Consider the following 263,404-nt stretch of genomic DNA (forward strand, 5'->3'; position numbering starts at 1 on the left):
TTGGAAAAATTGCTGGATTTGACAGCGTGTGTGTAGCGCCACCTGGTGACCACAGCTCATCAAAACAGCTCTCTTCCTGGTTCTCTCGTTTCTCAGACTTTAGCTCCCAGACAGGTACGCATTCAGTTCTCACGCCTCGTCTACTTTCTCGTGGGAATTTCCGCCGTGGCTGAAAATCTCCTGTCTTTTCACAGGCACAAAACACAGTACAAACAAGCAACAGAGTTTTCTCTTTCTCTTAAGTAACCAAGCATTTAAAATCTTCTCAGGGACAAATTTCTCTAATTGGCAAAAGGAAGCAAGAGAGAAATTTCTGGCTGCACCTATAAATCAGGGACACTTTCTCCCTTACCGTGACTCCTGGGGTCCTAAGAATACAGGAGAGTTGAGGCACCCTTGACACTATAGTATGCTGGGCTCCAAGTTTCTGAAGCAATATTTGATAGACGTGAAGGACACAGGTGGTGGGAAGAAAAGACGGTCTGGAGAGGTATTGAGGGTAGTGGAACATATGGACAACTAGGTATCAGGAGAAACCAATTCCAGTCTTGGCACTGCTGCTAACCCACTGTGTGACCTTGGGCAAGTTACTTAATCTCTGTGGACCCTAGTCCCCCAGGCCTATTACCCTCTTCACTATTTTCCCCATAGATTCCATAGTTTTAAAAGATGTTGCCTTCCAAAATGCATCTCTGAAAAAGTAACAAAGGACTTCTCTCTCTCTCTCTTTTTTTTTTTTTTTTCTGGTGAGGAAGATTGACCCTGAGCTAACATCTGTGCCAATCTTCCACTATTTTGTATGCAGGACGCTGCCACGGCATGGCTTGATGAGCCGTGTGTAGGTCCACGCCTGGGATCCAAACCCCCAAACCCTGGGCTGCTGAAGCGAAGCACGTGAACTTAACCACTATGCCACTGGGCTGGCGACTTTCCTATCTTTAGCAATCAGATTATAAATGGCAACCAGGGCTTCTGATCACCATGAAGCAATCAGAGTTACCACAATGGGTTTACCTCCCAGGCGAAAGCAAAGACACTGATCCCTCTTTATCCTGATTCCCAGTAAATGGATGATTTCTGTTAGGCTTTTAGAAGATTGACCCTAACTCACAGACCCTAGGTACAACTTTCCCAGGACTCAAGGGCTGGGGAGTCCCAGCTTGGGAACCAACAGACTGGATCATCTTGAGAGTAACTCAAGCTGCTATGAACTAAACCAAGGGAAGAATGGAAGGCTGTGATGTGTATGTGGAGGTAGAATCCCAATTGTAGAAACATCATTACAGGAAATTAACATTTAACAATGCCAGCTCTGTGCCGGGAGCTCTAGATACAGATCCCCATTAATCCCCACGCTGGCCTCTGAAGTAGCCAGACAGACGAGGAACTGGGCACAGAGAAGTTAAGGAAATTGCCTGCACTGTACAACGGGGATCAGAACTAGGGCTGTATGATTTCAGAGTGCACAATCTTTCAAAATCACCAACTTTTAAAATAAAACATGGCAATTTCCAGGTATGAACCAACAGCCCAAATTTAAACCACTTTGTTGAATGGATACCTAGGTGCTACTATGTTTCCACAAGTTCCCATCTTCTTAAAATGTAACACTTTTGGTTCCAGTGTTTATAGACAAACTGTCTGACAATCTGTGCAATGTTTGTTCTTTTTGCTATACGTTCGTTTATTGTTGTAAAGCCAATTTCCTGAACTTCTGGCCCATTTATCTGAAAGTAGACTGTGAAGTACTTCCACTCTACAGCCTGATAATTTTTAGTGACTTGGGCTAATGTGTTGTTTCAAGATATGCAAACTCAGTTCTGGGATATTTTCTTCTATTGTTCCTTTGATAATTTTCTTCCACCCATTATCTGTGTTTCCTCTTCCTGAAATTCCTAATAGTTGAGTATTCGACCACTTGAATAGATATTCAAGTTTTTTAACTTTTCTGTCTGTATTAGGGAATATGATTCAGCTAGGAGTAAAAGAATATCCAGGTAAACAGTAACCTAAACAAATTAAAGGTTTATGTTTTTCCCCACACAAGAAGTCAAGAGGTAGTTGCACTGGTATTATTTTAGGCTCAAGAGTATCAGGGCAAAGATCTCTGGGACTCTCTTGGCCTCTAACCCATGGTCACAAGATAACTGCTGCAGCTCCTGCCATCTCATCCACATTCAAGGAAGGAATAAGGAGGAAGGGGAAGGAAACAGACCGGGTTGCATCTGTATCGGGAAAGTAAAGCCTTTCCAGAAATTCCCTGCAAACTTCAATTTATGACTTATTGACCAGAAATGTGTTGAAAAGCAATTCTAATAACAGGACAGTCTAGGAAAGGAAGTTTAGATATTCCATCCCCATGGGGGAGGGAGGCAAGGGAAAAGGGGGTTGTAAAGGAGGAATGAACCAACCCAGTGTCCTAGTTTCCATTCTTTTTCTGCTTTGTTTTGTTTTACTATTTTATGCAAGAATTCTTCAATTTCATCTTCCCAATTTTCTATTGAATTTTTTGTTTCTGCTCTAATCATTTTAATCTCTAAGAGTTCTTTCTTGTTTTCTGATCTTTTTTTTTTTTGTTTTAATGGTATCCCCCATTCTTATTTCACAGCTACAATATTTTCTCATCTCCTTAAGATACTTAGAATTTTTCTTTAAGTTTTTTGCCTCTTCTCTACAATATTTTCTTTGTCATCAATTGATAGCTTCCACACACACACACACACTTCGATCTCTGCTTTTTATTTTTATTTTATTTATTTATTAGGAAGATTAGCCCTGACCTAATATCTGCCACCAATCCTCCTCTTTTTGCTGAGGAAGGCTGGCCCTGAGCTAATATCCATGCCCATCTTCCTCCACTTTATATGTGGGACGTCTGCCACAGCATGGCTTGACAAGCAGCGCCATGTCCGCACCCAGGATCCCAACCGGCAAACCCCAGGCGGCCAAAGCGGAATGTGCACACTTAACCACTGCTCTGGCCCCTCTGCTTTTTATTTTGATGGTGTCTCTCAAAAGTCTGGTGATCTTTGGTTGTTGATTTATGCTTAAAAATGACACCAAGAAGTAGTTTGGAAAGATTGTGTGATTAGACCAGAAGTGCCACCTGGTGGCCTGAAAGGCAATCAGGTGTCAAGCCACTCTGTCACTGGGAGACACCCTACCCCAGCCCCAGGGGTTATTATGTGTCAATGTTTCCTCTGGGGTCACAATTTTTCCATTGACCTTTCACTGTGGTCTTCTCCAACATCATGGAGTTGGAGAACTGGGTCTGAGCAATAAGCCTGGTGCCATAGTGGGAGCAGGGAAGATGATGGGGACCCCCTACCTAGCATGCCCCAGAGCCAAAGACTGGTCAGTTTCTCCAGAGAAAGAACGCCATGTTCTATAGGAATTAGGGAGAGGTCGTCCCTTAATGGTGTGACTCAGAGGCATAATAGATCCTTAGAGAAGCTTTCAAACCATCTCCCTGTCCTCAGCCCCATGACTCACCCTTGCCCCTTCCACTGTCCTAGTGTCCCCAACTCCAGAAGCCTTCAAGGAGCTCAGTGAAGAAATCTCTTGCTGCTCATCAGTCTTCCTCGCTACAGGTGCTTGAGTTGCAGCCACCTCTGCTCTGCTAAATCAGTTACCATCTTTCAAATCACCCTTCATCTCCCACATGTGACCACATCTCTTCTCCACTCTTGTCTTCCCTCCAATCTCTTTGTACATATGGCTTTATGCCTTTTATTCTTCCACTGTAATTTTGGATAAAGAGGGGAAGGTGAGGATGGAGCTCGGATTTATGCATGTGTTTAATCTGCCATGCTTAACTGGAAGTCTAAATATGTATTTTTTAATTTCTCCAATTTCATAACTATTTCCAAAAAAACCTTATAACCGTTTTATTATGAATGTGGCACCTGCCTCCAGTCATAATATGTCTTAGGAAGTCTATAGGCATATACCAGATTGAACAAGTTTGACAAATATTATTCTGGAAACCCACATTTGGTCAGTAATCCCCAAAGTAAATAACTGGTTAAAGAGGAAGATGAAGCAAATCCAAATTGTGTTTGTGTTCTGTAAGTCAAAGATAGAGCATATTTTGAGAATAAATTCAGATCTTCCAATATTAAAAAATCTGGAGAGTCAGGATAAAAGCGAGCTATGCTTGTACATTAAAGAAGTAGCTGAACACCTACAGAAAGTGCGAATCCTGGGGGAATCAAGCTGTGAAACTGTACAAATGACTTCAAGATAATTATACAAAATAAAGTGCATTTTCAGAAGGTAAGAGTCACCAGGAAAAAAGAGCTAGCCTAACCATATGGAGAAAATCAATGCACTAGGGCTTACCTCATAAGAATGGCTTGTAAATATACCTCTTGTCTAACAAATCTAATTCTACGGATTTGTTTTACAGATACAGTTGCCCAAGTCTTCAATTATATATGTTCAAAGATGTTTATTTTGGAGCATGTTTAATAATAACACAAAATGGAAACATCCTATAGATCCTTCAATAAGGCCCACCAGATCCAGGGATCTAGTGGCCACAGGAATGATAGCTGAGCTGTGAGTGCAAGCTAAAAACTGTAATATAACCCTGGACATCCAAGAGAAAACCAGAGTTCAGCACCAGAAGGGTCTTTGGTGCAGAAGTGAGTGAGGGGTCTTTGGACTGTGCAGGACCCATTAAACAGTGAGGGTTTGGGGCTGCTGGTGCTCTCAGTCCCTCCAGTTCTGTGCCTGACATCTGGAAACCAGACTGACCTCTTTAGACTGAATAAATCGTTGGTGCCTTCCACACGAGGAGCCTGGACTTCCTCTTCCACCCGGCAGTTAAGAGGAGCCTCTCCCTTCCCTTTTGGGGTGGTATCAAAGGAGGCCTAGTGGAGAGCCAAAATTTTCACCATCATCCGATAGTTACAAGGCCACTCCCACTGTGGTGTCAGTGCAGACTACATAGGACCTCAAAGACCCACAGATGAAAACAAAGGATCTTATATTCATGTCATCAGACCCCAGGAGAGAAGAAAGAAGGCAGATCTAAAAAAAAAAAAAAGTATTATCACAGAAATAATGGTTGAAAACTACCCAAATTTGCCAAGAGACCTAAACCTACAGTTGCAAAGAGTTGAGTGAATCTCAAATAGGATAAATCCAAAGAAATCCATACCAACACATATCATAGTCAAATTTCCAAATATATAGGAAATTTCCAAATTTCCAAAACTGAAGACAAAGAAAAAGTCTTGAAATCAGCCAGAGAAAAACAGGGACAAAACAATTAGAACGGCAGTAGATTTCTCATCAGAAACCATGGATGCCTAAAGGAAGTGGCAAAATATTTTTCAAGTGCTAAAAGAAAAGACCCGTCAACCCAGAACCTTATACCCAGAAAAAATATCCTTCCATAATGAAGGGGAAATAAGATATTTTCAGATGAAGGAAAACTAAGAGAATTGTTACCAGTAGAACTACCCTAAAAGAATGGCTAAAGCAAGTTTTCTAAACAGAAAGGAAATGAAAAGAGAAGGAAACTTAGAACATCATGAAGCAAGGAAGAAAATACACAGTAACCAAAAATATGTGTAAATCTAATAGGCTTTCTTCTCTTTTTGAGTTTTCAAAATTATGTTTTATGGTTGAAGCAAAATTTATAACATTGTCTGATGTAGTTCTCAACGTGCATAGAGAAAATATTTAAGATGGTTGTACTATAAACAGGGATGGTAAAGGGAACAATGATTTCTATACTTCACTCAAACTGGTAAAATAATGACACCAGTTGACTACAATAAGTTATGTATATATAATGTAATATCTAGAGCAACCACTAAAAAAGCTACATAAAGAGGTATATTTAAAAACACTGTAGATAAATCAAAATGGAAAAACGTTCAACTAACCCAAAGGAAGAAAGGAAGAAGTAAACAGAAAAACAAAAAAACAAACAAAAAAAACCCAGAACAAACAGAAAATGAAAAAACAAAATGTCAGACTTAAGCTGTAACATATCAGTAATTACCTTACATGTAAATGATCTAAATAAATCAATTAAAAGACAGAGATTGACAGATTGGATTTAAAAATATGGCCCAACTATATGCTATGTACAACAAATTCACTCCAAATATAATGATATAGGCAGATTAAAAGCAAAAGGATAGGAAAAGATATATCATGCAAACATTAATAAAAGGAAAGCAAGAGTGGGTATATTAATACCAGATAAAGTAGACTTAAGAGCAAAGAAAATTACCAGAGACAGAGAGGGACATTATATAATGATGAAAGGGTCAATCCACTAAGAAGTCATAGCAATCTTAACTGTGTACACATCAAACAACAGAGCTGCAAAATATGTAAAGAAAAAACTGATAGGAGAAATAAACAAATCCACAATTATAGCTGGAGACTCCAACATCTCTAAACAATTGATATAATAACTAAACCAAAAATCAGCAAGAATAGAGAACTCTGCAACACCATCAACCAACAGAACCTAACTGACATTTACAGAATACTTGACCCAACCAGGGCAGCATATACATTCTAATACACATTCTCTCTAAGTGCCCATTTAACATATCCCAAGACAGGCTATGTATTGGAACATAAAACAAACTTCAACAAATTTAAAAGAACTGACACGAAATGGAATGAAACTAGAAATCACTACTGGAAAGATATCAGGAAAATATCCAAATATTTGGAAACTAAATAACACACTCTTGAATAACTCATGGATCAAAGAAGTCAAGAGAAATCAAAAGTCACATTTAACTGATTCAAAATATAAATGTAACATATTAAAATTTGTGAGACACAGCTAAAACAGTGCCAAGAGAAAAATTTATAGCACTAAAGGCATACATTAGTAAAGAGGAAAAGTCTCAAATCAATAATCTAAGCTCACCCCTCAAGAACTTAGAAAAAGAAAAGCTTAATAAATCCAAAGCAAGCAGAAGGAAGGAAAGAACAAAGAGCAAAAATAAATGAAATTGAAAACAATAGAGAAAATTAAAAGAGCTGGTTCTTTGAAAAGATCAATAAAATTGACAAACTTCTAGCAAGACTAACAAAGAAAAAGAGGGAGAAAACACAAATCACCAGTATCAGGAATGAAATGGCGAATGTCACTACAGACCCTGCAGATATCAAAAGGATAATAAGAGAATTTTACAAACAACTTTACACACATAAATTTGACAACTTTCCTAAAAAAAAACAAAACACACACAAACTACCACAACTCACCCAATGTGAAATAGATCATATAACTACAAGGAGACTGAATTCATAATTTTAAAACTCCCAAAAAAGAAATCTCCAGGACCAAATGGTTTTACTACACAATCTAGCATATGTTTAAATAATTACACAATCTCTTCCAGAATATAGAAGAGAAGGGAACATTTCCCAGCTCATGTGACTTATACCAAAACCAGACAAAGCCAGAAAACTAGAAACCAATATCCCTCTTGAGTATAAATACAAAAATCCTTAACAAAATATCAGCAAATAGAATTGAGCAATACATAAAAATAATTATACACTATGACCAAGTAGGGTTTATTCCAGGGATGCAAGGCTGTTTCAATATTCAAAACTCAATCAGTGTAATCAAACCATATTAACAGGCTACAAAAAATCACATGATCATAGCAATTGATACCGAAAAGGTATTGGACAAAATTCAACATTTATTCATGATAAAAATCCTCAGAAAAATATGAATAAATGGGAAATTCCTCAATTTGGTAAAGAGCATCTTCAAAAAACCTATAGCAACATTATACTTAATGGTGAAGGACTGAAAGCTTTCCCCCTAAGATCAGGAATAAGGCAAGGATATTCACTCTCACCACTCTTATTCACCATAGTTCTAGAAGAGTTAGCCAGTGCAATAAGGCAAAAAAATAAATAAATAAATGAAAAGGAAGATATAATTTGTCTATACAAAGAAAATCCCCAGGAGTCTACAAAAAAAAACTACTAGTGCTAATAAGTAAGTTCAGCAAAGTTGCAGAATATAAGATAACGATACAAAAACCAACTGTATTTCTGTATAGCAATAAACATGTGGACATCAATATTAAAAATATAATATCATTTACAATCACTCAAGAAAGAATGGAATACTTACATGTCAATCTAACAAAACATGCATAGAACTTTTGTGCTGAACACTGCACAATGCTGATGAAAGGAATTTTAAAAGATCTAAATAAATGGGGAGACATTGTGTGTTCATGGACTAGAAGATTCAACATAGCTGAACATAAATATACATAGATGAAATCTAGATATATAAACATAGGTGAAGTATAGAAATATAGAACATAGATAAAGATTCAACATAGATGTCAATCTTCCCAAAAGATACAGATTTAACAAAATTCCTATCAAAATCTCAGTAAGATTTTTTATAGATATGGACAAAGTTATTCTAAAATGTAGATGAAAAGGCAGAGGAACTAGAATAGCTAAAAACAATTTTAAAAAAAAGAAAAGGAGGGGCCAGCTCCGTGGCCAAGTGGTTAAGTTCGCGCGCTCTGCTGCGGCTGCCCAGGGTTTGGATCCTGGGCGCGGACATGGCACTGCTCGTCAGGCCATGTTGAGGCAGCGTCCCACATCCCACAACTGGAAGGACCTGCAACTAAGATAGACAACTATGTAGGGGGGCGGGGGTTTGGGAAATAAAGCAGAAAAAAAAAAGATTGGCAACAGTTGTTAGCCTGGGTGCCAATTTTTAAAAAAAAAAAAAAGAAGAAGGAAAAAAGTGTAAAGAATTAGTCTATGTTAATCAAGACTGTATGGTATTGGTGGAGGGAAAGATATATAGATCAATGGAACAGAATAGAGAACCCAAAACTAGATACACACAACTATGCCCATCTAATTTTGTGTGTGTGTGTGTGAGAGAGAAAGATTGTCTCAGAGCTAACATCTGTGCCAATCTTCTTCTATTTTATATGAGATGCCACCCCCATGTGGCTTGACCAGGGGTGCTAGGTCCTTGCCCAGGATCCGAACCTGTGAACCCCAGGGCACGGAAGCAGAGCGCATGAACTTAACCACTATGCCACCAGGCCGGCCCACGCATCTAATTTTTGACAAAGTGCAAAAGCAATTCAATAGAGGAAAGATAGCATTTTTCACAAATGTTGCTGGAGCGATTGCCCGTCTATGACCAGAAAATAAACCTCGACCTCAGTCTCACACGTTATACAAAAATTAATTCAAAATGGATCACGGACTCCAGTGTAAAATGTAAACCATAAAACATTTAGGAAAAAACAGAAGTGAAAAAATTCAGGCTCTAGAGCCTGGCAAAGACACCAAAAGCACAAGCTATAAAAAGAAAAATTTGTAAATTGGACTTCCTCAAAATTTAAAACTTTTGCTCTGTGGAAGACTGTGTTAAGAGAATGAAAAGACAAGCTACAGAATGAGAGAAAAATATTTGCCAACCACATATCTGACAAAGGACTAGTGTCTAGAACATATAAAAGACTCTCAACATTCAAAAGTAAAAAAGCGAACAATCCTGTTAGAACATAGACAAAGCACCTGAAGAGACATTTCACCAAAGAAGATATACAGATGACAAATAAGCATATGCAAAGCTGTTCAACATCATTAGCCATTAGTGGAATGCAAATTAAAACCACTGTGAGAAATCACTACACACCTACCAGATTGGCTAAAATAAACAGTAACGACACCAAATTCTGACAAGGATTCAGAGAAACAGGATCACTCATATATTGCGGGTGGGAATGTAAAATGGTAGTATTCGGTCGTTTCTTAAAAAACTAAATATGTAACTGCCATACAACCCAGCAAGTGAGCTCATGGGCATTTATCTCAGAGACATGACAACTTAAACATTTGCACAAAAATCTATATACAAATGTTTGTAGCAGCTTTGTTCATAATAGCCCAAAACTGGAAATAATCCAGATGTCCTTCAATAGGTGAATGGTAAAACCAACTGTAACTACAGCCATACCTTGGAATACCAGTCAGCAATAAAAAGGAACCATCTGTATTGATAGGCACAATTACCTAGATGAATCTCCAGAGAATTATGCTGAGTGAAAAAAACCAACCCTGAAAGCTTACATACTGTATGATTTCATTTATATAACTCTCTTGAAATGACAAAATGATAGAAATAGAAGACAGATTAGTCGTTATAAGCCAGGGGTTATAGAGGGAGTGGGAACAAGAGGGAAGGAGTTGTAGCTCTAAAGGTTACCATGAAAGATCCTTATGGTGATGAAAATATTCTGTATCCTGACTGTATCAATGTGAATATCCTGGTTGTAATACTGTATTATACTTCTGCATGATGTTACCATTGAGAAAAACTGGATAAATGGTACATGGGATCTTTATCATTTCTTTCAAGTGCATGTGAATCTATAATTATCTCAAAATTAAAAAGTTAATTTTTTTTAAAACTCAGGGCACACAAAAATAAACTTTTTTCCATAAATCTACAAAGTTCAGCTGATAGAGACCAGGAGGCTCTGTTGATCTTGGCTGGCTTCACTCATATGCGGGGGGCCGGTGGGGGGGCGTTCAGCTGACCTAGGCTGGGTTCCTCTAGATCAACTGGGCAACTTGACTCCGCTCCATGTATCACTCATCCTCAGCAGGCAGGCCTGGATGTGTTCTCATGGCTACAGAAGAGGCGCACAAGAAAGCAAGCTCTAATGGACAAACCTCTCTCAATCCGGAGCTTCATCATGATGACTGATGCAAGTCACATGACTGAGCCCGGAATCAAGGGACAAGGCAGATCACACTACTCATGATGGAAGGGCACTGCAAAGTTACAGGCGCGTACACAGGGAGCAATGAAGAGCTGGGGCTGTGATGGACTCGACCACACCATCCTTGATCACCTCCAGGATTAAAAACACCTGCTACCACTCTTCCTCCTCATAAGCAGACTGTGGCTACTCTCCATTGTTTCATGGATCATACCACAGGATCTGAGAGCCCTTTTGCCAAAGACGGGTCACAAGGGAAGAGAAGATATGATGTCTAAAAACTTCCCATACCGAGTCAAGCGACCCCTAAACCATCCCACTGCCACTTGTCTCCACCTTCCCCAGCCCTGACCCAATCTTTATTCCATCTGCTGCCCCATCTCTGATTCTCTTCTCACCCCTTCAATCTTCTAGAATTCCTGTTTCTTTCCTAGCACTCACCAGACTTTATTTTATCTGAATCCCTGTCCAAGGTCACTGAGATGAGTTATTTTGGCCTCTATTTCCTCGTCTGTAAAAGGTGAATAATAGCAGTACCTGCATTGCTCCATCCCAGTGTTGATGTGGGGATGAAACAATAACACTCACGTAATGAGTTTATACTGCCTGGTTCATAGTAATCCCTCAATAAATTGAAGCAGTTTTTTTTTTTTTTCTTTAATGTGGAGGTGGGAGACGTGCTCAGTCTAACTGCAGAGAGTTAAAGGAAACACAGGATTCCAAGCTGGAATTCTGAAAATATTTTCCCGTGGCAACATTGTTCCACACCGTGATTGTATTCTCTATGACTATTATTCTCCTAAAGATTTTACAGTTCTAGTGCTTCAGCTCAATCCTACAAGTTAAATGGGCCCTCCCGGACTGAACTGGCAAAACTAACCACCATGAAAAATCCTATTTCAAGGGAAAAATGTGAGTTCTATACACATCCCTTATAAATGAACTTAGAAATAGAATCCACTCTTACTCTTGGTGTTGCCTAGAATTTAATGTTGTAAAGGAAGATGCTTTGGAGGCTGTAAATTTGTCAGGCTGGTGAATGGTAGACATTCCACTGACCTGAGCTCTCTGAGCAAGAACCTTAGGAGTAAGCCAGATGACAGAGGTGCTCAGGGACAAGAAGGGGAAGCAAAACTGTGTTGTAGAGAAAACTAGGTAGGCCTGGGGACACGAGTGTCAATAGGAGGTCACAGTCAATACCTTGGCAGGCAGAGGCCGAGGAGGAGTCTTGCAAAGAAACCTCAAAAAAAGGGAAAACAGGGTCCTGAGAGCAACACTAGAGGAGTGGGTACCTACCTGTTGGTGAGGAGGCTGTGAAAACAGAAAGGTTTCAACCAGGAGCTTATAAAAGTATATCTGGGATCCAAACAGAAAAGGAATAGCTAAACTCATAATTTAAAAACGAAATAGAGTGGCCAGAAAAAGTACAAAAACTGCAGCTCCAGGGCTGAGTGAATAGAAGAGGTGGATTTGGGGCCATTACATGGAAGTGCGAGATAAGGTTTGAATGATGCTATATCCTGAAGCTAAGCTGAGAGGTTTCAGGATACAGCTGGGAGACACTCAGGACTTCTCGCTGTTGTCAAGTTCAGCATGAAGCTGGTCTTGTGGGTGCACAGGACAGCAACGAGCAGGGTGGGAAACGGGGAGGGAAGCGACACTGCAAGAAAGACAGGAAGTGGGGAAAGGAGCTGGCTTTTGGTGGAGGCACAGTCTCTTCTCCACACTGAACTAGTGAGAGCCAAGAATGAGCCTGACAGAGAGCCAGGTCTACCTGGGCACTGCTGGGCCCCGTCTCAACCTGTTAGCACACCAGGCATCCAGTGCATCTGCTGTGTCTGCAACTACATGTGGACCCCAAAGTGACACCAAGATCTTGGTGATATTGAAACGCAGCTAGCAAACAGGAAATCTCAAGGATGTATCCTACAGTGGCCATCAAGCCTCTGCTTGAATACCTTTACTGATGGAACCTCACTCATGAGGCACCCGTGTCCTTATTAAAGGACTGTCATTGTGAGAATTCCCTCCCCACAGCCAGAGCAGAGCTGCCCCCTGGTGACTTCTAGCCCCTGGTTCTCATCCTGCTCTCTAGAGCTAAGTAGTCAAATCTGATCCTTCCTCTCCATGAGAGCAGGTTGCATTCCCCTGTCTTCTCTCTTCTAGGATAAATGATCTACATTACACGGCTTTAATAACCAAGCAAACGATCATTTCATGGTGGCCAAATGTATGCAAAGCACTGTGCACGTGCTAAGTGGGACCCTAAAGTGAATAAATTATCTCCTTGCTCTTCAGGCACAAAAGGTGAAGACGGAGGCATGGACAATGGACTCCAACACAAAGAAGACTGATAAGTACTATAATAAATGTTCAAAACTTGCTATCATGTAGCTATGGGGCAAGAGTAGCCCAAGTCAACTTGGTAGATGTGGAAAGGCTTCTAAGAAGAGGTGGGATTTGAGTCAGTTTGAAAGATGTGGGGAAGGAGGCAGGTGGTAAGTAGAAAGAGTATAGGACATGGGCTTATGGACCTTGGTTTTTAGCTTCCTGTTTGACCTTGAGCATATTTAAAGTGAGGGCCTTGAACTAGATGATCTCTAAAATCTAGTGATAGAGACCCAAATTAGGAAAGAGTCCAAAAGGGTGAAGCCCTGCCCATATCAAGGAGGTGGTGTCTGTGTGTTTGGAGCAGGGATGGGGCAGGTGCTATGAGGAGGATAATTCATTCAATATTCTGCCTGTTGTACTGATACAGCACGCATCACCATTCTGATCACGTCCTGTTGGGACACTGACAATGTCCTCCTTAGAATGGTGATGATGGTACCACCAGCACCATCAGCAGCAACGACATTTCTTTAGCAATTTACTATGAGCCAGACGTCTTTGGACGCGCTCTATGTATTTACATTTACTTCCCATGGAATTCTTATAACAGCCCTATGAGACAGGTGCAAGTTCTATTATTCCCAATCTACAGATGAGAAAGCAGAGGCATTAAAAACACAGAGAGTAAATAACGTGCCCAAGTTCACAGAGCTAGTCCAACGGCAGAGCTGGAATTTGAACTCAGGCAGTCTCGCTTGCTGCTTCACTTCTTCAGTAAGAAAACACAAGCGCAGAACTGAATATAGCTCTGTAGGCATGTCCCGCCTCAGCAGGACAAGGGCACAGTGGCACTATGGCTTCTTTTGCATTCCCATTAACTCAGCCCAAGACAATATCGGCTTTCTTGGAAGCCACACCACACTGAGGATTCAAATTGAGTTGGCGGTCACCTGAAACACTTTTGACACGAGCCACTCTTAAGCCAGGTCAGTCCCATTCTGTTCACGTGCAGTTGATTAGATAATCCTAAATGGTGGGCTTTTCATTGAGCCCTACTACATTCTAGGTTTCAGCTCAGAGTTTCACCCTACAATAATTTTGAAACGTAATGCAATCTGATGTTATGTCTCCCAGCTTAGCAATAATAGAACAATAACTGCTAACAGTTATTGGAGCCTTAACTTTGTGCAAGGCACCCTGATAACGTTTTTCATGTAGCATCTTATATAGTTAAGTCTTTACACAAAGTCAATTATTACTATTATTATTATTTGCGCTTAAGAGAATAGGAAATCAAAGCTAGTCAAGTTACGAAACTTGCTTAGATCCCATCAGGGAGGGACAGACCCAAGCTTCATATCCAGGGTTGTCTGACTCTGGATCCTGAACTCTTATCCATACGTTCTCCTACCTCTTTGCATCAGCTATAAACCTGCCATTATTTAAGTCAATCACAAAAAATATCAAACAGAATCAAGGACAGAACTCAAAAGTAAATTATATCCTTCCAGGCATATTTGAATCAATTACTCATGTTGTCATAGACAGCTAGAGATTGAGGGATTTTTTACCTAATATTGAGGGCCAGAGAAGTTGAGCAATTTGTCCAAGCTCACACACCTGGGGAAGAAAGGAGATGGAAGACTAAACAATCCAGAGAGGTCAAGCCCTTCATTCATCCCATCAGCGCACACTTCAAGGACGAGAAACCATCCAAAACGTTTTGCAACGACAGTATCATCTACGTTGCAATTCTCCAACTCATTCACATGCCTCTCATGAGATCTTTACCAACAACCCTATTGGAGTGAAGGTGCACTTCATCAAAGAAAGACAGCCCTGATCCGTGGGAGATGGATTAGCTTGACCTGGCCGACTCTCAGGGAACACGTGGAGTTCTTCATTCTAACAGTACGTAAATCATCCACTTAATAATCTGCTGTAGGATTTTGCAGGGAATGAGCACCAGTGTGAGGTCTTTTGAGACCTGCCAACTCCCTGAAAACTGTGCAAGTCATCTCCAGTCATCAGGCACCACTCAACGGCAGCCTGGCTCTCCCTGAACTGGACCTGAGGTTTGCTTAAAGCTGCTAAACGCACGCCTGCCATCTACTCTTTATCTGAGGCTTCAGCTTCTCTAAGTTATTTCCACCTGAGACTGTTTTCCTTGGTAGAGAAGTCAAACTGAGTCAGAGTGGCTCTCTTTTCTTTCTGCCTTCTGTTGTTGTAAGTGCATCTGAAAAATTCCTTCTTTTGTTATTAACATTTTCAAGAACCTCGGCTCAGTCAGACACTTACTCCAGGCCTATTCCACCCTTTCGTATCTGCTTTTTGTCACAGCCACTGACGAAGACTCTCTCCTTGACCAAACTTTAATCAGGCTCCTCTGAGCCCAACTAGGCCCTGTCCTTGGGCATGTTCTCCAAAGAGCCCGGTTTGAGCAAAAATCCTGCTAAGTCAGTTTAGGCAGAATCTCCCACCCTTAATATCTGATCATCCTTGAGAGCTGACCAAATTCTTCATCCCCGACCATCCCCTAAGTAACGTGCAGTCCCCCTGGCCTGCCTTCACCAAGAATGCTATGAGGTTGGTTTAGCCAGAATCCTCCTTACCGCTAGTGCTTCCTCCGTCCACTGACTCCCACCCTGATCCTTGGCTATGAATTCCCACTTTTCCTTGTTGAATTCAGAGCTAAGCCTGGTCTCTCTGGCCTACTGCAGAACCCCACTGCTCTAGTCCCTATACCTATTGCAATAGCCCTGAAAATGGCCTGACTTAGTGTTTTAACAAGTGACAGAACAATTTTGTCTTTAGAACCTCCCTTGGACATCTTTTGTATATGTGCTTTTAAAGTGAGAGCTCATCCAAGAACTTCCTCAAAATCAGCATCTTCCCTTTCCTTCCTTCTCCAGATCCCTCTCTCCTACCCCTCATCCCGTAAGAGGCAGAATCAGGATTCAACTCCAAACCGCCTGTGGAGCCTGAGCCTTTAACTACTACGCTGTATTATCCTTGTATGCTCTGCAAATGTGTCAATGACTGAGCCATTAATTAAAACGCAATCAATAACAGAACCTGAGTTCTCTCTCCACCTGCCTCTCAACAATTAAGCAGACATCAAAGAAGAGCCTGAAGGGGACATGAGGTGCAGAGAGTTTAAGTAATTTAACCAATGTTAGGAGAGAATTTTTTTAAAGGTAAAATCATGACTGTGAAAGATAAACAGAGCCAGACCCTAGTTAAAGTGGTAAGGACATATTTTAATCAGTCATATAGTGTTGAAATAGAGAAAAGAGTCTATCACTAACTGAACTGAACTTGGATTTGTACAAGAGTGACCTGGCCTTTTAAAGGGAAAATGAGGGAGATTGAAACAAAAAAACAGCCCACTAATTGGGAAAAAATATTTACAAGCTACTTATCCAACAAAGGGTTAATCTCCATAATATACAAAGAACTCACACAGCTTAACAACAAAAAAACAAACAACCCAATCAAAAAATGGGCAGAGGACATGAACAGACATTTCTCCAAAGAAGATATAAGTATGGCCAATAGACACATGAAAAGATGCTCATCATCACTAATCATCAGGGAAATGCAAATCAAAACTACACTAAGATATCATCTTAGGCCCATTAGATTGGCAAAAATATCCAAAACCATGAGTGACAAATGTTGGAGAGGTTGTGGAGAAAAAGGAACCCTCATACACTGTTGGTGGGAATGCAAACTAGTGCAGCCACTATGGAAAACAGTATGGAGATTTCTCAAAAAGTTAAAAATAGAAATACCCTATGACCCAGCCATCCCACTACTGGGTACCTATCCTAAGAACCTGAAATCAGTAATCCCAAGAGTCCCATGCACCCCTATGTTCATCGCAGCATTATTTACAATAGCCAAGATGTGGAACCAACCTAAATGCCCAGAAACTGATGATTGGATAAAGAAGATATGGTATATATACACAATGGAATACTACGCAGCCATAAAAAAGGACAAAATTGTTCCATTCATATCAACATGGATGGACCTTGAGGGTATTATGTTAAACGAAATAAGCCAGACAGAGAAAGACGAACTCTATATGACTCCACTCATAGGTGGAAGTTAACATATAGACAAGGAGAACTGATCAGTGGTTACCAGGGAAAAGGGGGGGTGGGGGAAGGGCACAAAGGGTGAAGTGGTGTACCCACAACATGACTAACAATAATGTACAACTGAAATCTCACAAGACTGTAATCTATCATAATCTTAATAAAAAAGAATTAATTAAATAAAATAAATAAAAAGGGAGAATAAGGGATTAGGCAGGGGGTGAGCAGGAGTTCAGTAGAGTCAGTGGAGTAATATACTACCAAAAGCTGTAAGGGGAGATTGGTCCATGTGAAACCATCTGGGTTTGTCAGGCTCCTACCCTCCCACAGAGACCAGGAGACAGGGACTCTACATTCAGGCATTGGCTCGAACAAATAGTAAATTGTTTTGGCAGCCTTGAGTTTTCTCAAGCAGACACTTTAAGAGGGACTAGGGTCATCCTAGAGATGTGGCCATATGTTATTAGAAATTATGTTAGTGTTTTGTGCAAGTCTTTTTTTTTTAACATTGGCCCTGAGCTAATATCCATCATCAATCCCCCTCCTTTTTTTTTTCTCCCCAAAGCCCCAGTACATAATTGTGTATCCTAGTTGTAAGTCCCTCTAGTCTTTCGATGTGAGACGCCACCACAGCACGGCTTGATAAGTGATGCATAACTCCACGCCCAAGATCCGAACCACTGAACCCCAGGCCGCCCAAGAGGAGTGCACAAACTTAACCACTCTGCCACTGGGCCAGCGCCTGTTCAAGTCTTTATAGGACAAGGTGAAGCCTAGTCAAGAAAGGGCTCAGGAGAGCCTGGCTAGAGTTTGGTCAAGGAGAAATCTTTGCCAACTCTCACATAATATAAAAATATGTGTCAAACATTTTATTTAACTCATTAATTAATGGTGGAACCAGTAAAATGTTACAACCAGTTCGAAGGAGAACTCAAACTACTGTACATTTATAGTTAAATAAGAAATGCTGAAATGAATTTATAACTAGAGGCAAAACTGGAAAAACCGGTCAATATCCGAAGCTATTGCATTCCCCGAGAGAAAATTTGCATTTAAATGGAGGGAATTATTTGCATTACTATCAGTTTCCTATAAGCCAACTTCTGTCTCTACAGATTTGTAAAATAGCCCAATCAAAAGTCAACAAAGGTGCGCCTGTCTATAAAATCAAATAATCCCCAAAGTTTCCAGTATTCCATTGAAAGCATATCCAGCAATCTCTCTTGCCCATTTCATAAGCTTCCAGTTTTTCCCTACAGCAAGGTCAAACTGCAGTAAAAGTTAGTCAAGAAAATCAAAACGATGAAGAGTATCAATAATCAGGGATCCATCTGTACAGTATTAGGACGATGGTCAGGTTTACTGGTTAGGTTTCTGAACTCTGAAGATTGATTGCTCGGGCTTCCTCAAATCCCAGTTTTGCCACCTGTGGTTGTGTTACCTTGGGCAATTTTACTCAACTCCCCTGTGCCTCAATGTCCTCATCTGTAAGATGGGCATAACAATAAGTATCTACTACATAACTGAGTTAACAATTGGTAAAATCTCAGTAAAATGTTAGCTATTATTATTATGCCTCTTTGGAGCCTCTGGCCATGTCATGTCTCTGGCCATGAAAGCATGACTATCTTTACTCTAAAAGATAATGCCTGACGAGCCCCAGAATTCTATCTTAATGATTATAAATTCTACAATAAGGTGAACATTAATTCTTTCTCCCAAAGTTTCCATTGCTTCTAGTAAACTAACCAGTTCCTCTTTGCCTAGTGTCAGATTCAAGTGTAGAAAACATTTATCACCATTGCTTCCTTTTACTTAAGACATGCCATTAGCATCAAGTTAGAGATTCTGTTTGTTTATCAGGAGTGTTTAAAGGAAGTCAAGGTACTTTAAACCTTCTATCACAATTATATTCTGCCTCTGTGCCAGTGTGATCTCTGTACCAAAAGCAACATCTGTCTTCTCTCTAGCTGGGCCAATTGTAGCAACCTCCAACACCATCACTTCAGTTCCTTCTATTATTTTGTGTTCACCAAAATGCCCTAACCACAAGTTACAGCATTACCTTACAGGTGTAGGGGAAGAAAAAAACTTTTTCCTTGACCCTCCGAGATTCTCTGGCTGGCAAATTAGACAGCTTAACAAGAGAAAAACAAGCAGAAGTTTATTAAAACATACAGCTCGCATAAATGTAGGAGAAACTTGGTGATGAGTAATGCAAACTGGTGGTTAGAACTGGGGCTTATGTAGCATCTTAACAAATGAATAATACATTTACACAACTATAGGAAACAAAGAAGCAGTTATTAATGGGCACATGAGCACTACCCATGACTATCACCCCAGGGTTCAGAGCAGAAAGAGCAGGCAAAAATGCCCATCTCCCAATCTTTCTCAGGAAGCGATCAGACTACTTACTTTACAAGCTGCTGCCTGAGGGTTGGGCTTCTAATTAGCATACATCTAGATGCTAACTGTGATCCTTACCAGAATCTGAAAGAGCCAGTGGGCACTTGCCCTGTCTTCTCCCTCCTGCTCACTCCAACAGTAAAACCAAGTTGCCAGTATCTCCCTGGAAGGAACCTGTCCTCATATATAGCACCCCAAATTTTAGGCTTGCACCTGAAAGACAGATGGCTAGCTCTGATAGCCAACAGAGCTTGTGTTAATGAGTCCCACAGGACTACTGCAAGCAAAGAAGCAGCATTAAATGAGCACAAGAGCATCCGTTATGAGCTATGCACATGAACTTAGCCAGAGGGAGCAGACAAAAACATCCACCTCCCAGTTTCTCCCTATAAGTGGTTTGACTGCATACTTTCCAAGCTGCCTGAAGGCCCAGCTAATCAGTCTGCCTCTAGGTGTTGACTGCAATCCTCCCCTTTGGGACGCTGACAGGTCTTGGCACAACTAACAACTACAGGGAACGACTAAGAACAAAGACAAAAGCTTGGAAAGTCACAAAGCTTTAAGAGGCAACCAGGAGCTCAGTTCAGGCTGATTGATAAGGTCCATCTCCTACATAAAACCAGTCTGTCAAGACTACAAGAGGTGGTGGCTTTTTCTAGTTCACAGAAACCAACACAGGGAGTCAAGGAAAATGAAGAAACAAAGGAATATGTTCCAAACAAAAGAAGATAAATCTCCAGAAATTGATCTTAATGAAATGGGGATCAGTAATTTACCTCATAAAGAGTTCAAAATAATGGTCATAAAAGTGCTCACAGAGGTCAGGAGAGCAATGCATGAACAAAGTGAGAATTTCAAGAAAGAGATCAAAAGTATTAAAAAGTACCAAACACAAATCATACAGCTGAAGAAAACAGTAACTGAACTGAAATGCAAGAGAGGTTCAACATCAAACTATATCAAGTAGAAGAGAGGATGAATGAACTCAAAGACAGGGCAGTGGAATTCATCCAATCACAGAAACAAAAGAAAAACAAATGAAAAAGAGTGAAGATAGCTTAAGGGAATCATGGAATATAAGTCCCATGGAGTTTCTAGAACTGGCCCAGCCAGAGAACATATGATGCTTTTGTGTAAATGGTCACATCAAGCAGACCAATATATGCATTATAGGGGTCCCAGAAGGAAAGAGAGAGAGAAAGGGGTAAAAAGCTTATTCAAAGAAATAATGACTAAAAACTTCCCTAACCTGGGTTAAGAAATAGACATCCAGAACCAGGAAGTCCATATAGTTCCAAATAAGTTGAATCCAAAGAGATCCACACCAAGATACGTTGTAATTAAATTTTCAAAAGTTGGGCCAGCCCCAAGGTGAAGTGGTTAAGCTTGTGTGCTCTGCTTCAGCAGCCCAGGGTTTTACCAGTTTGGATCCTGGGTGTGGACTTAGCACTGCTCATCAAGCCATGCTGAGGTGTTGTCCCACATAGCACAACCAGAAGGACCTACAACTAGAATATACAACTATGTACTGGGGAGCTTTGGGGAGAAGAAGAAGAAAAAAATTTTTTTAATTAAACAAAAAAGAATAGCAGTCAATTTTCAAAAGTTAAAGACTCTTAACTTTTAACTTTAAAGCAGAAGCTTAAAAGAAGAAATCAAAAGGGAAATAAAAAATATCGTGAGATAAATGAAAATGGAAAGACAACATACCAAAACTTATGGGATGCAGCAAAAGCAATTCTTAGAGGGAAATTTGTAGTGATAAATACCTACATTAAGAAATAAGAAAGGATCCTAACATATTCTACGAGGGCAACATGATGCTGATACCAAAGCCTGACAAAGACAGGACGAAAAAGGAGAACTACAGGCCAATATCACTGATGAACATAGATGCAAAAGTTCTCAACAAAACTTTGGCAACCATAATTCAGCAATTCATCAAAAGGATCCTACACCATGATCAAGAGGGATTCATCCCAGGGACACAGGGATGGTTCAACATCCACAAATCAATCAACGTGATACACCACATCAACAAACTGAGGAATAAAAACCACATGATCATCTCAATAGATGCAGAGAAAGCATTTGACAAGATCCAACAGCCATTTATGATAAAAACTCTGAACACAATGGGGATAGAAGGGAACTATCTCAACATAATAAAGGCCATATACGACAAACCCATAGCCAACATCATACTCAATGGGCAAAAACTGAGCACCATACCCCTGAAAACAGGAACGAGACAAGGATGCCCTCTATCACCACTCTTATTTAACATAGTACTGGAAGTTTTTGCCAGAGCAATTCGGCAAGAGAAAGGAATAAAAAGAATCCAAATAGGGAGGGCAGAAGTGAAACTCTCGCCATTTGCAGACAACATGATCTTATATATAGAAAACCCCAAAGAATCCATTGGAAAACTTTTAGAAGTAATCAACAACTATAGCAAAGTTGCAGGGTATACAGCAAAGTTTGCATAAATCAGTAGCATTTCTATACTCTAATAATGAACTAACAGAAAAAGAACTCAAGAACACAATACCATTCACAATCACAACAAAAAGAATAAAATATCTTGGGGTGAATTTAACTAAGGAAGTGAAAGACCTATACAATGAAAATTATAAGGCTTTTCTGAAAGAAATGAATGACGACATAAAGAGATGGAAAGACATTCCATGTACATGGATTGGAAGAATAAACAAGTTAAAATGTCCATTCTACCTAAAGCAATCTACAGATTCAGCGCCATCCCAATCAGAATCCCAATGACATTCTTTACAGAATTAGAACAAAGAATCCTAAAATTCATATGGGGCAACAAAAGACCCCGAATTGCTAAAGCAATCCTGAGAAAAAAGAACAAAGCTGGAGGCGTCACAATCCCTGACTTCAAAACATACTACAAAGCTACAGTAATCAAAACAGCATGGTACTGGTACAAAAACAGGTGCACAGATCAATGGAACAGAATTGAAAGCCCAGAAATAAAACCACACATCTATGGACAGCTAATCTTCGACAAAGGAGCTGAGGGCATACAATGGAGAAAAGAAAGTCTTTTCCATAAATGGTGCTGGGAAAACTGGAAAGCCACATGCAAAAGAATGAAAATTGACCATTCTTTTTCACCATTCACCAAAATAAACTCAAAATGGATCAAAGACCTAAAGGTGAGACCTGAAACCATAAGGCTTCTAGAAGAAAATGTAGGCAGTACACTCTTTGACATCAGTATTAAAAGGATCTTTTCAGACACCATGTCTTCTCAGACAAGGGAAACAATAGAAAGAATAAACAAATGGGACTTCATCAGACTAAAGAGCTTCTTCAAGGCAAATGAAAACAGGATTGAAACAAAAAATAACCCACTAACTGGGAAAAAATATTTGCAAGTCATACATCCGACAAAGGTTTAATATCCATAATATATAAAGAACTCACACAACTCAACAACAAAAAATCAAAAAACCCTATCAAAAAATGGGCAGGAGACACGAACAGACATTTCTCCAAAGAAGATATACGGATGGCCAATAGTCACATGAAAAGATGTTCATGATCACTGATCATCAGGGAAATGCAAATCAAAACTACACTAAGATATCGCCTTACACCCATTAGAACAACAAAAATAACTGAACCAAATAGTAACAAATGTTGGAGAGGTTGTGGAGAAAAAGGAACCCTCATACACTGCTGGTGGGAATGCAAACTGGTGCAGCCACTACAGAAAACAGTATGGAGAGTCCTCAAAAAATTAAAAATGGAACTACCATATGATCTAGCTATCCCACTATTGGGTATCTATCCAAAGAGCTTGAAGTCAGCAATTCCAAAAGTCCCATGCACCCCAATGTTCACTGAAGCATGATTTACAATAGCCAAGATGTGGAAGCAACCTAAGTGCCCATCAACAGACGAATGGATAAAGAAGATGTGGTACATATACACAACAGAATACTACTCAGCAGTAAAAAAGAACAAAATCGTCCCATTTGCAACAACATGGATGAACCTTGAGGGAATTATATTAAGTGAAATAAGCCAGATAGAGAAGGACAATCTCTGTATGACTTCACTCATACGAAAAATTTTAAAATGCAGACAGAGAACAGATTAGTGACTACCAAGGAAAAGGTGGGGTGGAGGGTGGGCACAAAGGGTGCACTTACAACACGACTGACAAACAATAATGTACAACTGAAATTTCACAAGATTGTAACCTATCATTAATGCAACAAAAATTAAATTAAAAAAAAATAAAAGAAAGAAGAAAGGAGGCCAGCCCAGTAGCACAGCAGTTAAGTTCACATGTTCTGCTTTGGCAGCCTGGGGTTCACTGGTTTGGAGCCCGGGTGCAGACATACACACCACTTGTCAAGCCATGCTGTGGCAGGCATCCCACATATAAGGTAGAGGAAGATGGGCATGGATGTTAGCTCAGGGCCAGTCTTCCTCAGCAAAAAGAGGAGGATTGGCAGCAGATGTCAGCTCAGGGCTAATCTTCCTCAAATAAATAAATAAATAAATAAAAAGAAAAAACTTGAAAAAAAAAGAAATAAGAAAGACCTAAAATTAACAACCTAACTTTACACCTCAAGGAACTAGAAAAAGAAGAATAAAATAAGCCCAAATTTAGTAGAAGGAAGGAAATAACAAAGATCAGAGCAGAAATAAATGAAATAGAGACTAGAAAGATGATTTTTAAAAGATCATAGGGACTAAGCTGGTTTTTTTAAAAGATAAACAAAAGTGACAAACTTTTAGTTAGACTAACTAAGAAAAAAGAAGACTCAAATAAATAAAATCATAAATGAAAAAGACGACAATACACCTGAAGATATAGAAATACTAAGAATCATAAGAAACTACTATGAATAATTATATGCCAACAAATTAGATAACCTAGAAGAAATGGATAAATTCCTAGAAACATACAACTTACCAACACCAAATCATGAAGAAATAGAAAATCTGAGTAGACTAATTACCAGTAAAGAGACTTAATCAGTACTCAGAAACCTCCCAACAAATAAAAGTCCAGGATTAGATGGCTTTAATGATTAATTCTACCAAACATTTAAATAAGAATTAATACCAATCCTTCTCAAACTCTGCCAAAATAATTCAAGAAGAGGGAACACTTTCAAATACATTTTACAAGGCCAGCATTACCCAGACACCAAAGCCAGACAAGTAACCTACAAGTAAATAAAATCATAGGTCAATATCCCTGATGAACATAGATGTAAAAATCCTCAACAAAACATTAGCAAACTGAATTAAGCAGTACATTAAAAAGATCATAGACCATGATCAGGTGAAATTTAACCCTGGAATGCAAGGATGTTTCAATATATACAAATCAATCAACGTGATATGCCACAGTAACAAAATAAAGGATGAAAATCATATGATCATCTCAATAAACGCATCTGAAGAATTTAGCAAAATTTAGCACCCTTTTATGATAAAAACTCTCAACAAATTGGGTACAGAAGGAATGTATCTCAATATGATAAAAGCCATATATATGACAAGCCCACATCTAACATCATACTGAATAGCAAAAAGCTGAAAGATCAGGAACAAAGATACTCACTCTTGCCACTTTTATCTAACATAACACTGGAAGTCCTAGCCAGAGCAATTAGGCAAGAAAAAGAAATAAAAGGTATACAAATAAGAAAGGAAGAAGTAAAATTGTTTGTTTGCAGATGACATGTGTAGAAAACCTTAAAGATGCCACCAAAAAACTGTTAGACCTAATAAACAAATCCAGCAAAGTTGCAGGATACAAAATCAATATATAAAAGTCAGTTGTATTTCTGTGCATTAACAAAAATGTATTGGAAGGAGAAATCAAGGAAACAATCCCTTTCACAATAACATCAAAAAGAATAAAATACCTAGGAATAAATTTAAACAAGGAGATCTCTGTACTGAAAACTATAAAACACCGATGAAAGAAATTGAAGAAGACAAAAATAAATGGAAAGATATTCCATGTTCATGGATTAGAAGAATTAATATTGTTGAAATGTCCATACTACCCAAAGCCATGAGATGCAATGCAATCTCTATCAAAATTCCAATGGCATTTTTCACAGAAGTAGGAAAAACAATCCTAAAGTTTGTATGGATCCAAAAAAGACCCCAAATGGCCAAAACAATCTTGAGCAAGAACAAAGCTGGAGGTATCACACTTTCTGAATTCAAACTATACTATGAAGCTATAATAAAATATTGTAATCATAACAATATGGTATTGGCATAAAAACAAACACATAGATCAACAGAACAGAATAGAGGTGCCGGCCCGGTGGCACAGCAGTTAAGTGTGCACGTTCCACTTTGGCGGCCCGGGATTGGCTGGTTTGGAGCCCAGGTGTGGACATGGCACCGCTTGGCACACCATGCTGTGGTAGGCATCCCACATATAAAGTAGAGGAAGATGGGCATGGATGTTAGCTCAGGGCCAGTCTTCCTCAGCAAAAAGAGGAGGATTGGCAGTAGTTAGCTCAGGGCTAATCTTCCTCAAAAAAAAAAAAAAAGAACAGAATAGAGAGCCCAAAATTAAACTCATGCATATATGGTCAATTAACTTTCAGAAAGAAGCCAAGAATATAGAATGCAGAAAGGATAGTCTCTTCAATAAATGGTGCTAGGAAACAGGACATCTACGTGCAAAAGAATGAAACTTGATCCCTACCTTATACCACACACAAAACTCAACTCAAAGTAGATTAAAGACTTAAATGTAAAACCTGAAACCACAAAACTCTTAGAAGAAAACACAGGGCGTAAGATCCTTGACATTGGTCTTGGCAATGATTTTTTGGATTTAAAGACCAAAAGCAAATGCAACAAAAACAAAAATAAACAAGTGGGACTGTAGCAAACTAAAAAGCTTCTGCATAGCAAAGGAAATCATCAACAAAATGAAAAGGCTATCTATGGAATGGGAGAAAATATTTGCAAACCACATATCCAATAATGGTTTAATGTTCGAAATATGCAAGGAACTCATACAACTCAATAGTGAAAAAACAAATAACCCAATTAAAAAATGGGCAAAGGACCTGAATAGACATTCTTCCAGAGAAGACATACAAATGGCCAACAGGTACATGAAAAGGTGCTCATCATCACTAATCATCAGGGAAATGCAAATCAAAACCACAATGAGATATCACCTCACCTGTCTATTAGGATGTTTATATCAAAATGACAAGAGATAACAAATGATGATGAGGATGTGGAGCAAAGGGAACATTGGCACACCATTGCTGGGAATGTAAACTGGTACAGCCACTACGGAAAGCAGTATGAAGCTTCCTCAAGAAACTAAAAATCCAACTAACATGAGATCCAGTAATCCCACTTCTGTGTGTATATATCCAAAGGAAACAAAATCACTATCTCAAAGAGATATCTGTACTCCCATGTTCCTTGCAGCATTATTCACAATAGCCAAGATGTAGAAACCACTTGTGTCTATCAACAGATGAATGCATAAAGAAAATGTGACATACAGTTATATGTCCCATAACAACATTTTGATCAACCACAGACCACATATATGATGGTGGTCCCATAAGACTAGTACCATATAGCCTAGGTGTGTAGTAGCCTATACCATGTAGGTTTGTGTTAGTACACTCTATGATGTTCATATAACAGTGAAATCACCTAACTATGCATTCCTCAAAATGTATTCCCGTTATTCTGTACCACATAACTGTATATATACATATGCATATATGTATACATACGCATATATATATATGTGTGTGTGTGTGTATATATATACAGGGTATAGAAGGAATGTACCTCAGCATACATGACAAGCCCACAGCTAACATCGTACTCAACAGTAAAAAGCTGAAAGATCAAGAACAAGACAAGGATGCCCACTCTCACCACTTTTATCCAACATAACACTGGACGTCCTAGGCAGTGCAATTAGGCAAGTAGAAGAAATGAAAGGCATCCAAATAAGAAAGCCTTTATCACATCCATACATAAAATAGAATATTTTCAGCCTGCAAAAAAAGGAAATCTTGCCATTTGCGACAACATGGATGAACTTGGAGGGCATTTTGCTAACTGAAATAAGCCAAACAGAGAAAGACAATGCATGGTATCACTTACATGTGGAATCTAAAAAATAATTTAAAAATTTAAAACGTCAAACTCATAGAAACAGAGATTATAATGGTGGTTGCCAAGGGCTGGGGGGGTGGGGGAAGCAAGAAGAGGCTGGTAAAAGGGTATGAGCTTTTAGTTATAAGATGAATAAAGTCTAAAGATCTAACGCATAGCATGGTGACTATAGTTCATAATACTGTATTGTTTAATCAAAATTTGCCAAGAGAGTAGAACCTAAGTGTTCTGACCAAAAAAGGGGGGGTCAGGGGGAGGAAATACGTGAAATGATGGTGGAACTCAATGGTGGAAATCCTCTCATAATGTATGTGTATATCAAATCAGCATGCTGTACACTTTAAATATATTACAATTTTATTTGTGAATTATACTGCAATAAAGCTGGGGGGGCGGGTAGCAAACTGTGGGAAGGTAAACATATGAGGGGAAAGTAACGGAAGGTTCCGGTTGTTTTAGTGAGGTTTGTCGTGTAGATTCCTCTGGTACCAGCTCCAGGCTGATAAGAGTCTAGAGTTGTCTCCAGTGATGAAGAATCCTCCTTCCCTTCCTGGTAAGAGGCAGAATGCAGAGCGTTTTTCCCGCGGATGCCTTTTCTTAATTGCCTTCAGCTCAAAATATGCCCTATGCCAAAGCGGCATGTTTTGGGGTAGCACACTCTGAACCCCTTCACAGGCACACTTCGTGACAAATGGTGCTTCTCCTCTGCTTCTTTTTTCAAATGTTTCATTTGAACCAGATTCTTTCGTTGCTTCATTTCATCTCTGATCCCATTTCAAGTTTCATCATTGAGATGAAATAAGGATGTCACAGCCCCAAAGTAACGTGTTGACCATTCTAAAACCTGCTCATCTGGCCTTTCAAGTCTTATTTGGTTACGCACTTATAAAGATGGGCAAAATCCCCCAAATTTTTCTGAAGATGAGCTTTTTTTTTCTTTTTAGACATTGGCACCTGAGCTAACAACAGTTGCCAATCTTCTTTTTTTTTTCTTCTTTTTCTCCCCAAAGCCCCCCAGTACACAGTTGTGTATTCTAGTTGTCAGTGCTTCCGGCTATGCTATGTGGGACGCTGCCCCAGCATGGCCCGATGAGTGGCGCCATGTCCAAGCCGAGGATGGGAACCAGTGAAACCCCGGGCTGCTGAAGCAGAGCGCGTGAACGCAACCACTCAGCCATGGGGCTGGCCCCTGAAGATGAGCTTTTTATCCATACATTCTAACACTTAGAGATTTTTCCCTGAGACATAATCCCAGTAATCATTTAAATAAATTCCAGAATCCAAGATTAAGGCAAATGGAAAATAAATACAACAATTTCAAAAATATCCATACCCAATAATTCGACTCCTGGGAATCACTCCTCAGGAGACAATACAAAATAAAGGCAAAGATGACAAAACTATACTCTGCAACATTATTCATAACAGTGAGCACTTGAAAACAAACAAAATATTTAAAAATATTTGCCTGATTAATAACTTTAGTGCTTTCATTTACTGGACTCATACCACCATTAAAAATTCTATTTATGAAATATATTTGTTGGTATGGAGATATATTTATGATAGATGTTAAAAGAAAAGTCACAAAACTACAATAACATCTTAACTATGTAAAATCAAGTACATTATATTTTTTGAGGGATCCGTCTGGCTGACATAAACACTCAAATCGGCTTAAGCAAAAACAGCGGGGGCACAAGGAGTCTCCAGACACCAGGTGGCAAGTGGAGAGCTCCCAGGAACCAGGGCAGTACTCTCTCCTGCCCCCTGGGGTCCCAAGCTCTCCAATTCTCTCTTGATTAGTTCCTTCATCACTTTCTCCACCCATCAGCTTTTTCTCCTCTGCTGCATGGGACCCAAGCAGGACCTCCCAGTTAAAACAGTTGAGGCTGGCTAGAATCTCTGTAACACTATTCCAAATTTCTTGGACATAGAACTGAATTGGCCCAGCTTGGGTGGGCAAGACCACTTGTTGTCCAGTTGGATATAGTTAGAGGGGCAGGGCTCATTCCGTCCTGCTTGCTACAGGGGTGTAGCCCAGTAGGTGCATTATTGGGGGCAGCGTGAAAGGAAAGGGCAGTGGCCAGGCAGACACCTGAAAGGTAGCCGACTGTTATTGTCATAGAAGGAAGGAAAGACACCACATCTTTAACAATATTTATCACTGAATGACCGGATCGCGGTGGTCTTTATCTTATGTAAGCCATTTTACGTTTTACAAACTTTCTCTAACACTGTGTATTTTTAGAATCAGGAGAAAAGCAGGTTTAGTTTTGTTTTTTAATATATAACATCTTTTGAGTCCTGTACCTACTATGCATCAGCTTGTTGGGTGTGGGCGGTGCCAAGTTGAATGATTAATGAAGATTCTCTGTCCTCAACCAGCCTGCCTCCTTGTACCAATTGTCCCTTCCTTGTGCCCATACTTACCTTGCCAAGACCTTGTGGGATTCTGAATGTTTCCACACCACTGTCATGGCATTATATAACCCTGAGCTCCAATAACAACCATAGTCCATACTAGGTGATTTAGTTATTGATTATATGCATTCGTCAATTCTTAAATTGCTTCAAATGAATAGATCTCATCTTCCAAAAAAAGACTGTAAGTTTTTTTAAAAAAAGAATAACCGTTCTTAGTATTTCTTTAATGCCCCTTCAGTTGACTAGACTGGTGAATGTTATGCGCAACAAATATTAGTTTGCTAGTTAAAATTCACTTTGAGTCACAAAGGAACTACTTTCCCATAACCACACTTCATTTGGCTCTCAAGGATCTGTTTGCCCAATATTTAAATGGCCAGTTCTTCCCTTACTTTTTTTTTGAAATTAACTTCAATTCCTCTTTCACCATTCACACTTCCTTCATCTTCACATTTCAACCAGCCAGCACTCATGGTTTCAAGATCACAAGTATGGTCATAAATGTCTGTTTCAGTTAAGAATCTGGATAGAGTGGAAAATCATTTTTAACCGTTTCTTCTTTCATATACATAGGAAATTATATCCCTAAAATTGTGACATTCGGTCTTTAAATGAGTTTTCGTGGCTTCTTCTATGGCTGGGGTTGGATTCTGTTTTTAAAGTTTTTTCAGTGGTTCTATTTGAATACCATCTTTGAATCTCATAGGAGAGGTAACACGGTATAGCCTGAAGGCAGAAAGACCAGAGTTTGGATCTCAGGTCAACTGATAGGGACCGTTAGCAAGATACTTTACCTCTCTGAGCCTCAGTTCCCTCATCTGTAAAATGGGGATCATAACACTTGCCTCTCACTGTTGTTAAGATTAAACATGTGTGCAATATCTGTCACATATGAAGCAGTCAGTAAACGTTCGTTAAACTGATGAAATGGAAAGAAAGTAAAGAACTATCAGGAAAACACCCACGTAATTGTCCCTAAGGGCAGTGAGACTCCTTGATAAATGATACAGAACTCCTTTTAGAGTTAAATTACATGGGCAAAGGTCAGTCCTTCCTCCAGTAAAAAGCCAGGGGCAGGGCTTAACAAGGAAGTGGTAATCCTTTCCTCAGCCTCAGTCCCAAACCTGAAGAGGCTACATCTGGATGTAGTCTTACATCCGAATGATCCTTCCTCAATGAGAAGCCAAGAAGACCTGGTGAAAGTTTCCTCTTAAGTTTTCGTGGAGAGAGACTCAGATACAGAAATATCCCTCCTGACCTGATCCTTACCCGAGCTGCAGCCGGAGAAGCCACTGACAGCTTCGAGACCAGGTAACACCAGGAGGCACTGGTCTTCATTCTCAGCTGCCCAGGAGGACACAGTGTGTCTTGAGTCCTGGCTTTACTAATGAGGTGACCTAACTGGGGGAGACCTTTACTGAGTTTATTAAGAAGTTCCTATTATGTAAGTCTCAGGAAGTAAAACAGGTTTCAAGGAAAGAGAAAGAAAGCTGTTTAAGTTTCTCTTTTGCTACAGAAGGTTTGGGATGGTTCAGTTAAGAATATGTAAGTGGATGAAACATTTGTAACATTAAGCAGTCCTCTTCAGTGAGTATGTGACAAGGCATGTGATGACATGACAGCTGGTCAGTGGCAGGAGCCCATGGAGATGCTGACTCCCTCCCCTAGAGTAGGGATGGGGCTGAGGGTGGGAATCCCTGGGTTTGAGCCCAGAGTCTTGAGCTGTAGAAACTGTAGGAACTCAGGCACAAGGTCCAGTCCTGGCAGACCCCCGAGAGACTTCCTTGAGTACAAGCCCCGGATAAAAAGGGAAATTCCTCTCCCTCCTTTCTACAAAACTCCCTCCACTCTTGAGTTCCCTGCCCCCCTGTTCTTCACTCAGAGCCTTAGTCCTTTGTTACTTAATATGACCTAAGGCTCTGTCTCTCAGTTTAGATTCTACTGTAGGAAGTTAAGACGTTTTACCTCATACCTCACTTCACCCTTAGGATTAAAGAACCTGTCATGCTCAGAGATGACACACAGGGGAGAAGGAAGGAGACGCTCAAAGTTCTGAAGTTCGGGGGAGGAAAGAATAGGGCAGCCTCTGATGGGCATAAGGGGACACAGGGTGCTGAGGGGCAGGCTCAAGGCAACCAGACAAAATTTAGCTCATAAGGTGTCCTGGGAACCTCCCTGGGGGTGAGCATCTACACCCCTGAATTACACTCGGGCCTTGTCTATGCCTCCAGGGCAATGGAAGTCAGCTCTTTGGCTGAGCCTGTTGCCAAGGGCTCCTCCACGCCCCTCACACCCGGGACAGGCCCTGCAAGGGGAACCTAGTGTGAGTTCTGTCCAGCTTACCCTGGCAACCTGTGGCAGCCTCTGTGAGTGGAACCACAGAGCACACGCTCGTGTTGTGTCCTCCGTGTGCTTATCCATTACCTGCCATGGGAAGGGAAGTGCAATCTAACCTCCACAAATGAAGCCAGGGCTAGAAAAATCCCCAAAGGGGTCTGGCCACAGCAGGAGTTTAGGCGCCGGTGGCCTTCTCAGGACAGCTGCTCCTCAGGACAGCTGCGGAGGCTGGGAGGACCTTGGCCATCCAGGGGGCTGGAGGGAAAGCACTCGGGGAAGGAAAAGAGGCCAATGAAAGAAGGCCTGTGACCTTGCGTTGGAGTGTAGGTTTGCCCTGGTTTGTTCTAGATAAGGAGAGGGTATGTAAATACACAGGAGAAGGGAGGGCTGTGTCCACTGAGTCACTGAATTAGAACGAGCTTGCAGGTCTCATTCCGGAGCCCATTCGCCCTCCAGGCCCTGAACCAACACCCAGGGCCCCCACCCAGGGCTTCCTGTCCAGAAACATAAACATAAAATTGACATGGAAGTGCCCATAAACCCCAAAGTTGGGCTTTTACTTTCGACAGGTGTGCCACACGAGCTCACACGGCTCTGAGACAAGGCTTGTCTCCACAGGGACCACAGCACGCCCCTGACCCACGACGAGTGTGCGCAGGGGGACGACGCTGCGCCTGTTCACTATGTTTCAGCATCTGAGCTAACACTGTCGCCTGAGCACTGCTGTGCTTGTGCGGCCCTCTCTTCCTTGGCTGGCCTGTCAGCTGGGCCAAGTACCCAGTGCCTGTAACCCAACAGAAATCTCTTCTCTCACCAAATGGAAGGCCTGTGTGCTCCATCTTGACCTCAGTGGTTTCCCCCCTTTTCTGATGTTGCTCCTGAATCGGCATTTAGCAAACTTGTTTCTTAAAGAAGTCAGACCCTCCCTCCCTCCAACACCACTACACATACAAGCAGGCACACACACACACACACACACAATTTTACAGTCCGCATACTACATTAGAAAGGTTTTGTTTATTTGTTCTTTAACTTACATGGAGGTTTCTTCAGAAGCATAGTATTATGGCTTGAGGAGAGGGCCCACCCTCCTACCCCAAGGACATACTTCCTGTCGGCCGTGCACTTCCTGCCTACAGCGTCCTGAGCTGCCCAATTTGAAAGGAAGCTTTGACTATACAACCTCGTAAATCCTCTCCTGACACAGTCCAGCTCTGGCGTCCTCCTGGCTCAGCCCCTTCAACGCCAAGTCCGCTGCCTAGAGTTTGGACCACATATCCTGCCCTCTCCTCACTCTTTCTGGCTCATTTTCTTGCTTGTCTCAGGTTGCTCAGTCTTGATTCTTGGTCCATTTTACTCGCTTACATGTACCTCAGCTCTCAATATTTTTCAGCAACATCTTTCCTTCACAGGGTAGCCAGATTTGCATAAAAACACAAGACACCCAGTTAAATGTGAATTTCAGATAAACTACAAATACTTTTTTGGTATAAGTATGTCCCATACAATGTTGGGAGATACTTATATTAAAAATTTACCTGTTGTTAACCTGAAACTCGAATTTGACTGGACACGCTGCTTTTTACCTGGAAGCTCTATCATCACTTTTCATTCATTCATCTGATATTTGTGGAGAACTTACCGCATGTCAGGCATTATGCTAGGTGCTGGGAAAGCGGTCCCAGCTTCTGGGAGAAGACTGGGAGAGAAGTTATATATATGTATATATAGGACTACAGGAAAGTAGAGGAAAAGAGTATGGATTTTGTGCTAAACCTAATATTTGCATGTCACTAGTTTCCTTAATTGCTGCATTTGAGCTTGCTTCTATAAACATATTAAAATTTGTAGAAAAGGCACCCTATAAAAATAATATAATTTTAGCAAATAATGACACCAATATTTCTTGAGCATTTGTCATCGACTACGCCCTATTTTAAGTGCTTTACATATACTAATTCTTTATACTAATTATTTTTATCCGCATACCAACTTGATGACGCAGGGGAGTTTTTCATCCCCATTTTACAGATGGGAAAGTGGAGGCACAAATAAATTAAGAAATATGCCCGGGTGCACAGCTAGTAAGCAGATGACCCAGGATTTGAACTAGGTCATCTGAATCAAGAGACCAGCACGTTAGCCACTACTCTGTACAGACCGATGCTTGTATTATTATTTATGGTTTATGAAGGATTTTCACAGTTTGTTATTTAATCCTCCTATATAGTCAGAGAGTTGGATAATATGAATCACATTTTATAAATGGAAAAACTACACCTCACAGAGGTTAAGTGATTTGCCTGAGTTCCTTTACCACTAAGTATGAAAAGCAATTCTTCAACCTATCTTTTCATTCCAAATGTTGCGCTCACCCCAACAGACCATCCGAAAACTCCTTGGAGCTCTTCTAGAACAGTGTTGCCCTAAGTGGGTCTCATAAATATTATTTTAAATCAAATACTTGTTCAAACGCTTCAATCAAGCTCTAGTCTAAATGCTTTACAAATACTAACTCATTTCATTTTCCTAACTCGTTTCATCTTCATAAGAGTGTGAAATAGGTACCATTATCATCCCCATTTTAAACATGAGGGAAGTGAAGCATAGAGAGAGACGTCACATCACTGCTAGTGGTAGAGTCAGGATTTGAACCCAGACAATCTCAGAATAGGAAAAAATTCCATAAGTCATTGTCCAGTGCGTTTTTGTATCAGGCATAATTGTTGTCATTGGGCATACAGCACAGAAAAAACAGCACACAAACATGCCTGTTTTTGTGGTACTTACATCTAGATAAACTGGAAGACCTGGCAGAAGATCTCCATGGCGTGTGACTTAACCCAGCACCGAGAGAGGGGTGAACTGCTGACCTGAGAGGATGCGTGTGGGGGAGGGTGGGAAGGGGGAGGCGGGAGGGTGGAAAAGATGCGAGGTGCACGTGCTTTGCACAGATGTTGAAGTGACTCCTGACAGCGAAAGGTTGGCCATGGTGCATAGTGAGTGTGAAACTGGGAGAAGATGAGGGAAGGACTGTCAAAACCAAAGCCCTGGAACAGGACAATAATGTGAACAGACAGAAGGGAGGAGGAAGCCTGGTGGTCATGCCCCGACTTTGCACCACAGCCCTCAAGCATTTGCTTATATTCAGTTACCTGAGCCGGGTTTGTGGGGCTTAGGAGTCGTGTGAATGTGTCTGTGTGTGTAGTAGCCGTCTCAGGTTTTGCAACTCTGCCCTTGGCCACCCTGGGAAATCCATTTCTGTCCCCTCCATCTGCACCTGACGTCCTGGCATAGCCCGCTGCAGTCCCCTCCCGGCCTCGCCTCCATCAGAACTCACCCAGCCAGGGCCCATGGCTTTCTCAGGGCCTCGCCAAGGAGCAGTTCTGCAGAGGAACAGCTTCTGTATCAGCCAGTGTGAACATCTTCCAGATAAAGGAGAGGAAACAAGGATGGAAACGGGAAGCATCCGGCAGGCTGGCAGGGGAGCTACTTCAGCCCCCACGCCTCCTTCAAATCGAATCGGAGGGCTAAGTTAGAGACTATCCAATGTGGAAACCGAGGACCAAGGGGTTGAGTGACTGCCCAAGGACATTGCAAGTTAGAAGCTGAGCCAGCCCTGACCATCGGCCTCCAGGCACCCAATCCAATTTAGCTGTACCTGTCACACTGCCTCCAGCCCTGTCTGCAGTCAGTGTCCCATCTTTGGGATGAGAGGGTACAGTGGAGAGAAAAGAAGGGATATGCCAGTCAATCCCATTAGTATCACTATACCTCACTTTATCACACCAGCTCACGTGCCAAAAGACAGTCTTAAAGTAGGACAGTTAAGAGAAGGGAACACGATTAAGAGCCACATCAAGGACAGAGTCAGAGGGCCTGGGATGACAGTTGTACTAGAAAAAACATAATAGCTACCACTTTTGAGCTAGGTTCTGGATTGGGACTTCTAATGCATTATCTTGTACCTTCACAGTATTCCTGTAATACAACTATTATTATTTTCAATTTACCTATAGGAAGCTTAAGTTCAGAGAGGTGAAGTAACCTACCCCAGGTCACACAGCTCTAGTCAGTGGTATGGCCAGAATTTGAACTCAGGACTGTTAGACTGAGATGCCCAGCCTGTTTTCCAGTCCACCCACTGCCTATGAAATTTTAATCCAACAAGAGTTGGTCGATCTGGGCTTTATGGCATCTGGGACGAAAAGGAAAATGTAGTCCTTAACACACAACAGAAGAAAGCAAAGTAGAATATTAACCAAAAAGAAATGATTTCCTAGCCGGAAACCAGAAAAACAGTTACATCATGAAAGCTTAAACCGAGCAAAATCGGTTTATTACATCTATCTGGTTATTCATATGAAAATAAAGATGAAACCCCTCCATCCCTGTCATCTTAGTGCTGGTATCAATCTTTCTAAAACATGTCTGTGATCACATCACTCTCCACCCAAAACTTCGAAAAGCTCTCCGTTGCCTCCACCAGTGCCCTTCAAACTTGTAAAAAATAGCAGGATTTTTTTCATATGAAATCTCACATGGAATGCCAAATACGGCAAGAAACAGAAGCAAACCTCTACAAGCTAAAGCAGAGGGTAAAGAAAGGAGAGAGGATAGAAGGACCAGGGACCCCAGACACTGCCCTCTCCCTAAGTGGCCTCCCCCTTTGCCCACCTACTTCTCCCAAGAAGACTTTTAACCGCCCTCCACGGTCTAGGCTCCTTTTGAAATGTACTGATCAATCAACATGAGAAATTGCAAAGCTTTCAGCCCAACATTCAAAGGCCCCCCTAATGGGGCCCCGAATGCCATTTCACTCATTGTCCCTCCGCATCCTTGAGCCCCAGCTATCCACAACCACATGCTTATTCTATACAGTTCTCTCACCACTCTTAAAACACATCCTCAGTTCACCCATGGTCTACCCTCTGCCCATCCTGTTCTTAGCCCAATATCCATCCACCAGTCTAAACCCTTTGTATCTTTCAAGGAGCCTTCATTCACCCTATCGGTAGCTCTCCATTCCTCCTCCAGCTCCCACATGGGCTGCCTGCAACTCTGTTCCAGCTCCTAGCTCACTCTCTGCTTGGAGTTATCTATGTGCATGCCTCTCTTCCTCATCTCTTTAAGATGGGACTTTCAGAAAGAACCCTGGCTTTTCCATCTCTGATTACCCCCTGCCTCTGAGCACAAACAGAATAGGTGCTCAATAAATGCTTATTGAGTTTTACCTCTGTCTCTCCCAACCTACAAAGAGCAGATTGCCCACAGGTAGAAGGATGCATGTGGACTTTGTTGTTGCAGGCCCACCATGTGCACCACCAGTGCATGTGACCTGGAGGAGATCCCCCTGGATGATGATGACCCAAACAGCATAGAATTCAAAATCTTGGCGTTCTATGTCAAACAACATGTCTTCAAGAACACCTCTACCGTCATCTCACCAAAGCCGCTGAGAACAAGAAGTTTGTCCCAGAAAGTAGTGGCGAGTTGTTCAGAAAACGATTCATGGACACAGGTGCCGTGGCCTTGCAGAAATTCCAAATCCAGTGAGAAGACTATAAACCTTGCCAAGAAAAAGTCTTCTTGGAGAACACTCTTTGGAGTCATAGAGAAGGGGGAAGATGCACAGAGCTCACCTACAGAGGTCTATGCTCAGGGTAGAGGAGTACCGGAACATCAGGGTCCTCGCAGTCGGCAGTCATCGAGGTCCCTTTCTAATGTGGAACAGTCCTCAGAGAACGAAGGTAAGCTTTTGAGAATTCCTTCCGTCCCACAACCAAATCTTTCTCTCCTCTGTGTGCATGTTCATCTCCTCCCAGCTAGTAATGTGGCCTTAGGCAGGCACTCATTGTGCTTGAGTCTCCCAACTTATAAAAATTCAATAATAATTGCCCTACGTTTCTCAAGACTGAGTAGAAAAGAAGAGGATGGCAGTGAAGTGTGACTGGACTGGTTTTCTCGCTCCATGGTCTATAAATAATCTTGCTGCCCAAATTCCCAATCCTCTGTGCCAGAGACCAATCTAAAGGAGAGTCCCAGACAGGGGCTCAGGCTGCCACTCTTCCTAAGGTAAGTCAACTCACGTCTCTGGGCCTCTGTGTTTCCATCTGTATACTGGAACATCCCTCCCGCCTCTTACGGTGGATGGAAATATCAGGTAGCTGTAGACAAAAATACTTTTCAAAGTATAAACCACTCTAAAAAAAAGAACTGAGAAGCATTTTGACAAAAATCTTCCCTCAGTGAGACAACATACTTATGTTGAATAAAAGATTTTCACAAAAGGCTTTATCATGGAGCATTGCCCTTCATCCACAGACCTTGGCATAAGCATCTTCTTCCCCTTCAACAATGCCCCGTGCCCAAAGCCCAGTGCCTGATGCCCAGATTTTAAAAGAAAACCCCTCCTCCTGCTGGGCTGATTGGACTGTGTAACTTGTCAGTAATTAGTCAACAGGTGGCAGTAATGTCTCAATTTTAAATGCTGTGACTGACGTGGACAACTTTAGATCATTCACTATGATCAAGGAAACTTCCATGTCCCATTCGACAGAGAATTTGGGACAGGAGAAGTTAGGGTTGGATTATCTGGGGCGCTCCTCCTCCCCGCAGTGGTACAGCAGACTCCTTCTGCTGGGGGTGGTGGCTGAGCTCTGGAGCAAACAACAGTTTGGAGGCACCTAAATAGGCTTTTCTGCTTGGCCTGGTCTCTGGACTTTGCCAGGAGACAGAGGACGATTTTACAGACTCTCATCTTCTAGCTTTCCTGAAATAAATGATATTCTGTATTTCAATATTATGGAAGTATCATTTGACCTTTTTTATTTTCTAAAACTTCACAAGCTCTATATAGATATACAGATATCCCTAAAAAAGTAGAAATTATTACTTCCTAAGGAGGCTTAGCTTTAAACATTTATGTACAGAGCATCCTCTCTTCCCACGTTTCTCTTTCCTCTCTTTCTTGTTAACTATCTGGGTGGTTAGCAGGTTTCATGTCAGATGTGACTCATGAGAGCCTTGCATTCTATTTCTATTTTGCCACATAGAAATCAGAGCTCAGCAGGTGGCTTCACCTGGGTTCTTTTAACTAAAGGTCACAATTTAGCCTGAGCTGCCATTTCCAGGACTCAGACACCAGGCTAAGTGAGAACTATGAGGTTATGTCCCAGGATGAAAATTTAGTAGCGAGAGGCCTTAAAAGCAGAAAAATGAACATCGACGCCAAATTTAGAAACTATCAACCCAAGTTCTTTTACTCTTGAATCTTGGTTTCCCCACAGTTATGATTCGCTACATGTGGAATGTTGCAGTTAAGATTAGGTTCAGCAACATATAGTGGAAAACTCAAATAACTGTGGCTTAAATAATAAAGAGAGACCATAAAAGAAGACCAAAGTTGGGTAGCCCAGGCCTGATATGGCAGCTTCCCAGTCATTAGAGATTCTTATTCTGTCCTTCCTTAGCTAGTGGCTTCCAACCTTATATTCCTTATATTCCAAAGTAACTGCTGGGACTCCAGCCATCATGTCTACATTTCAAAGAAGAAGAAAGAGGAAGCAAAGGAAGGACAAAAGGGTGTCTCCTTTCTAGATAATTCAGCTCTCTTTTAGAGAGCATTCTTAAAACTGCACCCAACTTTGCACATCTCATTGGTCACGCCCTACTGCAAGGGAGGCTGGGAAATGTAGATTTTTCAGCTGGATCCATTGTTACCTCTGACACTTCAGGGGTCTGTTACTAAGAAAGGAGGAAATGGAAATTGTGTGGGAAATAGTCTCAACTATATGGAAATCTCTCCCAAACTCCCTGCCCCATCCCTTTAAAACAAATGCCTCAGGCCAAAGGCTGACTGGCACCTTCCCAACCCTGCTCTGCTTTTCTTCTTGGCCCCACAGTGACCCCCTAAAATAGACTTGAAAGGATGGGCAGTCTTTCTGTTCTCTCCCCAACCCCATCCAATCTTCCTTTGCCTATCAGATGGGACCAACTCTGACAAGAAGGGAAAATTAAGGTATTCAAGATGGGAATCTTGACTAGAACTAGCTCATCTGAGTCAAAACGTGTCTGCTTTTAGTTTTTCCTGCACGTGTTTCATCTGCATCCGTCCTTCCATGCCCACCAATTCATAGAAAATGAACCACCGTACACAGGTTAGTCAGATTGGGTACTTCTGAGCCTGCTAGTGGTCTTATGATTGCCCTGCCACATGGTGGGGGCTGGAGGGTGAGGATGAGGGAGCTTGGGGGCCTTCGTCTGCCTCCTTTAAGTGCAAGATGGACACACTGTGACTTCCAGTGGAAGAGCCATGCTCTGGTCACCCTAGACAGGCTGCACAAGGCCTGAGAGGTAGAAAATGTAAGCGTTCCTTTCCCATCTCCTGCGGGACACAAGGGAAGGCTCCCGCTGGCTTTGGGCTCCAGCCTCTTGCCCTTTCCTTGCCAGGGGCCATGGATGGCCAGCATTCAAGAGGAGGCTGGTTGGGCTGCAATAAGGTGATTTAAGAGTGGAAAGCATATTTGGTTTGGTTGTTAAAATGGGAAGGAACAGCATTGATCCCTGTCTCCTTGACCTGTCCAATTCTTCTCTCTGTAATTCACTTGTGTTTTTGAACCCTATGGACGGAGCATGAGAAATATGGCTTTTTAAGGAGGCCATAGTGTCTTTTTTTAAAGGAAGGCGTATGGACACAGCATTAGTTTCCATGGCCTTTCAGTGAATGCCCCGAGGGATGAAGGGCGAGCACCAAAGCTTTCGTGCTATGGAAGAATCCAGGGAAAGAGGACCAGAAATCACCTTGGCAGTTCCACAGATGTCAAAACCTGCTTTTCACGTGACACAATCCCTCCCGGGACCCAGGCCTTGCCCCTCTCATCTATCCTGTTTTACAAAGCCCAGGACTTCCCCCTGGCACCCCCACCCTTCCAGCCAAAACCCCGCTCTGTCACTTTCTTCAAGTCTTGTGAATTAAATAGTGTTTTTCAAACATTACATGATATGACTGCCCCATAGGGTATCAAAGCCAGTGTTTGTACCAGCTTCTGAAAGTTAACAACTTAATGACAAAATGACAATGAAAATTTTACTCCTGAACAACTCAGCGACACTGCCTGCCCTCTCCACTCATCCCTGACCAGGGGCAAAGCTGACATCTTTCACAGGCTATGACAGTCATTGGGCCAATACCATTTAAACCTTTATGTCCAAAAATACCTTATTCTATAGTTAGTTGTGCAAATAAGTGACTATAAATTCTGAACTATAAATTCTTGAAGGCCATGGGTTGCACTCTATGCATCCTTGTGGACCTATCAGCTTTAATTGGATGTTTCCCAGTAGACATTGAGGAGAGAGAAGACACGTGACCATACGAGCTAGGGGAGTTCCGAGTTTACTTGACAATGGGCTTGAGTAATGAACATGGCCTGAGAGCAGACATATTTCTCTTTCCTCAGTGACCAACCCCCAAAGGCTTGTCAACTACTGAATGCCTTCCTATGCACATAGGGGCCAGCTCTCCAAGATATAAAGGATGTCTAAGAAAAAAAAAGAATAAAAATAAAAGCATAATGAGCATTCCCTCAAGCAAAAAACTAAGCACTCCCTTTTGTGTTTCCTCCTTTGCAAAGGGGAAAGGGGACCCTAATTTTGCAAGACTTCAAAAAGAGGGTGCAGAAGGGCAATTGTTTCAAGGTGGCAGTCATTCCTCTGTGTATCCCCCACCCTTCCCAGCCTCTGCCAGGCAACTGCCAGTGCTTTGTGAAGAATGGGCCTCCCGCCTCCACACACTCCCAGGCAGTTTCCTCTCACTCTGGGCTGGTCTTTTCATTTCCGGCAACTGTGCATACCAATGAGCTAGACGAGGTTCTTCTGAGACGGGCCTCTCAGCATCATTTTGTCTTGTTTCAGCTGTGGATCCCAAAGTTGTCTCCATTGCCAACCGAGTTGCTGAAATTGTTTATTCCTGGCCACCTCCAGAAGAGCCCCGGAAGAATGGAAGACGCGCCAAGCTTGACGGGTTTATTAAACTGGGTTACCCCCCTCAGCCCGAGTGCTCCCAGTCTACAGCTGCAAGCGCCAAGAAAGGTAAACTTCCCTTCTGAGTGTTCGTGTGGGGTTGGATGTTTGCCAGGCAGAGGTATATGAGCATTTATGGATTTATTTAGCTCAGGGCTCTGCAACTGGAGAATCTCTGCTGACCCGGACCAAGGGCATGACAGCAACGTGCTGGAGGCAGTGGCCTCTAGTTTAAGAGACCAGCCCAAGCTCAGGTGTGTGTGCCAGCAGATTGAAGCAACATACCCAGCTCACCACTAAGTCCAAAGAAAAGTCTCCCACTGAGCGAGAGGCGCAAGTACAGAGCATGCACTCAACCTTGTCCACGGGGGAAATGCAGTATTAGAGGTGACCATGGTAGCAATGGCCAAGGACCAGTTTGCTCATGGGAGTACTTGGGGTGTAGATGGAATGTCCACCCAGAGATTTGTAATTTAATATTGCCTTGTGTTCCTGTGAAAAAGAAGCGGGTTGACAGACACCAGGTCTGGTGCAGAATATGAAGCAGAACTGAGAAGTAGTGACCCAACTGGGTCAATTTGTCACCAAAACAGTAGCAATAGCTAGGACTGTAGATCCCATCAGACTGGCAGGACTTCCGGAGCTGAGGGGAACAGGACCAAGTGCCACAGGAAGAGAATTTCAGTCCCACATCTCTCACTAACCATGGCCCTCGCTCATGGCTCTTTCCTCAAATTCCAGTGGAGGATGAGGAGCAAAGGTGACATATCACATGACATGTCACAAAGGTGACATGCCGGTTGGCAGCATGCCAAAGCACAAGGCAAAAGTCCTCCCTCCAAAGGTATTGCTGTCTCCCAAACCCGGAAGCAGAGTGGTGGGTCTGTCCAGCCGGTGCTGTACTATTGGAACCACAAACTATGCCAGGGCCTAGAGAGAGGAGCCAGAGGAGAGGAGAGCCCTCTGAGTCTGAGAAAAACAAAGCATCTCCACTTATCGCCATCTCATATGTGCTGGGCGAGGTGAAGCAACACCCCAAAGCAAGCTAAAGCTAAGACTCTCATCCTCTGTGCATGTGAGAAATTCGGGCCACTCTTACAGCAACGTTCCCAGACAGGGGCAGCAGCAGGTAAAATCTACACATGGGCGATGGAAACACACATTCTTTCTTCTCCCAGGTGACTTCAGTCTCAGACTTCCCACCTACCTCTTACCTTGCCCTTCAAGAGACCTTCTTGGGACGTGATGTGCTGGATTAATTTCCTGGCACCTCTTTCCCTCTTACCTGGGACAAACATGAGGACTCAGTGACTTCAGAGATTGTGCCAACAGCAAAAAAGTGCTGTTCTCTCTGTAACTGGCTTTTCTGTTTGGATTCTGTTCTATAGCAATGACCATTTTCATCAAATTTAGTTGTTAGCATGTTTTCAGACAAGAACAATCATACGCCACCTCCCCCATTCCACTGCACACACAACACACCAACTGTGGCCATCTTTCTATCTGCCGTGTTAGCCTTTGAAGTGGAAGAACTTCCAAATTTTATTTACTTATACCCCACCTTGTTGTAAAGACACGGCATACAAAGTATAAATTTTAAGATAAGGTTTCGATAAAATAAATCAAGTTTGAAAGATAATGTAAAAAGAAAATAGCAGGAAAATGGAATGAGTTTAGTTCCAAAACTGCAGGCCAGGAAGACCGTACTGCCTCCTAGATAGGACCACAAATTTGTCTCTACACCTTCTAGCAGCTAGCACAAGGGGGAATATGATCAAATAGGAGATTTACAGTGTCCATATGGAAAAGCACCATCTGCTCAGGAGAAGCCTAAAGACCAGAGAGATACTTCTCCTAAATATCTTTAAAGATAGGATCATATGTAGTGCAACTCACATCAACAAAATTCTTACAGCAAATGTAATGATGAATTTCATGGTGAGAATTGGGGGGCTGAGAGAAAAAAGGAGAAAAAAAGGAAAGAGGGCACTGTAGGAGAGGGTGTGTGGAAGGGTTTGTGCCTGAACAAAGAGGTGAGGCAAAATTTAATTTGCTAAGAATTACAAAGCAAGCACACTTCGTCCTAATATCTAACCAGACCACAAGCATTGTTACTGGAAAAATTTAAGATTTTTTTTTCTCTTAAAAGAAATAACTGGAATTTTCCCCTGACAGATGAAGAAGACCAAAACATAGCCAAAATCGTTGAGCTGCTGAAATATTCAGGGGATCAGTTGCAAAGAGAGGTAGGGAGCTTCTTGAACAAATGTGATTTCTTTCTGCGCCCGCACACTGGGACATGAGAACAGAATTGTACCCCAGGTTGTATGCCTTTTCAAAGTTCTGGTTTCCACTTAGTCCTAAATTTTATTTCCCTTGGAGTGAAAATTCTTCATGCTGGCAGCATCTCAAAAATGAATCACTTTGGAAAACATAAGTAAACCTTCTGGAGCCTCCTTGGAATTTTTGGAAATGAAAAAAGTAACTTTGTTATTGCAAGAAAAGACACCAATATAAATTAAAACTTGCTGAATAGAATTATTAATCTAGTTCCCCGTGTAACTGATCCTCAGGGAAGTTTAGACTCTCGCATTTGCCCTGCAGCCTGGATATCTGTGTCCCGCAGCTGCTCAAGGCTGGCGTCCTTACTGAAACCTCTCCCTAGAATGTCTGGACTGTTCTTAGCAATTCAGCCAGGGAGGAGGGTTAGTGTCACTTGGAGAACTTTGGATTTCCTGCCATTTAGAAGTGGAGACCCACCATTCCGATAGGGAACATGTGAGAGTTGCCTTCAGATAGAGTTGGTGAGCGGGCCCCCACTAGAGTCGGAAGAGCTTCTGAACACAATCTCTTCCGCGTCCACCACCCACAGACTGCTGAGTAGTCTCCTGGGCCTCTCAAACAGGGGCTGGCCTGTGGACCCATTCCCTTGTTTTGCCAGGGTCCATGGGGAAGAAGTCAGGCCCTCTGGGGCTTCTGCAGGAGGGGGAAACAGCACTAACTGACCAGCCTCCCTACCCTAATAACAGCATGCTCAGCGGCTCCTCTCTCAATGCCTTTGTCAGAGGTGCGCCCTGAGGATGGTGCAGGAGGGTGAAGGTCATGGGAGATGGTGCCGAATGAGAAACAGTGAGAAAACTGGGGATATCAGACTAAAGAAAAGAGAAGGGGGTGTGTGAGCTTTGGGGCCATAAGTAAAGGATGGATAGGGGAGCAGAGGAAGCAGAAAATAGAACATGGTGCATGATTTAAGGACACCCTGTGTTTCTCCAGAACTAACATCAATGGGTAAGAGTTATGGGGCAATTGATTTCTCCCCATTTTAAGAATGAACTTTCTAGCACTTAGGGCTGCCTATCAAAGCCAAGGGCTGCCTTGTGAAGGAATGATCTTCCTGTCACTAGAAGAATTTCAAGTAGAGGCCAATAACCAGCCAGCAGTTCAGTACATGAACTGCAAGGGATCCCTTAGATATCCTCGAGGATTTTTTACATCTCGAAGGTTCTATGGCTCTTGGGACAACCTCCTTCCTGGCCTTCCTAAGCAGTGACTTGCAGTAGGTCAGGGAGCCCAGGGATGGGAGGAGGTATGAAGGTGACTCCTCCAGTGATGAAGAGAGATGCTTTCATTTTCACCCCACAAATTACCATTTTAAAAAACCTCACTATGCCTGAGGCACTCTCTTGATGATTTGGGGCGATACTTTCCATTATTTATGTGGAAAGCGTGGTTTTTGTTCCCTTTATGTGGTTCCCCAGTAAAGGACTGTGGTAGGAACACCGAAGGTCTGACTTGTGCTGTGTGGGTGTGAGTTCCCACTAGAGTGGGACAGTGACATGGGGAGGGGCCCCACCATGGCCACAGAGGTGAACAAAGCTGCCCATCCCTGAGAGCACATGTGGGCTCACCCTGCACCTCCGTGAGAGGTCAAAGAGCAGGTGCAACCAAAGCGGGCAGGGGTACTCTGTGGAAGGCGTTTCTTCCTGGCGTTTGATTCTTTTACTGTTCTGGCAGAGTGCAGGCTTCCAGCCACCCACTGAGGTTTTGAGTCTAACTTCTTCAACTGGTCACTGATTAGGAGCAGCCCATTCTTGGTGTGGAGGACGCTGGTCATTCCTGCTTCAGATTGATAATTCCCATAGGCCCCTGCACCTCCCAGAAGTTGGGGGGTGAGCTGGGCTCATAAAATAACACCACTCCACCAAAATCTTTACATAGCATCTGACTCATCCCCAGAATATCCCTTTTAGAAAGAATATTTGTTGCAAATCTGCTCAGCACATCATTCCTCAAGGACAGAACTAGAGGATTTTCAAACATTTAGTCCCTGCTCACTACAGAATTTCTGTTTTCACATGACAACCATCATATTAACAGATATTGCAAGGATGGCTTTATAAGGAGGATTTATGACACAAGCTCTGATTTTTCAAAAGAAGTAGAGGCAGTACTGATTTTTTTAAAGGTACGGTAGTCCAAAGGAGGTAAAGCAGAGAGACATAAGGTTCAAGAGAGGGGTATAAGGGGCCAACCCCATGGCCAAGTGGTTAAGTTCGCGCGCTCCACTTCAGCGGCCCAGGGTTTCCCCAGTTTGGATCCTGGGCACAGGCCATGCTGAGGCGGCATCCCACATGCCACAACTAGAGGGACCCACAACTAAAAATACACAACTCTGTACCGGGGGGCTTTGGGGAGAAAAGAAAAAAATAAAATCTTAAAAAAAAAAAAAGAGAGAGGGATATGAGGTAAAATATAACAATGGAAAGAAATCGGTGGATTTGTTTGTTTGGGTTTTTTTTAAGTGAATATATGCACCTCAGGGTGTCTTCCCTGACGCCTCTGTGCTCTGGTAGCATCCTGAAAAATGACTAACATTTCGAGAGCACTTCTCCATGTCGGGCACTATGCAAAGTGTTTCACTCAGTTACTCTCTAGTATAAGTACTGTCATCATCCCAGTCTAGAGAAGACAGAACTGACGCTGAGAGGTGAAGTGATTTCCCTGAGATTCCACAGCTAGTAAGAGGTGGAGCAGGGGTTTGAGCCAAGACAATGATTTCCAGGCTTTGAATTCTGTCCTTTACACGACATCTAGCAAAGCACTTGGCACGATATTGCAATTGTCACCAGACTGTGAGCCTGTTGAGTGAGGCCTGGGTCTTAATCACCCACAGTACCTGCCTACTGTAAGTGCTCAGAAAACGTTTGCTGAATGTCGAATGAATGGGCTGGTCAGTTTTATCACTTGTTTGTCCCAATGAAAGAAATTCCCAGAGCAGGAACATGCTCCATCCAGTTCTGCAGGGTGCTGTGCTAGAGTCCAGGGTTTTTCCCTTGGGTATTTCAGTGGCCCACTGTTGACCTGGGGAGACTGCCTCACTGGGCCAAGCAGCTCTACTGAAGGCTTATTCTCTTGCACGCAGCTGGAGAGAGAGAAGGGTTTGATGAACAGCTTCCAGGATGGGCTGCCCTACTCTGTTTTCAAGACCATTACCGACCAGTTCCTAAGGGGTGTGGACACCAGGGGAGAATCCGAGGTCAAAGCTCAGAGCTTTAAGGCCGCTCTCGCGATAGACGTCATGGCCAAACTCACTGCCATCGACAACCACCCCATGAATAGGGTGCTGGGCTTTGGAACCAAGTACCTGAAAGAGAACTTCTCACCCTGGGTCCAGCAGCATGGTGGATGGGTAAGTGCATCCTATTGAAATATGAGTCTTCCCAGAACTCAGAAGAATGGGGTGGAAAGTTTTTTTTTTTTTTTTTAAAGTGAAGGGAACACATCTGTGAAGCAGTTCTCATGGGTTTAGGACACTTAAGTGACAAGAGATTTATCCCATTGATGGGAACATATTTTTAGTGATTATCTTCATCATCAATAAATATTTACTGAGCTTCCAAAGGGCATGTAGGGTATGTGTGTGGGGAGAGAGGGACTGGTCAGCTGTAACAGGAAATGAAGAGATGTTGAGATATAAAATGTTTAGATAGATATAATTTCTGTTTTCACAAATTTTGCAGGCACTGGAAGTCTGGCAGTGAGACAAGGAGAGGCAGATACTTCCTCATCCTCTCAGATGCTGACAGGGTGTGGGGCTAACACTCATGCAGAGATTCAGTGTTCATGACACTTTGTCATTGCTGCTTGAACCCAGACATTTTGACAGGGACATTTCGATACAAACTAAAAAGCAAACAGTTAAATTTTCATCTGTTTTTAATTATCTGATATTAGGCAAAACAGACATCTTCACCCCTGTGCCTCAGCCTCAACCTCTCGCCCATCCTTTATCCCCATCCTTTGAGATTTCCTTAAAAGTGCTGTGTTCAAATGGCCTCATAAGGTCAACCTTGTCAAAACGCCTTACCCCAGGGCTTTAAATCTCAGCAAGGCTAGGGCATTTTTGTCTGTTCAAGTTGCTCCTCAGAAGACACACCTTTGCCCCTCATTATCCTTGGTCCTCTTTCCATTAGAGTGGTCCAGGGGCCAGCAACAAGTATGAGTCTGCTCTAGGCATGGCCAGCATGACTCTGGGGCCTCCAAACAGGTTTAATCTCTTGGCTCCCAGAGGGAAAGTGCAGCTGATCTTCTGAAGTGCCCACCATGGTCTTCAGTGGCTGCCCATTGGGCTTACCCAGTCTTCTGTTCTTTCCTATTTTTCACTTTTGCACCAGATATGATGGCCCTTAAGTGGCTGATCTGAACAACTAGGGCTCTTAAGTATTCTAAATTTGAGCAGCCTTAACTTATGCTGAGGATGGATTCCACATCATTTCAGCGTCAATTGTTCTTCCTTCCACGACTCCCTCCGGTCCCTCCTCTGCCCCAGAGCCTTTCCTGACCACTCCAGCTCAAGGTCCTCGCCAGCCTCTGCCCTCTTACTAAACTTCACGGTTGCACCACAATCATATACAGGAAAACACCATCACTGTTGGGCCTCTTGATATTTTTTTCCAGAGAGATTATAAGTGCCAATTGGGTTCACAATGAGATATCATTTCATACCCATGGTATGACTAAAATAAAAAAGACAAGTGTCAGTGAAGATGTAGATAAATTTGAACCCTCATACACCTCTGGTTGGATTCTTTTTTTTTAATAATTTTTTTTAGTTTTAATTTTTGTTTTTATAGCAGTAACATTGGATTATAACATTATATAACTTTCAGATGTACATCATAATATATTTCAAATTCTGTGTAGATTACATCATGTTCACCACCCAAAGACTAATTACAATCCATCCCCGCACACATGTCCCTAATCACCCCATTCCCCCCCCTCCTCCCTCCCCCCTCCCCTCTGGTATGCTGGTTGGATTCTAAAAGGGTCCAGTCCCTTTGGAAAACAACTTGGAAGTTCCCCAAAATGTCAAACGTAGAGTTACCAATTCCACTCTTAGGTATAAACCCCAGAAAATTGAAAACAAATGTCCACATAAAAACGTGTACATGAATGTTCATAGCAGCATTCATTATTCATAATAGCCAGAGTGGAAACAACCCAAATGTTCATCAATGATGACTGGAAAAACCAAATGTGGTATATCCACACAATGGAATATTATTCAGTCATAAAAGAGAATGACGTCCTGACAGATGGATGAACCTTGAAAACGTTATGCTAAATGAAAGAAGTCAGACAAAAGGACCATATATTGTATTATTTCATTTATATGAAATGTCCAGAATAGGCACATTCATAGAGACAGATTAGTGGTTTCCTGGGCTTTGGGGAAAGGGAATGGGTGAATGACTGCTAATGGATGAGGAGGTTTGTTTGTAGTGATGGAAATGTTCTAAAATCAGATAAAGGTGATGGTTGCATAATTCTATGAGTATGCTAAAAGCCATTGAATTATATACTTTAAAAGGATGAATTTTATGGTATATTTCAATAAATGTGTTATGACAAATAGCAGTTCTAATTCTAGTAAGCAAATAAAAAGAGGAAAGAAAAAAGAAGATGAACGTTTTTATTTACTTATTTTTTAATTTTGCTGCCGGTACCAGAGAGAAAAACTGTTCCAATCAGAGAAAATAGATTGTTTGGTAGAAATAATAAAGGGAATTTTCAAAGGCTTTAAAAGTCGATGGCACCAGTTCTTTATCATTTGTAGTTTCAATTCAGAATTTATTAGGTTACTTTTCCAGGTCATGATAAATCCTAATCTTAAGTCTCGGCCATAGTTAGGTTTAATTTGGAGCAGGTAGCTGGAAATTAGGAGGAGGAAAAAGGAGAGAGAAAGGACTATTTTTTCCAAAGTGACAAAGAAAGAGTTGCAAAAAATAAAGAAGGATGTTGATAAAAGAATATTTAGGAGTTGATATGAGCTATGAAAGTGTGAAGGAGATGGGGATTGAGACCTGAGCTCAGTCTCCCTAAACAGGAAAGATGACATGAATGGCAAGCCTCCATGGCCTTCCATTGGCCCCAGGTATTTTGGTGGCTCTCTGGGGTGTCCTTGTAGCAGTGTGGAAGGAAGAAAACTATTCCCAGGCACAAGCTTTCCAGGAGTTCAGGGTTACTAACTATCTCAGTATTTAATCTTCCCAAGTGAACTGCAAATCTGGGAGGGCAGGATTACATATTTTATGCTCTTTTTACCTCTCATAATTCCCATTACACAGATGTTCAGCCAATACTTGTAGAATAATGAGTCAATCAATCAAATGAATGAATAGCAACTTTATCTACCAAGCATGCTGAATAAGCTACTATGAGATTTTAATTGATTCCTTGGCCCTTTTTCCTCACTGTAGAGCATGGTTCACATAGTTAGCCTGCAATCCTGCAACCTCACCCACTCTACAGCACTGTGAAAGGAGAGGTTTGCAACCTCCATAGTCATTAACCTTGCAGTATCTACTCTTTTGAATTTTCAGTACAGAATCAAAGCCTTTTCCCATGGAGCCTGTTAGCCCTGGAAGCGCAACCTAAGTCCTTAGCTGATGTTTTCCTTTCAGGCATACCACAGATGCCAGTCACCTTTCCAAACCCTCCCCCAACCCAAACACAGTCTCCAAGCCTCAGGCCATGCCTGGGATAACAGCAGAGTTAACAGGCATATGTTTTCACTTCAACAGTGAATCAAACTTGGAATTTTAAGAATCTATTTCTCTTTTTTCCTTTCTAGGAAAAAGTACTTGGGATATCACATGAAGAATTAGACTGAAACATCAGAAGATTTGTAATCTGGAATACTCATTGTCCAATTGTGGTCCTGTGTACATCAGTCTCAGCATAGACCAAGGGAGAAAATTAAAATGCACAAGGCAGATGGAGCATTGAAGTGTTCAAACACATTATTCCTGTGAGTCAGGAGGCATCAGGAGATGCCTTGTTCGTCTCCAGCTCATAGAATGTAGTAGCATGGTCCTTGACATCCATGTTTTTCAGGCCCTCCATTGAGTGTGTGAGGAAGTCTAGAAGGACAAGTGGCAATTTTCCTTTCAAATGTTCAGAACAGAAACCATCCTACTGCCCCTGCTAGCCGCTTTACAGAAAGTGTGTTACAGGTATTGGCTGATCTCATAAGGGCGAAATGACAAATCGTGCATGTGATTACTCTTTGGTTTCTGGTACTATTTATTTTTTAAACTACACTTGGGATGGCCTAATAATGACATTGTTTCAAGCTTGCCTCTAGGAAGATGTTGCTGTTCATGTTGGTAGACATAGCTCAAAGAGACTCTTGAATTTACTACTGTAGACACTAGTTTAGGGAGATACTGCCATATCTGCCTTTTTGACTCACTTCTCTGGGAAAATTCTTTGGCAGTTTGAAAAACATCCACTTGGGAAAAACAATTACTCCTACCACCCACAACTCTCTTAGTGACCCCACCTCTACTTCTCAAGGTCTCTGGGATTTTCTTTGTTATTTCTTGAGGTAGTGTAATAATTAGTACCTGGTAAAATAAATATGTGGAAAGACCACTTATGATGTGGAAAGAGAGAATGTTTACAAGAGAATGGTTAAAATAAGTAATAAGTAATAGTACTAAGATTTCTGTAAGGATCAGAGGGAGTTAATTCATCAAAAGTGCTTACAACAGTGGTTGGCATTTGGCGCTCAGGGTTCACTTACATTCACTATTAGGCACTGCCCTCAGCTCAGCTGAAAATTTCCTCTCCTCTCAAAGCAGTCACTGATTGTTTTTCTGAAATTGATACTGTTCAGAATGAGGTTTTCTAGTAAGTGAAATACGTTACATAGAAAATGTTTAAGACACACAACAATTTTAAAAAATACTGTCAAATTATAGAGTCTTACAAATTTCTGGATCCCTAGCACCCAGCATGAAACCTGATGAAAAATGGATGTTTAATAACCTCTGATGAAGGTTGATAAACCTTTGAATAAATGGATGAATTAATGAGACATACTTTCAGCTTTGAGGGAAAATTGGACTTATCTATGATCGCATGTTTCACTACCCTACCCATCTCAATTAAAATGAGTTATTCTCTTTTACTTTCTTCCCCCACACTGAAAGGCATAAATGTTGGGGATAAAGGAGTCTCTTTTTACGGATGGAGACCAGACCACCTCTTCTTCCACTTTGACCCAACCATTCCAAACTATTTGCATCCCCCAAATGTATTATGCAAACTTGCACCTCTGAGCCTTCATAACAGTATTTTCTCCCCTTGGATTGTTCTTGTCTTCTGCTCTTCTTCCCCTATTTCCACTAATGCAACTAACTCCAGCCCATTTTTTACAAATTTCCTCCTTCATTTTCTCCGGAAGCATTTGCTAACCCTCCCTTGGCCACCATGGGGCTACATTTGGATGCCTTTCCTCATAAGGACGCTCCGTAACACTCTGTATATAGATATTATACTTAATACATAAGAATACCATAAGAACTAGTCTTTCACACGGATTGTGAACTCTTTTGTAAACAAGCATTATGTCTAATTTAACTTTAACTTTGTAAACCTGATACCTGGCGTATTTTTAGTGTACAACTGTAGAGTCATACCCTCGCCTCACTGCTATAATCTGTAAATCAGTAAGACTGGAGTATGGCTCAAGTTGCATACTGTTTTAACAAGCTCTCCAAGTGTTCCAATATCATCTGTAGTTTCCAGCCAAGATGAAGTAATAGTGACTGAATTTAATCTTCTACTTAAAACAACTGAAAAAATAGATAAAATGTATGAAGAACAGTTTTCAAGATGTTGTGCATCAGGTAATAAAGGACTGGTCCCTGAGAGATGAGAAACAAAGTGAGCCCTGACTGCCCTGGAGTAGTGCAGGTAGTTTCCAGGCTGTGTTGGAAGGAGGAGAACTCATGCAGGTCTCAGCAGTCTCCCTGAAGAGAGAAGATAGAGCCCAGAAGTCCAGGAAGGCTAAGGCAGCTAAAGTTTGCAAGTCAAATAATGGAGAGAAGAGAATGGCACACAAAGCTCCAGAGGTCAGAAGACAGGTCCCCTCAAGTTTTCGGATGAATACTGATCAATACATGCATGTGAAGACATTACCGAAGGCTTGGGAAAGAACCACCTGAAAATATTAAGGGGAACATTTTCCAAAACTCACAATGGGCTGAGAGTAGTGCCTATTTCCACTAGTAAGAATGGAAAAATTTCAAAATTTGCATGGCAATAGGTAGAATACTCCAAAGAATTTTGCCTCAGTAGTGGGAAAAAAATTAGCTCTAGACTAAACATTCTTCTGATTCTGCCCAACAAAGATAAAGAGCAAGAACCAAAAGGATTAAACTGTTATCAAGTAACATAGGTATGTTCCAAAACAAAGCTCAAGAATCTTTATAGGATCACAAAAATATCCAACATCCAACAAGGTAACAGTCACAATGTCTGGCATCCAATCAAAAATTACAAGGCATGTAAAGAAGCAGGAAAATGAGACCCATAATGTGGAGAAAAATCAAGAAAAACCACCTCAGAAATGATACAGCCAATAGAATTACTAGACAAGCACATTAAAACTATTATAATTGTATTCCGTATGCTCAATAAGCCAAAGGAAAGACTGAACAGGTCAAGTACACATAGAAATTATAAATATGACTCAAATCAAACTTCTAGAGAAGAAATCTATAATTCTGAGATGAAAAATACACTGAGATGTTGTAGAAGAATAGATAGGTAAACTTGAAGACAGAGAAATAGATCCAAAATATAACACAGAGAAATGAGACTGGGGAGAAAACAACAGAGCAACAGTGAATTGTGGGATGACTTTTACTGGCTTATTATGTGTAATTGGAGTGAAGATTTTCCAAATTTGATGACAATTATAAATTCACAGAACCAAGAAACTTAATGAACCCAAGCACAGAAAACATGTAGAAAATTACACTAAGCCACATCATAAATTGCTCAAAGCCAGTGATAAAGAAAAAAAATCTTAAAAGTAGCCAGAGAAAAAGGCATATTACATAGACAGAAACAAAAAAATGAAAGAAAACCTTTCTTGGGAAACAACACAAGAAAGAAGAAAGTGGAGTAACACCTTTAAAGTATCAAAAGAAAAAAACCTTTCAACAAAGAATTCTATAACCAACAAAAAGATGTTCAAAAAAGGAAGGGGAAATAAAGACTTTTTGAGATGTGCAAAAGCTAAAAGAATTCCTCACCAGCAGAATTGAGCTAGAAAAAATGTTAAGGAAGTCCTTTAAGCAGAGGGAAAATCATAACAAATAGACCTACAGAAAAGAAAAAGCACTGGAAATGATAAATATGTGAGTAAATATAAAAGGCTCTTTTTTGTATTTAAATCTCTTTAAAAGATAATGGGCCATTTAAAGGAGAAATAATAACGTGTTGTGGTATTGTGGGGATTATAACAGGTAGAATAGAATGTATCAGAATAATAGTACAAAGGCTGAGAAGAGAGAGATGGAAGCATAATTAGAAGGTTCACTATATGTGAAGTGTATAATTTCAATTGAAAGTAGACTGTGGTAAAATGTATACTATAAATCTAAAAAACCACTAAAACATATACACACACACACATTCACACAAGATTACAACTAATTAGTCAACAAAGGTGATAAAATGGAATAATAAAAAATAGCCCCCCCCAAAAAAATGGAAAAGGAGAACAAAAGACAGACAAGATGGAAGAAAGCAAATAGTAGGTTTGTATATTAAACCAGACCATACCAATAATCACAACAAATGAAAATGGTCCAAACATCCCAATTAAAAGGCAGAGATTACTGGATTAGATTAAAAAAAAAAAAAAAACACACGGAGGCATATGCAGTCTACAAAAAACCACTTTAAATATAAAGACATGATTATGTTAAAAGTCAAAGGATAGAAAAAGAAAAACCATGATAACACTAATCAAAAGAAAGATGGAGTGACTATATTAATATCAGTCAAAATAGGTTTCAGAGCAAAGATATTAATGCTAATTAACATTGTCACTTAATAATAATAAAAGAGTCAATTCATCAAGAGGACATAACAATTTTATTGTTTACGCATCTTCTGGTGTGTGTTTTTTTCCACCACCAAGAATTCTCCAACACTAGCTGGGTATCCTACAATTCAACTCAATTCTGACACTATCTGCCTGGGGATAGTGTCTGATGTCACAGGTTAAGGGTTCAGTCCCATGAGACTGGCTCCCCCTACACACTTCAGACACCAATTACAAGTCCAGATTGTCATCTGGGCTTCTGGCCGACAGGCTATAAATCAGAAGTTCCCAAGAGCCCTTCCTTGGGTGCAATTAATTTGCTAGAACAGCTCACAGAACTCAGAGAAATATTTTACTTACTAGATAAAAGGATCTATCTCAGGAACAGCCAGATGGAAGAGCTGTATACGGCAAGGTATGGAGAAAAGGTCATGGAGCTTCCATGTCTTCTCTGAGCACGTCACTCTCGTAGCACCTCCATGTGTTCACCAACCCGAAGATCTTTGAACCCCACTCTTTTGGGGTTTTACAGAGGTTTCATTACAAGGCATGACTGATTAAATCATTGGCCAATGGCAATTGATTCATCCCCTGCCTGGAAGTTGGAGGAGGGGGTGTGGATTGAAAGTTCCATCCCTCTAATCACATGGTTGGTTCCCCTGGCAACAAGCCCCCATCCATAGGTTACCTAGGGGCTTTCCATAAGTAACCTCTTTAACATAACAAAAGACACTTTTACCATTCTCACCACTTAAGAAATTCCAAGGGTTTTAGGAGCTCTGTACCAGAAACAGGGACAAAGAACAAATATATATATTTCTTTTTATAAATCACAATATCACAATCTAACAACAGCTTCAAAATACACGAAGCAAAAACTGATAGAATTGCAAAGAGCAATAGACAAATTCACAATTATAGTGGAAGATTTCAATACTTCTCTCTCAATAACTGATAGGACAAGTAGAGAGAAAATCAAGGATCCTGTAGACTTCAACACTACCAACTCACTTGACCCAAATGACATCATAGAGCATTACACCCAACAACAGTAGAAAACACACTCTTTTCAGGTGTGCACGAAACATTTACAAAGATAAACTATATTCTGGGCCATAAAACAAATCTCAATAAATTTAAAAGGATTCAAATTAGACAAAATATGTTTGCTAATCACAGTGGAATTAAATTATAAATCGTAAGAGAAAGTTATCTAGAAAATTCCTCAAATGTTTGGAAACTAAATAAACCATGTCTAAATCACTCGTGGGTCAAAGAAGAAATCTGAACTTAAAGAAAATGAAAGCACAGCACTAGAATTTATAAGAGGCATTAAAGTAGTACTCAGGGTGAAATTTATAGCACTAAACACCAATACTAAAAGGAACGGTCATTAATTGATGGCTTCAGCTTGTACCTCAAACTAGAAAAAGCAAATGCAGAGTAGGCATAAGAAAGGAAATAAAGGGAATCAAAGAAATAGAAAACATAAAAATAATGAAAAATCATTGAAACCAAAAGATGGTTTGTTGAGCAGATCAATAAAACCTATAGCCTGACTGATTGGGAGAAAAGGCACCAATTACCAATAAAAGGAATGAGCGAGGTGGCATCACTATAGGACATACAGATATTAAAGTGATAACATTGGATATTATAACAGCTTTAAGCCAAAAACTTGACAACTTAGATGAAATGGACACATTTCTTGAAAGATAGAAACTACCAAAGCTCACTCAAGAAAGATAGAATGTAAAATTTTACAATTCCAAAATGGAAAACATTTTGGCAATTTCTCAAAAAGTTAAACAAACATCTACCACGTGACCCAATCATTTTACTTTTAGGAACTGACTCAAAGGAAATGAATTTGGTCCAAAACTTGTACCAAATCTAGTAACTTTATTTGTGAAAGCCCTAAAGGGAAAAGAACCCAAATACCCATCAACAGATGAATGGATAAACAAATTGTGGTACATCCATACAATAGAACACTATTCAATAAAAAAAAGGAATGAATTATTGGTATATGCTGTAACATGGATGAATCTCTAAGAGAAAGAAGCTAGACTAAAAAAAAAATGGCACACGTATAAATTTATTTATACAAAATTCTAGAACATGCAAACTAATCTACTGTGACAGAAGGCAGGTCACTGGTTGCCTGGGAACAGGGAGGGATCAAAAGAAGGAATTTCAAAGAGGCATGAGTGTTTTGGGGTGATGGAACTGTTCATTACATTGTCTAATTATTTTGTGGGTATATATATCACAAAAATGAATCACTGTATACTTTAAATACATGCAGTTTATTGTATGTCCATTATACCTCAATAAAGCTGTTAAAAATTTTTTTAATGAAAACATTTTCAGACAATCAAAAGTAGAATTTGTCATGAGCAGACTAACAGTATAAGCTATACTAAAGGGGGCCGGTCCCATGGCCGAGTGGTTAAGTTCTCAAGCTCTGCTTCGGTGGCCCAGGGTTTCACTGGTTTGAATCCTGGGCGTGGACATGGCACCGCTCATCAGGCCATGCTGAGGCAGGATCCCACATGCCACAACTAGAAGAACCCACAACTGAAAATACACAACTATGTACCGGGGGGCTTTGGGGAGAAAAAGCAAAAACAAAAAAATCTTTACAGAACAAAAAAAAGAGATATACCAAGGGAAATTTTTTAGTCTGAAGGAAAACTATACCAAACGGAAACTCAGATCTATACAAAGGAATGAAGAACACCAAAAAATAATATGTGGGTAAGTAAAAATATTTTTCTTATCTCTAAATTTTTTAAAAAGAATTGACTGTTTAAAGCAAAAATAACAATGTATCATGACATTTATAACATGCAGAAGCAAAATATATGACAATAAAAACACAAGGGACTGGAGGAGGAAAAGGAAATAGACTGTTATAAGGTTCTCATACTATATGCAAAGTGGTGTCCTATTTCAAGGTAGATGACAGCAAGTTAAGGACACATACTGTAAATCATACAGCAATGACTACATATGAGCATAGCTAGTGAGTCAATAGTGGGCATAAAATGGAATACTAAAAGATACTCAATTCAGAAGAAGGCCAGAGAAGAAAAAAAAAGAACAGTGGGACAAAAACAGCAAGATGGTAGACAAACCCAATCATAGCAATAAATGCATTAAGTAGAAATGGCTAAACACTCCAATTAAAAGACAGAAATAGAATCAATAAAAATGACCCAACTACACTCTATGTAGCTTTTTTTTTTTTGAGGAAGATTGGCCCTGAGCTAACATCTGTGCCCTTCTTCCTCTATTTTATATATGGGATGCCTGCCTCAGCATGGCTTGATGAGCGGTGCTAGGGATCCGAACCAGTGAACCCCAGACCGCCAAGGCAGAGTGCGCAAACTTAACTGCAGCACCACTGGACCAGCCCGGCAACTACGCTCTGTTCTAAGTCTGAACAAGAAAGAGAGGTAGGTTAAAAGCAAAAGAATAAAAAATATATACAGAACTAATAAGAAAGTTGATATGGATATATTAATACCAGTCAAAGTAGACTCAGGTCAAGGAAAATAAGGACAAAGAGGGACATTACAAATGACAAAAGGGTGATTTATTAAGACCTAACAATCCTAAATTATGCAGAGTTCAAAATAAAGCAAAAACTGACAAAACTAAAAGGCAAAATAGATAAATCCACAATTACAGTTGGAGATTTCAACACTCTTCTCTCAGTAATTGATAGAAGCAGACAGAAAATCAGTAAGCATGCTGAGGGCTTGAACGATATTAACCAAACAGACCTAACTAACCTTTGTAGAAAACTGTTATCTAATAACTGCAGAATACTCAAGTGCCCATAAAACAGTCACCATTACAAGACCATAGTCTGGCCCATCAAACAATCTCAATAAATTTAAAAGGATTAAAATCATGATCATTAAAATCTATGATCATTACAGAATTAAATCTAAAAATAACAAAAAGATACCTGGAAAATTCATGAATATTTAGAAATTAAACACAGTTTTATGTAATCCGTGGTTCAAAGAGAAAGTCACAAGTAAAACTGAAAAACGTTTTGAACTGAATGAAAATGAAAACACCAAAATTTGTGGGATGTAGCTAAATTGTGCTTAGAGGAAAATGTATGGCTTTAAATGCTTCTATCACAGAAAACAAAGGTCTAAAATCAGTGACTTACGCCTCCACCTTAAGCAGCTAGCAAATTTAACCAAAATAAGTAAAAGGTAGGAAATAATGAGTAGACAGCAATGAAATTGAATATGGACATACAATAGAGAAAAATACATTAGAACAAGAGCTGATTTTTTAAAAAAATCAATAATATCGATACAACTTCAGTTTGACTGACCAATATAAGACATAAATTACCAATGTCAGAAATAAAAATAGGCATTAAAAGGATAACGGACATACTTTATGTCAATAAATTGACAACTTAAATGAACAAATTTCTTGAAACACATAAATGATGAAAATGGACATAACAATGGAAAATATGAATAGCCCTCAATCTAAACTGAGTTCTCACTTAAAAACTTTACTGTGGGGGCCGGCCCGGTGGTGCAGCGGTTAAGTGCACACGTTCTGCTTCAGTGGCCAAGAGTTCGCCCATTCGGATCCTGGGTGCAGACATGGCATCGCTTGGCAAGCCATGCTGTGGTAGGTGTCCCACATATAAAGTAGAGGAAGATGGGCACGGATGTTAGCTCAGGGCCAGTCTTCCTCAGCAAAAAAGAAGAGGATTGGCAGATGTTAGCTCAGGGCTAGTCTTCCTCAAAAAACTTTACTGTGATATATATACATCTGCCCCTAAGACTCACAGCACTGCACAGAACTTGAGGTCCTGAACTTTTCCTTCCCATGGAACCCCAGGAAAAAAGGACTCAAAATACAAGTCTTCAAGGCCATGCAGTTGGGTAATGGCAGTGGGGAACTTTTGGTAGGATTATCAGAAGTCCAAAAGCTCTCAAGATAACCACTTTTGTCTGCCATAGAGCATGTGCTGTACCATGGGCCTTGGGCGGTCTCTCTTTTGAGAGGTGTACATTTCTTTGGAATGCACAGCAAGACCAGAGAAGGTGCTGAGGGAAGCAGGCATCAAATAGGTATGTGCACAGAATAGGCTACCACATCGGTGTTTGGCCTCCAGGAGACTCTACCCTGTAATACTATTCATTGCCCAGAATGCTTTATGGACAAGTGGCTCTCTGGAACAGGTAGCGAACTGGCTGAAGAGTCAAGGTTGAGAAAACTCTATTCGAGATTGATACAACAGATACTGAGAATAAATGAGTTCAGACATGCCTTGACAGTTAATTAAAACGGAACAGAGACAAGAATCTAAATCTCAGTTCAGTGTCCTTTTCCTTCCACCCACTGCCAACTGTCTCTGATCAAATTTTGCAGTGGAGTTTTTCATAATCAAATTGGGTATTTCTCATCAAATTTGGTTACTAATCGATTGATTATTTTGAGGAAAAAATGGGATACTTAGCATGGTACCTGGTGGACAGTAAATGCAGGCCAAATGTTAGCAAGGTTATCCTTTACTTTTAGCCTCTTTACTGGGGAAGATTGGCTTTACATCTTGACTCAATCTGAATTTACAAATGCAAATCTCAGGTGGGAAATTCCCCGGGGGACAAGGGGAGATTGTGCACTGTGCATGATGGTACAAATGGATAGAACCCGAGATCTCAGTACAGTGTAGGGGAGGAAAAATATCCGAGCTCTTGACTGGGACCCTTGTAACAAGAGATTAACTAGAGAAAAGCATACAAATGCATTTGAGTTTTATGGGACACAGGAGCCCTCATAAGGAAATGAAGACCCAAAGAAAAGGTTAAACCTGAGTGTTTTTATGCTAGGTTTGATGAAGAGTGGGAAGTCATGGAAAGATATGATAGGACTAAGAGTAGGAGCTAAGTGTAGTAAACTGAGGGAAGCTTAGCAAGGCCTGTTTGTTCAGTCTTCTCTGTGTCCCTTCCTCTTCTGAGACAAGGATGCTCTCTCCTCTGGGTATAGCAAGGGCACCTCTCACATGAGAGATTATGACCTGCTTCAGGGGAAGGTCAGAGTCCTTCTTGCACCTGCTATTACTCAAATTTCTTTGTTAAAATATTCAATATGCCAAGTTGCCATATTTTGGGGTGGCATGTCCTGAACCCCACCAGCAGTAATTCATCTTTTGATTTTACAGAAATAATGCAACCATATACAAGACAAAGAATTAAAATGGAAAAGACTGCATAAACTAAGCTGAAAAATCTATCTGGAAAGAAGAACCCAAAACAACTTGCAGTGTGTTCCCCATTGCTGAGCTTGTCTTTATTTTTTATTTATTTTTTTGAGGAAGATCAGCCCTGAGCTAACATCTGCTGCCAATCCTCCTCTTTTTGCTGAGGAAGACTGGCCCTGAGCTAACATCCATGCCTATCTTCCTCTACTGTATACGTGGGACACCTACCACAGCATGGCTTGCCAAGCAGTGCCATGTCCACACCCGGGATCTGAACCAGTGAACTCTGGGCTGCCAAAGTGGAACATGTGCACTTAACCACTGTGCAGGGCTGGCCCCTTGAGCTTGCCTTTAAGTCAGGCAAACCAATCATAGCTCTGCCTCCTTTCTTTGACTCACTGGGAACAGCAAAACATGTGATTGTTGTTTTCCCTCCAAGGGAAAGTATGGGAGGTTTCAGCAAAGAAGCTACAGGAAGCTCACTTATTCAAAGGCATCTGATAAGGAAAGACCTTTATATTAAAACTTGGTTTCCATTTAATGATCTAATGTTTGGGCTCAACTACTGCCAAACAAAAAGCAGTTTTCCTCTCTTATCAAATGAGCAAACAAGACTCAAGCAGGATGTGGTAGTTTTGAGTTCTCATTGGTTTTTCCATGGACCCTTATGCAAAAAGTATTGTGGGGAAGAAAAATAATTTTCCCTCTACCCTTCTGAGTTCTTAGCTGAGACCCCTGTAATAAAAGGCAAAGTAACAAAAGAAAAACAAGTTTATTAACATGTATGCCTTTTGTATACACAGCAGATACTCAGGGAAAAATGAGTAACTCCCCCAGGTGGCTTACAATTCAGGCTTAAATACCATCTTGTTACCGCACAAAATTGGGGTTCTCTTGCCCAATGTGCATAAAACAGCCAGTTAATTATGGCACCAGCTTTTGGGAAAAGAAATCAGCTTTATTCTGTGATCTGCAGGGAGACAGGGGGCATGTGCTCTGGGATCTGCCTCCCTGATTCAGGATCTGGGGCAAAATTTAAGAGGTTAGGGAGAACAGGCTGGCATTCCGAAATGCTGGCAGGACAGGCTTTGATTGGTGGGCGTCAAGCATTTATGGTAAGGTTCTAAACAGTCTTCAAGCCTTTCTAGTCAGGTTCTAAACATTTATGATGAGGTGGGGAAGGAATTTTAACACCAGATCCTCCTGACTGTTGGACCCCCCCCCCCCTTCTGATAAGAGTCTGACCTTTAAGTTCCGCTCATGTCCCAGTCCTTCCGTCGTATGGGGAGGAGAATGCGGTCATTTCAGGTCAAGATTTCTTCTGCACATGCTCTGGCTACATGGCGTCGCAAATTTTCTCAAAGACAGTTTCTTAATTACTCTGTTGATAAAATGTGGTCAGTTGAACTGGTCCTGCAAGGCCCATGGTTACAATCTTAATAGGAAAAGAGGAGGGAGGATGTAGGCCTCTTAGAGGAGGGTAAACGATTTTTAGGAAAGATGAATGGGCCCTTAGAAGGACAGATGGGAGGAATGATAGTTTGTGACAAAGTTTGTCTGGGCTGTGGTGTCCACTTCCGGTCTCCTCTCCTGTGATGAGTCAATTTTCTCTGGTTGATGAATCTCCCAGGGAGGGGATTTAGGATTTATGACAATTGTGTTCCTTTCAGAGAATCTGTCTTTAGGTAGACAGAGGACAGTTCAGAGAAAGCCAATCTATGCATTTGCTCTAAGTGTTTACAGCTCAAAATAAGATGCCAAAGTGGCACAGTTTGAGGTTGTACATTCTGCTACCCTTCAGTATCATCGTTATCATTGGCTCTGCACCAGGAAAAGCAATGTTCATTTTTAAAGCTAATTTGTAAGGGGGTGGGGGGTACTCAGTGTCCTCATCGGGACTCCTTCCAGTTTACTAAAACCAAGAGCAGCCCTGAAGCACAAACTCTTTTCCTTAGTCTCTGCTCCCAATCACAGCATTGACAACTGAAACTAAGCAACAGCCCTTCTCAAATCTCTCTTCCAAGGTTGAAGTTTATTTGAAATGCAAACAACAAAGGTCAGTTTTGTCGTGTCTGAAACACACCAGTCGTATATCACAGCAAAGCACAATAAGCTGATTTAATTTCTTGCTGAAAAAAATGACACTTTTATTTTTCCACTGTTTTATTATAAAAATCAACATTTCATTTGTTACAACTCAGCTTATTGTAATAATCAAAAAGGGGATTTATACAAGGTATTTTTATACAGTTTACAATTAAAGCACTTATTTTACAAAAAGAGGGAAGTGAATAGTGGACAAGGGCTGACCAAATGTTGGCCATTAAAATATAAATACATCCTTGCAAAGCACCATCGTACCAAAGTCCATGAACAAGAAACACCAGCTGACTTTAAGACAATGACGAAGATTAAAGCTTAAGAAAAAATTTAAAAACACAAAGGATAAACATCTGAAAGCAGCACCAGATCCTTCACTTGCAAATACGGCTAGTCCAGCTTAACTTCTTGGTATCCTCTTTTATTCTTTTCAAGTTTTCCTCGCTAACCCCAGATACTTAATTTCATGTAACATTAGATTTAATCAGACCTTCTTTGCTTTATTTTCCTTTTAGCATTCATACTTAGGCATTGTTATATATATATATCTCCCTGCCCCGCTCATATCTGATTTAAAACAAAAAATGGACAGTTAAGCACAAGCACACTGTCTATAACTCTTTGGTGTTAACTTTCGGGCAAACCCTAAGTAACGGTGGGAAATTTAAAAGTTAGTTTTTGTTAGGTCTATACTCCACTTCTGAGTACAAGAAATCACTTAGTTTATAATTCTATCTGTAAAGCCATGATGATTTTTTTTAGCAATAAACTTAAGAATGGTTTAAGGATGGCTTATGAAAAAGAACAAGAGTAACGTTTACCTGGGCTGAAGGAGGGTGAAGACAGTCAGTAATTTCATTCTAAGTAATCTAGATTAACCTAAGAATCTACCCCCCACCCTCCAGGCCCCGGCTTAGTTTAATAAGATGCGGAATCAAGTCAAACAAATATCCTGAGAATATGGATTCACAATGTTGATAATTTAAATTTTTTAAAAAACTATAAATGCAAAATATTATGCTTTAGGTCCCATAATCCTCTAAAACTTTGAGAATTTCAAAAGCTAAATTTTGAGACTATTATGAAGTGATGCCAGGCAAGAAGTCAGAAACCACACATATGCTACCAGTACTTTCTAAAATCATGTTACTTCTCTTGGTTCATTTTAGGTTTGTACAATGAAAGGAATACCAAATAAAATTAAATTTCTCGAGTTTAAGAATTTTCAGAACATGTTTTAAACAACACTTGATTATCAACTTCTTTATGACTCAGTTCACGTCTACACTTAGTGTATAGTCTCATTTGCAGATGCCCAAACATTTGTCGGTCAACTGACATTCACATACTCATATCCAAATTCCAGACATACTATGTATGTCACTATACAGACTTAAGCCCTGTACTTAATAAAAGTATGACACATTTGGGGTGTGAAAAGTCCAAGATTTTTTTTCTGAATCTCGTTAATGAGTAATGGTAACCAACATGCAGTTCTTATGACATGCAAATCAATGAAGTGGCAAGTTTTCCCCTGCAAGAGAGAAAACTATTTAAAAAGCCACATTTTTACGAATCTAATCTAGGCACTGGACTAGATAGGTAAACAGCAGCAGCACATCCATCACAGAGAAGCAGGCTTGCTTAAGGCAAGCCTCTCCGGTACCAGAAGGAATTAGTTTTTACTCTGATTGTTGGTATCAGGTCACGTAAATACACACAGTTGATTAACCGGCTGGGTAAGCTGCACCTACTAAGTCTACTTGAAGTATTTATTCTTCATTAATGGGCCGAATGGCACAACAAAAAGATGTTCTTCCAAAATAAATTGGTATCTAATGCAGCTGGTGGCTATTTTTATATCTTGACATCAAATAAGTTGGCCTTATATAAAGTATTGAGTTTAGAGTATTTCTAAATGATGAACAAATACAGTCCTCAATCATCGTAAAATCTTACTGTTCAAAGCCCCCCCCCAAATTATTGTCCTATATTAGATGAAAATGGACTGCCATGTCTTCATTTACAAATACATATCATCCCTGTAGAATAGTTGTCTCAAACTTATTAAAGGGTCAGATATTTCTCGATATTCACCAAGTATTTTTATATTAAAATTAAAATAACAATTTCTACTAAACAGACATCTCATGATATGCTAGTATAGAAGAGTGGCAAGCAAGTGTCAAAGGCATAATACAATTTCATGAAAGAAACATTAATACTCAGAAAATTCTCTCCCTTTACTCTGTTTTTATCTTGTGACTATGCTATTACCTGCTTTATGCAGCAAAACCTCTTGGGCCACTGTTCTATAAGCCCAGGGCTCTGCGGGAGCTAAGTTCAAAGATATAAAAGTTCAGAGTTATGAAAGACCACTTCAACGCAGAATAGCTTACTACAGTGCATTGGAAGTACGCTGTGCTGAAGTTCATTTCTCAGATAATTTTAATCACATCAGTAAGTGGGTATACTTTAAGATGTACTCAAAATACACACTTTTGTATTTAAGGAATCTAATGAACTTTTACTCATTTTTCCCCCATGGACAATGAATCTTTTCACTTTTCTCCTTCAACCTTTTTCACTTTTCCCTTGATCTGTCTTCCTATACGTTTATTTTTTATCCTCAGGTTTTCCAATTAAAGCTCTTGTGTTTAATAGTCAAGGTAGTTTGCTTAAGCTTAACTGTCCATGTAATCTGAGGGCCAGTAAATCTTTCCCCAATTTTGACAACTCTCTCATTTAAAGGTACTTTCAAAAACATTGAGAATCCATCTCAACTACCCCAGAAAGAGGATTCTGAGATTAAGCTGACTGCCTTCAAATAATTTCAAACAAATTGGCACACAAATTAGTATTTTGCAAGAAGAGGCCATTGCCATCGCAGTACAAGCACTTGGACTGAGATATAACAAGGCAATATTCTTCTTAGTTCATTATAGTGCAAGTTTCCACATGGGAAGCCCACCAGATAAAGATGCACATTAAAAAATGTAAACATATAGAATTCTCAAATTCTAATTGATACCCAGTTATTGCTAACCTTTCTATCTTCATTTAAGCATTGAGTGCCCCTGTGTGTCACCGAATGCAACTTCAATGTCCATTTTGTTAGACTGTGAGCACTCTGTCCCATCAACAGGAAGAATTAACGCTTGTCTGACTGAAACGCAAGACACTGATGGATCATCATTTATTTATATGCAAAATCAAGTGCACCTGATTCGTATAAGGTATCCCCAACAGTCTAAGCACTATTCTGAAACCACATTTTTTCTCTTTAAAAAGTTTACTTAGGTATTTTTTAACTGCTTAAAAATTTACTTCAACCCTACCAAAATTAGGAATCTTTTCTTTCATTGTTTTCTCTTGGGCCCTGAAATCTAGAGAGGCCTCAACAAGACAGAATCAAAACAAAAAGAAAAACAATCGTTTAATAACTCACCAACATCTGTTAAGGTAAAAATACATTAGTTTAAAAACACATTCAATTTTAGCAGAGAAGTGCTGGAAACACGTAAAAAGTAGGAAAATAACTTCCGGCAAGGTGGCAGAGCAGTGCTAGAATCATTCCACAGGTCAGCCCTAATAGCTGAAGATGTAGCAGCCCCAGTACTGTGCAGGTGCAGGTCGGGTCAGGTTACAGAAGAGCCTTCCATTATTCCCCTCCACCCAAGTTCTGACAACTGAGAAGTTAATAGTTTGCCTTCTCACTTAACCCACATTGTCAAATTTGTTAAATCATCTTAATCCATAATAGGATAAGAGAGAACACACATAAAAATATATAAGAGGTGATTATAAGAATAATTTGTGGATAATTTGAAAACAATCTAACATTCACATTAGGTAACAGAAAGATATTAAACTCACGTCACACATTAGAAGAGGTATGTATGTAGATATCATTCAGAGAAAAATTGGCCTAAAGAACATGAAAATGTCACAAACAGTTAATAAAGGGAAAACCTAATGATAACAAAAAATTCTCTTTTTAAATAGATTGTCTCTAACCGGAACATATTTAAATGTTTTATTAGAAAAAATATATATATAAAAATGATTTCATACTGTGATATTATATGCTGAAAGTACTGCAAGGATATATGATTAATTTACAATAAAAACACAATGGTTAAATTTGTAATTTTTAAACACTGTCTACATGTGTTGTAAAATGCTGTAACACTTTAATGAGCATTAAAACAATCTTAGAAGTAAAGAGGAGCAATAATATGTCTAACCTTTGATCATTACGCAAAAACAGCAGTCAAATTGAAGAGCTAAGCCTACTGGGGAATGGAGCTAGTAGAAATAGTAAAATGAAACTTTAATTTCGAAAATTCCATTTAATCACTCCTCAGATAAAAAGCTTTGAATAAATCATGATATCTTGGCAAAATGGCCTACAAAGCTGCTGGGGGAGGAAGCAAGGTGAAACACCTAGAGAAAAAATTACTTCTTGATGAGGTGTGGGTTCTAAGGTAGGGACAGAAATGCCCCACAGAATCTTACCAGACAGCTGATCTCTCCTACAACAGTGACGCCCAGAATGGATTTTTATAAATATTAATTTTCCTTGCTAAAATTGTTGGCTTCCTAGAGAAAACAAAGCCCTTTATCCAAAGTTAGTATTAATTTCTTTTTTTTCTTTAATGATTTCTTAAACTTGTTGGCCCTCAAATCTTAGTTAACACGAAGAGTATTTGGCTACTTCCAAGTATCTATGGTTTGCTGTTCTAAGATGAACTTAATTGCTTCTTTTTTTTTTGGTATCAATAAAGCCCAGACATTCCTGGTCAGTGATGCCTTTATTATTCCTGTTTCCTTTGTACTCAGTCACTTCACTGGGTTTAAGGCATGCTTTGTGTATTTAGTTTGCAAAAATAAAATTTTTAGTACAAATTTATTTTTTATACAAATTTTTATGGCACAAGCAGCAAATCTGCTGTTTTAAGAAAATATATAAATATCCTTTTCTTCTGTACAAATATCTCCAGTATTCCCTACCCCATTTATAATTTTTAACTGTACATGGTCTGCCTCATCCTTCTCTAATAGCTCCCTCCCCCCCTCCAGATCTCAACCACATGTGTATTTACATTTTCGCGTTGGAGGCAGTCAGAGGAGGAGGGCCCCTCCTCAGGAGGAGTCTGTACACGGAGAAGGGGGCGGTGGGTAGAGATGGTGAGAGTAGCTCCTCTCTGTGTACGGAGAGGGTGGGCAGCTTTCATAGTTCTCTTCTGCCGACAAGTATTGGCTTCGGGGTGTGGGAGGTGGGGGCACAGGCTCTGAGTCATAGTTCAAGTCACTAGTGTAGCCCTTGGCTGTTGCCACTGAGGTCATTCTCCGGCTGGGAGCATAGTCACTGTCACAGACATCTGTGCTGCAGGGTGTGGTGGGGGGTGCAAAGTGCCGGTAACTGTAGGGTCTGTAACTGGTACAGGAAGAAAAGCAAGAGAAGCAAATTTAGTTTTACAGAAAAGTGGTTTTCCCTATCAGAATAAATACAAAGGTATTAGATGTGAACTTCACCTTGAAGATAAGCTATTACAATTTAAATTTGCACAGACCAAGAGGCAATTTTCAATGGCAGACTGGAGGAGGAAGATATTTTATATTTGCAAATACAATGTGATTAGAGGCAATTAAAAATGGATACGATGGGAATGCAGAGGTGAACTCAATTTAGCCCCTGGAGGTGCTCTTATATCTTTAAGCTAAACTGCATCACAGAATAATTGGAAAATGTCTCAGTTACACATTTTGCATTTAGTCTATGGAGTGGACCTCATGAATTTTTGCCATTCTGTGGTCTGTGAGAAGAATAGGTCTTTGCATATTTTACACTACTCAAACACGTTAGCATTCCCTCGACATTCTTTAACCGCTCTATAATTTACCTGATGAATAATTTAATGATGTCTGAAGACTTTGATCTCTCTAAAACTCAAATACTGTACAGCCCAGCTGAACTGTGGCAGAGAGCCTACCTGTCCCACTCCTTTACTATCAGCAAGGGGAACCACTGTGGTTTGGGGGAAAGAGTTTTGATTCCTTGTGTCCAGACAAGCATCATAGCATAAGAGCAGTTTTAACTGAACATGAAAATGATAAATTCTAACAAGTATTCCAGAGACCTAATTTATTTCTTATACATGTTTATCTATCTTTTCAAATAATCTGCAGCTGTTAATCAAGTTTGAACATCGCTAACTAAAGAAAAAGGCATTCACTGGAAAGAAAGGAACGCACTAGTGAAAATAAGAGCTAACAAAGTGCTGGTTTTTCTATCATTTCTACTTCTATCTGTAACTTCTTATACCATTTATATTCTAAATATGGTAAAGTTGATCTGATTTCATATTTATGCCAATCAAGATTTAGTCATATGATTTCTCATCAAACAAAGTGACTGCAAGGGAGGGGCAAGAGCAAGTTAAACTGAAGGAACAAGTCATAGAATACCCGGTGATAGAGAGCGCCACAAGATAACATCCCAGGACACAAGCCATTTGATATCACTTAGGGCTCACCTCAAAAGAAATGGCTGCCAGAAGACCAAATGCTACCTGACCTGCTGAGCAGGTTCTCAAGCACTCTTACTAACAACACTGACAGGATGTCCTAGTATTTTTTAGGTCTTATCTTTCTGTCCAGTCAAGTGCTGAGCCTTGGTGAACCTTCTTGGCTCAACATTTAAAAGGCCCAACACTTCCATTTTCACAGAGAGGAAAAAAAAAAAACCCAGGAAAGAAAGAAAGGAAATTGTTTTAAGTTCCAGTTTAGACAAAAATCTTACGAAATAAAAAGTCTGCTCAAAAGAAACAAACTGGGCTTAATTTGAGATGTGGCAAATGGTCAAATGAGAATTGTTTTTAATGCAATTATGTTTATTTTAATCAGTATTTTATTTAAAGAAATTAATTTTTTTAAATACAATTTTAGGTCTTTCCTTTTGTTTTTTCAATTTTCAGGTTTCTGACTTTCTATTTTGGCTTTTTAGAACAACTTGTTACAAGGAAAGCAACATTTACAATAAAACATAAAAACAATCAGTTCAGAGTAAAGCCTGTCGCAAACAGTCCTATCTATAAACTGAAATGAGAGATAGGAATAAGATACTATCAACAGTTTCCCCTTGATTTCTATACATATGTAAGGTTATGTAAGGGCAATCTGACTGGAATGCTGGGAACGTCTTAACTAGAAGACAATAGGCACCTGAGGGAAGCCAATAAACAGCAGACACTACGTGCTTAGATAGAGGATATCAAGCTGTTGATCCTCTGCCGGCCTTGCAAACAAGATGGAAGAGTAAGGATGACACACTAGTACTTAACCTGCTCAATATGCTCTACAGGCTCACAAATCAGCACAAAGGCATAATTTCCCCCTTTTGGCTTACAAACTCATTTCATTTATTTTATTGAGTCATGATTTATTCCATGCAACTATATGAGAAATCTTACATTCCAGATTGTAATAACACATGCGAGCAAGGGCTGAACTTAAGCTTCCCTCAAATTCTGTGTTCTCAATATCCCTGCTGTTTTAGAGCTCTCACAACTCTCTGAACCATAGTCTGATCTGAGGATTCCATTCTTAGACTATCAATCAAACTTAACCTGAGAGTAACCTACTTTAAAACCCGTCACTCAGGTGGGAAGCTTTTCCTTAGAATACTGCCAAAGCACTGGAGGTTCTACTTTATTACTCTAAAAGCCGGCATTTGTGGCTCTCTTTAAAGAAATGTATAATGCCCTGAAAGAAAAAGATTTGTTGTAGGGGCAATGTCAGCATTACCAAGATAAGATGCCTATTTTCTCTCGGTGACCATTGTCTACTCATTCGGGGCTACAGCAAGCCCACAACTAGAATACTTCTTCCTTCTAATACATACTTTAACTTACAACCATGTGTTGCTTAATGACGGGGATACGTTCTGAGAAATGAATTGTTAGGCGATTTCGTCATTGTGCGAACATCCTAGAGGGTACTTACATATACCTAGATGGTATAGTTTACTACACACCTAGACTATATGGTACAAATCTTATGGGACTACCAACATGTTAGAGGAGGATGTGTATTACCTGTAGGACCTATGAGTAGAAGGACTGTTTGAAGAATAACCAAATTCCATAGTGTAATGTGATCGTTCTGTAGCTGGGGATGGCGGAGGGTTCAAAATCTAAACAGAGAAATAATTTAAATTATTAAAATATCAATAGTCTATCCTAGACAGAGACTATTAGACTTTATTTGAACTTCTCTTCCTTCATCTCTGTTCATATTCCTCTCCATTACACTATTAGCACAATCTTTCTTTTCCCAAGAACTGACTTCAACTAGTACTTTAGGATTGTGGCTCTCCACTCCCCAAGACACAATTTCATCATGGCTAAACAGTGCAAGGTGATGAGAAGGAAATCAATAATCTGTAAGTCACTGGTTTAAGTTCAGCACAGCTGGGTTCTGATTTCTTAAAATTATGAATGCTTAAAGAAAAATTACCAACATAGGAGAAGTACCAGGTATGGTTCCTCTTTGGGGAGGTCATGGAATGAAGGTCCTAAGCCTCTCAGAAGGTACTATTTAGTAGTTCTACTTTTACCTGAAATATGAAATTAATGTCCAGTTCTTCCAAATATGCTGGTAACTACACAATAAACTTAAAGATTTGTAAGTGCTTGTATGGCGGTGGTAAATCCTTCTTTGAGCCATATTTATATGCCTAAATTCTATACTAAAAATCATTTTACATTCCCATTGCTGCATACCTACATTTAAATGAGTTACAAATCTAAGATCCTATTTATCTTAGCATTCAAAGTGAAACAAAGGAAAACAGACTCTTACTGCAGGAAAGTAAGTGCCTTTGGTGCTTGAAGAACTACTTGATGATGCTCCTGTGACATGAGCGCGATCATAAGGGGGTCCACTGCTTCCTCCCATGATACTGAGCGAGCTGATCATTGATTTACCTCGAGACATTCCTAAAATGAAAGAGGATAAATAGTGAAGATGAATAAGACCAATAAAAATGCATGAAATAATTTTATTCAAAACTAGGATTATAAATACCTATAGTCAAACAGTTTGATTTTAAAACAATTTATGCCCTCTTTTCCTAATAATTATTGAAAATAATTTCAATTTTCAAGGAGAAGGGAAATGCATGTTCTCCAGAAATGAACACTTCCATTGAGGGCTGGCCTAGAACAAAGCCAAGAACAGCTCCTATCCCTTCCCTCCCCAGGATGAAAGCACAGCTCCTCAAAATGAGAGGTTTTTCAACCTCTTAGAGGATTTGAGGAAGAAAGGACTATGGAGAGTGGAGGCTGTGAAGCAGGGTAGACTAAACAATAATTTGCTCATAAGGAAACTAAACTCATTTTTAAGGATATAAACACAATGTACGGAAATTATTTCTTCATCTACTGGATGCAAATGTTGTTGGAACTATAACCACCAATGCGAAAGAAGAAATTCTGTTTTTTCCAGTGACTCCCCAAATTCCACTAGTTGAAAATGGGAATGGCAGCAAGGAATCATTATCATTAACAGTTTAAAAACCACGTCTGTTTACTGAGAGTTAAACCTAAAATACGTTCTCATTTTCAGAGGGCTTTTGCCTGGTACTCCTTTTCTATATTCAATAAAAGAAAGGCTTCTTTTCACTAAGGGCACAAGAAAGCATTCAAAAGAAAGTTGTACTTCCCCAGAGCACTACACTCCACCCAAGTATAGAACTTCGGGCTACTTGTCTATGCCTAAACAAACCCTAGGCCCACCGTCATCACCTACAGTTAGGAGAAAACATAAGAACATAACCCTCCCGGAGCCGGCCCCATGGCCGAGTGGTTAAGTTCGCATGCTCTGCTTCGGCAGCCCAGTGTTTCACTGGTTGGAATCCTGAGCACGGACAGGGCACTGCTCATCAGGCCATGCTGGGGTGGCATCCCACATGCCACAGCTGGAAGGACCCACAACTAAAGTACAAAACTATGTACCGGGGGGCTTTGGGGAGAAAAAGGTAAAATAAAATCCTTAAAAAAAAAAGAATATAACCCTCCCTATCACCAAGATATTTCCAAATCTTATTTGATGAAAAGGAGTCGTTATCTATATTTTGGCCTCCTTAAATTCCTGGGCTCAGCAGTACTCAGGTCCCTGGTAGTGAATCTAAAGCATGTGTGGTTTATGACTCTTTTCACCAAATGACTAGCTGACTCACTTTCAGTGGAGTGCACTCAGAAATGCGGTATATGCGGTATATACATAAATGCTTCTGTATGTGTTTGCTTTACATCTTTTGGCAATTTCTACCAAACCATACCCAAGGTCTTTTGTGTATAGAGAAGGTGCTCAAAGTAAAAGAGAATATTTGTTCTTACAATTTTTTAAACTCTAAGTAGTTTAGTTTGAAATAGACTCTAGGAAGTATCTTGTTTCCATAATGGAAACTTGGTAATCTTGCCAGGACCCAAGACTTGATTCTCAATGGATCAGTCTTAACTCACCTGGAAGAGATCCTGACAAAGAACTGGGGTGTGGCACATAACCAAGGGGAACAGAAGCTGGTCCGTGAACTACATAGTCATTAGTCATGGTTTCTCCATCTCCCTTCATACGTGGACACAACATCCTCTGGCAGATAAAGTATATGGTTCCAGACACAAAAATGGTGACAATTACTCCAATAACTGAACCAACTGTATTGGTGGCCTGTGGTGCTGGCTCCTCAGTTGGATCTAAAATGAGAATGCAGTACAGTTATATAATGGAAAAACAATTGTAGATTCAAAATAGTAATTGAAAAGAGGGCTAGCAAGCAGAACATGAGCCTAATGAAGACAAATATTTTTCTTTTTTATGAACATGTATACACCATGCCCCATGGATATATGGATAAATGCCATCATTAGGAATGAAAACGAACTATCCTAAGTGAAGACAGAAATAAAAGAATACGATGAGAAGTATAATTGTAAATTGATATAAACAAAGATGTTAAGTGCATTACAGATTTCATCATTAAGAAGCTTTAAATACATACATAGATAAAATCTATCCTACTTCATTCATATGCAGAATCATAAAAATCAACAAGGTTATTTTGCAATTTCAGAGAAAATTTTAGGACCAGAAGGGATGGACCTAGAAAAGTCATCAAATGTTTTACCTGGAATGGTGAAGGCACCAAAAGCAGCCCTGAGCTTGATTTTAGGTTTGATAAATGACATTTAGGCCTGGTGAAGGGAAATTAGAAGCTAAAGATGAGCATTAGCTCTCAGGCCCAATATGCTGCTGCCTTTAGGGTGAGTCTAGTTGCCTTAGGGCAAGGAACATAAGGTCTCTGATATCTGAGTTAGAAGATAGGCCAGAAGAATAAGGCCAGAGCATTAGCGAACGAGAAGAAGACAGCACCCATGGCATCTACCTTCACAGGATCCCTGAGCTATTTGAGGCTTTAGAAGAGGAGAGTATCACTATTAGAGGCAGAGGGAAATAGCAAAAGGGCTCATCAAACTTGAGCATTACTATTCTATTTAGAGGGAAAATTCTTCCATTCTGAACAGTCAGACTTAATCTCACAATTGAAGACCCTTTAAAAACCTTCCTTCTGCTTCATCTTACCTCAAATCTCCCATCCACGTAGCTAAACTCACCCTCTGACAGATTAAATGAAAGAAATGAGAGAAAATGACATCACTAAGTTACATAACATGTAAGGGCTGCCAGTCACATATTTCGTCTATGGATTCCGAGGCACAGACTCTCGTTAGTCCTTATGAGCAACCATTCCATCTTTCTCATTCCTTTTCAGTGCCTTGGCATTCCTTTCTAATGCCAAGCTTCAAGAAAGAATAGTTTACACTCACTAATTCCAATTCTTAATCTGTGGGTCACATGTTAACTCACTGAAATCAGGCTTCTATCCTCACCACCACACTGAAACACTAGCTGGGCAAAGGTCAAAGTTCTCCTATTTGCCATATTCAATAAATTCTTCAACTCATTGACCTCTCTATATATTCAATACCGCTGGCTCTTGTTTTCTTCTCAAAAATGTCCAACCAATGTCCTTCCGAAATACCACTCTCTTAGTTTTACTCTGATTATTCTCTGTATAAAACAGAGATAAATAAAAAACCTGTATCAGTCAAACATTACATCTGCAGCCAAGATATGGAATGGTATTTCAGTTTTCAGTCCCTGCTACATACTCTAGTTAATGACTACAGTCACTCAGTGAGGTGCCTGTGAGTTAACCTAAACTGATCAATTGTATCTAAGGGTTTGGTAATCTCTTTTAATTTTATTTCTGAAATCTATCCTCTCCTTTCCACCGCCACTGCTCCTCTTGATTTAGATCTTCATCTTCTGTCTGAACTACAAAAGCCTCCTAAGCATTTTTAAATTATAGGCTGCAAGTCATTAGGTGATGGAAACAATTTAGTGGGCTGCAATCAGCATTTTAAAACAGAAAACTTCAGAACGCAATACATAATATGGGTAAATACTGTTGTATGGCACTTCTGTATCTTTACATATGCATCCACATCACTGCATTCCTCTTGATCTGGTCACAAAAGTTTGAAAGCAACCAATCTAACAGATTTTCCTGCCTATAATCTTATCACCTCCAATCTATCTGCTTTACAGCTTTCACAATTATGGGGCCATGCCCGTCCTTTCCTTAAGTTTTTCAATGACTTTCCATTATTCTGGAATATTGTCAAGGCTCTTCGGAAGAAAAGCAAAGTCCTCCATGATCTTAGCTTTACATGTTACCTCTTGCTGACATCCCTCAAGACATAGCCTATATTTTGGCAGTCCTATTTACATGTAGTTGCCCAAAGGTGCCTGTTTCACTCTGCTTTTGAACAAGATATTCCCTCTGTATGGAATGCAATCTCTCTACTTACCTGCATAATTAATGCTATTCGCTGATCAATATCAAATCTTAAGCACCATTTTTCTAAGAAATTTTGACTGAACCTCATCTTCATTTCTGAAGATGTGACCACTCTCTCCTTCGTGCTACTACTTTTATAGATCTCTATTATAGCACACTGGATGTCATTTATCACACTTCTTTATCAAAAGTACCTACTATGAGTCAGGCTATATGTTTTATATATTATACATTAAATCATTTAATTTTCTCACAACTACCAGGCTAAATATTATTACCTTCATTTTAAAGACAAAGAAACTAAGGTTTAACAAGAACAAATAATTTGCTGGTAAGAGGTGGAGCTAGAATTCAATCCATCTCAGTCTGGGTTTAAAATCCCAATTCTTGGGGCCAGCCCAGTGGGGGAGCAGTTAAGTTCACATGTTCCGCTTCTCGGCGGCCCAGCGTTCACCGGTTCGGATCCCGGGTGCGGACATGGCACCGCTTGGCAAAAGCCATGCTGCGGTAGGCGTCCCACGTATAAAGCAGAGGAAGACAGGCATGGATGTTAGCTCAGGGCCAGTCTTCCTCAGCAAAAAGAGGAGGATTGGCAGTAGTTAGCTCAAGGCTAATCTTCCTCAAAAATAAATTAAAATTAAAATTAAAAATAAAATAAATAAAATCCCAATTCTTACTACTACCTCAACCACGGAGGACTTTGAGAAACTTGGTACAGGTACCATGTATCCTCAGCACATAGCAGGTATTCAGTAAATGCTTGTTGAACAAATAAACAGATTCTAAAGTCTTAGTGTGTATCCCATTTGAATTTTGTAAAAATACTAGGTTAAAGTCTCCATTAAGATACAAGAGTTTTTGGGGCTGGCCCCGTGGCCGAGTGGTGAAGTTTGCGCGTTCCGCTGCAGGCGGCCCAGTGTTTCGTTAGTTCAAATCCTGGGCGCGGACATGGCACTGCTCATCAGACCACACTGAGGCAGCGTCCCACATGCCACAACTAGAAGAACCCACAACGAAGAATACACAACTATGTACCGGGGGGCTTTGGGGAGAAAAAGGAAAAAATAAAATCTTTAAAAAAAAAAAAAAAGATGCAAGAGTTTTTAAATGAGTTTTATCTAAATTCATTAAACCAGTTTTGACAGGGTAGACCTGGCTTATGCTGAATTCTAGTCAAAACTAAGTTTATCAGTTTGGGATATATTTTACGTTAGGGCATTGGTCAATAGTTATAAACTTTGAAGAAACTATAGGCTACTAGGTGTAGGGTCTCTCGGCACAGGGGTACATGGTGGCCAAAGTATCCTCAGGCTGCATTTTAAGGCAGCTCTTCAACTCACTGAGAGACTGGTGGAAATATGTCCAAAAAAAGGGGGCGACTTTAAACATGGACTAACATTCAGAAACTCTCAAATTCAGAACACTGATTAATTTCCATGTCCCTAAACTGTTTGAGACTGTCTTAACTTTAGCTGTGGCAAAATAATATTTATCTTTTCTGATGCTTTACTAAATGTTTCTGTGAAGATTTTTGTGCACAAGAAAACTGCTACCTTTAAGGAATTAAAAGCAAAATATAAAGAAAATCCTTGGTACAAATCATTAGTTTAACATTAATACTTGTTTCTTAATAAGCAAATATTGATTATAAGTGAACCTCACACATAAAGGAAAAAGTATTTTTAAAATTCTCCCTTAAGAGTAATATACAAGTTTTAGTCCTACTTACAACAATCCAGTTCATCTGACTTGTCACTGCAATCCACATTATGATCACATTTCTTGTGTTTTCCAATGCACTGACCATTAGCACAGCGGAACTGATCAATTAAACAAAGCACTGGGAAAAAATGCAAATAGTTTTCTTATTTTCACTATCATGTAAAGCCAAACTCTGACAAGAGTCAAAAGGTGCTGTCTGGGTGCAAATGAAAAACAAATTAGACCTTTAGATATAACTTTCAAAATTATTCTCTGGAGATTTCCATTGGTAGAGAGAAAAGAGTAGAGAAAGGAATCTAGCAGGAAATTTCCTATTTTGTTCTTTATGTTAAATTTCATCCCTCACTAATAATTTTGTCAAGAATTAAATAATTCTACACACATTTCTAGACACCAAAAAATTCTAGAGAATTTGTTGGTTTGTTGCTGTTGTCTTTTTTACTGTGCTAAAGGTTAGCAGAAAGAAGAGGAAAATACGGAATTATTTTACATTGTAATAAATAAATCTACTAATTCAGAGTTCGTTGGTAGCAAGAACTATTTTTACATATTGAAGCTCTAATCTTTTGGCCTCATTTCTCAATTTGAAAAGCTTATTCATGTATAAGTGAGTGCACATTAAGCGAATTAAAACAACAATTTGGAACATGCTACTATGTTTGGACATAATAAAGTCAAATGGATTTGAAAAACTCCAAATCTACCACTGAGCCAAAGCAATACTCTGAATTTCAAACAACTTAATGGAAAAAAGATTACATATCCAGGCCCTAAGAATGTGGATACCTTCACAGTTCTTCTCATCTGATTTATCCTGACAGTTTGCATCTCCATTGCATCGGAGGGCACCATCAATACACTGCCCACTGGCACACTGGAACTGGGACTCTGAGCATACAGGACAGTTGAGCTCATCACTGTGGTCTTCACATTCAGTAAACCCATCGCACCTCCAAGCCACAGGGATACAGTCAATTTCTCCCGTGAAACAAGTAAACTGCTGAGGAGAACATGTTGGGGGTTCTTCAAATGAACAAGGGGAGGGGAGTGACAAAAACACAGTAATAGTCACACAGAGGTACAAATATTTACACCTGAGTGCAGTTCAATAATTATCATATATAAAACACTTTATAGTAGATAAAATTTGCAAACTATCTCATCTAATCAGAGAAGTAATAAAATTTTTACACTACTTCATTTAGATTCACTAACTTGCAAAACATTATAATAGAAGAAGTTTTCAAGCAAGATTACTGTATTTGCAACCCATTAGAATCTCACACATAACCTAGGAATAATCACTATAATCATCAACCTCCAAATATTTTAAAGTTACCCTAGAATTCATAACTTTTCTATCTCTGAGTTTCTCAAAGAGTGTCCCTCAAACCCCTGGGGGTCCCTGAGACCTCTTTCAGAGGATCTACAAGGTCAAAACTATTTTATAATAATACTAAGATGTCACTTGCCTTTCTCACTACATTTGCACTAATGCTACAAAAGGAATGGTGGGTAAAACTCTTGGCATTTTAGCAGACACAAGGCAACGGCACCAAATTGTACTAGTAGTCACTGCATTCTACATAGCCACACACTCACAGTAAAAAATAAAAAAAGAAAGCACTAGTTTCATTTAAGAATGTTCTTGATGAATTAGTAAATATATTAATTATATTAAAACCAACTCTGAGTACACGTCTCTTCCACATTCTGTTTGACAAAATGAGAAGTATGCACAAAGCTCATGTTGCGTACCTAAGTATGACGGTTTCTCAAGGAAAAGCTCTGAGTTGTAAACTCATCCTAAAATGGAATCCACTTTTATTTGAAAGAACAACTGCCAAATAAACTACAGTCATTTACACTTGGGTATTTGGAAGAAAGCTTAAAAAAACCCAAAGAACAAGTGAGTCTGTTACTTCAAGGAAAACAATGGCAAATTATAACACGGGAGCTTTCAATCAGAAATTCTAATTTTGGGAAACCTGTGTCTAATACTATAAGCTTGACAGATTCTGATGAGAGAGGTGTTGATATTAAAACGTGATTTTTTTTATATTGCATAACAAAATGCATCAAAATCTGAAGATCTGGGAATTTCTGATGGAATGCTAATATTTCCAAATGACCAAGACGTAAGGATACAAAACTGTGCATGAATAAAATATCCATTCAGAGCACAAAATAGATCAAAGGATTTTAATATAAGAGACCGTGAAAAGTTAACTGATAATGGTTCAAATTCCACACTGCAACTAAACCTATAGAAAACTAAGACTTATCAAGATTTGGTGTAGAATTCAAGATGAATATCCATAGTTATTAAAAGGTTATTATTATAGTGCTCTGTTTTCCAACTACATATCTGTATGAGGTCAAATTTCTTCATCTATTTCAACCAAAACTACATATTACAACAGATTGAATGCAAAAGTAGACATGAGAATCCAACCCAACCTTAAGGGTTTGCAAAAATGTAAAAATAATGTCACATTTCTCACTAAAATGATTTTTCTTTAAAAATATAGTTCATTTTCTTAACAGATTTCATTTGAGAACATGTAAGGGTTCATTACTGTTATTTTCAATAAATTTTTTTAAGGTTCTTGATTTTAAATTTTACTACAGTAAATATAGATAAATATAACCTATGCAAACAAAAGCTCTTTGGGATCCTCAACAATTTTTTAAAATATAAAAATATGCTGAGACCAAACAGTTTGAGAATTGCCATTTAATCCCAATTTCTTTGTTTTGTAAATGAGAAAACTGAGGCTCAGAGAGGCTAAGTGACTGCCCAAAGTCACAGAGCTTCCCATAATAAGGGCTGATTAAAAAAAGATAAGACTAGAAAGGCAGTCTCTTTATTTTTAGCCCACTGCCTTTACCATGACATCACAGGCTCTCTGACTTACTTTAAAAACTTTTCTGTTAGTAAATTGTCTAAAGAATACAACTTTATTATCTAACTATGGATCAGAAAACTTTTATCTTTAAAACAGAGACTATTGCAGATTACAGGTGAGTATTTTATACTGGGAATTTGAGGGATTATTTACAGAGGGAACTTGAGCATATTACGTATTCAGCACTACAGTAGATCACGGGCAGAATAAAAATAGATAAAATATGGTCCATGTCTTTAAAGAGCTTTTAATTTGGTTGGGGACAGGAAGCGACTAATGAATATGAAACAAACGATTACATTAGTCTGAAGTGCATGTCATGCAAACTGTGGTAACAAGCGCTACAACTTCGAGAAAGAGAACAACAACAGCTGGCAAAGGTTTCACAGATCACGAGGAGACTAGCTGCACCTTGAAAAGTGAGTAAGATTTAGGATGGGCATGCACGAAGAGAAATACATCCCTGAAATACCACGAGGAAACCCACCAAGGAAAAACGAAACAGAACATGCCACAGTCAGCATCAAATTCTAAACAGCCAAACAAAAATAAAGTGAGCAAGCTGGGAAGAAATACAAAATGAGATGGATAGTAAGACAGGCTCAAATGAAAACACATCTTGAAGGTCAGGCAGAGGAATTTAGATTTTGTATTTCATTTGTCGCCACTGTAAAATCAATCACACAAAAAATCCTGTACACAAATATTCACTGCGGTTTTATTCTTAATAACAAAAAAATTGAAAACAATTAAAACGTCCCTCAAGAGATAAATAATAAATTGTGGCATATTTATACAATGAAACACTACTCAGCAATAAGAAGAAAATAACTACTGATACACTCCACTATACAGCTGAATCTCAAAAATATATTAAGCAATAGAATCTAGACATAAAAAGAGTACATACATCACAATTCCTTATATAAAGCACAAGAACAGGCAAAGCTAAACTATGGGGCTATGGTGGTTACTTCTGCAAGAGAACTGGCTGCTAATGGACAGAAAGGTACTTTTTTTAATGACAACACTGTATATCTTGATTTGAGTGTTGGTAACAGTCGTATTCATTTGTTAAAACACACTATTCATTTAATGCATACATTATAAAATAATCAGTAAAAGTGAAGAAAAAAATCAAAGGTCTTTTAAACATTTTCTAAACGGAAGGTGATATCCTTGCTTCAGTTTTATCTACGTTATCATTACATAAGGGTAAATTCTTCTAGGATTTGCCTTTTTAGAGTAACAATACAGCACCCTGATATGGAAATACTTGCTATTTTTTTAGTGGTAAAATATACTTAAAGTTTACCACTTCACCCATTTGAAAGTGTACAGCTCAGTGGCATTAAGTACATCCACACTGTTGTGTGCTTGCCATTTTTGAGGGGATACTTCAGGTCCCAGAGCTTAACTTTTACCCTGTACATATCTGATCTTGCTTACTAAATTGTATGCTCTTTCTCAAAGATCTTCAAACCGCCTCCAGTCCAAGCACAGTGCCTCACAGCTGCTACTCAATACATGTCATTTATTTTTAAAAACATAAAGGAAAGTTAGAAGAATAAAATATTCTTATAATACCATCTTATCAACAATTTTTATATTTTGAGTGTATATGTTCTTTCAATCTTTGTCCACAGAAATACGCTTTTTATGTACCTGTCATCACAGCAGGAAACACCATTTTAATAATTTTTTTCCACTTGAGCCAAATTTTGGCTACATTTTTACATCAGCTTATGATCATGATGTTTAATAGCTGTATAAACTTAGTTATTTTACTTAATAGTTTTCTTATCATTAGAAATAAGACTGTTTTTTAAACTTCTCCCACTGTAGAGAACAGTCTTTCTCCTTTGGTTGAACTGACTTAGAATTATCCCCGAGAGGAGGATTTCCGAGTTAAGGGAATAAATAGTATTATCATGTTTGATGCTACCATACTATGCTTAACAAAGGAATGTACCAATTTGTTATGCTCTCATTGAGTGACTGAACTAGTTTCACTACAACATTGTTACCACCCAGTGATATAAACAATTTTTTTCCCCAAGATAAATAAGAAAAACAATAGGGAACTACTGAAGGATATGAACAAAAGAATATTCTTTTCACTGGATATATTCCCAAGAAGGATACATAAACTGACAGAATCTAGAATTCAGTAGATAGAGATTATAGGAGGCAAAATTAATTCATCTTGTTACCCTCTGGGGTGGAGAAACCAACTTTATCATTAGGAAATACTCCTCACCAGATGAGTTTCCCCCAATAAGGGCACTTTATCCTTAGTTCCGGAATTAAGTTACACCTATCACTTGCCATGATGGATTCATTGTTAGAATAACCCAAAAGCCTAGTATAGTGCAGATGAACAGAATATAAACGATGAATCAAATTAGGAAAAAGAGCAATTTCACTGTCAAATCATAGAATGCTAGACTAAAATATGGAACATGTTAATTGGCATTTAGACCTGCACAAGAAAATAGTAACATATTTACCTCCACATGATAGCTCATCTTGAAGCAGAACCAAGTGCATGGGGCAAGAGCACCTTGTCGTACCATCTCCTTTTACAAGACAAATATGTGAACAGCCACCGTTATCCTGAGCACAAGGGTGCTGTCCTGCCAAAAAAACAAAAAGAAAAGAAAGGGAGGGAGGGAGATGGGAGGGAAGGAGGAAGGAAGAAGGGATGGAAGGAAGGAAGGACAGCCTAGTCAAAATCAATTACCAAGAAAACCAAATGTAAAATTACGAAGAAAACCAAATGTAAAATCACTTTGGATTGTTTTTGTATACAAAATAATTCCTCACTCCATCTCTATACAATCTATAAGAAAATGGGGACAACTTAAAAACACAAAACACCTGTATCTAACCACTGTCTTTACATATTTACATATAAAATATTTTTCAAGTATTTTAAGCAAGGTTAATGGTAGAGCTCATGCTAATTTTTGCGAATAAGAAAAGATGATTATTGAAACAAAAAAACTTGCTTGGTAGAATGCTGAGACCTGGATATTTTTCTACCTAAAACACAAAAACTCTTCTAAACTAAAGATTTTAACTCAGAAATTCTATCCTTCTTAAAGATCAGATGATTTTACTCAAAAAGTACATTTGAATGAGGAATCCACTGAAAATTAAAGAGTAATAGAAGGAAAAGAACTTAAGTTCACATGGAACTCAATTACTCAGAAACAATCAAAATTATTTGCTCAGTCATTTGCAAAATATAACTTGCAATGTTACAAATGTTTAATTTCCTCACACTGGGGTTAAATTAAACAAATACACTGTCACACAACTTTTCAAAGTCTGTCTCACAGGATGTATTTAATGAAATCATTGCTTGGAATTTTCTACTTAGCTTGTGTTAAAAAAGCAACTTGACATTTATCATCACTGAACACCAACATCTAATGTAGCCATCCATTTACTCTCTGACTCTCGTCTCAAAAACACATCAGAACTGCTTTAGCGTGTTAATGAAATTGAGGAAGTCAGCAGAGTCAGCAGGTGTGTCATACTACATAGCTGTCCCAAACAGACATCAGTCATTACATCAGAATATACAACCTATAAAGTAGTATTTCTCAATCTTTTAATTCCATGACACTTTTGATAATCGAAAATCTCATTCTCTTTAATGTTATTAGAAATTAAAAAAAATATTGTTCCAAATATAAAGCCATATTTAAATGTTGAATTACAATAAAGGTATCCCCCGTGAAATTCTGAAAATGTCCATGGAGATTTTCTGTAATAAAATATTCATACAGCAACTGAATAAATAACTTAGGTATTGAGTCATTACTACCTTATTTCTATTAAATGTCCAGCATGAGTTACATGTCATAACATAGAACAACAACAATTCTAACTTTATTTCCCCCTCCTTTTTTTGAGGAAGATTAGCCCTGAACTAACATCTGTGCTCATCTTCCTCTACTTTCTATGTGGGACGCCTGCCACAGCATGCCTTTATAAGTGGTGCGTAGGTCCACACCTGGGATCCAGACCAGCGAACCCCAGGCCGCCGAAGCAGGGAGCGTGCGACCTTACCAGCTATGCCACGGGGCCGGCCCCAATTCTAACTTTCTAATTCTCAAATACCTCTCTAACTTAACTTCTAAGTTCATGAACAGTGACAACATAATGAGTACTTGAACAAGCAATGGTGCTCTCATTACTCAATTCTTTCACACTCCAACTTGATTTGAAAGCACTGTACTGAGAAGTTAAGGAGTTCCAATAGTTCTCTCTTCAGTCCTCCATTTAACATGAGCATTCCTGTACAATCATGTAAGTCCTACAGTAGTGACTGCTATGAGGGCATTTCTGATTACAGACACATATTAACAAGACACTAGGGAAAGATGATTAGCCATTTTCAGAAGTGTTCAATAAGATTAAAAAAATGATTATGGCTACTTTTCTAAGCTGAGAATTGAAAAATTTATCCAAGAGTGTAAAAAACAAGCACTTATTAAGCACAGTCTTCTCTAAGTTTACACACTAAATTTAGTCTGTTTCGCTTTTGCTTAAGAATAAGCTTATTCCATACTAACTATATTTACCACTATATAAATATAATTTTTGCTTTTGTTCAAACTATAAAGGTATACAAAGAGCAAAAGAAATATATGCTTTACACCAGTATTCTTAAAGGGGCTGAAGGAGAGGGAGGGAAGGTATGACAAGCAGAGTCTTTGTCATTCCTGGGAAAAATTTTTGAAAATGAACAAGACCATTCGTTTCCACCACTCCTGTTTTATGGGGAAAGAGATCTGATTTGAAAAAGCTCCCAGGTGAGTTTGATATAAGACTTTAAACACATGAACAGTTGAAAAAGAAAATCGAAATACTAAAAGTGCATGAAAATCTTCAAACTAAGAGGTAAGAAGACAGAAAAGAACACTTTAATTTTATCCTAATTTCTGAGAACAAACATGAATCCTGCAATGAGCAGCACACCATCAGCACTTACTATATTCTTGAAGGTTCAGCTCCTTCACTGCATGAATGTCACTAAGCTGGGCAATTCGAGCCTGGACTTTTGTTCTACCCTCTCGACCTGTCATGTCAATTTTTTCAATCATTTGCTGCTGCTTATCAATCCAATATAGCCAGTTTTCAAACACAGTCAGTCCCACAGGCTGCAAGATATTAGAGTCTTCTAACACTATCCGGTTGGCACCTTGGAAAGGAGAACATTAAACAGAAATGACTCATGTGGGTCAAGTCATACATTCAACAACTATCTACTGAATACCGGTTAGATTTACTGCAAAAGAAAATATGGTAAGCTCTCCACTTTAAAACTTAAAAAATCATTCTGAGAAGAAAAGATACATACACACCAGAAAATAGATAATAGACTAGACATTCAAGTGCAATCAAAAGCAAATGAATGCCCAATACATAGTAAAAACTCTAGTTCACAGAAAGACAGAAAAGAATTCAGAGAAGTTTTCAAACGTGTTTTTTTAAAACAGAGTCTGCTTTTCAAATTAAATTTTATGAAAAGCTCTAACATATAAAACATATAAAAATGGTACTCCTCTAGATGAAGCAGTGGTGGTGAGCCCAGGGCTCTATATTCTTGGCCTCCCCAACTCGCTAAGTACACCTAAGGCACCCGTGAAGGACAACTCCACCCTAACCCTCCCTGGCCATTCAGAACACAGAAAAAATGACTGACTCAGAGGTTACCTGGTTCAAGCCTCACCTCAAAGAATTCCTTCCACAACATCCCAGACATAGAACCATCCAGACTCTGAAGGGGCAACCTATTCTATTGTTGAAATGTGAGAAAGTTCTTTCAGAATCGGGCTGAAATCTGTGCCCCACTCTCCAACCCTATAGCTTCTCCTTTACCCAAAAAGAAAAAATATATTTATTCCTTCCCTCTTCCTCATAATAGTCCTTCAAATATCCATGGAACATTTTTATGGTTCCTAAGTGACGAGTTCAATCAAAGAAAGATATTAGCTTATACTCTGGAAATATCAGGGAAGTTCCAAGAGGCAGGCATAAAGCTAAGTTTTAATAAACAGAGAAAAGTGGGGACATATTTCAGATAAGAAGGCATTGCCTAAGTCAACATTCAGATCCACGGTGAGTTCAAATGAGTTTACTTACGCTCCCTCCTAAAAATCTACTAAAATGGCGGTAAAAACTTCAGGTATAGGGGCCGCCCTCATAGTATAGTGGCTAAGTTCGGCATGCACTGGTTTGGTGGCCCAGGTTTGCAGGTTCAGATCCTGGGTGCAGAGCAACCACCACTCGTCAGCCAGGCTGTGTTGGCAACTCACATACAAAATAGAGGAAGATCGGCACAGATGTTAGCTCAGGGCTAATCTTCCTCAGCAAAAATAAATAAATAATAAAAATTAAGGTATAAACCAATAAGGACAAAGAAGACCTAAGAGCAGAAAAGCGATATAAAATTTAGAAGTTGGAGAACAGAAAGACCAGAGATAACACAGTAGCCCAGAGAAAGCTAAATCCCTGCAGTCAATGAAGCCAACAACAAAACCAATTAGCTCAGGAACTGGAAGCACCAGGTATTTTGGGATGGAGCAAAGGGAGGAGTTATGTGGGTGGGGCTGAAAGAAGAGTACTGACTGAACATAAGTACAAGAAGTCATGCAGCTCCTGGATCTCCTCCTTTCCTCTAGCAGACAGTTGAAGATACACTTTCTAAAGAGGTTGAATCAGACTTTAACGTACCCGGCAAAGACAAAGAGGTAGCACCATACCCAGGATTGTACAGGGCAATTACTTAAAATTCTACTTTCTGATTGCTGAGACTCTCCCCAACACCCTTCTCCCAGTAGACTCCAAAAATACTGGTAGCCAGCTTTTATCTTACTACAGAAGACTGGAAGACTTCCCTTAGGAAAAACAAACCACCACCACCAACAATAATCAAACAAAAAACCTGAGAAAACAGGTATACAGAGAAAAGAACTTCAGATAGTGTCACTTAGGAGTTCCATTAGAAAACAGCCAAGTGTACCTAAGAATCTTACCACTTCACAAGCAGCAGCAATGTGAAAATCAGCATTTTCAGTGCCTATTAAATATAAACACACAACTAAGGATCACCAGATACTTAAAGAAAATTTCTACTTTTAAATTCAAAGCCAAAGACAAACATAACAAGGGAACTTGGAGAAGAAGACAATAAAAAGCAGAAGAAAAAAACTAAAGAACAGGTTGGGGGTAAGGCATTCAGAGAACACAAAAGAGCCTTTGGAAATTAAAAACATGATACTTGAAAATTAAAAAAAAACAAAACAAGAAGGTTGGAAGATAAATTTGAAAAATTCTCCCAGAAAGCAGAACAAAAAGACAAAGAGATTGATAATAGGAGAGAAAAATACAGTTATAATTAAGAAGGTCCAACATCTGAATAAAAGTCACAGAATGAGAATATAGAAAATAAATCATCAAAGAAATAACATAGAAAAGCTTTCCAGAACTCAAGGTGTAAGTTTCCAGATAGAAAAGACTCACCTAATAAATTTCAGTTCAATGAAAGAAACAAAGAGGTAAGGGGGAGGGGATCACACAAAGGCATATCATCATCACATTCTAGAACACTGGGGAAAAAGAGAAGATGTTAAAAGCTTCTGGAGGGGAAAATAAAGGATCACACATAAAAAGCCAGGAATCACAATGACATCAAACATCCCAATGACGCGAGATGCTTGAAGATAATGGAGTTCTGTCTTCAAAATGCCGAGAGAAAATAGTTATGAAACATGAATTCCATACACATCCAAATTATCACCCAAGTGTAAGGAAAAGAAACATTCAGACATATAAGATCAAGAATTTTAACCTTCTATGAGACCCTTTTCAAGAAGCTAATAGAGGATGTGTTCTATCAAGAAAAAGGAATTAACCAGAGTAATGGAATCCGAAAAACAGGAGGTTCGGCACCAAGGAGACTGGCAGGTGCATTCCCAGGATGATAACGTTGAAAGGAAGTTGGCCTAGAAAGCAAGCAAATCCAGACTGGAGCAAGATGACCAAGAAATTCAGGAGGTATGATTTCAATTAAAAACAAAAAAGATGGCTAGCTTGATGCATCTCTATGTATTGAAATAATATTTGTAATATTTACATTAGACAAGATTAACTTCAGGGAGAAAAAAATCCATAGAAGGAAATGTAGCTGATGGTAATAGCTACATAGCCATAAACAACAAATAATTAAGAACGAACTTAAAAATTATGGTATCACTATGCTGGGAGGATGGGAGGAGACTTCATATGGGTATTTTGGGGATATATGGTTTAAGACAGCAAAATCTTTATCTTCCAACAAAGGAAGTCAACTTGAGATGTCTAAAATTGAAAGGTCAAGAAATAACAGTTTAAAGCAAGTTATTTTAAAATAACTGAAAGTGGATGCCTCTGAGAGTGGGAACTGAGAGTAGGAAGAAGAAGAGCAGTAGACTTATTTTTCATAAGCCAAGTAGAACCATTTGATTTTCATAAATGTTTACATGTATTACTTTGATGAAAACTAAAATTAAATTTAAAACAGTAATAAAAGGAGTGATTGAAAAAGATTAGTTGGTGGTAGTGGAAGGATGGCCTCAAGTAGACAGCCAGGGAAAAAGAGATGTCAACAGTGTCACCACAGGACCCCAGACATGATGAGGACCTGATCTACTTTGATGGCAGTGATAAAAGAAATATAATTAAAACACTGGAACCAAAAATGAAACGACATGCTTATGTATTTAACAAACTGAGCATGCACTAAATGCAATCCAGGATAAAAGGTTCTGTGGGAGGCTAAAAATACAAAGTAGAAAAAGACCCCATGACAAAAGTGCATGATTATCTGTGACTATATAGGGAAGGGAAAAAATAAAAACCCAATCTGTCAACATCACACTAACTTTTTTCAGAAAACAGAAAAAGAGGAAATACTTCTTTTTATGAGGTCAATGTAACCTTGATGGCAAAACCCCAACAAGTACATTATAAGAAAGGAAAATTATAGGGTAATCTCTTTCATGAATACAGATGCAAACATCTTAACCAATAGGAAATCAAATCCAGCAATATATAAAAAGGATATTGTATCTTGCCAAGTTTGATTTATTCTAGGAAACTAGCAACAGAAAGGAACTTCCTTAATCTGATAAAAGTTACCTACAGAAAAACCTCAGCAAACATAATACCTAATCATTAAATACTGAATGCTTTCCATAAAATCAAGAAAAACTAAAACAAAGCAAAACAAATCCAAGCATTCTATTATTGTATTCAACATTGTATTGGGGGTCCCAGCCAGTGTAATGAGGCAACCAGGAAAAAGGACAGGAAAAGAAGAAATACAACTCTCACCATTTGTAGACAAATGATTCTGCAATGTAGAAAGTCCTAAAGAAACTACAGATAAGTGAAATTTAGCAAGGTCCCTGGGAACAAGCTCAATATACCAGAAGGGAGGAAAAAAGGAAACTGTATCATTCTACATTCCAGTCACAATCAGAAAATGTAATATTAAAAATTTAGAATACTCTTTACTACTAGGACTCAAAAGCATCAAATACCAAGGAATAACTAATAAAAGACGGGCATGACCTCTTTACAGAAAACTATAAAACATTGAGAGAAATTAAAGTTCTAGATAGAGAGAGGGATATACCATGTTCACGGTTTGGAAGACTAATATTATAAAGATGATAATTCTCCCTAAATTGATCTAAAATTCAAAGACACCCAGTCAAAATTCCAATAGGTTTTTTCTTTTTGGTGGAAACTCAGAGGCTGATTGTAAACTGTATATGGAAATACAAAGGATCAAGAGTAGTCAAAGTAATCTTGAAAAAATATTAACAGTGTACATTGCCAGATAAATCTGTTATAAAGTTATAATAATTAAGACAATATAATATCACAGAAGACAAAGTGACCAAGGGAACATTAGAGTCCAGAAACAAACTCATACAGTCACTTGATTTATAACCAAGGTGCTATTAGAAAACAAGTGGGGAAAGGATGGTCCTCTCAAAAAGAGGTGCCCCTCTGATAGACATAAACGGTGTATTATTTTAATTTCATTTGCCTGATCACTAGTGAGGCTACACATTTTGGCATCAGAAACTGAGGGGAGGGGAAGTAACTATGATTGTAGACAGAGGTCTACAGAGAAATGAGAAAATAAAGTACATATGAAGACCAACAAATGACTTAATTTGGCTAAAACACCAGAAATGTTAAGATCATTTGAGTTTGATAATGAGTTTGTGAAAGCCAAATGCCAACTTAAGTGTACAGCTAGACTTCAGGTTATGAGACTACTCTTAAGATTGTTTTAGTACAATACTGACATGATTAGAAACCATGCTTCAGAAAATAATTTAAACTTTCAGGGGGGAAAGTCAGCAGGGAGGAGACTAATCATAGGCTAGAATTCAGGTCAGAGATGATGAAAACATAAACTAGAGCAGAAAAATTAGGAAAGGAGAAGAGATACATTAGAAATATATTATTTACAGAGCCCAGATAAAGAAAATTGGTCCATTATTAGATAACAAAGGGAGTAATAACTATGCTGATGGTTGAAGAAAGAATGCTTCCCAACCAATTTGATGCTGACTACTTTTAGTGAATAAAACTAAAGAAATGTGTACAAAAATAATATAATGGAAGAAAAATACAAATGCTAATGATGAATATCTCAATAACTCAAATAAAAATAAGGAAACGCATTTCTCAGGTACCTGAGAGATCACTGCTTTCAATTCGCCGGAGATCTGAATCAGCCCAAAAGAGCTTGCCCAATCTGCTATCAAGGGCTAAAGCAATTGGTTTACTTAAGCCACTGAAAAAGAGGACTTCCCGTTCTGTTCCATCCAAAGCAGCCCGTTCAATTTTTGGAGACCTTTCCTGAAGATTGGTAAAATACATATAGCTGAAGAGAAAGGAAGAAACAGTAAGTTTACCAAAATAAGAAACAATACAAAATGAGAATATTCTTGTTAAGACAAAAGGAGGTAGCATATTTTAAAATCTTATTTTTAATTTTAGAATACATTTTTTAGAAGACCATGGGATACTTTCATTACCTGATAGTAATAAAACATACACAGAAATTCTTAGAAAGCTAACTTTCATGGATTAATAAAAATGAAGAGTTAGACACAGGCACACCTATGCTTTTAGAATAATACAATAAAATAAAATTAAATTAAAAAGCAGTAACCAGAGAGACCTAGACATAAAATTTTAAATCCCTTCTCTAAGTAGTCCATTTCAAAACTAAAAATGGCATACATGAATCATTTCTTATATTTAACTCTGAGTTCATCTCTTTCCTGTAACTCTTCTGAAGTAAGCTGTTTTCCATGAATTCCTTATCATCCTTTCAGATGCAAATAAGTACTATTTATTACATGAAAAGCTCTGTACTAAATGAAAAAAGACATATTAGCTCTTATCATAAAGGAACCTAAACTCTGGTAGGAAATATAAGATTAAAAACAATTCACTATAAGGTAAATTGGAAGAGACTAAGTATGACTAGAGAGGCACAGATATGGAGTGCTGGGTATTTGGGAGAGGGTAAAAATCACACCTGCTTGGGGGTTGGGTAGATTAAGGAAAACTTCATAGAGGATGTTGCAGTTCAAATGGTCCTGGAGGTATGGGTAGAAATGAGAACTAAAGCAATAGGGACTAAAGAAGGAAATTTTAGGCAGCAAAATCAGGGAATGCAATGATCTAAGAAAACGCAGGGGCAGGTAGATGGAGAATATCAAGTTTTTCCACTGGAGCACAGGACACTTAAAGGTAAATAACAAATGGGCTGAAAAGGAAGGCTGATGAGAGTCTCAGACGCCAAGACGTCTGAATGGCATTTTAGTAACATACCCTTTCTCCGGGTTTACCACAATGGCTCGAGGTCTGTCTTGCTCGCCTTTTAGCACCACTCCAATGGATCTCCCATCTAATCTTGTTACATTAATGACATTGGTGGCCTCACAAGTCCAATAGATGTAGCGGCTATAAATATCAATGCTGAGGTCATAGGGTTGTATTTCTAGGTTCTGATTTGGAACCGAGCTCACAACCACAGTAAAGCCCTGGGGAAAGAAAAAGACACACACACACACAAAGAAAATCAGCCTCCAAGCCCGAGAGCCCTGAAGCAATCACTCACAATGCTAACCCTGATGTGGTCACACACCTGAGTAGAAAAGTCTCAAGGAACATTTCTTAATGATAGATTTTTTAATGGGTAATGTGCTTCTCTGTTAACATGCATTTCAAATGTTCCTTTTGGTTATTATGACAGAGAGAGCTGAGACCATATTAGTTGCTCTAAGAACCCGACAGAGCATTGATTAGAGATGAAAGTAAGAAGGTGGCAGCTGTCTTCTGTAAACTGGAGACAACTGTGTCTAGAACCACATCCTAGAAATACCCCTACAGCAGTGGTTCTCAAACAGAGGCGATCTTGTATTTGCATTTGCCTCAACCAGAGGCATCTGCCAATGTTTGGAGGCATTTTTGATTGTCACAGCTAGCGGAGTATAATTGGCATCTAGTGGGCAGAGGCCAGGATTGCTGTTAAACATCCTACAATGTACAGGTCAGCCCGCTACAACAAAGAATTATCCAGCCCAAAAATGTCAACAGTGCTGAAGTTGGGAAACTCTGCCCTAAAGACAATAGCAATTAGTCTGGGCTACAAACCACATCAATCAATCATATCTTTCTCTAGTCCCCAAATCCACCAGAAAAAAAATTTTTTTTTTACAAAGCCAAGCAAAAAGAGACGCTTTGTTTATCTCTTCTATCTGAATAAATTACATTTACTCAGCATCTCTGAGGTAACTATTTCTTAAAGAGGCTGTCTCATTTATTTGCTATGTCCATGGCTGTATAATAACAGCTATAATTTCTATCTAGTAGTTGTCAGCCTATTAGTCCCGGTCTACATACTACAAGACGCATTTGCAAAATACCTCTACAGCTATACCCTTAGATGATCCCTCAGCAGCCCTAAGTACATTATGCCCTTGCTCTTTTTTGTGAGTTAAGACATATCAAAAACTAGTAATCTAATCTCCCTATATTTTAATACATTCAAAATCCAACTTAATATCACTGCTATAAGAAAGATGACAAGTAATATTATTTATAGTAATCCCAGTCTAACACTGCTCCACCACAGAAAGAAAGCAAAGAAGTATGGATAGTGGTATGTAAACCATGACTGGTATGTAAGCACAGATAAGATTTGTTGATAGTATTTTCATTTCCACCCCAGAGTCATCAAATAATGTTTACCAAAAAAAAAAAAAAAATGGATTAATGATAACATATCCCAGATGTTTTTAATTTTACTGAGATTGTGTTATGTTTTCTATCCTCTAAACCTTTTAAATAATAGTTAACTAGTAATAGAACTATTATTTATTGAGTCCCTACTATGTAACAGGTAATGGGCTATGTGCTTTGCATTCCTGTCAGCTAAAAAGTTTTTAAGAATCCTAGTGAGTGATGGAACTGAGATCAGAAGTAGGTCTATTTGATTTCAAAGCCTCTGACACTTCATGTAAATGGAACCATAATGATACGGGTGGCAGTCACAGTCATTACCAACATATGAGCATATGTTATCCTAATACAACTTTCATCCCAATAGCATTTATCGAACAGCTGTTTACTCAAAGACCATCAGGAGGGAAGAAAAGCTGCTAGGTCCAGAATTTCAGTTTCATAGAGACACACACACACAGACACTTAAGCAGAGTCAAGACTTAAGTAAAATAGGATGGTTGGTTAGTCCAATTACTAGGTAGAAGAAATAGATTTTGAACTGAGCCCTAAATTACCTGACTGCCATCTTCTTGTGCTTTCCGGATCATGTTCTGTCGTGAGTCAATCCAATAGAGCTGCTTGTCCAGTGGGTCATAGTCAATGGCCCGAACATTCCGAAGGCTGTGGATAGGAAGGATGATGTCAGGGCTTTGCTGTTCATCAATCACCATGCGGTTGATGGCACTCTTTTGACTGAAGAGCAGGAAAGTAGTTGGAGCTTAAAGAAAGAAAAGAGCAAATCTGAAACACAGTTACTCTAAGTCCTGGTATCCCTCAAAGATTGTGATCAGCCTGTTATCTCTATCTCATACAAAACAGACACAGATGTTGAAGAGGTAAGGTTGCGGACAAAACCCTTTGGTACACCCTCAGAAACTCTCTTCAAGGTGACACTTACCAGCACTCTGGTTACCAAACCAGTTATGAATTACCCAATGATATAGCTGCCAAGCCTATTTTCCTCCATCTTGTCCACAGTGGTATCATAGGAGACTTGATTTCAATGAAGAATTTGATAGAGATATACAAAATTCTCCTTGTCTACCAAGTGAATACCTTATTCCTCCATAGCCTATTCTTGTGGGTGGCAGGAAGTCTGGGCCTCCATAGGTCAAAGCAGAAATTTCAAAACTGGTTTTAGTCTTAGCTCTTTCACTATCTAGTCACTTAATCTTAACTAAGTCACTGAGCTTCTGTGGGTCAGAGTTACTCAACTCTAAAATAAGGTTATAGCTATCTCGTCCTGCTCACTGAGTTGCTATAAGAATTTAACAACATATGTGAAAATACTTTAAAAATTGTAAGGCATTATGTCAATTATACTTCAATTAAAAAAGTATAAGGTATTATATAAATGTAAAGTAAAAATAACTATTATTTATTATTACCAGTAGTAGCAGTAATAAACGAGGTATTAAAAGGAATTAAAGAAACTCTCATGGATTGCAGACAGGCTTTATTTCGCATTGTGTATATGTGATGGTGGCAGGGAGAGGGAGTTGGTAAAAATCACACAAAACTAATAAAAAAATGCTTTATACTCATTATCTCTAATCCTCATAATAAACCTTGGCTTTATATTTTCACTAAAAATATATTCTGCTCTGATGCTAAGCAGATGCCCTAAATTTATGAAAAGGGAAAATATAACAGAGACATTTCCCTTTCCTAGGGATTAGGCCTCTGATTATTACATAATCATCTTTAATGCAGGAAAACATCTAGAAAAGAACAGCATTTGAGAGGGCTACCAAGAAATTCAAAGTCTAATAGCATTTTTAAAATCTTCATTAAAATATATATAAAAATTCCACAATTATACTCTATTCTCTTGGTGCTCAGTCATCACTTAAATGCAGTAGAATTTTGTCCTTCTCAGGGATGTAAACATAAATGGCCAAGCCAGAGCTCCTTGCTTTATTTCCCCTAAACCCCATTCTTTCCAGCTCCATTATTTGTGGTTCCCTGCTTTACTTTACATTTACACCCAAATGTAGATTGGCTTAAATCCCAAAGAATTTCATTGGTACTCACAAAAAAACTTGATATTCACAACACTAAATTTCTGCTTTATTTAAGTTCTTCACTGGCAAAAAGCCCACACTTAGTTTGGAAGATTTAGAAAGTATTCCAATGATCCCACTGGAACTCTCTATTATATGCAGTCTGTCACATACTGATTTAACAACTTTCAGCAATTTTAGCAGAACCCATGCCTTAAATAGTAAGAACAAATGTCACAACAGAATAGCTAACAAGTCTCCCATCTTTTTTTCAAAAGAATTACTTTTTGGCAGTATACTACTCTCTTGTAAATCAAGAAAAAAGAAAAAAGTGCCTCTAATATCTAAGTTTCCAACAGAATAAGCACCATACCAGGACATACAATGAGTCTTAGAAGAAAGATTCCAGAGTTTTAGTCGCCAACTTTCCTTGAGAGACAGTTAATCAAATATGTATTTGGCTCCCAGTATATTTTACTGGTTACTTTTTTTGAGTAAAGTTTTAACCTTCAGTAAGATTCCACAATTAAGTGTTTCTAGAAAGGTGGATTAAGAAAAAAACAAATATGGGTCCAAATGAATGCTCATTTCAAAGTCTACAAATGACATTAAGAATTACAGTTAATTGGCTCAATATTTCCAAGAGGAAGCTGATATTCTGACTTGTTTACAAGTCATTCAGTACTTAAACTGACGAAGAATATGCAATTCCATAAGCCTAAATCCATCCTAATTTATGTAACCTCTAACCATCACTCCCTCATCTCCTACAGAGCAGTGCTTTAAAAACTGTCAGGGTGTCTGAGTTTCGCAGTCCCACAATGAAGACAGCCACATGCAGAAGCTGGCGGGTGAGGTGTACGTAGGAGGAAGGTTTCCAGCTCACTTTTGAAGGTGCAAGTGTTCACCTGTAGCTTAAAGGAAAGTGTTGCTCTTGTGGACGAACGGCATAAACTACAAGGCCAGGCCCACCATGTCTGACTATGCCATTTGTGTACTGTATCAAAGGCGTTGAGTAGGGAGTGAAGTCCAGTCCATACTTCACTAGCCAAGCCATGCACCTGTGCGACTGCGTCTGCCCAGAGTTACATCTTTTCCCAATCTGCACAAAGGTGCCATAGAGGCCAGCCACTTCAGTACTAAACAAGAGATTACACAATTTGGCTTCCTGTTTCCTCTCCCACAATCTCTTTGTTCACTCTGTTCCAGCAACACAGGCCTCCTAGGTATTCCTTTAACATGCCAGACATGTTCCCCTCCTAGGGCCTTTGCATTTGCTGCCCCCTTTTGCTTGATAGGTCTTCTCCCAGCTATCTACATAGCTCATTTCCTCACCTCCTTCAATTCTTGATACAATGCCACTTTTTCAGTAAGGACTTCACTCTATTTAACATTGCAATCCTCCTCCCTACCATTTCTCGCTCTTAATATTTCTCCATTAACACTTATCTTCATCAAACCCATGGTATCATTTACTTATTTGGTTTGTTATCTGTTCCACTGGAATGTAAACTCCATGAGGGGAAGGACTGATGTCTATTTCATTCACCGCTACATTTCCCACTGGCTCAAACAATGCCCAGTATGTAGTAAGTGTTCAATAAGTATTCACTAACAGAATAAATGAATACACAAATGAATAAACAAGCATCAGGTGACAATAACTAAGGAGAGCCCCGTAGCTATGATTCTGAAAGTAAGAAAATGAAATTATTTTAGAGAATTAGGAAGGAAAAGAAACAAACATTGATTTAGGACGTCCAACATGTCACACATTACACTAGATGTTATTTAAACTCCAAAATTATCAACTTCATTTTATAGGTCAGCAAACTCAGAAAGGGAAAGTAATTGTTAAAGAAAGGCTCATAAAGGTTAAGCAATTTTTCCAAGTTCACAAAGCTGTTGAACGGAAGAGCATGTTTTTCCAAATCCTGTCCTGCTTCCTCATTCTTTTACTTAACAATAATTTCTTGAATGACTATTTACCAAGCACTATCATAGGCACCTAAGATATACCAGTGAAAAAACACACTAAACTCCATGAAGCAGCATTTTTTATTCCAATAGACAGACAAAAAGCAATAAACATAATTAAAAAGTTATAATAAATAGTACAGTATATAAATTAGATAGTGTAACAAAGAGTGATAAGTGTTATGGGAAAAGGAAAAAGTACAAGTAAGGGGCACTGGCAATGCCAGACAGGTGGAAGGATGATCTGCAGTTTTAAACAGGGTAAACCAGGTCTCACTGTGAAGGTCGGAAGTAAGAAAAGACTTGGAGGAGAAATGAATCCACGCAAATATTTTCAGGAAAAACATTCCAAGCAGAGGAACTAAGCAGTACAACAGTCCTGAGGTGGGAGTAATTGGCATATTTGAAAACAGCAATGAGGCAAGCATGGCTGTCATGAAGAAAGCAAGGGGGAGACTAGTAAAAGCTGAGGCTAGAGAAGAAAATCGTGTAGGAACTTGTAGGTCACTATAAGAACTAGGTTTTTACTCGGTGTGAAATGGGGAGCTAGTGTAAGGTTTTGAGCAGAGAAACAAATTCTGATTTAGCTTTTGAAACACAGGACAAGGAGTAAATTACACAATGTCACAAAACTTTTTGAGGGTGAGTACTTTGTGTTAAACTTCTCTTGTAATCTGCCTTGAAATCTAATACATCTCTAAACAAACATTAAATGGTACTCTTTTTATAAAGAGCACACATGGTGCCAGCCTGGTGGTGTAGTGGTTAAGTTCACAAGCTCTGCTTCGGCAGCCTGGGGTTTGCAGGTTCAGACCTATACACCTCTCATCAAGCCATGCTGTGGTGGCATCCCACACACAAAACAGAGAAAGATTGGCACAGATGTTAGCTCAGGGCCAATCTTCCTCACCAAAAAAAAAAAAAAAAAGCTGCACACGCCAGGAAGCCTCTTGAAGCACTACTGATCTATCTCAGAAAGGTAGCCAAAGACAGATATTAGGGATACTCAGCACTGATTTCTCATGGCCTTCACTCAAACTAACATGCAGGAGTATAAGCAGCTAAACCAATAATGATCTCAAAAGGTCTTTCCATATTCTTCTTGTCTCCATCCTCCCTCAGTTATTACCCCTATTTCTTCTTTCCAGTCAAAGTCAAAATTCTTGAAAAACACTTCTATACATACTATCTTTCTTTCTCTCCATTCACTTTTGATCTACTTCAATCTTTCACTATTGCCTCCCTGAAATTAATCTCTTCAGGGTTAATAACAACCACTTTATCCAAAAGTCCAATGGATACTATCAGAAGGCCTCACCTTACTCAACCTTTCAGCAGCATTCAAAACAGTTCTCTTTTGAAACAATCTTATCTCTTGTCTTCTGTGCCACTATTCTCTCCTGGTTTTCCTCTTACCTCTCTGGCTGCTGCTTTTCAGTGTCCACTGCAAGCTTTCCCTCCCTCAAGCAGAGCGCCTTAGGTTACCAGATCCCTTCCTTTCTCTACACCAGTTGTCGTCAAACTATGGCCCACAAGCTAAATCTGACTTGCTGCCTGTTTTTATAATAACGTTTATCAGAATTCAGCCACATTTTAAAATACGGCTGCTTTCACGCTACAGTGAACAGAGCTAAATAGGTGTGAGAGACTATCAGGCTCAAAAAGCCTACATATTTACTCTCTGGTCTTTTACAGAAAAATTTTGCTGACCCTGGCTCTACACCTTCTCCATAAGTAACCTTATTCATTTCAAATACATGCTATCAATTCCAAAATTTATATCTCCAACCATATCACTCTCCTCTGAGCTCTGGAATCTTCTAACCAACTACTAATTTATCTATTTCAATGTCCCATAGGAAAATCAATATAAACCTACCTAAAATTAAATTTTTTATTTCCTCCTGAAAACTAATCTCTTTCTCCAGTCTTCCTCATCTACTATTTTCTGAACTGCTCAAACCAAAAATCTAGAAGTCACTTCTAGAAGACATCTAGAAGTCACTTGCTTCTTCCCTCTTCTTCCCCACATACAACCCATTAACATGTTCTGTTAATTCTAGCTTCAAAACATACCTTGAATCCATCAGCTTCTCTCTATCACCACTGCCACCATCCCAGTCCAAGTCTACCTGCATTACCACACTAGTCTAATTGACTTCCCTGCTACCATTTCTTTTCTTCCTTAAACCCACTCTCCACAGCAATCAAATCATGTGATATCTTATTTAATTTTCACAATAACCTTATACGGTAGTTACTATTAGTATTCCCATTTTAGAAGTGGAAAAACTTAAGGTTTAAAAAATTAATGTGAGTTGCTTTAGTAAAACACACAACTAATGTGTGGCAGAAATTCCAAATCATTAAACTATAAACTTACATTCTTTCTCTTTCAGAATCAAAGCCTTGTGTCAAGATAGACTAAATCCTTTCCTAGGTGACTCCTTACACTTTCAGGCACGGAATAAAGTAATTTCAATAGTTAATTACATCCAATATCCTACAGCAGTTTTGTTATCTTCTACCCTAGTGAACCATACCCTAATTTTCTCCCATGAATCTACTCTTTCTGATCTAATTCTCTATTTCTTTATCATATCTACCAATTTGTTCTTGTCTATCCACCAAGACATGGGCCTTCACATATCCTTGAAGCATAAACCAGGTTTCCCCAAGCCAACAATGTTTTGTTACACACTGTGTTTTGTTGTTGTTAGTAGTGTGTGTGTGCATGTGTGTATTTAGTATATATCACTTGCTAACATTTAAAAATCAGGAGATACTGCAGCCAAAAAAAAAAATCTGGATTCATGACTGCATGAGACGATCCGGTAACATCAGCTGGAATTAAGTAGCAACCACCCACTATGTTCAGAGGACATGCTCTCTAATTCCTCATCTATTTGCTATTGTTTCATACTGGGCTGAATTTACTCATACGCCTTTTCTGCCTGGCCTCTTATACACTTAAATTTTTTATCGTTAGACTATTCTATGAACTTCAAAGGACAAAGAGGTTGTATTTTGGAGAGTCTCTTTGTTATTCTGTTTGTACCGCTCGTCCCTTCCTTTATAATGAATAAATATGAATTATGTATAGCACACATGCATGACTCTGTCTCTCAATGAAGTGATGCAAATTTTTCACTAAATATTTAATGTTCAAGGGTAAAAGACAATTTTTCTACAACATCAATTTTTCCATAACATCAACTAGCTAACATCAAACAAATAATAAGTAACAAAACTTTGCGCTTGTCCATCTTTAATCTTTCCCCTTTATTAAAAAAAATTATCAATTCTCGACTTCTACAATTTTTTACTCTAGAAAGAACATAAACTCTAGTGTTTTCGAAAGTGCTTTCTCCACTAATTCTAGTTTGCTCTGGGGGGGAATGCAGCTTACCACTACAAGTCCTGTTGTCAGCATTAAGAGAGTAGTGGGCAGGGCATCCGCAAACAAAACCTCCAACTGGCACAGCCAAGCAGAGGTGGGAGCAGTGCCCATTGCTGGAAGCACACTCATTCCACCCTGCCTGCCGAGAGGAGTGAAAGACGAGGATGTCCATCACATAATCCAAGTGGCCCTGAATGATGGTGCGGTTTTGGCCACTGGTTTTGTTGGCACGCTCAATGCTGCGTCGGCTCCAGTCCGTCCAGTAGATGTAATCTTGGTACTGAGTTAAGCCAAAAGGATGAGGCAAGTCATCTGCTATAACTTCACGGTTGAGTCCTATTTTCGGAAAGGCAGTAGAAAGAGGAGAAGCAGAAGGATGAAATAGGTGAGAAGTAAGAGTCTTGTTGGCAAAAAAACAAGTAACATATAAAACATTACACTTGTAAGTAATTTAAAATAGAACATTTCATTTGAAAGCAATTCTAAAACCAGACGAATCCTCTGAAATCAATCCATCTTCAGTCTGACCCCATGCCTCAAAGTTTATATTCTTGCTATAAATCACTGAGTTTGTTTAAACTCCTACAAACAGTCTATTTTGATTGTCTTATTTCCTCTCCATAAAGGTGTGCAGTTCAACTTTTCTTCTTCCTTCTATAAAAAGATGGAAATGCATATATTGTATTTACTCATATAAAAGTCACTTCAGGGATGTCTAGGGAGTTATAAATTCCACTACAAGCCCAACAATAATGAAATTTCTACATAAAAAGAGATGAATCCAACTACCTGGCCCACTATTCATAATAATAAACAGGATACAACAGCAGACAGAGGAAGCATCTAGACATTCATATTAACTTTTATTAATAATATCTAACCAATGGCGAATAGCAGCCAATTGATTTTTGCATTGAAAGAATAATGTACTATCTATCTGAATAGAAAGAAGTCCAGCTTACCAAGCATATTTGAAGATTCTATTAAATTGGTGTCTAGGTCTGTCCAATAAAGCCTCCTTTTAGCATAATCAATAGTCAGGCCATTTGCCCGGCCCACATTTGGAACTAATGTAGTGCGTTCACTTCCATCCATGGCAGCTCTGTCTATCTTAGGTTTTCCACCCCATTCAGTCCAATACATAAATCTAAATTCAAAACAATGAATATTTAACATTTTACTTTTGATAATTTTGGGGAAAGGGTCGTATTCATGCACAGTAACTAAACAAAATTAAAGAAATATGCATTAAATAAGAAAACTGTTAACACAAAATCATGGCTATAATTTTTTCAAATATTTGGCACCCTCAACAAAATATTTTTTCTCATCTTCTAAAAAGGAAGTGAGTCAGCTTTCCTTAGTCTTTCCAATGAATTTGTTCCATCCAAAACCTAGGAATTGGAAACAAACCAATGATTTCCTTAGTGAGGTACTTGCATGTGTAAAACTAATATTGAAGAAGATAGCAAAGGATTAAAGTTCTGGTCTCAGAATCTGGTTTACTTCTGAATAACATATCTTTATTTCTGAATACAAGTAATTTGAGTTTTTAAACTTACTTTTTGACTTGTGTAATCAACCCTCCTTCAAAACAAGTTACAGGAGTATGTCAAAAGTAAAAATTAGGGGCCGGCCCTGTGGCCAAGTGGTTAAGTTTGCACATTCCGCTTCGGCGGCCCAGGGTTTTGCCAGTTCGGATCCTGGGTAAAGACATGGCACCACTCATCAAGCCATGCTGGGGCGGCATCCCACATGCCACAACTAGAAGGACCCACAACTGAAAATACACAACAATGTACTGGGGGGCTTTGGGGAGAAAAAGGAAAAATAAAAAATCTTAAAAAGAAAAAGCAAAAATTAATGGCTTTTAACTGAAGTTAAAAGCCAAGTTTGAAAATGTATTTGGCCACACAGTGCAAGGGAACACACTGTATGTGCAAGAGCAATGAATCACCCCTTAATGTGTCAGCTGGGCAGTGAACACTACTACTACAATCCCCGTGAAATTTTAAAATATTATTGCTTTTACGTTACTTTTTTGAGTTTTTCACATGAACCTTAGAGCAGACCTACAGTATAGGGTTTTTATAGATGAGGAGGCCAAAGCACTAAAAGAAATGTGAATGATTTGTCTAATGTCTTCCAGCCAGTCACATGGCAGAGCTACAACTAGAACCTACTCCTTAGCGAAATGCTCTTTCAACTAAACTAGTAGGGTGCTAGTTTTGAGGCACTCTGAATACTGGGACTAGGAAAGCACTCCAGATGCCAGCTCTCATCAAATACCTGAGGACAGACATTCACACATCAGCCCGTCAGCTGGTGGCTGATCTGGCAGCAATGCGTGAACATGCTTTTCTGAAAATTCAAGTTGGTCTCAGGCTTTGTTTGCCTTTGCACTTGTCAGTTGACAGGCACATGCACACCACAAGAGCCAAAGAGGAACAACTGTGAGAGAAATTTCAGAGTTGCCAGCAGCCACATAAACTAGAGTCCTTAGTCCCAACTACTAAATTTATCTGTCTGGTAACTAACGCTTAGAGTAAAGATCACCATAATCCAACCACAACATGCCAGCAGAGAGAAGCTGCCTTTTGATATGGCCTTCCAACTAGACGGCTAACCAGCTAATCATGGAATTCATGTGATTTCAAGGAAACTATTTTTAATTACAGATACAGGAAATATGCTTATATGTTTACACTGTTATCTTCTGCTTTTAAAAGTGGAATTCTTCTTCAAATGTCAGATTTCTCAGCTGCTGGCTTTTTAAAACTTGCTAAATCATCTAAGAAAGATCACCTACCCTTGAAAAACATGTCATGTTGTAAATAAAAAGTTTACTGTTTATCAAAAACAGCTTACTGTTTAACATCAAAGTTTCTTCAAGCTTATTTAATAATGATCATCCATTTTGAATTAATGAATATTCTAAAATGGAGCTTTTTAAATGCAGTTACTTCTTAACACACAATATTATTTCAGTGGGTTTACTTTAATAGGTTTGGAACCTGGTACAACTTGGGAGAAGGTGCAAGGAAATGCAGACTTGATGATACCTTTAACAGGCTGTTTACTTAGTATATAAATATGATCAGTAAAACTTAAGTGATTAATCCACCTCACTAATCTTTTTTCACCCAATGTTAATAATGACAAAAGTAAAATTTAGCTAATAATTATTAATTCTAAATTAGTGAAATCTCAACTAATGGTTTAAAAGTAAAGTCCACCTATGGTTTAGTTGTCAGATCCCTAACAAGCATTATTTAAGACATCAAGAATACAATCCATAACTAGGCCATGTGCAATGTAGTTGCAAACAACGCATACATAAAGCTGTTTACCCTTCAGCAGGGTCCAATGCAAGAGCTCTGGGACTATCTAGGTCTTTCCACACCAAAACTTGTCTGTGCTGCCCATCCAACTTTGACACCTCAATTCGATTCGTTCCCGTGTCTGCCCAGTACAAGTTCTTCCCAAGCCAGTCTACTGCCATGCCTTCTGGATAATCTAAGCCGAATTCTACCACATGTTCCAGTGCACTGCCATTCATAAAGGCTCTGCTGATGGTCTGCAAAAATAAGATTAACAATAAAGCGGCATGGCTTAAGTACACAACAATATACAGAAAACATGTTTGGTTTGGTTTTTGTGGGGTGGAGGATCCAGAAGAGCCAGAGGCATACAGTTTCTTAATACAATTCACATATTTTATGAGCACAGGAAAAAACTGATGTCAATCTCTAATAAATGCAATTGTGATCTTAAGTTTTACTGCCAATTAAGGGAGAAAGTTTTGAAATTCTTAAAGACCAAAAATTTGTTCTAGTAAGACAGTGAAATGATTTTTCTTTTAAAATCTCTTAGTAATCAAGTGAAAAAGTTGTGCCCAGACTCTTAACTGCAGTCAGCTTCCTGAAGGTACTTGAGAGAATGCCATGTCATTGTTTGAGAAGATCTCAACAACCTTATACCTTACACACTTCACATATAACCATTATCGTATTACTATTACTGTAGCTTTGAATCCCTTAAAATTTAAAACAACCATAATTCAAGCTATTAACAATGGCTGCTACTTCCTATCAAGTAGCATCCTAAATACTTTGTGTACATATATTTTCTCATTTAATCCTCATAACAGCCCTGCAAGGTAGGCATTATCTCTATTTTCAAGATTAAAAAACTTAGAATGCCACACAATACAAGCCAAGATTTATTTATTCACTTCACTTATTCTCTCATTTAATAGATTTTACTGAACACCATCAGAATCCAACTCTGGCTTCAACACCCCATGATTTTTGCATATTAGACAAAATTTTACAGAAGTTATCTGAAACAAGCCCAAAACAATCTGGAAGAAGGGAAGATTATTCTCCAGATTTTCTCGTCAGGAGCTTCTCCTTCTTATTGACTGAGTATGCTTTTCAATATTTATTCTAGAAAAAAGAAAATAAAGGTATGCTATAATTCATAATTGGCATTTTCTACCTCAGTCTTCAAAATTTTGTTTAAAATAAGAGTCAATTCTCTGTAAGCCATTTATGTGAATAGACAATTACTCTCGAACTGCAGAAAATGTCACTCATATCCACAAATGGAACAAAATATAAGATTATGTCTTGCAGATTTCTAACACTCAAGCAAAGTATGTCATATTAAAATGCACTTAATAAAATACTGAACAAGCGTTTCCCTTGACTTCCTTTAGAAAGTTAAGGGTTTTATTAAACTCTGCCTATTAAGCAAGGAAGGAGGTTGATCATAGCATGAAGACTCAGAAATTCTAGAAGCTCTGCCTTTTAGTCCCCAGTTTTAACATCTCACTTCTTTCGCTAACCTTGAGTGATATATCAGTCCAGTAAATTCGGTTGTCTGTCACATCAAAATCCAAAGCAGAAGCTTCTTTGACACCAGTAAGTGGAATGGCCACATTGTTATTGTTAGTTTCCAAAGATATTCGCCGGATATCTGCTCTCCGTGAAAACAAAAGGAAAGCCTCTGGGACAATGCAAGTCTTCATGTCACTGATGAGTTCAAAGCCAATGGGGCAGGCACAGCGAAGGCCCTGAGGTCTATAGAGGCAAAGATGGCTACATCCCCCATTTTCCTCAGCGCAGGGGTTGGAACCTAAAAGACAGATTAATTACAAAAGGCCAGAGAAGGACACACATATTGACACAATCAATACATTTTCACGTTAAAATGACCAAGCATTTGGTTCACTAAGATCTATAATTCCATCTGCTCCCAAATCTAGAGTTTCGATTCTAATCTCATACACAAGCATTATGAGGGAATAAACGGCCAGGTGCAGCGGCGCAGGCCTGTAGTCCCGCTACTCAGGAGGCTGAGGCAGGGGGATCACTTGAGCCCAGGAGTTCTGAGCTGTATGTAGTGTGTTATGCCAGTCGAGTGTCTGCACTAAGTTAGCATCAATATGGTGATCTCCCACAAGTCAGGGGACCACCAGGCTGCCTAAGGAGGGGTGAATTGGCCCATGTTGGAAATTGAGCAGGTAAAAACTCCTTGGTGATCAATTGTGAATAAAAGTACAGCAAAATACTTTGCTTTGTGCCCATAGTAAGTTTTAAAATAAGTTACATCATTCATACAATAGAACTGAGTTCTTTTGATGAAGGGGTGTGTGTGTGCATGAGTGTGTGCGCACGCGCGTGTGTGTGTGTGTTTTCACCCTTTCAATTCAAACTATGTAGCCAGAGTACTAAGCCAACATAAAAGGCCCACTCCTGGTTAAAAAAGGGTTCACAGATGATTTCTATAGTCCCTCAAAACATCAACAATTTACATTGCTGCTTTACAAACTGCAGACCATCTCCATCTTTTCTCATTCCTGGCTTCCATGTCTAAGAGAATTTTGGAATTACTTACCAATGATTCGATGAACATTTGTGGCCTTTAGGCCCATAAGGTCAGGGAGCTGATCTATGATGATTTCCCTCTCTGCACTTCGTTTGTGTACTCTTTCGATGCTACGCCTCTGCCAGTCAGTCCAGTAAACATAGTCACCCAGTAAAGTAAATCCAAATATGTGAGGAATTTTATCTTCCACTAGTACTCGTCTCCCAGTGCCATCGGTATTCATAACCTTTAAGTTTAAGTATAAAGAGAAGGAAGAGGAAAAGATGTGTACTTATTCTTCAAATGTATGTAGAAACAACAAATCCAACTGCCTATTGCATCAAAATCCACAAGTGTCACCTTAGTTATTCCTATTACAAAGCTTTCACAAAATGACAACATGCTGACTGAATATAAGCTCATATCTTACCTCTATTTTTCCAATCTCTTATTAACCTTCCTTCTAAATATTCCAGCAATATTAGATTTAGTATGCATCTTTTTTATTAAATGACTATGCAAAAACTAAAAATACAATATCACCTTAAATTTGCTCATACGTTTGTTTTCAAATTACAATGTACTTTCACACACATTATTTTATTACATATTTTATTTTATCCTGAAAGTTTTTCCTTTTTTACATCTAAGAAAATTGATATTCACATAAGGTCACACTGCCCGTAAACAGAGTTGATGTCTTTTTTAGGATTCTTTCCACTTAGCCTAATTTTTATTTCATTGTTTTGTTTAAAATAAAGCACACAGATAAGAGGGCTCTCAATAAATCACTCACTCCCCTAAGGTTATAATCACAAAAGTATATGGAGTTTATGACATTCTCTCTGCAACTGAGTTTCAAATAACTAGAACGTACCTACTCTTTTCAACTCCCCTGTAGTGACATTATTAAGCTCATTCTAATACTCTCATTATAAACATCAGCAATGTCCCTAGAAGTGGCTAAGGCATCTTTTCTGCCTCTGATCTTGCAGCAACATGTACTAATCTTCCATTCTAAAAGACGGAGTAAGTCTTCTAAAGCACCAACTTACAAGTGCCTAAATGAGACAATTTCTACCACTTAAAGTGGCCTGTGAGGCAGGCAAATCGGCCTTTGGCAACAGTATTCTGGTACCAAAAATATGTACATGCAAACAATATCTTCCCTCTACCTAAAAAAGAGTCTCAGATGTAATCTTATAGGCAAGTATTAATCCTTTTATCCATAAAATTACAAAGAAATATTCCATGTAAGTCAATACTATGATTGCTTAGATGGAATGACAACCATTATCTTGATCTCTCCTCTCCAAAAGTTTAAAACACTTGCTGACCTTCCAAACCTTGGAAATGACAAAGTACTTAAAAATTGAGCAAGCAAAATTGTGCTATATCCTTGCATTTTCACTTCTAAATATCAATAAATATTTGATTTCCATGTGATGGAACAGAGAGTAGTTGAACGTCTATTTGTTCATATCAGATACAACAGGACTTCTGTTGTAAGCCAACTGTATAAATATGTATTAAAATAGAATGTTTTTAAAATAAAAAACATTTACTTAAAAAGATTAAATATTACCTCGAACTTCTACATTAAATTCTTTTTAAAGATAATATAGACATGCCTTTAGAATTTTTACATTCATATTTTCCTGCAATAGACCACTCCTGGATATATTTTATGATGTTTATGTTGTATCTTAAAACTACTTTGATGTTTAAGCCTAAAAGGACTAAGCAGAGAAAAAGAGTCAATTATTTGTTTACATATCTAACTAGAATATGAGCTCTGGAACAGCAAGAACCTTAATTAATCCATTTATGTGTCTTCCACAGCTACTATTAAAGAACCTGGTAAAGAACACAATCAATATTTGTTAAATAATTTTTAAAAGGAGATATGTTTCCTAAGACACTCAAGAAACTTACCTAAAAATGGAAACAAATATTTATACAATGGTTCTTATCCTTAGATCCTACAGCTTAGCCATTTGAATGAACAAAAGTATTCTTGCCCACATTTTAAATTGATCTGGAAATGCATACTACTGCCTACATTTGGAGAATGAATACATTCCTGATCCCTCCTAAAAGCAGAGTCCAAGAAAAAATTTCCCGTCCCATTTTATTACTGCTTGGAAACTTCGATCAGGGTGAAATATTTTCCCTTTATTAGACATTTAATTTAGAAAAGTATTTTAGGTGGGGGAAGCTTATTTTTAAAACTCTCTGCTCTCACCTCTGTCCTAATATAGGGACTATCTCTTGACTCCAGTATCTTCCTCTACCCTCCCTGACAAGAACTTCCTCCCAAAACTATTTCCTTCCTTCCCAGGATCATCAATTTCTCCCTCTCCATAGGGTCTTTCCTTTCTGCCTTTAGCACAACACAATCTCCCCCATCTTAGAAAGACATTGTTTAAAAGTTGAAAGATTCTGAATCTATTCCATAATTCTTATTTTATTGCCATATTCTTTTAATGTGATCTGCGATAGCTGCCTCCACCTCTTATCATTCATTCCCTCAACTCCCTACAACGGGCTTCCAATCTATGACTCAGATAAAACAACTCCTCTAAAAATGGTCACTAACTACTTTTCTTGCTTTCCTCAGTTCTTGTGTCCTTTTCCCTCTTTTTGCCATTTGATACTCTTAACCACCCACAAAAACTCTACACTGGGTTTTCATGGCACAATATGATTTTATTTCTTATGCTATAGCCAGGACTGCTTTTTCTCTCTTCATTTCACTGCTTCCTCCTTCCTTTTTCAAAGCTAGTGGGATATTTTCCAAGTTTTCCTAAGTTGTTCTTTGTCTATAAAATACCCTTTCAAAAAGCCCATCAGTTCTATGGTTTCTACTATTAATTTATGTATAAAAATTACAAATATGTAAAGTTCTAGTCTAACTCTCATCAGTTGCCACTGCAGTATTTCCACCTGCATCTCCTGGAAAATGTACTGCTATCTCATCTAAAATATCATATACTTAACAGTGAACCTATGTTCTCCATTAGGGGGAGTTCATCGTCCTATCAGAGAGCATCTAAGAGTGCTAAATATTCTGTGTTATAAAACTCCAAAACACTACTTTCTTACAAGCTTACGGCATATTAAAACATGTCTGATTTGATTTTATTCCTAGTTTCAGAATTATCTTAAATCAAATATTCTGCATTATCTTACATATAATAAATTAACACTAATTTTGCTAATTACTACACCCAAATTTTGCTTTCCAATTAAAAACTTACTTGGTGATCTAAACACATATACTAGGAGCGATGTCAGCATCACGGTGGAGTGAGTTGTTCCCTTTGTCTCTCTCCTCTAAATTACAACCAAACAGATATCCACTGACCAACAGAGGACACAGCACAACAGGATGTCTAAGAGATCCAGGTAGCTATACATCTGAAGATGGATGCACTGGACCCCCAGGAAGCAATGGAATTAGCGGAGCATTCACCTCCCACACCCCCAGGAGCAGTGATCCAGGGCACAGATCCTCATACAGCAGACTGTGTGACTGGAGGTGAAGGTGGCTGGGCCTCACGTGCAAAAACACCCTTGGAGTGGCGGCAGCCCCGTCCCATGACAGAAAGTGGAGTGGCGGCAGCAGCAGCAGGCCTGACTAGCACAACTGTGAGTAGGTGGGGCAGGAGCTCCCAGCCCCAGTAGTGGTACCCCTGACAACAATTCCACCAGCAGCAGGGGCTGCATACAAGTCCCTGGGTCCCCGGGCCCTTACCAGCTACACCACCATCAGTGAACCTGGAACCCCTGGCAGCAGTGTAACCAGTACCCCTAGAAAACACAGAAACAGCAATGCAGGTGGTGCATGGGACAACAGCATCCAAGCCCACACACAGCCAGTGGAGGAACATGAGACCCAGGGAACTAGAACCAAAGTTACCAAAGCCGTGCCCAAATAAGAAAAGGTGATTACTACCACAAATGCACCTGCAGAGGTTCACGTGATCAAACAGCATGAAGAACTCCAATAACACTGCAGAACAGAAAGAAAATGACTACTCTCCAGAACCCAAACCTGAAGTCACAGAAGATTACAATCTGACAGAAAAATCAAGATAGCTGTCATAAAGAAACTCAACGAATTATAAGAAAACTCAGAAAGACAATTCAATGAGCTCAGGAATAAAATTAATGAACAGAAGGGCTATTTCACCAACGAGACTGAAGCTCTAAAAAAAACGAATTCTGGAAATGAAGAACACAAGGAGTTAAAAAAATGATGTAGAAAGCATTAAAAATAGAGTAGAACTTACGGAGGAAAGAATTAGTAAGCTGGAAGATACAAACAAAGAAATGATTCAGGTGGAAGAGGAGAGAGAACTAAGATTTTTTAAAAATGAAGAAATTACTCAAGAAATATCTGATATAATTAGGAAAGGTAACACGAAGATTACAGGTATCTCAGAGAGAGAAGAGAGGAAGAAAGAAGAGAGAGCATATTCAAAGAAATAAGAGCTGAGAACACCCCAAACCTGAGGAAGGAACTGGACATGTAAATCCATGAAGCTAAGAGAACTCCTAATTACATCAAATCAATGCAAAAAGACCTTCTCCAAGGCATAAAATAGTAAAACTGTCAAAAGTTAATGACAAAGAAAATTTAGGGGTTTTGTTTTGTATGTGTGTGAGGAAGATTGGCTCTGAGCTAACATCTGTGCCAATCTTCCTCTATTCTGTATGTAGGATGCCACAGCACAGCTTAATAACAGGTGTGTAGGTCTGCACCAGGGCCCCAAAGCAGGGTGCATGAACTTAACCACTACGCCACCAGGTAGGCCCCAAGAAAAAATATTGAGGGCAGCAAAAGAGAAGAAAATAACCCACATGGGAATCACCATCAGGCCTTCAGCAGAAACTTTACAAGCTAGGAGAAAGTGGAATGATATATTCAAAATACTGAAACACAGAAAACTATCAGCCAAGAATACTCCATCCAGTGAAATTATCCTTTAGATATGACAGACAAATAAAAGCTTTCTCAGATGAACAAAAGCTCAGGGAGTTCATTGCCACTAGACCTGCCCTACAAGGAATGTTGAAGGGAGCCCTCCTACCTGAAGGAAAAAGGCAAAGGTTTACAAAGCTTTGAGCAAGGAGATAAACAATAGACAAAATCAGAAAATTGAAGCTTTGTATCACAATAGGTTAGCAAATAATTATAACAAAGGATAAACAAAGCAAGCATCAAAAATAACTATAAACAGGGGGCTGGCCCAGAGGCACAGCAATTAAGGTCACGCATTCTGCTCTGGCAGCCTGGGTTCACCGGTTCGGATCCTGAGTGCAGACCTACATACAGCTTTGCAAGCCATTATGTGGGAAGCATCCCACATATAAAGTGGAGGAAGATGGGCACAGATGTTAGCTCAGGGCCAGTCTTCCTCAAAAAGAAAAAAAAAAGTATAAATAATTCAATTTGGTCACAAATCCACAACACAAATAGTAATAATTTGTGACAACAAAAACACAGAAGGGAAAGAGGAAAGCAATGGAACCTGCATAGACTATTGGAGGTAAGAGGCTATCAGAAAATGGACTATCTCATCTATGAGATCTTTTATACAAACATGGTAACCACAAAACAAAAAGCTGAGGAGAGTCACAAATCATAAATGAAAAGAAAACTGAGAAAACCATAAAAGAAAACCACCAAACTGAAATGGTACACAGAAATACAAGAAAAAAGAAACAATAGAAATACACAACAACCAGAAAACAAAAGACAAAATGGCAATATTAAGCCCTTATATATCAATAATCACTCTAAAAGTACATGGATTGAATTCACCGATCAAAAGAGACAGAGTGACTGGATGGATTAAAAAACAAGACCCAGCAATATGCTGCCTCCAGGAAACACATCTCAGCTCTAAAGACAAACAAGCTTAGAGAGAAGGGATGGAAGATGATACTCTAGGCAAATGGTAAGCAAACGAAAGTGGGTGTAGCCATAGTTTTATCAGACAAAGCAGAATTCAAGATAAAAAAATAATAAGAAACAAAGATAAGCATTATATAATGGTAAAAGGGACACTCCACCAAGAAGATATAACACATGAATATATATGCACCTAACACAGGATCACCAAGTTATATAAAGTGACTACTAACACACCTTAGGGAGAAACTGACACAACACAATAATATTAGGGGACCTAAACACCCTACTTCCATCAATGGATAGATCCTCTAGACAGAAAGAAAGAAAACAAGGAAACGGCCTTAAATGAAACACTAAACCAGATGGACTTAATAGATACATACAGAACATTTCATCCAAAACCAGCAGAATACACATTCTTCTCCAGTGCACACGGAATATTCTCAAAGATAGAGCATACGTTGAGAAACACGGCAAGGCTCAATAAATTGAAGAAGATTGAAATCCTATCAAGCATCTTTTCTGATCACAATGCTATGAAACTATAAATCAACTACAAGAAAAAAGATGGGAAAGTCACAAATACATGGAGACTAAACAATATGCTACTGAACAACTATTGGATCAATGAAGAAATCAAAAAGTACCTGGAGAAAAATGAAAACAAAAACACCACATATCCAACCCATAGGATACAGCAAAAGCAGTACTAAGAGGAAAATTTATAGCAATACAGGCCTCCCTCAAGAAACAAGAAAAATCTCAAATAAACAAGTTTATTCTACACCTAAAAGAATTAGAAAAGAACTGAAAGTCATTCCTCTGAGAAGAGGAACAAGACAAGGGTGTCCACTCTCACCACTCTTATTCAACATAGTGCTGGAAGTTCTAGCCAGAGGAATTAGGCAAGAAAAAGAAAGAAAAGGGATCCAAATTGGAAAGGAAGAAGTGAAACTCTCACTGTGAAGGACAGGATTCTACATATAGAAAACCCTAAAGAATCCACCAGAAAATTATTAGAAATAATCAACAACTGCAGCAAAGTTGTAGGGTACAAAATCAAGATACAAAAATCAGCTGCATTTCTACACACTAGTAACGAACTAGCACAAAGAGAATTCAAGAAGACAAACCCATTGACAATCACAACAAAAAGAATAAAATACCTAGGAATAAATTTAACCAAGGAGGTGAAAGACTCATATACTGAAAACTATATTACTGAAAGAAATCGAGGAAGACATAAAGAAATGGAAAGATATTCCATGCTCACGGATTGGAAGAATAAACATAGTTAACACGTCCATATTACCTAAAGCAATCTACAGATTCAATGCAATCCCAATCAGAATCTCAATGACATTCTTCATGGAAACAGAAGAACCCTAAAATTTATATGGCACAATGGAAGACCCCAAATAGCCAAGGCAATCCTGAGAAAAAAGAACAAAGCTGGAGGCATGGCAATCCCTGACTTCAAAATATACTACGAAGCTATAGTAGTCAAAACAGCATGATACTGACAGGGAAAAAGCCATACAGATCAATGGAACAGAATTGAAAGCCCAGAAATCTGTCACATCTATGGACAGCTAACCTTCAACAAAGAAACGAAGAACATACACTGGAGAAAGGAAAGTCTCTTCAATATGTGGTATTGGGAAAACTAGACAGCCGCATGGAAAAAGAATGAAAGCAGACCATTATCTTAAACTAAACACAAAAATTAACTTAACATGGATTAAAGTCTTGATGTAAGACCTGAAACCATAAAACTGCTAGAAGGAAATATACGCAGTACAGTCTCTGACATCGGTCTTAGCAGTATCTTTTCAAATATCATGTCTACTTGGGCAAGGTAAACAAAAGAAAAAATAAACAAATGGGACTACATCACACTAAACAGCTCTGTCAAGCCAAGGAAACCATCAACAAAATGAAAAGACAACCCACTAATTGGGAGAAAATATTTTCAAATCACATATCTGACAAAGGGTTAATTTCCAAAATAGATAATGAGCTCTTACAACTTAATAATAACAAAAAATTAAACCGATCAAAAAATGCGCAGAGGATATGAACAGACATTTTCCCAAAGAAGATATACAGAGAGCCAATAGGCACATGAAAAGATATTCAACATCATTATTTATTAGGGAAATGCAAATCAAAACTACAAGATATCACCTCACATCTGTCAGAATGGCTATAATTAACAAGACAAAAAATTACAAGTGTTGAAGAGGATGTGGAAAAGGGAACCCTCATACACTGCTAGTGGGAATGCAAACTGGTGCAGCCACTATGGAAAACAGTACAGAGATTTCCCAGAAAATTAAAAATAGGAACACCATATGACCCAGCTATTCTGCTGCTGGGTATTTACCCAAAGAACATGAAATCAACAATTCAAAGAGATTTATGCATCCCTATGTTCACTGTAGCATTATTCACAATAGCCAAGATGTAGAAGTAACCCAATTGCCCATCAACGGATGAATGGATAAAGAAAATGTGGTGTATATATATACAACGGAATACTACTCAGCCATAAAAAAGCAAAATTGTGCCATTTGTGACAATATGGATGGACCTCAAGCACATTATGCTAAGTGAAATAAGTCAGAGAAAGAGAAACACCAAATGATTTCACCCATATGTGCAAGATAAACAAACATATGGATAAGGAGAACACAGAAGTGATTACCAGATGGGAAAGGGGTGGGGTAGGGCGAAAGTGGTAGAGGGACACATATATATGGTGACGGATAAAAACTAGACTATTGGTGGTGAACACGATGCAATCTATACAGAAACTGAAACATAAGAGTGTACACATGACATGTATACAATGTTACAAGCCAATATGACCTCAATAAAATAAAATATAAAAATAAAATAAATAAAAGCATATACTAGATGCCTACTGTTGAATGTCCTTTTAAAAATAAAATTTAAATTTCTACTTCAAAAATATTATAGGATCAACCAACTCTGCCTTCTTTCAGCTATGTCACCCTGCAACACTTTTGTTTGTTCATTTTGAAAAATGAATAACTTAAACAAAAGACAGCTGATTAAGCATGAATTTGCATAATGGGCAAAGAATGAAACTGAAAATTGTAATGAGAAAAATAACAAAAGCACAATTCCAAAAGATCCATTTAATTTACACAATCAGCATCTTCTATTTAGCAGTTACCTTCATTCTACTGCTCTCTAAAAATCTCTCATGACTAGCCAACAATATTGTGGCAGAATTAGGTATATTTGGATTTCAAACATAAGCTCTGTCACTCACTGGGTACCCTTGGCAATTTCTCACATGTAAAATGGGGAAAGAGTACTTACACCAATGAATTATTTAAGGAGAAAATAAAATAATGTTAATATATAGCATAGCATTAGATGTGTAGTAGAAGCTCAGTAAATGTTGGTTCTTGCTCTCCAAAATTATTTGAGCAAAACGCTTTAGTTCCCAAAAGCAAAAAGCTATATTTAAATGGCTACATTTATTTAATTAAAATGTAGTGCTTCAAAATAAATAAATAAATACACACACACATATATATATAAAAAGAATATGTGGAAATGAGAGACCAAAACAACTACATGCTGTTAAGCTGAAGAATAAAACCAATATAGACCCTCTATATTCTGGCAACTAATGGAAAACTACAGTGCTGCAGCCTTATTCCTATTTCCAACCCCTATTTTTACTGTTTGCTTTTGCTACTTAGATGTACAGTAATAAAAAAGTAAGCAGGGGCCGGCCTGGTGGTGCAGCGGTTAAGTGTGCACATTCTGCTTCGGCGGCCCGGGGTTCACTGGTTCCGATCCCAGGTGCGGACATGGCACTGCTTGGCAAAGCCATGCTGTGGTGGGTGTCCCATGTATAAAGTAGAGGAAGATGGGCACGGATGTTAGCTCAGGGCCAGGCTTCCTCAGCAAAAAGAGGAGGATTGGCAGCAGATGTTAACTCAGGGCTAATCTTCCTCAAAAAAAAAAAAGAAACAGTAAGCAAAAAGGAATAGTTTGACAATTTGTTCAGCTCTATCAGATCCTCATTCCACCCCCACCAAAAAATCAAACATTAATAAACATATCTAATGAATGCAAATCCCCATAAGAGAAATTAGATGAATGTTAAGTTTATAACAGGGCTGCTTCTAGCTAAGAGACTACAATCTAGTTGGAGTGGTAAACCATATTTACATTAACACTATACATATACTTTCTCTGGCCTATAGCTAATCAGGAAAAACTTCAGGAAATAGTAAGAGTTCAAATCCATCTTGAAGAATTAGGAGAATTTTGACAAAGAGAAAGCAAAAAGGACTCTCCAGAATGAAAGAAATAATACACGTTAGAGTCGAGGAGGCCTTGTTTGACTGACTTTGAAAAGACCTGCTTTGAGACAGAAAGGGACTCAAAGGAGACCGTATCAGACAGATACCACCCTACGGCAGGTACGAAATTCCAGGATAAGGAGAATCATAGAAAACAAGAAACTTCTGAAAGCACTTTAAGGAGACTAACACAACAAAGCTGTACTTTAGAAAGACCTCATTTACTGTTACCACTGTGTTCAGATTGTGCTAAAGATAAATATCTTAAATATAGAATTATAGTTAATAAGATATTTTTAACTCCTGCAGGATGATAATGCAGGTCCAAAATCCCTAATCTGAAAGTTTTGGGGCCACCTGCATTTGAGAATTCAGATTTTTTATTTTTTATTTATTTATTTTTTTAAAAGATTTTATTTTTTCCTTTTTTCTCCCCAAAGCCCCCTGGTACATAGTTGTGTATTCTTCGTTGTGGGTTCTTCTAGTTGTGGCATGTGGGACGCTGCCTCAGCGTGGTCTGATGAGCAGTGCCATGTCCGCGCCCAGGATTCGAACTAACGAAACACTGGGCTGCCTGCAGCGGAGCGCGCGAACTTAACCACTCGGCCACGGGGCCAGCCCCAGAGAATTCAGATTTTTTAATATTTAGAAAGGTTAACACAGTGCACATGGCATATCACCTCTACCTGGGTTGAGGGCAGCACTTCATTGCCACACATATTAACATTTTTGCAGCAAAATATAGAAATATTCCCACAAAGTGGGATAAATCAAGACTACAAATAGTCTTACACTGCTTCACGTCAGGTTTTCCACCAACTGAATTAACAAAAACAAGCTTCGGTTTCAGAGCTTTTTGGATTTCAGAATTGCACATAAAAGATTGTGGATCACAAATGCTTTGCTGATCTCCACTCTAGTCCCTTGACCAAACTGGAGTTTAGATCAGTGTTAATGCTGCTGTAAGTGCAAACAAGGGTCTCAGGAAGAAGAAAGAAAGAGTGAAGTACATATTAAAAAGAAAAGGTTTCTTTAGCAACATCTGGCAGAACAACAACAACAAATGGTAATGAAGGTCTTAAGATGATCTTCAGAATAGCACAGTGGCCAGGAACGCAAATACAGTTCCCGAAAAGCCACAACTAAAGATGTTGTAGCCTTACCTACTAGGGCATTTGGTCTCTTTCAGGTATTCCTTGTTCTCTCCCTTTAAAAACAAAAACTGCTGGGGGGTTTTTTTGGCTGTGGGGGGGTGGGTGCAAACTAAAGCTAGATATATCACTTCTATTTCAAATTAAACAATGTACTTAAGATGTGCTAAAGATTTTTTAAATATACTTTTGTAAGACACTGTTTCCCTTAATTCCCTATCTTCCTGTTGTCTGTTGTAGTTTTTATTTTTACCACAGGGTTGGGTCTAGAACAGGGCTATCCAAGAGAGATGGAATACAAGCCACAAATATGAGTCAAGTATATAATTTTAAATTTTCTAGTAGATTTTAAAAGGTAAAAAGAAACAAGTAAAATTAATTTTAATAATATATTTTACTAATCCAATATATCCAAAATATTTTTATTTCAATGTGTCATCAATACTAAAAATTTTATTAATGAAATTTTACGGTTTTTTCTTACTCGTCTTCTTAGTATGTATTTTACACTTCAAGCATCTCAATTCAGAGTAGCCACATTTTAAGTGCTCCATGGCCATGCATGGCTACCGGCTACCACACCGGACTGGGCAGGATTAGAGTTTCGGCAGTGATTATACAGCCTACAAGAAAATTTACTCCTAAAGATCAGATCTCTGTCCCCTCTCACATTTGCCATCTTCAGGGTTATCCTAGACCCATGAGGCTCAGTAAAGCCACAAACAATTAAATGTCTTCCATTTTGGTCTTTCCTTCCTCCTCAGCTATATTATACTTAATTCTAATAAGGATTAAAAGAATCAAAAACAATTTCTGATCAAAAAAATTAATAAAACTTTTTTTCACCTTATATCACATTTGCAAGTTTACATTCAAAGCACTAGCTAAGATTTGTAAGAGCAAGGACAAAGGCCTGATTCATTTCTTCTAGGTTATCTCAAAACAGAAGTATTAAAACCAGTTATATTAATAAGAGAGTCCACAGCTGCCATCTCCTTGGCTCTCCTCTTGAGAGCATTCTAGACTGACATACACTGATTACGGATGAAGCCGGGTGGCTCATGGAAATCTTTACTCTGCTTTACTATATGCCTGAAATTTTCCCAATTAGAAAAAAGAAAATGAAGAGAGGAAAGATAAGGAGCAAGTCCAAAGGCACTTGAATAATAATAATAGTAATAATGATAGCTGTTATTAATAAATGCTGTGATCACTTTTGTTGTTGATATGATGTGGAAAGCAATCATAAGAATCTTCTGAAGATATTAAGGGATCAACAGCTTAAATAAAATCTGATTGTGAGACTTTACATCCAAGAACCATGTATTTCCCTTTATACATACAGTCCAATGATTACCTTCTGAAACCTGTTTCCTTCAGTTACTTTTGAAGAGTTGACACTTCTACTAGAAAACTGGCTTCTCCCCTAAATAACTTCTCTTCTACCAGCCACACAATCTTTCTGCTGGGCAGAAGCAACATAATGAAACAAGAAAATGCTTCTTTGTCTCAAAGAAAATCACTACTACATTTCTCTGCCCAACAAGTAACAGTTTGGGATAGATTAATAGGTTTGTAAATATGGTTCTAAGCCCCTTATGTTTAAAATAACAAGACAAATCCTGGTAAAAGCTTGCTTGTACATTCTGAACCCAGAACAAATGAACCATTTTAAGCGATTCTAAAAGATTACCCTTATGCTTTAAAAGTTGAGCCAACACTAATTAAAGCTTCTGGCAACTCTTGAGGGGGTGCTTCACTGTATTACCTCAGAGTAGTTTAATTAGTTAAACTGAAATTAGGCTTCTGTCACTTCTAAAATCTACCTCCAAATCTGAACAGAGTCTCCAGTGGTTTCAGCTGCCTCAACCACATTGTGGTATGGATTTAACATTCTGAGGCATTCTCAAATACTGCAAACCACACTGAGAATATAGGCTACAACAGAAAATAGATGTGGGTTAACCAGAGCATTATCTCCACAGAGAGGAGGTAACGGCAAACCTTCTATAGACACCACATCTGGTTTTTTGAGCAGTTTCTTCAGCTCATTAAATGTCAAGACAGGATTACCCATGAAATCTTGGAATGCAGCCAGTCTACTACCAAAGTTGCTGCTATGCAACTTCACTTGACTAGACATGTTCAAGAAATAGATGACAACAGGACAACCAGGTACCCCCCATAAAATAAACCAAAGTGGGAATGCTATAAAGTCCCAAAGAGAAAGTCAAATTATGCTCCAAATGAACCATTCCTCTTCTAATGTTCCAGCCAATATCCAAAATAATTAGTGAATTAAAAGTTTATGTATAAGAAAGACAAAGAGATATCATTGGGGGATGATTGATATACTTCACAGGGTACAAAATATAATTTCACAAAAACAGCATTTTTAGAAATGGAATATATATCCATGGAAATAACATTTCAGTCACACAGAATTTCACTGGGTTGACAAGAGAAATGCTTTAGACCCAGTAAGGGAAGTAAAGGGATGCCATACACCTGTTTAAGAGAGCAGTAAAGGCAGTTACAGTGCTGCATTCAAAGCCTTTTAACCTATTCCAAGATATATTATGTTTGAGTAAACACAAGTGATTTTTAATATGAAAACAGAATTAAAGTATCATAGTTGCACTAGACAACTTTATAACATTTTTGCAAGGAGTCATGCTTAGTATATTAAACATTTGCAATTACAATGCTCTTTTACAGATAGAGCTAAGAATTGCTATTGTGACCAAAGCTTTCCAAAACCTGAATTACTCAGAAAAATTATAAAATTGAGAACAGATTTCCAGATGAAGGCATCATTACGATGAACACCAATAACACCTTGGTCAATAATATTCAATTGCTTTGTGAGACCCTTCTGAGAGTCCCATTGTCATGGAGCCTTCAATAAACCCTAATGGGGAAAACATTAGCCTGTTAACAAGGGAAAACTGCCCCTTTCTTCTCATTTCTTTTCAAGCACAGCTAAAACAAACTCTATTTGGAGCCTGAGTAGGTGTCAACTATTAACACCTTGGTATTAAAAGGCAAATTACTCCAGTACCAAAGAGCAAGCCTTATGCCCAGATGTTAGTTTTTAAATACTATTCTTCATTAAAAAGAAGAGCTCTTGGAGCAAGAACTGATTCCGGGAGGAAAGCAAGGGAAACATAAGGTTAGAACAATATACCATCGTTCCAGAAAGTGCTTTAAAAATGATGGGGGGGGGAGGTCCCTGAAAAATTAAAAATAGAATTACCATATGATCCAGCAATCCCACTTCTGGGCATATATCCAAAAGAATTGAAAACAGGATCTCAAAGAGATATTTGTACACCTATGCTCGCTGTAGCATTATTCACAAGAGCCAAGAGGTGGAACTAACCTAAATGTTAACTGACAGATGAATGGATAAAGAAAATGTGGTATATATATATATAAAATGGAATATCTTTCAGTCTTAAAAAGGAAAAGAATCCTGTTATATGCTACCACATGGATGAACTGTGAGGACATTATACTAAGCGATACAAGCCAGATACAGAAAGACAATACAGCACGGTTCTACTTATCTGAGGTATTTAAACTAGTCAAACTCTTAAAAACAGAAAGTAAAATAGTGGTTGCCAGGGGCTGGGGAGGGGAAAAAAGGGAGTTGTTCAGTAGGTACAGATTTCAGTTTTGCAAGATGAAAAAGCTCCAGAGCACACAAAGCACATGGTTGTACAGGGTGCAGCTAGTTAACACTACGGTACACTTAAAAATGCTAAATTTTGCTATGTTTTTTCTGCTACAATTTTTTAAAAAGATGGAAACATGTGAAAAGGACACAAGAATTAACCGGAAGGTACTCCAAACACCAATTCTGGAACAACTTTTGCAAAAATATAATGATAATAATGGCATATAGGAGCTGGCCCCATGGCCAAGTTCACACACTCCGCTTTGGCAGCCCAGGTTCGCCAGTTTGGATCCTGGGCAGGGACCTACACACTGCTCATCAAGCCATGCTGTGGCGATGTCCCACATAGAAGAACTAGAATGACCTGCAACTAGGACATACAACTAAGTACTGGGGCTTTGGGGAGAAACAAAAAAAGAGGAAGATTGGCAACAGATGTTAGCTCAGGGCCAATCTTCCTCACCAAAAAGCACACCTTAAAAAAAAACGATAATAATGGAATATAATGTATAGAATAAAATAACATCCATAAATCCATACTGATATATATGAATAACTGAATAAACAGAGGAAACAGCTCTTTCATATGGGAGAATTCCAATTAATAAATATAACAGGAATAACGGAAATGGTATCAATGTTAATTTTCCAGTGTTGATAATTGTTCTACAAGTATGTAAAATGAAGCTGGGTGAAGGATATATTATTCTTTTTTCTGTTTTCTTTAAAGGTTGGCACCTGAGCTAACATCTGTCGCCAATCTTTTTTTTTTCCTTCTTCTCTCCAAAGCCCCCCCAGTACACAGTTGTATATTCTAGTTGTGAGTGCCTGTGGTTGAGCCATGTGGGATGCCGTCTCAGCACGGCCTGATGAGTGGTGCCATGTTGGCACCCAGGATCCAAACTGGCAAAACCCTGGGGCGCTGAAGCAGAGCACACAAACTTAACCACTTGGCCACAGGGCTGGCCCCAAACATGTATTATTCTAGCAAATGTTTTGTTAAGTCTGAAATTATTTCAAAATGAACCCCCTAAAAAAGAGGCAGCAGAGGACAACACAAAAAGTACTGCATTAGCAATCAGGAAACTTCAGTTCCAATCTTTTCTTTCTAAATAGAAAGCTACGTGACCGTGGACAAAAGAAGCTAACCAAGCAAAAGGCACCAAGCACTGCTGAGTTTTAGGAAGAGAAACCTAGGATAGAAAGAACAAATGTTTGTGAGCACATGGCACTATCGAGAAACGATAGCTAATTTTAAGAGATCTGAAAACAGCTTTCTTTTACTCAAAGACAACAACACTTTGAAAACCCATAAAACATTTATTTACTATTGTGGACTGAAGAAATCTATTCTGGCACAGAAGGATTTTTTTCAGATTTTAAGAACAACACTGTAACTAAAACACAGAAGCAATTATTACAAATCTCAACCAAATATAAAAGTCAAGTCATTTTCAACCGAAAATCAAAAATACATGAACAACAAAAGCAAACACTCTGAATAGGGGCTATATTAATGGCATAAAGCCTCTAATTTCATTCCTACTTACGAACTCCAGAAGTCTGGCAGATTGCAGAAGCTCAAAATCATAAATGAAACACTAAACAAATACCACTCTATTGAAAATCTCAGTACGATAAAAGGAATTCTAATTCTTCTCTAGATTTAGTTATTTCAGATCAAATCTAATTTAAAAAACCAAAATTACATTAAAATGAGTGAAGATTTTTGGAAATATATTAGAGTTCAACAAAAAAATTACAGTGCCTGCATTATAACATTCTTACCAGGTCTAAATTTTTAAATTGTAGACTACACTTAAAGTGGAAAAAAACAGAAGGAGAATCCTTTGTTCATTATGGATAACTTTAAGAATGACTATTACACAGAATCTCTTAATAGCTGATGGCGACTTTAAATTGGAACAAGAAATTAAAATACCTGTCACTTTTAAAGGCCCAATGTTTTGCAAATTCCCTCCTAAGAAGTCCCCAAACTGTGGTCCTTGCCATTATCTGTCTATCCTTTCCAAATCTTCCAAAAACAATAAAATCTCTACGACTCCTTTAAAAGTGTAATAGTTTCCTATCTATAGAGAAACAACCTCCTGAAACAAATAATGTTTCACATGAACTCCATTAGTAAAAAAACATTTACATGTTTGGTAGCCTTCAAATGATAGCTTTAAGCATTTACTTAAATCTACCAAGCAAGTTAATAATGGAGCAGCTTGTATACAGGTCAACATGAAGTCTAAATGAATATCTTATCAGAAGTTGCTTCCAGTAAAACTGAGTTACCAAAGATTTTGAAGCCCCAACAGGCAAGTTTTCTTTAGGTAATAGGGATTCAATGTACAGTAAATAAGGAAAAGTTTCAAGAAAATATTCCAGGTTATCTGCAATATTAATTTCCTTTTAGCAACTCTCCCAAAGCATAATGTACTATCTGTTCTTAACATAAGATGCAAAGTTAGTACAAAAAACATCAGAAAATGTTCTAACAGGAAGGAACCTAAAGATCACTTGGTTCAAATGAACTTACTGGCCAAAATACAAAGACCAGAAATTAAGTGAATTATCTAATGTCACCTAATTAAATGGCAAAATCAAACAGGAATTAAGGTCAGGGTCCAATATTATAAAATGTTTCAATGAAGATCTAGAGATTACCACTCATAACAATTAAACATCATTATCAATTGTTAAGAGGTGACCTCTCTACTCAAGAAAGTAGGACATTAAAATCAATACTCTTTTACTTGAATAAAAAAACCAAAGGAATAAAAAAAGTACTTTTAAAATAATCAGATTGAAACTAAAAATATCTCCAGACATATTAAATGATTTTATAATAAAACATGGGAAGAAAGAGTGTACCAGCAGAACATTTAAAAAATGATCCAAGAGCAAGTTCAAACTTGGTTACTAAAATGCTTTCTAAGTACCAACACGCAACAGATTATTATAATAATTTACATAGATAAACTATGCTAACTTCCAAGTGAGGCAAAGCATCTTGTTTGGTAAGGCTCTACGGTTTGTTGTGGTAGTTCAGGAAAGCATGATTACACCTATCATCAAGCAAGTTTCTCTCATCATATGTGTGCAATAATTTCTTTAGAGCCAAAGTAGAGTGGATAATAAGATAACGCAGCATATAATTGGATGATGTATGATTTCAGCTGCTGTAGATTATAACAAGTTAAATAATGTTGCTAGCATTGTACATCAACAGGTAACTTTCAAATAGGAGTTCACAAATACATTATCATAAGATACACTCCAAACAGATGTAAGATGATATAATAGGACAGCACCATGTTTACAGCTCAAAGAATTTAGACCCCAAATCTAGGTATTATCAATATCATTCTTCTGTTACATGTCAATAAGATGTGGGGGGGAACTATATATTCATATACATACATACATATAGCATGGTAAAGTAGTAGAAATGGGCAAAGATTCAGGTATTTAAGTTTATCATCTTGAATACTTCTCTAAAACTGAAAGAATAAACAATTTTAAGGAACACTGAATGTTATAAACTGGCAAAGATTCAAGAGGACGTACTTGCTGGTATTTGTTATATTATCAGAAGAGCTTTATCTCAAGAACAGATGACTATATTATTATAATTTCTTAAGGAGGAATCTTAGAAACAAACAATAAGAAAAATCATCATAAATGGGCTTTGGTGTGTTTTAACAGACTTTCACAATACAGAGGCTAAAGATGCCAGACAAAGAAGTTACTTTAAAAAGAAATCTGAATACTTGGGAAACAAATTTCCTTATTAGGGGATTGATAAAATAAAGAAAGTTGTCATCAGAGGAAAATGTAGCCCTGCAATTTCAGGTTTAGAATATAAAATAGAACATTCACCAAATGCCAAGTTTTCAGCACACATCCTATACAATAATGCCCTCTTTATTCAAAATTTCTTGGTACTCAACATTCTAATAATCTCTGTTTCTGCTTCCCAAAAAAGTTGTGCCAGGTATAATTAAATCTGGACTCTAAAGTAGGGAAATTTACAATAAGAGAGATTCAAAACAAATCTACCTGTCCTTAAAGTAGATAAGAAAATCTCTCTTTTTACCTATAACTTTCAGGTCTTGCTGGCATTTGTCAGCAGAGGCTCAGAAATGAATGGGGCAGGGGGGGGATGAAATAAGTATATAAAGAAAAAATACACTGTGAGAAAAATTCAGCTATCACAATATTATTATTTTCAGTAAAACCAGTGATTCACAACACATTAACTTTGTCAATCAGTTAAACTGGTATGTCATGAGAAAAGCATTCTCAAGAAAATAGAAGCTACTAGTACATTCTTAACTTTATATAATAGCAAGAAAATGCTTTAAACTTAGAAATTCTCAACAACTCGTATTTGCTGTTGCTAAGCAGTACTGCAAGTGCTCAGTACAGAAGACATTTTTGGCAGTGAAACCTGACCGAGAAAAAGGAGAATGTTAAGACGCAATGTGCTTCTGCTTACTGCAGGTTCTTATAAAACAGAAATAAAGGCTTGTTTGATGCTTCCCCTATCAGAAAACAGAAATTATCCTTTCTGCTAATGCTTTAGTATTTATTATCTAGAAGCCTCAGAACACGACAGGAATACTTGGGAAGGAGGGTAGGGGGAGCCCAGTGTGGACAAGTAAACTAGAAGCTTGCTTGTAAAAAGCAGTGAAATAACTTCAGCATAATGAAGAAGAAACATAAACAAGTACCAGCATGTATCTTTTAAATAACACCTTCAGATAAGCTGTCACTACTAGCTGACAAGGGAAATCCAACATAACCTCACAGATGCAATCTTATATTAAAGCACTAAACAGGACTATGTCGTAAAGAATATGACATCATTAGCAATTCCTTCTGTCCCTCTTTGCAGAAGCTGGTTATAAACCTCAGGTAAACTTACTCGTTCTTTATGCAACTCGGCAGAATGACAAGCGAGTCTGAAACCTAGAGCTCCCCGTTACTTTTCTCTGGTTTCCCTAATCCTTAGACTATGCTCCCCAAAATATCCAGCATCTGGTTACACCATCGCTTACAAAAAAAGAGAATGAGAACCTGATCTAAGGAATCTCCCTTAAGGGAGCAGAGAGCATAAGCAAAGGAACATTCTGAGCTCTTCCCATGAATTCCACTCAAAATACAAGAGCTTACTATGCCTTACATTGCTACATAATAATCTACCAAATAGTTATCTTTTCTTCCCAAATGTGCTATAATCACATATAGGGCAGTTTGATCCCAAGTAAGCTGTAAGTCTTTCAGAAGAGAACAGGGCTATTTCAACCATAATCTGATTTTTCTTACTGTCCCAGGAAAAAGCTGCTTCCATTTTTGAGCATGATAAAAACTGGAGAGCTTTCTTAAGAGGATGGGACTAGACGGGAGCATGTGCCCTAGGGTCCTCAGTGCCTAGGATCAGCTGCTACCTAACAAGAGGCTAGCAAATAATCTTAATAAAAGAAGCATTTTTAAAAGTATACATCTTTCCAAAAGTTTTAAAGTGCACTATAATCCATCTACTATCAAGCAAAGCGAGATGAAAAACTGGTGGTGGCAGTTGCTCCTAAAATCACTACTAGTTTCAGAAAGGGAAACTAACAGTTTTTCTCCCCCAAACACGCAAGATTTATTTAGATGAAGAGTTGTGCTCTTTCCTTAGTTTGCCATGTACCAGCAATTTTACACATCATAAGAACGGGAAAAATAACGATTTCTGCTCTTTTTATTTTCCAGATGTGTCTGTGAAAAGAAAATGGCAAAAGTACTGCTGTTCAATTAAGGAAACTTCATCAGAATCTCCAGGGGAAATAATAAGGGGAGGTCTTTGTGTGTATAATTTGGTGACAGTAGATTTACTACTAACTCCAAACAGTTTGTCAGAAAGAGGACAAAGAACAAACAGCAGCTGTGTTCAAGCAAATCCAGAAGAAGAGAAAATAGATTTGAAGGGCAGGTTTAAGGATGCTGGTGCTACTCAGGGAAGAAAGAAAGAAGGAAGTGAGGGAGCAAATGATACCACTGCATACAAATGTATAGCTCAAGAAGACAGAACAAAGAGGAAGAATGAATACTAATTTTAAGATCTGCACTCACTGCAGGCTAAGAAAATAAATCCTTTTAATCAATATTATATATTGTTGCATAATGTGTATTCATTTTTATTCTTAAACATTGTCACTCAGAATCTCCATGAATTCTCATTCCTCCACCTGAATCCCTCCTCAACTATTTGTAATTTTGAACAAATTTCTCTATCTAAAGTGCTAAAAGTAACCTGAACTGGGTAAAAATAAGACTTGAAAAATTCCCAGTAAGAAACAAATGTTTTACTTACAATCAAATCAATCAGTCATAATAAGCCAAAAAAAAAACGACAAGATCAAATATGGAATTTTAAAAATCCCTACAAAATAATAAATCAAGTGCTCTTCCCTAATGTAAATTATGGGCTCTCCCCTTACATACAGACATTCTTCAAAGAGCTTTAAAGCATTTTTCTAAGAGTAGTAATACCTATATACTCATGTATAGTCCACAGATGATCAACAATATACATTTGTGAACTGGTTGGGAATGAGTGTACAATTTGTACTCAAGCTGACCCAAGTGAGCTAACAGCCTGTCTGAAAAGTGAACCCAGAACCTTTCTTTCAGCACTGCACTCCAGCTGTTAAAGATTCAAACACTAACTTGGATTTAAGGAGGGGAAGCAGTGAAACACTAACAGGGAGAAAATGTATATAGCTATGTCTAAGCAAAATTTTCTACTAATGGAAACCAGCTGCAAGAATAAGAGATTTAGTTTTCCATATTTGAGCCTGGTGGAATACGAGTAGGTTTCTTCTATTCCAAGTTTTCATTCTGAAAGAAAGACCCTTTAATTCATTACTCCCTCCGAGTCCTGGGCACTCCTAAGAATTACCTTTCTAAAATAACTGCTCTAGAGCCCAAATTATCTACTAGGAGATATGTGCTGTGGCTTTGAAGAGGCATTCAAAGCCATTCTTTACACGAGAAGACATGCATCCCCCGAAAGAAAATTATAATCAAAACTCTGTTTTAAGTATGTGATCCACAAGACCTCTAGCAAGCCTAATTCACAGTTGTGAAATTTAGACTTCAAAATCAATATCAAGGACATATGCCTTTTACAAAACATTGTGATAAAATATTCACCACTGGTTGTTTCTACCATAATTCTATTCTGATGGCCACAACTTAATTCTATCATTTGGGAAATATTTTTTCCCAAGCTTTGGTTAATTAATTTTCTCCCATGCAGCCCACAAATCAATTTAAAAACTGTTTGCATATTAATACTTAATATATGCCACCACCTACCCCCAACACCACTAACAACAAAATAGCTATATATACACATATGGGCTGTTTTCCTCATATGACTATCAGCTCTTCTAGTATAGATCTTATATAGTATTTGGGTTTGTGCAGAAATCGCCCTTAGGAAATTCAGGCAGTGGCTTTACTTATGAAGAGGCAAATAATTTATGTATGCTTTTTAGAGATAGCTGAACACCCATTTCTGATGCCTGTAAAACTCAGAAATCCTATGGTTAGGTGGAAGAAAATACATAATCCCCAGAATCCTGAAGCTTGAGTAAAAGTTCTGTAAAAGATACCTTTGGCATCCCAGACAGGAGGCAAGAATATCTGTATCAAATTACTATCAACTCAAAAACTACTATAAAACAGTTTTAAAATGAAAAAGCAAGACACAAACCTCAATTTTGTCTGTTTTGGCATCTCCCCAGTATATTTTGCCTTCATCATAATCCAAGGCTAAACCATTTGGCCAACCAAGAGAAGTGTTAACCAACACTACTCGGTCAGAACCATCCAGAGCTGCTCGCTCAATTTTTGGGATTTCTCCCCAGTCAGTCCAATACATGTACCTATAGAAGTAAACAGAAAGTGAGTTAAAAACAGATGATAAATTGTAACTTGGAGATATTTTAAAGGTGTGATCCATCCTTTATGTTACACTCGTATCATCAGTTAACAACATAGAAGGAAAAAAACACTGAACCTTAACATACCAAGAGTATGTTTAAGACACTTATAATAGCAGTCTATAAGCTTACAGGAAATTTTCAGATCAGTGTTTTCTAGAACTGATAATGAAAACGCCTTCCAAAAATGAGATTCCATTTTTAGTTACGTTTATTCAAAATATTTTGTGCTCCTTCCCAAGAACAATCCTCTTTTTCTGGCTGCCCTGTCATCTCTGACACAAAAAAGGTTATCCCAGTAGTAATATTCAGATGATGAACTGAAGTCCCCAAATCACAAACTCTTCCTGTAGTGCTAAGTGATTCTTGTGGCTCATGGGAGTTTAACCGGCTCTAAGGCATTGGCACACACTGACGTGTAATAATTTGCCACTATGTTTGCCCTTAGAATAAATCTCATAGTAACAAATAACACTTGTTGGGTGACTGGCCCAGTGGCATAGCAGTTAAGTCCGCGAGCTCTGCTTTGGTGGCCCAGGGTTCGCCAATTTGGATCCCAGGCATGGACCTATGCACCGCTTATGAAGTCATGCTGTGGCAAGCGTCCCACATATAAAGTAGAGAAAGATGGGCACAGATATTAGCTCAGGGCCAATCTCTCTCAGCAAAAAGAGGAGGATTGGCAGTGGACGTTAGCTCAGGGCTAATCGTCTGCTAAATTAATTAATTAATTAATTTAAAAAAATAAAAATATAAATAAATAAGTAAAATAACATAACATTGCTGGGTAGGTAGCTGTGTTTCCCTGGACTGTGGTCAGGGTGGTATGGACAAAACAAAACAAAGCAAAGTCTGGGAGTAAAGCTGCATGGTCTGACAAAGTTTTAGAAATCGAGTCATTCATATATTTGAGGATATTTAAAGTAAGATGTATTCTTTAACAAATCATTCTAGAAATACTGAAAGTGGGATGAAATTAAATCTTTTATGGGAAAAGAAAAAGTTCTGAAAACAATTGCTTTCCATACTTTTCATGGTCATGATGCAACCCTGGCAAAATCTGCAGCCAACACCCAAAGTTAGCAAGCATGGACTTAATTTAGAAATAAAAAGTTCTCAAAACATTCAAGGAAAAAAACTAGCAATTCCTTGAGATTTTATTCAAATCACTATATTCTAATAACGGACATCCATTAAAGAGCTGTTTATTGGAAACCAACACACACTTCATATTGTTTTTATCAATGTTTTTAGGGACCTGCACAAAACAGAAACACCAAGCAAAATTTTCCATCAGCAGAGCTTCTTACCCAACCATGGGATCTAACACAATAGCCCGGGGTTCCTCTAAATCCTCTGAAATCAAGATCTTCCTCATGGTCCCATTGAGCCTTGTCACTTCTATTCGATCAGTGCCAGTGTCTGTCCAATAAAGATTTCGGGCAACCCAGTCAACAGCAATACCATCAGGATGTGCAATTTGAGCGGTGACCACAAACTGACTACCAGATCCATCTATGAATGAGCGGCGTATGGCCCTCACTTCATCATCAGTCCAGTAGATATAGCCTTCCAAAGGATCATAATCTATGGCAATGGCATGACGGATGTCTTCCAACTGTAGAACAATGTCTGTGAAATCTGGTGTATCCAAAGAAATACGCCTCAAATCTGTCCTTCGGGCTAATAGTAATAATTCAGTGGCACCTAGAACAACAAAGTGAAATAAATGAAGAAAAAGACTGAAACCCAAAGGCAAAATTTAGCTACTCTAAATAAAAAATGAAGAACTGCCTCAGGAATTGAAAAGTAAAAGAGCATAAAAAGACACTATGGTCTATTTAGGGTGAAAATAGAAAGTAATGCAGTGAAACAGGAAGAGTCCACTATGGGGTCAAGCTTCATAATGGCTGAACTCTCCAAATCAAATTCTGATTCACTCTCTGGTTTCATTCATTCATACAGCCCCTGGAATTAATAACAGCTACTTAAAGGTATAATGAATAATAAGTAATCGCTAACATGCTAAGTAGCTGAATATTAAAGAAGGAAGAAGACATAGGATATAGGTTCTTTGTTCAAGAAGTATGCTTAAAATATAAAGAAATCTAGGACAAGGATCTTCTGTAATTGATGAGAATGTTCCAAAAATGGATTGTGATGGTTGCACAACTCTAAATCTACTAAGAATCACTGAATTATACATTTGAAATGGCTGGATTTTATGATGTGTGAATCATATCTCACTAAAGCTGTTTTAACAAAGAGAACTACAGAGCAGTGCCTGATAGAATGAAGGACGAAGGAGCCCATGGATAAGGAACTAACAGCAGCAGAGAGGGGGAATCAGACAAACATAACACAGTGTTTTAGAGTAAAAGTTGACGATCTGATAGAACTGGATTCAAGTAGCTACACAAAATTAAGACAAAACACTTCATCTCTCTAAACCTACTTTCTTCATTTATATCTCACAGAGTTGCTGTTAGGATTAAAGGAGATAAATGTAAAACTCAGTAATGTACTAAATATATAAGTCCTCAATATAGTATTAGTTAATATACTAACTAATACATTATCATTAAAAAATACTTTCAAATTTTTAATTTCACTGAGTTTTAAATCAGATTTGTGAAACGTTTTTAATCCAAGTTTAGTATTTAATAAAAACACGGCTGAGAATGAGGATGTTAAGCTCAATTTTATTTTTTTAAATTTTGTTTGTTTTGATTTTTAATGTTCAAGTAAAGTGCTGGCTAAAAATCATCTAACTATAAAAGCTAAAAAAAGATAGTACACAAATTGACAAAAAAGTGAGAAAAGATTCCAAACCAAAGAAATGAGTTCAAAAGAAAATGCTGGCAGTAAACTTCAAGTGTCAATGTGGTATAGTTGAAAAACTGAGATGAGTGAAGCTCTCAACATCAGCTTTCCGACTCTAGGACTAATGAGAAGTGAACTCTATCCTGGACAAAATACACCCCTAAATGCCACAGCAGGCACCAAGTAGGAATAACTCTGTACAGTTCACTGCCCCTGCTAACTACCAGAAGGAGCCAGCCCAAAACTCTGAAAACAAAGAAGCCATAGAAAGCAAAGCTGTTAATTTGAACAAGGTGATCAAAACAGAATAGTTAACTTAAGGCTACTATGTGCCAAATGTATACTCGAAATTCAAAATACTAGTTAAATATGTACATTTGCATTGCTGTGAGGGAGTAGACAGACCACTATTGCTAAAATAAATCCTCTGTTTCAAACTCAGGCTACATTTTTAAACTAAAAAGCAACACTACAAAAACTTTTTGTTTTAAATTGAAACCAAATTATTGTTTGTCATGGAAACCATCTGACAAGAGTCACCCAGCTTCACCTTTGACTACAAGGATAATTTATCAATGCCAAGTCATGACAAATATCCTGTATACGGACTTAATTCCATCTCTCTGACTCCCTGACCCCCTTGCCAGGAACTCTCTAACCCATTTCGAAATAAAGGCTTCTGCTTTTCAGAGTTAGACAAAGAAGCCACTGCTAAATGTAACAATTTTCTTACCAGGTCTTGCTGGTGGCTAGAGAACCAGATGGTGATCCATAGGGGTAAAGAATGAAGAATAACATTCTCATTAAGAAGAAAAAGAGAAGAACTGGTGTTCTCCCAAACCAGAAGTCCCTTGAAATGTCCTAAATCAGTATATTTCTCCAACATGCCCTCTCTCTATAAGGAATTAAGAGAGTAAGGAGAAGAGGCAGTGTGGTTGTTAAGTATAGAAAGAAGTTGCTTTAAACAGTACAATAAGGATTTTTTTCTTCTGCTGAAAGCACTTCTCTGTTGTTAAAAGGCAATTAAAAATATCATTCGATCATTTTTTAGAAAATAGATCTACCTCACGACAGTCTTTATAGTCAAAAATTTAATAAACATCTTTTCCTAGCACAGAGGTTCTTTATTTACAAACACTACCTACTGTTAAAAATGTATTCTTTATGAGAAGTAATACTCATTTCCACAGGAATCAATTGTGACATCAATGACTACAAGATTTGGTAGAGAATTGTTTTCAAAAACAGCATGTTAAAAATTTAGTCTAAATACTAAAGTAATTTACTAAAAAGTATTCAAGAAATGCCATAAACACAAAACACTCCTGTTATATATTATATGTTATATGTTATATAACCATCTGTGAAGACTGTGAGATTAAAGTGACTAGTCTCCCAAAGCACTGTAAGCTATAGAGCTTCTTATAGAGAAATAAAAGAAATCATAAAGAATCCCAATTGTTATCTAAAAATTTTCCATCTTGGAGAGCATCTTCTTACCATCCTTGCAGGTCTTTCCATTTTCCAGGAGTTTGACCCCAGTTGGGCAAGCACACTGATAAAAAGGCTTGACTGGAGACATCAAACACAAGTGGGAACAACCACCATTATCAATTCCACATGGATTTGTAGCTGTCAAACATAAATCACACTGATTAATACCAATGATTATGCATGACCTCCTTCACTCTAGGTACACAAAGGTTAACAATCATAACATGAGCAACTGTGATAAACCAAATTACTACCAAATGGTCTGGTGCTTAACTATTAGACCATCTGCAAGAAAGGGAATTAATCAGTGAGAATTTACTTACTATTTTATAACCAAAGAGGAATAAACAAGAAATAAATCAGGAGGTCTCTGCCCTAAAAGAGCTTACAATCTAGTCAGTATGCCAAAATTAACAAACCAATAAAACTAGAAAACAATACAAAACAATGAAACTAAATGCTATTTTGCACATCACAGACTGCACATAAGCAAAGAGTCAAATAGGACATAAATAACTAAGCATTAAAGAATTGAAGAAAACCTTCATGGGGGACACAACAGGAGGCTTGAAGGATAGGAAGGATAGACAGGAGGACATGTCAAGTGTGGTAAAACCATATGGGCCAGCCCTGGTGGTCTAGTGGTTAACATTCAGTGTTCTCACCACCATGGACTCGGTTTGTTTCCCAGTTAGGGAACCACACCACCCCTCTGTCAGTCATCATACTGTGATGGCTGCATGTTGCTGTGATGCTGAAAGCCATGCCACTGGTATTTCAAGTATCAGCAGGGTCACTCATAGTGCACAGGTTTTAGTGGAGCTTCCAGACTAAGACAGACTAGGAAGAAGGACCTGGCCACCCACTTAAGAAAAAACTGGCCATGAAAACCCTATGAATAACAGTGGAGCACTGGCTAACACAGCACTGGAAGGTGAGAAGGCAGCATAAAAAGACTGGGTGGGGTTCTGCTCTGCTGTACACAGGATCACGAGGAGTCAAAATCAACTTGATGGCACTAACCACAAAAAACCACATGAATAAAAACTTAGAGGCTGTACACTGGGTGAGATAATAAGGCAAATTGTCTAACTGGAGATTAAGGTTTCTGTTGAATAATAAGAGCTAAAGCTGAATGAGCCCAGAGAATGGGAACAGACTGTGGTAGAGGGCACTGAAAGCCAAGAAAATTAGAATGTTGAAAAACCACACTTTGGAAAAATTAACACGGAAAAGATAAGCAAAATGGATTAAAAGAGGGAAAACAGAGAATAAGCAGAGATTAATTAGCAAATTTGTAGAAACCACAGAAAGGGATGGATTTAAACAATATTCATAGAAAATAATCAACATTTAGATGGAGACCAAGGAAATGCAAAAGAAAAAAGAGAACAATATCACAGATAACTACAAATTCTTAACCAAGTAAAAGATAAAGGATCAAGAGTGCCATTAAAAAAAAGGGAAATTCTCTGCTGAGAGCTAACCATGAGCATAAAAAATTCATACAAATGACTAAATATTTGGTTTTTTACAAGAGATTAAAACATACATTTAAAAACATTTTTATGGACTCATGATCACCAGATTCCAATATAACACATTCAATATTCGACTCTCTCTCCCTAAATGGAAGGAGCTAATAAAAAGCAATGCACAATCCAAAAATTCTTCATTTTTGGCTATGGAATACAATCTGAAATACACTCAGAGACATGCCAGACATTTATTTACACACAAGTGCCAAACACTTAACATTCTCATATTTCTTTTAAACCTAATTCTAGTCCTCTCTTAAAAGAAATTATTGCGAGAAGTCACAGCCCAAGTCGTTGTAAAGACTGACCAACAGCAGCAGCAAAACTAAGAAAAAAAGGGGGAGGGTGTGCACAGAAAAGTCTAAGCAGGTATTTATTCAGCAAGCTGAAGTACTTAAACTCAGCAGCTAGATTAACAGAGGTTTCCATTCAAGAAAAGCATACTTTTGTTTTTTAAACACACTCCCATGAACACAACCAAACACACACTGGAGAAAAATAACACGAACAAGAAATGCATTTGGGTATAAGCTTAGTATATGAGCTATCTCAATTCCTTTTTTCTCTCTTCTCCACCTCCATAATCACAGCCCCAAACAAAGGGCTGAGGTGGTCTGTAGTGATAGATATCAAGGTACAAATTGTTTAACCTGTTGTTTAACCTGAATTCTATTTTGATGTTTTCCCTATTTTTAACTCCTCCCACTACCTTTGGAAATGTCCTCCCTCCTCCCGCCCCTCACTGAAGTCAGACATCAGAGTGCTACAAAGTTATTCCAACTTGCAATTTAAAAGTCAAGATCACTTACCATTTGGCTGCCTCTGTTGGCTGAAGGCATGTATATCCATGGGAGAGAAGATGTTAGAATGGATTTCACGCAGACCCTCGCCAGTATACTTGTTGCAAGCCAAAATGGAGTGTGTATTCCAGTCAGTCCAGTACAATGTGTCCTCAAATAACGTCAAGGCAAAAGGATGCGGCAGGGAACCTTTAACCACTGCCTGCCTATTAACACAAAGAGAAAAACTCAAACATTTCTACATTTTCTTTTCTCAAAATTTCATCTCTCCCATTAAAATGGTCTTGTGTAGTCCACATTAACACACACAAATCCAGAGTAACACCTATCTTAAGGTCAAATACACCTATGAAAAATAAGTCACATAGTAAATTGAAGTATATTTTCATGGTGTCCAAAAAACCCCAACCAAGTACTTTAGAATGGTGCTAACTAGGCAGCAGGCCCCAGGTTCACTACAAGCTAGCAGAGAGAGAAGCACTAAGTTAGCACTGCTGTCAATTCCCATCTCTGCACTCACGTCTTCCTCTCTTCCACATAAGTCATGTCGTCAGAAGAAAAAAGGAGAAGAAAGAAAAATCCCAGGGTTTTACCATTGGCACTGGGAAGTAGATTTAAACCAGCAATAGATTTCTCCCTTCTTGATGTGGAAGAACAAAGAATCTGAGCTCGTTTCTTCCATCACTTCTTATGGTTTTGATAACTGAGAGTAAAAACACACACGAGGCTAAAATGGCACTCTGATAGAGCTCTCTCCGCAAACCCCAGTCTAGCTCCAGCAAATGATCATCTCAGCTGGCTTTTTCCTATATGGTTACTGAACCTCCATAAGTCAGGTAGCAAAAAGGAAGTCCTGCCACTGGCAGAATGTGTTCAGGAGACAAAGCAGATCCACATATTTCACAAGCAATCCATATTATATGAAAGGAAAGGCAGAGAGTCTGATCAGTACTCAAGGTGCAGAACCTTGCAGAGTGTCATGGAGAGTTATATAATTAGTAAATACTCTTTAACAAACAAACATGTTTTGAGTGAAAATAATATTCAAGACAATAAATGCTTTGAAATTTTCATAATATCAAACATAATATTTTCATAAATAGCCCAGCCAGGAGGGAGGGAGGGAAAATGTAAGCAATGAAGAGAAATAAAGAACATCACATATTAAAGATATTCCAATTTTTAGGTCCTTAAGGTTATTTCATTATCTCTAACATCTAAGAGACTACCAGCATACTAAATTAAATTCAAGAGGAACAGGAAAATTTTCATCTAAGCAGAATTAGCATCTGTTATTGCACATGGAACAGTCCTAGCTTAAGGTATTCAAATTCGGGCTAGATTTTTTTTAATTGAATACAAGATTAGCATGACTAGTTTACCAAACAAATTTTCCTTCTATTTTAGAACCCCATACCTACGTTGCCAGCCCACATCCCCACAGTTTTCTCCTCTCATTTTTCTTATTTTCTCTTCCCTAGCAGATCACTTCTCCTCCTCATTTCCCCAAAAGAACTAACACAAAGTCTACTTCTGAAAAGTTTCTTCCACTTTTTTTCTTCTTCTTCTTTTTTTTTTTTTTGCCGAGGAAGATCTGCCCTGAGTGAACATTCACTGCCAATTTCCTTCTTTTTGTTTGTGAGTTACTACCATAGCATGGCCACTGACTGACGAGTGGTATAGGTCCGTGCCCAGGAACCAAACCTGGGACACCGAAGCAGAGTGCACTAAACTTAACCACTAGGCCAGCAGGGTTGGCCCTCTTCCACTTTTTAAATGAAGACCTTTATTAAGTATACTAAAGTGATTATGTTATTTATAGGACTGATATCATAGTTAAGTCCTAATTTAAATAGGCCTGCATATTCCACACTAAAGTCTTCCAAAATTCATTACATTAAGACATAAAGAGAAATTTCTGAGACGCTACCAAGAAAGACAAGTAATACAACTGAAAAATAAATAATAGTAAAACTAAATTACTTTGCACTTCATTAACCATCTTAAAGAATTGCAAATTACATAATCAGATCTTTGAAAAACTTTGAGGGAAAAAAGCCTTCTAAGTCCATTGTATATTATTAAATAAAAAGTTAGCATTCACTCTAATCAACTAAACACAGAAGAATAAACAGATAGGGAAAACAAAATCCCTCCCTACAAGATATACTCATTTTACATACTGACTGAAAGCATTTATATATTGATAAGCAATCAGACAGAGCTGAGTTCAAATGCCTCACACACACACTTTATACTCACATCATTTCTGCAAGCTTTGTTTTCCTCATATGTAAATGGAAGATAATAATCTAACCTCCTTGAGTTACTGTAAAGATTAAATGGTAATAAATGCAAAAGCATTTAGCATTTTTCTTGGTACTTAATAAACATTTTATAAATTATTCCTCAATTGTAGGATAGACATTTTCAATTATTTTAATATTTCTGATGTTGAAGTAACACTTTACAACTGAAGTGAACATTTCTTGTGGTAGTTTTTAAATAATAAAAAGTCCTTAAAATCAATAACTTATTAGAATCAAGTAAACACTAGACTCTGGCTTATTTATATCCCCAGGATCTCACACAACACTAGTGTATAAATTAGGTGAACTTACTTGACACTCAGTGAATGCTTGATAAAACTAAACATCTTCAATGAAATATGGAATTAACAAAGTTGAACAAAAAGCAGAGCTAAGAAGGCTATCACTAGTTCTCATGTTCTTCAGTCATTGACCGATTTGTCCAGCCAATGGTGACTTGTTCCTTTCTTCTCTCTAGTTGGGATTACCAAGTTGGCCTACCTCTTGGTTTCCCCCTAGAAACACAAGTTACTTCAAGAAGGAGTTGATATAGGTACTGAGAACAGACGTGCCCACCAAAGTTAAAGCCTAGATCTTCAATAGTATGCCGCAACAATAACAGGAGTTTAAAAAAAAAAGATTTCTACTGTGGAGGCCAAAGGAAAGAAACTGAGACCCTTATTGATGTTTGATTTAGTGGGTAATAAATCTTTGTTTAATCATACCAAAGCATTACTGTCACAAATTCTGACATCTGAACCTAATCTTGAACGGGAACTTCCTCCCACATTACAGTGAGGTTATAACACCTAAGAAGATGACAGCAGTGGTAGTGGCACAATTTTTGAAAAATCTCCACAAGTCCTACACGTGAAAACAGAGGACAACTAGGTAATAAAACCAATAACCCATGGACAACATTCACAACAAAGCTAGGTTAAAAAGTATCACCACAAAATTCAAGATACAAAAAGGTGTGGAGGGGGCCAGCCCCGTGGCCGAGTGGTTACGTTCACGCGCTCTGCTTTGGTGGCCCAGGGTTTCGCCAGTTCGAATCCTGGGCGTGGACATGGCACTGATCATCAAGCCATGCTGGGGCGGCATCCCACATGCCACAACTAGAAGGACCCACAACTAAAAATACACAACTATGTACCAGGGGGCTTTGGGAGAAAAAGGAAACATAAAATTTAAAAAAAAAAAAAAAAAAAAAAGGTGTGGAAAACTGCCATAAGACCTGACTGGCATCAGCACTTCTGCAGGAGGAATCAGAAAAATAGGACATTTGGCAGATCTAAGAACAGGAGAACACACAAGATAGGTAACAACTGAAAGCATGGCAAACCAAACCAATCAGAGAACAGTAGTTGACCAGGAGGGGTTCTGGCCACTCTGAACCCCAAGTGTATGTGAATACAATGAATCCATGTTTAGCACTCCAGGGGCTAGCACACTTTAACCCACTATGCACTCTCAAGATTGACCTCCCAAGGCTTGTTTACAGACAAAGCCCCTTGCTGAGGATAAATTAATGGGAGTAGAATGAAAAGCAAGCATGACAGGTATAAGAGAGATGATGGAAAAATAAGGTACAGAAAAAAGTGGGAGAAGGAAACAGAGCCAAGAAACCTCAGAAAGCAAGCTGTCACACACACACACACACACACACACACACAGTCCTGCGAAGTTACAAAAGTTATGATGAGCCCTGTCTTCTACAAGTTCAAGAAAAACAATTTCACATGAAAATAAGACAATAAAAGTATTAAGGTCAAACTCTATTTAAAAGGTTAATATTAAAAACAAAAAAAGAATAAAGGGAAGAATAACATCCCCACAGACAATAAAAGTATGCCAGAAAGATATGGCCCTATGGGCGCCAGCCCAGTGGCACAGCAGTTAAGTGCACAAGGTTCCACTTTGGCAGCCTGGAGTTCGCCGGTTCGGATCCTGGTTGCGGACATGGCACCGCTTGGCAAGGAATTTTTAAAGATCAAAAAGAAACAGGAATCGCACAACCAGAGGCACTCACAACTAGAATATACAACTATGTAGTGGGGGTCTTTAGGGAGAAGCAGAAGAAAAAAAAAAGAAATAGGAAAAAAGATTTTTTAAAAATAAAAGATTTGAAGCACAAAGGACAAGGGAGAGACTAGAACTATACTGGAGCAAGGAAATGACACTAAATGGTAACTCAAACCCTCAGGAAGAATTAAAGAGCATGAGAAACAGTAAATATGTAGGTTAATACAAAAGAATCTATAAATAATGTTTTCTCCTTTTTTCTTAACCTTTTTAAAATACATAAGATCATACAAAACAATAATCATAACATTTGCTATAACAGCAATGTTATATAAATGACAATAGCACAGAGGAGGGGAGTGGGAATGAAGATATACTAGAAGAAAATTTCTGCACTTTACAGGAATTAACTTAGTATTACCATAAAGTAGATTTGACAAAATGGATATTGCAATGCCTGGAATAATCACTAAAAAATTTTTAAGTCCCAAAATATAGTTTAACAAAATCAACCAAGAAATTAAAATGATACGTTAGAAAATATCTACTTAATACAAAAGAAGGCAGAAAAGAACCAAAAGGAACAAAAAAAAAGACACGAGATACACACAAAAAAATCAAAACATCAGATGTAAACCCAACTATAACCCAACATTAATAATGTTATCATTGATAACATTAAATGTGAACAGATTAAACATTCCAACTGAAAGGCAAAAGGTTGTACATCTTAAATATATACAATTTTCTTCGTCAAAAATAAATTTAAATATACATATATGCACACACATAAAAGGCAAAGATTGTTAGACTGGGTAAAACAAAACAAGATTCAACTATATGCTGACTACAGGAGACATACTTTATATTCAAAGATACAAATTGGTTGAAAGTAAAAGTTACAGCAAACAGTAACCATAAGAGAAGTGGAGGGACTCTATCAGACAAAACATACTTTACGACAAAAAACATTACTAGAAAAAAGCACATTTTATAATAACAAAGAGTCGAATCATCAGGAAGATACAATTATAAACGTATACACATGTAAAAACAGAGCCACAAACAAATGAAACAGAACCTGACAGAACTGAAGAGAGAAACTGACAACTCACTAATAACCGTCTGAGATCTCAACATCCTATTCTCATTAAGGGATAGAAAAACTAGACAGAAAATCATCAAGGATATGGAAATTTGAACATTACCAAACAACTTAATTAGCATCTATGGAACACTCCATCCAACAATACACATTCTTCCAACTTCACATGGAACTTTCTCCAGGATAGACCATATGCTATGTCACAGAACAAGTATCACTTAGTTTTAAAAGACTGAAATCATACAAAGTATATTCTCTGAGCACAATGGAATTCATTAAGAAATCAACAACAGAAAAAAACTGAGAAATCCACAAATGAGAATTTTCTAAATTCTAAATTTCCTAAATTATTCCTCAATGTCATCTAAATAAGCTATGGATCAAAGAAGAAATCACAAGAAAAATTTTTAAATATTTTTAGCTAAATTAAAACAAAAATACAACAAATGAACATTTATGGAATGCCAACAAAGCAGTGCTTAGGGTAAATTCTATACATTTACCCCTAAATGCATGTATTAGAAAAGAAGACAGATCTCAAGTCAATAAGATAAGTTGCAACCTTAAGAAGAGCAAACTAAATCCAAAGCAAGAATAAGAAAGAAAATACAAATATGAGGGTGGAAATCAATGAAATAGAATAAACAGTCCTGAGAAAATTAGATATTCACATGTAAAAGTATCAAACAAGGCCCCTATCTTACACCATTTACAAAAATTAACTAAAAATGGATTAAAGACTTAAAGATAAGACCTGAAACCATAAAACTCCCAGAAAAAAACACAGGGAAAAAGCTCCTTTACATGGGTCTTGGCAAAGATTTTTTGGATATGACCTCTAAAGCACAAGCAACAAAATAAAACATAAACAAGCATGACTTCATCAAACAAAAAAGTTTCTGCACAGCAAAAGAAATGATCCACAAAATGAAAAAGCAACCTACAGAATGGGAGAAAATATTTGCAAATCATATATCTGTTAAGGGGTAAATATCCAAAAAGTATAAGAAACTCTTACAACTCAACAGCAAACAACAAATAATCCAATTTAAGACATGGGCAGAGGGCCTGAATAGACATTGTTCAAAAGAAAACATATAAATGGCCAATAGGTACATGAAAAGGTGCTCAACACCACTATCAGGGAAACGCAAAGCAAAACAACCATGGGACATCACCTCACGCCTGTGAGAATGGCTATCATCAAAAAGACGAGATAACAAAAGCTGGTGAGAATGTGGCGAAAAGGGAATCCTTGTGCACTGCTGGCAGGAATGTAAATTGATAGAGCCAATACTGAAAACAGTATGGAGGTTCCTCAAAAAACTAAAAATAGAACCACACGATCAAGCAATTCCACTTATAGATATGTATCTCAGGGAAATGAAAGCACTATGTCAAGGAGATATATGCACCTCCATCCATGTTCACTGCAGCATTATTTACAACAACCAAGACATGGAAACAATCTAAGTGTCCATGGACAGATGAATGCACAAAGAAAATGTAATATATACACACAATGGAATACTATTCAGCCATAAAAAAGAAAGAAACCCTGTCATTTGCAACAACTTAGACGGACCTTGAGGGCATTATGTTAAGTGAAATGAGTCAGACAGAGAAAGACAAATACTATACGATCTCTCTCATATGTAGAATCTTAAAAGAACATACAAAAATTGAAATTAATTAAACAATTCATTCCCAACATCATAGAAAATAATCAAAAACTTGAGAATAAATTTAACGAAAGAGTGTAAGACATCATAAACAAAATGGATAACAGACCTAAATTTAAAAGTTAAAACAATAAAATTCTTAGAAGAAAACATAAGCATAAATCTTCGTGACTTTGGGTTAGGCAAAGATTTCTTAGGACACCAACAGCACTTTTAACAAGAGAAAAAACTGATAGATTGGACTTTATCAAAATCAAAAACTGGTGATTCAAATGACACCAACAAGAAAATGAAAACACAAGCTACAGACTGACAGAAAGTCTTTCTAAATCATATATCCAATGAAGAACTTTTATGCAGGATATCTAAAACTCTTATAACTCAATAAAAAGACAAATAAGCCAACCTAAAAATGAGCAAATGACTTGAATAGTGTCTTAAACATCTAACTGAGCCTCGTGTGAGGGAAGACTGTTCAAGATGATGGGCAGACCAGACCTAAATTTACAATCTGAAGTAGAAGCAAGAGGGAAGCATAAAGGGACCTAAACCATTTCAGCAAAATCTGGTATTTACTTTTTTCCAAAGTAATTATTTTCTCCTGATTATAAAGGGAACATATGTGTGTTCACTACAAAAATTTGGAAATAGAAATATAAAAAGTCTATCTTTCTAGTCCTTTATTATGTGCATGCATACAATATGTACATGTATATATACAAATACAAGCAATTCCTAATCATCAAGGAACGAAAAACTAGTTTGTTTTAAAAACAGTTAAGGCAAAAACAGGAAAACAACTAACCAATGGGTTTAGAATTAATAATTTGGTAAAAATTCATTAGCACTAAATCATAGCCCCCAACAAGACAGAAGGAAAAGACTTGAATCAAAACAAGAAATGATGGAGACACCTGCACTAAACCAAGAATAAAGAGCATTTACCACCCCTAATTACTGACCTTCACTGGGAATATATGCAGCAGTCCCCAAGGTCCTTGAACCTTAACAATGGTTAATTTGCCCTGAGAAAAATGGTTCATTTATTTTGAAAGACTCCAGCTCATCCTCTCATCTGGATTAATCAGTACCTGTGATTGTATCATTATTTTAAATGACTATATAACACTGCATTGAACAGTTGTGCTATAATTTAAAAATGCATATTGTTCAACATTCACTTTATTTCTTCCATTAATATTTAACAGTATAACTGTTTGGTCTTACTCTTTTCTGATGCTTACCAATTTTTATTCTTCCTTACACTCCACCTCCCCCCTTTTTCTTGGATTTTTCCTACTAGACTGAATTTATATGCCCTCTTCATGTATCTAGGGATTTGGAGCATACACAAACTGCTTTATTCAATTGTAATTATCTTTTTTAAGCCATATTTGATCCTATTTTAGGTAATTATCAGCTTCAAGAATAAGACAGTATCTACTGACATTCCCATGTGTAAGGTACAAAGTTAACATGGTTTTACTCCTGCCTGCCCTTCTTCCTCATCCAACCATCCCATTACTATTTCTCATTTTTTATTGATTAAACCTGGAATTTTAGATATTGTGTGCTTTCATTTTTATCTATTTCAAAATATCTCACAGTTGCATTAAGTTGTAAAAGCACATTAACAGTAATTAATAGATTTAACTCCAGTTGAACTAGCTTCATTCTTCACAAATATTTAATTACCTGCTTCCTCACTCTTAAGCTCTACATTTTGATTCATCTCTATCAGTTGTCTGAAGTATACCAAGTAACTTTTTCAGAAAGAGTAATGTCACTTGTACATTTTGACTCATTGCATATCTAATAATAATGTCTTCCTGTTGCAGTAACACACAAACAACTCCTGGATCAATCTCCATGTCTCGAATGTTTTCTTCTATTGTTTTCATCCCTGCTTCTCCAAGTTGTGGGAGAATTTCTCAGGGTTATCTTCCATTTCATTGTTTTGATTTTTTTTAGTCATCGATCCAGTTGTCACTGCTTAACCTGTGTTTTAAACTAAACAATCAGGCTCTTTATTATCATTCTGTTTTTACTGATCTTGGATGTAGTCTTTCACATTACTTACTCTGTTTTCATACCTGTTGCGTCCTCTTGAACTCAGATGATTTTTATTCTCCTGCATCTTACAGAAAATTATAGAAGACACCTGCTAAAATTCCTTAACGTGGGTCATTCATTTGAATTGTCATATTTTCTCATGCGCCCTGTTATTTTTTTCTATTTGTTTGTGTTTCAGAGGGAGGTCTGTACTTTATTGGAAGCTGAGATCAATTCTGTTACAGCATGCAAATTCCTGCCAAGCTTTCAGATCCAGAAGACGGGAGAAGGCAAATAAATTTTTGATTTATTACAGCTTCACTTTAATTTGAAAATTAAATCACCCTAGGTGGGAGGGAGATCTGAAGCTAGTGATGATAGCAGCATATTCATGTGTTTCTTTTGCATGTTTCTGGTAACATCTAGAGATCTGCTGATATAGGGACCCTGCTTAATCTCTGGCACCCTTGTGCTCACTCACAGCCAAATTAACTACACCTCTGATCTTTGCCTAACATGCTCAATTATGTCAAGCATGGTTGCCATAACCTGTGTGTTCTTCAGTGCCTGGTATATGTCCCAGAGGTTTTAACAGAATCCACATAAGACCTCCCTTCCACCCTATCTAACCTCCTCATTACCGTCACCTCCAGCCATTATCCCTGTAGTTGTGTTTATTATTGCTTATCTGGGTAAATCTCCAACTAGCTTCTTTGGGAAGCACATTTTTCAAAAGCTCAGGAGGTGACCAACCATGTCAGTCTGCCTGGGTCTGAGGGTTTTGTGGAACCCAGGCAAACAAAGATGGTTGGTCACACAACAGCTCAGTCAGATTGAGACATCCTTCAATCTTGAAACCTGCAGAAATTTTTCAAGGTTTCTGGTATGTGGTTGTTTGCCTAAGTCTCTAGCACTGCTGTGAAATTCCCCTATGTTTATAGTCCATGGCTTTAATAACCGTTAACTTAATAATGACCATAAATCTGTATCTCCCTCCGAGACGGCTCTGCTGAGCTACAGGCTCATATATCCAAAGCTCTCCAAATTTTATCACCAGTTTTCTGTAAGCGACTCAAACGCAAACATGTCCAAAGGTGAATTCAACCTCACTCTCTTCCTACATTAAAAAAAAGACAGAAAAAGAGAAAGTAAAGAAAGGGAAACCTATCCTCCTTTCCTGAATTTCCTATCTCAATGAATGGCATTTCCATCTAAGGAGCCATTCAAAGCAGAGGCCTAGAAGTTATCACACAGCCACCTTGAGTGAGCCACAAGTAGTTTATTAGGATTGGAGCACAGTGTGCAAGAAAGGAAGTAAGGAGGATATTTGTCTAAAATAAGATAAAGGAATTAGATCATTTAAGTCACAATGAAGAGTGTGTACTTATCCTGAGAACAATGATGACTCACTGGATGGAAGCGAAATAATTAGTCTTCGAGTCATTTTATACACAATTATCAGAATGGCATTTCTTAAAGAAATTCATCCATATCAATTTACTACCTGAAAATCTCCAATGACTCCTAATACTTTTCAGGATAAAATTCAAACGCCTTATCTTAGAATACTAGATCCTGCATGATCTGGCTCCTATCTATCTCTCTAGACTTGCCTCCAACCATTCCCCCATATTTCCTTCTGCTGCTGAATTACACTGACAAAACAAAGTATTCTTTAACAATCTTAATTTGAAAACCTGACTCTAGTAATTAGGAATTAACATTTTCCAGAGAGGGCTTTTATTCCTCCTGGTTTTTAAAGCTTATTATTTTCTTCAGGGTCCATCAAGGCAGGCTACAAGAACACAATTACATCCTTGATGCTTACATTAATGTCAATTAACCACAGATATGTGCACCTGTTTCTGAACTCTATTCTGTTCCATTGATCTTTATCTTTAGATTTAGCACCCCATTGTTTTAATTACCCTAGCTTTTTGGTAAGTCTTGAAATCAAGTGGAAAGTCCTCATACTTTTTTTTGGTCTTACAAAATCAATTGAGCTATTTTAATAGGTCCTAGGCATTCCCACATAAATTTTAGATTCAATTTATCATTTTATGAAATAAAAAATCTATCCTCCTTTGAGCAAACTGTGTCATTTTTTAATTAGTTTAAATAAATTGAGTTCTTTAAAAAGCACACACAGACAATATAAGCCTTTTGGAATTTTCACTGAGACTGTGTTGAAGCCATAGACCAGTTTAGGGAGAAGTGTCATCTTAACAATATATTGATCATTTTTCTTTTCTTAAAAGATAAATATTGCAGGGGCTGGCCCCGTGGCCGAGTGGTTAAGTTCGCGCGCTCCGCTGCAGGCGGCCCAGTGTTTCGTTGGTTCGAGTCCTGGGCGCGGACATGGCACTGCTCATCAGACCACGCTGAGGCAGCGTCCCACATGCCACAACTAGAAGAACCCACAACGAAGAATACACAACTATGTACCGGGGGGCTTTGGGGAGAAAAAGGAAAAAGTAAAAAAATCTTTAAAAAAAAAAAAAAAAGATAAATATTGCAGTCTTCCCCTGTTGCGACTGGGGAGGAATTTTATATCTCACAAAGCAGGTAACAGTCTCAAAAATAATGTACTTTCCTCAGGGATGGTGTTTAGGAGGCATTATTAACGCATGTTAGGAAATTCATACAACAGCCTTGACTAACCTATGTCCAAAAATAAACAATCGACACACTTAAACTATCTTATATAGCTTATATGAAGAGTATTTGAAATGATATATACAAGTATGGAATAACCAAGCATATCCTACAAATTTCTGTTGTTTCCTTTCTATTAAGGAAGAGGGCCCACAATGAATTTTTGAAGTTCACCATAGAAATTGTACAGTTTGCATGTGTTTTTCAGATAAGAAAAAAAGACTTGGAATTACCTACTATAAAGCTTTTCCCACAAATGAATGGTAAGACTCTTTTTTACCTTTGTGTGAGATTTCTTTGGAGAGTTTAACAGATCTAAGATTATGGATATCATTCCCAAGGACCAACTGGTGATCAATTAGCTCACCTTCCAAGACCTGATTGCATCCTTAAACTGTCTGGATGGCTTTTTGGCAAATGCATTGGTATTCATCTCAAAAGGAATTCAGAAAGTGTAGAAGTTTAAGGACAAATCCATTATCACTGGAAGAGCAGCGAAAAGCTCATGCCTTGCCGATGACTGATGGAAAGCACCTTTTTCATACAGAATAACACATAATTCTTATTCTATAATAAATAATATCATCTGAGACTTAACTGAAGACCTAATAAGTGCTAGGTACTGTACTCTACTACATGATCTTATCAAAAGCAAAAATTAGAATAGTGATGTTAAAGGAAGACCATTTAAGGGATATAGAGTTTATCCTTCCCTGGGTACTTACTTTAAGTTCCAGAAGATTATCATCTTCAATAACATTAGCTTAATCATTTATAGAGTTATCTTTACGGAAGTATGCCCCCAATTTTAAACAAAGACCACGATGGAAAAGCAATACGAAATAAACACACAAAGAAAATGCTAAGAATTACACTGCTACCCATTACATTCCTTACTGACTCCTTATGAAAAATTTCTTCTCATTTGCACGCTCCACTTTGGTGGCCTGGGGTTCAGAGGTTCAATCCCAGGTGTGGATGTATACACCGCTCAACAAGCCATGCTATGGTAGTGTCCCATATACAAAACAGAGGAAGACCGGCACGGATGTTAGCTCAGGGACAATCTTGCTTAAGCAAAAAGAGGAAGATTGGCAACAGACATTAACTAAGGGCCAATCTTCCTGACCAGAAAAAAAAAAGGAAAACTTTCTTCTCAATATGATGAAAAACTTCTCTTGTGAAGTACTCATAAGTTTCCACCTTTCCAGTAATGTGTGCTGGTAACTCATTTTACTCTAGCTCCTGGGAAGCTTACAGATAACTTGTTTTTAAAGTTTTTATTATAAAATAAAGCAGATACAGAGAAAACTACATAAGACAAAGGTATAACTTGATGAGTTACTACATGGCAAACACCCTGTAAACCTTCATCCAGATCAAGAAAGAACTTTGCCAACCATCTCAGAAGGCCCTTCGTGGAGCCTGTCCCAATCCCTTCCTCTCCACAAAACTAACCATTATTCTGACTTTAGAGTAGCCACTTCCTTACACTTCTCTATACTTTCATTACCCAAGTGTGCATTCGTAGAAAAATGGTTTCGTCTTGCCTACCTATCGTTTGTATTTCCTATGTCTTTTAAGGCTTTTTTTTACGACTTCACTTTTTTAGAGCAGTTTTAGGTTCACAGCAAAATTGAGGGGAAGGCACAAAATGTCCCATATACCCCCACACATGCATAGCTTCCCCTATTCTCAACATGCTCCAATAGAGTGGTACATTTGTTACAATTTATGAACCTACAATTGACACCTCATAGTCACCCAAAGTCCATAGTTTACCTTAGGGGTCACTCTCGGTATTGTACATTCCACGGCTTTGCACAAATGCATAATGATATGTATCCATCATTAGAGTCTCATAGAGAGTATTTTCACTGATCTAAAAATCTCCTTTGCTCAGCCTATTTATCGTCCTTCCCTTAACCTCATTCTCAGTGTTTTTTTTTTTAAAGATTTTATTTTATTTTTTTTCTTTTTCTCCCCAAAGCGCCCCCCCCTGTACATAGTTGCATGTTCTTAGTTGTGGGTCCTTCTAGTTGTGGCATGTGGGACGCCACCTCAGTGTGGCTTGATGAGCAGTGCCATGTCCACACCCAGGATTCAAACCGACGAAACACTGGGCTGCCTGCAGCGGAGCGCAAGAACTTAACCACTCAGCCACGGGGCCAGCCCCCATTCTCAGTTTCTTTTAATCTACAGGTTCCCTCATCATTCATTACGGTTTATGTATTGAAGGACCTGGGATATTTGACCCGTATGTCCAGATCTGCTGATTCATACTTATGGTGCAGTTCAACATGTTTCTGTCCTCTGACTTTCCTGCAAATTTCAAGTTTCATCGAACTCACATTAGATTGATCCCTTTGGCAAGATGAAAAGTGGTGTTCTTTTCTTCCATAAGGATGCAAATAATGTCTGTTCTTTTTCTTATTGTGATGTTAGCAGCCATTGAGGTTCACTGCCTAGATCCAATAGTTCACTGGAAGTTATAAAATGCTGATATTGTCATCATATCATTTTTTTCATTTATTAGCTGGAATAGCTTTGTTGTATCTACTATTCTGTTAGCTACTGGTTTACTCATATAGGAAAGGGAAGGTAAACTCCTTGATTCTTTCTCTTTATTACCAAAATTGAAGGTAACGAATTGGTTCCCCATCATCCTCTGAAAACGACCACTTCCTTTTTAAAACATCATTATGATCTGAAGAATTTAAACACACTTCATGGGCTTCTATCAATCTCTGACCAGTGAGAGGCTTTTTAAGTCATCTCTCCAGGCTTTCTAAAATAACCTTAGTAGTCTGTAATAGCTTCCTTGCTCTCTGGTATGACAATGTTCCAGCTCATCTTGTACATTTCTTGCCAGAAACTTAGAATCAACCATTTCACCTGAAAGATATGATTTCTTTTAAGGTGGAATGGTTTTCCAAGATTCCAATCTTGGTGCTTTTTATTTCTAGTCCTCTTCAGTGGTCATAGTTAGGAAATAAAAATACATATTCACATTTGTGTGTACGTATTTTTGTAACATAAAATATCTAATGAGCTCATACCAGTAATTTCAATTAAAACTCAGAATTACCAGTTTCTCTTTCTTAACCTCTATAGTATTACATCTCTATTTCCTTTCTTCCACACGAAGAATCCTGCATATGCAACATCAATAGAATTAATATATCTTGTAATTACTCACTTACTTGATCCAACATTATAAACAGTCTCAAAAAAAACCCTCAGTGAATATTACTATGCCACATGTCCCTCAACAACAGGGACATGTTCTGAGAAATGCATCCTTAGGTGATTTCATCATTGTATGAAGATCATAGAGTGTACTTACGCAAACCTAGATGGTACAGCCTACTACACACCTAGGATATATGGTACTAATGCTACAGGACCACCACCATGTATGCAGTCTGTCGTTGACTGAAAGATCGTTATACAACACATGACTGTATCAATCAGTACACCACTGTAGTTAATACAAAGAGTTTAACAAAATTTTTGCATGGAGTATCTCTATCCCTGCTCCAATTTTTTACAGTAGTAGTATATTTACATTATCTAAAAACATAGCCATTAGATATTATACTCTCTCAATTTTAACCCTCCTTTAGTTTTCTCTAAGCAATTACATGTTTAATGCTCCTCACCACACCTTATTTTGATATCTCGATCACCATTTTGGTTATCTAAAGCTTAATCACTAGTACATTTTTCAGGAATGAGTCAGGGAAACAGTATTTCTTCACTTCTTGCACGTTGATAAAAGTTTGTCTATGGCTTTATACGAGAAAGTCAGTTTTGCTGGATAAAAAAAACATTGGCTCACATTTTCTTACTTGGAGTATCTTAAAAATACTAGTCCATTTTATTCTGACAGGGAGTGTCCTGTGAGAAAGTCTGATACTACTCTAATTTTATTTCTTTTTTAAGTCATTTACTGTTTTTCTTAGAAGTCCAGAGAATTTTTTTCTTTTTCTATAGAATAATCTTACTAGAATGTCTTGGTGGTGTTTGCTCTGGTTTATATTCGCAGATACACAGTGCTCTCTGCAGTTTCAAATCTTCTTTTAAGAAATTTTTCCTGAATTATAGTTTTTAATATTTGTTCTGTTCCTTTGCTTTGGTTATTTTCCTAAAAGAGTCTTACTATCTGTGTGTTCTTTCCTCTTTGCCTATCTTCAATACTTGTCCATTTCTCTTTTAACTTTTTACATTTCTTTTTGGTTTAAATTTTTCCTCCTTTTCAACTTCTATGTAAAGATCATTTTTGCTCATTCACTATTGCATTATATATTTAGGTGCTCCTATGTTGGGTGTATAAATATTTACAAAGTTATATCCTCTTGCTGGACTGATCCCATTATCATTATGTAACGACCTTCTTTGTCTCTCATTACAGTCTTTGGCATAAAGTGTATTTTGTCTGATGTAAGTATAGCTACCCCTGTTTTCTTTTGGTTTCCATTCACATGGAATATATTTTTCCATTCCTTCACTTTCAGAGTGTGTGTTTTCTTAAATCTGAAGCGAGTCGCTTGTAGGAAGCACATAGTTGAGTCTTCTGTTTTTATCCATTCAGCCAGCCACTCTGTGTTTTCACTGGAGAATTTAGTCCATTTCCACATAAAGTAATTACTGATGGGTATGGACTTACTATCGCCATTTTGTTCATTGTTTTTTGGCTGTTTTGTATCTCATTTGTTCCTTTCTTCTTCTCTTGCTCTCTTTTTGTGATCTGATGATTTTCTGTAGTGTTATGTTTAGATTCCTTTCTATTAATCTCTTGTGTACTACTGTAGGGTTTTGCTTTTGGTTACCGTGAGGCTTACATAAGACATCTATCCCAGCAGAGCTCAGTGCAGAAGGAGCAGTCAGAATTGCCCATCTCACAGTCCTTCCCTGAAAAAGCTCTATTTTCATACTTTAAAAGCTGCTGTCTAATAGTCAGGGTTCTAATTTATCAGACTTCCAGAGGCTGACTGCAGTCATCCCAGGATACTGGGGAAGCCAGCAGACACCACCTCTGCCTTCTTCCTCTATTCCACTCCAAAGCACCAATATCTCCATGGAAGCAGCTTGTACACACATCTGGTGCCCCAGGTTTTGCGGATGCCACCCATTGGATGGGCCCCTGGACTGCCTAGCTCTGAAAGTCAATGGCGCTTGTATTCACAAGTCCCACTGTACTGTAGCAAACAATGAAGCAGTTCTTAATAGGTACAGGAGCAACCTCTTCCACGGCTATATACCCAGGTCCAGTGCAGAGGACACAAGAAAAAAAAGCCCATCTCCAAATTTCTCCATGGAAAGGCCCTAACTATATAGTTTCCAAGCTGCTGCCTGGGGATCTGGGTTCCAAACAGCCTGCATCTAGGTGCTGAGTGTGATCTTCCCCTTTGGAACACTTGACAAATCCTGGCAGATCCTCAAGTACTGGGAGCCAGTAAGAACAAAGACAGCAGCTTGGATGATCACAAAGGTTTGAGAGACAACCAAGAGCTCAGGCCAGGCAGACTACTAAGGTTCATCTTCTATATGAGGCCACTTTGTCAAGACTGTTAGAGGTAGCTGTTTCATCTAATGTGCAGAAACCAACACAAAGAGTCAAGGACAATGAAGAAACAAGGGAATACGGTCCAAACAAAAGAACAAGATAAAACTCCAGAAACAGACCTTATAAAATGGATTTACCTGATAAAGAATTCAAAATAAAGGTCACAGATACTCACCAAAGTCAGGAGAACAATGTGGTAACAAAGTGACAACAAAGAGATTGAAAATATACGAAAATATCAAACAGAAATCACAGAGCTGAAAAATACAATACCTGAAGTGAAAAATTCAATAGAGGGGTAGAACAGCACACTAGATCAAGCAGATGAAAGGATTAGCAAACTCAAAGACAGGACAGTGAAATTCATCCACTCAGAGAAGCAAAAACAAAAAGAATGAAAGAAAGTGAAGACAGTATAAAGGACTTACAGGACACCATCAAGTGGACCACCACTCACACGATGGGGTCCCAAAAGGAGAAGACATAAAGAGGCAGAAAGCTTATTCAAAGAAAATGGCTGAAAATTTCCCTAACCTGGGAGAAAAAAATAAACGTCCAGATCCAGTAAGCCCAGAAGCTTCCAAATAAAATTAATCCAAAAGGACCCACAACAAGACACATTATAATTAAATTGTCAAGTTAAAGACAAGGACAGAATCTTAAAAGTGGCAAAAGAAAAGCAACTTGTTTCACACAAGGGAACCCCCATAAGACTATCAGCAGAAACTGCAGGCCAGAACAAAGTGAAACGATATATTCAAACTGCTGAAAGAAAAACACATCTGCCAACCAAGAATATTCCACCCAGCAAAGTTGTCCTTCAGAATGGAAGGAGAGAGAAAGGGTTTTCCAGAGAAGCAAAAGCTTAAGAAGCTCATCATTATGAAACCAGCCTTACAAGAAACGTTAAAAAGATTTCTTCAAGCTGAAACAAAAGGGTGCTAATTAGTAACAGGAAAACATATTAAAGTATAGATCTCACTGGTAAAGGTAAATATACGGTTAAATTCAGACTACTCTAATGTTGTAATGGTAGTGGGTAAATCACTTATAAACCTAACGTGAAGGTTAAAAGACAAAAGTAGTAACAGTAAAAATAACTATAACTACAATAGTGTGCTAATGAGTACACAAGGTAAAAAGATGTAAACTGTGACATCAGAAACGTTAAATGTGTGTGGGGAAGTAAAAACGCAGAGCTTAAGTATGCATTCAAATTGATCAGCTTAAAATACTGTGATACATGTAAGATTTTTTTTTTAAATTTTTTTCCTTTTTCCCCCCAAAGCCCCCCAGTACATTGTTGTATATTCTTAGTTGTGGGTCCTTCTAGTTGTGGCATGTGGGATGCTGCCTCAGCATGGTTTGATGAGCAGTGCCATGTCCGCACCCAGGATTCGAACTGATGAAACACTGGGCCGCCTGCAGCGGAGTGCGCGAACTTAACCACTCCGCCATGGGGCCAGCCCCAAGACATTCTTTATTAAAAAAACTTAAATGAGATTTTACTGATACTTTGATGTTTCCCATGTTTATGTGAAATTAGTTTTCCTGAACTTCTAGAAGAAGGTGGTATTCAAGGTAGTTTTTTCTAATGTTACAGAAATCACCCTCCTGTTGTTGTCATCATGTAATGTTAAAAACTATGGTAGCTTGCTTTCTGAGATGTCCCAGCTGTTCCTCTCATCATCCTTATCTGAACTTTCTCTTTCCTTCCCCTTTTGTTCATCTCAATTTTACCTATTCTGCTCAATTTTGATGTTACTATTCTATTCAATTTTGTTTCTATTCAGTGTGGCGCCCTGTCCTGGTAGAGCACCTTAGCAGGACCATTCCAAGAACTCTGTGCAGCTGGACTGCTGTATCCTCTTCTGTCTTCACACAGTGGACTCACCTGATATTGCAGCAAGCAAGCCCTCACCCTCTCATTTCAGCTGCTGCTCTTAATATAGTCCACCACACTGTCTAGTAAGTAGCTGAGGCTATTTTGAAGGTCTCCTGCTTTTACATTCTATGAGACAACCCATTCACTCTCTCTGCTTACTTTTGCATAAATAGTAATACAATGGAGGTCTTCTGGCTGTTAGTGGTCTGCCCTGACCTGCATTCATTTCTGGATGCCTGACAGTTTTATGATATGTTTGTGGATTTGCTATCTAGTTTCACTGGTTTTTGTGTGGGTATTCCAAGGGAGTTTTGTGGGGTTTTTTAACTATGACATGATCATATTCACTTCCTAACATCCCTCTCAAAGCCAAATCTGAAGTTCAAACACAGTAGTTATGCCTTTATATTCATCATATACTTATTACCTTTTGTGACACTTATTTCTAGTTGTTTTTAAAGATTTTATTTTTCCTTTTTCTGCCCAAAGCCCCCTGGTACATAGTTGTATTTTTTTTTTTTTTTTTAGTTGTTGGTCCTTCTAGTTGTGGCATGTGGGATGCTGCCTCAGCATGGCCTAATGAGCCACACGATGTCGGCACCCAGGATCCGAACTGGCGAACCCCTGGGCCACCAAAGCAGAGCGCGCAAACTTAACCACTCAGCCACAGGGCCGGCCCCTCTAGCTGTTTTTAAACCTTCTTGTTATTAAGTCATTTCACTCTTTGAAACAAGGCAAAAAATACTCCAACTCCATGATTACAAAAAGTTTATCTGAATAAGTTCTTTAAAGCTTTCCCAGTTTTCAATACTTCTAAATGCTTCCTTATTCACAGTTCAGGTAACTTATACTGTTCACACTTTGAAAAATTCCTTCAACTACCTAAGGGTCTCTGTTTCTAGAGGGGTCTTAGAATGAGACCACTAAAAACCCAAATAATCATTCAAACACAAGAACGTAAATACAAACTGTCTAAAGATATGAACCTGGGAATGTGATGGGTTTGCAGGCATCAGCTGGAGGCTCAGTCCACTGCTCGGGGCAACTGGGAGGCTTCCGAGGTGGGCACAGAACCCAGAAGTTGTGCCCAGAGATGCAGGTGGCACCTGATCTGCAGGAGTCGCATGCCGTGGAGTTGGGAGGCGAGGAGGAAAGCTTCACTGAGGGGCCACTCGAAGCCACCGTGCCAGGATCCCTTTCTCCAAAGTGATGCTTTGGAATCAATGCCTCAAATACCCAGAGCTGTGGTCTTATCTCCTTTCTAGAACTACTAGAGGCCATCTGGTTTGCAGAAAATAATGGTAACATCCCAATTTAAAAATACATAATTTGGGGCCAGTTTTCGTGTTTCTAAGAGAACAACCAACTTGCTCATTTAAGAAACAGTCAAGTAACTAAAAAATATCTCTATACATGACTATGATCTGGGTAGAAATTCCATTTTTACATATTATAACTATGTCTTCCTTGAATACTGGGGTGTAGCATACATGCAGTAGGTCTTCTCCTACTCCAGTGGTCAGCAAACTACAGCTCACCAGCTCACTATGTTTTATAAATAAAGTTTTACTGGAACACAGCCATGCCATTCCCTTACGTGTTATCTATAGCTGCTTTCACGCCACAACAGCAGAGGTAAGTAGTTGCAAGAGGGATCATACGGCCCACAAAGTCTAAAATATTTACTGTCTGGTCCTTTACAGAAAAAGTTGGCCAACCCTGTCCTAGTCTAGAGATTTATCAAATGAGCTTCCACGAGCAGCACCGAGTGGCTCTATGACCAATTCTGAGTAGAATCACTCTTTGTTCTATTGGGCGTCCAGCACATTGCAGAATGTTTAGTATCCCTGACCCTACAGGAGCTAAAGTGCCAGTAGCACTCTAGTCCTTATGTTAACCAAAATTCTCCACACATTTCCACACACTCTGGGAGAGAGCAGAAGTACTATCTCTGGTTAAGAATCACTGAAGTAATATATTAACTCAGAGTAAAGAAGGAGAAAATACAAATCCATAAATTCTAAATGCTACCAAGATAGATGAGAAATGTAGTTACCTCTTTTAAGAGCAAACTAAAAGTCTATTCTTCTTCCTCTGTGATATTTAGCCAAAAATACACTAATTCTTCCTAATAAAATTAGGCTTTATAATTTGATTATTATGTCAAGACATCATGTAGTTTATAAATTTATAAGGCAATCTTACCGATTTGTTCCATCCAGATTTGATTTGTGGATGAAATTAAGTTTTGCATCTGCCCAATAAAGCTTCCGTTCCTCATAATCCAAAGTTAGTCCATTTGGCCAGTAAATTTCAGTGTTTATTATAATGAAGCGACTTGAACCATCCATTCCAGCACGTTCTATCTTTGGTACTTCTCCCCAGTCTGTCCAGTACATGAACCTAAAAATCATATAAACAATAACCCATGACATAAGCAGATTAATAGCCAAGTATTTTATAACTATCACTAATAGTAAAAGCTCTCTCAGAACACTAAAACTGAAACCCCTAGAAATTGTTAAAAACTTTTAATGATCTACCTTTTTGCCACCAACATGGTAATAAAAGATTCAGGCAAGCATTATCACAGATGCAAAAACCATTTAATCAACATTTATTGGAAAACAGAAAACAGGATATTTACACTGTCTCAACTTATTTCCCTATAAATTACTTATTAATGACAGAGGGAGAAATGATAACTGTAGAGGAAATAAACTTGGTGGACACCACCTTAACCACATCATCTAAGTTAACATCGTCAATAAGGGAACAAATGGGCATCACATATGTTATGCACTGGAAAGGACATACATCTTTTATGTAGATCCTCCTACAGAGAATGCCTGCCCAAAAAAAAGCATAACCTGAACAAAATTATGAGGAAATAGAACCAAATTGAGGAACATTCTAGAAAACAACTGGCCTTTGACAATATCTGTCATAAAAGTCAAAGAAAGGTTAAGGAAGTGATCTAGATTATATGAGAATAAAGAGACAGGATAACTACATAAAATGCATGATTCTAGAATCATCAGTTTGGAAAAATGCTATAAAGACATTATTGGAAAACCTGCCAATATTTGCCAGACTGCCAAATTATTTAACAGAAATGTACTAATGTTAAATTTCCTAAAACAATCAATTGTTTTGTGGTTGAAGTGTACAGGACTTCATTGTACTATTTTTGCTTCTATTCTACAAGTTTGAAATTTTCTCAAAATAAAAAAAATGGAAAGTCTTAATAGTCTCATTCCAGAGGGAAAAAGAAACTTTTCTTGATTTAAAGGTAATACTCTTAATGTGCTATATTTCAACTAAAAGCACATTTTTAAAAAGTTAGTGAGGGCTACAAACTAGTTAGGAGGTATTCAGTAAATGTGTTGAAACGCAACTGAAATTCAGATATAAACTTTACTCAGAAAACTAATGGAATGATGCAGCTGTAATGATTCTACTTGTGCATAAAGATATTTCATATTAACTGCTTACTCAAAAATATGATGGAAAGAGAATATCAGGTGGGGAACTAAGAGACAGTCATGTGCTGCATAATGACATTTCAGTCAATGACAGCACATATACAACAGTGGTCCCATAAGATCAGTACCATACAGCCTATCTATGTAGTAGGCTATACCATCTAGATTTGTATGAGGACACTCTATGATGTTCACACAACAAAAAAATCACGTAACGACGCATTTCTCAGAAAGTACCCCAGTTATTAAGTGACACGTGACTCTGCTTCCTAGATACAAAGCACTGTGCTAATGGCTTTACATACATTATCTCAAGCCTAACAGGCACATTATGAAACATTATTTGTCCATCACCCTATTTCAGAAGAAACTCATAAAAGTTAGCACATTACTCAAAGTCATATAGCTAAAAGAGAAATGCAAACTCACATCCCTTAGATTCCATAGTCAATGCTTATGCCACAAGTCAGAGCCTTGATTCATAAGGAATAACAGGCAAAGCGCTCCAGAGATTGAGGCTAGTTAGTGACTAGATATTGTCCAGAATGAGGGGCAAGAGAATGATCAGATTCATGCAAGATAAAACTATATAGGAAGGATAGCCACACAATTTTAGACCATGTCAGAATTTTTGTTTTTTATTCTGTAATCAACATAAAGGCACTTGAAGACTTTTAAGATTGAAGGTGAAATGACTGGCTTTGAGGGTTTTCGGGGGTTAGGGAGTGCCCACTGGCTGCAGTGTGACAACAGACTGGAAGAAGGTTAAAAAGAATAAAAAGAGGCCAGAGCTCCCAAAATGGCTCTGTGAAGAGCTCAGCAAATTCTCTCCCCTAAAACCAATAAAAAAAAAAAAACAAGAAAAGATTGTCAAAAATAACTAAAGTCTCTGAAAATTGATCAAAGGACATACAAAAAAGTGAGAAGCATTTATTCAAGAAAATCTATTAAATCACACTAAGAATTGTGGTATTTCAGCTAGAGGTTACTTGCATCACCATCCACACTGCTGGGTTTGTGGCTCAGACATTCCGCCTTGAGCAGATAAGGCAGACCAGAAAGATTAGCACCACACCCCCCACAAGAGGGGCTGACTTTATTTGGAGCAGGTAATAGAAAAATCTATGCCCAAGAACATTGTCAAAAATAAGAGTGCTCTCAGTAGCAAACCATCAAAGAGGGCTATTATCCCAGCAATATTAGTTGGGACAGGCAACAAAATGGCAGGCCAGGTAGAAATTTAACATGAAGATCCTAGGACAGAGACAGCCAAAGAGGGCCTTAAGTGCATATTCATCCTTGGTGGTCAGAAAGGTTGTGTGCATGCACAAGGCTGCTCCTGCTCAAGAGATACCAGAGAAGATCTTTGAAGACTAGTCTCTGGCTGAATGCGGGACAAACTTTAAACTCCTAAAATTTGAAAATATTCCCCAAACCACAGATAGATTCAAAGAAAAATGGTGAAGCACTTACTGGCTCGAGGTATTTAGGAACAACCTGTAATCAATCATTAGAAGACCACTAAGATATAGTGACCTAGGGGCAATCCCCAGAAAGCTGGGCACAAAAATTTTTTAAAAGAAAAAAGACTGTGAGTAGTGACTTCAGGAGTAACATGCTGGGAGGGAAACACACTCCAAAAAGTTAGTTCAGGCAAGTCATTAAACAACAAAAACAATAGCAACAAGCCAGGGAAAGGTCAGAATCCATATTTGCTATAATACAGTATGTAACATTTCTAGTTTTCAACAAAAAATTATGAGACATCCAAAGACATAAGAAAGTCTGACCCGTGTGTGAACTTAGCAGACAAGAACTTCAAAGCTGCTATTAAAAATATGTTAAAGGAACTAGAGCAAAGAACATTTAAGAATTAAAAGAATGGATGAGGATGACTCATCAACGACTAAGTATTAAAAAAAAGAAAGAAAGAAAGAAATTCCGGAGTTGAAAAGTACAAAAGCCTAAATGAAAAATAAAATGAAAGGGCTCACTGTGCTAGCTGAAGAATCAGCAAACTTGAACATAGAGCAATAGGGATTATCCAAAAGGAAGAGCTGAAAGCAAAAAGAAGAAACATGAGAGATATGTGGGACATCATTAACTCTACTAATAAACACACAATGGAGTACCAGAGAAGAGGAGAAAAAGTTGGGAAGGAAAAAAGCTCAAATAAATAATGACCAAAAACTTCCCAAATTTGATTAAAAAAAAATGAACCCATACATCCAAGAAGCTTAAGAAACTCCAAGTATGACAAACACAGAGATACATAACTATACACAACAGTCAAACTGTTGAAAGACAAAGAGAAATTTTGAAACCAGTAAAAGAAAAACAACTCATCACATGCAAAGACACCCCAATTTGACTAACTGACGAACAGCTGATTTCTCATCAGAACAATGGAGGACAGAAAGCAGTGGGATGATACACACAAAGCGCTGAAAGAAAAAAAATTCAACCAAGAATTCTACAAAACTAAACTATCCTTCAAAAATGAAGGTGAGGGCTGGCCCGGTAGTGCAGTGGTTAAGTGCACATGTTGCACTTCAGTGGCCCGGGGTTCGCCAGTTCAGATCCCAGGTATGGACATAGCACTGCTTGGCAAGCCATGCTGTGGTAGGCATCCCACATAGAAAGTAGAGGAAGATGGGCATGGATGTTAGCTCAGGGCCAGTCTTCCTCAGCAAAAAGAGGAGGATTGGCAGTGGATGTTAGCTCAGAGCTACTCTTCTTCAAATAAATAAAAAAAGAAGGTGAAATAAGGAAATTCCCAGATAAACAAAGTGAGATAATTTGTGGCTTGCAGATCTGCGTTACAAGAAATACCAAAGGAAGTTCTTCAGGCTGAAAAGAAGTGAAATTAGATGTGAACTTCAATCCACATGAAGAAGCAGACAGTATTCATACAGATAATTATTTAGGTAATCATAAGAGACAGTATAAATATATATTTTTCCTTTTTTCTTCTCTTAATGGATTAAAAAGACAATAGCACAAAAAAGTAGTAATAAAATTGTAGTACTGGGCTTATAATATATAAAGGTGTAATATATATATGAAAATAACAGCACTAAGAAAGGGAAAGGGGAAGCAACAATAAGGCAAAGAAATTGTGGCAGAAATTAACTCAAAGCCACAAAACAAAATAAAGAGTACCAGAAGTGTTAAATACATAGGTTAATATAAAAAACTTATAGATTTTTTTCTCAGTTGTTCCTTATCTTCTTTAAAAAAAATAAGACTTTCCAGTTCCTGAACTGTTCTCATATGCACAATAAACCCTTACTAAATACTAAAGCAAAACAAACAAAAAAACCATAAGACGGCTTAAAGCAATTCTGATGACATGGTATTAGTGGTTTTACAATATACAGAAACATAATATACAACAATAGTAGCAAAACAGAGAAGGAAGGAAATAGACCAATATTGGGGCAAAGTTTCTGTATTATACCGGAATTAAGTTAGCATTAAAGTTCACTGTGATTAAGATGGATATTATAATCCCTACAACAAAAACTAAGAAAATATCTCAAAAATTATAGTTAAAAATTCAACAAAAGGATTAAAATGGTACACTAGAAAACATCTGTTTAATAAAAAAGGAGCGGGGCAGGTCCCACGGCCGAGTGTTTGGGTTTGCACGCTCCACTTCAGAGGCCCAGGGTTTCGCCTGTTCGGGTCCTGGGCGCAGACATGGCACCGCTCGTCGGGTCATGCTGGGGCGGCGTCCCACATGCCACAGCTGGAAGGACCCACAGCTGGGAATATACCACTATGTACTGGGGGGCCTTTGGGGAGAAAAAGGAAAAAAATAGTCTTTAAAAAATAAAAATAAAAAAAGAAGAAGTTAAGTTGAAGCAGAACAACAAAAAGACAAGACATAAGGAAAACAAACAGCAAAATGAAAGACATAACTACACTTAAGTAAATAACAACAATAAAATATAAATGTATTAAAGATTCCAATCAAAAAGGAGATTGTCAGAGGACAGAGTCAACAGATATTTGGGAAGGAAAAACTGACAGGACTTGGCTATGAGGGGTGATGGAAGAGTAGGAATTGAGAACCATTTCTAGGTCTCTAGATAGAAAATGATGCCTTAAAAGAAGGTAAATATTAATAGAAATCAAAATAAATACATAGCTATTAAAATAGTGTTCAACCATATACCGTCTAGTGGTATGGATATCATATTTGGGAAATCACTGGTACAGAGAACTGTCCTTTCGTTGTATCTGTTCAATCGTGAGTTGTATAATTTATGGTTACAAGACCTTCAGGTGTGAAAAAGTTAGACTATAAGACATAGCATACCACAGTGATTTAGAGCACAAATTCTAGAGTTGGGCTGCTCAGCTCTGCCACTTCCCAGACATGTGATCTTGAGCAACTTACTTCACCTCTCTGTCCCTCGTGTTCCTCAATTATAACATGAAGATTAAAAACAGAACTACTTCATGGGGTTGTTGTGAGAATTAAAGCAGTTAACACATGTAAGGCACTTAGAGCCCTACATATACTTTAGTTATTGTTGTTGTTGTCTGATTATGTCAGAAATCCCTTGTTTATGGCTTCTCACTTTTAGAATAAAGGGAAAAATCATTAATATAATCTTCAACCCTATACTATCTGGCTCCTACCCATCTCTTCAGCTTCAATTTATGCCACTCTTCACCTTATTCATTACATGCCAGTCCCAAACAGGCACCATACTTCTCTGGCACTATAGGGCTTCCCCTCTAGATATTATCTTCCTCTTTCAGAGTTCAGCTTAAACAGTATTTCCTCTAAGAAGTTTTCCCTTAAATCCCGAGTTAGATTGCACGTTCCCTTAAAAGCTCTCAGAGTACTTTATATTCGTAGCATTTACAACTATAACTGATTATTTGCTTAATGCTTACTGTTTCTTACCTCTAACTTATACATTTATGTTTTATGTATTTTCTTGATTAAAATAGGTTTAAAAGAGAAGTAAATGAAAGATAAATTTTCCACATTCTGATTTGGTCAAGTATTCCTTTTGCTGAGGCATATAAATCCCTCATTCTTAATGAGGCTAATGATTATACAACAGAGTTCTTGTCTACAGCAGCTAGCAGAAAAGAAAGAATACATTTGAAGAATAAGTGGGCTGAGAAAGTGACTAGAGATTTCCAATGATCACAGTGAATTTGAAGATAGCATTTCATTATGTAGTCTGACATGCTAATTTATAAAATCTGAGTGCCAGCTGTCCAAAGGTCACTCTGTCAGTAAATATTTTAACAATGTTCTAACTAATAGCTCACTTCTGGTTTATATATTTCAGAAAGTTAAAGATAAAAAAGTCAGATTTTGGAGAATGAATATATGATAAGAAAATTAGATCTCTCACCATAAGAGTTTTTAAAAGAAAGGCAACAACCATTCAATGACATAATATCAACCCATGTACCATTTGTTCTTTTATCAGGCAATCTAAATTCAAGGCATTCCTGGTCTAAATTTTTTATTGAAGTATAATTGACATTTAACATCCTGTAAGTTTAAAGTGTACACATGGTTGTTTGCTATACTTATATACTGCAATATGATTACCATCACAGCGTTAGCTAACACCTCTATCACGTCAGTTATCATTTCTTTTCTGTGGTGGGAACAATTAAGATCTAGTCTCTTAGCAACTTTGAAGTTTATAACACAGTATTATTGACTACAATTACTATGTTGTACATTAGCTCTCCAGGACTTATTTACCTACCAGCTCCAAGTTTGTACCCTTAAACGACACATCCCAATTCCCCCACCCTCCAGCCTCTGGGACCCAACATTCTACTCTCTGATTTTATGAATTCGGCTTTTTTAGATTCCATATCTAAGTGATATTATACAGTATTTGTCTTTCTCTGTCTGACTCATCTCACTTAGAATAATGCCTCATCGATGCTGTGGCAAATGGCAGGATTTCCTGCTTCTCATAGCTGAATAATATTCCTCTGTGTGTGTGTGTGTGTGTGTGTGTGTGTGTGTGTGTGTGTGTTCTTTATCCATTCATCCATTGAAGGACATTTAGACTGTGTCCCTATCTTGGGTATTGTGAATAATGGTGCAATGAACATGGTAGTGCATACTCTCTCTTCAAAATCCTATTTTCATTTCCTTTGAAAATATATCCAGAAGTGGGATTAAAGGATCATATATAGTAGTTCTATTTTTAATTTTCTGAGGAACCTCCATACTAGTTTTAGTGGCTGAACCACTTTACATGTCCACCAATAATGTACAAAGGTTCCCTTATCTCCACATCCTCACCAACACGTGTTGCCTCTTGTCTCCTTGATGACAGCCATTCTAACAGGTCTGAGGTGATATCTCATTGGGGTTTTTCATTTGCATTTCCCTGATGATTAGTGATGTGCAATATCTCTTCGAAGATGCACCTGTTGGCCATCTGGATGCCTTCTTTTGAAAAATGTCTATTTAGTTCCTCTGCTCATTTTTTATCCAATTGTTTGGGTTTTTGTTACTAAATTATATGAGTTCTTTATATATTTTGGGTATTAATCCTTATCTGATATATTGTTTAATAATCTTCTCTCATTCCGTAGGCTGCCTTTTTATTTTTTGGATTGTTTCTTTTGCTGTGCAGAAGCTTTTCAGTTTGATGCACACTTGTTGCTTCTGCTAGCCTAGATTTTTTCATTTTTGCCTGAAAGTCCTTTCACTGTTTTGGATCTCTACAAGGAGTAGGAAATAGGGTAGGAGGATAAGCTGAATATCTGTATATATCCTTTCCCAATCAGCTATAATCTCCATAAGTTAAGTACTCAGTTGAGAAGTAATCTTATATGGTCAAAGAATAACCTAAAAACAGCAAACAAAATCATCTAGAAGCTTTGTACAAAAGTTAAAATTTAAACTCTAACTGTACCAAAATATACCATTTCTCAAATATTCTTAAGTCATTAAATAAACATAGTACGTAACAACTCAGAAGCTGATTTACCAAAAATATAGCTTAAGCAAACTTTAGGGTCCCTCACTTCTACAGGCCCCTTAAAATACCTTGTTCTTAATTTTGTACAGGCAGTCATCACTCTGCAAAGTTCCAATATGTGAACTTCAGTTACCATAGTTTAGTAAAATAACAAACGCTCTCATTATTCTCCTCTCAATATGGTCAAATTTCAGTTATCACAGTATATTAACTGTAAGTGCACAAAGTACAAATTTCACTGCCAGCTCCACAAATCACCATGTAAATGACAGATGTGCATGATGATCAGTAATCAATCACATTCTTCTTTCAAAGTCTCACTGGTCCCTGCTCATCTGTTATTCAGTTCACACACAGACAGCAAAGTGTGCATCTGTGTTGCCTCCTTGTACTCATAAACCAGTGAAACATTTTATAAAAATGGATTATCAAAAGGAAATTGGCAAAGAAAGATGCAAGTGCAGCAAAAAAATGAAAACTGGTAATACTGGAAGTGAAATCTGAATTGAACAGAGAGTTACAGAAGAAATCGCTGACCGTGGGAATTTTGACACTGCCACCATTCAAGAGCCTCTGGATAGACAGCAGCCAGGAGAACTTAGTGAAGGCCAGCTTATCAACATCAATGAAGAAAGTGGTTGCAACAAAAAGGATGAACACGTCCCACAGTGATGTGAGCAAAAAAACTTAACATTGAACAAACTCTCTAAGATATTTCACAGCAGTGAAAACACAAAGGATGAAATGTTTTGAAAGTTTGATCCAAGCATAAAAAGCAACACGACAATTCACCAAGGCATAGAAAAGATGTTTGCTCCCTATGGTAAGTTATACAATGAGAAGGTGACGGCACACTGTTCAAACTACTCTTGATAACTTTTTACAAAGAAATAAAACACTTTAATTCTCAATATTTCTAATATATTAAACTATGGTATACTAAATAAATATTAGTTTTGCTATTTTTTTCATTTCCCTATACATTTGTATCAGATAGTAATAATTCTTCATGTTTTGGCAAAAATTTTTAAAGGTCACCAAAGAACTGTAATTTATCCACTGATTACTAGGATTGCTTTGCACAGTTTTGGTTTTGCATGATCTTGCACATTTTAATATTTGCCAAATTTTCTCCACAGGAGAAACATTTTTTTGGTTAATCATTACTTCATTTTCGTCAGTTCAGTTCAATACAGCTAAACTAACGCTAAACGACTCCTACGTGACAAACATCCCCCAAGGTGTGGTCCTGGCATTTAAGGAGTTTTCAGAATAGACAGTTTTCAAATAATATAGGAAGGGGTAAAGAGAGGTAAATACAATCTCAGTGCCCTGAAAGTAACAGAAGCAGGGCTGTGAGTCCCACAGAGACGACACCTGAGTTGAGCCTTGAAGGAGGAGCAGGTGGTTTTATAGGAAATCAGAATAAAACATTACATTGAGGCACAAATTGTGCATAAAAGGAACTACATGTGTTCCAACATTATTACCGCATGAAATGGAAGGTTTGAGATCAGGTGGAGAAGAAAGAGATCAAATCTCACACAGAGCTTTACATACTTACTCAGGAGATTGACCTTGATTTTTTAGGCGTTGGGAAATCATTGATACACTGGATTATTTAGGGGGAGGGATGACCTGGTCAAACTTTTACATTTTCTATAGATCATGGTGGCAGCTTATTGGATTTAAATGAAGAAAAACAGATACTATTTAGGGATCTATTTCAATTTTCCAGGTGAAAAAGGATGAGGGGACAATTAAAGCAATGGTAGTAGAAAAAAAATAACAGAAATATTCATTTATATAAAGGGTCAGGGCCTTTCTTCAGGCCTGGCCTACCTTTTCAGTTTCACCTCCTATTGTTCCCTACCTTCAATCCCATGGTTACAGGCCCAAGTTGACAAACAGGTTTCTTTCCAACTAATCACCAGCCATTAGTGACTTGTTGAAGTACTCTGTTCATAAAGACTGTGAAGCCTACTCAGAGTTATAGGGGGAACTCAGTGATTAGTTAATGGACTTCTGCCAACAACCCAGTAGAGGAGAGTATCAGCCAACCTGCCTTTGTTGATCCTAAACAGAGTAACTACATGCTCTTTGAAAAGGACACCATGAAGTTTCTTGTCCCTTAGTTTTTGCATACTATTTTACTCCATCCTAATTTAAAATGCTAATAACTACCATGAATAATTAATTCAGGAAGTTGCAGCTATTACACAGTAATGTCTATGAGCTAGCTATTCCACAATAATCATAAAATTAAACAAAATCTATGAGGCAGCTGTTCCAGGAACGGAAAATAGGCAGCAGAAGACTAGAAACTGTGAGCTAAGAGAAACTCACTAGGTGAGCTCCACAATCACCCCAACTCAACCCGGTGAGCATTTTCTAACCAAAGGGTGGAAAACGGAGTCAAAGTTAGGAATGGTGGTCCCACTGAGCTTAAAGAGGCAGAGACAGTCTGGGGCAGCAGGAAAAAAAACTGGAATTTGCAGGGCCCCAAAGAGGAGGGAGTAACACTGAGTGGGGGGCATCAGGGATCCCCATGAGTCCTTGGCCAAGAACCAGGCTGCATATACAGGTTGCTCAAGGATTATCAGAGTACTACTGCTATCAGGTTGAGAATCAAAGTACCAGAGGTCAAGCAGTACGAGTGGTCTTAAATGCTCTGCCAAGCCAGAGTAAAGGGCCTCAACAACACCCAGGGCATTCAGCTGAGACACCACCAAAAATTGAATATGGACCACATCCTACAGCAGTTGTTCTCAAATTGCGGGCCAAGGACATCTGGAGATCCCAGGAATCCTTTCAGGGGATCTGCAGGGTCAAAACTGTTTTCACAGTATTGATAAGTTTTATATATGTCTATATTTAGCTTTTTTCATGCTCATTCTGGAATTTTCAGAGACTACACAAGGTGTAATGATTACTTCGCTCTGTTGGCTCATGGAAAACAGGTTTTGGATATAAATATATACATGCTCAGAGATAAACTCAGTTTGTTCTCAGTACTTTTTGCTCTTACTAGCTAGCTTTGATTATACCTCCTATAATCTCTGTACCTCACTGTCATCTAAAAAATTATTTTTGAAATCCCGAAATCTTCCTTGTGCCTAGGTAGAAACACACCAATAAGCAAATACACTGTTTTGCTTTGCAGTATTTCTTAATTTTTAAATTTCACTTTAAACTGTTTTATCCTGGAATTTACTAGTATTGTATACTAAAATAACAGAAAACTTACTTATATTTGTCTTGTATTTAAGAATGGATCATGGCTTAAAAAGAGGAGATCAGAAGACTCACTTTCTCATTCCATAACTGTACTGTCTATATTTAAACATGTTGAGAAAGCTGAAACTGAACTATCAGAGAGAGTTCTCTGACTTGTGGAAGGGAAGAAATCTACCCCAAGATCTTAAGCGAAACAGAACTTGTAAATAAGAAACAAAATATTACAAAAGCAATCTTTCCATTGGCTTATACATGTTATCTTATCGTGAATAGTATTATCCCAGTTAAGTTAGGGCATTATTTTGAGACTAATCATTCAGAGTTTAAAGAAAAGGAATCACAAAATTTAAATGTAAAAATGACCTTGTTAAAAGCCAAACAATGTTTATTACAGCTTTCCAGCTAAAGAAGCACACACAACAACTGAGAGGCTATTAAAGCCTTCTCCAGTTAAAACTTTTGAATTTCTCCTAGATGAAAAGTCAATAAAAAAAATTATAGCACTGCCAATTTCCAATGATACAGTAACACACCAAAGTAAAAACTTAGCTGCAAATGCAAAAAGTGAATATGTTATCTGAGAGACTGTGCTGTTGTCTTACACCTGAATGAATCAAAAGATACGGCTGGATGTACTGTTTCACTTGTTGATCAGGTGTCACTACCAACTAATCATCAAAGATCTTCTCCGTGAATGCTTAGAACAATAAACGTAAGCAGTGCCAAAATATTCAAAGTGGTGTATAACTTTTTTGAATTGCACAACTACCTGAACTACTCTGTCATTTGCCCAATGGTCCAAAAGCAATGATGGGTAAAACTGCTGGCACCTTAATACAAATCCAGGCAGTAGCGACCAAGTGTACTAGTAGTCACTGTAATCATTCTTCACCATACACAAAAGAAAAGTCGGTCTCAATGAACACTGTTTTTGGTAAGGCAGAAAATTTATTAGTTTCATTACATCTCGACCTTTGGTTATACATCTAACATTCTGTCTGACAAAATGGGATCTACAGATAAAGTACTTCTGCTCCATACCAAAGGTAACGGCTGTCTTAAGAAAAAGCACTTGGCCAACTCTAAGTTGTGAGCTGAGCTAGCTGGTTTTCTTCATGGAACATCGTTTTTACTTAAAAAAAAAATGACTAACAAACGATTATTAATCACCTTAGGCATCAAGAGATACTTTTTTGGAAACAAATGAACTTGTCACTTCAATTTGTTGCCAATAACAAAATTTGAGCTTTCTGCACTCAATCTGTTTAGGACACATATATATTTGAGAAAAGACTTCCATCTTCAGTTTATGAAGAACTCCTAAAACTCAATAAAAGGAAGACAGCCAATCCAATTAAAAAATGGGCAGGGCTGGCCCGGTGGTGCAGTGGTTAACTGCGCACGTCCCACTGAGGCGGCCCAGGGTTTGCCGGTTCGGATCCTGGGTGCAGACATGGCACCACTTGGCAAGCCATGCTACAGTAGGTGTCCCACATAGAAAGTAGAGGAAGACGGGCAAGGATGTTAGCTCAGGGACTGTCTTCCTCAGCAAAAAGAGGAGGATTGGCAGCAGATGTTAGTTCAGGGCTAACCTTCCTCAAAAAAAAAAAAAAAACTGGGCAAAATATCTGAACGGACACATCAACAAAAGACATACAAATGGCAAAAGGCACATGAAAAGATATTTGACATAATTATTCATCAGAGAAACACAAACTAAAACCACAGTGAGATATCACTACATACCTACCAGGATGGTTAAACTTTACAAAATCGACAACACAAAGTACTAGCAAAGATGCAGAGCAACTAAAACTCTTGTAGACTGCTAGTATTAATGCAAAAAGGCACACCCACTTTGGAAAATAGTTTGGTAGTTTCTTACATTAAACATTTCCATGATCTGAGATCCAGTAACCCCACTCCTAGGTATTTACTCAAGAGAAATTAAATATATATTCACACAAAAATCTATATGGAAATGTTTATATATAGCAGAAGTACTCATAATCGTCAAAAACTAGTGAATGTCCTTCAAATGATGAATGGACAAACAAACCGTGGTACATTTGTAGAATGGAATACTCTCAGCAATAAAAACAACTACTGACACAAAAGAACCTGTATAAATTTCAAATGCTTTGTGGTAAGAGAAAGAAGCTGGATTAAAAACACTACACGACATATGATTCCATTTAGATGACATTCTGGAAAAGACAAAACTATACAGTCAGAAAACAGCTCCATGATTGCCTAGGGCTGCAGGTAGGAGAAAGGCTTGATGACAAAAAAGACAAGAGTGAATTGGGAGTGGAGGGGGGTCATGGAATTGTCCTATATGTTAACTGTGGTGGTGATTACCCAAATGTTTGTATTTGTCTAAATTCAGAACTGCCCACCAAAAAGTATAAATTTAATCAATGTAAATTCTACTTTAATTTTTAAAAACGGGTAAAAGATATCACTAGATACTTCACAAAAGAAGATACATGAATGTCTAACTGGCACATAAAAAGATGTTCAATCTCATTAATCATCAGGGAAATGCAAATTAAAAATGATAATGAGATACCATTTCACAACCACTAGAAAGGCTAACATTAAAAAGACCAACAAGGGGCTGGCCTGGCAGTATAGTGGTTAAGTTCATGTGCTCTGCTTCAGCAACCCAGGGGGTTCACAAGTTTGGATCCCGGGTGTGGACCTACACACCATCACTCATCAAGCCACGCTGTGGCAGCATCCCTCATACAAAACAGAGAAAGACTGGCACAGATGTTAGCTCAGGGGCAATCTTCCTCAAGCAAAAAAGAGAAAGATTGTCAATATTTGTTAGCTCAGGGCCAATCTTCCTTACAAAAAAAAAAGACCAATAATACTAAGTGTTGGTGAGGATGGAGCAACTGGAGCTCTCACACACTGCTAGTATAAATCACCTTGGAAAACAATCCGGCAGTTTCTTATAAAGTTAAACATACACTTAACCCTACAAACCAGCAATTCCACTTTTAAGTATTTACTCAAGAGAAATACAAATATATATCCACAGAACAATTTGTACATGCAAGTTCACATAAGATTTACTTATAATATCCAAAAACCAGAAACAACACAAACGTCCATCAATAGGATGATCGACAAACTCCGGTATATTCATAGAATGGAATACTACTCAGCAATACAAGAGACTTAACTATACATATATTCACCACAAGGATGAATTTTTAAAATTATGTTGAACAAAAGAAGCCAGACTGAAAAAAGTATGCACTACCTGACATCATTATATGAAATTCTAGATTCAGCAAAACTAGTCTACAGTGACAGAAATCAGATCAGTAGTTACTGGGGTAGGGGTAGCGGCTAACTTAAAAGGGGCTGACGTAACTTTCCAGAGTTAGGTGACCAAAACGTCTTTTTGGGAAATGGCAGGTACACACATTTATCAAAACCCATCAAGCTATAAACGTAAAAAAATGCAGATTTTTTGCATAAAAATACCTCAAAGTTGCTTGAAACACAAATAAGAAACAGGAGACCATTTTTAAAAGTCAATTCAAAGGGACTTCTTTCCTGTAGAAGCCCTTATCAGCTTGCCCAGACAAAGCAGAATTACTGCTTCCTATGTGCTCCTGTAGCATATCTAACTGTGCTATAGCACTTAGCAAAGTTCGCAGACAAATTATAAAGAACTCATATGGGCTGATCATAAGCAATTTGTACATTATCAAGATGGATACAGCAAAAAGTGCTGTTGTCTTCTTTTCATAATATAATTCAGTTAAGTCTCACAATTGTCACTAACCTTGTCTAAGTAATCATTAAACTTATAAACAAGAACTTGGTATCTAGTTTATGGTGAAATAAAAAGTTGTTACAAATGAATTGGTCAGCAGAAGAATTTTAGTAATAAATAAAATTATTTGCATGCCACTGTCTATCAAAGCTAATAAATAACTTCCATTATTCAACCCTAAAAAATATATATCAAGTTACGTTACCCTCAAGGATGACACTCAGATAAAGGCTTCAACTACAACAAACGAAACCGAGACATTCGTCAGATGAGAATTTGAGGAAAATTTAGAATTTTTAAATGAACCTTACTGATGTTTCCTTGTTCGAGTATTTAAAATTTAAGTAATAGGGGCCAGCCCCATGGCCAAGTGGTTAAGTTCACGCACTCTGCTTCAGCAGCCCAGGGTTTCGCTCATTCAGATCCCAGGCATGGACATGGCCCCATTCATCAGGCCATGCTGAGGCGGTGTCCCTCGCAGCACAACCAGAGGCACTCACAACTAGAATATACAACTATGTACTGGGGGGCTTTGGGGAGAAGAAGAAGGAAAAAGAAAAGATTGGCAACAGATGTTAGCTCAGGTGCCAATCTTTAAAAGAAATAAAATTTAAGAATAAAATAAAATTTAAGTAATAAGTTTCATCTATGAATACTAAATATTTCCATTTGTTATTTGATTAACATTTAAGTTAAAAGCTCATTACAAACTTAATATAGAAAAGGAAACAGGCATAGGAAGCAGAAAAAGACAGAGTATTTTATAAGTTACCAAGATATTATTCAATTTTTTAAAATGTGCTGAGCACCTATTAGGAGCTAAGCATCATGCCTGTCGGGGAAATACAAAAATAAGCAAGGCGAACTACTGCCCCTATGAAACTTGCAATCTAAGCAAGGAGTGATAAATGTATCAAGAGAGGTATGCACAGGGTACTATGAGAGTACAGGGAAGTGATATCCAAAAGAGCCAGTAAATCTAAGAGTTTTCAACCAAAGCTTACCAGAGAAAGTTAATACTTTTAGTTAGGTAGTTGCCAAAATGGGAAACAGCATTCCAGAAAGAAGACATAGCACATGCAAAGGACATCAGAAGTCACGAGAGATTCAAGAAAGAGCAAGAAGATCAGTAGAGCTGCTCTATATAGTGTATTGTGGGGGACACCTGGCAACAAAAGAAGTCCCACAGAAGGAGACTATTTTGCTCTGCTAAGAAGCTTGGACTGCATAGCCTATAGTTGATGAGAAGTTAATTAAGACTGCAAGCAGATAAGTAAACCAGTAAGATTATCCTTTTACTAAATCTCTGGTGATAAAACTGACTGACTGGCTAGAGGGATAAGAAATTAGACAAAGAAAAATAAGGCACAAAATTCCTGAAATATTCCAACTGAGAACTGGTGAAGAGAAAAGTTGAGGGATGGATCAACGTGAGAGAAGAAAGATAAAGGATAGACTAGGATGTCTCCCAAGATTTGGCAAATGTGAATGAGTCCATATTGGTGTCATTCAACAAAAATACAGAAAACAGAGTTTAGAGGGCAACATGAGTTCAGGTAAGGATGAAATGAGCATCCTCACCTTACTGTTTTTCCTTCTATACCCAAAAAACCAGCCAAGAGAGTAACAAAAAAATTAGTGTAAAAATTAAAGGAGATGATCGCAGCATTATTTACAATAGCCAAGACGTGGAACCAACCTACATGCCCAGAAACTGATGATTGGATAAAGAAGATATGGTATATATACACAATGGAATACTACTCAGCCATAAAAAAAGACAAAATTGGCCCATTCGCAGCAACGTGGATGGACCTCGAGGGTATCATGTTAAGCGAAATAAGCCAGTCAGAGAAAGACGAACTCTATATGACTCCACTCATAGGTGGAAGTTAATATATTGACAAGGAGATCTGATCCGTGGTTACCAGGGAAAAGGGGGGATGGGGGGAGGGCACAAAGGGGGAAGTGGTGTACCCACAACATGACTAACAATAATGCGCAACTGAAATCTCACAAGGTTGCAATCTATCATAACATTAATAAAAAATAAACAAATAAATAAATAAATAAATAAATTAAAGGAGAGTTGGATAGAAAAGGTACATAAAATAAAAAGAACGTTAACAAACAAGTTGAACTATAGTAACAGGGCAAAAGAAACTACAATTAGGAGTTGCATATGAAACCAAGCCAACCTCAAAACGTAAGAATCATGCCACATTCTAAGAACATCATGTGACAGATGTAAGGTAAAATCTTAGTATAAAAAGCCATGGATCCTCTCAAAAACATTCTCTTGCCATGTAATTTATTATGGGAAAATTTCTAAAACCACATCCATCATTAATCAGATTGAAACTACAGGCAGTAGAAAAAAATTCTGACTTTAATGAGCATGAAAAGAAAAAGCATCATACAAAATTCACACATCCTTCCTCTCTCTGATCCCTGAACCAGTTCTGTCTTACTCTGGCTAGCACATTAGGCTTGTAAGTGAAGAGGAGGTTGGAGAATTCAAGGATATCTGTTTCCTGACTGAACTACAAAGAATAAAAGAACTGTGAAGAAATCTGCTACACTTTTGTGCTTTCCCTTTACTTATTTGTGTTGGTATCATATTTTCATAAGTGGTGATTAATAGAAGATCATGAAAGCGTTCATTTTAGAGGATTTGTTTTTACAGAGAATGTACAGTATCCAGATGAAAAAGATTCTACTATTGAGGGACAGGAAAAAACATGAGGATGGCCAAATTAAATAGAATCCTTGCTGTCACCATATGCATCATAAGAGAATTCTGCATGTATAAACTGTTTGTTCCAGAGAAAATTAGACTAACAATGATCCTTGAGCACCCAGTCTAGTTAACTAATTTAAAAGAGTTAGTGGACATAATACAAAGAATATATTCAGAAATCACATTGGTATAACACTACTGGAAAATAAAGCTTATAAACCGAAAGTAAGTAACAGACTAAATCAATTTAATTCCCTACTATTATCAAAGACAATGCTAACTATAGTAATTTTCCCAAATTGTTGTTATCCACATTCTTCTTTCCAAAGAAATCATAGGTGATGCAATTTGAGGTCCTCTAAATACAATAAAGATGATACATTAACTGTCTGGAATGCCTCTCTCCTCCTTCTAGACTCTCATAAATATATTGATTCTTCAGCAGAGTTCAAATGCCACCACACCTTGGTAAAGCATTTCATGACTCCCTCAAGCACATTCTCCCCTGTGCCCCTGCAGGACTCTGCACACTTCACACACATACACTATCAGGACTGTTTACACGTTTCCCACCCCTCTAGATTCCAGGTCCTTGTTTTATTCATTGTTGTATCCCCTATCTTAAAACAATCTAATATAATGGCAAGTGTATTCAGTCAGCACTCAGATGTTTGATAATGGTCTGCACTCACCCGCTCTTGGGCCACCTTGTACGTGTGTCTTATTACAGAGACCATTTCCTTGAAAAGTACAGGTAGAATTTCACTTTAATGAACATCATTATTCTTCTACTATGCTCCAGTTACAACAAGCTATTTGCTACTCCTTGAATGTACAATGGCATGAGAGAGTCTGGCACGTGGTGTTCCTACCTATTTCCACACCTTGTACCCCTGGCCAACAACCACTCAGCTAGAAAGCACCAACCTGAAACAGCCCCCAGTAAAACTGAATAAGCTCTCCTTTGTGTCCCCACTGTACAGATTTCCATAGCAATAACTATAAAGTTTTACTGCACAACAAAATTTCCATAAACTTAAAACTGTTTTAGATCTAATAAATCCATATACTCAGTCTCTGTTCTGCACACATTTGCAACTAGGTTACCTCAGAGGGTAAACTAGAATATCCCATTGCTCACACCTAGAAGCTATACATATATAGCTTCACTGACTTCTTTTTTAATGGCCTGGTGGAGAGAATTTATTTTTTCAAGGTAAAATTATTTCAGACATGCATTATGGGGACTTCAATTACCTGCCTGATATATTTACAGGAATCCCAAAATTAGTTTCGGAAGAGAATCCTGCCCTTGCCCTGAGTATTCTCTCAGTTCACCTCTCGAGCTCACCTTACCTGCTTTCACTGAACTGCGCTTTGCCCTGATGGTGCGGAGACAAATGTCAAAGAAATTTGTCACTGTGAATACTACAAGGGTGTTGTTCATTACATCATATAGCAGCTTCTTTATGAGGACTAATGGGGGTAGAAACTGCTTTCACTATCAGGAGTAAAGATGATTTCTCAGTGAATGGCATTTACCCAATGGACAATAACTCATAATTACTATTTTCTTCTTTAGATTGGCTTAGATTATTCCTAGGGCCCATTCCAGTTACAAAATTTGTATTTCTATTAACTGTCTTCTTCTTTTATATCTACCATCACACCTCATTCACTCTTTCAACATTAAAAAGGGAAAAAAATACAAACAAGATTCATGGCAAAGGTAGCTACAAATCCTATGACCATTCACTCACAAAATGTTCTGTCACGGATACCTGGCGTTTTAGGGGGTTATTCAGCACCTAAACTACCTGGCTATGTTTGAAGAATCCTCCCCCTTGAGACAGAACCACTTCCTGAAACTAAAGAAACTGAAAACACCAGGTATTTGCTTTCCAAACCTCCCTTGCAGCTGGGACAGGGGCATAAGATCTGGGTTTTGTCAGAGAGAAAAACCAAGAAAAGGAAGAGGTGGGGGCAGAAGAAAACGAAGCAACAGTAGCAGCATAAACCACAAGCAAACCATTCTTGTGAAGGTGGGGGCAACAGCAATGGCTAATTTAATCCAGTTGGAATTAATTCATCCTTAATCCAGTTTTACAAGGAAGCAGGGGCAGCAGTTTTAAGAGTATCTGTGACCTCCTGTCAGTGAGCGAGTACAGACAGCGGTAAACATGCACCTAACTGCGGTGCCTTCACTGGACCAGGTCTGTGGTATGATGTGTAGCGTTGTTCCTGGCTGCGGATCCCAAGCCTGGTCCCTCTAACATTTAGAAAATTCTACAAGTAACCCAATACCCTCTTGAAAAGTAATTCTTCTATTTAAATTAGAGGGATTTCTATTGCTGAAAACTATGAACACTAACATATTTTTAGATCCAAACACCATCTCAAAGCATCCCTTTAAAGTTTAGACAAAGTCGCCTCAACTCTTGTCCCAACAAAGCCTTGTATCTTAGAACTTCCCCAACCCCCACCATCTTACAAATGGCATGTTTCAAAAGTCTCACAGCTCTTCCCTAAACCTACTGTGAGTCCTCTCATTAAGGGCCAACGGCAACATTCATGAGAATGACGGGCAGAAAACTGTCAGGCAAATCATCCTGACCTTTCCATCTGGACATTTACCTAAAACAGTATCTTGATGAGAACTGATAGAAAGAGAACAATTTGTGACAGATGGAAAAGCCAATTTAACATTAAAATGTGATACTTCTGTCACCATAAACAATGAAATGAGGTGTAAAAGAAAGAAAACTCAACTGTCTGCTTTATCCACCGTTTCATAACTTCAAAATGCAATAATCATCAATACATAATGACCACAAGACAACCAGTTCTTCAATATTCAAAAACTAGAATTGTACATATAATTAACAGTTATGCTATGGCCTTAATGTTTGCCCCCCCCTTAAATCTCATATGTTGAAATCTGAACTCCCAAGATGACAGATAGGTATTAAAAGGTGGGGCTTCTGGGGTGTGATTAAGTCATGAGGGCGGAGCCCTCATGAATGGGATTAGTGCCCTTATGAAAAAGGCCCAAAGCTGCTCCCTTGTCCCTTCTACCGTGTGAGGTTAGAGTGAACAAACGGCCGTCTAGGAATCAGGCCCTCACCAGACACCAAATCTACCAGTGCCTTGATCTTGGACTTCCCAACCTCCAGAACTGTGAGAATTTTCTGTTTCTAAGTCACCACTTATGGTATCTTGTTACAGCAGCCTGAAGGGACCAATACAAGTTATCTTTAGTACAATGTTGCTTAGATTGTGCATCCTCCTCCCCACACAATCACACCAGTAATAATAATAATAGCACCACCACCAACAGGAGCAGCATGAAATACCTAAAGCATAAATTTTCAACCCTGGTAGCATTTGAGAATGAGCTGAGAAACTAATTAAAGATATCAATAACTTGGGTTCTTCCACCAGTGATTCTGATTAAATTAGTCTGGGTTGGGACCCAGGCAACAATATTGTCTAAAAGTTACCCAAGGAATTTTAACACACACAGACAGGGTTTAGAACCAGTAAAGAAGAATCTGACTTTCTCAAGCACCTGTTTGTCCATACACTCTGTTCTTGTACAGGTGGTGTTAATGTGTTTAACTCATTAACCAGCTGACCCTAAATATTAGCTAATAATTAGCCCCAGGTGGCATTCAATCCTTACGCTGTACAAGACCATATAATGGAGCAAAGCACCAAATAAATTCCTTCCTACAAAATAGCCTTCCATATTTCCTGAAAGTTTTATTATTTGAGAAATGGGATTTTACAAGTTCAAAATTACCACTTAAACTTTACTAGGTATAAATATACAAAGATCTGTGAGGATAAAAATGAATTTTTAAATTTCTTCTTCAACTTTTCAACCTTTTGGTATTCAATTCTTTATATAGAGAGTGGCAACCCACAACTAGAGGTTTTAATTTGCTAATTTATTCAACAGAGTCTCATTTCACTTAAAGATATGGACAAATAGAGTGTTATAATAAATATCCTGAAAAAGCTTTTGTCTTCAGTTTAGAAGATGTTGCCAAAGTGGTAAAAGAGGGATTATGTTAGGCTAGCTAGGAATTTTCAACACAATATAAATAGTATAGTCACTTTCACATTGTGCTACTTTGACACTGCTTGACTTGCATTTACCCTTAGCTATGGTAAACAAAATGTGAAAAAGATAACAACACTAATGTTTTTTAAAAATAATTATGAATTTTTTGTTTTTCTTCTTCAACTAGCTCCAGTCAAGTAAGAGATCAATATTTAAAAACCCATCATACCTTAAACAAACTGCATTACTCAAAAAGCAATTAATAATTCTGAGTTTTCACCAGGGAGAACTGGTATACTTCTAAATGTTTAAACACTCCTGAAAGTAAAAACTGTCACTTATTACCCTCTTTTTCAAATCCACATAAATCAGCAGAGAAAGTCTGCAATCTTACTCAGATAGTCACAGTAGACAGACACGCCCCAAAGTCAACCCCCTCTTTGTGTGTGAGTTGAGGGCATGATTAAGATTCTTTGACAAAATTACTGACTCAGTTTCTACCGGAGTCTCCAAGGATGAGAGTGAAATAGCATCTAGAAGATCTCCATTCTTCTGATAATGGTGCTAATTTTAGAACTACCTAGATACGACCTAGGGCCAACAGGCAAGAGTAAGTCACCTCCAATTTCACCTTGGGGGTCAAACAGGTCAAAAGAATAAACTTCAAGGTAACCACAGGAGAAAAAAAAGAAAACGGTTATTTAAAACTAAAGGAAAAAAACAGCATCAGAAACATGTATCTTAAATTTATTCTCCAGTTAGGAAAGGAGCTAATTAAAAAGAACAGTCCTGTTTCACAAAGATTTAGTTTGCAAAAGAATGTAAAGCAATGGGTGAGATATTAATTTGTTAAAAAGTTCCATATAAATACTACTTAAAAAGCTGAGCAATATGTTTGAGTATGCACCTATTAATGTTCCAGAGGTAGAAAGTAGGTGGAAGAGAAAAAGGACAAAATCATCTGAAAGCTACAAAATAGACCTTTTCCTTAAGTTGAAATAACTGAGAAATGGAAAATGGGACCAGACTAGGAATTAATTTCTAACCCAACTCCCAAAACCCATCAAATTAAAAATCTAGTATATATTTTAAAAACTCATGGGGAGGGAGCCCATTTAGAGTCTCACCCTACTTCACATTCCCAAAAACAATTAAAGAGTTAAATACAATATACGGTGTAAGAGAAGAGGTAATCAGTATGGGGAGCAAACTGTAATGGTCATGTTCTATTACTTAGCTTGTATAGTAGGCATACCACTGTGCATTACATTATTCTTTTTACCTGTTTTGAATATATGAAATATAAGTTTATGAGTGCTTTAAAATACACAAAAAACTAAATAAAGAAAATGGGCCAGAGAAAGTATGGAACATACTTAACTTTTCTCAGTATTAGAAACAGTGCAACATAATAAATCATAAAGGAAACACATAGGAAAACTAAATATTTGGAGGGGGTAAGAAAACTTACAAAGTCTGTTTCTGGCAATGTAGCAGACTAGAAGCCCAGAGAAGCCTTCCTATTAACCATGAAAATAACATCTTAAGTGCATATCTGCATCCAAAGAAAAATAAAGGAAATATTTTGAGCACAGAAAGGAAAAATCAAGAAAGGTAATCTAGCACTGAAGGAGAGATGGTCTCTGGAACTCACATAAGGTAGCACGCCCTTAGATGAGCAAATACACACATAATGCCAGCCACTCCAACTTGAATATTCTCAGTGGGTAAGCTAAAAGGAAAACACACACACACACAAAGGAAATGCTAGAAATATTTGACTAAATGAAGAGATAATTAATGAACACGAAGATAATTCTGGATAATCTCTTTATCGTGAAATACAAAGGGAAAAAGAAATGGATTCATAAAAGAGAAGTTAAAAGACATGGAAGATAAGAATGAAGAAAACAAACAGATGTCTAGTTAGAAGTTAGAGTTCTAAAGAAAAGAAGAATGGCGTAAACACAATATTTAAAGAATTTTTTAGAACTGCTGAATGACATCAGGCCACAGAATAAAGAAACCCAACAAATCTCAAGTAGCATAAAAAATAAAAGTCTAGACAGATCATACTGAAACTGTAGTCAGAGATGAATGACAATAAGAATAACAGGTTATTTCCACAACAACAAAGAAAGCCAAGAGCCAGGAGAATGATACCATCAACATGGTAAGAGAAAACATCCATTGACCTGGAATTGTACACTATAAAAAAATAAATGAAGGCATATTTGAAGAGCCTAAGAGAGTATGCCACCAATAGGTCTTCACTAAAGGAAATTCTAAAGATTTAGAGAAAATATCTCAAATGGGAAGGCTAACATGCAAGATGGAACGATAAATCTAAATTTAAAAAAATAATATCTTGTGGGTTAGAAAACAATAAAGTAGAACTTAAACTCATGATAATAATAATACACAAGCCAGGAAGGTAATAAGCAGAGGTAAAGTGTACTAAGAATTAGAAAAATATGCATGTTAAAAATTTCTAGGGTAACCCTAAAAAGAACGGAATGTATACAATTTGCAAACTAGTAGAGGGAAAAAAATGAATGAAAAATATAATCAATAGGAAAGAAGCCAAGAAAGAAAAGGAGAGCCATGAGGATGGGTGATGTCAGAATCATGGTGGAGTGAGAAGACATATACACATCACAAAAGACGTCTGAGAGACTCACACAGCCATATGCCTGAAAGTGGTGGTGGGGCTGGATCCTCTGATGAAGTGGAAGCTGATCCACAGGAGCTCTGTAGAGAGAGACAGGCTGAGGGAAGTGCACAGGTGAAAAGTGTGCCCTGTCCCCTCCTGGTACTCTAGCCCCAGACTCATCCAGAGTACAGTGCAGGAAGTATGGTACTGGCAGTGGGGAAAGGGCACAGCTGAGGAGAGGTGCCCCATCCCCACTCAGCATCCCAGCCCCAGAATCATCCAGAACACGGTAAGGAGAGCATAGCAATGGCAGTGGGGAAAGTGAACAGGTGAGGGAAGTGCCCTGTCCCTGCTGGGCACTCCAGCCCCAGGATCGCCCAGAGCAAGGTGCAGAGAGCTTGGTGGCGGCAGGGAAAGACAGCAGCCCCAGAAACGTCCAGACCCTGGTGCAGAGAGTGTGGCAGCAGTGGAGGGGAAAGTGCGCAGGTGAGGGAGGTGCCCCATCCCCGCCCAGCACTCCAGCCCCACTATTGCCCGGAGCAGTGAGCGAGGCAGCAGTGGTGCAGAAAGGGAAAGTGCACAGTCCTGCAATTGCCCAGAGCTCCATAGAGAGAGACAAGCAGGGGTTGGGGGAAGCAGTGGTGAAGGACAGTACCCCTCCCCCCGCCTGGTGCTCCAGATCTGCCATCAATCAGTTGCTCAGACAGAATAGCAGTCAGTGGCCGGAGCTGGGGAGTCCCTGCTCGTCAGGGCGCAGAATACACAGGCCCTGGTCCCCACCCAGTGGCAGTACGTGACACCTGTGACCAGATAAGAGCACCATGAGGAAGCAAAAATCCACTCCATCAACCAGTATGAATAGGTATATTAAATGTCCAGACCAGAAGTAAAGCGACAAGTACCCAGAAAGCAACACTGAAGGCACAGAAATCCATAACCTAAGTTACAAAGAATTCAAAAAAGCTATCATAAAAAAACTCAGAGAGTTACAAGAAAACACAGAAAGACAAATTAACAAATTCAGGAGCTTCTTCACAAAGGAGATTGAAACCATAAAGAAGAACCAATCAGAATTGTTGGAAATGAAAACCACAATAGAGGAAATAAATAAAAACCTGGGTTCCCTAAACAACAGAGCTGTCAATATGGAGGAGAGAATCAGCCAGTTAGAGGATAGTACTATAGAAATGCTTCAGAGGGAAGAGAAAAGAGAACTCCAATTAAAAATAAATGAAGAAGCTCTCAGAGAAATATCTGACTCAATCAGGAAATGCAACATAAGGATTATAGGTACTCCAGAGGGGGAGGAGGAGAATGGAGCAGAAAGCTTGTTCAAAGAAATAACAGCTTAGAACTTCCCAAACCCATGGAGGAAGCTGGAAATATATGTGAAAGAGGCCTCAAGATCTCCTAACTTTGTCAATGTAAAAAGACCCATTCCAAGGCATATATTAGTGAAACCAGCAAAAGTCAAGGACAAAGAAAATATACGAAGGGCAGCAAGGCAGAAGAAAATAACTTACAAAGGAACCCCTATCAGGCTTTCAGCAGATTTCTCACCAGAAATCTTACAGGCTAGGAGAGAGTGGAATGATATATTCAAAATTCTGAAAGACAAAAACTTTAACCAAGAATACTCTATCCAGCGAAATCTCCTTCAGATATGATGGAGAAATAAAAACTTTCCCAGATAAACAAAAGCTAAGGGAGTTCATTGCCACAAGAACCCCTGCTACAAGAAATCCTCAAGAAGGCCCTCATACCTGAAAAAAAAAATAGGAAAGGGGCTACAAAGCTCTGAGCAAGGAGATGAATAGGTAGGGAATAATCAGAAAACAGTAGCTCTCTATGAGATCAGGTTAGTAAACACTTAATTTTAATATCAAGGATAAAGAAAAGGAAAACCCCAAAACAAAAATGATCTCATCTTTTTAACCACAAACTCACAACACAAGATGGAAAAAGATATGACAAAAATAGAAGGGGAAAAGGTAAGAGATAGAATCAGTATAGTCTAAGGAAATAAAAAGCTATCAGAAAATGGACTACCTCAACTACAAATTTTTTATACAAACCTAACAGTAACCACTAAACAAATAATTAGAACAGAGATATTTACGATAAACAAGGAGAAAACGAAGAAAACCAACAGAGAAAACTACCTAATCAAATTGGTTGTCCGAAATACACGGGATGAGATACAAAGGAAATGCAGAAGAACCAGGAAACGTGCAATAATATGGCAGTATTGAGCCCTCATATATCAATGATCACTCTAAAATGGAAATGGACTGAATCCTCCAATCAAAGACACAGAGTGGCAGGATGGGTTAAAGAACAAGACCCAACAATATGCCACCTCCAGGAAACACATTTCAGCTCTAGAGACAAACATAGGCTCAGAGTGAAGGGATGTAAGACAATACTGTAAGCCAATGGCAAACAAAAGAAAGCAGGGGTTGCCATACTTCTATCAGACAAAGTAGACTTCAAGATAATACTGGTGAAGAGAGACATAGAGAGGCAGTATATAATGATAAAAGGGACTCTCCACCAAAAAGACATAACACTGTAAACATGTATGCACCCAACACAGGAGCACCAAAGTACATAAAGAAACTATTAACAAACCTAAAAGGAGTTATCAACAATATAGTAATAGTAGGGGATCTCAACAGCCCATTTATATCAATGAATAGGTCATCCAGACACAAAGTCAACAAGAAGATCAACAAAAAACTAGACCAGATGAACTTAATAGATATATAGAGAGCACTCCATCCAAAAACAGCAGAATCTACATTCTTTTCAAGTGCACATGGAACATTCTCAAGGATAGGCCATATAATGGGAAACAAGGCAAATCTCAGTAAACTTAAGAAGACTGAAATCATATCTACTATCTATTCTCACCATAATGCTTTGAAACTAGAAATCAACTGCAAGAAAAAAGCTGGAAAAGGAACGAAAATGTGGAGACTAAACAACATGCTACTGAACAACCAATCGGTCGTCAAAGAAATAAAGGGAGAAATCAAAAAATATTTGGAGACAAATGAGAACAAAAACACACCATACTAACTCTTATGAGATGTAGTAAAAGCGATCCTAAGAGGGAAATTTATAGTAATACAGGCCCACGTTAACAAACAAGAAAAAGCTCAAATAAACAATCTTAAACTACACCTAAGAGAATCAGAAAAAGAACAAAGCCAAAACTCAGCAGAAGGAGGGAAATAATAAAAATTCCAGCCAAAATAAATGAAATTGAAACAAAAAAGACTGTAAAAAAGGATCAATGAAACAAGGAGCTGGTTCTTTGAGAGGATAAACAAAATTAACAAATACTTAGCCAAACTAAGAAAAAAAGAGAGAAGGCTCAAATAAATACAATTAGAAATGAAAGAGGAGAAAGTACAACAGATACCACTGAAATACAAAAGATTATAAGAGAATATTATGAAAAACAATACGCCAACAAACTGGACAATCTAGAAGAAAGAGATAAACTCTTAGACTCTCATAACCTCCCAAAACTGAATCAAGAAGGAACAGAGAATCTAAACAGACCAATCACAAGTAAAGAGATTGAAACATAATCAAAAACCTCTCCAAAAATAAAAGTCCAGGACCAGATGGCTTCTCTGGAAAATTCTACCAAACATTCAAAGACAATTTATTACCTCTTCTCAAACTATTCCAAAAATTGAGGAAGATGGAAATATTCCTAACACATTCTACAAGGCAAACATCACTCTCATCCAAAAGCCAGACAAGGACAACACAAAGAAGTAAAATTACAGGCCAATATTGCTGATGAACATAGATGCAAAAATTCTTAACAAAATACTGGCAAACCAAATACAGCAATACATTAAAAAGATCACACACCATGATCAAGTGGGAATCATACCAGGGACAAAGGAATGGTTCAACATCCACAAATAAATCTATGTGATACACCACATTAACAAAAAGGAGGAACAAAAACCGCATGATCATCTCCATAGACACAGAGAAAGCATTTGACAAGATCCAACTCCCGTTCACAATAAAAACTCTCAATAAAATGTGTATAAAAGGAAAATACCTCAACAAAATAAACGCCATATATGACAAACCCACTGCCAATATCATAATCAATGGGGAAATACTGAAAGCCATACCTCTGAGAACAGGAACAAGACAAGGATGCCCACTCTCACCATTCTTTTTTCAACATAGTAGTAGAGGTTTTGGCCAGAGCAATAAGGCAAGAAAAAGAAATAAAAGGAATCCAGATAGGCACCGAAGAAATGAACTCTCGCTGTTTGCAGATGACATGATTTATATACAGAAAATCCTAAAGACTCCATCAGTAAACTATTAGAAATAATCAACAACTACAGCAAAGTTGCACAATACAAAGTCAACTTACAAAAATCAGTGGCATTTCTAAACTCCAAGAATGAACTAACAGAAGAAGAACTCAAGAATACAACCCAATTTACAATCGCAACAAAAAGAATAAAATATCTAGGAATAAACTTAACAAAGGAGGTGAAAGACCTATATAAGGAAAACTATAAGACATTACTGAAAGAAATCAATGATGACATAAAGAAATGGAAAGATATTCCACGTACATAGATTGGAAGAATGAACACAGTTAAAATGTCCATACTACCTAAAGCAATCTACAGATTCAATGCAATCCCAATCAGAATCCCAATGACATTCTTCACAGAAGCAGAACAAAGAATCTTAAAATGCATATGGGGCAACAAAAGACCCAAATAGCCAAAGCAATCTTGAGAAACAAGAACAAAGTTGGTGGCATTGCAATCTCTGACTTCAAAACATATTACAAAGCTATAGTAATCAAAACAGCATGGTATTGGTACAAAAAAAGGCACACAGATCAATTAAACAGAACTGAAAGCCCAGAAATAAAACGACACATCTACAGACAGCTAATCTTTGAGAAAAGAGGCAAGAACATACAATGGAGAAAGGAAAGCCTCTTCAATAAATAGTGTTGGGAAACCTGGACAGCTACATGCAAAAGAACGAAAATAGATCATTATCTTTCTCCATAAAGAAAAACAGACTCAAAATGGATCAAAGACTTGAAGGTAAGACCTGAAACCATAAAACTTCTGGAAGAAAATACAGGCAGTACACTCTCTGACATCAGCCTTAAAAGGATCTTTACAAATGCAATGTCTGCTCAGACAAGGGAAACAAAAGAAAAAATAAACAAGTGGGACTTCATTAGACTAAAGAGCTTTTGAAAGGCAAAGGAAACCAAGATCAAAATGAAAAAACAACCCACCAAGTGGGAGAAAATATTTGCAAATCATATATCCAGTAAGGGGTTAATCTCCATACTATATAAAGAACTCACACAATTGAACTACAAAAAAATAAACCACCCAATCAAAAAGTGGGCAGAGGATACGAACAGACATTTTTCCAAAGAAGATATAAAAATGGCCAATAGGCACATGAAAAGATGCTCAACATCACTAATCATCACAGAGATGCAAATCAAAACTACACTTAGATATCATCTTAGGCCCATTAGAATGGCTATAATGACCAAGACAAAAAATAATACACATTGGAGAGGGTGTGGAGAAAAGGGAACCCTCATCCACTGCTGGTGGGAATGCAAACTGGTGCAGCCACTTTGGAAAACAGTATGGAGATTTCTCAAAAAATTAAAAATAGAATTACCATATGACCCAGTTATCCCACTACTCGGTATGTATCCAAAGAATCTGAAATCAACAATATGACAAGACTTATGCACCCCTATGCTCACTGCAGGATTATTCACAATAGCCAAGATGGGGAAGCAACCCAAGTGCCCATCAACTGATGACTGGATAAAGAAAATGTGGTATATACATACAATGGAAGACTACTCAGCCATTAAAAAAGACATAATCCTCCCATTGGCAGCCATATGGATGGACCTTGAGGGCATCATTTTAAGTGATATAATCCACAGAGAAAGACAAACAGTGAATGATTTCACTCATATGTGGAATATAAACAAACTTATGGGGGAAGAGAACAATTTAGTGGTTATTGGGGCAGTGGGAGAAGGGTGGGCACAAGGGGTGCAGGCGCACATTTATATGGTGTTCAACAAATAGTAACGTACAACTGAAATTTCACAATGTTATAAACTATTTAGACCACCGTAAAAAATTAAAAAAAAAAAAAAAAAACGAAAAAGAAACAAATGGCCAGGACAAATAGAAAGCACAAAACAAGATGTCAGAAATGAATCCAAACACATTAGTAATCATAATAAGCTCAAATGGACTAAAAGCTTCAGCAGAAGACAAACTGTCACGATGGGCTTTAAATGAAACCAAAAAATCTAACTATATGCTACTTAAAAAAGAAACACCTAGAAAACATAAAAAACACAGAAAGTAGAAAGATAGAAAACCATCAGGCATCTCAGGCAAACACTAACTGAAAGAAAGTGGGTGTAGCTAGTAATATCTAACAAAACAGACTAAGGTAAAAACACATTAGCAGCAATAAAGTGACAGTCACTTAATAATGGTGTGAGGTTCATCAGGAAGATAATTCCCTATGTACCTGTACTGCAAAACACAGCCTCAAAGCACACAAAGCAAAATAAGATCTATAGGAAGAAAGTGTAAATCAATTACCAAGGGAAAGATGTTTAACACACTTCTTTCAGCAATAGATAGATCAAACAGACTTAAAAATCAGTTAGGAATCAGATTTCAACAACAGAACAAACATGCTTGATTTAACAGACACTTCTAGAACACTGCACTCAAAACCTGCAGAATATACAATCTTTTCAAGCACACATGGAATATTTTAAAAATCTAACCATGCCCTGCACCATAATGCAACTCTTAAGTATCAGAGAACTGATAGACACGTCACATAGGATGACTGCAACGTAATTAAGCTAGAAATAATAACTAGGGGGAAAAACTTCCTGTCTGGGAATTAAGAATCACATTTCTAAAATAACACACGAAGAAATAAATCTTAATGGAAATTATAGCAAGATACTAAATTATTACATGCAAATAATGAAACTGTGAGATACAGGTAAAACAGTACAAAAAATATATAAATTAGAAAAGCTGGAAGGAAGAAAAGCAAAGAGTTAATCCAAAGAAAATATAAGAAAAATAAAGAAGGGAGAAGAAATCCCTAAAGTTTGGGGGAAAAAAAACAAAAGAAGAAAGAAAGAAAAGTACAGGTGTATTTCATTTTATTGCATTTCCCTTTACTGCGCTTTACAGATACTGCATTTTTTACAAATTGAAGGTTTGTGGCAACCTTACATCGAGCAAGTCTATCAGCACCTATTTTTCCAACAGCATTTGTTCACTTTGTGTCTTTTGTGTCACATTTTGGTAATCTCACAAGATTTCAAACTTTTTCATTATTATTATATTTGTTATGGTGATCTATTATCAGTGATCTTTGATGTTACCACTGTTTTGAGGCGCCATGAACTGCGTCCAAGTAAGAGAGCCAACTTAATTGATAAATGCTGTGCATCTTCTGACTGCTCCACTGACCTGCTGTTCCCCTCTCTCTCCCCCTCTCCTCAGGCCTCTCTATTCCCTGACACACAACAATTTCTCTTTTTTTTGAGGAAGATCAACCCTGAGCTAACATCTGCTGCCAATCCTCTTCTTTTTGCTAAGGAAGATTGGCCCTGAGCTAACATCCGTGCCCATCTTCCTCTACTTCATATATGGGATGCCTACCACAGCATGGCTTGCCAAGCGATGCCATGTCTGCACCTGGGATCCAAACCAGCGAACCCCAGGCTGCCAAAGCAGCACGTGCGGACTTAACCACTGCACCACTGGGCCGGCCCCACAACAATATTGAAATTAGGACAATTAATAACCCTACAGCGGCCTCAAGGGTTCAAGTGAAAGGAAGAGTTGCAAGTCTCTCACTTTAAATAAAAAGCTAGACGTGATTAACCTTAGTGACGAAGGCATGTGGAAAGCGGAGACAGGCCAAAAGCTAGGCCTCTCACACCAAAGAGTTGCAAAGGAAAAGTTCTTGGAAGAAATTAAACCGCTACTCTAGTGAACACACAAATAGCAAGAAACTGAAACAGCCTTATTGCTGATATGGAGAAAGGTTAGTGGTCTGGACAGATGATCAAACCAGGCACAACATTTTCTTAAGCCAAAGCCTAACCCAGAGCAAGGCCCTAGCTCTCTTCAGTTCTTTGAAGGCTAAGAGAGGTGAGGGAGCTGCAGAAGAAAAGTTTGAAGCTAGCAGAGGTTGGTTCATGAGGTTTAAGGAAAGAAACCGTCTCTATAACATAAAAGTGCAAGGTGAACAGCAAATTATCTAGAAGATCTAGCTAAGAGAATTAACAAAGGTGGACACACCTAACAAGAAAATTTCAATCCAGACCAAAAAGCCTTTTATTGGAAGAAGATGCCATCTAGGACTTTCATAGCTAGAGAGGAGAAGTCAACACCTGGCTTCAAAGGACAGGCTGACTCTCTTCTTAGTGGCTAATGCAGCTGATGACTTTAAGTTGAAGCCAATGCTCATTTACCATTCCAAAAGTCCTAGGGCCCTTAAGAATTATATCAAATCAGGGCTGGCCCAGTGGCGCAGTGGTTAAGTCCACACGTTCTGCTTCTCGGAGGCCCAGGGTTCACCAGTTCAGATCCCGGGTGCAGACATGGCACCGCTTGGCAAAAGCCATGCTGTGGTAGGCATCCCACATACAAAGTAGAGGAAGATGGGCATGGATGTTAACTCAGGGCCAGTCTTCCCCAGCAAAAAGAGGAGGATTGGCAGATGTTAGCTCAGGGCTAATCTTCCTCAAAAAAAAAGAAAAAAAGAAGAATGCCAAGTCTACTCTGCCTGTCCTCTATAAATGAAACAACAAGGCCCATTAACAGCCTATCTGTTTACAACATGGTTTACTGAATATTTTAGCCCACTGCCAAAACCTACTGCTCAGAAAAAAAGATTCCTTTCAAAACATTACTGCTCACTGACAATGTGTCTGGTCACCCAGTGCTCTGATGAAGACGTACAACGAGATTAATGTTGTTTTCATGCCTGCTAACACAACATCCATTCTGCAGCCCATGGATCAAGGAGTAATTTCAACTTTCAAGCCTTATTATTTAAGAAATACATTTCAGGGGCCAGTCCAGTGGCATAGTGGTTAAGTTTGTGCACTCCACTTCAGCAGCCCAGGGTTCACAGGTTCAGATCCCAAGTGTGCACCTACGTACTGCTTATCAAGCTGTGCTGTGGCAGGTGTCCCACATGTTAAATGGAGGAAGATGGGCAGAGATGTTAGTTCAGGGCCAGTCTTCCTCAGCAAAAAGAGGAGGATTGGTGGCGGATGTTGGCTCAGGGCTAATCTTCCTCACAAAAAAAAAGGAAGAAAGAAAGAAATACATTTCATAAGGCTAGAGCTGCCATAGATATTCCTCTGATGCATCTGAGCAAAGTAAATCAAAAACCTTCTGGAAAGGACTCACCATTCTAGATGCCATTAAGAACATCCATGATTCATGGAAAGAGATCAAAACATCAACATTAATAGGAGTTTGGAAGAAGTTGATTCCAACCCTCATGGATGACTTTGGAGAGGCAGAGCCAAGACCTCAGTGGAGGAAGTAACTGCAATCGTGATGGAAATAGCAAGAGAACTAGAATTAGAAGTGGAGCCTTAAGATGTGACTGAACTGCTGTAATCTCGTGATAAAACTTTAACAAATGAGGAATCGCTTCCTATGGATGAGCAAAAAGAGTGGTTTCTTGAGATGGAATCTACTCCTGGGGAAGATGCTATGAAGACTGTCGAAATGACAACAAAGGATTTAGAATACATGAACTTAGTTGATAAAGCAGCAGCAGGGTTATAAGGATTGATTCTAATTTTGAAAGAAGTTCTACTGTGGGTAGAACAGTATCGCATGGTACAGAGAAATCATTCATAAAAGGAAAAGTTAATTGATGTGGCAAACTTCATTGCTGTCTTATTTTAAGAAAATGCCACAGCCACCCCAACCTTCAGCAACCACCAGCCTGATCAGTGAGCAGCCATCAACATCAAGGCAAGACCTTTCACAGCAAAAAGATTAGGACTCTGCTGAAGGCTCAGATGACAGTTAGCAATTTTTAGCAATAAAGTATTTTTTAATTAAAGTATGTACATTGTTTTTTTAGACATAATGCTATTGCACACTTAATAGACTACAATGGAGTGTAAACATAACTTTATATGCACTAGGAAAGCAAAAATTTCACTCAGCTCACTTTATTGCAATATTCTCTTTATTGCGGTGGTCTGGAATATCCAGCAATATCTCTGAGAGAAAAGTGTAGGAAAAATTGAGCTAACAAAATTGTATCAAGAGAAAGTTTTTAAAAACCTAAATAGAACTACAACCATTAATAAAATCGAAATAGTAATTCATCTTTCCCAGGTGGGAAATATAGGGAGGACACAGCCCAGATATTCACTGGTAAATTCTATAAAATTCTCTAGGACCAAATAATTCTAATCTTGGACAAAAACATTCCAGCGTACAGGAAAAGAAGAAAACCATCCAAAACAGAAGAAAAAAACAGTCTTATCAAGTACATATGGAATATTCACAAAGATATGGGCCATAGAACAGAGGAGAAATTGAAATCATACAAAGTATGTTCTCTGGCCACAAGAGAATTAGACTAGATCTCTATAAGAGAAACATACCTAGAAAATCCCAAAACTTGGAAATTAACCAATACACTTCTGAACGCATGTATGCAGTAAATGATTAACCTTGCCCTAAGAGAGATCAGGCCTTTGCCCTCAGCTAGTGGGAGGTAATCTCTAAACCCTTGGACTGTCTTGACTGGCAAGAGCATCTGTTTATCTAGGGCTTTGGGCCACTTCAGATAATCTATGCTAACAATGTGATTTATGGTAGGGGCTTTGGGCCACTCAGTATCAGCTTGACCTCTGGGGGCAGCTAGAGACTAGGGTAAGCCAAGCAGGCAGTCAACTAGTTCACATGACCAAGCCCCTTTAATAAAAACTCTGCACATCAAGGCTCAGGTGAGCTTCTGTGGTTGGCAATACTCTGTGCATACTGTCACATGTCATTGCTGGGAAAAGTAAGGGCTGTCCACACAACTAACCCCACTGGGAGAACACAACTGGAAGCTCTGTGCTTGGTACTCTCCTGGACCCTGCCCTAATCATCACTTCCCTTGGCTGATTTTTATTTGTATCCTTTCGCTGAAATAAACCGTAAATGGCATATAAGAACTTTCAGTGAATTCTTTGTCCTTCCAGTGAATTATTGAACCTGAGGCTGGTCTTCAGGACTCCAAATTTGCAACTGGTGTCAAAAGTGAGAATGGTTTTGGGGACCCCCAACTTCACAATATTGAGTCAAAGAAAAAGTGATAAACGAAATTAGAAAACACTTTGAATTCAAAGAAACTGGAAACACAACATATCAAATTTTATGGGGTCCAGCTAAAACTGTTTAAAGGAAAATAAGAACATCAAATACCTAAATTAAAAAAGAACAAAGTTTCTCAATCAACAATCTAGGCTTCCACCTTAAGGATCTAGAAAGAGAAGAATATATTAAAATCAAAGCAAGAGGAAGGAAATAAAGATAACCGCAGAAAGCAATGAAATTGAAAATAGAGGGAGAAAAAATCAAATCCAAAAGCAAATTCTTGAAAATATCAATAAAATTGATCAAACTTTAGCTGGACTGACTGAGAAAAAAAAGCCACAAGCTACTCATATGAGGAATGAACAGGGACTATACTACAAACCATACAAACATCAAAAGTGTAACCAGTTACAAACAACTTTATTTCCCAAAATGCGACAACTTAGAGACACAAACTATGAAAACTTTCACATGAAGAGATAATATAAACAATCCTATACCTGTTGAAGAAATTAAATTCGTAATTTAAAACCTTATTAGTAAAGAAAACTCAAGGTCTAGATGGCTGAATCAGTGAATTCCATAAAATATTTCAAGACTAAATAATACATTCTACCCAAATTCTTTCTGAAAATAGAATAGGAGGAAGCAATAAATACGCCCCCCAATGCATTTCATGAAGGCAGCATTACCCTGATTCAAAAATCTGAAAATGACATTACGAGAGAAAAAAACTACAAACCACTATCTTTCAAAAATACAAATGCAAAATCCCTCAACAAAATTTTAGCAAAACAAATCCAACAATATACAAAAAGGATAATATATCACGATCTAGTGGGGTTAATCCCAGGAATGCAAGGCTGATTGAATATTTTTTTTTTAAAGATTTTATTTTTTTCCTTTTTCTCCCCAAAGCCCCCCGGTACATAGTTGTATATTCTTCGTTGTGGGTCCTTCTATTGTGGCAGGTGGGACGCTGCCTCAGCGTGGCTTGATGAGCAGTGCCATGTCCGCACCCAGGATTCGAACCAACGAAACACTGGGCCACCTGCAGCGGAGCGCGCGAACTTAACCACTCAGCCACAGGGCCAGCCCCTGAATATTTTTTTAAAAATCAACAAAATTCACCATAGCAACACTAAAGAAGAAGAACCATACATAACCTTAATAGATACAGAAAAGGCATTTGAAAAATTTCACCATGGATTCATTAAAAAAACTCGGCAAATTAGAATAGAAGGGAACTTCCTTATCTTGATAATGCACATCTACAAAAACACTTGCAGCTAACACCATAAATAATGTTGAATGACTGAATGCAACTTAGCGTATAAGGTAAGGATGTCTGCTTTCCCCATTCCAATTTAATTTCCTACGGAACGTCTTAGCCAGTGGAATAAGGTGTGGGGGAAAAAAAACCTACAAACAAAGAAAAAAGAGAAAGCAAGGAAAAAAGCACATAGACTGAAAAAAATAAATCTGTCTCTTTCAGTAGACATTATCTATGTATAAAATCAAGAAAAATCTACAAAAAGTTATTAGAACCAATACTTAAGTTCAACAAGATCTCAGGATACACAGTTGATAAAAATCAATTATATTCTATACAAAAGCAATGAACAACTGGAAATTAACATTTTTATTTACAATAGAATCATAGAACATGACATACTTAGGAATAAATCTAACAACACGTGCAGAGTCCCTATGCTGAAAACTATAAAACAGTGATGAAAGAAATCAAAGCCCTAAATAAATGAAGAGAGCCATGTTCACGGATTGGAAGACTCAGTATGGTTAACATACCAATTCTCCCAAAGCCGATTAGGATTTACAATCTTAATCAAAATCCCAGCAAGATTTAATTAGAAATTGACAAGCTGACACTAATATTTATTTGAAAATTCAAAGACCAGCATTGCCAAAACAATTCTAAAAATGAAAAACAATCCTGGAGAACTCACACTAACTGATTTCAAGACTTACTATCTTTACTACAATAAACAAGACAGCATGTTATTGACAAAACAATAGACACAGATCAAATGAACAGACCAGAGTTCAGAAATAGACCCACATATACATAGCCAACTGATTTTCAACAAAGATACAAAGACAATTCAACAGAGGACAGTCTTTTCAGCAAATGGTGTTGGAACAATTGGACATCCGTATACCAAAAGATGAACTTCAATCATCCTACATACTGTACACAAAAATTAACTCAAAATGGGTCACAGAATTAAATGTAAAATCTAAAATTTCTAGAAGAAAATTAAGAGATTATCTTTGTAACCTTAGATTAGGCAAAGTTTTCTGAGATTTGACATTGAAAGCCAAAGGCACAATCCCTAAGAGAAAAAAACTGGTAATCAAATATAAAATGTCGGTTCTTTGAAGATGTTGTTAAGACAGTAAAAAGACAAGCCTCAGAATAGGAGAAAAGATTTATCAAATAAATATCTGAATAAGGCCTTATATCTAGACTGTATCAACGACTTTCAAAACTCAACAACAGGGGCTGGCCCGGTGGTGCAGCGGTTAAGTGCACACGTTCCGCTTTGGCGGCCCAGGGTTTGCCAGTTCAGATCCCAGGTGCAGACATGGTACTGCTTGGCAAGCCATGCTGTAGTAGGCGTCCCACATAGAAAGCAGAGGAAGAGGGGCACGGATGTTAGCTCAGGGCCAATCTTCCTCAGCAAAAAGAGGATTGGCAGCAGATGTCAGCTCAGGGCCAATCTTCCTCAAATAAAAAATAATAATGATAATTAAGAAAAAAATATAAAACTTGGCAAAAGATTTGACAGATATTTCACCAAAGAAGACATACAAATAACAGTAAACACATATAAGATACTCACCGTCATTAGGCATTGGAGAAATATAAATAAAAACCACAATGAGATATCATTATATATATTTAAGAATGGCTTAAAGAAAATAACAGTATCAAATACTAGTGAGGATGCAAAGCAAGTGGAACTCTCATACATTGCTAGTGGGAATGAAAAACAGTATAGCCACTTCCCAAAAATTTCAGTTTGTTATAAAGTTAATTATAGTTATGACAGAACCCAGCAATCTGACTCCTGGATACTTAACTAACAGTAATGAAAGAGAAATGAAAACGTATATTCACACAAAAAACTGTCCACAAATATTTATAGTAGCTTTATTTGTAACCATCAAAATTAGAAACAACTCAATGTCCCTGAATTGATTAATGGATAAACAAACTGTAATATATCCATACAACAGAATACTACTCAGCCACAACAACGACAAAAACCAAACGAGTGATACACACAACAATGTAGATGAATCTCAAACGCGTTACGCTGAGTCAAAGAAGCTGGTCTCAAAGGGTTACATACTGCATGATGCAATTTATATGACCTTCTGGAAAAGGCAAAACTATAGGAACAGAAAACAAATCAGTAATTGTCAGGAATTGAAGATGAGGCAAGTAGGTAAATACAAAGGAACACAGGGAAACATTGAGAGTGATGGAACAGTTCTGTTATCTCAATTCTGGTGGTGATATCGACGAAGATTCTCTCTTTGACCAAACTCTAGCCAGGCTCTTCTGCATCCTTTCTCGATTAGGCCTCAACCTTGGCCTATAAAGACTTGAATAAAATACTAACATCATTTCTAACAGCTCATGGCCACATCCCTAGGATGACCCTAGCCTCTCTTAAAGTGCTTTCCTGAGAAAACTCAAAGCTGCCAAAAGAATTCACTGTTTGTTCCAGTCAACTCTTCAACACAGAACTCCCGTCTGCCAGTCTCTGTGGGAGGAGAGGAGCCTTCGATAAGCGCCAGATAACCAATCCAGATGGTTTCACATGGACCAATCTCCCCCTACAGCTTTTGGTAATGTATTACTTCCTTGATTCTACTGAACCTCTGCTCACTCCCTCCGTAATCCCTCATTCTCCCTTTAAATCATCAAGTCACCCCTGTACAAATCAAAATCCAGTTCCACTCATTCTAGACTCTTTTCTCTACTGCAATACTATATAACTGATTAAAATCTATCCTTACCACTTTAACTAGGGTCCAACTTTATTTATCTTTGACAGTACACAACTGTACACATGTCAAAATTCATAATACCATATACTAAAAAGGGTGAATTTTACTGTACGTAAAATTATACCTCAATTAAAATAAAAACAAACTTTTGTAAACAACAACAAAAAGCTTCTGAACCATCAGTAATAATCCAACTTACTAATAGGTTAAAGAAAAATCACATGATCATCTGAAATGCTGAAAAGTCATGACAAACACCAATTCTAGAATTTTTGTTTCTATCAACCACTAAATGCATATACTTTCTCTAAACTAGAAATACACAAACTATTGCCAGGGGCTCAAATCTAACCCATGCCTTGTTTTTATATGGCCCTTTTGAGATAAGAATGGTTTTTCCATTTTTAAGAGGTTGTATGAAAAAAAAAGAAAAAAGAACAACATGCAACAGAGACCATATGTGGCCACAAAAACAAACATATTTACTATCTGGGCCTTTATAGAAAACATTTGCCCACCCCTTGCTCTAAAGCCTTTCTACTCAGAATGTCCATGGACCAACAGCCTCAACAAGATCTCAAGCTCCACCCTAGAACTACTACATCAGAACCTGTATTCTAACGAGAGTAAAATCAAAGTGCTATCTTTCATTACAGATGTGTCTTTGTTACATCAGAAAATAAACAGTAAATACATAGTAACAGAAGTAGTATACTCAAGTCTAGAAAACACTAAGCAATATTTCTAGGATTAATCTATAAAGCATTTGGAAAATTGCTCCTAGATTCGGAAAACCCATCAATTAAATCTCAATCATATTGTAACCCTATTTTCTGAACCCAAAAACACAGATGACACAGTTCCACAGCATTATAAAACATTTTAAGTCATTCTCCCAGAAAATGTAGTAGACATGCATGCCATTAGCTAAGCATAATAAAAATTATAAAAATGCTCCAAAGTTTTTAAGAAATATTTCCCTAACCATTTCATTCAAACTCTTCATTTCATCAAAAGAAAAAATAGAACCTGAATTTTCCCAAACCTTTATATGTATGTTGTAGTCATTTACGTCAGCCTCCCAGAATGACTTCGAAATGGCCATTCTACAAGTCTTGCCACAAACCAAGTGTTTAAGTGAAAATTAGGAAGGCTCCTCTCCTCCCACAGAGACTGTTGCATGTTGTTCTTTAATTAGCTACACTGAAACTCTGTTGTTGTATTTCCCCTTGGGAATGAGGGAGAAGGAAGGAGCATATCACATATATTTAACAATAATTTAAATTAAATTACAAATACTGCAAAACACAAGCATGGGATTTGTGCTTGTATCAATACAAATCTCTCTCATATCAGAGGTCATTCAACAATATGATTAGTAATACATGGGTTTGGACTTAGCACTCTCCCCCATTCTGTGAGGTCAGACAAATTCGTTAATACTTTTTAAAGCAAATGTGGAAAATACTAACTATAATATACTTTTCTACTATTCCTACCTTAACTATAAAAATCTGAATTATTAATTCCAGGGCTGAAATTTTTACTTTGGATTGCTCTGAGGTTAACGAACTAAACTCATTTCAAATGTATACTATATATCTATACTAAGTTAAACATGAGCTCACACTCATGTCTCCAATTCTAATCCACTACCATATACATCATTCTAAGGCATCCTCCCCTTGTCTGTAACTTCCCACTCCAACAGTGAGAAACCTGGTTACTACCACCAGCATCTATTTTATTTAATTGTTTAATTCCAGTATAGAATCAGAATTGCTAACTGTACCTCTATGGGAAGCAACACTATCAAGTAGAGTACACTGCTTACGTGCAGTCCCTGTTTCCTTTAGTCTTACAGTTTCAATGCACTTCCAAAGACTTAGGTCAGCACCTTTCCTCTCTCACTCTCTTCAGTGAGATATTTTCATACATTTCTAATAGAATTAAATTTTTCTGTCTCAATCGGCATTCCATCCTGATACACTCCAACCTCCTGAATGGCTTTTTCTTAATTTGCATACATTAAGGTTCACTTTTTGCCATAAAGTTCTGTGGGTTTTGACTGATAATGTACAATGTGCTTTTTATGATGCTTCTCACCTTCTATTTACATAACATCTTACAAACAATTTTACAAACGTACACATTTACAAAGTCATCTTCAATTCTACTAAACAGACTACAGAATCTTCAATTCTACTAAACACAGTAAAGAGTCTACATGTTTGCATGCTTATCTCCATACACATACCACTTTTTTCACAATCTCTAAGGAGACTCATTTCAGAAAACTTTGCTTTCACATTATTAACAATTGTCCACTCCATGACTAGGATTTAAGAGAAAACTGTTACACATTTGTATAAGAAACAGATTTCATATCTTATTTTATAACCAAGTTCTTTCTGAGAGTTTCATTTGTGCTTCTATCATTAATAAATTAATGAAAGCTTAAAAAGACCATTGTGAATTCATTTTACTGCTTTCACTTCCACTTCAGTCTTCCTATATATAAACTGAGACGATGTGGATTCACTTAGCTCAGTCTCACTGTAAAGATTTTTTAAACAAAGTCACTCTAGGCTAAACAGTATCTGTTTACTATAGATAAACAGTTTCTTGTAATAAATAACAGTATTATTAGATCCAATATAAGAGCATACAGGTTCTATTCCCTGGATGCCGGCCCCAATCCAAATTAAACCTCTGAATATACCTGGAACTCATCTATCAAAATTAAGATTCCAGACTATACTATGTAAGATCCTTCTAGTTAATATTGTATTATTCCTTACCCATGCTACATGTATTCAGATTTCTAATACAAAAAAGCACAGCCCGAACTTCTGGTTTCCAGTCCAGCATGTATGAATCTTAGAAGTCATCACTCCACCCTAACAACAAGCAAAAACCTGAACAAACTGAAAAATCAATAACTCTTCTTAGAGTCATCAGAGAAGTAGCATCACAGAACTGCTGCCCAGCAAATTGGAGAGACAGACAGCAAGATCACAACTTAGCAGAACAGAAACATAAGCACAGTACTAGGATAGGAAAATGTAAACATAATTGACGAATTGCTGGAGACTTAGCGTGGACAAATCTGAAAGTTAAAAACCCCGGAGGGAACCCGTCATGAAGCAGCTCTCACTCTTTTGTGAGTTTTACCCTCAGGAGCTCTACCAGGTCCTCACTGCAAAGATCAAAGTAAAATCCCCTCAAGCTTCCGAGAGAGAGAGAGGGGAAAAGTACCCATTTTGAAATAAACCAGAGCATTCTATTCTTCTTAACAAGGCCTGCCCTCAAGAGAAGCTATTTTACCAGAGCCTAACCTATTGGGGTTTATCAGAACCTAACTGACTTGAGGGGAAGGAACCAACTCCAGCCCCCTCCAATCATCCTGCCCCACCTACAGGAGTGAATACTCTGAGGAGTATTTGTGAAGCTCACAGCCCAGGAGCACAGGCTCACTGAAAGATTGAGACCTAATCACAGAACTATATGAACAGTTCCCCTCTCCCAACACCTAGACACATTACTAAAGGCCTACTTACTGCAGTTCCTTTTACCTAGTATATCATGTCCAGCGTTCAACAAAAACTTACAAGACATAAAGGGAGAAAAATAGTTTGAAGAGACAGAGTAAGCATCAGAACCAGACTCAGATACGGCAAGGATGTTGGAATTATCAGACCAGGAATTTAAAACAACTATGATTAATATGCTAAGGACTCTAATAGAAAAGATAGACAACATGCAGGAACAGATGGGTAATAGAACCAGAGAGATGAAAACTCAAAGAAAGAACCAAAAATAAAAGCTGGAGATCAAAAACACTGTAACAGAAATGAATGCCTTTTTTTTTTTTAAAGAGTGGCAGCCGAGCTAACATCTGTTGCCAATCTTCTTCTTCTTCTTCTTCTTCTTTTTTTTCTTCTTCTTCTCTCCAAAGGCCCCCAGTACATAGCTATAGATTCTAGTTGTGAGTGCCTCTGGTTGTGCCATGTGCGGTGCTGCCTCAGCATGGCCTGATGAGTGGTGCCACAGACGCGCCCAGGATCCGAACCGGTGAAACCCTGGGCCACCCAAGCAGAGCATGCAAACTTAACCACTTGACCACAAGGCCAGCTCCAGAAATGAACGCCTTTAACAGGCTCATTAGTAGAATGGACACGGCTGAGGAAAGAATCTCCAAGCTTACAGATATGTCCATAAAAACTTCCAAACTGAAAAGCAAAGAGAAAAGACACTAGGGAAAAAAAAAAATGGAACAGAATATCCAAGAACTGTGGGTAAACTACGAAAGGTATAATATATGCATAATGGGACTATTAGAGGGAAAAGAGAGAAAGGAATATTTGAAGCAATAATGACTTAGAATTTCCCCAAGTAAAGTCAGATACCAAATTACAGATTCAGGAAGCTCAGAAACAGTAAGGAGCAAAAGTAAAAAAAAAAACCTAGGGCCAGCCCCATGGCCGAGTGGTTAAGTTCATGCGCTCAGCTTCAGCAGCCCAAGGTTTTGCCGATTCGAATCCTGGGCACAGACATGGCACCACTCATCAAGCCATGCTGAGGCAGCATTCCACATGCACAACTAGAAGGGCCCACAACTAGAAATACACAACTATGTACCAGGGGGCTTTGGGAGAAAAAGGAAAAATAAAATCTTTAAAAACAAAAAAACCTTACACCTAGGCATATCATGTTCAAACTCCAGAAAAATCAAAGATAAACAAAAAAAAAAATCCAGAAGAAAAAACACCTTATGTATAGAGGAGCAAAGATAAGATTTACATCTGAATTCTCCTCAGAAACCACGTAAGCAAGAAACTGGAGTGAAATATTTAAAGAGTTGAGAGGAAAAAACCTACCAACGTAGAATTCTATACCCTGCAAAATTATCCTTCAAAAGTGAAGGAGAAATAGAGATTTTCTCAGACAAACAAAACCTGAGGGAAATTACTGCCTATAGATCTGCCTTACAAGAAAAGAAGTACTTCAGAGAGAAGGAAAATGATACAGGTAAGCAACTCAGATCCACATGAAGAATGGAAGAGCCTCAGAGAAGGAACAGTGAAAGTAAAATAAAAATTTTTATTTTTCTCATTCTTAACTGATCCAACAGATAACAGTTTGTTCAAAATAACAATAGCAACAACATATTCAATGATTATAGCTTACGTACAAGTGAAATGAATGACAGCAATGATACAAGGGACAGAAAGGAGGAAGCTGGAATACTATTTTGCCCCACTCAATTTTGCTGTGAACCTAAAACTGTTCTAAAAAATAAAATATATTTTAAAAGGGGGGAGGCAAACTGCTTCAGTTTGCTGCTTTAGAAAGCTTGGTGATTATTTTTAGCAGTCAGTAAAATTGATACCAAATCCTCATTTGGCACATTCCCCAAAGGCAGCTAAATTATGCACCCAAAGGAAGGAATACGAAACAGAGCTTTAAAGGAGAAATGTTATTCCTAAAATGTAACAAGTGGGTGTATCCAGTTAACGTAATCACCTGCCAGCAGAATGGGGCTCTTTGTTTGGGTCGTCTCTGAAATGGTCACACTTTATTTTTCCCTTGGCTTCAGACTCAGAATCTGCTTTATGAGACTTTACCCTTCTCCAGGGAACATAGAAAAATGGTAATGGGTCCTAAAGAGCCACGAGAGAAGCATTCATGACATTCAGAGATGTAGAACTGAAGCTGATCCAAAAGGAGTGGAAGCTACTGAGCCCTGCCTAGAAGACGCAGTAGAGGGATGTGATGCTGGAGAACTATGGCAGCTGATCTCCCTGGGAATTCTATTTTGCAAACCCAAACACCATTCAGCATAGCGGGGGAGAAAAAACCCTGTAGACAGGAAAGAAAACACCCACTGGGATTTGTCCTCCAGAATCAGAAAAGAACCCTCTGTATCCTAAGTAGATACAGGGGATCTACTCTGTACCTGGAGTTATGAGTATCTGAGGACTTTATTTGGGCCAGGTGAGGGGATAAAGTTGAGTTACGATATTTTAACACTGTCAAATGAATACCAATTTACTAAATCCCTCACTACAAGCACAGTGCAAGACAAGATTAGCATGCTCTGCCTTCAAATACATGTAATCCAGACACGACACGAATACATAATTCTCTCTACAAATGTAAGACTCCACTACTTCACGTACTGAAAGAAATTAAAGGTTCATTCTATGCGTGAGAGAGAGATCACGCTAAAATTCCAAATGAAGCTTACAAAAGAGCTTTAAAAACTCCCAGTAAACTTTTTTAAATTCCAATTTTTCACTTCAATCTATTATACAGATAATTTAAAAACAAAATTGGATCCTTTAGGAGTTTTTTTCCATCATTTTTCAAAATAATTCTATGATTTCAAAATTTCCAGAAACTTTACACAGCTAGAGTAGAGCTGCCAAAAGAAAGCATCATGGGGCAATGAATGTCAAATAAGTCATCAAGAGTTATATCTGCATTGGAAAGATGAGGGAAGGCCATTTCCTGTGCTAAAATATATAACAGATATGCAGACTCTGGCTGTAACTATTAAGCTGCATAAGAGAATATGAAGAAATCAGGTATATACAGTAAAGGGTACCTGCTAAAAATCTTGAGTAACATACTACGGTATTAGATTTAATAAGGAGCATTATTTACAGGATGCTACTTTTAATACAGAGTTAACTTTTAAAAGCGGGGATGGGGGGCTGATGCTGGGGGCACCAGCCAATAAGGGAAAGAGGTAAACTTTTAATTTAAAGATCAGCTAGGAGAATGGAAAATATCAGACTGCTAGCACAACAGATTTTAGGATTCAGGGGAAAAAAGAAAATTCCTAAGGAAAAAAACATTCTCCAGATTCTCTTCTAGGGTATGACAGAAACATTTTCTATTGTTAAAATGAAGAACATTTGACGCTGAGGCTTGAAAAACTTCCCCTTAGCTCAGCTATCTAAAAATTAGACTGTGAGGTAAAAACTCCTTGACTACATTTTATTTTGGACTCTCCAAAAATAAAAAATAACTGGGGAGCACATATTAAGGAGTAGGTTTGGTTTGGTTTAGTTGTTTTGTTTTTGTTTGGGCAGTTAACCTAGCTTAGAAACCTATGGTTACCTAAAAGTACTTAACAATAAAAATGCTAAATACAACTAGCGGTGTAATATATTCTGCAAAGACTTTATCAGCATCATATTTAAAGTCCAATTTTAGTATCCTGGAGGAAATGCAACAGTGTCTGATAAGTCCCTCCCTATGGCTTCTCAAAAGCCAGGCTCCAGGCTCATATAGCAGAAATCTCTTTTCAGCAACAATTACTACTAACTCTCCAATTATGCAGTTTATTTGGCCCATAATTTATTTAGGCTTCAATGAGTTCTATTTTGGCTTTGAATTAAGAGAAGATAAACATATTTACTTGATACTGAAGAATTAAATATATGTGGTTACAGCTCCACTTTGCAATAGTATGCACATCTGCTATTCATCAAAAATCATGAAAATCAGTACCAGGGTGCCATATGCTGTTCACTAGTTTCCATACAAATGTAATTTTATTGCTGTATCTGGCCTGATATCCATTTGTAATGTTTTCTGGAAAATAATTTTTAAATAGTGTTAAGAGTAGAAGATAGGTTTCGTTTTACTTAGAAAGTAATTAAAGTACGTAAAGAAAACATTAAGTTTTCAAGACATCAAAATTCTTTATGCCAGTAAAAATATCTCAACTGACAATCAGTCTGGATACCAGCCATTTTATACATTTATTTTATACAAATTTATTACAACCCAAGCATGTAATTTTTACAATTAGGTAAGCATAAAATCATACATTTTCCAAAAGTATTCACAGACCCCTAAATCTAGTATGAACACTCAATCTGAATCCAGTTTCCCCTAACAGAAATATTCAGAAAAGTTCAGTTTCAATAAATCTAAACTGAAGACATAAATTTTCACCCTTTACAAGATGTAATTATACACAAAAGTGGCTAATTAAGACAACATGTGGAATTGAATCATAAAAACTAAGTGAACCAGATCTAAACTAGACCATTAATCACTTCACTATCCTTGAAGTTACTTATACAATCCTACCTATAATTAAAGGAAGTCATTAATAACATATTAGTAAGTACGAATAATGCCCAACTATCATGCACATATATCCCGAATAAGAAAAGAAAGTATTTAAAAATATAAATTAGAATTTCTATTTCTGGTAATTTGGTAACAAGATAATCAGAAAGCCTTCCTTTTACAAACACCTAGAAGCACTGGTTAGTCTTATCTGATTTATACATTGCTATGATGTGAATGCTTGTGTCCCCTCAAAATTTCTATGTTGACATCCTAACACCCAAAGTTGATAGTATTAGCTACTCAGCCATAAAAAAAAAGATAAAATCGTCCCACTTCCAACAACATGGATGGAACTTGAGAGTATTATGTTAAGCGAGATAAGCCAGACAGAGAAAGACATCGTATGATTTCGCTCATATGTGGAAGATAAACAAATACATGGACAAAAAGATCAGACTAGAGGTTACCAGAAAAGAAAGGGGTTAGTGGGGTGGACATAAGGGATAAAGGGGCACATATACATGGTAACGGACAAATAATGTACAACTGAAATTTCACGATGTTATAAACTACCATGACTTCAATTAAAAAAAAGATGATAGTATTAGGATGCAGGGCCTTTGGGAGGTGCTTAGTCATGAAAGCAGCCCTCATGAATGGGATTAGTGCCTTATAAACAAGGCTCAAGAGAGACTCCTAGGCACTTCTACCATGTGAGGACACAGCAAGAAGGTGACAGCTATAAATCCGGAAGAGGGCCCCCATCAGAAGTGGACTGTATGTTGGGATTGGCCCTGTGGCAGAGTGGTTAAGTTTGGCGCATTCCACTTTGGCAGTCTGGGTTCACAGGTTCGGATCCCAGGCACAGATCTACACCACTCGTCAGCCATGCTGTGGCAGCAACCCACATACAAAACAGAAGAAGGCTGGCACAGATATTAGCTCAGGGCTAATCTTCCTCAAGAAAAAAAAGAGGAAGATTGGCAACAGCTGTTAGCTCAGAGTGAATGTTCCTCAGCAAAGAAAAGGGGGGGGTGGGGGGAGGCAGACCATGCCAGAGCCTTAATCTTGGACTTTCCAGCCTCCAGAACCGTGAGCAATAAATTTCTGTTGTTATAAGCTACTCAGTCTGTGGTATTTTGTTATAGCAGCCCAACAAACTAAGAAACACATATATAGAAAATAAAAATATATAAATACTCCTTTCAATGTAGAGCTGAGGTATCATTAAAGTAGGGGAAATCTCTAGAGATCCAAAAATGAACAGAAAAGCAAAGAGCAGTACATGCTTGATGCTACCGCAATCCTGAAGGATTTCCTCATCTTAGAAACTGAGGGGCTTCTGTTTCAAAGGCAAAACAACAAAGAAAATAAGGCCTTGACATACAAGAAACACTATGTTAGAAGTTAGATTCTTGCACAGAGCACAGTTCCTCAGGGAACAATGAAACAGAAAAATTTACTGCTGGCAGAGGGAGGGAAAGAAGCTTTTCTGTCTTGACTTAGGCTCTGAAAAGGTGGGAAAAATCTCCAAAGACTTTGTAACCACAAGATTGCCCTGACATAGGTTTAGAGTTTGAGTTTATTCTATCTACCTAGGACAAGAACTCCTAACTCCAAAAATTACACATAACAAGTGATCTCTGCTTGAACCGGGTGATAACATAGGAGTACATATTTGTCAAAACTGCACACTTAAGGCTGGCACATTTTACTGTGTATAAATTCTACGTCAATTTAAAAATAAAAAATAAAATGGTCTCTGGAAATACCTCTAGGGTGCTTGACAAAAGCAAACCAAAACTTCTCTGGAGGAATATGCCCCCCAGGAAGCCACTCAGGACTCTCACAGACAACCCCTCTGATGATCAGGTCACAATCCCAAAGTACAAAATACCCAAGGAAACAGTTCACCATAAGCAAGAATCAGCAAATACAACAAAGAACAGAAGTGGATTTCTAAGAACTTCAGATAACTGAAGTATCTGACAGAGATGATAAATATTTAAAATGATTAAAACACACAGAAGATAGAATAAACTACATAAGACAAAAACAAGACATCATAAAACAGTAACAGACATCCCTAATGAAATAATACAAGAAATGATCTTCAGTGGATGCTAAAACAATCAATAGATGAGGAACTGGATGTGGCCAAGGTACAAAAGGATCAACCCACAAATTACTTGAAGGACACATGAAGAAAAGCTCAACTTTATAATGAAGATATTAACTTTCACCTTCTGAACCTACTGAACACGGCATCACTACAAGTAGAGCAAGACATCGTGTAATCTCTGCCGTGATGAAAATAAAGTACTCAGTCCTACCTATGAAGCATTCCTGCCCAAATGTTAAATTTAATGCTAATCTTCAAATCTCAATTTCATTTTACAAGAAACATAAAGGGATAAAAATAAGTAACATATCACAAGGATCTCTTTAAAAATCCAAAATCTAGAACATTCTGCAGGACAACTGTAGAGTCAATAAGTCAACAGTGTAAGAGAAGGGGGTTGGGGGGGACTGTTCTAGAGAAACTTAAGAGGCATAACCAAATGCAACCTGTGAACCTTGTTTTGGATCCTGATTCAAATATACCAACTATAAAAGGACATTTCTGAGACTACTACAGATATCTGAAGGTGGACTGAGTAATTTGCAGAATTGTTCATTTGGGGGTATGTGGAAGACTATGGTACTACAGTTATGAAAGAAAATGTCCCTATTCTCTAGAGATGCAAAATGAAGTATTCACAAGTGAGACGTCACTCTGTGGATTTGCTTTAAAATAACTCAGCTAACAAAAGAGCCTAAATGTCTATACACAGGAGAGTGGTTGAATAAACTATAGTATGTTTACATAATGGAATAATCTACAGTAGTAACAAAAGAATGAGAAAGATCTCTATGAAGTGATATGGAATGATATTCAGGATGTACTGTTAAGTAAAAACAAGTACAAAAGAGCACCTATAATATGTCGTTCTTTCATGAAAGAAAAAAAGGTAATATAAGAAATTATGGGGGCTGCACCAATGGCCAAGTGGTTAAGTTCGCACACTCTGCTTCGGCGGCCCAAGGTTTCACCAGTTCGGATCCTGGGTGCAGACATGGCACCGCTCATCAAGCCATGCTAAGGCAGCAGCCCACATGCCACAACCAGAAGGACCCATAACTAAAAAATATATTCAACTATGTACCAGAGGGCTTTGGGGAGAAAAAGGAAAAGTAAAATCTTAAAAAAAAAAAAAAAAAAGAAAGAAAGAAAATATGCATATATCAGCTTATTTGTGCAAAAGGAAATTCAAGAAGAAAAAGCCTGAAATTAATGAGATTAACATATCTATAGAGGATAAGTGAGAACAGATGGGAAAGAAAGAAAGAAAGACAAAGAATACGGAGGAAGGACACTACTCTGAATATAATTTTGTGTTATTTCTGATTCTCAGAAACATGTCAATTGTTTCACATAACCTCAAAACTGATAATTAAAATCAACCAGGATATTTCGGGGGAGGGGGCAGAAGTCAAAATGTAATACAAACAGTAATAAATGTATTACAAATGAATAACATAGCCACAGTGCAACAAGTGGGGATGAAATTACCTAAATAAGTTTGGAAGACAGAATTTTGATCCAACTGACAGTACCTTCATAGTACTGTATTCTACATAAGTTCATATCTCACAAGCGTATAGGTTAGCAATGCTGAAACCCTAGTACACTAGGATTGAGCAAATAAGAAAATATATTATGGATAATGAGACTCAGGTTTCTCACTATCATAGCACAGAATAACAAGCAAGGAAAGGGAGAAGGATATAATGTAATTTTGTGGCAGTGGATTGGAACGGGAGATAGCAACATGAACTCATATTTTTTTAATATATAGGCACAAATAGAAACACATAGAACTATGTATTCTACACATACATGTATTTCCTAACTCCGTCCACTGAGAGGGTCTGAAAGCAAGGAAAACCCAGTAGCAATGAACATACCTAGCTTACAGATCTTGGTTTCTAAATACCATTTTCCAATAAAAGAAGAAAGAACTCCTTGGAGAAATAGTTGATTCCAGGGATGAGGCAGGAAAAAAAATAAGATGAGTCTGGAACATCTTGAGTAAAACAGTGCTTAAAAAATGATGATGGCGGGGCCAGCCCCGTGGCCAAGTGGTTGGGCTCGCACGCTCTGCTTCGGCAGCCCAGGGTTTCGCCAGTTCGAATCCTGGGCAGAGATGTGGCACTGCTCATCAAGCCATGCTGAGGTGGCATCCCACATGCCACAACTAGAAGGACCCACAACTAAAAATACACAACTATGTACCAGGGGGCTTTAAAAAAAAATGATGATGGCAGGGCCAGCCCAGTGGCATACTGGTTGAGTTCACACGTTCCACTTCAGCAGCTCACGTTCATGGGTTTGGATTCCAGGCACAGACCTACACACTGCTCATCAAGCCAAGCTGTGGCAGCATCCCACATACAAAGTAGAGGAAGACTGGCACAGATGTTAGCTCAGGGACAATCCTCCTCACCAAAAAAAAAAAAGATGAGAGCATATCAAAAGGACAGAAACAAACTTGAAGGAGCTCCCAACGGCCAAATCTGGGACAACCTGAGCAAGAAATCTTGACAGTAATGGATTCCAACCTATAGAATAAAATAAATGCCCATGAGTCCTTACTAATAGAAATAATTGAACAAATAAGTGAGAAAGATAGGACAGCTCTTCCTTAAGGTAGAATTTTAACTAATAATGCATGTAAGAGGAGCAACAGAACTAGAAAAATCACTATTTGACAAATACCATGTAATCACTGTTGCAGGCAAAACCATCAAGGCTAAAATCAGCAAATATTTATTACAGGGAAAAACACAGTAAATACAATTAAAACAAAAAAAAACCTGACAGACAATACCATAAGCAAGTGATCAAATGTAACATGGCCAATATCTACATTATGTACCTGCCGATATAATGCCTAAAGAAGAGCACAACACCACTTCTGTGATATTCTTGCCAAAGGTATACTTAATCTAATCATTAGAAAACATCAGACAACCCCAAACTGAGGAACATTATACAAAATGATTGGCCAGTAATCTTCAAAAGGTCAAGGTTATTAAAGAGAAAGACTGTTAAAATGTCCCAGATCAGAAAAAACTAAGGAGATAACAACTACATGAAAAATGGGATTCTAGAGCAGAAAAAGGATACAAGTGGCAAAACTGGAGAAATTCAAACATGGTATATAGATTAGTTAGTAGTATTGTATCAAGATTAATTTCCTGCTCTAGATAACTGTTCTATGGTTATATAAAATGTTAATATTAGGGAAGCTGGATGAAGGTTATAAATGAACTGTGCATATTTTTTGTAACTTGGTTGTAAGTCAAATTATTGATACACTATTCTCTCTGCTTTTATGTAGGCTGAAATTTTCCCATAATAAGTTGTTTAAATTAGGGGCACAAAGAACTTCCAGAAAAGTAAAATACAGTCACTGATATGAAAAACTCAGTTGATTCATTAAACAGCAAAATTAGGCGCAGCTGAAGAAAGAGTTAGTTATGTGGAAAGCAGGTACAAAAATCAACCAGAAAGTAGCCAAGAGAAACAGAGATAAGAAGATATGAAAGCAAGATTAAGAGGCATGGAGCAGAAAATCAGAAGGTCTCTCACAAAGCAAACAGGCATTCCCAAGGAGACTAAAGAGAATGAAGGAAAAGTAACAAATAATGGGCAATAATTTTCTAGAATTAAATAAAAACAATTAGATTCTAGAAACATGAGTTTTAACCAGGACAAATAAAATATATCCATATCTAAAACCAAGGAAGGTAAAGCTGCAAAATATCAAAAATTAAGGAATGCTTAAGGGCTGCTTTTAAGCAACCAGGAAAAAAAAAAAAGATCAAATACTTACAAAACAACAATAATTAGAAAATAGCAGACTTCTCACACCAACAATTAAAGTCATAATATCCTTGAAGGATCAAAGGACTGAGTGAAAATGAATATCACCTAGAATTCTATAATCAACTAATTATTATTTCAAGAATGAGGGCAAAATAAATACATTTTCAAACAAAGACCAAGAGTTTACCATTAGCAGACCTTTGATGACGAAATATTAAAGAACATACTTCAGGCAGGAAGAAGCTGAACCCAAATGCATTAAGTGGGATGCAAAAAGCAATAGTAAAATAAGAAATTGGCACAGTGAGTAAATCTAAAAACAAAGAATTTATAAAATCCTCCTTCAAATAAAGCTACCACGTTGCATTTTTAAGTAATTCAATTTGCAAACTACAAGGCTTCAGCAAGATACTTTTCATAAAAGAAAAAAGCACCAAATGCGGAATCGGAAAATCTCAACTAAGAATCTGGCTATCTCTTAGCTTATCTTGGCCAAAGGCCTTGGTTTCTTGAGCCAAAAAGTGAAGGCATTTAAGCTAAAGATCCTTAAGATTCCCTATGAGTTCTAGGATTTAATAGATAGAAAATAGGCTTCCTCAATTTACCAGGACATCTTTTAGAACTGTAAGTTGTTGAGAGTTCACAGCAAGATCCTTCATACACAGAACCAGTGCGTTAACAGCCAAGTCCCGTACGGAGCTTTAGATTTTAGGATAATTGGCTATCTGCTTCTATGCAAAAACTTTGGAAATGGATATGATCTCAGGGAAAGAACAGAGAAAATACACTTTTAAACCGTTCCATATTTCAAGAGCCGATGAAGGAAAAAAAGGAAGGTCCAAGTAGTAGGAACAACAAAACAGTACAAAAATCAGGAGGTCTTAAAAGGACATTTTTTGAAAAGAATACAGTTTCAATATCAAACGCTGTGAAAAAGACTACAGACAGTCGTTTTATTCTTACTTCACAAATTAGCTACCTCACAAACTCCTCCATCTTAAAGGCTCAATGACACAAAAACTGGGTAAGGTCAAAATTAATTTACTATAGTTTCTAAAGAGGCAATCACACTGGAATATAGTAAGAATACATAAGATCCTCCAAATGTAGAGAATAATTAATACTCAGTTAAAAATATCCTATTCTTTACCATCACAAAATTTCATTCTTCTCTGTGCTAAGAATGAATTAAAAGGTCAATGCTGCAAGCAAGGAAAGCTTTTACTAAAAAGGCAAACCTATTAAAAGACTGGGCTAGGTAAAACCATCTAGTCATATTGCAAATATTCCCTTTCAATAGACCCTCAACAAAAGTGGACCTGGAAAAATGGGACATAAAAAAATTAGACTACATAATTAAAATTCCATTTGAGACAGGGTGATGGACAGCACCAGATATGAAGAACTAAAAACTGGATGAAGGTTAAGATGCTTTTAAGAAAAAAGCCCTACACTAACATTTGAGAATATATATATATATACACACACACACACACGTACTGTTTTTTTTTTAAAGATTGGCATCTGAGCTAACAACCGTTGCCAATCTTTTTTTTTTTCCCTGCTTTTTTCTCCCCGAATCCCCCCAGTATATAGTTGTATATTTTAGTTGTGGGTCCTTCTAGTTGTGGCATTTGGGATGCCGCCTCAACATGCCCCGAGGAGCAGTGCCACGTCCGCCCCCAGGATCCCAACCCGAGAAAGCCTGGGCCACGGAAGCAGAGCGTGCGAATTTAACCACTCAGCCATGGGGCCAGCCCCTAGAATACGTATATACATACACATTCTTAAATTTTTTTTTTCATTTCCAAGGATTCTGATTCATATCCCCTAGGCTGGCAAAGCTAAATCTATCTAGATTTCCTGGATTAGTGGCTTTTCTAATACATTTCCCTTAACTTTTAGATAACCTCACCCTGTATCTCAAAATACGTATGAATTTATATAATCTGCCTAAAAGAATTAATTGGCTACATTTTTCCACTCTTCATACAAAAAGAATCATTTGACATTTCAAAGGATTTTTCAGTCTATAACAAGTGGAATTGGAAAACAGGTTGCAACTGGTTTTAGGGGTGGACTAGCCCTAAAAAAGGAGGTTGAGTGTGAGGATATATGCAATAAGGGCAGTAGAAACAAAATTTTATGAAGAATCTGTGCTACAGAAACACAATTCTAAATGTAACATACCTAAATTGCTGACTTGAATGTACAACTGCAACTGTAAAATAAAATTTTAAAAACAGATATACAGGGCCAGCCCAGTGGCGCAGCGATTAAGTTCACACATTCCGCTTCTCGGTGGCCCACGGTTCACCGGTTAGGATCCCAGGTGCGGACATGGCACCGTTAGGCAAAGGCCACGCTGTGGCAGGCAACCCACGTATAGAGTAGAGGAAGATGGGCATGGACGTTAGCTCAGGGCCAGTCTTCCTCAGCAAAAAGAGGAGGATTGGCAGTAGTTAGCTCAGGGCTAATCTTCCTCAAATAAAATAAAATAAAATTTTAAAAATAAAAACAGATATATAGAGTAATTTCTTTAAATGCCTCACTTTTTAAACTTAACATCAAAACTGAAAGGAACCTATTACTTTAGAGATGAGGAAACTGACAGCCAAGAAAATGAACTAATTTTCTGGTAAATAACAGAGCTAGACGTGACATAAAGCAAGCTCAAGGGAATTTATTTTTATAAAACAGGATCTTGATAACTTTTGTTGAAAAGACCAAAAATCTTAAGTTTTAAATAAACAACTGTAATCAAAGCCATAGTGACTTGGAATTCAGAAGAGACCATGCTAAAATTTATGTTTGCTTAGAAAACACTTTCTCCCCTAACGAGGAAAATGAATAGGATTATAAAAGCAAATACAAGGTCCAGTCACTCAAAAAATATTTACTGAATACCTACTATGTGGCAAGAACTTTTTTAGTCATCTGGGATACACCAGTGTAGAAAATACTTTTAAATATACTCAAGAAATGACAATTACATGTATGTAATTGATAGGGAAATTACAAATCATTCTTTTTCCATCGAGCTAGCAAGCACTTTTAAAGCAGAACTTGTAGTGTTGTTATTATTATACTTGATGATAAAAATGTATTTTTAAAGCATATATCATTCAAAGCTGTTCAGTATGAATTCACTTCAGACTGAATCACTAAAGCTTACCTTTTTAAAAAATATCCAAAACAATGTGAATCTGAACAGATCCTTAACAAACAAAAACCCTTAGAACCGCTTTATTTGTACCTGAAACAGCAGGTCCTCAGTATCATTAAGATTAGTACAGTGAATGTGGAACAGATTAAGGAACTCCATCATTCGGAGCAGGCACATAGTCTGGAATTACTTTCACTATAAAGTAAGGATATTGCTTTCTGTAACTATGACTGTTCATTTCTAGAACAATTTCTATGCACACATTCTCCTGTTCCTTATGCTAAATTCTATACTGCCAGTCACTCAAAAGAAAAAAAAAAAATCTCAGACTACCAGAGGCCAAATTTAAGGAGGGAAATAAAAATCTTCCTTCAGTTTAGGCTAAATGGACTGATTACACAAAGAACTCCATACATCCGAAAGCACACAGATGTCTGCACTAGTTCCCAGGGCTCAAACAATACCAGCCATTCAATAGCTTTCCTTTTATATAAGCTTATGTGAGAGCTCAGTCAGCTCCTCTGAACCTCACAACCCAGGATCCTGGAACCCTGATAAAGCATACATTTTTCCTCAGCACTGTTTTCAAGTACTTTCTCTGGAAAGCAAACCATTTTTCCCCAAAAATCAATCTGGAAATCATCTCTTATGTTTGCTAAGTGATGTACTCGATCTAAAATTACTTTTCCATTAAAACCACAGTCCTTAATTCATATCTAAGATCAACACTGAAAGACTGTTTGATAGAATATATTTTTAAATGCATGAGCTTTAAAATACAATTTTAAATACATTCCATCATGCTAATTACCAAATGTATACTATTTGACTGCATTATATCTGTTTTCAGGTGTGCAATTTTTTCAATAGCCATATGATACAAAGTATCCTCCCAAAAATTAAGACAATTTGAAAGGGGAAAAGGCGAATTTACACACATACACACACACTCTACAGTAACCGCAGACACTAAAAATAATGAAAGAGATTTCACCAGGTTTTTGACCAAACCTTCAGGCCTCAGGAAAAACAGTCACCCTTTACTGACTGTCCCCCCTCAGAAGCTTAAATAACACTAATTCCTGCCTTCAAAGCACATTATTATTGATTCTTCCAGTAACATCCTTTATCAGCTGAATAACTGGCAAATTCTCACCTTCAATATTTGGAAGTATCATGGATAAATTAAAACCAGAAAAACTCCAATGTTCTTTTCAATCATATGGCAAATTACTTTCTAAGACACTCATCAGATCTGACACCCAGAAGGGGTGTTTTAGGGGCAGAAAATTAGAAAGATTCATTTACTCATTATATTATTAGATCCTGAATAGTCAAGAGCTGCATATAAATTCAGCTCCCTTGAATATGTGCTATCTCATAATCACTATCCCTTGCAGAAATGATCAGGACATTGCTCCAGAATTGTGGCCATCAAGCTATTTTCTCCACCCATCGTCCCTAGGAGCTCCCGTGGCCCTTCTAATTCCTTTAACACTCCCCTCCACGTACATACAAATGCAAATAAACATGCTCTGAAGAAAAGTTCTCTCTCCCAGGTTTTCTATCCTTAAATAGACAGTAAATGCTTCAAGATATTCCCCCTCTCTCCCCAACAAGAGTACAAGAAAACAGAGCAGTGGACATACTATCCATTTAATTAATATTTTGGTAAATTTCCATCACCACCCACCCAGTTACAAGATTGAATTTGTCAAAAAGGAAAAAAAAACCTATCTTTTCACCATATTACTCCCTAATGATGACTGAAAGCACCAAAATTCTGAGTGTTCTACAAGGCAGTAACCTCAGAAACATTTCAACATCCTCTGAGACTTACATATTTTGTTGGCAAAACACAAACTCCGCTTCTCAAAAATATCTTCCAAGTTCTCAACAATCAAGTCCTTCAATCAGTACAGTTTACTGCACACCTAGCATCTGAGACCTCCTCCTCGGGACACTCAATCCCTTCTCCTGCTAGCAGCAGGACTATAATATTTTCTGATGCTTTATTAAGAGCACCATGTGACTGTAGCAGATACCTCTTAATGCCCCTCCAAAAATACATAATTTTTATATATTATATAAAATATACATATTTGTGCTTTCCAGAACTTCTCACCCTAAAATTCCACTACTCTACTACCCATTGTTATTTTTTATAGTCAGACAAATCCTTTCATTTTCCTACAACACAGCAACTTCTTTAACCACTATGACCAAATTAGGGCAGATATCAAGACAAAGGAGCACATATAAACCTTTCCTTTATTTTCCCTAAGTTTTACTTTATTACATAATATTAATCCACTCCCTTCTATAAAGGAAATAAGTTTTAAAGCATCCCAACATACTTTAAAGTCAAGGAAAACAAAGTATTAATATAGTTATTCACGGGTTATTTATCTTTAGATTTTAACCAGCTATTAGTAACTCATTTCAGGTTCATATTTAGATAAGTTATCTTTACCTAGCCATGACAGACTTTGTCATGACCATGTATTCAATAGAGAAATACCAAGAAATGGTATATGGTAAGATTGAGGCATAGTAACAGAGAAGCAATGTAGGGACACACTTCACATTTTCTAATGGAATTTACCCATAGCTTTAAGTTCCCCTTCTCATAAAAAATAAATCTTTATGGCAAATATATGTTTAGCTGGCAAGAAATGAGTTATTTAACAACTTTTATTTTCCATTCAATAATGACATATTAAATAATACTTCAGAGTTTAATTTAAAAGACACCAGCATTACAAAATGTGTATTTAATAAAAGTTATAAGATCCAGAAAATTGTTTTGTATTATCTCAAGCTACCAAATAGTACTCAAGTCTTCATTCCTTCTTCTCTGCCTTCTAATTATCCCTCATAATTACGAAAAATAAATGCAGAAGAAAAAGGAAGAACTATAAATATGGCTATCCCATAAGTGCTATTAGAAACACAAAACTATTTACAGAAACACCTCACTATAATAGAACACAATATAACTTCCCACATTCAAGTCTAATTGACAAAAAAGCCCAAGGAATCTAAAACTTGATTTTAGACTTTTCTTTTCTCTTGGGGGTTAGGGGGTATATGCTAATGGACAGAAACTAGGAGAAGATGCAATGACCTTTGTACATTACACAAAAAACTTACCCACTTGAAGGATCTAAGGCAATAGCTCTGGGTTGATCCAACTCTTGCCAAAATAAAACTTTTCGTAAAGATCCATCTAAATTTGAAACTTCAATCCGATTAGTTTCAGAATCTGTCCAGTATAATTTTTCTCCAAGCCAATCACATGCCAGCCCATCAGGGGACAATAATCCAGAAACAACAACATTCTGTACACTCTCAGTTTTGTTAAACTCTGTCCGTTTAATAGCTTCTTCGCTGACATCACTCCAGTATATCAAGCCATGACCAAACACAAAGTCCACCGCAGCTGCATCCTCCAAGCCTCCAACGACAATTGTAGCATTCTCTTTGCCATTCGTAGCATCAACCAATCGTAAGTCCCGTCTGTTTGCGTAGAGCAACAAAGGGGCCGCTGGAACAAGGAAAGAAAAATATTTAAGTAACAAGAAAGGAAATGTGTTGGTTCTCATAAACTGAGTTTCGAATAAGCATTAGTGAGCAAATACTATCAAAACTAAGAGTAAATAAATTAATATAAGACTTTCTAAAATCTTTTCACAAACAAACTATTATTTTTGCAGCATTTTGAAAACAAAAACTTACAAGACAGGTAATTAACTCTACCAGGACACTCTTTTCTTGTTAAAATAGTCTGTAAGATAAAGTTTAAAAGCATGGCCATACCAAGAATTGGCAAGGATACGGAGCCACTGGAACACTCAGACTCTACTAGTGGGAATGTAAAATAGTGCAGCCACCTGGGAAACGTTTGCCAGTTTCTTAAAAGGTTAAACATACAACCTACCAAACTAGCCAATTACTCAAGAGAAATAAAAGCACATGTCAATACAAAGACTTGAACATAAATGTCCATTGCAGCTTATTTGTAACAACCCAAACTGGAAGCCACCTAAACATCATCAACAGACTAATGGATAAACAAATTGTGATAGATCCATCAATAAAAAGTAATGAACTATTTGTACATGTGACAGAGGAGAATCTCAAAATAATTGTGCAGAGTCAAAGAAGTCAGACAAAAAAGAGTATATAGTGCATGATGACATTTACATAAAATTTTAGAAAGTTAAAATTAATCTATTGTGACAGAAAGTAGATCAGTAGTTGCCTGGAGGCAGGGAGAAAGGGTGGAAAAGAACTAGGGGAGGAATCATCCAGGGGCATTAGGAAACTTTTGTGGATGATGGCTATGTTACATTGATTATGACGATGGTTCCAGAGGTGTACACATATGTCAAAACTTGTTAAATTTTATACTCTACATATGTGCAATTTACTGCATATCAATTATACCTTAATAAAACATAAATAGTCTGGCAGAGATCACTTTTAATACAACTATTTTATTCTGTTTTATATCATTATTAGAATGACTTTTGAATAAGACCAATATGACAACTAAATACAAAGCCTATCCTAAAGAAATATTCACCTTTGAGAAAGCTGAAGCTTAGGAACGACGTAGCATAAATTCTATGCTTTTCGGGGTTTTCTAAGTATCTATTCCAAGCTTCTGACATGTACTTTCCTGGTTTCAATAATAATTAAAGATCTAGAGCACCACCGCCCAAGAGAACGTTCTGTGGTGATAGAAATGTACCTCCACTGCACACTACAGTAGCCACTGGCCACACATGACTATAGAGCACTTAAAATATGGCTAGTGTGACTAAGAAATTACATTTTAATTTTTATTTAATCTTATTTAAATGTAAATAAATAAATGGTCGTATTGGATAGCAGGGATCTAGAGGCTGAGATGAAGAACATAAATGAAGGATAAAAAATACGAGCTATCATGCAATCATCTACATGATCTGCTCTCACAATTACTTAAAGTTTCAAACTGTGTCATCCAAAGCCAAGACCAAGCACCATTTAAAAGTAACCACTCCCTCTTTTTTAAGAAATTAATTTCTAAAAATTAAGCTGCTCAAAAAAGTAAGGGATGTTCAGCCAGTGTATGGATTATGTCTGCCAAATCAACTTATGAAGTCCACTGCTTTCATCTTTAAGTACAACATGAATTTCCCTTCTATCCTTCTAACTAAGCTTAAATTCCAACTTTCTTAGTCAGAAACAAATGGGCAGATAGCTTTTTAAAAAGTGACTTAGAGCCCTTTCTGCTTATTCTGTGTATCTGCTGCTGCGATTGGCAAATTAATGAATTTCCCTCACAAATTCACTTTCACCTCTTATCAGGCCTTCACTGGTTTATCAGTCCCCACACTGTTCACTGCATTATCTTAGACTGAGCCCCATATTCTATGGACCAACTATAAAAATCAGAAAAAAGGTCCTTATAAGTTAAGGGTACAAAGCTAAGTGCTGCATAAGGCTAAGAACTTAAAATTTAAAATCCAAGAGTGATAACAAATCTAATACCTATTAGGCAACTTTCTTTATGGCATTATCCCTGGAAAACTGTTTGTATACCAAATCTGTATATGGCATTAGGTAGCACCTAAATGTCTTTTACAACTTTCAAGTCAAACATTACCATGTGCACTGAATACTGGGTCTACAAAAGCCAAAGAAACTTTCTGGTCATTTAAGGCCTCACAAGCCTTCTGAGGAAAAAAAAAAATGGGGGAAGGAACAAGTTAATTTCTTTATAATTAAAGATTTTAAAGGACTGTATATAAACCTATACACTATCAAAAGGAAATGCCAGAGTTCAACCTCTTCAACCACCCTTCTGATGCCTACTTTCTACAATATTGTCACCAATATCTATTCAGCAATATATTAAATGGGATATCTGAAAGATATAATTTGACCTGTAATATTGTTTTAATCTACTAAAGAAACAGACTAGATCCACATACACTTGCCCCTGCTTGTAGCCATATACGCCATGCTCTCAATTCCTTCTGACTTCTAATACCCAGATAACCACCATCATCTCTCTTTAGTGGAAACTTCACAGGTGACTAGGAATCCTTGTTTTCCTTTATTAACTTCCTACTACTTTCTCTAGTAGCCTTTCTAAACTTTTTCTACTTTCCTGAAGACAAATTCCATGCTTTGAATCTTTCATTCTCAGATCATTTCATAAAATAATCTCAGTGAAATGTCACACATTCCCAACATCCTAAATTTCTCAAAAAATCTATTTATCTTGTCCTCAGTCACAAACGACACATTGCCCTTCCTCCTTTCTAACACTGAAGCAATACTTTTGGCTCAGTCTCCCTACCTCCTCTCTGCAACTTTGCTCTATCAATTGTTTCCCAGGTTCCTGTACCTTCAGTGGCTCCTGCTAGGTCCCTGCTATCAAAAATCCTTTTTTTTAATAACCCTAACCCTACCACCACCAAGAGAATAATTATATTTCTCCTAACCACAAAATCTTACAACATTGGTATACACTTCATACCACTATCCGTTAGCTGTTAATTCCACCCATCACTCAGCTGAAACTGCTTTCTACAAGTCTTCACAACCAAAACTAATGGCCTTTTCTCAGTCCTTATTTTTGACCTCTGCAGGATTCAACAATGTTGGCCATACCCCTACCTACATAGCCTGTTCTCTTTATACTATACTACCTATTACTCTTTTCTGGTCATGCTTCGTCTGCTTTTTAGTTTCAAATCTTCCTCCCACTTCCCAAATATAGGTATTCCTAAGATTTTCTGTTATTCTCCAAGTGAGGGGGGAGGAGAGAAAATCATCCAAGTCCTCCTGGCCAACAAGCAACAATGCAGGTAATTTTCAAATCATCATCTCTAGCCTCATCTTCAGTTCTGAACCTATAACTTCTTGTTGGTCATCTCTTCCTGCCATTAAGTTCATCACTTTTCCTCTCCTAAAAAAACCCTCAAGAGTCAGTTGTACCACAATTCTAATCTTACTGGTGCGCCCTGGAGCCATCTTTGATGCCTTCCTCTTCCCCCAGTCTGCCAACTACTGTCCTATTGATTCCTCTTTAGCATGTCTTAAATCTACCTCTTCTGTTCCATTTTTAGAACCACTATCCTACTCTAGACCTTCATGATCTTACACCTGAACTACCCTAATAGTGAGTGATCTCAACACTCCCCTCTCTTTTCTACTTTTAATACTTCTACTTTATCCAACTCAAAAAGCTTTTTGATTTCCTTTGCCTAAAATATAAAGCCTCAATACCTCAGGCCTCCACCAAGTGTCTTTTACCTATAACTTTAAACTTACCTTTTATAGTCTCTGCATCATACAAATTGGTTTTTAACATATAAACAGTGAGCACATTATATTCCATCATGACAGTGTATTCATTTTCCTGCTTACTCCATACTTGTCTCTCATTATCCCAGTAAGCACATCTAAGTCTTTCAAGGCCAGATTCAAATCTTATCTACTCCATAAATCTTTCCAATTGCCTCAGCTTTCCTTCTTTAAGCCATTATAGTCTCTAACATTTGATATTAGCATTTTTTTTCCTTTTTCTCCCCAAAGCCCCCCCCCCCCCATACATAATTGCATGTTCTTAGTTGTGGTTCCTTCTAGTTGTGGCATGTGGGACGCCGCCTCAGTGTGGCCCGATGTGCAGTGCCATGGTCCATGCCCAGGACCCGAACTGACAAAACACTGGGCCGCCTGCATCAGAGTGCGCGAACCCAACCACTCGGCCACGGGGCCAGCCCCTGATATTAGCATTTTAAAAAGTATATTTCCAGGGCTGGCCTGGTGGCACATCGGTTAAGTTTGTACGCTCTGCTTCAGTGGCCCAGGGTTCACCAGTTCAGATCCCAAGTGTGGACCTACACACCACTTGTCAAGCCATGCTGTGGAAGCCGTCCCACATAAAATAGAGGAAGATGGGCATGGATGTTAGCTCAGGGCTAGTCTTCCTCAGCAAAAAGAGGACTGATGGCAGATGTTAGCTCAGAGCTAATCTTCCTCAAAAAAAAAGGTCTATTTCCTACTTGAACTAAGATATCCACCCCTTGGGAACAGGAGCCATACCTTACAACTAATTTTACCCCAATCTCTAGCTCAGTTCACTGCACACAGTAATATGGTAAACATACTGTGACACTGTGATTTATAAAAAATATATATTTGGTCATTCAGATGACCAAAATTTCTCATATATATTTGGTCTTTGTCCACAGTTCCTGGCTCACAGCTCCCAAACCCTTGGAATTTCCTAAGTATGCAGAGTGATAACGGTCTTTTGTTATGTTAATGAAGTGACTTTTGGGAAGCACCTAAGGATGGCAGCTGGTGACCAAAACACTCAGTCTCACCTCCCTACCTCCAGGGAGCAGAGAAGAGCGTGAGGTTGAATCAGCTGCCAACGGCCAACAACTTAGTCAATCACGACTACGTAATGAAGCCTCCATAAATACTCAAAAGGACAGTTCATTGCCTTTTTTTGGAGAGTTTCCACATTGGGAAACCAGAATGCTTCCACATGCCACCATTTCAGACCCCAACCACCACAAGGACAGAAGCTCTTTTGTCAGGACCTTGCCCCATGTCTCTCTTCATCTGGCTGTTGATGTGTACCCTTTACCATCCTTTGTAATAAACTGGTAATCTAGTGAGTAATTGAGTTTTCTTGAGGTCTGTGAGCTGTTCTAGCAAATTAATCGAACCAAGGAGGGGGATGCTGGGAATCTGATTTATAGCCAGTTGGTCAGAAGCACAGGTAACAACCTGGGCTTGAGACTGGCATCTGAAGTGGAGGGCAGTCTTGTGGGACTGCGCCCTGTACCTGCGGAATCTGATCCTATCTTCGGGTAGACAGTGTCAGAACTGAGCTGAATTCTCAGACACCCTGCTGATGTCTGAGAACCGCTTGTTGGTGTGCGAAAGCCTCCACAACACACACACTGGAATTGGGTCCAGGAACTCTTTGTACCTATTCACTAATATTTAAAATAAATTTTCCAGAACCTGATCTAAAAATATATTTGTCATAAACCCAAGAGGATTTTACACTAAGTACCGGTCAAGTGCTCACATATGCCCATTACTTAACCATTGACTTGGTTTGACCAAAGTTTAGTCAGGCTTCTCTCCTCCCCGCAGACCCCTAAACTGTGGCTAGCTCTAAGCTTAAGCAGGCCAATGCAGGACATCTTCTCTTAAGGACTCATTCCAAGCATCAGCTGACCACAGGAAAAAAATCTGTTAAACTTTCCTGGTCATGTCATTTGCTAACCCCCATCTACTTGTCCCATTCTCCTACGAAGACCCTGCTAGCACTATTCACTTCTACCTACAAGAGAAAAGCCTTTTTGTTTGACTGAGACACATGCAGATCTTGTAGTCAGAGCAATCTCCCTATTGTAATAGTCTTTTTGAATAAACTCTCTCCCTGCTTAAGTAGGGATTTATTTTGACATTTGTGTGGTGACATGACTTGGATGGGGACTGGACTTCAACTACGGACCTGCGCCATCCCCATCTCATTAATGACACTTTGTGAGTCATTTAAACTCCTCTCCTGTTCAGATTCAAGGATCTTTCCTTGAGTTCAACTCTTAAACTAGTGCTCCAGATACTTTATCTGTTGCAACATGGTAACAAGTTACTTTGATATTTCCGAGCAAAATATCCACTCTTTGAATGGAGACTCACATTCTAATTCCCAGGTCTTCTGTGAGACCTCTTCTATTGACCCCTGACTCCTCTAGTGGGAATTCCCTTGGCTCCTCACACAGGAATAATCTTTCCCAGCTCCTTCAAATTCTGATTTAATTATCTAATCCCATAGGTAACTCTCACTCTATTGGGTGCCCACTCTTCTCTCCCACTGACTGTATTCTTCACCATTACAGCACTAATGCAATTCAGTATCTTCAAAAATGGCAAAATTTTACTAAAGACAATTCAGAACTTCAATTTCTCTCCGGGATCTCCCCAAAGAGGCTCACCAAAAACCTGTCCCTTTCTATCACCCTCTGTTCTTCCTTCTTCCTTTTCACCACTCCTGACATTCCCTTCAGCTCCCCTGAATCCTTGATCTATCCTCCTTTAATACCCCAACCTCCTCCACCTCTGTCAGACATTTCCCTTCCCACTCCAACCCCTCAACTCCCGAGTCACTCAGGCTTTAAGGCTCCCTTTTCCCCTACTAGAGACTCATGAGGGGCTCAAGTACTTGAAAGTCAAAAATATGAAGTGCGGGGGCTGGCCCCACGACCCAGTGGTTAAGGTCACGCACTCCACTTCAGCAGCCCAGGGTTTCGCCATTCGGATCCTGGGTGCAGATATGGCACTGCTCATCAGGCCATGCTGAGGCAGCGTCCCACATAGCACAACCAGAAGGACCTACAACTAGAAATACAACTATGTACTGGGGGGCTTTGGGGAGAAGAAAAGAAAAAAGAAGATGATGATTGGCAACAGATGTTAGCTCAGGTTCCAATCTCTAAAGAAAAATATATGAATTGCGGGCCTGTCCCCTGGCTTAGTGGTTAAGTCCCATGCACTCCACTTCAGATGGCCAGGTTCAGTTCCTGGGTGTGGACCTACACCACTCATCAGCAGCCATGCTGTGGTTGCACCCCACATACAAAATAGAGGAAGAGTGGCATAGATGTTAGCTCAGGGCAAATCTTCCTCAAGCAAAAGGAGGAAGATTGGCAATGGATGTTAGCTCAGGGCAAATGTTCCTCAGCAAAAAAATATATATATGAATTGCAGGCCAACCCCAGTGGCCCACTGGTTAAGCTCAGCACACTCTGCTTCTGCAGCCTGGGTTCAGTTCCCAGGCACAGACCTACACCACTCGTCTGTCAGTGGCCCTGCTGTGGTGGCAACTCACATACAAAAAGAGGAAGATGAGCAGCAGACATTAGCTCAGGGCAAATCTTCCTCAGCAAAAAAAAATACATTATGAATTGCAAACAGGCTGGATCTTTTATCCACTCGAGCTTTGGACAGCCTCTTGGTCTCTTTTTGATCCCTTAACCAAAATTTAGTGTGCAGCCTCCATAAGATTACACAGCAGGGCAAAGAAAATCTTAAAGACCTCCTCCATGGATACTGGTGGGGATACTTCAGCCCTCTTACTGACTGAGCAGGTAACCTCAACTTGCCCCATCCACCAAAAACACAATCCTGGTAAAACTCTAAAGGTAAAGGAAAAACAAAAGCTAGCAGTGAGGTGAACCTTTCAAATTGAAGCTATAAGCTGTCTATGTGTGTCTAGTTGTATGTTTTTTATATGAATATATGCATGTAAGTTATATATGTATATATATTTTCCACCTTCAGATGGCATTAGGAATTATAATTTTAGATTTTCAAATCCCTGAAAGGAGCTCTATTCATCATCTTGAAGATAAATAAGTGCTCATATAAATTAAATATCCCTAAGATTTCCAGAAACTAAGGAAACAAAATTTCTTATACTTTCCAAAGTATTTTTATAGACTAACCCAAATGTTTTAGGAATCCAAGTTAACATACATTTACATAAATCTTTGGTATATAAGACTAGTTCAATATTGTTGGTCTAATAAAAACAACTATGTCTTCTGAGTTACAGGCATTAAGGATAACACAAGCATGCATTTTTATTCTACTTTGCTATGTTCTTCCCAAACTTTTACAGGTTTATTGTTAGAATAAACTAGCATTACATCTACATTTGTATTTAACCAAATTGAATCATTATTCTGACAAACTTGATTTCAACAGGAATTATGTTTTGTAATAAGCCAATTTAAAGTTCCCAAAATCTTTCAGTAACTCACAACCCTGGGCTTATGCTAAGTTAATTCATAGATATTCATTAAATACCTAGGTCATTCCTAAGTAAGACAGGACATTGAAGCATAAGCATTTCAAGTTTTTGCCTCTTACTATGGTACCAAGAAACCACATATGTTTGACTCTATTAATGAACATATTCATTTTTGCCACATTGAGAAATTATACTATCAGGAAGCATATGGCTATAACAAGTTGTAAGATGTATATTCATAAGCTCGGCCAATCTACCACAAAATGCTGGTGTAACAGACAGTTCACAATTATTGACCTCATAGTTTTCTCTGTAAAATAGCAGTTACTCTAATTATGAGTTATAATTTTATATGTAAATGAGACTCTACTAGGAGACACATGACAAAAAGGAACAACTTTGTATGCAAGGCAAGCAGAATGTTTTTTTATTAAGGAAAAAGAAAACAATTCTAAAGTAAAATGATTAATTGTTCCAGAATAAGAAAGAGGAATACGTAGGACAAGTGCTGAATGGATACAAAAACCTATAAAAAGTTCAGGAAAAAGGAATTGCATCTGTCATGGTTAAGCCGGCTAAGATTTGATTGGTTTACTTGTAAGATTTTTAAAAAGCGCTTTAGTATCAAATATTATGTTTTTGCAAAACTAGAATTTGGTTTTCTATTAAAATGACAAAATTTTCTTGGGTTATTGGTCCGCTCTTAATAAAGAGGTTATAAAAGGCCTTTCTTTGCCTTCTAAGTAATCTCCCTAGAAGGGAAAGATTGCGTGTCTTATCAGAATTTTCTTTGCTTGATGGTGACTTTTATCATGTCCTCAATTATTTTAGAAAACAAAGTCTTCTCACTTTTGAAAGAACTAAGGTTATTTACCATCATGCTCCTTCCTATTTTCAATTTTAAAAAAATTTTTGGGAAACTTTGGTTAAATAGATAGTAAATTATTTTTTCTCACTGACCCATGATCATCTTTTTTGAGGAAGATTAGCCCTGAGCTAACATCTGTTGCCAATCCTCTTCTTTTTTTTTTCGGCTGAGGAAGACGCCCTGAGCTAACATTCGTGCCCATCTTCCTCTTCTTTTTTTTTTTTATATGTGGGATGCCTACCTCAGCATTGCTTGACAAGAGGTGCCATGTCCACACCCAGGATCCGAACCAGTGAACCCTGGGCCACCAAAGCGGAACATGCGAACTTAAACGCTGCACTATCAGGCCAGCCCCCCATGATCCTTTTTAATCAAATGTTCAAACCTCCTGACAACTTTTAACATTCTGCCTTTTCAAAATCAAATCCTAAATGTCTTTTGCACCTACAACTATCTTTGAAATTTCCCAAAGGGCCCCTGGAAGTTCACAAATAATTCATTCTTTCACCTTATAAAAAGAGGAGTGTTGAAAGTAATTAGTTTTATTTGATCAATGTTATAATTTGCATGGGAAGCAGTGTCAAATCAGAAGATACACCTACCCTCCCCCAGGTTAAATCTGTATGGGTAAAATGTTAACATGATTACTTCAGAAATTGCATGAAGTTTCTAGAAATTTATCAATACTCTCATTGTTGATATTTCTACTTATCAAGAGTCCTGGTGCTACTTTGCCTGATATTAGACAACAGTGTAGTGTCATCAGTCATAATTTCAGTTATTCTTTTTACTTTTTTATGATTTTTTTATTAACTTGGTCACAATTTGACTTCTTTAATTTGAATATAGTATATTCTAGGTAGGCCAGGGGTTCACAATTGGGGATTCACATCAATTACTCATGGAATTTTATTATACAGGTGTTTAGGACTTAATCTAGATTTACAAAATCTTTTTACTTGATAATGTCGATATATTCTACCTATATGCTTGATGGCACATTATGTCTCAGTATTATTATATATCTTGAAGTTTTCTTCTCCGCAAAGATTATATTAATAAATTACATGTAATATCCACTCTTTTTAAAATACAGTTAATCATTATGCTTATAGATATTTTCCTAAAACTTTTTTGGAATGACTTGATTTTGGTTTGCATGCCACAAAAACAACCAAACTTTCTTGTCAACTGCATTATTTTTTATAACAAAGTCTTATCAGATCTTTTACTTTTAAAATTATTAGTAATAAGTTAATCACCACCATTTTAAGTCTTTTGTCATCTACAGATGGTTTTTTCGTTTTACTCTCATACTTCCCTAAAAGTGCTTGCAAATCAGCTATAGGCCAGAGTGCTTATCTTAACAAAAAATACTGCTGAAAAAGGACTATACCAGGTACTCTTCGGCACAGGCTTCTGATGGCATCACTTAAATAATTTTGAGACCCTACCAGTACACTGAGTCAGGATTTCCAAAAAGCTAATGGAGAAGCAGATGGATTCACGACACTGCTAACCCAAGATCTGGCAGAACAAGAATTAATTACATAGGACTGAATAAACTGATGGAGGATGATTGTGGGTTTTGTTTAAAACACTGCTGATGCTTTGATGTCCTATTTTCTGGATATAAGGAACTCTTCTCTTTTCTCTTAAGCTATCTATAAGTCATTAACAATTTAAGCAGACGAGGCTTTTGTAAGCAGAAATAAAACATTTACCTTTTTTCTCCCTGCCTGAATCCTCCATAATTCAAAATCTCTTAATGAGTATTTATTTTCAAGGCAATACAGTTACGTGCATATGTTCAACAAGAAAGTCTGTCCCCCAGTTGGAAATATTCGCTATGCAACCAAGGTTTTGACTGGAATGCCATATTTGAAAATGGGGCTCACTTAATCAGATATAACCAGACACTTTTAAGGAGCTATGGTTGACTTTATGGAGCCAATGCTCACAGTTCTCTTGGGAAAACCACACTGCTTTACCTGGCTTACAGAGTTAAGAGTTCCCAGCCTTACAGGTGAAGGAAGGAAGGTCACTTCCAAGCAGGCCCAGGAATCCTAGGATACTTTGGAAACTTCAGGAATTTGCCCAAATCTATTGGTACTGCAAGTGAAACCTGATGGTGAGTTCTTGACGCTGCTCCCTGGCTTCAAGAGGCTTTTAAAAGTCCAATCTGAGATTCCCTACAAAAACTTTAAGCAAAGGAAACTTAAAAGGCCTACACCTACATAAATAATCAAGCCAAATCTAATAAGATCAACTTCACAATGACCTTATTCTATATCCCATTATGACTCTTATTCTATATCCATTATGGACTGAATGTTTGCGTCCCTCCAAATTCATGTTGAAACCCTACCCACCCTGCCATCCCCAGCACCCGGTGTGATGGTATTAGGAGGTGCGGCCTTTGGGAGGTAATCAGATGCGGTCATGAGGGTGGAGTCCTTATGAAGGGGATTAGCACCCTTGTAAGAGTCAACAGACAGCTTGCTTCCTCTCTCTGCTCCGTGAAGATACAGAGAGGTCAGCAGTCTGCAATCTCTTCTCTTTTGGCAAGCTCTTTTGGAAAACGGTGCTCACCAGAACGTGACCATGCTGGCACCCTGATCTTGGACTTCCAGCCTCCAGAACTGTGAGAAATAAATTTCTGTTGTTTATAAGCCATCCAGTCCATGCTATTTTTGTTACAGCAGTCTGAGCTAAAGTATATTTCTAATAGTGACAGATTTTGTTTTAAACAACAGGGGAACTGACCAACTGCTCATAATTGCCCATTATTTACCTACTGACTTAGCCTGAACAAACTTTACTCAGGCTTTTCTCCTCTCCCACACGCCCCTAAACTTAGGCTTTGCCCAAAGCTTAAGGAAGTAGATGGACAACTTCCACCCTTAACTCATTCCAAGCATCAGCTGACCACAGGAAAAAAATTTCCAGTTAAGCTATCTTGATTGTGCAATCTGCTCACCCCCCGTCCACTTGGCCCATACCCCTCCAAAGTTTCTGCCAGCCCTGCTTACCCTCTCTAAAAAAGAAACGTTTTTCTGTTTGATTTTGAGATGCCTGAGGATCTTGCAATCAGAGCATTCTCCCTACTGCAATAATCCTTTCAAATAAAGTATCTCCTTACCTAAATCCAGATGCCGTATTTAACAGTACTATGACAAACCACCTATTTGCAAACTCCAAAATTACATTAATATTTATTTTCCTCTATCAAAAGTGACTGGTATCATTTTTCAAAACCACAATAAAGCCCAGGTAAAATTAGCTACATACAGAAAGCATTGCATGTAAAATTACTGTCCAGAGTACCAGCAATCTGGCCTTAGGTTATTCATTCATCTTTCTAATTCATAAAACAAAGAAGCTGGGCCAGCTAATTTCTATTTTCCCTTCTATCCTATTAATCTGGAAATGAAACTGGTAAAAAGGTTTAACTGAGACTGCTGTTTGTAAGCTAACACACAGAAATGACATGCTGGTAAACCACTGAGTGCTTCTCCAAGAGAAAAACAGGAACTCAGATTTTTTTGTCTATTTCTGTAACTTCAAAAGTGGAGATTTCCGAAATAATTTCTCAAGATAAAGATTCCAATGATCAAACCCACACTCATTCAAAAGTACTTCACATAGCCATACAATGGAATATTATTCAGCCATAAAAAAGGAATGAAGTACTGATACATGCTACAACATAGATGAACCTCAAAAACATTATGCTAAGTAAAAGAAGTCAGATACAAAAGACCACATATTGTATGATTCCACTTACATGAAATGTTGAGAATAGGCAAATCCATAGAAACAGAAAGTAGATTAGTGGTTACTACGGGCTGAGGAGAAGGAGAAATGAGAAGTGATTGGTAAGGGGTATAGGATTTCTTTAGAGGGTGATGAGGATGGTCTGGAATTAGATAATGCTGATGGTCGTACAACTTTATAAATATACTAAAGACCACTGAATTGGACACTTTAAAGTGGAGAACTTTACAGTATGTGAATTACACCTTTTTAAAAAACTGGATTTGAAAAAGTACTTAGTACACTAATTACATTATCAATGCAATAGTTATATCCTAAAACCAGAAAACACATTACATAATCCACACTTCAAATTCAACCTCAGATATAAACATGCTGATTTTTTTGTTGATCACTATGATTAATTTCCATATCTAATGATTTTTCCATATCTAATCTGTGCTAAAAAACAAGCTTTATAGTAGTTACAAATTTATAACAATGTCTAATAAATGATTTGAGATAAAACACAAAATGAAGATCCAAATTAGACTGTATGAATGTCACAAAAATTCACATCTTTTCTTATTGTTTTAAACGTAAAATTTAGAATACCTAACATGAGCAAAGCTCGGGTTCATGGTGGTTTATGAAAGAAAAAAGTCTGTTCCTGAAACACTTTATCTAAGGGCGATTGTCTTCATTGTCATAAATCAAGAAACTGTTACAAATAAAGACCATATAATGTGTAGCTAAGAGTTCATGCTAATGAAGTTCGGCTGTTAGCTTTTTCAGACTTGCAAAATATAGCATCCTCAAATTGGATACATATATGGATATATTTAAATTACACCTCCCAACAAAGCTGGCCAATAATAAGGAAGACTCCTATCACTATATCCTTTAGTTGATTCGGCTTTGGTCTAAGAGTGATAAAGTGATGACAACAACCAAGGCCACTAGAGAAAATGGTCTCCTGGTCAAACATACATAATTTGATAAAGGTACAGTCTTCCAATATCTGGGTGACTATTTTCTTAAAAAACATGACTTCTGATGATCATGTTCACCTCTGCATTTAATTTTTATTGAAAATCTAATCAATAACTTCAGGCCTGATGTCAAACAATAACTTAAAAATTCACTCAATTGGGGCCAGCCCAGTGGTGTAGTGGTTAAGTTCGTGCCCTGCCCTTCGGTGGCCCAGGGTTCACGAGTTCAGATTCCAGGCACGGACCTACACACCACTCATCAAGCCATGTTGTGGAGACGTCACACATAAAACAGAGGAGGACTGGCAACAGATGTTAGCTCAGGGCCAATCTTCCTCACACACACAGAAACACAATGTATTTTTTTGCCTAAAAATATGATGATGTCATTTCACATCCCCAATCTCCTGGCCTTTCCAATCAAGGTATTGCAGAAACAAAAACTAGCAAGTTATACTACAGCTAATAGGAATAGAGCATCAAAGCACCAGTAATTTTCACCAAATAGAACCCAGGCACATTTTAATATTTTCCAATCTGACATCTTCAATGTCTTGAATCTTCTGTGAGGATAGTCACTGCCATAAATAACATAAATAGCCTGAGAAACAAAAGCATGTGATAATGATATCAAATAACACTGTTTTCCTTTTATTTAAGACAAATTATATTTTAAATGAATAATTTCAAGGGCAAATATCCTATTTTTAGATTGCCTAATGCACGTATTTGACAAAATTTCAAAGTTATTCACACAGAGCAGCGTTCTATTCATTAAGATAAGGCTTATTTTACAGAATATACATAAAGACTCTTACACAAAGAGTGAAATACACAACGCAGGAATCAGTATAGCATTTACTCATCCTGCAGGGAGAAGTCTGTCAATTGCAAAATACTAATTGTTGTAAATAACACAATAAAAAATTTCTCAACTAGACAATGTTTTGATAAAATTATATTGCCCATACTTAACTCTTAAATAAGTGTCACAATCAACTGAACTATTATCCTCTAGCTCATTTATAATATTACCTAAAACAAAATTAAAGTTGCAATCCTTTAAAAGGTAAAATAAATTTAGTAGATAGTGACGTTCTTGTTTATATAAAACAAAATAGAAAACATCAAAAGTAAAAGATTTTATGGAGCTTTTGTTTCAGTTGCAGAAGAGTCAAAAAGGTTCAAAATCCACTGGCCTAAAACTAGTGACTGCCTAAAACAGTGCTCAGCACTTAAATGTTTTACTGGTCTTTCTTGAGCATTAATGTTTCTTTTAATTTAGCCATCTTAATAAAAGCGACCATTTATTCGAAGTCTACTATTGACTGCAAGCTGTACTATCCCTTCATAAACATTATCTCATCAGTTCTCACAGACTCTTGTAAGGTATTAGCCCCATTTAACAGGAGAGAAAACTAAAGCTAAGTAACTCGTCCAAGGTTACCTAAAGCGTAGAAACTTTGAACTTGGTTTGTTTGTCAACAAAGCCCATATCTTTCTGCTATAGTGCCCCTCTTTATCATCTTCTTTGAATATAAACTTGCAATAAAATTTACATGATGAAAATTGATTTTCTCAGAGTAGTTACCCATGGCCTAAACAGAACTACAACCTGTTTTGTTTTTCCCATATGTTCAAATTACAAGCTCACATAAAACATTTTCCATTTATATACTTCTTCACAGACTCTTCTTTGATATTCAAAAAACACTTCTCTCTGATAGCCAAAGTATGTATAACTATATAGAAACAGTATTTCAGTTCAGCAAATGAAAAAATTTCCAATTAAAGCAAAAAAATCTCTGAAAAACTGAACCATGGGAAATCACTGTTAGGTCTGATGATAACAATGAGCTGGGGCTTTTATTAAGTCTCATAACCAGTCAAATTATTCCCTAGCCAAATGAGCAAACATAAAGCCAAGTGAGTAAGTAGGAGTTAAAGTATCAGATTTAAGTACATGAAATTGTCATCAGATATCAATTCACATGAATCAACCTAATGCTTAAAGGGTTACTGAATCCAGGTTCCAACCAAGCACGTTGCTTGGAACAAACGTTCAGCAGAAAAGTGAAAAGTATTATGAAAAAAACTCCTTGTTGAGTTTGGGAAATAGTGGGGTAAACAAAGTTAAAATTGGTCTCTTTACCTCAAGATCTCTCAGAGCCCTTAATGTATTAATATGAATTATGAATCTCCAAAAGAAGGATTCATTATTCTAATGAAGATAATAAAGCACACAGAGATTAAGTGACTTATCCAAGGTCACACACAGCTAATGGCAAACTTAGAACCAGAACCTAATTTCCCTGATTTCCACTCCAAAATTCATTCCACTTCCCCAAGACATCGTTATATCTGATATTAAAGAAAAAACTTCTCCAAGGACTGCGTCTATAAAAATATAAAATGGGAAACACTAGTGGCTTGCTCTGAGAGTATTTACCACCACCCCACCAAAACAAATAACAACAACAACAAAAAGGAAAGTAGCAAAGAATTTTTATAAAACAACAAAAGCCTCCTCAAAGTAAGCTGATACAGTATTTACAGATTATACACACTACTAGTATTCCAAAACTTATATTCTTATAAAAATATTTCCTCTAAAATATCAGAGATATAATCTCTTCCAATCAGCACCTGAATGGACTAAGAAAATGGTAAGAAGGGCAAACTAGATTGTGAGGTCCATTGGAGCAGGATCCTGTCTATTTTGCTCACCACTACATCATCAGAGCCTGATACATTAGTAGGTATTCCACACATACTTGCTAAAAGAATCAACAATAAATCCCTACTCTACCATTAATTAGCTGTAGGATCTTGAGCAAGTTATAATCTTTGAATCAGAGTTTCCCCACTTGCAAATAAAGCCATTAGGCCAGAACGATCAAGATCTCTTCTACCTTTAAGAATTCGTGAATCTCACAGAAAGTAAGTCTCAAATTCCCAACATTTGAGGATATGTCCACAGTCAAAAACTATAACAAAAAATAACATGTGCAAAGCACTTTACATTCATTACTTCATCTAATAAGTCAAATAAATCTGCGAAGTAGTCAGATAGGTATTACCCACATTTTACAGGTAAAGAAATTGAGGCCCAGAGAAACTGACTGACAACATCAGAAACACAAAGTTATTGTGTAGTGAAGCTTGGACTTTATACTCAAGATTTTAGTATTGAAATCCCCAAATCCTTCCAATGCAACTTGACCTCCGATGACACGGACACGGACGCAGCCCCAATGATGACAGCAATTATTCCCTGGCTTTTAGCTACTGATTTAACAGAGCTACAGGACAAAACATCTCCCAAACTCTCTCACCACCCCATCTTCCCAATGTTAAAGCTCCAACTCTGGGCCAGCCCGGTGGTGTAGTGGTTTAAGGTCACACACTCCACTTCAGGGGCCCGAGGGTCTGCAGGTTCGGATCCCGGGCGCAGACCTAGCACCACTCGTCAAGTCACGCTGTGGCAGCATCCCACATAAAGCAGAGGAAGATTGGTACAGATATTAGCTCAGCAACAATCTTCCTCACAAAAAACAAAAAAGCTCCAACTCTTCTAAGGAAAAGTCTTAATGCAACAAATTAATCACATATTTCTCCTTGGAATCCAAGGTTAACTAATACAACTACAGTAACAGAGGGTGGCATTATCAAGGAGTGACAAGAATTTAAATTATGAATAAAAATCTTTCAGATCAAAAAACAATTTAAGTTCAAATAATTTGTACACACAGTTAAGTATTGTTAAATTCAAAGACCACTTGATGCCATGACTACGTGACATTTAAAATGAGAGCTCCATTTTGGAAACTTTGTGAGGGTAAAAGAGGCAATTTAGACTGTTAGCTCCTTTAGGTCTTGTTACGTAATACCATACTTCAAAACATTACTTCAAGTGCAACTTCTCTAAACTCAGTAATGAAAAAAACCCAACCCTAGGCTCAAACTTGACGGTAAAATAAATAAATAACATTTGCATCACACCCTTCCTCTCCAAGAAATACAACTGGGCAACCAGAAGCATCCCGGGTTATGAATTTAGAGTTCTCCAAGATTCCAACCAATCAGCTGACTCTCATATTTGTTAACTCTATTAACCTTCTGTCTTAAAATATATACATATTCTTACGTCAAATACAATCGTTTCTCAAAGCTATAGCAAAATCCCCTTTCAACAGGGAGTATACTATATACTAAATATATACTTATGAAATTTCTTAAGTTCCTAACACTGCATTCAATTCTCTGTCCAGAAAATTCAGTGAGCACGGTCTTTCTGGGGTTTACATGTGCAAATAGTTTGGAATAGGCTTACAGAGAGACATAATTATTAAGTAGATATAACATGCAAACGTAATAATCCTGCAGAAGAGTAAGGAAAAAATTCCTCCAAAAACAAAAACAAAGAAAGATCGATCAATCCCTCTCATCCAAATATATACACACAGAAATGGCATATCTGTCTCATTTATTGCACAAGATCGTTAGTTACTACGGCGTTCTGTAAACTTCAGTAAGTTCTGCAGGCTTAACAAAAGTTTAGCTTGTTAAATTAATAGCTAAAAGTCTCCGTCGACTCAAGAGGTCCCATACCTGAAAAGAACTGACCATGAACACACGTGAGAATTGTAACAAAACCAAAGCTACAAGCCATTGCACCATCAGTCCTTAAATTCCTCTGCTGCTAACCGCTCCATCGCTTCAGACCCATCGGCACTTCAACACTGCTAAGTTTGAGAAGAGCTGCTGAAATCTTGCGGGCCAGTCAAAAACCTTGGTGAACTGTCACAAAACTCGAGTCACAGCCTATATGACAGCTCTGCAGGCCACTCCAAAAAACCACAAGCCCATCGAATTCACGCGACTCTCGATTCAAATTATCTGGAATAGCCTATGTTATTTACCAAAGCGCCAAGCAGTCCCCAGGCCAGCGCAGCAACTGATAACTTAGATCCAGGACAGGCTCCTCTTGACACAAGGATAACTTTCCTACTTGGAGCCAACTGTACACTTGCATGCTCCGAAAATAGGGGCACGTCCTGCACATTAGGTGTTACAAGGGCAACGTTTCTATTTTATCATGGGCTGAAGCTCAGAAAAGTCCAAATGCCGAATCGCTCGACCTATAACCTCCGAGTCACTTTCCAACTGTGCCCTCACCCAGGATCCTTATATCCCCCACGGAAGCCAATCACCAGCTGTAACACGGCCTGGAAAAATAGGAAGAGGGCTCCAAAAGTTCACATAAGAGATACGGGAAAGGTGGGGGCCTCGAGGGAGAAGGCCAACGTGAAAGCATCTTGGGCTCAAACATTTTAAAAGCCAAGACACATACAAAGACCCTTCTCCCTGCTGATTCCAGGCAGACACACACACAGACCCTCGGTCACTCCGAGAGAATGGGGCTCCGGGGGGGGGTCACCAAGCCCAGCGGCCCGGATCGCGGCTCCGATCTGTCCAGAGAAGCTCGGGGGACCTAGGCGGGGGTCCGCATTGTGGCCCGCGGCGAACACAGCCCCTGCTCCCGGGCCCCTTTCTCGCTCCTTCCCCACTACCAGGCCTCTCCTCGCTCCTCTCCCCTCTCCTCCCGCCCTCCCTCCTCTCCCCCGACACACACACACACACACACACACACACACAGCGAGGCCACCTCCCCCCCAAATCCCACCAACTTTGCCTTGTCCGCCCCCCCCCCCCGCCCCGCTCTTCCCACCTCTCAGGAGCACACAGAAACTGCAGGCCAGGAGGCTCCTCAGGACGGCCCCCATCTTCCCTTCTCGCGCTCTCTTCTCTCACCGGCGAGGGGCGGCCAGAAGAGGGGGAGGCGAGGAGCCGGGGCGGCCGCCGCAGCGGCACGTCTGCACGCTCATGCTTCCAGCTTTCCAGAGAGAGAAGAAAGAAAGGGGCACGTCAAGGCTCCGCGCGCGCCGCCGCCACCGCCCTCTCTAGCGCGCCGCTCTGCCCCGGGCTCGCGCGACGCCAGCGTCTGCTCCCATCCCGCCGCCTCCTCCCCCGGCGCCCCGCTTCCCCCGCGCCGCTCCTCATTCAGCCTCTTCCTCTCACTCAGCGGCGCAAGGATACGTTCCGGCCGCCGCCGCCGCCGCGGCTCACGCGAGGGTCTCCCTGCGCGCGGACGAGCCCCCTCCCTCGGCGCCGCCTCCCGCGCGACTACGCAAAGAAGTGGGGGCCGCGCGCACGGGCTCTGCTTGGAGACCCCGGGAGATCTACCGGGCAAGGAGAAGCGTGCTGGAGGGGAAGGGCTGCCAGGCGGCGCATTCCGATGGGATTCTTTCCCGAGCCCGCCGCTCCGGCCCTGCCGGCGGAGGGCGTGAAGCGACGTCCAACAACATCGGAGCCGGCGTGGTCGGGACTACTTTCTGCGGCTCGGCCGGGCCGCCGCCTGCTCCGTTCTTTGTGCGGCCGGCGCCTGCGGAGCCAGGTGGAGCTCCCGAGCCCCGTCGGCTGCCCCCTGGGCCGGGGTGAGGGCTGGCGGGCCGGGGCGGCGGAGCTGCAGCTCCACGCTCCTGGAGCCCCACGCAGCCCGACGCGGGGTGATGAGCTCAGTCTTCAAGGTTGGGAATTGCTGTAAGCATCTTTTTTCTAGGAAAAGAAAAACGAATGCTGCTTGCACCAGCTTTAAACGCGGATCTAGTGAATGGTGTTCAAACGCCAACTTAAACTGAGGTTTGTATTTTCTCCTGACTTCCCCCAGAATTAAGTCCGACAAGAACTAAAGATTTCTAAACTGGCAGATAAAATTCCATAATAAATGCGTGGACACTTAAGACAGAGCAAGGGGACAATGGGTCAGGACTATATTTGGGATTTTACAAGTTGCTTTGAATGATGAATGTTTGGCACGTTTTTTTAATCAGTTCTCAGCTTGAGGAGGAAAAGATTCCCCAGAATGTCAGGCTCTGATTTTGCGCAGCCTGTGCTGCTCCCCGTGGACAGGGTGTTCAGGAGTGACGGCCCAGACGCCCCCTGGGATCACGTGGCAGCTTCAGTCTGGCAGGGCACCCCACCGAGAGTTCTCCGTAAAGGGGCCATCAGGTGCCTTCTGCCCAGCTGTCACACGCCCTAACCTGGGGCAGGTGAGCGAGGAGGTGGAGCTACTCCTGCAAGGTTACTAAAATCTCAGTGACATTGGAGTTCACCGAGTGCTTGCACACACCTTATCACATTTGAACTCAAAACTACCCTGGAGTAAGGCAGGTTTTGTTACTCATTATCCTAACTGCATGCACAGAGGAGGAAAATGAGAACCTGATGGGTTCAGTGACTTACCCAAGGCTACTCAAGTAGTAAATAGCAGGACTCCAAACCCACCCGGGTCTAACGATTACAGACACTCTGCTCCTTCCAAGAAGAGCACACTGAACCAAAAGGACGCCTGTCTGTCCTCAGACAGAAGGGCAGAAATAGCCAAACCACTTTCCCCAAAATTCACTGGAGAAAATTTAGCCACCATTGATTTAAATTACCTTTTTCCAGGAACCCTGTCAGGACTCCGCAAGTTTTGTGTTCTGGCCTCCTCAAAACAAATAACTGAGAACCAGCTTTTTCAACAATAGCCTGGAGAATGTATTATGATGAAGCTAGTGAGGCTGCAGAGACACCACGATGTGGTAGGGAAGGCATGAGCTTTGCAATGAGACAGTTAGCATCCAAACCCTCCCATTTGCTAGATATGTCACTTTAGACATGATATTTACATGTACTGTGCCTCAGTTTTCTCTTCTGTGAAATGGGGATAATACCTCCTTCAGGCTTGTGGTGGAGATACATATATAAACTGCTCGATATGTAATTGGTGCTGGATAAATGACCATTTCCTTTCTCAACTCCTCCAAGGTGAATGGTGTCATGGTAACTTGGAATCTTTGGAAAATAATGGAAGAGAGAAAACAATTATATGGTCATGATGTTTATTCCAGGATTATTTATAATTCAAGGTAGAGAACTGTGAGGCTAATGAAAATTAACCTTCAGGACCCCTCACTTTCACAGGCCCCTTCCAGAGCCCGGGGAGGGTCCCTAACGATGTGTTCACATGATCTTATTTGCAAAAGTAAGATAATTTTTTATTCTTTTTCTGAAAACATCCCCCCAAATTATGTAAATTTCAAGTCCCACAAAACCTGGATCTATTCCTATTTATCATAGAAAACTCGCTACAACTTAAGTCTCTAGGCTATCAACCTCAGTAGGGGAATGAGATATATTATGCAACAATGTTGGAAAATGTTTCCAGTTAGCTAAGCTTAAAAATGCAAAAGTATGTATACATTTTAATCACTGCTATGTAAAATATGAATATATATACATGTGGAAACATAAACACATGTATATATCTCTCACATATTTGAGCCAAGTAAATTCACTAAAACAGGGATTAGGATGGTGAAATAATATGAGCTTTATTTATTTTTCTGTTCTTAAATTTCCTTTAGTGTATTACATATTTTTATAATTTTTAAGGTACTTAGGTGAAAATCTATAGCTTAAGCTTAAACCCTAGTGAAGATGGTGTTCTTACTACTTAACTAATTTGTTTTCCTATTCATGCAAGTGCCTATTAAAAATATTCTATGCCAGTCACTGTGTTAACTGCTGGGGATGCAAAGATGAGATTAATCATAGTCCCTACCTTCAGGAAGCTTACAACTATTTTGGAAACACTAATTAATAAAACAAATAATTAAAATGTTAAAATTGCTATAGTGCGAGTTTATACCATATCAACAAGAAACTCAAGTGCAGAAGCACTGAAGTCTGCCTGAACAATTTAAAGAAGGGAAAATAACCCTGGAGCTGAGTCTTGAAATCTAAGTCGGAGTTGGTCAGGCCAAGAAGACTGACAAGGAATTCCAAGCAGAAGGATAGCAGGTGCAAAGGCACTGAATTATTAGAGAGCTTGGCATGTTGGGGATTTGAAAGGAGATCCATATAGCTGAAGCATAGGGTGCTTTTAGAGAATGTTAGGGACTAAGGCAAGTAGATATTAGGTAATAAAGAGCTTTTTAATTCATGCTAAGAAGTTTAGATTTCTCTTGACAATGTGGGCACTGAAGGATTTTTCTTATGGTGAAGAATTGATTTGCATGTTAAATAATTTCCCTGGCAGCAGTGTGGATAATAGAAGAGAGGAAAGCAAAAAGTAGGAAGACCCGTGAGGAAGTTATTTTTGGTCTATGAAAGGAGTGGTCAGGACAGCAGCACTGGGATTGAAAAGAGAATGGGTTTCAGGACTATAAGATGAAAACAGCAAGACTTGATAACCTATCAGATATGAACTGAGAGAGAGAGGAGTCTAGGATGAATTTCCAGGTTTCTAAGTTATGTACCCCAGTGAATGAGAGTCTCATTTCCTAAGAAAAGAAATGTATGAGGAGTATTTCAAGACAGGGTGATGATAAGTTGAACAAGAGGTCTTTTATATTGGCAGTGTCTCTAACTTATCCAGTTGGAGATGTCCAGTAGACAGTTTTGATACAGAAGTTTGGACTCAGGAAAGGAATAGAAAACAAAGCCCTCTGTGGTGATGGTGGAGCTTGTACACCACACAATCCAGGGGACACATTGTAGAAAATTACATGGAATTGAATAGCTATTACCACAATTTTCTGGATGTCAGACATCTTCAGGAAAGGAAACCCTTTTCTAATTCAGATGAAGTCAGCCTTGGGCCACCTCATTGGAGGGTTGAGGGTAGAGATTAATTATAGTTGAAACCGTAAACTTACCTAAGGAGAAAATAGAGCATTTAATGTGACTAGAAAAGTGAGCCAGGGCAGAACCATGTGATGCACAAGTACCTAGGAACAAACAGAAGAAGAGAAGCTACAGAAAGAGACCAAAATAGGCAGGTGGAAAACTAGTTGAAAGTGCTGCCTTGAGAGAAGTGTGTCCATAACGGCAAATACAGTGTATAGGGGAGAAATCTGCTGAGAGAAGGACTGAAAAGAGGCTATTGTGACTTATAACTTCCCAAAGGTCATTGATAGGAACATACATTATGCTAACATTTTAGGAAAGCAATCTAGGAGTAAAATATACACACCTTTTAACTAGAATCCCACTTCTTGGAATTTATCCATAGATATGCATAAATAGATATTTATTATAACATTGCCTGTAATAGAAAACAAAACAAAAAAACAAGCCTACAAAAATGGCAGTTTTATTTGGTTCAACCTAATCAAAAGAACCTGAATGCACTTCAATAGGGAATAGTTGAATAAACAATGGTATATCCTTGTTGTGGAATACTATACAGCTGTTAACAAGAATGATATAAATTTGTATGTATTGATGTGGAAATTTAGCCATGATATATTGTTAACTGAAGAGCAAGTTAGAGAATAATATGTACAGTGCGATGAAATTTTTGTTTACAAGAAAAGAAGGAATGAAGGGAGGGAGAATGGGAGAGGAGAGAGAAGTTGTATGTACTTGCATACCTGTGTGTTTTGGATTGGATGGGCAAAGCAAAAAGTCTGAGTGGTAAACATGAAATTAAGAGTGGACACTCAGACGGGTGTGCCTCCAGGAGGTAGAGGGAGCCTTAAATCTACTTCAAAGACTTTTTTATTTGAGATGCTTTGAGGACCATTATCACTTGTTTAATTCAAATGGCTGGTTTGTTTTCTTTAAATCACAAATAACCTTAAAGTGAACAAAATAGTCCTTGTGAATTCAGCCAAAGCAATTTCAGCAGAGTTGTGAGAGCCAAAGCAAGAGTGCAGGGAATTGAGAAATGAATGGGAAATGGGGAGGGAGTGGCTTTTCCAGGATTTTGTTGTGAAAGGCAAGAGAGCAATTGGGTGGCTGGAAAGGAATTTGGAGGAGGAGCAATTTGGGGGTTGATTGGTTATTTTGTTTTTAAGTTTGAGAGGAACATAATCATATTTATAACCCGAAGTGAGTGATCCAATAAAGAAGGCAGGAAAAGTGAGTGGAGACATTCCAGAGGCTCTGGAGCCCAGCAGGATGTACTGGCCCTGGGGGGAGGGGAAAGATGACTGCCGCTTGTGGCTGAGAGGAGAATGAGTGTGCCTGTCAGGCTGCTGGAGTTTCAGCTCCCTTCCTCCCACCCCTACTTTCGCAGGCTTCTTCCAGGGGCCCTAGGAGGGACCCTGGCAATGATTTAACATGCTCATATGTTTTTATAAAATTTGCAAAGGTAAGGTATTTTTTGTCTTCACGTTCTTTAAAATTCCCTCTTCCCCAGTTGTGGATACCAGGAGCTAGAAAGCCGAATCTGCCCCTCGTATCTGTAAATAGGTTTTGTGGGGAGGGGGAAGGGAGACAAAAAGTGAGAAGAGTTTACATCTGATTGCCTTTATTTTCTTAATAAACAAAAAAGCAAAGTTAACCTGTTCAGGGTGAAGTAAGAAAGAATATGGTGGGGGCTTGAGGAAAGTGAGGACGATTTGAAAGAGCTGCTGATGGAAATGGAAGAGGGGGCTAACAAAGGACATGTTAGGGCATTCCTAACATCAGAGGGGGCGCTGCTGCTACTGGTTACCGTGAATTTGGTGGAGACCATGCAGAGTGGCCTTCTCGCCTCTGTTTTTCCATCCTTGAATGGAAATAATACTTGTTCCTACCTACAACACGAGAATATTGCAGAGGGTGGGGGCCGGCCCCGTGGCCGAGTGGTGGAGTTCACACGCTCCGCTTCTGCAGCCCAGGGTTTCACTGGTGTTCAGATCCTGGGTGTGGACCTGGCACTGCTCATCAGACCATGCTGATGGGACATCCCACAAAGCAGAACCAGAAAGACCTGCAACTAGAGTATACAACTATGTACTGGGGACTTTGGGGAGAAGAAGAAGAAGAAAAGAAGATTGGCAACAGACATTGGCTCAGGTGCCAATCTTAATGAAAAAGAAAAGAATATTGCAGGAGATGCCTAAGAGGAATTCATTATAATTTGAAAAGAAGTATACTTTGTTTCTCATAATATTTTTTTCTTATTTCAACACCAGCTATATAAACCCCCAGTGAAACCTCGTAAAATTAAAACATGAACAGTAAATAAAAATGCTGCACATTAAAGTACTTGGATTAGCCCCAGCAGGATGAGAGGACACCTGCAGTAGAGGGTACCCTGTCACAGAGAATCAGAGTCAGAGCAGAGAGGAGGATGTCCATGTAGGGGAGGGGATGATGGTGGAGTTAGAATATCAGTTGCATACAGAGGAATTAATCAAATAAGTAAACACATTAAGGATAATGGAAGCTGAGTTTCTAGCTATTGGAGAAGGGAGTTACAAATACAAGAGACAAATATTGGTGCCAAAGTCAGTGAAAATGGTGGGGTAGGTTAATCTAGGAGCCTGTCTCTTCTCAGAAACACTGAAAAAAATGAAAAAACTATCAGAATCCACTTAATCAGAACTCTAGAGGATAGTCAGTTTCCAGCAACCAAGCACACGCTTAATCAGGAGAATGGCCACTGAAACGGTAGGGGACGTTTGTTGTGCTTTGACTTACCCTTGCCCGGCCCTCCCTCCCTGGGGCAACAGCAGTCTAGAAGATGGCAACCAGTGTTCCCAGTGTGGGCTCCTTGTTCTGGAGGGAGCAGGGGCGATCTGGTTCCCAAGGATTGGATGTGTATGTTTTGACCTGTTTGGGGGCTCCTTGAAGGACTGATAGGAGGGTCTTGCTTTTGTTTCACCTAACTCAAGTCTCTTCTGGCACAAAGAAGTAGCTATGTGGAGAAAATGCTTCAAAAATATTGAAAGGCAGATGAATAAATTGCTGCTGCATAAGGCAAAAGATAATAATTGGGACAAAACAGACATGTAGAAAGCCTTGGAGGAAAAGCTGGGGATTGATATACTTGGGGAATAAGGGCTTTGAAAAGCTCCTGTGTATACAGAGGAACCAAGAAAGCTATGCACATGCCCAGGCAGGACACATCCTCAAAAAGGACCTAAAAGGCCCATAAGCGTTCACCTCTGGCTGAGCTTTAGCCCTAGCACAAGTAGGAGTGAAGGCTAAGGCAGAGTTGTAAATGGCCTGGCAAGGCATTGAAGCACTGACTGCAACACACAGCCAATTTGTAAAGACCTGGAGAGGATTTATTTATTTGTTTTGGCCCAGGAATTAAGAAAATCTCTTTTAAACCAATAGGTGACCACTATACTAAAGGAACAGAGACTTCAGAGACCACACAAGACAAAGAATACAATCTTTACAAAAATGGTTTAGAAAAGTCACTAAATAAACAAGGAACTACAACCCACAGCAAGCAACAACAAACCCTGAGAAGGAGGAGAATTTGATTTCCAGAAGTACCACATATTTGGAATGTCTAGTTTTCAGCAAAAAGAATTATGAGGCATGTAAGGAAACAAGAAAGTATGGCTTATTCATGGGGTGGGGGTCGGGGGGCGGATTAACAGAAACTGTCCCTGAGGAAGCATAGACATTGGACTTACTAGACAAAGACTTTAAATTAACTGGCTTAAATATGCTCAAAAAGCTAGAGGAAACCCGGAGAACAATGTCTCAACAAACAGAGAATATCAATAAAGAGATAGAAATTATAAAAAGGAGCCAAATATTAATTTCTGGAGCTAAATAGTACAATAACTGAAATGAAAAATTCACTAGAAAAGTTCAGCAGCAGATATCAGCAGGCAGAAGAATGAGGAAATGTGAAGACAGGTCAACTGAAAGCATCCCGTCTGAGGAACAGAAAAAAAAATGAAGAAAAATGAACAGAGACTAAGAGATCCGTGAGACACCATCAAGTGTACCAACATATGCATAATAGGAGTCCCATGAGGAGAGGAGAGGAAGAGAAAGGAGCAGAAAGAATACTTGAAGAAATAATAGTCAAAAACTTGCCATATTTGATAAAATATGTGAATCTACACATTCAAGAAGTTCAACAGATACAAAGGCGTTACAAATACAGAAACAGAGAAAACTGGAATGGACCCTGTGATTCTGTATTAGCTCATATAGCTAATAAACCACAAACTCATGGTTTTCAACATATGTGCATAGATATAGAAATAAACATAGCTATCCATGTGTATGTGAGTATGTTAGTGTATTTGTGTGTATTCTCTATCACTGTCCACGAAGCAGATGTGCTAGTCCATGTCTACCGAGAAACAGTTGCCAAGATAGGATTAGATGTGCAAGAGATTTATTAGAGGAGTATGACAGCCTCCAAGGTAGCCCGCACTGATTCTCACCTCTTGGTAATAACACCCCTATGAAATCCCCTCCAACACTGAATAGGATTGACCTATTGTTGCAGTGGTAGAGTATGACTTTAAAGTTAGACAATAAAAGACATAATGTTGTCTGCCTCTTCTCTTGGAGTACTTGCTGTAGGGGGACAATCAGCTGCCATGTCACAAAGACACTCAAGTGGCCCTATGGAGTGGCTCGTGTGGTAAGGAACTGAGACATCTTGCCAACAGCCAAGTGAGCCTTCTTGGAAGTAGCTCCTCCAGGATCAAGTCAAGTCATCAGATGACTGTGCTGTGGCTGGGCATCTTGACAGCAACATCACGAAGAGATTCCAGACCAGCTAATCGGTTTCTGAATTCCTGATCCACAGAAACTGTGAGATAATAAATATTTACTTTACTTTAAGCCACTACATTTTGGGAGTAATTGCTCCACAGTGATAGGTAACTAATACAAGTAGGAAATAAGAGGAAGGAGAGAGAGTCTTCAGATTGAGATATAAGTCTGCCATTTGTGGAAGGACACAAGCAGCATAGTTCCAAGAATGGATTTGCCAGGTGGATGGGGAGCTCCCAAGCCAAAGTTGCCCATTGAAGATTTCCTATGTCTTGCCAAACGGGTCTCCAGTAGTACCCCTGCTGTGCTCAGGCATTGGCTGGGAGTAACCCCTAGGAAGTATAGGTTACTTCCAAACAGGATGGTAGATCCAGGGAGCGGTAGTTGTGGGTGTCAGTCAATTATGCTCCTTGTAGCAGGAGATCTGAGTGATACATTTTTATAGCCACCACAGCAGGCCTGGGAGCAGTGACAGCCTAGTAGCGATGGGCATAGCTAGTCTCGAGATTTTGGCTTCTAAATAACATTTTCCTTTGCAAAGAACCAGGGCTCTCAAAGAGAAATAGCTGATCCCACATGTGGGGCAGGGAAGGGATAAGATGAGTCTGGAACACCATGTGACAGAGACCAAGGAAGGGCCCAAGGAATGATGTGAACATGTCGAAAGGACATAGAAACTGGCTTGAAGGGACTTCCACTGGCCAAATCGGGAATAATTTGAGCATCCAAATTTTAATTTTAATTTTAAAATGTCAATTAAAAATGACAGTAAAATATTAGCTAGCGGCCATTGAGTAAAATAGGAAATTATGAGTACGAACAGACATGAATAACTAAATGAATACATCAAAAGTTTGATGAGGAATGGAATGTTAACATGGCTTCGAGAAGAAAAGGAGTATGTCCACAGAGAATATGCCTGGCCAAGAGCACGTTACTTATAGGAGCACAGGGAAAATCATTAGTAATGGGGCAAATTGAAACCATGAGACACCTGACAGGATAAATGAAAAGAAAGCAGCATCGCTTCTATGATATTTCTGCCAAAGTTGTATAACCTGAATATAATCATAAGGAAACACCAGTAAACCCCAAATTAAGGAACAAGTTACAAAATAATTGGCCTGTCTTCTTCAAAACAGTCAAGGTCATGAAAGTCAAGGAAAAACCAAGGAATCGTTCCAGCTGAGGGAAGACTAGAGAGAATGACAACTCAGTGCAAGGTGGGATTCTGAACTACACCCTGATGCTAGAAAACATTTTACTGAGACGACTGGCAAAACTTGAGTGGAGCCTGAGGGTTAAACAGTAGTCGTGAATCAATGTTAATTTTCTGAGTTTAATGGTGGCATTGTAATTATGTAGGAGAGAGTCCTCATTTGTAGGAAATAGCCCTAAAAAGTATCTGACAGTGATAGAGCATCAGGTCTGTACCTACTCAAATGGTCAAGGACAAAAAGTTCTTTGTACTGTACTCAGCTTTTTTTTTTTTTTAACTTTTTGAATGTTTCAAAATAAAAAAAAATTAAAGTACTTATGCTATTGGAAAGATAAAGGTACTATAAAGTTTTATTATTTAAATCCAGAGTGCCCTTTAATATGTTTTCACTTGATGAGTAACTGCCCTCTTTCTTTTCTCCCTATCCTGCAATTACTGCAGTTCATTCACAAGACTAAATGGAATCTCAATATTTAAATACCCAATCGCTTTCTTTCATCTTTGGCACAGAAGAACTGGATTTCCCCACATGTATGAGTCACCTGATAACAAATTTCCCAGCTTAAATAGGTTTAAAATTGCACTATTAGTAAAGCAGCATTGTGAATTATATCTTAGATTCAAGGGTTTAGAGTAACAATGTGTTTTTAGCATTCATTTTCTTTCTCAACATATACATTTTTTGTTTCATGCTGTAAAAAGTTTTTCTGATGTTGAAAAGTTTTTTATGCAGCTCTGCCGTAATAAGGCCCCTCCCCCACTTCTCATTCCCAGAAAATTAGACAGCTTGATGTGTTTTCTGCTTTAATCTAAACTGGAAAACACTGCCTTCTTTCAGTTTTTCCACAAAATGAAAGAAATATGCAATTGCTATTTTGGGGGCATATGTCTAGATAAATAAAACACGGTCCTTACCTCCTCCCCGCCCCGGCCATTTCCAAGAGTGAGGATGGAGAGGAATATGGCCCATCAGGGAAGGAGAAATTCTTTTTCCTTCACTGGGGTCAGAATCTATTTAATTTGGAGGCATACTAAGTAACTTTTTCCCCTGGAGATAAAAAGAGAAACAATCCGTCCAACCCACATTTTCTTTAACTGAAAATGTTTAAGCAAGTTCCTTCAACTAGTGGCTCTCAATGGTGGAGAAAGTGGGTAGATTTTGCCCCCTCCCCCAACCTTTTGCCCAGAGACATTTTAGGTTGTCAAAACCAGGGGTGGAAGATGCTACTGGCATCTCGTGGGTAGAGGCCAGGGACATTGCTAACATCCTACAATCACAGGACAGTCCCCACAACAAAGAATTGTTAGTGCTGGGACTGAGAAACTCTGCCCAAGATGAATACAGGAGAGAGAAGACTAGGGAGGGAAAAAATACCAAGAAACACAAACACAAAACACAAAATTTTTTTTAAAAAACCTAATAATCTAACTGAATTTCACACAGATTTATAAAGATACAGAGTTTTAGGGATTAAATTCCTATTCTGTGGCCTTTTAGGATATTGCTGAGAGGCAATGAAGGCCATTTTGAGGTTTCCCGTGATGATATTTTAATTAATTCATTCGCGGAGCATCCTGGAGCACCTAGCATGTGTCAGACGCTGAGGACACAAGGATGGAGGAATCTCTGTCTTCCTGGAGGAGTTGAGGGCTTTTAGTGGTGGAAATATCTTCAAATAAAGAATTATAAAACAAAGAGCAAGAGCTAAAAGGGCAAGTAAAAGATTTATCGTGACCTTCTCTAAGCCAGGCACTTCTACTTATCTCAAGTCATTCTCACATCAGTTCTCTCCAGTGAGTATTATTCCCATTTCACAGAAGAAGATACTGGGAGATTGATAACAAGCACTAACAAGTATGTGTCAGGTGCTGTTCTTAGTGTTTTTATGTATTAACTCATCTTACCCTCATGACTACCCTATGAGGTGTGTACTAATATCACTGTCCCCATTCTACATATGTGGATACTGAGGAACCAAGAGTTTGGTCCAAGGTCCCGAGCCGTCTGGCTCCAGAATCTACGCTCTTCACAATCCACTCCAGTGTTTCTCTTTTGCCTTGCTCAAAGGAGCAATGGCCCATCTGGGCATAAAAAGCCAGACTGACTGAAAACTCAATGCACTTTTCTGCTGCACAGCATTGCATACTCTCCCGTGTACTAGAGAAGGACCCGAGGTGGTGCTCGTTGATAACTGACTTTGCCTGGGAAAACCAAAGGAGACCACGTTGGCAGAGCACCTGAGGACTTAGTTTAAATCTAAAGAAGAAAGTCAGGGAAACAGACAACACAGACAAGAAGAGACCAGGACAAATTCCAACATGGCCAGCAGTTTATTGTGGTTGGAATGTAGTTGGGAGGGCTGAGGGGTTGGGGAGGAGGACTAAGGAGAACCTGGAGAGGTAAATGGGGGCCAGATCAAGAAATGTGAGCTTTGTCCCACAGGCAAAAGGGAATTATTAAAAGGCCATTCATGAGCAGGGCATGATCTGACTTAATCTCAGCTTGATATCAACCATTAGAATGGTATTTGGGGACCTAGAGCAAATCTCTTCCATTCCTCTCCGTCACCATGCCCCCTCTTATTCCTTTTAATCTCACTTTAGCTGCTTTGGATGTTTAGAGTATGAAGGAAAAAGAGGAAGCATCTGGACTGCCTCTCCCTTAGCAATTCTCCCCAGAAACTCTCAACCCCACTGAAGCCAGCTGACGTACAGGAGTCGTTAATGATGACAGCGCCGGGGGAAGCAGCAAGCAATGTGATGCAATTACAACCAAAATTACCCTCTCCAGATTGATGTGGTTGGATACATTGTGAGCGTGATAGTAGTCCTCTTAGTAATACTCATATAGTGCTTTATAGTTTCCCAAGCTTTTTCACATGCTCTCTGTTGTTTGATCATCAAAACAAACCAAGGAGGTAGGTATTAACCCATTTCACAGATGTGAAAGCTGAAGCTCACAGAGCGTGTGTGAGTAAGTGGAAACAATGAACACAGAACTCCAGACTTCAACTCTTATCCTCCCTCCTTGCCTGCCTGCCTTTCCTCCTCCCCCTTTAACAATGCTTCTTTATATGTGTATTAATTTTACCGCTTGTGTGGGACAGCAAAAGCTAGGAGACTTGACTTTGCTTCCCTTCTCTTGTGGAGGCTTAGCCCACTTGGGCCCCTATGCTTGTTAAGGCAGCCCTGTAGGTTTTCCCAAACAATCCTGTTGCCTTTGGCGACTCTTCCTTCCCAATGGATCATGTGTGTACTTCTTTTCATGGCATGTATGACCTTCTGCATTCTGGCTTCTATCTTAGGGTGAACAATCTTTCTGGTTTTCTCAGAACTGAGGGACAGGGGACTTTCAGCGCTGAAACTGGGACAGTTCTAGGAAAAGCCAGACAGTTGGTCACCCTGTGTCTCCCTCTCCGCTGCCTAATCCACTGCTCTCCAACTCCGACTTCTGAGAATCTCTGCGTCGTAGCGTCTGCTGTCCTGTTTCAACTCCCTGTCTTTGATTCCGCTGTTCCTTTTGTCGGAAACACACACCTCTTTTTCTCTCAGCTGCTTTCTACTTTTTCCTCAAGACTATGTTCTGAAGTGCGGGTACTGATTTCTCCTGACTTGAATGTGCTTTCTTTGTGCTTCCGTGTCACCCCGTATGGACCTTTGTCATAGCATTTAACTTCACTATATTTAAACCATTTGTTTCTTTGGCTGTCTCTTCCAGAATATGTTCTACTCCTTTGTAGAGCATCTTTTTATCCCAGTCGCTAGTAGAGTTCCTGGCATATAGTAGGGAGGTAATAAAGGTCTGTGAACGGATCAAATGGTGCTAGAACTCCATAAGAATTTTTCCCAATTCCCTTCCATAGACTTCTTGCTAAAAAGAAGAGTTTCCCCCTTGGGGCAACAGGTGGAAGGCTCAAGGAGTAGGCAGAGGTAAGGTCATAGGTGGTTTCCATGCTAAGGGGTACAGACTTTCCTGGTTAGAGAGTCACTAATGGAACAGAAACAGGAAAATAACATCATCAGTGGCCCTTTTTCTATGAACTCAAGAAGAGCGTGGGAAGGGAAAAAAGAAATATAGGTAACCAGCCCAGCCAGAATAGAAACAAATATGCTACAGGAAAGATCTCCTAGTCTACCTAGAGTTCTATCCACCCTCCTCAGGGCCAGAAGCGCCTCAGAGAGAGTCTACCTGAGGCAACAGAGATACCTGGCTGGAGCGAGCAATGAGGAACAAAGTGGGAAACATTTCCTGGCAGGAAAAACTCAAATAGTTGAACTGCAGAGGCACGCACACAGATAGGTACTGTATACACAGTCCTCTGGCCTGGTGGTTCTCAAACTTCAGCGTGTATCAGAAGCACCTGCAGAGCTTGTTAACATGCAGATTGCTGAGTCCCATGCCCAGAGGACTCTAGGTCTGAGGTGTGGCAGGAGAATTTGCATTTCTGACAAGTTCCCAGGTGGTCTGCTGCTCTGGGGACAACACTTTGAGGACCACCACCTTACCACCCACTCCACATCTCTCTCCTCAATAGATAACCTTGCCTGTCTTTTTACTGAGGCAAGCAAGCCTCCCACCCTCCACTGTGATACAGGATTCACCTCTTTCCTTGCTGACAGAGTCCCTTATTCTCCTTCCACTGACTTGACATTCTCAGATCTAAGCTATGGCGGGGAAGAGGGCAGGAGAAATTGTCAAGGGGAAGACAAAAACATCTTCCCTTAATAGAGCTACTCCTTAGCCATCACTCTATTTCTCTCTCTTTTTCTTGCAAACTTTTAAAATTGTTTATATTGACTACTTCCATTTCCTCACCATTCCTTCTCTCTTCATCGTCCAGTAATCTTTCTTCTACCCCTGGTCTACCACTTTACTGTTCATAAAGATTATTTGTAACTTTATAATCACCAGATCCGGTTGTTGTTTGTCAAACTTATGTGACACAGATTTGATATTGTTGACCACCCATTCTCAGTATTTATAAGAAAAAGCTCTGTGTTTAGAACATTTTTCATATGTCTCCATCCCTTCATTACTCATTTTTGCTTCTCCTTACTCATGCTGCTTTCTCCCTTGGTTAGTACTTACCCAGCAGAGATAAATGCCCCTTGCTAATAGAACCCCAATGTGGTTCAGGTGTCCAGGATAGGTAGCTAGGCCCCTTCCTAGCTCCAGGGGATGAACCATGATTGATTATTTTTATTTTAAGCAACATAGTAATCCTTTTGCCTGCTACCAGTGATTAGTTTGAAGACAAGTCTATGACTCTGTTCTGGCCAATGAGACATAAGGAGACGTCTGATGGGGGACTCCTGGGAAATATTTTTCCTCCTTTAGAAAAAAGGAAGCACAAGGAGAGATTGCTTTCTCTGCCTTTGAGTACAGTCTGCATGAGGATGTAATGCTTGTAACTGCAGTAACCATTTTATTACAATGAAAAGTTACATCAGAGGGAAAAAGCCAAGACATTAAAGATGCCAAAGCAGAAAGTTGCAAAATGCCTGGGTTATCAACAACATCCTTTTGCAACTGAATTAACCAGCTCCAGAATTATCTATCTCCAGACTTAGTGCTATGTGAAATGATAAACCCGTGTTTAGTCTGAGCTGGTGCTTCTCGAACTTTAATGTGCACATGAGACACCCAGGGGTCTTGTTAAAATGCACATTCTGACGCAGTAGACCTGGGGTGGAGCCTAGATTCTGCATTTCTGTCAAACTCCCAAGTGATGCTCATGTTGTTGATCCAAGGACCACACTTTGAGTAGGAAGGATCTAAGCTATTTTAGTCAGGCATTCTGTTACTTGCAGCCTAATGTATCCTGACTGATAACACACCTCTAGCATCTACATACTACTCTGAGTATTTTCTTACAAATGCAATTGAAATGCTCCTCACAGATTCATTTAAAAAAAAAAGCTTAAAGCCCAATGTTAAAGGAGAGAAAAAATTATTTTGAAAGCCACAAAACCCAAGATATTTTGTACCCTGGATTATATGTTAGATAAAGATAGGTGATGGTTGTTATTGTTACATTTGAGGTGGCCATGAAGGAGGTTGGGGTCCTGAGTTTTTTTCTTTTTCCTTAGGTAGACTCCTGAAAAACATTTCTCTTTCTTTTTTCACATAGAGAAACCTAATTTCTCCTTGCTTTTTTTCCCCAGGGGAGTTAAAAATAGCATGAATGTATTTATTTTTGTGCCAATTTCCCTTAGGATGTCTGCAGATGTTAACAGATACTTCAAAGTCAATAAAGGAACCTCACATTTTCACACTGGAGTGAGTGCAGAATAGAAGGCCGTTGATCCCTATTAACTAACTTGGTTGGGTATCACCATCGTTGTTTTCACTGCTAAGAAATTTTTTCCTAATGAGAATATGAATATTTTTATTTTAATGGCCATTTTATATTTATAGTAAACTCATAGGCATTAATTCATTCACTACTAAAATGTATGCTTCTCAGAACTCAAACACACAGGCCATTTAACAGGACACATTTGACATAAGAATAAATTAAACAAGCACAAAAAATGAAAATTACGTCTATCTAGAACTTCAGAGAGGATTTCAGGTCATCAGATTGCATGTTATTACCAATTCTTGATTCCTGATATTAGTGCAGTAAATTCATTAAGATTGTAACTGAGTGCCTATCAGTACACAGCACCTAGGTAATATGGGTAAATACTAAAAAGTAGAGCTCCAAGTCAGTTACATTTAAGAGAAGTGTAGTGCAGTTGAAGACATTACACATATGCATTAGAAAAGCTAATTAATAATGGGAAACAACCACGCAAAAGCTTTTGAGAAGCAGAGTGCCGACTGTGTGGTCAGGACAATTAAGTGCTAGGAGTCCATAGGCATTAGCTCCCTCAGCAGTTTGATTTCATGAAACACATAAGATTCCCTCCTAGGAAGTTTGGAAAGAAAGAGGAGAAGTGGAAGGGCTCAGATGATCACAATATGAAAAAGGAGGAAAATAGAAAGGAGAAGAATATTCTATTCAAGGAATCGGCAAAATCATGTTCAGGGACCAGTGAATAGGCCAATCTGACCAGATCCAAGCTTTCAGATGGTGAAAAATAAGGAAGTCATATTTGAGTAGAGTTAGAAATATGTAAAATTTCATCAACAAGTTCCCTGGAAGAAATCGAGATTGGAAGGTTAGTTTAATTGAACAGTCTCCAGTAAATTTGAAAATGCACATATTTGTACTAGTCAGCATCTTGGAAGAAACAGAATGTGCTCTCACACATGGTCACTGAGGACAGTTTAATAAAAGGACTATTTACAAAAACACGGGGAGGGTTAATGAAAACTTTAAAAAGCAACAAGGGTCATGATAGCAAGGAAGCTTGGGGAACTTCATTGCTACCCCTAGGGCCAAAGGGGCAAAGAGAGGGGGTGGTCACCAGATCCCCAGAACCCAAGGAGCAGTAGCCTTAGGGAGAGGAATGCAGCCAAACCACAGAGACCCAGCAGGATGGGAGCGAGGAGAATGAATGCCCTGATTTCACTTTCCTCCCCCAGCCACTGCTTTCCTGCTGGCACCTCCCACTGGTCAAATCCAACAAGAAGCCAGAGGAAAAGGGAATTCGTTGATGCGGTCCACAAAGGTCAGCTTCCAGGGTCACCGAGCAGAGGGGAGGGGAGAGTGGATCAGAGGGGCAGATGGAAAACATCCGGCTTACCAAGTGACCCACAATTCTACTTCCAGGTTTACACCCTATAGAAACTCTTCCACCTGTGTGCAAGAGGACATGCACAAATACTGTCTTGCAGCCTTGTTCATAGTAGCCATAAATTGGAGGGAAACTTGAACATTCATCAGTAAGGGCTTGGATAAATTGAGTTGTATTCATTTATTAGAATACAGTGCAGCCATTAAAATGAATGAACGGGATATATGTAAGTGTATGTGTGTGTGTTGTAGAGAGATTCATGTGTTGTAGAGAGTATGATAGATAACTGTATAAAAATATTTAAAACAAACAGAAAAAGCAATTGTATATTGTTTACACACACATACATGTAATAGAAGTATAACAACATAGAATGTGTGAAGTCAGAGAGATGAAAACTATGATAGTAGTCTCCGCTGGTAAAGGGGGAAAAGGGAATGATGTTGGGGAGTATGGGAAAGGGAGACTTCAACTATATATTGTAGAAAGATCTGAAGCAACTATGACAAGCCTAGCGATAACTGCTAGGAAGAGGGGAAAGGCAGAGGAAAGAGACAGAGAATGATGCGGATAATATTTAAGTTTTAGGTACAGTGGTTCCAAGAGGCCCCTCTGGGGAGGTACCGTTAGCGCAGAGACCCAGATGAAGAGAGGGTAAAGCATGCCCACACCCGGGCACTGGTCCTCCAGGCGGAGGGAAGAGCAAGTGCAAACGCTGAGGGGGCAGCGTGTTTGGCCAGTGTGCATGGAGGACCGGAAGCAAAGGGGGAGGTGATAAGAAGGAGCTGAGAGAACCCTGAGAGGCCAGGTCTGGTAGGGTGTTGCAGGCTGTAGTAATGACAGTGACAAGAGGGATGGCGAAGGGTGAGAAGGAAAAAAAGGGAGGTACCTAAAAAGGGGAGAAGAGAATAAGTAGCCACCCTCCCCCGAGGGGAATATAATTGGGGCTGCCCCCTGATAGAGCAGCTGCAGTGCTGGGTGTTGAGCGGGAAGGAGATACCGGTCAAGATAAATGTATTTTTATATTTTTTAATGCATTAAGGTGAAATTCACATGACACATAAGTAGCTATTTTAAGTGAATACTTCAGTGGCATTTAGTACATTCACGATGTTATGCAAACACAACCTCTATTTAGTCCCAAAACCTTTCCATCCCTCTATTCATTAAGTAGTTTCTCCCCCATTTCCCCCTCCCATTAGCCCCTGCAACCACTAATCTGCATGTTGTCTCTATGGATTTACCTATTCTGGACATTTCATATAAGTGGAATCATACAATATGACATTTTGTGTCAGGCTCCTTTCACCTAGCATGATGTTTTCAGGATTATTTATGCTGTAGTATCAGTTACTTCATTCCTTTTTTGGACCAATAATACCCTATTGTACACATATTTGCAACCATGATTTAAAAATTTTTTAATTATATTAAAATACACATGACATAAAATTTACCATCTTAACTATGTTTAAGCGTACAGTTCAGTGGCATTAAGTACATTTATATTGTCGTACAATCGTCATCATCCATCTCAGAATTTTTCTTCTTCTCAAACTGAAACTCTGTACCCATTACATAATAACTCCAATTCCTTTCTCTCCCAGCCCCTGGTAACCACCATTTTACTTTCTGTTCCTACGGATTTGGCTACTGTAGTACGTCATAGGAATGGAAGCACACAGTATTTGTCTTTTTGTGACTGGCTTATTTCACTTGGCATAATGTCCTCAAGGCTCATCCATGTTATAACATGTGTCGGAATTTCCTTCCTTTTTAAGGCTGAATAATATTCCATCCCAAATGTATATACTACATTTCATTTATCCATTGATAGCCCATTGGGTTGTTTCTATCTTTTGGCTACTGTAAATAATGCTGCCATAAACATGGGTGTACAAATATCTGTTCAAGCTCCTGCCTTCAGTTCTTTTGTGTATTGTATTAGGCGTCTCTAGAGAAACAATAAGATATATCAAGAGATTTATTATGAGGAATTGGTTTATGTGATTATGGAGGCAGAGAAGTCTGACAATCTGCCATCTGCAAACTGGAAACACAGGAAAGCTGGTAGTAAAGTTCCAGTCCAAGTCTGAAGTCTTGAGAACTAAGAAAACTGATGGTGTGAGTTCTAGTCCAGTTTAGAAGGCCTGAGAACCAGAAAGCCAATGGTGTAAGGTCAGTCCAAGTTTGAGGATCGAGAACCAGGAATGCTGATGGTGTAAGTCCCATTCCAACAGCAGGAGAAGACTGCTAATGCAGCTCAGTCAGTCAGGCAGCTCTTCCTTTACCCTTTTGTTCTATTCAAGTCCTCAAGAGATTGGATGATACCCATCCACATTGGGAAGGGCAATCTATTTTACTCAGTCCACCTCTTCAAATGCTAATCTCTTCCAGAAACACCCAGAAACACAGACACACCCAGAAACAATGTTTAACCAGATACCTGGGCATCCTGTGACCCAGTCAAGTTGACCCATAAAATTAACCATCACAGCTATATACCCAGAAGTAGAATTGCTGGATCATATGGTGATCCTATTTTTAATTTTTTGAGGAATCATCACACTGTTTTCCGTCATGGCTGTACCGTATAACATTCCCACCAACAATGTGCAGTCAGGATATTTTCATGTTCCCCAATTCAGTACATCTGAGGAGGACCGGGTGGCTCTGGAGTAGGCAATCACCTACATATTGCCTGATGGGTCTCTCATTGGTTCAAGAGGGCAAGGTCAGGCAGACTGGAGTAAGCCGGATGCTCATTATGAGTAGCTGGAGGGTTGGGACAGGAAAATGCAGAGGTTGGTAGTGCTGGGAGAGGTTTGGTGTCAGGGACCAATGGGCCACTTGAGGGCCTGGACTAGGATGATGCTTCTGAGAATGAAAAAGAGATGGAAGCAAGAGACATCAGGGGATGGTTAGAATCAAAAAGTCAGATAATAATGTGTTGGCAAAGATGTGGAGAAATCAAAACCCTCCTATACTGCTGGAGGGAATGTAAAATGGCGCATCTGCTTTGGACAACCCTCTGACAGTTCCTGAAATGATTCAACACAGAGTTAACATATGACCCAACAATCCCACTCCTGGGTATAGACCCAAGAGAAATGAAAATATATGTCCACTCAAAAACTTGTACCCAAATGTTTATAGTAGCATTATTCACAATAGACAAAAGGTAGAAAAAAACCCAAATGTCCACCAAATGGCAAATGGATAAACAAAATGTGCTATGTCCATAAATGAATTATTATTCAACCATCAAAGGAATGAAATACTGATACATGCTACAACATGGATGCACCTTGAAAACATTATGCTAAGTGAAGAAACCAGTCACAAAAGATGGAACATTATATAATTCCATTCATATGAAATGGAGATCTGTAGAGATAGAAAGTAGATTAGTGGTTGCTTAAGGCTGAGAGTGGATGGGGGTATAGAAAGATAGCCAATGGGTATAGGCTCGCTTTTTGAGATGATGAAAATATTTAAAAACTGACTGTGATAATGGTTGCACATATGTATATACTAAAAACCAGTTAATTGGGGGCTGGCTCCATGGCCGAGTGATTAAGTTCCCTCGCTCCGCTTCTGCAGCCCAGGGTTTCACCGGTTCAGATCCTGGGCGTGGACATGGCCCTGCTCATCAGGCCGTGTTGAGGCGGCATCCCACATGCCACAACTAGAAGGACTCACAGCTAAAATATACAACTATGTACTAGGGGGATTTGGGGCGAAAAAGCAAAAAAATAAATAAATAAATAAAACCAGTTAATTGTACCCTTTAAATGGGTGAATTATCTCAATAAAGCTGTTTGAAAAAAGAGAGACATTAGAAAATATGGCTTGAGGGCTGGCTCCGTGGCCGAGTGGTTAAGTTCACGCGCTCTGCTGCGGCGGCCCAGGGTTCGGATCCTGGGTGCGGACATGGCACCGCCCATCAGGCCACGTTGAGGCGGCATCCCACATCCCAAGGACCTGCAACTAAGATATACAACTGTGTACCGGGGGGTGGTTTGGGAAATAAAGCAGAAAAAAAAAAAAAAAAAGGTTGGCAACAGTTTAGCCCAGGTGCCAATCCTTAAAAAAAAAAAAAAAGAAAATATGGCTTGAACTTCATAAGTGTCTAGTTATAAGGGCTAGAGAGTGGAAGGAGACAAAGAGAATGTCAAGTATTCAGTTCATTATGATAGGAAGAATGTGATGGTGATTTCCACTGATGGAAATAGGACAGTGTGGAAACCGAAAGAAATAAAAATACAGTTTGGAGGAAGGATTCTAATAAGGTTAGAGAAAAATATCAGGGCGCTGTAAGTTATTTTTAGCTTGATTTGAATTTTACTAGTTTCCTTCCCAGAAGCTCCCAAAAAATGTCCTTTTGATATATTTTTATATCTCATGGGCCTATGTTAAGTCATGGTCCTGGACCAAGCACTGAACCAATCTAGGTGTGGCAGGGATGCTAAATCTCTCCCAGTTTCTGCACTTCCCTTTTCCCTTTAGCAGAAGAACATCCACTTTCCCCCACTTTTAGCAGAGAGCATAGCAACTGCCCAGTTTCTCTTTCTGCTAACCAGAACCATGCGACTAAGTTCAAGCCAACGGGACGGAAAGTCATGTGTGCAACTTCTAGGTCGTCACCTTAAAGACAAAATACTGCTTGCAGTGAACTCTTTGCTTTTGCTGCAGCCTGGAACATGGACGTGGAGTGAAGCCAGTCTCGACCATGTGAGCAGGGCTGCATCCTAGGAGGTGGTGGTGCAGTAAAATGAAAGTAATCTGTGTTCCTTAATGGCAGATAGAACAGAATTACCCAGCTAGCCCTGGATCTCTGACTTTCAGGAGAGTTAGAAGTGATTTTCTACCTTATTTAAAGCACTATTTTGGGGTCTCTTTGTTACCACAGCTTGGCCTCTTTACCCAAATTAATTCATCATGGGCATGGGATGAGCTGATTGGTTTAATCCAATCAGAGCCCACATCTGGGGTTGGGGGTGGGGTCAGTTTCCCTGAAGGCACACGGGTTCTAGAGAGGAAGGTGAACAACTGAATGAAAGATCAAGGTGCAGGGCGGCCCTGTGACCTAGCGGTTAAGTTCAGTGCGCTCCACTTTGGTGACCTGGGTTCAGTTCCTGGGCGCAGACCTACACCACTCATCGGCAGTTATGCTGTGGCAGTGACCCACATACAAAATAGAGAAAGATTGGCACAGGTGTTAGCTCAGGGCCAATTTGCCTCTGGG

The 263,404-nt window shown here is 38.4% G+C and overlaps 2 protein-coding genes across 4 annotated transcripts; one reads left to right on the top strand and one right to left on the bottom strand.

Moving 5' to 3' along the window:
* Positions 1–31,310: 31,310 nt before the first annotated feature.
* BCL2L14 (BCL2 like 14) lies at positions 31,311–55,645 on the top strand. 2 transcript variants are annotated; one of them, XM_070494267.1, is made up of 7 exons: positions 31,355–31,534; positions 35,357–35,420; positions 37,868–38,310; positions 42,476–42,652; positions 44,759–44,829; positions 48,006–48,272; positions 51,720–52,970. In XM_070494267.1, the coding sequence occupies exons 3-7, from the start codon at positions 37,875–37,877 to the stop codon at positions 51,756–51,758; spliced, it is 990 nt and encodes a 329-aa protein (XP_070350368.1). In that variant the 5' UTR covers positions 31,355–31,534; positions 35,357–35,420; positions 37,868–37,874; the 3' UTR covers positions 51,759–52,970. The 2 variants fall into 2 exon arrangements, with proteins under 2 accessions (XP_014701084.1, XP_070350368.1); XM_014845598.3 differs by lacking the exon at positions 35,357–35,420 and having other exon boundaries at positions 31,311–31,534; positions 51,720–55,645.
* Positions 55,646–64,389: 8,744 nt separating this feature from the next.
* LRP6 (LDL receptor related protein 6) lies at positions 64,390–240,776 on the bottom strand. 2 transcript variants are annotated; one of them, XM_044775138.2, is made up of 23 exons: positions 240,409–240,776; positions 220,373–220,766; positions 159,779–159,976; positions 138,301–138,497; positions 135,960–136,091; positions 132,947–133,343; positions 131,408–131,579; positions 108,562–108,778; positions 107,510–107,799; positions 106,011–106,237; positions 103,623–103,807; positions 102,670–102,996; positions 95,796–95,998; positions 93,826–94,037; positions 92,676–92,866; positions 86,909–87,118; positions 84,414–84,539; positions 79,781–80,017; positions 79,002–79,112; positions 74,874–75,104; positions 73,210–73,346; positions 72,444–72,541; positions 64,390–69,784 (listed from the first exon to the last, which is right to left on the bottom strand). In XM_044775138.2, the coding sequence occupies exons 1-23, from the start codon at positions 240,461–240,463 to the stop codon at positions 69,490–69,492; spliced, it is 4,842 nt and encodes a 1,613-aa protein (XP_044631073.1). In that variant the 5' UTR covers positions 240,464–240,776; the 3' UTR covers positions 64,390–69,489. The 2 variants fall into 2 exon arrangements, with proteins under 2 accessions (XP_044631073.1, XP_044631075.1); XM_044775140.2 differs by lacking the exon at positions 159,779–159,976 and having other exon boundaries at positions 240,409–240,758.
* Between the last annotated feature and the right edge of the window lie 22,628 nt (positions 240,777–263,404).

This window comes from Equus asinus, chromosome 22 (genome assembly GCF_041296235.1).
Source record: "Equus asinus isolate D_3611 breed Donkey chromosome 22, EquAss-T2T_v2, whole genome shotgun sequence".
NCBI classification, from domain to species: domain Eukaryota; kingdom Metazoa; phylum Chordata; class Mammalia; order Perissodactyla; family Equidae; genus Equus; species Equus asinus.

Excerpts from the sequence above, each read along its gene's own strand:
- BCL2L14 (XM_014845598.3), top strand. The coding sequence starts at position 37,875 with ATGTGCACCACCAGTGCATGTGACCTGGAGGAGATCCCCCTGGATGAT. Across the intron at positions 38,311-42,475 it reads ACAGTCCTCAGAGAACGAAG|CTGTGGATCCCAAAGTTGTC; the intron begins GTAAGCTTTTGA and ends GTCTTGTTTCAG. Across the intron at positions 44,830-48,005 it reads GGGATCAGTTGCAAAGAGAG|CTGGAGAGAGAGAAGGGTTT; the intron begins GTAGGGAGCTTC and ends TCTTGCACGCAG.
- LRP6 (XM_044775138.2), bottom strand. The coding sequence starts at position 240,463 with ATGGGGGCCGTCCTGAGGAGCCTCCTGGCCTGCAGTTTCTGTGTGCTC. Across the intron at positions 220,767-240,408 it reads TTTCTGTGTGCTCCTGAGAG|CGGCCCCTTTGTTGCTCTAC; the intron begins GTGGGAAGAGCG and ends TCCTTGTTCCAG. Across the intron at positions 131,580-132,946 it reads GTGTTAGATCCCATGGTTGG|GTACATGTATTGGACTGACT; the intron begins GTAAGAAGCTCT and ends TTACTTCTATAG.